At 40.2% G+C, this 224885-nt stretch overlaps 1 protein-coding gene, 1 long non-coding RNA gene and 1 pseudogene across 4 annotated transcripts; 2 read left to right on the top strand and 1 right to left on the bottom strand.

Moving 5' to 3' along the window:
* Positions 1-28668: 28668 nt before the first annotated feature.
* PGRMC2 (progesterone receptor membrane component 2) lies at positions 28669-45439 on the bottom strand (the record flags this gene model as incomplete). 2 transcript variants are annotated; one of them, XM_079920670.1, is made up of 3 exons in its annotated part: positions 28685-30863; positions 32284-32439; positions 45006-45439. In XM_079920670.1, the coding sequence occupies 3 exons, from the start codon at positions 45421-45423 to the stop codon at positions 30766-30768; spliced, it is 672 nt and encodes a 223-aa protein (XP_079776796.1). In that variant the 3' UTR covers positions 28685-30765. The 2 variants fall into 2 exon arrangements, with proteins under 2 accessions (XP_079776795.1, XP_079776796.1); XM_079920669.1 differs by having other exon boundaries at positions 28669-32439; positions 45006-45423.
* A 108-nt stretch (positions 45440-45547) lies between these two features.
* On the top strand, positions 45548-215865 carry LOC307185293. The gene is made up of 8 exons (XR_013827947.1): positions 45548-46835; positions 48303-48390; positions 50372-50479; positions 51105-51272; positions 87006-87230; positions 101496-101591; positions 207087-207223; positions 215562-215865. It is a non-coding gene; the product is annotated as an uncharacterized lncRNA (long non-coding RNA).
* Positions 61260-63229, top strand: LOC307185292 (14-3-3 protein zeta/delta-like; annotated as a pseudogene). Its single transcript has one exon. The product of its transcript is annotated as a 14-3-3 protein zeta/delta-like (transcript).
* Positions 215866-224885: the final 9020 nt, after the last annotated feature.

Genomic DNA, 224885 nt, shown 5'->3' with positions numbered 1-224885 from the left:
CAACTAAAACTAGACAAACCCTTATTTATTTTTTTATTGTACTATAGTTGACTTACAGTATTATATTAATTTCAGGTGTACAACGTAGTTATTCAATATTTTTATAGATTATACTCCATGCAAATTATTATAAAATATTAACTATATTCCCTGTGCTGTACATTATGGCCTTGTCATTTATTTTACACCTAATAGTTTGTATCTCTTAATCCCCTTCATCTATTTTGCCCCTCCCCCAACCCTTCTCCCTTTGGGTAACCACTAATTTGTTCTCTGTATCAGTCAGTCTATTTCTGTTTGTTATCAGACCAAACTTGGGTCTGCTGCCCAGTCACAGTAAAGCCTATCTACTGACACCGGATTGTGGTGAAGGAAAGTACAGTGTTTATTGTAAGGCGCCAGACATGGCGTCTGGGGCAGCCAATGCTCAGAAAATCTGAACTCTCTGATGGGTTTCAGGGAAGCTTTTTTTTTTTTTTTTGCGGTACGCGGGCCTCTCACTGTTGTGGCCTCTCGCATTGCGGAGCACAGGCTCCGGACGCGCAGGCTCAGTGGCCATGGCTCACGGGCCCAGCCGCTCCGCGGCATGTGGGATCTTCCCAGACCGGGGCACGAACCCGTGTCCCCTGCATCGGCAGGTGGACTCTCAACCACTGCACCACTAGGGAAGCCCAGGGATGCATTTTTAAAGTCAAGGTGAGGGAGGGGAGTTGCAGGGTATGTGATCATCTCGTGCACGATTTTCTGATTGGTTGATGGTGAGGTAACAGGGCAGTGTCACAGGGGTTAACATTATCAGTCCTCAGGCTTGGTAGGTCTGGGGGCTGCGTGCTCATGGTCATCAAATAGTTAACTTCTTACATTTGGTGGGAGTTTTAGCATCAGTAAAACAACTCAGGAAATGTGCATCAGATACTGTTATCTAGGTACTTCAGAGAGGAGCTAAAGATTCTGTGACTGCCATATGGCTGATTTACTGTTTACATTCTTACCAGTTCTCCGGGCCCAAGTGCTTTTTTTTTCTTTTTGGCCCATTGCATGGCTTGTGGGATCTTAGTTCTCTGACCAGGGATTGAACCCTGGGCCCTTGGCAGTGAAAGCATGGAGTCCTCACCACAGGATGGCCAGGGAATTCCCCCAACTGCTATTTTTGTCACTACACATTCACATCCTTTCAATGATTAATTGTTGAGCCAGGGTTTTGTGACCTAGGAGAGGCCTGGGAGACTGCAGCTTCTGTACAAACAAGAGACAGGCAGAGGACATGGGTGGATCCCCCATATCCACCATGCCTGCCACACATTTTGTGTCCATTGAATCTTGGTATATCCCTGTGGGGTATGCAGGGCAGGTGTATAATCTCCATTTGATAGATCAATGAAAATAATTAAGTAAATTGAGCCTTAGAGAGGTGAGATATTTGTTAAGGTCACTGCTCTTAAGTGCAGAGTTGGAACTAGAACCGTGATTCTGGTCTTACACAGTGGTCTTTCCAATCTAGTACCCTAATGGAGTTTCCATATACCCCTTTATTACAGTACTGTAATGTCATGACCATTTATTTGTAATGTGACCACAGGCTACTATAGGGGAGCAGACTTTGCCACCCTAAAATATATCTCTTTGACATATTGTTTAAGGTTGCTTCTTTTCTTTTTCTTTTTTTTTTAATGTGTTTATTTATTTGGCTGCATTGGGTCTTCATTGCTGTATGCGGGCTTTATCTAGTTGTGACGAGCGGGGGCTACGCTTCATTGCGGTGCACAGTCTTCTCATTACAGTGGCTTCTCGTGTGGAGCATGGGCTCTAGGCACACAGTCTTCAGTAGTTGTGGCACGCGGGCTCAGTAGTTGTGGCACATGGGCTCAGTAGTTGTGGCACATGGGCTTAGTTGCTCCGTGGCATGTGGGATCTTCCTGGACCATGGCTCAAACCCATGTCCCCTGCATTGCAGGATTCTTAACCACTGCGCCACCAGGGAAGTCGGCTCATTATTTTCTGATAAACAGCAGACATGTGAAGGGCTCTGAAAACCAAGTAGGAGTTGCCCTTTTACCTTCATTTACATTTGTAAGGGAACTCTCCATTTGTAAGGGTGTCTCCCTCTCTATACCTGGAAGAGGAGAATAACCAAATCTTTAGGAACTCTTAGCACTGGAGAAGGCAAGGACTTAAACTTGCATAACAGTCTTACCCTTGTTTACTGTGCGTTTCCTGGTCACCTGACTTAACTTACTCTCCTCACCCTCAACATTCTCTTTTGTCTTTAGCTGAGGATGGTATTTAAGGTGAGGGCTTCTGACATTTTGGCAAGTTAATCATCCTTCCTGGGTCTCTCCCATGTTCACATGTTATTAAACTTTGTTTGATTTTCTCCTGTTAATCTGTCTCATGTCAGTTTAATTTTTAGATCGCCCCAGAGAACCTAGAAAGGGAGAGGAAAATTTCTTCCTCCCCAACACTGCATTATACCTCTAGGAGTGCAGAGTGGACCAGTCTGACTAAAAACGCTTTGACTGAGACCTTGCCAGAGGTGGAGAACTATGAGAGCATGAGTTTGAGTTTTCCCCTTCTCTTGAATGCATACGCCATGTATTCAAATCCATCTGCATACAAATGATGGGCTACCAAATGAACCTTGAAAAAGAACAAAGTTGGAAGACTCACACTTATCAATTTCAAAATGTACTACAAAGTTATTATCAAAACATGTGATACTGGCAAGCAGATGGACATATAGGCCAACAGAATAGAATAGAGAGCCTAGAAACAACCCTCATATATATAGTCAATTAATTTTCAACAGGGGTGCCAAGATCATTTAATGGGGAAAGGACAATCTTTTCAAGAAATGGTGCTGGGAAAACTGGATATCCAACAGGCAGAAGAATGAAGGTGGACCTTTCCTTTATACCATATACAAAAATTAACTCAGAATGAGTCAAAGGCCGAAATTTAAGAGCTGAAGCTATAAAACTCTTAGAAGAAAATGTAGGGGAAAATCTCCGTGATTTTGGATTGGACAATGGTTTGAGTATGACACCAAAAGCACAGGCAACAAAAGAATATAAATCGGATGTCAACAAAATTAAGAACTTTTGTGCATCAAATGATACTATAAAAAGAATGAAAAAATAATGTGCAGAATGGGGGATAATATTTGCAAATCATATATCTGATAAGGGATTAATATCCAGAATATATAAAGAACTCCTATAACTCAACAACAAAAACAAACCAATTCAAAAATGGGCAAAATGGGGGCTTCCCTTGTGGCGCAGTGGTTGAGAGTCTGCCTGCCAATGCAGGGGACACGGGTTCGTGCCCCGGTCCGGGAAGATCCCACATGCCATGGAGCAGCTGGGCCTGTGAGCCATGGCCGCTGAGCCTGCGCGTCCGGAGCCTGTGCTCCGCAATGGGAGAGGCCACAACAGTGAGAGGCCTGCGTACCGCAAAAAAAAAGAAAAAAAAAAGGGGCAAAATGGGACTTGCCTGGTAGTGCAGTGGTTAAGAATCTGCCTGCCAGTGCAGGGGACACAGGTTCGAGCCCTGGTCCGGGAAGATCCCACATGCCACAGAGCAACTAAGCCCACGTGCTGAAACTACTGAGCCTGTGCTGTAGAGCCCACGAGCCACAACTACAGAGCACAAATGCTGCAACTACTGAAGCCTGTGTGCCTAGAGCCCATGCTCTGCAACAAGAGAAGCCACCACAATGAGAAGCCTGCACACCACAACGAAGAGTAGCCCCTGCTCACTGCAACTAGAGAAAGCCCGCGTGCAGCAACGAAGACCCAACGCAGCCAAAAATAAATAAATTTAAAAAGAAAATAAGTTCTAAAAAAAAAAAAATGGGCAAAAGGGACTTCCCTGGTGGTCCAGTGGGTAAGACTCCGTGCTCCCAATGCAGGGACCCCAAGTTCAATCCCTGGTTGGGGAACTAGATCCCACATGCATGCCGCAACTAAGAGTCCACATGCTGGAACTAAGAAGTCTGCATGCTGCAACTAAGACATCGCATGCCACAACGAAGATCCTGTGTGCTGCAACTAAGACTCAGTGCAGCCAAAATAAATAAATAAAATAAATATTTTTTAAAAATGGGCAAAAGATTTGAATAGACATTTCACCAAAGAAGATAAACAAATGTCCAATAAACACATGAAATGATGAGCAACATCATTAGTCATTAGGGGAATGCAAATCAAAACCACAATGAGCTACCACTCATACCCATTAGGATGGCTATTATAAAAACAAAAATTATAACACAACATTGTAATTCAACTATACTTCAATAAAAAATAAACTTAAAAAAATTTAAAAATGGAAAGTAACAAGTGATAGCAAGGATGTGGAGAAATTAGAACCTTTGTGTATTGCTGGTAGAAATGGTACAACTGCTGTGGAAAACAGTTTGGCAGTTCCTCAAAATCTTAAACATTGAATTACCATAAGACCCAGCTATCCTACTTCTGGGTATATACCTAAAAGAATTGAAAACAAGGACTCAAACAGTACATCAATGTTCATAGCAGCATTATTCACAATAGCTGAAATGTGGGTTAACCCAAATGTCCATTGACAGATGAGTGAACAAACAAAGTGTGGTTTATCCATACAGTGGAATATTATTCAGTCATAAAAAAGGAACAGAATTCTGATACATGCTACAGCATGGATGAACCTTGAAAACATTATGCTAAGTGAAAGGAAACACACAAAAGGACAAGTATTGTATGACTCCACTCAGATGAGGCACCTATAATAGGCAAATTCATAGAAACAAACTAAAACTGAGGTTACCAGGGGCTGGAGGGAGGAGGAAGGAGGAGTTACTACTTAACGGGTATAAGGTTTCTGCATGGGTCCATGAAAAAGTTTTGAAAACATAGTTGCACAATATTGTGAATGTATATACTTTTTTTTTAAGTTATTTATTTATTTTTGGCTGTGTTGGGTCTTTGTTGATAGGCACAGGCTTTCTCTAGTTGCAGTGAGTAGGGGCTACTCTTCGTTGCATTGGGTGGGCTTCTCATTGCAGTGGCTTCTCTTTGTTGCAGAGCACGGGCTCTAGAGCACGGGCTCAGTAGTTGTGGCATGCGGGCTTAGTTGCTCCGCGGTATGTGGGATCTTCCCGGGCCAGGGCTCGAACCCATGTCCCCTGCACTGGCAGGCGGATTCTTAACCCCTGCGCCACCAGGGAAGCCCTGAATGTATATACTTAATGCCACTGAATTGTATACTTAAAAATGCTAAAATGATACAATTTTAATGTTAATGGTATGTATATTTCACCACTATAAAAAAGATTTGAACAGAAAACAAAAAATAAATTATGGGCTAGATGCTTTACAGAGATAGAGAAGCAGGAACTCATAATTGCTCAGAAAATAAAAAGTTAGTTTGAAAGAGGGGGACAGGGCTTGAGTGGCTGAAACCAAGAGTAGTGAGTTGGAGACAGCTTCGTGGAGACGGCTGAGAGGTAAGAAGAGGGAAAAGAGCAAAAATGTATTGGGGGCTTCCCTGGTGGCGCAGTGGTTGGGAGTCCGCCTGCCAATGCAGGGGACACAGGTTCGTGCCCCGGTCCGGGAAGATCCCACATGCCGCGGAGCGGCTGGGCCCGTGAGCCATGGCCGCTGAGCCTGCGCGTCCAGAGCCTGTGCTCCGCAACGGGAGAAGCCATAACAGTGAGAGGCCCGCGTACGGGGGGGGGAAAAAACCCAAAAAAACAAACAAGAAAAACGTATTGGGTACTCATTATTTACCAGACTCCATGAGAAAGCTTTCATATACTTTATTTGTTCCATCCTCACAGCAATTTTGTGTGGTAGGTACTGTTAGGGACCTAATGTTTTGTGTGAGGAAACAATTTTAGGTTAATAACTTGCTCAAGGATTTACACAATTAGTGGTAGAGCCAGAATTTAAAACCCAGTCTGTCATCTTTAGAACCCATATTCTTATTTTGTTGATCTCAACTTTTTTGGTTAAGAACTGGAACAACAGATCCACCCCACAGGCTTATTGTGATGGTTAAATAAGAATTTTTTGAGCTGGAAAATTCTGAATACACCTAAGGATTTTGTATTGTTCTTTGATTGCTCTATCCTCTATGCTACCATTGGAAGCTGAGACTTCTTTTAAAGCACTCTCTGCCATAGCAGATGTTTCACTTATATTACCGAAAGCTTGAAAGCTTGGCCCCTCTGTACAAATCAGGTCTCGGAGACAGACTTTTGGGTGAAGTAGAGAAGGATTCCTTTATTGCTTTGCCAGGCAAAGGGAGACACATCAGGCTTCTGCCTCGAAAAACTATGTGTCAGCAACCCAGGAGGATTTGATGAGGGGTTTATAACAATAATTCAAAGGTGGGGTCTCTGACAAGATTAGGGTGTGTGCAGGGCCTGCACTCCTTTAATCTCGTCTCAGGTGGTCTCCTAATCTTGATGAGCTTCTCTGGTCCCTTTAATCTTGTCTCAGGTGGTTTCTTGGCTGCTCCTCCTTTGATTAGCAACTGTTAAATGAATCTACCCTTCATTGAACTAAGGGAAGGTCATGGAGGCTGGTGTCTTACCTACAAGAAATGGGAGACAAAAGGGCCTCTGCGCCAGGGAACCCCACAGGGCCTCCCTCGGTTTCACTTAGTGGTTTGTTTTCGTACTCTTCCACCATTTGTGAATTTCTCAGTGGCAAAGACTCTATCTTATTCATTGTTTCAGGCAGGATTTAAACTAGAGCAGTAACAGGGAGATCAGCTCGGTGCTTTGTGACCACCTAGAGGGGTGGGATAGGGAGGGTGGGAGGGAGGGAGACGCAAGAGGGAGGGGACATGGGGATATATGGATATGTATAACTGATTCACTTTGTTATAAAGCAGAAACTAACACACCATTGTAAAGCAATTATACTCTAATAAAGATGTTAAAAAATAAAAAAATAATAAACTAGAGCAGTGGTTGTCAGAACGGAAGATGGGGTTTAGAGAAGTGCGCAGGATGAGAGTCAAACATCATCTCTGTGTGACTTACTCCAAAAGCTTCCTGAATCCCTACCATACCAAGTATTATCATTACCCTCACTGCCCTCACCATCATCGACATTTATAATCATCATTAACCACAGCAACAACAGCCCCAGTAGCAACAGACATGTTATCAGAGCCTACCAGGTGCAAGCTACTAGCCAGGGCTACAAATAAAAGTTTTAAGCCACTGCTTTCAAAGTGTCTAGAAAAGCCTCTAATCTCTCCCACCCTTCCCTATCCTGTCCTCTAATGCCAGACGCTCCTTTCATAAACCCTACTTTAATCATGTCACTCACTGAGTGTTGCTGAAAAGAAATTCCTTAGTATTTAGGCCTTCAAAATCGAGATCTTAATATATATATATATAATTTGTATATATATATATTTATCATCTTTATTGGAATATAATTGCTTTACAATGGTGTGTTAGTTTCTGCTTTATAACAAAGTGAATCAGTTATACATATACATATATCCCCGTACCTCCTCCCTCTTGCGTCTCCCTCCCACCCTCCCTATCCCACCCCTCTAGGTGGTCACAAAGACTGAGCTGATCACCCTGTGCTATGCAGCTGCTTTCTATTAGCTATCTATTTTACGTTTGGTAGTGTATATATAAATCCATGCCACTCTCTCACTTTGTCCCAGCTTACCCTTCCCCCTGCCCGTGTCCTCAAGTCCATTCTCTATTTCTGCGTCTTTATTCCTGTCCTGCCCTTAGGTTCATCAGAACCATTAAAAAATTTTTTTTAGATTCCATATATGTGTGTTAGCATATGGTATTTGTTTTTCTCTTTCTGACTTACTTCACTCTGTATGATGGACTATAGGTCCAACCACCTCACTACAAATAACTCAATTTGGTTTCCTTTTATGGCTGAGTAATATTCCATTGTATATATGTGCCACATCTTCCTTACCCATTCATCTGTCGATGGACACATAGGTTGCTTCCATGTTCTGGCTATTGTAAATAGTGCTGCAGTGGACATTGTAGTACATGAGTCTTTTTGAATTATGGTTTTCTCAGGGTATATACCCAGTAGTGGGATTGCTGGGTCATATAGTAGTTCTATTTTTATTTTTATAAGGAACCTCCCTACTGTTATGAATAGTGGCTGTATCAATTTACATTCCCACCAACAGTGCAAGAGGGTTCCCTTTTCTCCACACCCTCTCCAGCATTTATTGTTTGTAGATTTTTTGATGATGTCCATTCTGAACGGTTGAGGTGATACCTCACTGTGGTTTTGATTTACATTTCTCTAATGATTAGTGATGTTGAGCATCTTTTCATGTGTTTGTTGGCAATCTGTATATCTTTTTTGGAGAAATGTCTATTTAGGTCTTCTGCCCATTTTTGGATTGGGTTGTTTGTTTTGAGCTGCCTGTATATTTTGGAGATTAATCCTTTGTCAGTTGCTTCATTTGCAAACATTTTCTCCCATTCTGAAGGTTGTCTTTTCATCTTGTTTGTGGTTTCCTTTGCTGTGCAAAAGGTTTTAAGTTTCATTAGGTCCCACTTGTTTATTTTTGTTTTTATTTCCATTTCTTTAGGAGGTGGGTCAAAAAGGATCTTGCTGTGATTTATGTCATAGAGTGTTTTTCCTATGTTTTCCTCTAACAGCTTTATAGTGTCTTGGCCTTACATTTGGGTCTTTAATCCATTTTGAGTTTATTTTTCTGTATGGTGTTAGGAAGTGTTCTAATTTCAGTCTTTTACAGGTAGCTGTCCAGTTTTCCCAGCACCACTTATTGAAGAGGCTGTCCTTTCTCCACTACATTCTCTTGCCTCCTTTATCAAAGATAAGGTGACCATATGTGCGTGTGTTTATCTCTGACCTTTCTATCCTGTTCCATTGATCTATATTTCTGTTTTTGTGCCAGTACCATACTGTCTTGATTACTGTAGCTTTGTAGTATAGTCTGAATTCCAAGAGCCTGATTCCTCCAGCTCTGTTTTTCTTTCCCAGGATTGCTTTGGTTATTCGGGGTCTCTTTTGTTTCCATACAAATTGTGAATTTTTTTCTTCTAGTTCTGTGAAAAATGCCATTGGTAGCTTGATAGGGATTGCATTGAATCTGTAGATTGCATTGGGTAGTATAGTCATTTTCACAGTGTTGATTCTTCCAATCCAAGAGCATAGTATATCACTCCATCTGTTTGTATCATCTTTAATTTCTTTCATCATTGTCTTATAGTTTTCTACATACAGGCCTTTTGTCTCCTTAGGTAGGCTTATTCCTAGGTATTTTATTCTTTTTGTTGCAGTGGTAAATGGGAGTGTTTCCTTAATTTCTCTTTCAGATTTTTCATCATTAGTGTATAGCAATGCAAGAATTTTCTGTACATTAATTTTGTATCCTGCTACTCTACCAAATTCATTGTTTAGCTCTAATAGATTTCTGGTAGCATCTTTAGGATTCTCTATGTATAGTATCATGTCATCTTCAAACAGTGACAGCTTTACTGCTTCTTTTCCGATTTGGATTCCTTTTATTTCTTTTACTTGTCTGATTGCTGTGGCTAAAGCTTGAAAACTATGTTGAATAATAATCATAAGAGTGGGCAACCTTGTCTTGTTCCTGATCTTAGAGGAAATGCTTTCAGTTTTTCACCATTGAGAACGATGTTGGCTGTGGGTTTGTCATATGCGGCCTTTATTATGTTGAGGTAGGTTCCCTCTATGCCTACTTTCTGGAGAGTTTTTATCATAAATGGGTGTTGAATTTTGTCAAAAGCTTTTTCTGCCTCTGTTTAGATTATCATGTGGTTTTTATCCTTCAATTTGTTAATATGGTGTATCACATTGATTTGCATATATTGAAGAACCCTTGCATTCCTGGGATTCTGGAATGCCATGGTGTAGGATCCTTTTAATGTGCTGTTGGATTCTGTTTGCTAGTATTTTGTTGAGGATTTTTACCTCTATGTTCATCAGTGATATTGGCCTGTAGTTTCCTTTTTTTGTGACATCTTTGCCTGGTTTTGGTATCAGGGTGATGGTGGCCTCATACAATGAGTTTGGCAGTGTTCCTCCCTTTGCTATATTTTGGAAGACTTTGAGAAGGATACGTGTTAGCTCTTCTCTAAATGTTTGATAGAATTCACCTGTGAAGTCATGTGGTCCTGGGCTTTTGTTTGTTGGAAGATTTTTAATCACATTTTCAATTTCAGTGCTTGTGATTGGTCTGTTTATATTTTCTATTTCTTCCTGGTTCAGTCTCAGAAGGTTTTGCTTTTCTAAGAATTAGTCCATTTGTTCCAGGTTGTCCACTTTATTGGCATATAGTTGCTTGTAGTAATCTGTCATGATCCTTTGTATTTCTGCAATGTCAGTTGTTACTTCTCCTTTTTCATTTCTAATTCTGTTGATATGAGTCTTCTCCCCTTTTTTCTTGATGAGTCTGGCTAATGGCTTATCAATTTTGTTCATCTTCTCAAAGAACCAGCTTTTAGTTTTATTGATCTTTGCTATTGTTTCCTTCTTTTGTTTTTCATTTATTTCTGATCTGAACTTTATGATGTCTTTCCTTCTGCTAACTTTGGGGTTTTTTTGTTCTTGATTCTCTAATTGCTTTAGGTGTGAGGTTGGGTTGTTTATTTGAGACTTTTCTTGTTTCTTGAGGTAGGAGTTTATTCCTATAGACTTCCCTCTTAGAACTGCTTTTGCCACATCCCATAGGTTTTGGGTCTTTGTGTTTTCATTGTCATTTGTTTCTAGGTATTTTTTTGACTTCCTCTTTGATTTCTTCAGTGATCTCTTGGTTATTTACTAGCGTATTATTTAGCCTCCATGTGTTTGTAGTTTTTACAGATTTTTTTCCTGGAATTGATATCTTGTCTCATAGTGTTGTTGTTGGAAAAGATACTTGATACGATTTCAGTTTTCTTAAATTTACCAGGGCTTGATTTGTGACCCAAGATATGGTCTGTCCTGGAGAATGTTCCATGAGCACTTGAGAAGAAAGTGTATTCTGTAGTTTTTGGATGGAATGTCCTATAAATATCAGTCAAGTCCATCTTTTTTAATGTGTCATTTAAAGCTTGTGTTTCCTTGTTTATTTTCATTTTTGAATGATCTGTCTATTGGTGAAAGTAGGGTGTTAAAGTCCCCTACTATGATTGCGTTACTCTCCATTTCCCTGGCTGTTAGCATTTGCCTTATTATATTGAGGTGGTCCTATGCTGGGTGCATAAATATTAACAATTGTTATATCTTCTTCTTGGATTGATCCCTTGATCATTATATAGTGTACTTGTTTGTCTCTTGTAATAGTCCTTATTTTAAAGTCTATTTTATCAGATATGAGAATTGCTACTCCATTTTTCTTTTGATTTCCATTTGCATGGAATGTCTTTTTCCATCCTCTCATTTTCAGTCTGTATGTGTCCCTAGGTCTGAAGTGGGTCTCTTGTAGACAGCATATGTATGGGTCTTGTTTTGATATCCATTCAGCCAGTCTATGTCTTTTTTTTTTTGTGGTACGCGGGCCTCTCACTGTTGTGGCCTCTCCCATTGTGGAGCACAGGCTCCGGACACGCAGGCCCAGCGGCCATGGCTCACGGGCCCAGCCGCTCTGAGGCATGTGGGATCTTCCCGGACCAGGGCACAAACCTGCGTCCCCTGCATCGGCAGGCGGACTCTCAACCACTGCACCACCAGGGAAGCCCTCAGTCTATGTCTTTCGGTTGGAGCATTTAATCCAATTACACTTAAGGTAATTATTGATATGTATGTTCCTATTACCGTTTTCTTAATTGTTTTGCGTTTGTTTTGGTAGGCCTTTTCCTTCTCTTGTGTTTCCTGCCTAGAGAACTTCCTTTAGCATTTGTTGTAAAGCTGGTTTGGTGGTGCTGAATTCTCTTAACTTTTGCTTATCTGTAAAGTTTTTAATTTCTCCATCAAATCTGAATGAGATCCTTGCTGGGTAGAGTAATCTTGGTTGTAGGTGTTTCCTTTTCATCACTTTAAATATGTCCTGCCACTCCCTTCTGGCCTGCAGAGTTCCTGCTGAAAAATCAGCTGTTAACCTTATGAGGATTCCCTTGTATGTTATTTTTTACTTTTCCCTTACTGCTTTTAATATTTTTGCTCTGTATTTAATTTTTGATAGTTTGATTAATATGTGTCTCGGCATGTTTCTCTTTGTGTTTATCCTGTATGGTACTCTCTGTGCTTTTGGACTTGACTATTTCCTTTCCCATGTTAGGGAAGTTTTCAACTATAATCTCTTCAAATATTTTCTCAGACCCTTTCTTTTTCTCTTCTTCTTCTGGGACCCCTATAATTCTAATGTTGGTGCGTGTAATGTTGTCCCAGAGGTCTCTGAGACTGTCCTCAATTTTTTTCATCCTTTTTTCTTTATTCTGCTCCCTGGCAGTTATTTCCACCATTTTATCTTCCAGCTCACTTATCTGTTCTTCTGCTTCAGTTATTCAGTTATTGATTCCTTCTAGAGTATTTTTAATTTCATTTATTGTGTTGTTCATCATTGTTTGTTTGCTCTTTAGTTCTTCTAGATCCTTGTTAAATGTTTCTTGTATTTTCTCCATTCTGTTTCTGAGAGTTTGGATCATCTTTACTATCATTACTCTGAATTCTTTTTCAGGTAGGTTGCCTATTTCGTCTTCATTTATTTGGTCTTGTAGGTTTTTACCTTGCTCCTTCATCTGTAACATATTTTTTCATTATTATTATTATTTTTTAGATGGGTATATTCCTGTCCTACTGGTTGTTTGGCCTGAGATGTCCAGTACTGGAATTTGCAAGCAGTTGGATAGAGTTGGGTCTTGGTGCTGAGATGAGGACCTCCAGAAGCCCTCACTCTGACTGATATTCCCTACGGTCTGAAGTTCTCTGTTAGTCCAGTGATTTGGACTCGGAGCTCCCACCACAGGAGCTCGGGCCCAAACTCCAGCCTGGGAACAAACATCCTGAAAGCTTTGTGGCATGATAAAAAAAAATAAATAAATAAGGAGCAGAATAAAAAATAAAATAGAATTAGAAAGATAAAAATTATATTAGGAAAAATAGAACTATAATTGAAACAACTGCAGCAAGGTAAAATAAAACCACAACAGAAAAAAGGAAAAAAAAAAAAGGAGGGGTGGGTAACAAGCCAAAAGGAGAGAACATTAACAAAGTATAAAGAATAAAATAAATTAGAAAATAAAAGATTTATTAGGAAAAATTAAAATGTAAAAGAATCAACAACAGTGAATCAACAAGGTAAAACAGAACCCAGATCCAGTTGCTGGGGGTTCCTCCCGACCCCTTAGGTGTCTGTGATCCCCCTCCAGTCGGTGCCTGGTAGGTGCCCTAGTTGTGAGGAGAGGTGAATTCCGTGTTCTCCTAGTACACCATCTTGACTCTGCCCTTCGAGATCTTAATATATTTTAAGAATTATTTCTTTTTAGAATAGACATTACATTCACACAGCTCAAAATTCATATCAGTATATGGAGGAAAGTCTTTCTTCCCCCTTGTTTCTTCCAGTTACTCCATTTCCTGGGTACCCTTCCAGAGGGTTTCTAAACATGCCCTTTAGAAACAATAAAATAAGAAGATTATTTTTCCTAGAGCAGTTTTAGATTTAAAACAAAACCGAGAGGTAGGTATAGAGATTTCCCATATGTCCCCTGCTCATACACATGCACAGCCTCCCCCGTTATCAACATCACTCACCAGAATGGTACATGTTTTACCAAGGATGAAGTTATATTGACATATCATAATCATCCAAAGTCCAGAGTTTACCTTAGTGTTTGTTCACTCTTGGTGTTGTACATTCTATGGGTTTGAACAAATATATAATAATATGTATCCATCATTATCATGTTATATAGAGTATTTTCACTGCCTAAAAATCCTCTGTGGGCTACCTAGTCATCCCTCCCCCAACCCAGGCAACCACTGACCATCTTACTATCTCCATAGTTTTGCCTTTTCCAGAATGTCATATAGTTGGAATCATGTGGTACGTAGCCTTTTCAGATTGGATTCTTTCACTTAGTAATATGCATTTAAGGTTCCTTCATGTCTTTTCATGGCTTGAAATCTCATTTATTTTTCTTGCTGAATAATAGTCCATTGTCTAGATATACCACAGTTTATTTGTCCACTCACCTACTGAAGGGCATCTTGTTTGCTTCCACGTCTTGGCAATTATGAATAAAGCTGCTACAAACATCCATGTGCAGGGTTTTGTGTGGACATAAGTTTTCAGCTCCTTTGGTTAAGTACCCTAGAGGGTGACTGCTAGATTGTATAACAGTATATTTATTTTTGTAACTTCAAAACTGTCTTCCAAGGTGAGGTGGCTATATCATTTTGCATTCCCACCACCAATGAATGAGCATTCTTACTGCTCCACATCCTCACGTGCATTTGGTGTTGTCAGTGTTTTGCATTTGGTCATTCTAACACCACTAAGTGTTTGTGTCTAGAAGGAGTAATTGCAGTTTGACTTATCTGACCAGATTTGGTCAATCCCATTTCCCTTGAGAGGAGGGGCTTTCAAAATGATCTGATTTGTAATAAGATTAAGAACATTCTGGCATCCTGAGAAGGAGGATTACTATGCTTTTGCAAGAGTGGTCCAGTGAAGTTGGGGGAGGGGCACAGGCCCCTTGGGGAGCAGCTGTCTTCCTTCCCAGCTGCCCCTCAGGTTGCCCCTGAAGGAATGGTTAACAGAGGTTGCAAGAAACACCTGATGTTAAGATGCCTGTCCTTTACCCAGTTGATAGCCTCCAGAGAGCCTGAGACTGGTCAGATAAGTCACTTTTGTGGATAACATTCTTATCCTGAAAACTGAAAAACACTAAATGGAGTGAAAATTATCTGTCAGATATAACTCACCAGCTTGGAAGACCATATGGTTATATTATATGAAGATTACATTCTAGTTCAAGGACTCCCCAAAATGTCAATTTTTTTGGTATTTTAAAAATTTATATTTGCCTACTTCATTCTGTAAAGGAATTGAAGTAATTTACAAGAATTTTAACCTTATAATAAATAGAAATTTAAAAAAACAAAGGGTTTAAAGCTAGGATAGCATGAAGATTTATACATCATAAAGTAGTTTATTGTTCTTAAAATTGGGCTGCCAATATTTTTTTGAGCTGCCTAATAGCCAAGGTAAAACGAGAAACATGATAGGTTAAAACTTCACATTTCACTAAAGCAATAATGATTCAGTTTCTTAGGAGAAAGGAAACTTTTATTGTTTCTTAGGTCCGTAAGACATTTGTGTGGGGTTTCATGTGTTGGCATCAAGTGCCACATGGACATCTTTAACAACATTCCTCAATAAACACAATGGTGGGTCCTGTCAGAAGTTTCCTCTACCATTCCTCTGTGTAAACCAAAGATATAACAGTATGCATAATTCAAAAACGTGTTCTGAGGGAAGACAGTGGATTCCGTATGCAACTCTGTGATAATCCAGGGAATAAAAGTGAGCTGTCTAAGGGGATGGAGTAACTGTATGTTCTTCAAGATGGATACCTTGCATATTTCCTTCAGTTGGACTTTTGATAACAGTTGAGCAGGAGCCTGGTAGATGTGTTCATTAACTAGATGTGGGAAATCCTTTCACCATGATGACCATTTTAAATATCTTACAATTTTATATGTCAACTATACCTCAATAAAGCCTGAATTTTTTTTAAGTTGAGCAGGAGAGAATTCAATGCATAAAATTTTACATAGCCTGACATTCAGATATTCTCTGTAGTTGTCTAAGAGAAGATCCACAGGCTTTCAGAATCAATCAAGAATGGGAGGATGGCAACCTCTATAAAAACTGAGGGCCTGGTATCGTGAGCACAATTTTGATTGCAACTTCCAGGAAACCAAAATAGCTTAAAGGTTTAGTTAATTTAATATTGATTTCCTAAAAATTTATTTAAAGTTATAAATTTCCTTTTAGTATTGCAAAGGTGAATCTCAGATTTTGGGCATATACATAGTGTTTCCATTATAGGGCTATAAGTGTGACTCATATTTAGTAATATTTTTCAGTTTCTAAACACAAGAGATTTTAAAAAAAGTATCCTTTGGTTGTTAATTTCTAAGTTTATTATATTATGGCAAGATAATTAAGTCTGCATTGTAATCCTTCAGAATCATTTAGACTTCCATTTGACCTAATGCATGAAATATTTTTGTCAGTTTTTCATGTGTTCTTGAAAGTATATTCTCTGTTGAATGTAGAGTTTTATATAATAGCTTGAGCTTATCAAATGCATTGTTCAGGTCTCAGATATAGGATTGTATGGAACTTCACATGCTACTTCAGAGAGAAGGCTGTGGATGAGGAAATTTTGAATTGATTGAATTTAAATCAAACTCACTTTTCTGGAATTGACTACAATTATGGTTTCAACCACCAGGGTTGTATCAGTTATCTATTGCTGCATAACAAGTCACCCCACACGTTAATGGCTTAAAAAGCCATCATTCATTTGCTCACGGTTTCTATGGGTTGGCAATGGACTGGGCTTAGCTGGAGTGGCTCTTTTGCCATTCTTGCCTGAGGTCACTCTTGCAGCTGCAGTTATCCGGGGATTGCATGAGGCTGGACCATCCAACATGGCTTCACTCACAGGTGTGGTGCCTCAGATGGGATGGCTGTCTTCTCTCTCCAGTCTCTCTCCAGTCTTCTTCACAGAATGCTGGAAGCTTTCCAAGAGGATAAAAGCAGAAGCTGTGAGGTCTCTTGAGTCTGGGCTCAGAAGTCCCACGGCACTTCTACTACAGTCTGTTGGTCAAAGAAAGTCACAGGGCCTTTCCAGATTCAGGGAGTGGGGAAATAGATTTCACCTCAGTGTGAGGTGCTACAAAGAATTTGGGGCCGCTTTACATCCATCACAAAGGGAAATGCAAGTTCAAAATAGAGTTTGAATTGGGTTACAGGGTTGTTGAAAGAGAGAAGTTCTATATATTGTATTCTTGAGTGCACGGTTTGAATATGTCACTGCTCCATATGGTTGCAAAGGGGCTGTGTTGAACAAAGTGTTCATGTCCTTGTGAGGCATGTTTCAACAGGACTGAGAGCTTGCAGAGAGGGTGTCTGCCTGACTCTTTCCAGTGAGTTATTTCTTGGCTGCTTCAGCTCCTGGCGGACGCCCAGGTAAGAAACCCATTTTTAGAGCCCCATAAACTTAGGCCCTGCTTTGTATGAGGTGATATATAAAGAGTATGACTTTTGAAAAGCCTAGGGCCATAATTTATCTAAGGCCTAAATGGGTAAAATCTTTGTGACATTATCTCTTCTTTATGTGAAGTTCACAGTATGTGATTTGTTTTAGCAAGATAAAACCTGGCTGAAGGTAACTACAAGGGAAGTCCTGGTGACTGCCAAGTTAATGTACAGGCATGAAGCTAGTGTAGAGGAAAATGTTGAATGCCCTTATTCTTTTTTTTAAGATTTATTTATTTTATTTATTTATTTGGCTGCACCAGGTCTTAGTTGCAGCTTGTGGAATCTTTATTTGCGGCATGTGAACTCAGTTGCAGCATGGGGGATCTAGCTCCCTGACCAGGGATCAAACCTGGGCCTCCTGCGTTGGGAGCACAGAGCCTTAGCCACTGAACTGCAGGGAAGTCCCTGAATGCCCTTATTTAAATACCACATCCAGAATGACATGGGGCAGGGTGGAATTGGAATTTGTAACATCCTCTGAAGAATCAATGCCAAAGAGTTTGGAATTTACACACTCAGTTCCTGTGATCTCACCAGGAAAGTAAAAGTTTCGGCTCCTAGGAATGAAGGCAGGGGAAGAATTCTTCATTTGAAAAATGCTATTTTGGCCCTTTTCCTCTCTTTGAGTTGCCTTTCCTTCTACCCCAACAAATCAGATCAGCCCCGTCCTCCCCAGGAGTCTCTGGGAATTCATATCTGGTGTATGAAATGGATTTGGACCATCTAATCTGCTGCTGACCTCCTTTCTGCCAACTGAGCTAGACAAATCTGAGCACTGCAAGGTGTGGTAAGCAAAAGAAGCAATCGTTTGCTAGCACACCATTTTAACTTTCATCCCATCTCTTAGCTCTCACATTCACAGTACCATCCGTAAAAGTGAAAAGTTCAGTGTCTTTGCTGGCCCCACTTGAATGTTCTGTCCTATTCCTTTACTGGCTACATTTGGATGAAGAAACATACTATTCATTTGGCCTTGGGATCCACTTGAAAACTCTCACCAGGACTCAGATTTCTGTTCTTCTTCTTTTAAGGCACAGTATATGTTTGTCATCCTCTGAGCACCCTGGCGAGTGTGCTGACGGTGATGTTATTCTCTAAGAGTGCAAATAGTGTTTTCCGCCTGCACGGCTTCACGCTCTGTCTCCCACTGGGGCCTGGTCATGCAAGCTGTGTGTATACTTCTTGAGAAGGCTGATTGTTGTGAAAATCTTTGCCACAGAGACAGAAGTAAGGGATTAGGTCTTTCAGATGCGATCGCCAGCAACTTTTCTCTTATAACCTCTGGAACACCATTGCATCAGTTCAGACATGTGACTGGGAAGAAATATCAGCTCAAAGACCATCTGGTTAAAAATGAGGAGTACTTCCCAGCTTGGTGGATGGCAAAACAACAAAATGCCCCATGTACATCTGCCTTGTTTCCCAATTCCTGCAGGATTCACAGACTGGCTAGTTTTGACCCAGCCTCACAAAGGTGGGTTTGCCTTGGAGGAAGCTGGAGTGACCCTCACCTCAGGTCTTATGCCTTTTGGAGCAGTCTCAGGGGCTTTTGTGTTTCTGGAGTTAACCTAAAGAGTAAGTGTTGCTTTGTGACAAACCTAATTTAGCCAGAATCACTCATTCATTTGTTCATTAATATTTATGAGCAGATACTGTCCTACAGCTAGAGACACAAAGATAGATGAGATTCAATTTCTGCCCCTTAGAGTTCATGCAATAGGGTGAGGATCTAAGAGGGGAAGGGAGGAGAGACATCAAAATAGATGCTGATAATACAGAATTCTTTCCCCCACCTTTTTAAAATGTGAACCACACTTTGTCCTGCTATGGCAAGTAAAGCTTTAATTGATTCATGTATTTAATCAGCAAACATTATGCCAAATGCCTGGTTTGTGCCAGGAGCTGTACCAGGTGCTGTGTCTACTTAAAGAGCAGCCTGAGGATAATGTTAGGAAGATCAAAGCAGAAGCCTCCCTCATCTCCCTTTGCCCCTCTCACTTGCCCTTTCACCTAGCCCTCTGAGGATGGACCCCAACAGCACCAGATGTGTGGCAGCAGTTCCTAATCCTTTTTTGGGTCGAAAGGAGGAGATGCCCTCAAAAGGGAACTTCAAAAGGAAGCAGAACTGCAATGTAAACATCACCTTCAACCATGCCAATCATTTGTCCTCCCTTGCTTTTCTTTAAACACACATGCAGCTTCATTCAAGGCAGTGAGGCAGCAACCCAACTGGAAGAAGGGAAAAATAGAACAGCCAGAGTATGGTAGCTTTGCCACTGACCGCTTACATCTTTGGTGAGTCACCATCTTTAGTAGATGGAAGCAAGCCTCAAAAATGAATGGAGGCTACCAAGGGTAGTAATGGGTATGACCCAGATAAGGCAGAGTCTTATCTCCTTCCCCATTTGATACCCAGTGAAGACATCTATACAGATATTTCCATAATGCTTTTTAGTTTACCAAACACTTAAAAAGAGAAAAACTATTTGGATAAATAAATGTAGATATTACTTCTAGGTACTGAGGTTGAAATCATTATATGGAAAATGAGACTTGAAATAGTTGAAAAAAGAAGAGGTAGATTTTATTTGTAATATTATGGAAATATTTCCATAATACATGAAGGGGTTAAACAAACAAATTTTCAAAATAACATACAGTAGTAGGATGCCATTTATGATAAATAAAAGAGGTGAAAATGATAATAGCTAAGGGATTTCCCTGGTGGCGCAGTGGTTAAGAATCTGCCTGCCAATGCAAGGGACACGGGTTTGATCCCTGGTCTGGGAAGATCCCACATGCCGCAGAGCAACTAAGCCCGTGTGCCACAACTACTGAGCCTGCGCTCTAGAGCTCATGCTGTGCAACAAGAGAAGCCACTGCAACAAGAAGCCCACTCATGGCAACGAAGAGTAGCCCCCACTTGCCACAACTAGAGAAAGCCTGCGAGCAGAAACAAAGACCCAAGGCAGCCAAAAATAAATAAATTTATTTTTTTAAAAAAAGAATCTGCCTTCCAATGCAGGGAACCCAGGTTTGATCCCTGGTTGGGCAATTAAGCCTGCACGCCACAACTAGAGAGCCTGCATGCCGCAACTACTGAGCCCGCACACTGGAGCCCACGTGTGCCACAACTAGAGAGAAGTCCACGGGCCACAACTAGAGAAGCCTGTGTGCTGCAATGAAGAGCCTGTGTGCCTCAACCAACGATCCCACATGCTGCAACTAAGACCTGAGGCAGCCAAATAAATAAGGTTTTAAAAAATGATAATAGCTAATACTTTATAGTGCATACTATATGCCAGACACTGTTCTCAGTGCTTTACATAGATGAACTCATTTGATCCTCAAAACATCTCCATGAATTAGGTACTATAATTATCATCCCCATATTACAGACTTGAAAACTGGGCATGGAGAAGTTGAGTGTCTTGCCCTAGGTCACACAGCTAGGATTTAAACCCAGGCAGTTCGCCTATAGATTCTGGAACCTAAGCTTTGCAGTATTTCCACAGGTACAGCTATATGAGTGTAAATGCTTAGAGAGAAGTTCAGAAGGATATACACTAATCTGAAAATCATCGCTGTCTTTGGAGAGCAATCAGGAATTGGAGTTCAGGCAGGTCAAATATTCTAACAGCTGCAATGTGTTTTGTTTTCCCCAAAAGATATTTCCCCCAAGATAATGATTTCTTGTTCCTTCTGTTAAATTAATTAAAAATGATTTTAAAATATTAAAAAAAATCCTGGGGTCAATAGGAGTGATTATTTATTTTTGGCTGTGTTGGGTCTTTGTTTCTGTGTGTGGGCTTTCTCTAGTTGTGACGAGCGGGGGCTACTCTTCGTTGCAGTGCACGGGCTTCTCATTCCGGTGGCTTCTCTTGTTGCAGACCACGGGCTCTAGGTGAATGGGCTTCAGTAGTTGTGGCACATGGGCTCAGTAGTTGTGGCTCGTGGGCTCTAGAGCGCAGGCTCAGTAGTTGTGGCACACGGGCTTAGTTGCTCCGCGGCATGTGGGATCTTCTCAGACCAGAACTCGAACCTGTGTCCCCTGCAATGGCAGGAGGATTCTTAACCACCGCGCCACCAGGGAAGACCCAGTAGAAGTGATTTTGAGTCAGATTACTAGATTATGCTCTTCTCCTAAATTTCACATTGACTTTGGTATCTTTGGGAGCAGAAGGATTAATTGTGTTCATCTTTCCTCTTTGTCAGTCTCATGACCTTTGATGAAATCTTATTCCAGAGATTAAAATCCTATTTCAGATTTTATCTGGAACAATGGGAGACATATTGGTAAAAGTAATACATTTCATGGCTGAAATGTCTTTCAGAATGAGAAACTGAAGCCCAGGTAGCCATGTCAGATCATGTATTAAGTACTGAACTAAATCAAGAATGGATTTGTCATTTAATTACAAAAATGAAGTAAAACTTTTAAAGTCTCATATGTACTAATAATTAGAAAATAGTAGTGTATTAGAGTTCTCCAGAGTAACAGACCAATAGGAGATACAAATAGATAGAGATATATGTAATCTTTGAACATAGATCTAAATCTTTGGAGATTATGATAGATATTAAGAGAATATTTTATTTTTTTAATATTTATTTATTTGGCTGTGTTGGGCTTAGTTAAGGCACATGGGATCTTCGTTGTGGCATATGGGATCTTTCACTGTGGCATGTGAGCTTCTCACTAGTTGTGGCGTGTGGGCTTCTAGAGCGTGTGGGCTCAGTAGTTGTGGCGCATAGGCACTCAAGTTGTGGCGCGCAGGCTCCAGAGCACATGGGCCTGGTAGTTATGGTGTGTGGGCTTAGTTGCCCTGTGGCATGTGGGATCTTAGTACCCCGACCAGGGATCAAACCTGCGCCCCCTGCATTGGAAGGTGGATTCTTTTTTTTTTTTTTACTTACTTATTTTTGGCTGTGTTGGGTCTTAGTTGCAGCATGTGGGATCTTTCACTGCTGCATGCGGGCTCTTTGTTGCAGTGTGTGGGCTGCTCTCTAGTTGTGGCGTGTGGGCTCCGTAGAGCGCAGGCTCAGTATTTGCAGCACACAGGCTCTGTAGTTGTGGCATGCAGGTTCAAGAGCACGTGGGCTCTGTAATTGTGCCACATGGGCGTGGTGCACAGGCTCAGTATTTGCGGCGTGTGGGCTTAGTTGCCTCGCGGCACATGGGATCTTAGTTCCCCGACCAGGGATCGAACCCACATCCCCTGCACTGGAAGGCAGATTCTTAACCACTGGACCACCAGGGAAGTCCAAGAATAATTTATCTTAAGAAATTAGCTTACACAATTGTGGGGGCTGGTAAGCCTGAAATCTGTATGGCTGACCAACTGGAAACTCAGGTGAGAGTTGATGTTGACTCTTGAGTCTGAAATCTACAGGACAGGTCAGCAGGTTGAAAACTCAGGCAGGGTTTCTATGTTGCAGTCTTGAGGCAGAACTGCTGCTTTTTTGGAGAAACTTAAGTCTTAACTGATTGTATGAGGCCTATCCACATTATGGAGGGTAATCTGTTTAACTTCAAGTCAACTGATCGTAAATGTTAATCACATACACAAATACCTTCACAGCAACATCTAGACTAGTGTTTGACCAAACAACTGGGCATCACAGATTAGCCAAGTTGACACATAGTTAACCATCATGAGTAAAGTCTAATTTGAACTAAATTCTGACTGCTCAAGAATGTATGTTAGAGATACATCAGTCTAGTGATTTTTTCATTTAGGATGCCTGAAATTCTAATTTGCTTTAAGAGATTTAATCATTTGAGGAAAATATTTGAACAGTACATTCACAATATATTTAGCCATTCTAATCACCAGTTTTGCTAAACACAAGCTAGGCTGTGAGATGATTCTGAATTATTTCCCAGCAGTTGAACTATAAGGTTAACTAAATGCACACAAATCTGTGAAGCTAAACAGCAAACACAATGAACTCACCGCTGTAATCTCACACTTTCAAATCTGCTCCTAGTGAAAGATAGTTAACTTAGACACAATGTGCGTACTGTTCTGCAATGAAGCTGGTCAGTAATGAGGTGTTTTCAACTTAACATAATCACTCAGTTCTGTCTCTGACATCTCATCTGCAAGTTACACAAATGGTTAACTAAGTTATGCAAATGATTTCAGGATAATCTCCACCGGAATACAGATTCTAAATTATGAGCTGGGCATTTGAGAATATTAATAAATGTGGATCCATGACTCCTGGCATTACTGCTTTAGTATCACCTTGATTCTCTATTACTAAACACATCAATACTTTGTTAATGATAAACTGAGGAAAAACTAGTAATCGTTTTTCAGATTTAGAACTATCTATTTAATTAACAAAAGATTGTTACCTTTAAAGAAGAAAATTATATACCACCGAAAAAGATATCTAAATGTCTTCCTACCACTGCAAAGGAGAGGAAGGAGGGAATAGTGTGTTGTATATGTCAGGGAATTGGTGGCCTTTATCTTATTTCTCACCTGTGTGGTAGGTATTATTAGTCTCTGAAAATTAGGCTCATAGAATTTCAGAAACTTGCTCAAGGTCACCAGAAAGCAGCAGATTCCCTTCAAGGCCTAAACTCTTCCTCTACAGACCCAGCTGAAACACAGAAGGAATTAAAATGCTTGCTCTTGGGACTTCCCTGGTGGTCCAGTGGCTAAGACTCCATGCTCCCAACACAGGCAGCCCAGGTTCGATCCCTGTTTAGGGAAATAGATCCCGCCTGCTTGCTGCAACTAAGAGTCCGTATGTCTCAGCTAGGAGCCCGCCTGCTGCAACTAAGACCTGGCGCAGCCTAAATAAGTATTTTGGGGCTTCCCTGGTGGCGCAGTGGTTGAGAGTCCGCCTGCTGATGTAGGGGACATGGGTTCGTGCCCCGGTCTGGGAAGATCCCATATGCCGTGGAGCGGCTAGGCCCGTGAGCCGTGGCCGCTGAACCTGCCCGTCTGGAGCCTGTGCTCCGCAACGGGAGAGGCCACAACAGTGAGAGGCCACAACAGTGAGAGGCCCGTATACCGCAAAAAAAAAAAAAAAAAAAAAAAAAAAGACTAAATAAGTATTTTAAGAAAACCGCTTGCTCTTGCATTTCTTATGTAACAAAGGTGATTTATTCCTATCTTATCTTGCTTTTGTCTCCTTTCTCACCATCAGCACAGCTGTAAGGACAAAGGTCTTCCCCACAAATAAGGCATTTCTTTCCAGGCAAGTGCAGCAGGTGGGGCTGTTTTCATTAAGCTTTTATTACATTGCAGTTTATCTTTGGTAAGATCAAATTTAAACTTGCTTCTCACCTTAACTTGCCTTTTCCTAGTCCACTGGAGTAGACTTGGAACTGCAATCAGTGCCTGTGTGATGGCAGTGGTGGGGATGGAGACCAGGGGGGCATAGTGGGAGGGAGCAAACGACTCCTTGGGTGGGATTTCAAAGGCATTGATGAGTGTTTTTAGTTATAAGAAAAAAAAGAGGGAGTCTTCTCCTTCCCTCCGGTTTTCCTTTGGTCACGCCTTTGATGAAGCCTCTAAGCTGTCATTGCTGCAGAACAGTTTTGTTTAGATAGGCACTCAGGACAAGATTGCACGGTGGTGCTTTCATCTAGTTGTGTCATGAAGACGAATCTATATTTTGCACTCATATAGTATTGCTAGATATAAATAAGACTATATGGTTCTACCCTAGAATTGTATTCATAAACTGAAAGGGTACTAGAGATTATCTAGTCCAGTGGTTTTCCCACATTTTTTTTTTTTAATAGCACAAAACTCTCTTCAAACTTACTTGCAAGCCCAGAACCAAAACCAAGAGGTGCTGTTCCTAAGCTCTTTTCTCAGTTAACCTTTCCTTGGAGCCCTCACTTAAAATCTATTGATATTAGTCTATCCTCTCATTTTATGAACTTAACAAAAAGTTCTGAGCAAATACAATGTGTCTAGCTAGCACCGTACTAAGTTTAGGAAAAACACTGGGCCTCAAATGCTCTGGTCCGTGGCTTATCAGGAAAGACAGGTGATTACAACACAACATAGCGAATTCAGTGATTCAGAATTACCTGTGACACTATGGAGGCATGGAATTGGGGCTCTCTAATCCAGTCTGGGGACGCTGAGTCTGAGCCTGAGTCTCTAAGACTGAGCAAATTAGCTAGGAGGGCAGTTAACTTGGGAAGGTGTGGGGAAGAGTATAATACAGACTGAAGAATGCAGTGGCTAAGTAGCTAGGGGTATATTCTGGAAGCTACAAGTCATTTTATGTAGCAGAGAGTTCAGTGGCAACTGGTGAAGAGGCCTAAGCCCTGTCTTGAAATAGGAAGTAGGGTGCCACTAAGGCCTTTTAGGTAGGGAGACAAAGAGGTCAAATTTGTTTCGGATTGCCAACAGGGACTGTGAATTTGATGAGGACAAGGAGGGAGGCGGGAAGACAAGACAGGAGAGTATATAGCAGGAGCTCTCTGACGGAGAACGTGAGAGCAGGAGCAAGTCTGGCAGGAAAATGATGCATTCATGTTGCGCTTCCAGGCAGATGTCCAGCATGATTGGACCGGTATCTCATCTGAAGTCTCAGAGAATACACTATGATCCTACATAGAAAGGGACTCGAGCGAGATGTGGGGGGGAATTCCCTGGCAGTCCAGTGGTTAGGACTCTGCGCTTTCACTGTCGAGGGTGTGGGTTCAATATCTGGTCAGAGAACTAAGATCCCGCACGCCGCGTGGTGCGGCCAGAAAAAGAGATGTGGGAAAAGGTTAACTTTGCTTAACTCTTAATTTGTGGTTAATTCTCACTTTCTTAATCTTTTACTGTACACGTATATTACTTTTATAAATGGGTAAAAGCTAGTTGTTCTAAAGTCTGCCAACTTATCTTCCAAGCTTTGCTCTTTAACCCAACTGGCACCATACCATATATGCAATATCCTGCGTTTTCATGAACAGTACTATGTCGTCACTAAAAATCATGCTTTCAAAGGAAAAATGCAAATATTTACCAGCCTTCTTAGACTGAACTTCACAGTCTGGTTTAGCTGGGCTCCATGCAGATATAGGAAGACAGAAAAATCTCTTGAGAATAAACCAGTGTTCACAGCACATTAAGTTCTCTCTTGAAGGAATAATCACGGGCAGCCCTAATGTTCTGTCACTAGTGATGGCAGAACAAATGCAAACCTGAAATGTAGCTCAGGGTCTCCTCAAAGTCTGACTCGCAGGACTGCGTGAGGAGGTACGGGCTTTTCTGACATGGCCTGGGGATGATGAGCCCCGCCGAAGAGCGGTAAGGAAAAGCGGGGTGGGTCCACTTGAACTTCCTTCCCACAACAAATGGGCCGTAACCTGTGATTCGCATCATCGACCAGATTGATGGCTGACTTTAATGGAGCACACATACTCAAAAGCTGTCATTGAGCATTTGCTACTTTTAATTCATTAGAGGAAAAGAACCATCAGTACAATATTCAATAACTTATTTCCACTATGCTCAAAGCAACTTATACATTTTATAAATTCTTTAGTATAGTATCACCAGCTTATCCTATTTAATTTCTTTAAACCATTAAAAAAAATCAAAGTATAGTTAATTTACAATGTTGTGTTTCAGGTATACAGCAAACTGACTCAGTTATACATATATATGTATATCTATTCTTTCTCAAATTCTTTTCCATTCTAGGTTATTACAAGATATTGAATCTAGTTCCCTGTGCTATACAATAGGTCCTTGATGTTTACCTATTTTATATATGGTAGTATGTATATTGTTAATCTCAAACGCCTATTTAATCCCCCCTCCCTTCCCCTTTGGTAACCATAAGTTTGTTTTCTACATCTGTGGGTCTATTTGTTTTGTAAATAAGTTCATTTATATCATCTTTTTAGTTTCCACATATGGTATTTTTGTCTGACTTAACTTCACTTAATATGACTGATAATCTCTAGGCATCCATGTTGCTGCAAATGGCATTATTTCATTCTTCTTTTATGGCTGAGTAATATTCCATTGTATATATATATACCACATCTTTTTTTTTTTTTTTTTTTGGTACGCGGGCCTCTCACTGCTGTGGCCTCCCCCACCGCGGAGCACAGGCTCCGGTCGCGCAGGCTCAGCAGCCATGGCTCACGGGCCTAGCCGCTCCGTGGCATGTGGGATCCTCCCGGACCAGGGCACGAACCCGTGTCCCCTGCATCAGCAGGCAGACTCTCAACCACTGCGCCACCAGGGAAGCCCCCACATCTTCTTTATTCATTCATCTGTTGATAGACACTTAGGTTGCTTCCATGTCTTGGTTATTGTACATACTGCTGCAATGGACATTGGGGTGCATGTATCTTCTTGAATTAAAGTTTTCTCCTTACCAGCTTGTTCTAATCCATATAAGCACTGTAAGGCTATACACTGTGTTTACATGCCAATGGCATCTATTTCTAGCAATGTGCTGCACTTCTCAGTTATCAGTAGAGGTAAATGGAATACTTGGGTGAAGAGTCTGATTTACGCCAAGTTTTCAAGAGAATAATTTTCTCCAGTAGTAGTTCAACATATTAACTTTTGCTTTCTAGATTGTAGGTGGGGGTAAAAGTGTCAGATTCTGCAGATTTCAAAAAAGGCAGGTGGAATTACTGTCAGGAAAACATAAGCACCATAGTCAAGGTTTTAAAAACGTGATCTGTAATCTAAATGGGCTCACTCCCTAACAGAGAAACTGGCTAGTACACACAGTATAGACTTTATTTGGGAAACACACTGCCAACTTGGAGAAGTTATCAAAAGACAAAAAACTGAAGAGAATAAATATTTGATATTAAAAAAATCACATACTAGATTTTTATGTGAAATCTCCTAATTTTTAACTCAGAAATGCTACGGATGTTTAGGGAGTGAAAGAGAAAACCAAATACAGGGAATCAGACCAAAATTATCTAAGGTTAAGGTCCATTTCAAGTAGATGACAAAGACAGATAATACAGCTGACCCTTGAACATTATGCAGGGGTTCAGAGGTACCGACCTGTGCTGAGTGAAATTCCCCTTACGGCCCTCTGGATCTGCAGTTCCACATCCACAGATTCAACCAAATGTGGATCATGAAGTACTGTAGTACTGTAATACTTATTGAAGAAAATAAAGTGGACCCACACAGTTCAAACCCTTGTTGTTCAAGAGTCAATTGTATAACTTGAAAAGACTGGTGTGTCTTTCACATTTGAAAATTCTAAGCATAAGAATTACCCAAGGCACTTCTTACAAATAAAGTCCGAGACTCATTCGCTTTCCATTCTGGCTTAGTGGGTGGTAGGTTTTGACTGGGGACCAAGAATTTGTATTTTAAGCACCTCAAGTGGTTCTAATAATCAGGCAAGTTAGGGAAATAGTGGTTAAGGGAGAAACAACAGCAACAATGCCACCACAGCTCCCGTCCCCTTACTCAATGACTGACTGCCCACCAAACTTCCTGAGAATGAGAACACTCAATTGAAATTGAGGAATTGTCCATAGAACACTGTTTATTTCAAGTCCAAAGCACAACATTACTCATTTTTCTTAACAGACTACATAATTTTTACTGCATGAATATTTAGGGTTTCTCTATTCACAAGTGTAGATTTACTTCTTAAGTTTAGGCTCAAATGATTCATATATATCAGTTTACTCCAGAGGACACATACTCTAACAAATCTGTTCAGAAAATATTTTACATAAAAACACACAAACCATTTACCAACACTCTTCAGTTGTTACAACCAGTCTTCAGCAAAGATCTGGCTGAAGTTCATCATTTTCTACAAAACATTCCAAGACTGAACACAATAGAATGTAGTATTTTACATACTTTAGCTTATTACTGCAGTTAAAAGTTCCTCTTTCTTTGATGGCTTCTGCATATATTATACTCGTAAAGCAGGAGAATTCTTTTCTCTAACTGCTGACTTATTAAATAAAATTGTCTTTTTTGGTATAACTTGTCTCCAATTAAGAACCTAAATAGTCATGATGCAATCAAATAATGGACACATATAGGGCTTGTAGTAAGAGCTTTTTCAAACTAACAATGGAAGAATTTAATACCTATCAATCAGTGTAATATCCTTTATTGTTTTGTGTTCAATAACTACCACCTGGAGTGCTATTACTTCTAGTATTATCAGTTGGCATCAAAATATAAAGAAAAAATATGTACATTTTAATATATCAATTCTTACCTGAATAATCTCAGATCTCTTGAGAATGTTCCACAAAGTGGAATTTCTTCCTAAAGTTACAGTGAATGTGGTACAATGTGTACAACTTGGTTAACCAGTGCCTGCCTTTCATTTCCAAGATTCTTCCTTATCTTGAGTCAAATACACAATCTCAACTCCCATATCATAATGCACTGGCTTACAGTTTGTATATAAAGTCCAACTCAAGCTTATTTTGGTTTATTGTACATGCTTTATTAAAATGGTACGGGTATTTACAGTATCTGCAGATCCCTTCCAAGGCGCTCTCACACACACTCAGACACACCCACACGACATCCATACTACGGCCTCATGCACCCACACCAGTAAGATGTGAGTCAAGACTCCTAAAATTAGGCAGCTGTTAGGGGATAGAGTTGTTGATTTTTCAATTTTTTTTTGAAAAGAGAAAAGCATGGGGGAATGCATTTGGCCATGACAATGCTAATTAAGTTTGTGTATATTAACATATATGGCAGTAACACTGAATATTCCTTTTACATTCTATATACACAGAATGACATCAAGGTTTTGCGGTCAACAGAATATTCCAACTTCAGTCTCAATGCTGCTTGTAGTGACTTCTGAATTCACATAGGGGCTTTCCCTAAAAATAATTCAAGTCTATGTAAGTGAAATAAGGCACAATTAATATTGATTTGATCTAGGGGAAGGAAAGGGATAAAAACCAGTTTCAAATGATCTTACTGTTGGGGAATTAGCTTTGACTTAAATCCACCTGAAATCCCTTTTTCTAATTTCCAAAAATTTCTTAGAAATAAAAGTTTTTTTCTTTTCTTTGACAAAACCCAAAAAGAAAAGCTCGGGGAGTCATATCTTAGTGTTTCAGTAGCCTTAACTACTCAGACTGATGGGCACCAACCCCCCTCCCTCATTGCTAAAACAGACCCAGCGCATGAAGTAGGAATTCCTTGCTGTTTTTGTAAGGAGATCTGTACACTTAAGTAGCAAATATGTATCAGGTTGTCTTTGATTTAAAAAAAAAAAGAGAAAAGGAAAAGTAATCTTGTGACTTTCTTGCTCTTTAAAAAAATCCCTGTCTCCTTCTTTTCAGGATGAAGAAGCCCCACCAGACATTACAAACAACTGCAACAAATGAGTCTGGCAGCATAATGTCTAGTATTCGAATCTTCATGGTGAGACTCATTTAGCTTGTACAAACAATCTGTTGAATGTTTTTTTGCAGCAGGTGAACCAAACCCAAAGACGCTGGACATTCTGTGAAAGGGAGTAAGAATTGCAGTTCTGAAGGCCCCTGACTTTGGTTGTTTACAAAGTTCAATCCTGTTTATTGTGATCCTTGGTATCTTCTTCATCTGTATATTCTGATGGTTCTTCCCCTGGTTTTAGGAGTCTGCCTACATAATCATATTTTTCTGAAAGATACATCAAAAGAAAATCAGTAGCGATCAGATTTGTCTCACTATTCCATTATACAGCAGGGAAGGTGTATGCTTCCTTTAGAGTCATATAGAACAAGATAAGTTTTTCCTATTGTTTACCTTGTCCAGTCTTTGTACTCATCTAACACTTGAACAAAAGAAAACAAGGTCAGGGAACTCATAAAGCTTGGGAATTGTGCTTTGGCAGGAGAGTGTTCCATACAACCAGTTCCTAATCAAGGACACTGCATCAGAATCACTTGGAGACCTTTAAAAAAAATATATGCACATCCAGGACCCATTTTGGAGTCACCCATGCCAGGCTCTTGGAATAGGTATGAGGACGTGTACTTTGAAACTGGTTTAACTCTAATGTGCACTGTGAGTCTCAGAATAGTTCTTTAAATTTTAATAGCCCAAAGTATTGTCATTAGATAGGTAAGTTGGCAATGTAGGGCATTTCCAACAGTTAGAAGACCATAAAAAAGTTAATGGTTACTTTCTTGGGGAGAAAGAGTACATGAGGTGGAAAATCACATGGAAAGTAGATCCAACCAGGAAATATTCTTGGGGAGAAAATGTGACACATGCTAGTAGTCCCTAAGAAAACAAACCAAATGAGAAGATGAAAATTCACTCGTTACTTATTATCCTGTGTTCTCTGAGGTGCCGATATGTGGTGCCTAGTACCTTACTGTTCTTTCTCCTATCAAACTCTCTTCTTAGATCTCGGTTACATTGCTTGTTTTTATGTTACCAGGTGTTTAATTTAGAACATCGTTATGTCCAAGGTGATAACATGTTTAGTCATTTCTTGGTCAAGACTCTGAACCTAGTTTAAGCAAATTAACTGACAAACCGAGAGGATAATACAGGAGGACTGCTTTGTATAGCAAAACCAGTATAAGTGCCAAGAAGCCAGAAGTATTCCAAGGGATCCACAGGTCACATAAATAGCAGTCCAGAGTGTTCACAGAGGCGGTAAAAATTGATGTCATGAGCATGTAATGAAGGAGAATGACATTTTTCCTTTATGGTTTGAAGGTAAGATCAAGAAAATCATTTTAGAATAAACTAAAATTACAGTATCAATATCACTAATTAATTGTTTTAAATAATTAATTGTTTTAAATTCTATATTTAAAAAACTATACCTTAATGAACAAACCTTATAAGACTAAAGGTGTCACAATTTTTATAAATTTTATAGTTTGTAACAAGCCAATTTTTAAATATGGATTTTATAAATAATAAGCACATGTAACAATCATTTTGATAGTTAGCTATGTTTATCATCAAATAATGATGGCAGTGAAAACAGACAGCATCCTTAGGCTCTTTAGTAATGAAATAGTATGTACTTTCTTTGGCCATATATTTAATATTTGCAAAGAACCCAACAAAATGAAGGTACCTTTAAACTGCATTTCCCATTCTCGAACACTCTCCATTTGTACGGCATTCAAATCTGAGAGATCATCATATTCATCTTTAAGTGCATCTTTATCTAGGCAAAATGTCGCCAGTCCTCTGGAGGCATCCCTACCAGCAAATATTCCATATGGACCCGCTAGGAAAAAAAAGAAATTATTTAGATTATCTAACCCTATTTTAGAATGTCTCAAATGAAAAAGTCAAATAAAGGAAACCTCATGACTCTTATGTGGTACACAGCCTTAATTTCAAAACATGCACAGACACTAAATAGGATAATGAGAAGAAATTTCTAAGAATGAGGTAACTATATGTACAGGCGCAGAAAGAAGTCCATGATATAGTAATTGAAAAAAGCAATTCAGCAAATTATATAGTATGACTCACTTTGAATTTAAAAAAAGATATACATATATGCACATTTCACCCACGTTTGTATATGCACAAAAAAACACCAGGAAGAATAGAGACCAAGCACTTTACAGTGGCAACATTTCTGGAGAATGGAGAGGAAAGTTTTACTTCACATATAACAGAATAAAGCATTTTCTAATGAGAAGTACACAAGTAGAAAAAAATGGAAATCCCCTGATTTTTAAATGAGCAAAATAATGATTATAGCCATATTCATATTGGAAATCATTTAGGAAATTGAAGGTTATGTGTCAGAAAAGCATCTATACTTTTAAGAATAGAATTCAAAAATTAAATAGACAAAAATCTAAACATTTATGAACATTAATTTGAATTACAGAAAGCACTGCACCATAAAGTTCACTGGATGTAGGAAAACTCATTTCTTTTTTAATTGCATGGAAAAAGTGGCCTTAATAAATTTAAAAAGTAGCATTATTAGGTATTAATATATTAACATGAAAATAAAGGCAATACTTCCAGTAAAGTACTTTTTCCTGCTTTCCCGTTCTTAAGTACTTTCCATATTGCTGCTTAATATTAGGTGACTATCACAATTATCATTTAAGGGTTATATATTTTCCCACTGAGTGGATACACCTATAATTTATTTAATCATTCCCCTATTAATATAAACTTAGGCTATCATTTTATACTTTTAAATTTGTCTTCTATATAAGAAAATGGGACACTATTTACAACTGGCCAACATTTGTAACTTTCAAACTTTGCTCATTATCTCAACTGACATTCAAAAAGGTATGACAACTGACATTCAAAAAGTGTTTAAGAGAAGAAAATCTAATACTGTTTCTATTTACAAAGTAAAATCTGAAGTTCTTTCATTGGATTTAATTATTTTGGAGAAACATTAACTTTTTTTCTTTTTTTAATTTAAGTCTGTTACAATGCTGTTAGTTTTAAGTGTACAGCAAAGTGATTCAGATATATATTCTTTTTCATTATAGGTTATTACAAGATAATGAGTATAGTTCCCTGTGCTATACAGTAGGTCCTTGTTTACCTATTTTATATATAGTAGTGTGTATATGTTAAGCCCAAACTATTAATTTATCCCCCCCATCCTCTTTGGTAACCATAAGTTTGTTTTCTAAGTCCGTGAGTCTATCTGTTTTGTAAAAAAGTTCATTTGTATCATTTTTTAAGATTCCACATACAAGTGATATCATATGATATTTGTCTTTCTCTGTTTGGCTGACTTCACTTATGATAATCTCTAGGTCCATCCATGTTGCTGCAAATGGCATTATTTCATTCTTTTTTATGAGAAACATTTAACTTTTTTTTTTGGCTATGCCACCTGGCTTGCGGGTTCCCGACATCAGGGATTGAGCCCCAGCCCTGGCAGTGAAAGCACCAAGTTCTAACCAATGGATCGCCAGGGAATTCCCAATGTTAACTTTTAAAACTAAGCAAGAACAGTCCCTAGGGAAAGAAAAGCAGTCCACCTTAAAGCAGTTGTGTTTTTTTGTGGTATATAACTCCACGTGCTTTGTGGCAATGGCTGTTTTCAGGAGATGGAGGAAAAAAAAAATATATATATATGTATATATATATATACATACACACACACATTTATGTATATACAGAGAGAACTAATGTGATTTTTTTCTTAAGAAGCAACAATGACAAAAAAAATCTGTGAATAACATATAGCCTCTTTTTTTTTTTTTTTTTTTGCGATACGTGGGCCTCTCACTGTTGTGGCCTCTCCTGTTGCAGAGCACAGGCTCTGGACGCGCAGGCTCAGTGGCCATGGCTCATGGGCCCAGCCGCTCCGCGGCACGTGGGATCCTCCTGGACCGGGGCACTAACCCGTGTCCCCTGCATCGGCAGGCGAACTCTCAACCACTGCGCCACCAGGGAAGCCCAATATATAGCCTCTTAATGCTAACTGGACCAATGCTTACAAACTTAAAACAGTGATTAGTCAAACACACAAAAGAAAAAAATAAAATTGATCAAGGCTATAAAAAACTACAAATGTAAAATGAGAATTTCAACTTTTTGGAGAATTTGCTAGCAATCTCACTTTCCTCTCTCACAGTATTGCAAAGTGGAAGGGACAGTTTTTGCCCTCCCTATTTGGCAGACAAATAGAAACGGAGGCATTCAGTGCCTTGCCTAAAATTACTGACAGAACTGGGAAGTAACATTTCCACTTTTCTGACTACCCCAAACACAACACATCTTGAGAAAACACAGAGGACCCACAAACCCAAAGATGGAGTGACAATCCTGAAAACTGGAGCATTTCACTAATCACAAAATTTCAGGGAAATGACTATTTTAGAATACCTGTTGAATCAAAATGGAAGAGCATTAACAAAAAAAGCTTTTTTTTTTTTTTTTTTAGACATCATCAGCTTTTCTTAGCATTGTGTTATAATATTTACCTCCCTGGCCTACAAAAGTCAATCTACTTCAGGATACTTCACAGTATCAACCTTAAAACATATCCAAATGGTAAACAGGAGAGAAGAAAAGATGATCACTATAAAAAATAGGAGTCATAAAACCCTCCATCTTTGAGTGTATTAACGTATAACAGTGTATTCTTTAGTAAAATTGTCTGCCAACTTCCCGAAGAGGGAATGATGTTCTTTTTTTGGTTTGGCTAACTTAGAGTGAACTTGAGTCAACAGTTAATAACCCAAGCCTAATTCTAGACAAAATGATGTTTTGTTAACTCCTGAAAAGAATGATTCAGTGATTAACATATTTTCCTACTCTTTGTATTGCTGTCCTCTCCACATGCTTCCAATTTCCCTCAAGAAGCATTTAACTTCTGAAAAGGTTTTTCTGAAAACAGTTTTCTTTACTTTTTCCTCTAAGACCATAAAGAACGTAATATAAAGATTCAGAACTAGAGTTGGAAAAGGATGAGTTGCTTAGAAAAAGGAGGATTTGAGGTCCAATTAAAGTATATTTCTCTGCATCCCTAACACAATCAGAACCATATCTAAGAAGTCAGTAATACCTCCCCTTTCCACTACCTCCTTACATAACAGACCTAAATGTTACTGATTCTAATATTTTGATAACTACTCTTGGCTATCCATAATACTATAATAGCAGAGAGCTACCCAAGGAAAGCAAATTTTAAATGGTATTAGGTCTTCAGTATGGTATCATTTACACACACACACACACACACACACACACACACACTCAAATCTCGCTTATATAAATTAATCAGATTGTTTTGATTAAGGCTCATTTAGATATTAACATTTCAGTAATAACTAAGCAAATTATACTCTTGCTTTATCAAAGACTAAAATATCGTGCTGATACAAAACTAGATTTACAGTTTCAAGAAAATTCTTGCTACAAAAAATGTACCCAATTATTTAGCCAAGACAGATTCTCTTAAATGTACATATATAACAAATATCCTAGGACATCATTTTAATGATAAATCTTATTTCCATGATATTGTTAAATACACCGAAATGACATTATACTAGTTAGAATTCAGATTTCATTAACAGTTTTAAGAGTTAATACCACTTATGATACAGATTTTTGAAGTTCAAAAATCAGTAAATCTACTAGTTATTGTATCCTGAAACTGCTTACTTTAATACAATCAAGTGACAATGGGGTGACATATTTTTGAAGGCAACAACATATGGTCACTGTAAAACAATGTTTTAAAGAATAATTTAATGAGCAAACAATTCCAGGAGGAAGTAAATAAAATATCTAAAATATGTAACACATAATTTTGTGACTATTAAGATGATTATGTATCTACATTAGTATTTATGAAGAAGAGAAAATTCCAGAATGTTTTAGTTATTTCCATGGTATAAAAACCATAGCTCTCAGAGACAAACTTTAATTCATTAAAGTTTATAAACAGCCCAGTTTTCTGGCATGTTCTGACAATAGTCTTCTGTGATTATTAAAGTAAGTTAAAAAAAAAATCTAATAATACTTGGTATTGAGTAATTTATTCCAAATAAGGTTATAATGTGCCTAGGAACAAATGAAACAATATGTAAAAGTGACTAAATGAAATCCAACTAATAGATATTATTTTTTTATACTTAGCTCTAGGAACTCCCAGGACTTTTAGAGAGAAGGTAGCATGGTAAAACTGAAAGAATACCTCTTAAGAAGTTAAGATACCTGGGTTCCGAGGCCGCACCCTACACTTGACCTTGGGCAAATTTTACATGCCTAAAATTGGAGGTCAAACCAGATAATCTCTTGACTACTATAATTCTAAGAGGAACTGAAAACTCAACCTTGCTTCGAAAATTCAAACTAGGAGGCTCTCAGCAATACTGTGGGTTGAGCTAGTGGCCCTGGCCCCAGGGCTCAAGGCTGGGCTGGGGGCAGGGAAGACTTTGAAAAATTAAAACCCCAGGCCTGTGCCGTTTGTGGGAGTGGGGCCTGAGTTCACCTAGCCCAGGTAGAATGAGAACTCTAAGGTGAAAAAAATACAATAGCATGGATTTAAATATCTGTTGGAATTTAACAAACAGTAATGGTAATACAGCAAGTATTGGGAGAAAGAAGTTATTCTATAAATGATGTTGGGATAACTGAACAGCCCTCTGTAAGAAAACAAAAACAAAAGTTGGATGCTTACTTCACTTCTTAAAACAAAATAAATTCCAAGTGGAACTAACAAACTAAAACCATAAAAGTATTAAGTATTAAGAAAAGCTTTAAGTATGATACAAAGCCCAGCTGCAATAAAATAGTCATGATCGAAAAAATGTGGCAAAAAATATATGAATAGATAATTTGTAGGAAAGGAAACATAAATGACTCAAATTTTTGAGGATGTCCAACCTCACTGAGAAATGTAAATTAAAATAATATTGAAATACTATTTTAAGTGCTCAGATTGACAAAGACCAAAAAGTTTAATATCACATTTTTGGCAAAAGGGTGAGAAACAGGCATTTTCGTGTGAGTGTAAATTTGTCCAATGTCTCTGGAGGGCAATTCGGAAATAAGTACCCAAATTAAAAATGTCCATACCCTAAGACTCAGTAATTTTACGTCTAGGAATTTATTTGATAGATAATTATGATTTTACTCACGTTTAAAATGATACATGAATATTTAGAGCAGTACCATGTAATAACAAGAGATTGGAAACAAATGTTCATTAAAAGTGGACTACTGGGCTTCCCTGGTGGCGCAGTGGTTGACAGTCCGCCTGCCGATGCGGGGGACACGGGTTCGTGCCCCGGTTCAGGAGGATCCCACATGCCACGGAGCGGCTGGGCCCGTGAGCCATGGCCGCTGAGCCTGCGCGTCCGGAGCCTGTGCTCCGCAGTGGGAGAGGCCACAGCAGTGAGAGGCCTACGTACCGCAAAAAAAAAAAAAAAAGTGGACTATTATGATATATTCATATAATAGAATTTATGCACACATTCAAAAGAATGAAATGGTTCTCTTTAAACTGATATGAAAGGCTCTCAATATGTTAAAATATTGTTAAAGGTTTGTATAGTATGCTACAATTAGTGCATGGGAGGGGTGTACATACCCACATGCTTTCACTTGCAGAGAATAGCTCTGGAACAAGACTCAGATACTCAGACTGGTTCCTCACCTCTAGGGAGGGGAACATGGTGGCTGGGTTGTGGGAAGGAGACTATCTTTTACTATATACCCTTTAAAATTTTTCTATCTCAAGCACGTATTACCTAATAAAAAAATTTTTTTTTTCAGAAACTTCCATTGAGGCATACCCCAAACCACTCCACAGGGAGACTTCCACAACCCAAGGCTCATGGAACATCACAGAAAATATTCAAGAAACAAAAAGACAGCAATTGCTGAATTTTGTAATAAAAGTTGTAACTACATGAAGAAACAAACTACCATGGAGGAGTGAGCACACAGAACAGATATGAGAAATGGTATCCCAAGAATAAGATAACAGAAGCAGATTAAAGAGATATAGTATGTTTACTTAAAATTATTAAGAAATTAAGGGGACTTCCCTGGTGGTCCAGTGGTTAAGAATCCACATTCCAATGCAGGTGACGCTGGTTCGATCCCTGATCAGGGAATTAAGATCCCACGTGCCGTGGGGCAAATGAGCCCGCATGCTGCACTACTGAGCCTGCGCACCTCAACTATAAAGCCTGTGTGCTGCAAACTACAGGGCCCACGTGCTCTGGAGCCTGTGCACCACAACTACAGAGCCCCATGTACTGCAGCTACTGAGCCTGCGCTCTGGAGCCCACACGCCACAACGAAAGATCCTGCGTGCTGCAGCTAAGACCCAATGCAGCCAAAAATAATAAAAAACAAAAAAACAGAAAACAAAAAACTAAAAAAAACATCATTGAGGATATGAGTTAAAAAAACAGTTAACCCACAATTTTATATCCTACATCTATACTATTATTCCTGAGTGAGGGCAGATAGACACAGAATCTTTTTCTATCAATGAAAAAAGCTATAGGATGTACCTCACTAAAATGAAAACTGAACCCTGAACAAAGAAATGAGATGCAAGAAATGACAGTGAATAAAGAAAATGGTAACTATGTTGGTAAATTTAAATGAAGATTGACTATTAAAAAAAAAGTTAATAATTTAACCAATTTGGGGGTAGAGTTTTAAAAACTGCAGTAAAACTAGAAGTCTAATAGTAATAACATAGAAAAAATGGAATGTGGGAGGAATTAGAGTTAATGTTTTCTAACCAGGGCCACAATATATGGCTATGTACCATATAACTCCAGGGGACACCATTTACATTTGTATACATGATAGTTTTGTATATTTAATATTAAGAAATATTCTGTCAAATGGCAGTGAAGTGTCTTAAAGAGTTCTTTCTAATTCATACAAAAATGTTTGGTTAACATTCTTATATTCTATAGCAAAAACTGAAGGAAAAGAATCTTATCACCAAAAGAATAGAAATAGAATGCATCCAAATCAGTAGGGGGATGTGAAACAGAAACAGACACACAGACATAGAGAACAGACTTGTGGCTGCCAAGGGGTGGGTGGAGTGGGGGAGGGATGGATTGGGAGTTTGGGGTGAGCAGATGCAAACTAGTATACAGACAACGTATAAACCAGGTCCTACTGTATAGCACAGGGAACTATATTCAATACCCTGTGACAAACCACAGTGGAAAAGAATATAAAAAAGAATGTATATGTATGTGTAACTGAAACACTTTGCTGTATAGTACAAATTAATACAACATTGTAAATCAACTATACTTCAATAAAATAAATTTAAAAAAAATCAGTAGGGGAGAAAACGTGGAAGGAATAAAAAATAAACTGATTAAGTTGTTAAAAGACAGTATTGATATTAAATTTTATGAAAAAATCAGCTATATGTTATTTATAAGGAAAAAAACACAGATTGGTTAAAAGTAAAAGGATGGAAAAAGAAGCACTGAGGTAACACTAATCAAATGAAGCCTCAAGTCAAATCTGAAAATCAGTAAGGGTGATAAGGATGTTTCTTCCTCTGCCGATTAACACAGTATCAGTTCTAGATCTAGTGCTTAGATAGCTTCAAAACATTGATATACCCAATCTTTGTAAGGCTGGCTCCTTCAGGTTTTGCTGAGGTATCAATCCTCACTTTCTTGACAAACCAATATAAATAAGGTACCTTTCTTAACCGTCTGATCTAAATAAAGTCCTTTGTTAACCTCTATTACATATCCTATTCATTTATTTCACATCATATTTAATTACAGACTATAATCATGTATTGAATGCTTGTTTATCATCTGTCTTCCTCAACAGACCATAAACTCCATGAGGGTAGGGAGGCAAATGTTTTGAAGACTCAGAGAACTCTCATTTCTCAAAACATCTTATCTAGGCAACAATGTAATGAAATCCAGGCAATTCCTTCTTAGAGTTTAAAAGTGGAGATGAAATCCTATATTAAAGATCTTGAGACAAGATGCTGGCTCTAAGAGTACAGCAGTTATTTAGTGATGTCTGTCACAAGTACGTGGGGGAGGAGTGATCTATGTTACACTGTTGAAAGAACTATTATAAAAGAACTTGAATGGCTAACTCCAGATGTTACTAAATGTACTCCTTTCCTCCAAACTGAATAACATCTTCTGGTCTTATACATGCTTTAAGCTATCCTATTATACTTTGTGTTAGTATTTAATACAAATACAATTCCCTCTTAGATTAAAAACACTGGAATGATGTTGAACTCAGAAGAGCCAAACAAGAAGGTACTGTAGAAATTACTAGTATAAATTTGAGCAGAGTATCAAAATTCATCAGAAGACTTAGCTGATCCCTTTATCTGATTGGCAGGTAATGAATAGTAGGTAATGAATGTGTATGGGCATTAGACCTAACACAGACCCAGTTGGCTTCAAAGCAAGAAGCTAGGATGAGAGCTGGGTAGTGTCAGTAGGACATTGATGAAGGAACAGGTTTGTCTATATGCCTAAACTGTTGCTTCAGCTGCAATTCTTCAAACTACAAATAAAACTCACATATTGAACATAAAGTTAAAAAAGGAGGAAAGACACATGAAAGGTAAATGTGCTCCTTTCCCCCACCTCCTAAATATTAGGCATCTCATGGGGTACTTCGTATATACTTCTTTCCTTTCCAGTGGAATTTAAATGGTACGTTGGAGAAAATACAGCTTTGGTATATGTCAAAGAATACATGGAATAACGGGGGAAGCTATATATCTAAATATCAGAAACGCAGATAAACTATTAGAAAGGTCAATTGTATAATTTCTTGCCATTCTAAAGAATAAAAAACACTGTTTTAATTCCACTGCAGTAATATTACATCAAATTATTTAAAATTATACTATCTGTTGGAGTCCTCCTCATCTATTATGACTATGGAAACGTGAAATTATATTATGTTGTGATACAGTGGGAGGGGATAGCCTATGAAGCCTGTTAGACTGGGTTTGATTTCTAGCTTGGCTACTTACTAGATATGTGACTTGGGGCAAAATCTCTCTGAGTTTCAGTTTCCACGTTTGTAAAATGGGAACATTACTTATTTCCTAGGGCTGTCTGAAAATTAAATGAGATAATAAGCCCCAAATGGAGTTTCCTACTCCTTCTACCCTGACCTCTAGAATCAATGCTATTGAACAGAACTCAATGGGAAGACGGAAATGCTCTATAAAGTGCACTGTATAGTACGGTAGCCATGTGGGTACTGAGCACTTGAAATATGGCTAGTGTGACTGAGGAACTCAATTTTTAATTATATTTAATTAATTTAAATTTAAAAAGCTACACGTGGCTTGTGGCTACCATATCAAACAGCACAACATAAAGCCATGAAGTGTGTTTCTTTTGAGGCTTTAAATCCTTATGGAACTAGGAGAGGGTATAAAAAATAACAGCAGTGAGATTCTCTTTAAGTTTATCCCAGAATGCAGTATACCTGAAATAGAATAGATAGGCTTTGCGGTCAAATATGTCTGGATTTGAATACCATGTCTGTGTGACCCAAGCCAATTTACCTCAAATTCCTAAACCTCAGGCTCCCCATATGAAAGACAGAATACTCACTAATCTCACTGAAGCACTGTGGAGATGACAAATTAATGGATTTGATGTAGTAGCTGCTTAACAAATCTAGTTCCTTTCTCCTTCCACATTCATTGTTTCTTACATGACCACTTTCCTCACGTGCTGGCCAACTGCCTGAACTGTTACTAAATTTAATATTGACAAATGTAGTTAATGACAACTGTTTGCCAATATGTTTACTCCACTAAATTAAACTGCCAATATTTAATTTTTTAAGAACCCATACTTTAAAAATGTATGGCTAAAAATATCTTCAACACAGAAAAAGCCTCACAAAACAATCTAACTCTAAAACCATTACTGAGAAATGGGAGTAGATATTGGTTAGGCACAGAAACTAGGTTTTCTAGCTCCCTTATTACCTCATTCTTTCAGCTACTAAGAGTCTCAGTTAAGGATTTTTACTTCTGAATTATTCTGCTACAAAACTGCTTAATTGATTTGAGGATGAAAATAAAAAATTAAAACCAAAACCGAACTTATGTCTGTTTCATAGCCAGAAATTTGGCTTCAAGACTTTTGGGAAGTGTTTTATCTTCTCTTAATGTGAAATATATTCTCAGCCCCTAAGATGATCTGGCTACCTTTAAGGTTCCTTTCAATAATAAAATATTCCAAATATCTCTATTAGGTTGTTAATTGATAAGTACTTAGAATAAAATAACTGAATATCACTCTTAGCCTGTTCATTAGGACCTGGAAATCAGTGGAAGCTAACCTAAAGCTGACTCCTCTGTTGTTACGAGGAACCCCCTCACTGGCTCAAGCCACACAAAGGGCATCTACATTACAACTATGACTCAATTTTAAAATTTCTGTTGCAGAACATTTGCCACTGGATCCTGCCAAACTGTGTCTAAGGCTGTTTCTCCTAGCTATTTTCAGATAGTGGCAAGGCATAATGTGTGAGGACCGATATGCTTCTTTGTACTAATACTTTGGTTGCTTCACTGTCAGTTTAGATAGGGGTACAAAGGCAGAGTTTTTAGTTTGGTTAAGCTCTGTATTAAAAATCTAAACCTGTACACAATTTCTAATCATCGAACACACATACTGTGTAAATCCTTGACTAAAAAAAAAAAAAACTATTTAATTTGGTCTGTCCGTTTAAATATTGTACTTTGGCCCTATTGTCTTATCCCCCATGCTCATAAGTAAACAAAAAAGTATTAACTATTTCAGCTGATATGAGTAGGCAGACATCTGGTTTTCATTTTTATACAACGAGAAGCAAGTACTTAATAAGCTATCTGTGACTTGGTTGGATTGAATGTACTATAAATATATACAGAAAATACAAGGCACTAAGAAATAAATAGTTCAACATGTAGGATCTCCAATTTCTTACCTCTAATTAACAACTAACCAAAGCACTTCTAAAATACCTTCCAGCCACTAAGCACAGAAATCGTAAGTATATATTTGCAAGTGTCAATAAATCTCATGGACTAACAGATTAAAGAGGAAACCAACTTGTTTTTAGACTTGCCAACCCCCTTGACTTTAAGACCTGGATGTACTCTTTCGAATAACAGGTCACTCTAGGTCTCTAATTTTATTTACTTTTATTGTAGTCACTTTTTTAAAGCTCAGAATAACTACACAACCAGCATGTACAATGTTGATCAGTTTTATGGTATGCCAACAGGTTCCATGAGTCTGAACTGAAGTTTATTAACATAATCTGAAATGTATGCTATAACTACATTGTAAAAGAAGGGTTTCTAAACCAAACACCCTACACACACACAGTTCTCTGAAAGCAAAGTTTTAAAAATCTTTAACTTGCAGCACTGGTGCCTGGGGGTATGAATTTATAGCTGTTTTAAGTTTTTGCTCCTCAGTGAAAACACAATAAATCATAATCAACGTGTAGTTGAATACTTGCCTTCCTACTAAAAAAAAAAAAAAAAAAAGATAAAAGAGAGAAACCGGACAGGCACGCCTGCTGGGTATATGAGCTCCACCCCCAAAACTCTGGGCGAAGACCCTTGCCAGTATTTATTAGGATCTGCATTCAGGTCTGCCTCATCCCACATATATTGTTAATCTTGGAAAGCATCTTCGTACCAAAACCCGTTTTTTTTAAAAAAAAAAAGAGTCGAGGTGTTGCTTATATGACAGGAGTTTACAGAGGGCTGGGACTTGGAACTCCGTGTACCTAAATGTGGCCTTATGGGGAGTAGTAGAGGGAAAAGGAAGCTCAGTGGCGCGTGCACACACACGCGCACACACACACACACACAAACACAAACACACACACACAGAGTAAAGAAAGGAAAGCTATGAATTACAGCACCTAAAACTTTAGGTCCCTACTTTAGAAATCTTTCTTCTCTCCCGCCTCCAACGATCCCAGGAACCAGAAAGTTCAGGAAAGGCTGAGGGCCAGCGTGACTGGCGACAACTAAAAGGATTTTGAAAAATTCAGCACAAGAAAAGGCTGCGAGGAGAAATGGGATAGGAGAAAAATGAAAGATGAGAGCTGGCTCCTGGGGCGACACTGGGACCCCGACTTCGGGGGGGTAAACGCCGGAGGGGCCCGCGGCCGAGGCGTGTGGGGGGCGGGCCGTCTCAGGTGCGGGAGACAAGGCGCGGGGATCCAGATGTCGAGAAGGATGGCAAGCTAACCCTTTGCCCAGGGGCCTCCCCATCATAAGATGGTCGCGCTTGAGCTGCAGGGGGTCCTCCCCCTCCCCGTCCAACTCCTCACCGGGGCCGTAGAACTTGCTGCCTTTGGTCACGTCGAAGACTTTCCCATTGACCGCAAGCAGGATGCGCGGGGTGCGTGACCCGTCGTACTGGCGCAGCTGCTCCAAGCTGAAGTCCCGCTTCTTCATACGAGGAAGAGAGGCAGCGGGGCTCTCCTCGCCCGCCCCGGCCCCAGCCCCCAGACCCCGCCGCCCCCAACGCACCCACAGCCGGTAGGCCCCCAGCAGCACCAGCGCCACCAGCGCCACGTTCAGCAGCATCTCCCCGCCCCCCGTCAGAAGGGCCAGCGCAGCAGCCGACCAGCCGCCCCCTTCTGCTGCCGCTCCCGCGCCGCTCGGGCTCTCGCTGCTACCGTCGCTGCTGCTCTCGCTGCCACTCCCCAGGGTGCCTAAATTCACGTCCCCATCACCCGCCGCCATCACTGCCCGCCAGCGCCTTCCTCTCCTCCCCGCCCCCTGCCCTCCCCAACCCCACGGTCGGCCCCGCCCATGTGGGGCCTCCCAGCCAATAGCGTGAGGGTAGGGGGCGGGGTCAGGCCGGCTCCCGACTGGGTGTTAACGCGGTAACGTTGTCTTGGATCTCTCCCTCCGTCCCCCTCCCTCCTTTTGCAGGCCGCGCGCGCGTGCGACGCCCCGCCCACCTCGCCCCACACTTCCCTGCTCTCGTCCTTCGCCTCTAGTTGAAGTAGAAGAGGGGGGCGGGTCTGAAGAAAACACGGTGCGCCGGCCGCACGCGCGGGCGGGGCGAGACTACGGCGCGTGCGCGGGCCCCGCGGCGCCACGCGCTCTCCTTTCCTCTGCAAGCCCTCTGGGAGACACGCTCCTCCCAGTCCCCTCGCTGTGCGCGTGCGCCCAGGAGTCGCTTTTCTTCCCAGGCCAGGGTTCGCGTCCGCAAACTCCCGCCTCTTCGCTTTGGCTCCGCCCGAGAGCTTCACGTGCGCTGAGGCGGCCGCTGAGGCGGGACCCTCCCTGACGCCTTCCCGAGGGCGCGGGTTGGTGGCTAGTGGGAGGCCGCGACATAGTTATAACTGCTTTCTCACACTGAAGAGGGGTGTCTCTTTCTCCCCCGGGCGCCGTCGCGCCTGTCCGGAAGCCCAGAGCGTGGGCGCGCAGGCAAAGCTACAGCCTAGAAGTTTTGGCGAGGAGCTGGAGTCGCCTGGCGCGGAGAGCGCGCACGGAGCTCGCCCAGGGATTGTTTGGCAGAAGGAATCTACGTGCTGTCTGCGCCATTCCCCAGTGGTTTTAGCCAAGGCTGCTCTTGTAGAATTTTCTTTCAGATTTTGTACTAAAGGTGTCGTTTTTCCTTGAAACGTTCTCATTGGGGCGAGAGGCAAGTGAATAGGATGAGGTGGTCCTTTTTTCGCGCATTTAGCTTTATTTACAGTTTCTTTTCATCTTTCTGGGTCTTGTAGAGTCTTTTAGCTTCTCGAGTCCTTAAAATTCCTGTGTAAATGTCACCTCTGAAGCCTCATTCTGAACCCCTCACCTCACGCTCTCAGGTCATCTGATGTGCTCCTTCTCGCCCCAGTCTGTTTTGTGTCGCTAGTCCCCGCCCCCGCGCGCGTGTGAACTACCCTTGTGGCGAATGAAGGTTTATCAAGGGAGTAACAGTTTTCGTTTTATCTTGAGGAACTGATGGGATGGAGGAGAGACGTGGGCAAGCAATGGGGGCGTATGGTATGCTAATTAGGGAAACAGCAAGTGGTCCATTTTGGCTTTAAGTACTGAAGAGGAACAGTCTGGAAGACTTGAGGTTGCAGTCTTAAGTATCGAGGGATAGGCTTGGACTTCATATTGCCGGTTTTGGAGGAGCCTCTGAAGATATGGAAGAGGCAAGTGACAGGATCAAAACTCTTCTGTAGAGAGTTCTCTACTAGGATTGGTATGAAAGATTGGAGTGGGGAAAAGAATGGGAAGCCAGTTAAGTAGGCTACCGTATTGGTACAAGGAGTAAGGGAAGTGAGGGAACGCAGGACTAATGACAGCATTAGAGCAGGGGTCTGCAAGCTTTTCTTCAAAGGGCCAAACATTAATATTTTAAGTGTTCTCTATCATAATTACTCAACTCTGTCGTGTAGTGAGAAAGCAGCCATAGACAATACTTCAAGGAATGAGCTTGGCTGTGTTCCAACAAAACTTTATTTTTGGACACTGAAATTTTAATTTGATATAATTTTAGATATCATGAAATATTCTTTTAACTTTTTTTAAAATTTTATTTTGGCTGTGCTGCCCAGCATGCAGGATCTTAGTTCCCCAACCAGGGGTTGAACTCATGCTCCCTGCATTGGTAGTGCGGAGTCTTAACCACTGGACCACCAGGGAAGTCCCGTTAACTTTTTTTCAATCATTTAAACATGTAAAAAACTTTTTTTTTTTTCACTTTCCAGAGGTACAGAAACAGCCTATAGGCCATAGTTTGCTGACCCCTGCTTTAGAGGTATTTTCTTGAGGCAGAGTGAACAAGATTTAATTGGCGGTAATGACCATGTATAGTCTGTACTCCTCCAATCTAGAATACTTTCCGAAGATAAAGGGGGCACCGTTAATTACACTGGGAGAATAGGAGTAAAATTAGACTGTCCTAAGCCAACCTCAAGTGATCATCCTAAGGTTAATGGTTAAGAGAAGTCAAAATTGCTTCAGGACCTGGTAAAAGGAAATGGAAGTGGCAATAATGGAAACAGGGAGCTTGGGAAGACACTGGTTTTAGGGAGAAGATGGCTGTAGCAGTCCCAGGTGTCATATGGTTGGGACAACATCGACAGGCAGGAAGAAACCACCCCAGAGGCTTCATAGCTGGCCACTCCTTATATCTTATTTACCAGAATTGGGTTGCTAGCTAGTCCCTAAAACAGTGACTGACAAGGAGCATGGGATTACCATGATTGGTTAGTGTTTATCTGGCTTTTGACAGTTATTATACAGGACTGTGGCATGCGTTGCTGGTCATTTAGCATCTCTGGTGCCTTCCTACTAAATTTAATAGCAACCCAAGGCATTGTGACACCAAAAAAAGAAAAAAAAAAAAAACCCTCTTCCCCTCCATCCCACACACACTCCCTAGAGAAATGATGCTGGTTAAGAACCACTGGCTTAGACCAGTTGGGATTTACCTTGGTACTGAATTATGTGTGTATAGTTTTCTTTTTCCTGATTGGTTTGGGGGGAAGAGAGGAACTAAGCAGTATTGAAGTTCTGTTGTCAGGGAAGTAGGGTGGGAAATGGTGGGTAGGTAATTAACATTCTGCCATGAGAATTAAACATTTTCTTTCTTTTTTTTTTTTTTTTTTTTGCAGTACGCGGGCCTCTCACTGTTGTGGCCTCTCCCACTGTGGAGCACAGGCTCCGGACGCGCAGGCTCAGCGGCCATGGCTTACGGACCCAGTAAACATTTTCTTTTATATCCTTGATAAAATAAGCATCTCAACTTCACACTTGAAGCCCCCCCACTCCCCACAGGAAAAATCTCTCCCAGTAGGATACTCTTTTTTTGAATACTGTAGTAACTTTCAGACTGGTGGCCTGCTCTGTCTTTCCCTCCTTCATTACTACATGAAGGGACTAGTCCTGTATACTGATTTCCTTTACTCAGATACCTATCTCCAGTGGTCCTCAGCTATCTCAGAAACTCAGTTGGAACTCAAAGGCCTCCATAAATCCACAGATGACTTCCCTGCCTTTCCCTTACAAATGTAATCTGCTGCTTACTGATTGACTTGTCATCTCTATGGAAGATGTACCTCTCTAGGCCTGACCCCTCTCTGGAGGTATCCACACTACCCAACAAATTTTTCCATTTCTTTTTTTTTTAAATAAATTTATTTATTTTATTTATTTATTTTTGGCTGCGTGGGGTCTTCGTTGCTGCATGCGGGCTTTCTCTAGTTTCAGCGAGCAGGGGCTACTCTTCGTCGCGGTGCGCGGACTTCTCATTACGGTGGCTTCTCATTGCAGAGCACGGGCTCTAGAGCGTAGGCTCAGTAGTTGTGGTGTGTGGGGGCTTAGTTGCTCTGTGGCATGTGGAATCTTCCCAGACCAGGGCTCAAACCTGTGTCCCCTGCTTTGGCAGGCGGATTCCTAACCACTGTGCCACCAGGAAAGTCCCTACGGTGGCTTCTTTTGTTGTGGAGCACGGGCTCTAGGCACACAGGCTTCAGCACTCGTGGCTCGCAGGCTCTAGAGCCCAGGCTCAGTAGTTGTGGTGCACGGGCTTAGTTGCTCCACAGCATGTGGGATCTTCCCGGACCAGGGCTCGAACCCGTGTCCCCTACATTGGCAGGCGGATTCTTAACCACTGCACCACCAGGGAAGCCCTCTTTTCCATTTCTTTTCTCACGTAGCCAACTTGCATTTCCCTCCTTTCAACTCAGCATGGCCATTGAAGTGTGATTGAAGTGATCTGTGTCACTTGCGAGCAAAAGCTTTGAGAACCCGTGCACAGTTTCTCATGCTCTTTCCTTCTGGCACGGTGACGGAAAGTTTTAGTTACCTATTGCTGCATAACAAACTATCCCAAATCTTAGTGACTTAAAAGCGTAACCATTTTATTATCGTCAATGGTTTTGTGGGTTGAATGGGCTCATGGGCAGTTGTCTAATCTTGCTTGGTGTCTCTCATGTGGTTCCAGCCAGGTATTGTTGGACTGGAGTAATCTGGAGGCTCGATGGGGATGCTAGAATGGCTGAGCCTTTCTTTTTCCAGTGTTATTGCAGGGCCTCAGTTTAAATGGCTTCTCCTGCAGAGTAGCCTGACTTCTTACATGGTGGCTCAGGACTCTTCAAAAAGCAAAAGCTTCCAGGTGTTTGTAAGGCTTAGTCTTGGAAATAACACATTCTATTGGTTAAAGCAGTCACATGGGCAACTCAGTTTCAAGGGGAGGGTAAATAAACTCCACCTCTTGATGGGGATTGGGGGGAAGAGTGACAAAGAACTTGTGGCCTTATTTAATCTACCACCACAACAATATTCCACATGGTGGCTGCTTCCATCAGCCAGGGGCCTAGGGTCAGTACAAAGTGGAAAAGACTCCTTAGCTAATACACATGGTTGTATGAGTGAGAAATACGTTTCTGCTGTTCTAAGTCGCTGAGATATTTGTGGTTGTTTGGTAGCAAATAAAGCCTGATCGATAGTAATACAAAAATTGGTACTGGAAGTAGGGCACTGCTGTAACAGAAACCTAAAATATATGGCATTGACATATATGACTATGTTACAAATGTTAGTGGTTGGTTGTTAGGCAGCATCCAGCTCTGATTCACTTAGGAATCTCTCAGCAAATGTAGCTTAGAAATTTGAGCTCAATAAATATTTCTTAAATAAGATAGACTGTTTCTTGTAATTCTGTTCTATTTCTCTATTTTAGGGGAAAACACTTCTTTCCCACATCAGATGTTTCTTAAAGTATGGAGGGGGTGCCACTAACATAACACTCGATACCTCATTCCAGCGCTTCTAACAAGTTTCCTGATGTGTAAGTTTGGCGTGTGCAGCCCACCTTCTTCCTCTCTCCTTTCTCATGGGAGCCAGGCCGCCCACAGAAAGTATGCTTTCTACTCTGCTGCTTCATACCACAAGTTTCACAGGGGTCTGCCCATGCCAGGGGGTCCTGCCCAGGACAAGGGAGGCTTGGGGTAAGCTTAACAGGATAGGCGCTCTGGGGGAAGGGGAGCTTCAGGCTTGGGAGCTAAGCTCACTGCCATGGAGTGAAAAAACCTGTTGTTTGAACTTTAATCCACAAGCGCAAGAGTGTTAACAAGTTGGAAGTTAATAATTTTGGACTTTAACATGAAGTCGGTACTGATTACTTTGGGCTGTAATTCAGAAGAATAAGATAATGTAATGTCTGAACTTTTCATTTCGTGCTGGAAAATTCATATTGGAAAGGGGTCATAATCAGATTGAGGATGTCTTTTTGGCTTTTAGTTTTTAGAGTATTTTTATGTTATCATTTGATCTTCTTTTAGAACTTCTGGTAATGTTGAACAAGGTAGTGAGACATAATTTGAGGTGGCAATAGAACAGGTTGTGAATTATAGCCTTGCGTACAGAATAGCATGGGAGCTGATTTAATTGATGTATTGTTCTGACCCATTCAGGGCATTCTGGGAACAACACCTACCCTTTACCAGTGGCCCCACGAGATTCCACAAAAGAGCTGAAATCAGTATTGAAGTGGCCTTATGAAGATGGGAGCAGGACTACGCTAACTGACTGCTGACTTCTTACCCAAGGGGGATAACCATGTCCTAAGGTGATCTCAGTGGGTAAGCTGAAAGGGTCAAAGCAATGGTCTTCATACATTTTTACTGACATACACCCAAAATAATTTTTAGGTTCACATGTAAAATTTTTCGTCCTTAGTTGCAAAAGATGTAATTTCTGGTGTAATCTAAATATGAATATTTTAAAGTGTAAAGGGTTATAGCACTTAAAAATGCATTTAGTGAAATTAAATCCCATAGAAATTGAATACTCACCATCATCCATATTTACAGAAATTTTACATTACTCTTTTTTTCTCTTTGAATTTGTGTTTTTATTCTACTTCCCCACAGAAGTCTTAAAAATATATTTTATGCTCAAATGTATTTTATTGCTCACCCTATCAGTCTTTGTGGCAGTCAAAAAATTGTTTATAATTTTAAAAAATTTCTACCACCAAAAGGTTCTAAATGCCAAAAATTTCTTTTGGATTGAGTTATTTTTACAATTATTAGTAGTAATACATAATTAATCTTAAGTACATTACAAATTTTTCCAAATAATTACTAAAGAGAACTAAAATTTTCCTGGAAATATGTCTCTTAATGAAATGGATGAAGCTCCTCCTCTCCAGTTAGTTCATGGATGTAATTTCCTGCTAGGATACAATAAGAAAACAAGTTGGGGGACTATTAGGTGCAGGGCTTACAAAAGATGAATAAATGATGTTCAATGCATTATTTACAATAGAAAATTATATATCTAAATCTAAGTGTATTACATAAAAGATAGGAATGAATAATGAGGTGAGAAGTGGTTAACAAATAATAAGCAGAAGTGTTTGGGTAAGAAAACAAGTATAGACTTACTATATTCAATAATCTTCAGGTAAAAACTAGTGAAAATATTTTCTCCCATGAGTCTGAATAATTGTTCAAAAAGCACTACAAAACATTCATGTATCTGTGATATATGTTCCTTTTACATGTAATGTAATGATGATCTGTTAGAAGGAAATTTGGAATTTTTTTAACATCCTTTTCCTTGAAATCATCTGAAATATGCAGTTGAGACACAGGAGGATGGCACCAAGTTCTCTCTCATTACTGAGCAGATGTGCCTTGTAACTGGTATTTCCCAGAATGTTTTCTACATATCTTCCATTTTTGAATTCTGAGAGAGATATCTGGAGCATGAAACTTTGCTGTGGGTTTGTTACCCACATGAAATAGGGCTCAACTTCCTTCAGTATTTCTGTTTGCTATCTCAACAGTATTGTTTGACACCATCAGGAAATGGAAGAGGAAATGGCATTAGACAAAAATGATCGTAACTCTTGCCACCCTGCTCTACAATTATCTGAACTCAGAACACTCCCGCACAGACCAAAATACCCAATTTCTAGCACCATGCTTTTCTCTTAATAGAAATATATTTAAGATAAGGAAAGCCAGGAAATCCTCCTGCTACTTATAATGCATTGATTAAATTAAATATTGACATCACTATTTAGAATTGTTCCTTTGTACGGTACCTTAGAGGCTTTTTGCACATGGGAGCAAATTGTCATAGTAATATCTGGGATGGGTGAGAGGATGCCTGTCTTTTATAAGTGAGAAAAGACTGATTTTAAAATAGAATTGGAAAAATTGAATTGTTGTGAAATCTCAACCTCAGTCATATTTTAGACAGCTCAACTTTAGGAAGGAGTAGGTGAAAGTTGAATAAATGGAATTGATTTCCTTAAAATTATCTGTGCTTGTATTCCTCTTGGAAAGTAGAATCCCAGGGTAGATTTATTCCAGTTTGGAGATTACTAGGTTAAGAGAATAAAATTATGTGGGGAATGTGGTGTAAGTTGCAGGGGGTTTTATTAACATTCCTGGTGTCTTGGGCCAGCCTTTCCTCTTCCCCATTGAGTAAGATACTACATAGTGAGAAGCTGCATGAGAAAGCTCAGCCCTTTGGCCAGTCTTACCCTTGGGGCCAGGCTGCCATCAGGAATCATGACTTCTAGTCTATTCCTTTATGCTGCAGAATTTACAGGGACAAGTCTTTGGAGTAGGTGGAGGGGAGAGTTTCTGTAATCCCGTTCTGCCAGTCAGCAACCCAGTGGTAAGTCTACCTTGTCCTAGGGTTCAGCGTTGGGAGGCCCACTGGCGCCATCTCGCCTCCAGCGTCAGCTTTATCAGGAAGAACGACAGTTCTCAGCTGTCTACTCTTTTTCCTGTTTTTCAGTTGGCTCACAACTTGGTAGGAAGAGGGATGTGGTTTACTGAGTCCCCTAAACGTTCTCAGTCCTAAACAGTGCTGTGCATATTAACACCACAAATACTACTGTGAATTTTCCTATGTTTTTTTAGCCATGAAATTACATTCAATCCTACCTGTTATTTTTCTAATAATATTTTGTGTATATTTCATAGATTTGTACATACTAATGAGTGTAGTTTGTTTTCAAAATGTTATTTTCTAAAGGACTGTTACTGGGCAGTATATGAAACATCAGAATAGTTAAGTTCAGGAGAAAGAGAATTGCTCTGTAGCCTTAAACAGCTAGTTCTTCAAGACACATTGTTGCCAGAGTTTCATAGAAGGTGAATGAATACATTAGGGGTTGATTGTAAGGAGATTAGGCGTGCCATTCTGTTTCTTCCTGTACTGTAAGTTACTTGGCCTGCTAAGCCTTTTAACATTCATAAAACAATGATATAAAATATGGCCCTCATATGAGACAATAAGATTATAAAGCACGAATCTTTGTTTTGTAAGCAACTTGGGTCTTTAGAAAATGAGCTGCTTTTTAGATTACAAAAAAAAAAAATCAGGAGCTTAAAGCTTCAGTTTAATGAAGAATAAACTGTTCTTGAATCCTCTGTCATAAACTGGCATGCATAATTCAAATATTGTCATACACTAGCGGAAATTTTGACTGGCTTTGACTTTGTTATGGTTACTGAAAGGAGGTTCTCCGGCAGAACATAAATTTTTATTGGCAAGCAGGTGCAGGAATTCCTGATGAGAAGAACCAAAAGATCACAACTTTGATTCTTCTTTTTTCTCTTGCCTGCAACATCCAATCGAAGATCAAGTCCTGTTGATCCTACCTCCAAAATATGATCCCAAATTTGACGGACCACTTCTCACTATGTCTACTGCTACCATCCTGGTACAAGCCATCAGCAGCTCTCATTTAGACCATGACAATAGCCTCTTGTCTGGCTCCTGGGTTTCCACTCTTGCCTTCCTAGAATTCATTCTCAATCATTAGCCATTTAACAATATAAATCAGACTATCACTTCCCTAACTATACTTCCCTAATGTCTTTCCCTTGCAATTAGAATAAAATCCAAGCTCCTCATCATGGCCCTTATGATCTGTTGTACATCTACCCTCTGATTGCTCTTAACTCACATTCCTTGTTCATTATGCTCTAGCAAAATTGGTTTTCTATCTTTCTTTGAATGCACCAAGCTCATTCCTACCTTTGAGGTTTTGCATTTGCTCTTTTTCCAGCCTGGAATTCTCTGCTCCCAGATTTTCTCATGGCTGATTCATTCTCATTACTTAGGTTGCAGCTCAAATGTCCATCCCTCAGAGAAGCCTTTTATCCTGACCACACATCTAAAGAGCTGTCATCCCTTCTCCCCAACTTTAATCATTTCCTATCCTGCTTAATTGTTTTCACAGTATTTAGTACTGCCTGAAACTCTCTTATTTTTCACATGTTTATTATTTGGCCCTCTGCTAACCCCCTCTAGAATGTGACTCCATGGTGGGTAGGGCTCGTCTGTCTTGTTCCCTGCTATATCCTCAGTGCTTGGAATGAAGGTTGCCATTTAGTGGGGGTTTATTACATATTTGAATGAGTGAATGACTCAAGGTCCAGATGTAGCCAGAGAAGGCCTCCCAAGAGGTCTTTACCTTAGTAATTTACCATAGTTCAGAGTTGTGGCCCTTTTGTTTTAAATGCTCAGATGTCAGCTTTTGCCAGCACATGGAGGTTTTTTTCCTCCAGGGCAGAACTTACGTTAATGAAAGTATAAGACTGTAAAATCCCTATACTAATTTATTAGTTTTCAGTGAGCAATATAGCTGTCACATGGACCCAGACTGGCAGTAATATGATCTGTTGTGGATTTTCTGCCTGTGGGCTAGCACACATAGGATAGGGCATTAAGTGAGAAACTTTTTGGGAAAACATGGAATACAAAAAAGGGGAAAGAGTAAGATGCCTTGTATGTTTCAAGACATTTGTTTATTTAACAAATATTTATAGATTTCTGACTTTGTTTTGTGCTAGGTACTGAAGAATCAACAAGTAATACTATTAAGCACCAGCAGTTTGGTTGGAGAGGCAGACAATAAACTGACAATTACAGATCAATGTCAAAAGTTCTCTTTTTAGGTTCATGCCAGGGTGATGTAGGAGGACCTAGAAGGGAAACTGAGCCTTGGGGGATCAAGGTGAGCTTCCCAGGAGTTAGGATTATTTGAGCTGAACTCTGAAGAGTTAGCCAGGCAGAACAAGGAAAGGTGTGGGGGGCACTGCTGGCAGAAGCTGCAGCCTGAGCAAAGGTCAGCTGGAGAGAGCAGAACCTTCTAAGAACTACAAGTAGTTCAGTAAGGTTGGGGAAAGGTGGAATGAGAAGCCTGGCTATCAGACTCACAGACCTAAGTAGGTCTGGACTTTATCCCTATGACAGGGAGCTACTGAAAGTTTTTGTTTTGGTGAAGGGGCAGAGTACATCTTTCAGACTGCCCTAGTACAGCCAATACTTTGCATTCCTTTCTTCGAAAGAACTTCCCATGGATATCTGGAGAAAGTCCACGCTCCTCCTCCGAGAACATGCAGTCCTTCCTTTACTACCCCCAGCCTTATACCTGCTATACCTGCTGCCTCCACAGCGCACTCTGTGCTCCAGACCCACCAAACTTCCCAGCTTCCAGACTCACTTCCCGATCTTTAATTATGCTTTCGTAGCCTCCACTCCTGCTAGCACTCTCAGCAGGTCACTTTCAAAAAGTGTTACAGGATTAGTCTTCCAACCTATAAAGGCAATACATGTTCCTTGCAACACAGAGACATGCAGAGGAAGAGCTAAAACCTTCTCCTTTCCTCTCACCACCACACACACATACATAGTGTGCTTTAAAACATATATACACTTTTAACTAAAATATATCTATGCTATACAATTTGTACAGTTCTTCCCTGCTCCCCCAACAGAATATCCAGTATTTGCTGGATGCCAGGCCCTATGCTTTATCTCATTTACCCCACAACTACCATACAAGGTAGGTACTGTGATCCCCAGTGGAAGGACAAGCAACTGAGATGTGACTTATTTGCCCAAGGTTGCCCAGTTAATGGGAGCAGCAATTTGAACTAGGGCAATGTGGCTCTCAAGTCCACTGCCTTTTGCTATCTTCCAAATAATGCTATTTTTGTTCTTTTCAATAACTACAATATTTATATGGAGGTCTAGAATTTATTCAATTATTCCTCTGTTGATGAATGTTGAGGTTGTTTTTTGCCACTTAAAATGCCTCAATATGTAATTCTCCAAAGTGGGATTTGAGGTCAGAGGTCATACTTATTTTTAAATCAGTACGTGACCAAATAATGTTCCAAGGATTGTGTAGCATTTTCATATCCCCAAGAATCATGGGACAGTATCTGTTTCCCTATACCCTCATTAGTTCTAATACTGATATTTTTAGGTTTTGGGGGTTTTTTTGGCACTTTGGTCAGTAGAAACAGTGCAACTTTGTTTTGATTTGCATGTTTCCTGACTACAGGTGCAGTTGAGAATTTTTCTGTGTGTTTTTGAGATATTTGCATTTCCTGTTCCATGATTTGTCTATTCATTTCCTCTCCTGTTCATTTTTTCTGTTGGATTGTTTGTCCTTGATCATTTTTTGGTGGGAGGGAGCATGTTTATAGTAGTAGTAATATTAACCCTTTTTCTGACATGTGTTCAAATATCTCCTCCTCTTCTGTGTTCATTCACCTTTTGACTTTTTTAAGGCATCCTTTAATTTAATTTGTATGTGCTCAAATCTATTGGTCTTTCCCGTCATGGCTTTTGGGCTTCTTGAAATTGACAGGTTTTGGGCATCTCCCTTTATTAAGGATTGGACCAGCCAGCCAGGACTGTCCTTGGAGGCTGCTTGATGGGCTTTGATGACTTTTCTCAGACTCTTATACCTTTGCTGCTACCTTGCAATCTCCTTCTGAGGGATCTGTTTTCTTGAGATTTGTTATTACATTCAAGCAAAGCCTTTCTGGCTTGGGAATCATTTGTCACTTATAAAAATGCGTTTGCATATCTTTGCTCTGATTCACTGTGTGCTCATTTTGTTTCTTCTACTTTTAAGAAGCAATTACCATGGGGTCTTCTATTTTATGTATTGAGTTTGGGGCCATCTTTAGCCTCTGAGTTCTTAAGCTTTTTAGAGGCAGTTTAGAGGGAAGATGTGCCCTTGATATAAGACGTATGGATGGTGAAGATAAATTGGTAATGGGGAGGTTGTGGGCTTGAGAGTGAGTTTGATTCTGTCTTTGATTACAGCTGTATAATCCCGGGGAGGTTGTTATAAGTCTCAGGGCCCTTTTTCATAAAATGGAAGTGATAATAATACTGCTTTGAGGCCACTTTTTGACATAGGATAGGCCTCCAACAGTTTACTTAGATGTTTCTTCCTTTTTGGTCACATTTCAAGAATATTTTAATGAGGTCAGGTCTTCACAAATTACCTTGGTATCCCTTTTGGTGAAACAAACTCTTTTCATTTGCTGTCAGCTTGTAAAAGAAGGATAAAAGTTCTTGGCCTTAAAGACTGACACTCTTTACAACTCTCTGGAATGAGCTGCCCATATTTCATTATTGAAGGGAGAAACATTTAAACTCTAAGTGGAAATTAAATTTGAGGCCATTTTACACAAACCATGGCTTAGGGCCAAGGCTACAAGACAGAGCATGTGTGGGTTGGGGGTAGACACTAGGGAGGAGTCTGGCCTGCATTTTGGTGGATTTCAAAATGTGTACCAGAATTTGTTTCAAGTCGTCATTAATGGGCTCATAGAAAAGAAAGTTAGAGGGAATCTAGATTTATCACCCAGGCGTCTTCCCCTGCCCTCAAGCTGATGATCATGAAACCACTTAGCGAAGGCAGTTGGTTGAATTGCTCAACTGATAGTATTCCTGAATGATAACTACTTTTAGAGGATTTGGGGCTGAGTACTGATTCTGAGAAGCTAAAAAGGAGAAATGGGTCTCAGGAGATCTTATGCTTCATCCTGTGTAATGATCTTTGTTCTTTGTCTCCCACCTCCACATTTGAGGCAGCATTGACCTGCTCTTTCATCAGGATCCAATAGACAAAGGGAAGGAGGCCTAAACCAGTTCCTAGCTTAAAAACCTTGCTGTCCTTCAAGCTCAGGCCTTGAAGGATTCAGACTTTATTCAGGTACTCAAATCAACTAACATAGTTGAGCGCTATGTGTAAGACACTGTGTAGGATGGTGAGTGTGTATGTTTGAGAGAGGCAGAGAGACAGGAGTTGGAGAGGGAGAAGGAGGTGTATAAGGCAGGTTTCTTGCCCTCAAGTAGCAGAGGTTGCTAGTAACTCGAATGCTTAAGAGGTCAGGCATATTAGGTTAGTTAAGTGACTTTGCATGTGTAAGAGAAACAAGAGAGTAAGCATGATAGTTGACAACAGATACTTGTGTCACTGACCATAGGATGTGGTGTGGGCTATGTTAAACTGGAGTGTGCATCCCTATTGAACAGGAACAGCCCATGCAAGGATCTAGCACAGTGGTTCTCAAAGTATGGTCTCTTGACCAGCAGCATCAAAATCACCTGAAACTTGTTAGAAATGCTGTTTTTTCGGTCCTATCCCAGATCTAAGGAATCAGAAACTCTGAGGATGGGGTCTTGCAGCTTATGTTTTAATGATCTCTTGCTGTGATTCTTATGCTCCCTAAAGTTTGTGTTGCCTTGTGGGAATTTGGGCCCAGTGTTGCTAGATCTTTTGGTTTTTCAAGAGAAGCTAGAAAACTAAATTTTTTATCGGAATTTCGTGATTTTTAAATATATATATTTAAATATATATAGAGCATATATCTAATTTTTGTGGGGGAGGGAGCAGATGTACCTTTTGTAGGCCAAACAGCAGGCCAAGGAAAGCACATCTTTGGACCTTGGGGTCTCCATGCCTCCAGTTTCAACTACAATAGAGTAGTCACATATTTGACAACAGAATAATTGAAAATACTGTTGGGCTAGAGGAATGACTCTCAGTGTGTGTTTGTGGGGGTGTGGTGGGGTGCAGCAGGACATTGGAGTCTGGCAAGAGACGGCTTTTTTTTTTTTTTTTTTTTTGCGGTACGTGGGCCTCTCACTGTTGTGGCCTCTCCCGTTGCGGAGCACAGGCTCCAGACGCACAGGCTCAGCGGCCATGGCTCACGGGCCCAGCCGCTCCGCGGCACGTGGGATCTTCCCGGACCAGGGCACGAACCCGTGTCCCCTGCATCGGCAGGCGGACTGTCAACCACTGTGCCACCAGGGAAGCCCCAGGAGGAGGCTTTTAAGAGCTGCACAGATTCTGATACTTTCCCAGTCCAGGTGCTTCCCCACTTCCTACCATGGTGAAAGTCCTAACATTGTCAGCCACTCTTCCTCTTGCAAGTCCAGAGCATCCCTTGGATATGCAGCAAAGGAGGAAAGAAGCCATGTCACAGGTCTAGAGCACCGTGGTTTATAAACTGCTTTCACATCTGTCCTTTCATCAGATCCTTACAACCCTGTGTAATAGGTGTGATGGTTACTGTCTCCATTTAAAGCAGCTAAACTAGGCTGAGAGAGGTCAGTGATTTGTTGAAGGTCACGTAATTTGTAAGGGGAAAACATGAGACTAGATACCTAATCTTATAATTTTTAAACTAGAGTTTTCCTCCCATATATAGTTTTATGTGTTTATCCATACCGTCACTAATGTTTTCTTTTTTTTTTTTGGCTGCGCTGAGGCATGAGGGGTCTTAGTTCCCTGAACAGGGATCGAACCCACGCCTGCTGCAGTGGAAGCAGAGTCTTAACCACTGGACCACCAGGGAAGTCCCTACCATCACTAATTCTTGAAAGGATCTGATGTGGCTCATTTCACTATGACTGGTGACTAGTTTTTTGCCATTCCCATGACCAGGCCTCAGATAGTCCCCTCCCTGGCTTGGTGTGCTGCCTGGGACCCCAGATCTTCTTCTGTGGGCTGGGAAAGTATCAGCTTTTAAAAGTTCCCTCCTGTCAGACTCTAATGCCCTGCTGTTCCCCCTACCCCTGCAGACACACACACAGTCATTCCTCTAGTCCAACAGTACTTTCAGTTACTCTGTTGTAACAAGACATTGAATCGCCCAGACCAGTCGTCCCTTTTAGGACCCTTCTCCATCACCAGCTTTCCTCCTGGGCTCTATTTGTGGGGTTCTGGGTCTCCTTGTTCTGGCCTATCTTGTCACCTACTAAGCCTCAGGGGGACACTCTGAGTCCAGAGCTGTCCCCAGTACAGGTGATATGTGACATGCACATCAGTTGTCTGGAACTGGACTAAGCACCGGGACTCATTTTACATAGGCTGCTGAATAGCAATGGCTATCCTGACATAGGGCAAATTTGGATGATAGACAAAGGACATTATTAGGGGAGGTAGAATTTAGGATTCTTCAAGTATTCTCCCCAACAGTCATGCATCTGGGTAGCACTAACAGAAAAATTTTAGCAGTTTGAAATTTCCGGGGTTTGTTAAATGCTACAGTTGACCCTTCAACAATGGCGGGAGGGGGCTGGTGGAATTGGGGGACCCTCCTGGTGGAATCAAAAGTCTGTGTATGGCTGTCTCTCCCGCCCGCTCCTCGGCGCAGCCTCTGCGCCCTGCGCTGTGGCAGCGGCACCTAGCTCTCCCCGACCCGGATGGCGGCACGGCGGGCAGGCCGGGCCCGGGCACCGGGCTGCGAGCCGAGGCGGCCTGGAAGCGCCCGCCAGAACACCCAGTCATGGATAAAAATGAGTGGTGCAGAAGGACAAAGTGGCCGAGCAGGCTGAGCGAGATGATGACGTGGCAGCCCGCATGAAGTCTGTAACTGAGCAAGAGCTGAATTATCCAATGAGGAGAGGAATCTTCTCTCAGTTGCTTATAAAAATGTTGTAGGAGCCTGTAGGTCACCTTGGAGTGTCGTCTCAAGTACTGAGAAAAAGATGGAAGGTGCTGAGAAAAAACAGCAGATGGCTGGAGAAGACAGAGAAAATTGAGACCGAGCTAAAAGGTATCTGCAATGATGTACTGTCTCATTTGGAAAAGTTCTTGATCCCCAGTGCTTCACAAGCAGAGAGCAAAGTCTTCTATTTGAAAATGAAAGGAGGCTACTACCGTTATTTGGCTGAGGTTGTTGCTGGCGACGAGAAGAAAGGGATTGTGGATCAATCACAGCAAGCATACCAAGATGCTTTTGAAATCAGCAAAAAGGAAATGCAACCAACACATCCTATCAGATTGGGTCTGGCCCTTAACTTCTCTGTGTTCTATTATGAGATTCTGAACTCCCCTGAGAAAGCCTGCTCTCTTGCAAAGACAGCATTTGATGAAGCCATTGCTGAACTTGATACATTAAGTGAAGAGTCATACAAAGACAGCACACTAATAATGCAGTTACTGAGAGACACCTTGACATTGTGGACATCGGATACCCAAGGAGACAAAGCTGAAGCAGGAGGAGAGGAAAATTAACCTGCCTTCCAACTTTCATCTGCCTCGTTCTAAAATTGACACAGTAGACCGTTTGTCATCCATGCTGTCCCACAAATAGTTTTTGTTTATGATTTATGACAGGTTTATGTTACTTCTATTTGAATTTCTATATTTCCCATGTGGTTTTTATGTTTAATATTAGGGGAGCAGAGCCAGTTAACATTTAGGGAGTTATCTGTTTTCATCTTGAGGTGGCCAATATGGGGATGTGGAATTTTTATACAAGTTATAAATGTTTGGCATAGTACTTTCGGTACATTTTGGCTTCAGAAGGGCCAGTGTTAAAACTGCTTCCATGTCTAAGCAAAGAAAACTGACTACATATTGGTTTGTCCTGGTGGGGAATAAAAGGGATAATTGGTTCTAGTCACAGGTGTAGCTGTGGGTACTTTAAGGTTTGGAGCATTTACAAGGCTATAGTAGAAATAGATATCCCATGGATATTACATGTTAAACCATGTGTTATCTGTGGAATACTCAGTCTCAATGTGCACACCGCTGACTACAGCTACTGAAGTGTTCCTTTAGTTGTGACCCAATTTACTCTGGATAAGGGCGGAAGCGGTTCACATTCCATTACTTGTAAAGTTACCTGCTGTTTTCTTTCATTATTTTTGCTACACTCATTTTATTTGTATTTAAATGTTTTAGGCAACCTAAGAACAAATGTACAAGTAAAGATGCAGTAAAAATGAATTGCTTGATATTCATTACTTCACGTATATCAAGCGCAGCAGTAAAACAAAAAAACCATGTATTTAACATTTTTTAGCTTTTTGTTTTGTTTTTTGTTTTGTTTTTGATACTCGCCTAACATGCATGTGCTGCAAAAATAGTTAACAGGGAAATAACTTGAGATGATGGCTAGCTTTGTTTAATGTCTTATGAGATTTTCATGAACAATCCAAGCATAATTGTTAAGAACACATGTATTAAGTTCATGTAAGTGGAATAAAAGTTTTATGAACGGACTTTTCAAAAAAAAAAAGAAAAAGTCTATGTATGACTTAAAGTCGGTGCTCCCTATATGTGTCCACTTCCTCTGTATCAGCGGTTCTGGATCTGTGGTTTGAACCAACTGTGGATCGTGTTATACTGCAGTATTTACTACTATTAAAAATCCGTATATAAGTGGGCCCATGCATTTCAAACCTGTGTTCTTCAAGGGTCAACTGTACTCTGAAGAATTCTGGAACGTGCAGGATTGGGTGGACATTGTGGCTTCCTCCCTCCCTTCCTTCCTTCCTCCCTTCCTTCCTCCCTCCCTCCCTTCCTCCCTTCCTCCCTTCCTCCCTCCCTCCCTTCCTCCCTTCCTCCCTTCCTCCCTTCCTCCCTCCCTTCCTCCCTCCCTCCCTTCCTCCCTTTCTTTTTGTGGCTGTCTTTGACATAATCTTTTGAAGGGGTTGTTTCCTTCATGTCTGGAAACTGGCCAGGGAGGGATGGTGAGGAGAACTGGTTACTGCTGGGTATCTAGGTACTTACAGCAGGCCTCTGCATGTCAATTGTATGAAAAGCTGTTCAATCTTCTCTTTCTTATCTTCACTCCAAACCATCACTGTGACTGACGCTGTGTGTGTTTGAGAGGGAGGGAGATAGAGACAGAGAGACACAGAGAGTGAGAGACAGAGACAGAGAGACAAAGGGGGAGAGAAAGAGAGAGAGAGAGAGAAATACTTACTGACCAAGAAAGCACTACAGTGCAGAAATGTCTTGGTACAACCCTGCTGTGAATATTTGTAGAAAGACATGGAACGTTTGGCCAGGACCTTGCTTTGCCCAGGATTGGCTTCAATTACAGTTTTTTATCGGGGGTGGCAGATCACCAGTAGGAAGGGTGTGTTTCAGCCTTATCTTGGATGCTTCCTTACTTTACTTGACTTAATTCAGAAACTAGAGAACAATTTAGTGTGTAGCTTGTACCATTTCCTTTGCATAAAATGAAAGTTTTATTTAAAGTCCTTATAATCATTTCCACTGTTTTTCAACAGTGAGAATAATCAAATGAGAATTGTAAACACTTTTGAGACCATTTTTACTTGACAAAACAGTTCTCCTAAGCTAGATCTTTCCCTTTCACTGTCTCTGAAACACTTAGGGGCAGGAGAATCAGACTTTTATAGGAAGACTATGAATTCTTGTGCATTGTCACATACTGCTCAAGGCTTTTTCAGTTTAATAATAAATATTTTAAAACCAGAAAGGGACTTATCAATATGCTGGTCTCCAACTTCTTCCAAAAGACATACAGAGCAAAGTATTTCTCAGATTACTTGAAAAATATAACAAGATATTTTAAATTTCCCTCAGTGACCACATAGAATGTCATTTATCTGTCTACTTCAACACAGAGGTGTTGGGTAGCAAGTGAAGGCTGAAGCTAATTTATACAGTTATGTGCCAGACCTGTTCATATATGTTTGTGTATAAATTCATTCACACACACACACACACACACACACACACACACGTTCACTTAATCCTCGCAATAATGTATGGGTCAGGTACTATTATTATCACTACTTTACACATGTGCAAACTGAGCTACAGTGAGGTTAAGCAACTGTCCCAAGTCACACAGCTAAAAACTGATCACTTGCACCCAGGTGGACTGTACTGCATGGACCCCCCCTGACATGTTATTGCAGGGCTCAGTTGAGGACCAAGATTCCCCAGTGCTGGCACCTGTGCCAGAGGTGGCCCACAGGCCAGTTCTCCTGTGGGACATGGCTGCTATCACTCAGCAATCCCCATCGGCTGCAATAGCTGACACCTACTGAGTCCTTACCACGTGCCAGCTAATGCGGGAAGTGTTTTACCTACATTTCTCACCAGTTCTCCCAACAGCCTTATGAATTAGGAGCAGTTTCACCTCCATTTTACGTAGGAGGAAACTGAGACCTAGAAAAGTTAAGTCACTTGTTCAAGATCAACAGCCAGTAGGGCCAAGATTTATCATTGTGCTATCCTACTCTCCTGCTCAGGAGCCAGGCTCCTAACTTCTTTGTGTTCCTAGGGAGTCTCCACCAGCACACATTTTCTATATGTTATGACTGTTTTGCTAGGAACTTCCTGAAATTAAGGGCTAAGAGTACTTTCAGAAAGAGAAAGCCCAGTGTTACAGGGAATGTGGAAGAGAGGAGGTGACAGGGACTCTTCCCTTCAGGGGGATGTGTGCAAGCACATTACAGTGTGTTCCTGTTGGGGAAGGAGAGCACTGACTATGAAAATGGGAGCTCTCAAAGTATTCACTGTGGGCGGTAACATCTTGGCCTTCATCCTTAGTCAACAATTAGCATTTGGTTCCACTTTATTTAATATACAATGTATCCTTCTCTTTTATTCTTTCATTTGGACACTGTTGATGCCTTAAATATTACAGCTGCCTACCTCAGCTGTAAAGCTCTAGCAGAATTACTTGAAAATAGAATCAACTCATCTACAGACATACCTCAGAGATATTTCAGGTTCAGTTCCAGACCACCACAATAAAGTAAATATCTCAGTTACACGAATTTTTTGCTTTTGCAGTATATATACGCAAAAGTTATGTTTACGCTATAGTCTATTAAGTGTGCAATAGTATTATGTCTAAAAATACAATGTACACACCTTAATTAAAAAATACTTTACTGCTGGGACTTCCCTGGTGGCACAGTGGTTAAGAATCCACCTGCCAAAGCAGGGGACATGGGTTCAATCCCTGCTCTGGTAAGACCCCACATGCTGTGGAGCAACTAAGCCCGTGCGCTACACCTGCCGAGCCTGCACTCTAGAGCCCGTGAGCCACAACTACTGAAGCCCGTGTGCTGCAACTACGGAAGCCCAAGCGTTCTAGAGCCTGCATACCACAACTACTGAGCCCATGCGCCACAACTACTGACACCCGTGTGCTGCAACTACTGAAGCCTGCGCACCTAGAGCCTGCGCACCGCAACGAAGAGTAGCCCCTGCTCGCTGCAACTAGAGAAAGCCCGTGCACAGCAATGAAGACCCAATGCAGCCAAAAAAAACCCCACAAAACTTTATTGCTAAAAAATGCAACCATCATCCGACAATGCAGGGTTGCCACAAATCTTCAACTTGTGAAAAACGTGGTATCTGCAAAGTAGAATAAAATGAAGCACAATGAAATGAGGTATACCTATATATAAACTATCAATATTATATTATAAAAAAGAATAATTGTAGTAATGCCAATTATTGTAAAATGAAATTATAAATATTAGATTTTACCTGAGAATAATAAATGTTTAATTCTGGCATCTTCCCTAGATACCTCTTATTTCAACATCCTGTAAGCCCTTACTCTCTCTCAGCCTCCCTGGTAGGTGCTGGGGCTATAAAGATAATAAGCCATGGACCTTGTCTTCAAGGAATGTTCAGTCCCTATTGGGACACAACTGATAAAGGGTTTTGAAAACACAAAGGGCGGGATGCAATTCAGAGCAGAGGAGTTGGGGCGCAGATGCTGGCTGGGAAGCGTACTGGAAGAGACAATCCTGGAGTGTCTAGTGTTTCACACTGATGGGGCAGGGTTCGTTGCTGAGCAAGTAGGCTCTGGTGTCAAGGGGATTCAAATCCTGATTCTGCCACTTACTAGCTCTGTGGCCTTGGGCCTTGATCTGGTCTCTCTAGGCCTTTGTTTCCTTAAGTGTAAGACAGGGTGACACTATGAAGTTTACAGGTGGTTATGGGAATCGGGGGATGAAGCACTTAGAATACTTACAGAGTTAGGCTTAGCACAACGTAAGCATTCAGTATATGAGAGCTGTTGTTTTATAATGTGTAACAACATGAAAGCATTCTACATTTTCAAGTTTATGGACTTAGATTCTGCTTATCTCCTCAAATATTAACCACTTATCTAGATTTTCTAGTTTCTAGAATTCTTCTACAGTGCCTCCATTTCTAAAACTACTGCCTACCATACTAAGGCAACTCTAGGGAAATACAGCCAGGGGAGGTGGTATTTGGGCTAAGGTGTGATATCAGTGATAACCTTACGCCAAAATGTCAAGAGTCTCTCATTTAAGACTTGAAGGATGTATTCTGGTCGAGGGTTTGGACAAATCTGACTGACTCTTGGGTAAGGGTAGATTCTAGAATTAAAATAGATCTTGTTCTTTTCATTAGGTGTAAAGGTAAAACCCAATAATTATCCTCAAAATAAGGAGAACATCAAACCTCAAACCAAAGTATAAAAAGAGAAATTCCTAATTGTTTCCAACTTAATTCTTTTAGTGAAAATATTAATGAGAAAAGTTGTCATCTAGGATCCCTGCCATTCCTTGGAAAATTAAGTTAAAAAAAAAGTCATCTTGGATTTCAGTACAGATTTCAAATGTCATATTTTTAAACTTTGAAAGAAATGTGTAAGTTCAGTTTTTCCCATTGGCCTGGACTCGAGCACCTGTCTTTTGGACAGATATATCACCATTAACAAATGCTCTGGGAGCTAAGATCCTTTGATAGTCAACTGTGGTCATTCAAGAAAATCCTCATGAGACATGCCAGACAGGATAGCATGAGCTCAGCCAGGCTGAGAACAGCCTCACTGAGAACCCTCAGGCAGCAGCATCTGTCTCTCTGTCTGCAGAGCAGCAAGGCTGCAAGTCCTCACAGTTTTTCTTTGGGGTCTATATCTTTTCCTTTCTCTGCCATTTCCCTCTCTTGGTCATGATTCTCCCCACTGACACAGGGCTGGTCTCTAGCCCCTCCCTCTGATAACAGTTGTTTCCACCCATTCTCAGCCCCCAGACTATTTTTTCAGAAGCCTGGGATCCTCTTTGTGATAATTCTCCCTGCCCCGCCTTTAGTCACTACTTTCCTTCTCTCTCTGTCAAAATGTGAAAGGATCATGAGGTCCAGATCAGGGCAGTGGGTGGGGGGTGGGGGTGGGGGTGTTCCATTTGTACATTCTGCCACAGAGCTCTGCTGTCCTTGGGAGAAGGTGCCTGGGACTAACCACAGTGCACTTTCTGGAGGCCCAGGCCCCCCAGGCTGAGGTAGTGAAGACGGCAGCAAAGACCCTGGCCACTGGCACCAGTAAATTCCCACATAGCAGGTCCTGCCCACTTCTCTCTCTTGCATCTTCACCTGCTCAGATTTAACCTCTCCCTTCCTTCTGCCTCAGAGACTTCTGTTGCATATTTTATGTTTTTCAGAATGCCTAGTGCATTCTGATTTATTAAAATAAATAAACATTTAATTCTGTTTTCATACTATATTAAATACTTTGCCTGAAATTGGGATGTGACTCTCAATGCCTCATGTTATTTCTATGTCTGCAAATGAAGTTTTTGACCAAGAAGTATGTTGGTAAAGTATAATATCTCCATCAATAGAAGCAGTTAATACTGACTCAGTTGTCATTAAGGAATATTTAAATTTGCTTTTTGACAAAATAGTGATTTATTAATAGTGATTAGAGAATATAAATAGTAACGCATCAACAATTGTTAATTTCTTATTTATCACATCTACATTAAAATAACAATGAGGGAAATAAATATAGAAAGATTTCACTTATAGTTCTCCCACTCCATATAATTACTATTTTTATCCTCTTGTGTTCTCTTCAGGCCTAGGCCATGTGTTTGTGAAGCTGCCAAATGGGGTTTCTATTGCAGTTCTGTGGTAGAGGAATTCTTGTGAAAAACTGTGTTCCATTTGAGGGTTGTTTCAAACTATCTCTAGTAGTACCCACATTCTAACTTGCTGTATTAGCCAGCTGTATTCTGTTATATAGAACTCTGGCTGCACCATTATGGTATTGAGATGCATCTTTGTTTTTTTTTTTTTTTGGTGGTGGCAGTGGAGCTATGACTTTACCACCAGTACGTGGAAGAATAGTTGCATGACACTAGGGTTTCATTGTAGGTTTCATTGTATATATTGAGTTTGTGGGTATTAATAGGCCTTTACACATAAGAGTTGAATTCCCTCTTTATCTTGGATTCCTGTGTACTGTGTACATCATGTACTGTTTACATCATGAAAAGTGTGTACTGTTTACATCATGTGTACTGTTTACATCATGAAAAGTTCTCAGCTCAAGGTAGGCAGTGGATACGGCCTAAAGTAATAATCTACCTTATCCTCCAAAAGGGACAGCAGCATGTATTCCCAAGCCCAGTGGAGAAACAACTCCCTCTGGCCTCTCCCTTTTCCTAGTTTTCTTTCTGAAATTGTAGATTTCTTATCTTAATATTTATAAAACTTGCCTGATTATAAAAATCATCTGAAGTGCTGGTGAAAAACACAATTTTCTGGATCCTTTCCAGACCTATTGAATCAGAATTCTGAGGAACTGCTTGGTTTAAACAAGCACCCTGGATAATTTTTACAATCCAGGCAGATTTGAGAAACAACAGTTTATTTGAAGTAAATTCATAGCTGCTGGCTCACACATTTGCTTAGCCCAAGTTTGAAGAGAGATGGACAGTAATTCCATCCTCAGGAGAATAGCAGCTGGGCAGGTCCTGTCCTTATTCTATTCCAAATATGGATGTGGTCATGGCTGTATGAATTGTAGCACAGGAGGTCAGACCAGTGTGGGAAGATCATCTTCCCCACCCACCGTCATCATACAGAAGACTGCCACAGCCTTCATTTTGCCTCAGTGAAGAGGGAGAAATGTACAGATGAGGTTATTTTCTCTGTGTCACTTGCAACTTCAGAATTCCATTTCTCAGTGAAATTATAGTTATGTACATGATGGGATGTGTGTACATTTAGAATTTTTACTTATGCTTTCTTCATGTGGTTATTGGGTCATTTAAAATTCAGTTTATGCACAGAAAAATTGCTCCCTCATTAAGCCCAGTGGAATTAATTTGAAAGATAAGCAGAGTTTATGCAATTCTAGGTCATTGCCCAGATCTGAAGTAGTATTCCCTGAAGTAGGCTTGTCCCAAAGTTGGGAAATATTGGGGCTTTTTGAGTTTGAACTCACTTGCTGGATTCCTCTCCTCACCCTGGGGCATCAGGGCTCTCCTGCTCTCCTCCAGCTGCCCCTTCCTTCTATGGCTGTGCCCCATTCTCCAAAATCACCCTTCCCTCCCTTTTAAGTTCTTCTCCTGAGTCAAAAGATAAAAGAGAACGTGAACAATAAAGTGTAACCCAATAACTCTCATCCTCTAGATTTGGTGATTTCAGCCAGCTGGTAGAAAGGAAGGAATGGATGAAATGAACACATGCCATAGTAGGAATGACTGATTGATGACTTAATGCATTAACAAACTGTCCCACATTGAGAATAGACTGATGGTTGCCAAGGGGGAGGCACATGGGAGAGGGTTGGATTGGGAGTTTGGGATTAGCAGATACAAACTGGTATATATAGAATGGATAAACAACAAGGTTCTGCTGTATAGCACAGGGAACTATATTCAATACCCTGTGATAAGCCTTAATGGAAAAGAATATGAAAAAGAATGTATATTTACATAAAACTGAGTCACTTTGCTGTATAGCAGTAATTAGCACAGCATTGTAATTCAACTATACTTCAATAAAAAATAAATTAAAAAAAAAAACTGTCCCAACGACATTGGCATTCTGAGACAATGCGTATTAAACTAAAGGAATAAATCTCAAATACAGGCTATCAGGCAGTTTCAAAGGAGAGTGAGGAAATTTGGGGCAGAGGGATCTTTAAATCACACCACAAGGGCCATAGTTCACTCTGCTACCTGAGGTCAGCCGTTGTTCTTGGAAACATGGTGATATGGTGTTCAGCCAAGAAGGACAGGGAAACATGCTTGGGTCTGGTTAAAGGGCAAGTCCAGACCTTTCTCCCCACCTTCTTGATCTCTCTCATCTCTAGTAGGGCATTGCATGGGTGCACTCTCTGCAGGGTGGGTTGTTACAGGGAGCAGATAGTTCCACAGAGCCCGGAACTATGCAAATCCACACTCAGGTCCTCACATTTTTGATATTTAAGGCTGTTGACTTGTGGACTAAATGATTGTCAGTTAGAGCCCTTTCACGTAGATAGAATCAAGAACCTTTGGCACAGGTGCTTATCACTGTGTGTAAAGGTGAAAAATTGATTGGAAGAAAACGTGGTACTTTATTCTACCTCGTGTCAGTTGAAAGTTTAGTCTCCATGTCTTTCTGTATCACTGAAATAATAAATTCAAATCCAACCAGGCAGGCTTTTTTTCTTCACTAAAGGATTCTGCATTAGGAAATGAAAACATTTGACAGAGTAAATGCAGTGTGAATAATAGAGTAAGCACATTGTATCCCCCTCCCCTAAGCCTAGATACAAAGGTCATTCATCAGGCTGTGTGTTGCAGCATTTTATGCTATCCTCGGGTCCTTAAGTATCATGACTGCTTGGTGATTTTCAGTGATGGGGCAGACCTACAGAGACAAGACTGGATGTGGCTCTATTGAGTTTCATTTTTCACCCCACCCTCACCCATTTAATGCTTTTCATATTAAATAAAAATCTGAAATGTCGGTAACAGCACTTTGATGGGCCTGGTTTCCATCTACAAGGTGTACTGAATGATACTGAAGAAATTTTTTGGCTCAATACCAATGATTAAGTATTCCAAGAGACCTATTTCCCTGAGTGCCTTTGTATTTAATGTAGTGTTTTGAGTGACTTTGAGTTACAGTAAGTGTTTCAATTACTTATTCTTCAACTGCATTGAAAGAAGCAAGCGTAGATATTTTATTATGAAACAGTGAAGAGTTTATCACTAATGAGTGACAATTCCTGGGTGCCAGGCTCTGTTCTAAGGGTTTTATGTGTATCATGTGTTATTCTCTCAATAACCTCATGAATGGTTGCCATTTTTGCCGCTCTTTTTAGGTGGGGAAACTGAAGCACAGGGATTTTGGATGACTTCAACAAGGTCTACCTTGGCTAGTGGTGCTGCTGGGCTGTGGACCTGGCAGCACGAGTCCACAGTCTTCATGCTTAGCCAGAGAGCCATACTGCCTCTGCAGCAATAGCAATGAAAAAACCTAGAAGAACACACTGAAACCTGGCAGGACAAGTCCCCTCTAGGATTATGAGAAAAGGGCCATAACTTCTGTTTATGTTGATAATGTATTCATGTGTTAATGTACTTGAAACTTGTAAAGTTAAAATTGTCAAAGTCCTAAATCAGATTATTAATTTCCGTAAGTTTGTTGCAACTTTAAAAATTGTCAGTTAGACTTTTAAAGCTGGTAAAGAATTTAGGGATTGTGTTAAAGAGATGATTAAACACAATCCCCTTGTTTTTCAGATAAGGAAGCTGAGGTTATATGACTTGCTTAAGCACATAGAACTAGTTAGTGACAGAGCGGGTCTGCTGATTTGGTGTGCTTTCTATTGCATTTTTAAAAATTTATTTATTTATTTTTGGCTGCGTTGGGTCTTTGTTGCTGTGCGTGGGCTTTCTCTAGTTGTGGCGAGCGGGGGCTACTCTTCGTTGAGGTGCGCAGGCTTCTCATGGCAGTGGCTTCTCTTGTTGTGGAGCACGGGCTCTAGGTGCATGAGCTTCAGTAGTTGTGGTGCGTGGGCTCAGTATTTGTGGCTCATGGGCTCTAGAGCACAGGCTCAGTAGTTGTGGCTCACGGGCTTTGTTGCTCCGCGGCAATGTGGGATCTTCCCAGACTAGGGCTCGAATCCGTGTTCCCTGCATTGGCAGGCAGATTCTTAACCTCTGCGCCACCAGGGAAGTCCCTCTATTGCATTTTTGAGACATATGTTACAGGGAGTAATTTACAGGTCTTAATAGTCTGAGAATTTCATCAAATGTAATGTAACCAATTTCAAAGCCATATAGATCATTTAGATCCTGTGATATAGATCATTTCCATCACTCCTGAACATTCCCTTGTGCTAGGCAACTCTTTGAAAACTTTACCCTTGTTCATTAGTGTGTATTAGTAAGAATCAAGTACTTACATTTTATATGTATCCATACATTTTATATTTCTCAGCAAAGATACACCTTAGTGTGTATGTATGTGCATACTTCCTTAAAGACAGAATAGGGTTTTCACAAAGTCCCATGCTCTTCTTATCCTTTTACAGACCAGATCCTAACTGATGAAATTGCTAATTGGTGTTCCTTGTTTACAATCATCACTGAAGTTGGTCTTTAGCCTGACATAATAATTATCATTACATACAAGATTATTCTTCAGTTGTTTGATGCTCAAGCTCCCCAGACACATTTAGAGTCAAAGTACATGGTTTTTTTTGGTTTTTTTTAAACTCAGCAGTTTCTATATTAAAACCTTGGAAGTTTTGTAAGAATAAGACATATTGACTAAAACCAGTGCATCTGAGCATGGGCAAGTTTGGTCTGCTGTGCTTTGTGTTAACTAGAAAAGCTTTCCAGTCGAGTTGGTGGTAAATCAACACAGCGATAGTCTGTCAACTTGGCTCCTTGAGTATCCTTTTCTTTCTCTTTTTGTTTGCTCTTCAGACTTGGTGAATGGTGTGTGTGTGAGAGAGAGCTGTTGTCTGGCAATGGTACCAGTGTGTTGATGAGTAATTTTCAGAACTGCCTCCATATTCAAAAGTATGGAAAATGTCCTCTGGTATGAGTGGATCTCAATCCATATAAGTTTGACATCTAAAATGGTATAGTCTTCTTTTTGATCTTCTTCTACAGAATTATTCTAAAATCCCTAGGAAATATTCCCAAAGGAAATAATTTTTATAGCTATGTTCATAGCAGTGATACTGTAATTGAGAAAATTGGAGATAACAGAAATGTTCAATAGAAGAATGATTATATCATAGTGAATATATAGTTACTAAAAATGATTGAAATGTAACCAAGTTGATACATGGAAATGTTTAAATAAGACAATATTAAGAGAAATAGAAGATCCTAAAGTTTCAAGTACTATAAATAGTAATTTATACTTTTGTAAAAAGCTTATATCTTTTTTTTTTTTTTTTTTTTTTTTGTGGTATGCGGGCCTCTCACTGTTGTGTCCTCTCCCGTTGCGGAGCAGAGGCTCCGGACGTGCAAACTCAGTGGCCATGGTTTACCGGCCCAGCCGCCCCGCGGCATGTGGGATCTTCCCGGACTGGGGCACGAACCCGTGTCCCCTGCATCGGCAGGCGGACTCTCAACCACTGCGCCACCAGGGAAGCCCAAAAAGCTTATATCTTAAAAGAAATTGGTTGTGAAACTTTTATGCATGAAAATAATTTTGACTTTAATGTTTTATAGGGTTTTTAAAAGAGTTTTTATTTTGAAATAATTTCAAACTACAGAAAAGTGCAAGAATGATGCCAAGAACTCCCCTGACCCTATATCCTTTACTTGTAGTCACGAATTTTTAACATTTTGCTACATTTGTTTTATTACTCACTTTCTCTCTTTCTGTATATATGTACATATTTTTTTCTGAATCATTTGTGGGTAGGTGGCATACATCATCCCCATTTACTCCCTTAATCTTCAGTGCATTTTTCCTAAAAACATGGATGTTCTCTTATGTTCCTACAGTAGAGTTATTAAATTCAGGAAATTTAACATGGATATAATACTTTAAACAATGTACAGTATGCAGTTCAATTGTCCATTGTCCTTTTCTAGCATTTCCCCCCTCCAGTTCAGGATCCAGTCCAAGATCATGTACTGTATTTAGTCATGTTGTCTCTTTAGTTTCCTTTAACCTGGAAGAATTCCTCACCTTTCTTTGTCTTTTATGACATTGACATATTTGAAGAACATGGACCGGTTATTTTATATTATATTCCTCAGTTTGGATTTGTGTGATGTTTCTTCAAGATTAGATTCAGATTTCTTCATGAGGAGATGAGATGTCTGACTAGAAAACTACAAAAGAAATATGTCCTTCTCAGCGTATGGCATTTGGAGTCATGTAATATCTGTCTGCTCCTCTTTGGGCATGTTAATATTGATCATTTGATTAAAGTGTTATATGATTTCTCCACAGTATAGTTGTGATTTTCCCCCTTACAGCTGATAAGCATTCTGAGGGGAGATTTGTCCTACTCTTCCCTCTAGACTTAGCATCTCTCTTGGTTCCTTTATAAAGCCACATTTCCCAAGACTCATATATAGCCTAGGTAAAGAGGAAAGCTTGAGGGATTTTGCTGAGGTTGTATATTTGCCTGTAATACCCCCATTCAAACCTGTCTAGTTTGTACCACAATTTAAGCCTATCTCAAAATGCTATCTACTTCCCTATTTGTAACTAGATTTAATGCCGTCCTCTTTGACCTCCAGGAGCACTTTGTACTTTTCTTGGGGGACATATTAACTTCTACTTTGTGCTTGTAACTAATGGTATACTTCCTTTATCCCAGTTACCAGACAGCAAGTGCCTTGAGGGCATGGACTGTGTCCTAATCGTTTCTGCAAATTTTGCTGGGCTCAGAAGAGGCAATCAGTGGGAGACATGTGACCAGTGTTTATTCATGAAATGTGTATTTACTCCTACTACTCACTGCTTCTGATGTGCTAGTTGAATACCCAATTACATATTTCAAAAACTCAATTTCATCCGTTTAACATCTCTACACCTCCTATTTAACATGTTGCTATTTTGCCCCTGAAGGTAGAATGGAAACCCTTCAGTGTCCCTCATTTCTGTATTCTTAGCTCAGGTGTTAAGAAAAGTGTTGTTGAGTGAATGAGTTGCTTCCATACTGTGAGGATTTGTGTTTCATGTTTCCATCTAAATCTCTTATTAGGGCACTGGGCCAGCTTCTCATGGCTTTGACAAGAATGTATGATGAGGTCTGCTCTTCCTCTAGGGTATTCTTCTAACACTCGTTCAGAATAACTCTGTGAGAGAGTGGCATGGACATATATACACTACCAAATGTAAAATAGATAGCTAGTGGGAAGCAGCCACATAGCACAGGGAGATCAGCTCGGTGCTTTGTGACCACCTAGAGGGGTGGGATAGGGAGGGTGGGAGAGAGACGCAAGAGGGAGGAGATATGGGAATATATATATACATACATACATATATATAGCTGATTCACTTTGTTATAAAGCAGACTAACACACCGTTGTAAAGCAATTATACTCCAATAAAGATGTTAAAAAAAAAAAAAGAATAACTCCGTATGTGTATAGGTAGGATCCCTACCTCAGGACTCTTCTGTGTATGGCCTTTAGAAACTGAAAGTATAACCTGCCAAAATCACAGGAGTTAGGAGCCAAGGTTATTAATTTGTTCAGATAGTATTAATTTGTTCTGCCAAGACATGTAAGAACAAGCATTAATTTAGTTTGTAAGTTTAATGAATGATTAGAAGAACGAAAATTCTAAGTAGGTCAATCAAGTCTTATGGTACTGATGCTGAGCAGGTCCCTGTGGGGTTCCCAGGCACGGAGGCTTTTTTAATCTCCCATTTCTTGTAGGCAAGGCTCCAGCCTCCATGACCTTCCCTGAGTTCCAAAGGGCAGATTCAAGAACAGTTGCTAATCAAGGGAGGAGCAGCCAGGAAACCACCTGAGGCAAGATTAAAGGGACCAGAGAAGGTCCACCTGAGACCTGCACACACTGTAATGTTGTCAGCAGCCCCACCCTTTTGAAACTCTGCAGAAGAAAGAAGAATGCAGGACTGTTACTGCCCTGATCCTTATTGCATACCCCTGACCACGGTAAGACCCGCCTATAAGACCTCTCCCTATTCCCCAGGGAGTGGGCACAGTTCTTAAGGCACTAGCCTGCTGTGTTCCCCTCTTCGCCTGGCAAAGATTAATGCCACCCTTTCTTTCTCCTCCAAAACCCTGTCTCCGTATCTCATTTTGGCATCGGGGTACAGGGAGCCAATATTTTGGCAGCAGTACAACTAACTTGCAATTATACTGGGAAAAGTTGTCCAGACAGATGACACTAGACTGCTTGTTACTTTATATAGAAAATGTATAAGATACGTAAAATCCATCTTTTCTAAAGTGTATTTTTTATGTTAAGTTTTTGAAATGGTTGAAGCCATATCTTTCTTCATAGTGAGGCTTTCCTTTAGAATATGAACTGGTCTATTATTTTAAAGATAATTTAAAAATTTTTAATCGTTTTAGATTTACAGAAGAGTTGCACAAATAGTACAGAAACTCCTGTATACACCTCACCCAGTATTGATGCTGAAAGCTCAACTTCTCTGTACACCGGTGCTGAATCATATCTCAGAGACGGAGTTTTGGGTGAAGTAGAAAATGATAGCTTTATTACTTTGCCAGGCACATGGGGACACAGCAGCCTTCTGCCTCGAAAAACTATGTGTCCCCACTTGGAGAAGATAGTGAGAAGTTTTATAGTCATTGTTCAAAGAGGACATGATCAGCTCATGGACATTCTTCTGATGGGTGGTGGTGAGGTAAGTAGGAGTCAACAGCATCAACCTTCAGGTCCAACTGGTCGGGGGTCTGCATGCTTGTGTGCAGCAAACCATCGTTAATTGTTAACTTTTCCCACCTGGAGGGGGTTTCAGTATCTTCAAAATAGCTCAAAGATATTGTTGTGTATCTGTTGTTGGGGAAACAGGACCTTGCCCCAGGGCTGCTCTCAACTGTTTGTTTCTCCCTGGTCTGGCATCCCCTCCCTTCCCTAATTAACAACTGCTTGGATCTGCCCATTGGAATTCAGGGAAAGTCATGGGGGCTGAATGAAGGCTGTTTCCCATAATCAAAGAAATGGGGGACACAGAAAGACTTTGTGCCCAGGAGCCCCACAGGGCCCTGCTTGGTATCAGTATCCTCTACTGTTAACATCTCATTTCACTATGTACATTTGTCACAAGTTAGAAATAAACATTGGTACATTATTATTAACTAAGCTTAATACTTCATTCAAATTTCACCAATTTTTTTTCTCTAATGTCCTTTTCTTTGTTCTGGGATCCCACCTAGGATATCACATTATGTTTAGTTAATATGTCTCCCTAGCCTCCTCTGGTCTGTGACAGTTTCTCAGACTTTTCTTGTCTTTGATGGCATTGACAGTTTTAGAAGTGCTAGTCAGGTTTTTTTGTAGAATGTCCCTCAATTTGGATTTCTTCAATATTTTTCTCATGGTTAGACAAGGGTTTTGTGGAAGAAGACCACGGAGGTGTAGTGCCATTCTTTTTACATCATATCAAGGTTACATACTATCAGCATGACTCATCATGTTGTTAACGTTGCCAAGGTGGTCAGGTTTCTCTACTGCAAAGTTACTTTTTCCTCCTTTTCCATACTCTACTTTTTGGAAGCCAGTCACTATGGCCAACCTACTCTCAAGGGAGTAATGGGGTGGAAAATTAAGTTTCACCTCTTGGAAGGGGGAGTATCATCATGAATTCTTCTGCAAAGATCTGTCTCTTCTTCTTTTTTTCTTTTGGCTGCACCGCACACCATGTGGGATCTTAGTTCCCCAACCAGGGATCGAACCCACACCCCCTGTCTCTTCTTATTTATTAATTCAATCATTTATTTATATCAGTATGAACGCATTAATATTTATTTTATACTTTGGGTTATAATAAAATACTTTGTTATTTATTTTGTTGCTCAAACTGTTCCAGATTTGGCCATTGGGAACTCTTTCAGTTGATTCCTGTGTCTCTTTGATATGTGCCCATCATTTTTGGTTTTTGAGCACTTCCTTGCTTTCTAGTACTACAAGATGCTCCAGGCTATCTTGTATATTGTCTGCTCCAGCCTTAGAATCGGCCATTTCTCCAAGGAGCCATGGTTCATTTTGTAGGAGAATGGTATTAGAAATAAAGATCTGGTCCATTTTTTGATAATATAATAGTGAATTTTGGAATGGAAAGAAATGTGAAGAGGTAGAGAGCATAGGCTTTGATAACAACTTTGAATGATTTTGAATCATAACTCTGCCATGAATAGGTTGATCAGCCATCCCAGTTTGCCTGAAACTGAGAGGTTTCCAGGGATGTGGGACTTCCAGTGAGAAACAAAGATGAGTTGGCCACCCTAGTCATGGAATTGGTTATGTCTCTTGGTTGCAAGGGACAAAAACCCAAATAAAGCTACCTCAGTTAAAAAAGGGAATTCAGTGACTCATTTAACTGGGAAGTCTAAGGATGAATGGATTTCAGGAAGAGCTGAATCTAGGGATCAAATTATGTAATTAGGGCTCCCTCTGACTTCATGTTTCAGCTCCACTTCTCTCTGTGTGTTGGTTCTTTCTTAGACTTTCTGCATGTGGTGGGAAAAGTGTGAGCTTTCTTTAATGGAGATGAACAGCTGTCCTCATCCCCTAGGACAGGGATCAAAACTGAACTGCCTAGAGGGGTGAGGCATCTAGTATAAATGAGTGGAACAGGCTGGGTGGAGAACAATAGGGAGAAGCTCTAGTTATAGAAACTGTGCAGGAATGAAAGTTCACTATTGCCAGATACTTCAATTTTTCAAAAGAAGCCAGAAATGAGAAAACCTGATTTTTAAATGTTGGCAACTAATTCCATTAAATAATGACAACAACAGCACTATTTATATCAAGAAAATATACTTGTGGGGCAAATACTTGTAGGCTACCAGTTTATAACCTCTGCCTTCAGGAGTTCAGGGCCACTTCCTGGCTGCCTGAGGACATGCTTGGGCATATACCTGTGGAAGGTGGTTCACTTCGTGTTCTCAGGATACATTTACTACTTTTGAAAATAGACCCCATTTAACTTAACAGTCACTAAATTCATCAAACACTTGCCATGTGCCAGACATTGTGCTAAGCAATTTACACATCTCTTTTAATCCTTAAAATAACCTATGAAAGAGTTACTATTATTTTTATTATTATTATTTGGCTGTGCCGCACAGCTTGTGGGATCTTAGTTCCCTGACCAGGGATGGAACCTGTGCCCTCAGCAGTGAAAGCACAGAGTCCTAACCACTGGACCACCGGGGAATTCCCCAATAGTTACTATTATTACCATCATAGCCTTCCTACAGATGATGAAACTGGGAACAGAGAGGTTGTGTATTTTCCTTGATGTTCACAGATGGAGGTGCCAAGGCAGGATTTAGATCCCTGCTAGATGTGACTCTAGTGCTCAGATTCTTTGCTCCTTTGCTGTATTGTTTCAGATGGCTGCAGAGAAGAGGCATCTTATCCCTCAGGGGCAGAGAAAGTCTGGGATGGAAAGAACCTTGGAGATTACCCAGTGTGTTAACCTCCTTATTTTATAGATGGGGAAATTGAGGCCAAAAACAAGCAGTGACTTTGACAAGGTCTCATAGCCTATCAGTGGCTGATCTGGGATAAGTCTAAAGCCCTTCTGCTGCATCATGTAGCTTCTGGGATTTGCTAACCGCAAGGACTAAGTCCGTGGTGGGTTTTATGAAGCATTCTGAAGCCTTGATAGATTATCCCTGCTATTGCTGTTTCTGAATTGACACATTCTTCATCTCTCCATACATTAGGCTCTTCAGAGGGGTGAATATTTTCTTGTCTTTTTAACCGGGAAAGAAGATTAAAACAATTATTTTTCTCTAAATTGATAATTTAACCTATAAGCTCAGCCATCACTATAATTTGAGTGCAAGGCCAGAGTGAGACGGAGAAGAAATCTCACAGCTATGATAAATATCTGTCTTTTAAGGCCTTTCTGCCAATTCCTAAGAGCTATGTCACCAAGAAGCCATGAAAGCTACATTTTGTCTATACAGAAATGATCATAATATTCAGTTTCAAAAATATTAAATTCCAATGTGTGATTTCTTAAAGGTATATACATGTGAATTTAATAGATATTTAAAGACAGGCATTTCTTTTTTTTTAAATTGGAGTATAGTTGATTTACAATGTTGTGTTAGTTTCAGGTGTAAAGCACAGTGATTCAGATGTATGTGTGTGTGTATATATATATATATATATATATATATTCTTTTTCCTTATAGCTTATTACAAAATATTGAGTATAGTTCCCTGTGCTGTACAGAAGGTCCTTGTTGGTTATCTGTTTTCTATATTGGAGTGTATAATACATGTTAATCCCAAACTCCCTCCCCCACCAACTTTCCCCTTTGGTAACCATAAGTTTTCTATGTCTGTGGGTCTATTTCTGTCTTGTATATAAGTCTGTATCTTTTTTATTTTAGATTCCACATATAAGTGATATCATATGATATTTGTTTTTCTCTGTCTGACTTACTTTACTTAGTATGATAATCACCAAGTCCATCCATGTTGCTGCAAATGGCATTATTTCATTCTTTTTTATGGCTAAGCTAGAATTTTGCTAGTTTTTTGTGAGATATAAAAATAAGGCATGATCCCTGTCTTCAAGGAGCTTATTACATAGCAGAAAAGGAAGATATATAAGCCCTTAATTACAATAGAATAAAGTAATAGTCACAAAAATAAAACCATTGAGGAAGTACTGAAAAAAGAACCATCAAATCCAACTCAAAAGATCAGGGAAGACTTCCCAAAAGATCTGAGCCACATTTTGAAGGCTGGTCAGATTTCAGCAGCTATAGTCGGGGATGAAAGCCCTATAGGCAAAAGGAAGCGCATGAGTAAAGACATAAAGGTGAGAAACGTAGGGTGCATTAAAAAAATATTTAGTAACAAGTTTGGTCATATGTGCAAGGCTCTGTTTGCCAGGCTAATGAGTCTGCTTCATTTGGTAAGCATGAGGGATCTATTATAGACTTTTGAACAGGGAAATGGGGTGATTAGGGATTTTTATAGGAAAGTGGACTTTTTGGGATTGAAGTGGGAAGAATGAAGGTGAATAGACTACTAAAGAAGCTATTGTGGAGCTTTCAACAAGAGCCAGTACAGGTCTTGTGAGAGACTTGGCAGTGGGAATAGAAAGAACATTGAAGGACATTGTGGAAATAGTTTTTGGACTTGGTAGTAGGATATGGGAAGTAAAAGAATTAAAGATGATTTCTTTGGTTTGAAGCTTCAGTAACTGGGAGATGGTAGCATTATTATAGAAATAGGGAAGAGAAGAAGAGGAACTAGTTTGGAATAGAAGATGGGGTAGTTTCAAATTGTTGAGATCGACGGGCCACCTGGCTATCAAAGGAGATATGTACATTTGCATCTGGAGTTCTGGTGTGAGTATAATTTACAGATTTAGGTCTGGGAGTCATTTACATGGGAAATAGAGAACACATTAGCTGTTTATATTATACTATATGCCTATTATTTTCTTTTTAAATTTTTCTTTTTTTTTAAATTGAAGTTACTCGATTTACAACATTCTGTCAGTTTCAGGTATACAACAAAGTGATTCAGTTACATATATATTTTTTTCCCAGATTATTTTCCATTACAGGTTATTACAGGATATTGAATATTGTTCCTTGTGTTACACAGTAAATCTTCTTTATTATTATTTTGTGTATAGTAGTTTGTATCTGTTAATCCCATACTCCTAATTTATCCTTCTGCATGCCCCTTTGGTAACCATAAAGTTGTTTTCTATGTCTGTAAGTCTGTTTCTATTTTGTATATGATTCATTTGTATTATTTTTAGATTCCACATATAAGTGATATCATATAATATTTATCTTTCTCTGTACGACTTACTTCACTTAGTATGATATTCTCTAGGTCTATCCTTGTTGCTGCAGATGGCAATATTTCATTCTTTTTTATGGCTGAATAATATTCCATTGCATATATATACCACATCTTCTTAAGCCAGTCATCTGTTAATGGGCATTTGGGTTGCTTCCATGTCTTGGCTATTGTAAATAGTGCTGCTGTGAACATTGGGGTGCAAGTAACTTTTCAAATTAGAGTTTTCATCTTTTCCAGATATGTGACCAGGAGTGGGATGGCTGGATCATATGGTAGCTCTGTCTTTAGTTTTTTAAGGAACCTCCATGTTGTTTTCCATAATGGCTGCACCAATTTACATTCCCACAAACAGTGTAGGAGGGTTCCCTTTTCTCCACACCCTCTCCAGCATTTATTACTTATGGCAGTTAGGTTTTGAACCACTTTTGGGTACACAGAGAACTGTAATCTAGCCAGAATTCCAATTAGGTGTGTGGGCTTCTCATTGTGAAGGCTTCTGTTTGTTTTGGAGCACGGGCTCTAGGTGCATGGGCTTAGGTAGTTGTGGCACACAGGCTCAGTAGTTGTGACTCATGGGCTCTAGAACACAGGATCAGTAGTTGTGGTGCATGGGCTTAGTTGCTCTGCAGCATGTGGGATCTTCCCGGATCAGGGATAGAACCCGTGTGCCTGCATTGGCAGGTGGATTCTTAACCACTGTGCCACCAGGGAAGGCCCTCATTGTGGTTTTGATTTACATTTCTCTAATAATTAGCAATGTTGAACATATTTTCATGTGCTTGTTGGCCATCTGTATGTCTTCTTTGGAGAAATGTCTATTTAGGTCTTCTGCCCATTTTTTTATTGGGTTGTTTGTTTTTTGGATATTGAGTTGTATGAGCTGTTTGTATATTTTGGAAATTAAGCCATTGCTGGTTGCATCATTTGGAAATATTTTCTCCCCTTCTGTAGGCTGTCCTTTCATTTTGCTGATGGTTTCCTTTGCTGTGAAAAAGCTTTTAAGTTTGATTAGGTCTCTTTTGTTTATTTTTGCTTTCTTTTTTTTTTTTTTTTTTGCCTGGGGAGAAGAAAATATTGCTGCGATTTATGCCTGAAAATGTTTTGCCTGTGTTCTCTCTAGGAGTTTTATGGTGTCATGTCCTATATTTATGTCTTTAAACCGTTTAGAGTTTATCTTTGTATATGGTGTGAGGGAGTGTCCTAATTTCATTTGATTTACATGAGGCTGTCCTTCACAACACCACTTGCTGAAGAGACTGTCTTTTCTCCATTGTATATTTCTGCCTCCTTTGTTGTATGTTAATTGAGTGTAGGTGTATGGGTTTATTTCTGGGCTCTCTATTCTGTTCCATTGATCTATATGTCTGTTTTTGTGCCAATACCACGCTGTTTTGATTACTGTAGCTTTGCAGTATCGTCTGAAGTCTGGTTGGTTTATGCTTCCAGCTTTGTTCTTTTTCCTCAAGACTACTTTGGCAATTCTGGGTCTTTTCTGCTTCCATATAAATTTTCAGATTATTTGTTCTAGTTCTGTGAAAAATGTCATGAATATTTTCATAGGGATTGCATTAAATCTGTAGATTGCTTTGGGTAGTATGGCCATTTTAACAATATTAATTCTTCTAATTCAAGAGCATGGGCTATCTTTTCATTTCTTTGAATCATCTTCAATTTCCTTTATCAATATTTTATAGTTTTCAGTGTATAGGTCTTTCACCTCCTTGGTTAGGTTTATTCCTAGGTTTTTTTTTTTTTATGTGATTTGAAGCAGAATTTTTTTTTACTTCCTCTTTCTGATATTTCATTGTTAGTGTAAATAAATGCAACAAAATTCTGTATATTAATCTTGTATCCTTATGCCTGTTATTTTCTAGCCCCTAGATAAGTTTTTTTATATATTGTAACATTCAGTTCACATAACAACACCATGAAACTGAGATCCAGAGAGATTGATTGGTTTGCTCATGTTCTCACATTTAATTCATCTCATCACTATTGAAGACTTACTATGTGCCAGAACCTGTTCTAGAAAGAGGCAAAACTTGAAGTCTTACTGCATGAGGAAATGAAGGATAGATTAGATCCATATATGAAGAAATAGGGTGAAAATAACATGAAGATACATCTAGAGAAACACCAAGCTTTGCAGAGTGAGGGGAAGAGGAGAAGGGCTCAGAAGAAGACATATAAGGTGCAGGTAGAAGGAGGAAGGGAAGCAGGATAACATCATGTCTCAGAAGAGGAGAGAGAGCTAGAACTAGAAGGAAGAGATATTTACCCAGCCAACAATGTCAAATGCTGTAGAATGAACAAGGATATGAAAAATGAGCAAAAGTCTCAATTTGGTGATGAGTTGGTTAGATGAACTCCAGAGAAATGGGAAGAAAGTAGCACCAGCATAACAATTTGTATTGAAGCCAGATTTTATAGAATTAAGGAGTAAGTAGGTGAAGAAATGGAGGCAATAGACAGAGATAGTTTGGTAAACAAGGGGAAAGAGAGATAGTGACTGACAAAGTGGGAAGGGTAGGAGACCAAAGGGCAGAGATTCTAGGGAGGTAGTGAATTATCTGACTGTTGGACAAGGCTGGATAGGAAAGCAAATCAAGCTGAACTGAAATAGATTATGGGATTTGGGGCCATTATGAAGATCAAAGGGCAGTGGTTGAAAGAATAGGAAAGTTGGGGAGATGGCAGGTTATAGTCTTAAAGGGTGAATTAAATTTCAGTTTAAGAGCTTAGAAATGGGGTAGTATGAATGATAAAGAAAGCTAAGGTTTGGGACTTCCCTGCTGGTACAGTGGTTAAGAATCCTCCTGCCAAAGCAGAGGACATGGGTTCAATCCCTGGTCCAGGAAGATCCCACATGCCGTGGAGAAACTAAGCTCGTGCACCACAACTACTGAGCCTGCACTCTAGAACCTGTGCTCTAGAGCCTGCGAGCCACAACTACTGAAGCCCACATGCCCTAGAGTCCACGTGCTGCAACTACTGAGCCCACACACCACAACTACTGAAGCCCACATGCCCTAGAGCCTGTGTGCCGCAACTACTGAGCCTGCATGCTGCAACTACTGAAGCCCATGTGCCTAGAACCCGTGCTCCACAACTAGAGAAGCCACTGCAATGAGAAGCCCGTGCACCACAACGAAGAGTAACCTCCACTTGCCACAACTAGAGAAAGCCTACGCAGAGCAATGCAGACCCAATGCAGCAAAAATAAATAAATAATTGATTTTAAAAAATAAAAGAAAGCTAAGGTTTGACTATATTGAAAGGTGGTTGAGATGGAGTGAAGACAGATTATGGGATTATGGAGGAGGGAGGCCATTGTCCTGACAGGGTCATCAATAGGTATGGATCTTCCCAAGTGCAGAGGAAGAGCCAAGGATGTTGATGGAGGACTGGGTATGAAAGAAGACATGGATCCTGATTCTAAAGCAATTGGGGAGGATCCTTTAGGTCTACAGTCAACCATGAAGAGGGATGGCAGATAGTGAGGAAATCAGATGACCTTCACCTGAGGTTAGGAGAGATTATTAAGTAAAGATTTTGGAAAACAGGACAGTCAGTGTGAGAGGTGTGTGAAGAAAGCATAAAGAATTCTTATTCACATTGGAAGGGAGATCTATAGAAGACACATTAAAGAAGTAGACTAAGTGAAATAAGGTGGTTGATAGCTAGAGTACAATTGGATGGGGATGAAAATGCTGGCGGCTGGTAGAAAGGAGAGGAAAAGGGATGACAGAAACATTTGAGAGGAGGCTGGAGGGGTGGAGAGTTCTGAAAAAGCCTAAGTGGAATGCTGGCTAGATTACAGTTCTCTGTGTACCCAAAAGTGGTTCAAAACCTAACTGCCATAAGTAAATATAGCTCAAGTGTGTCATACTATATAAATATTTTGGAATACAGAATGGAGCTGTTGTACAACAATGCCTGGAATGCTTACTTTGGATTGACTAATCAAGGAACAATCAACCTGAAAAGGTCAGGAGAGTTCTCTCTCTCTCTCTTTTTAATGGAACAAATGGCACCATACATCAGCATTGTTTTAAAACTTGTGGTAGCTACATAAATAATTCTGTGCTTGGGAGGAATAATTCTCACACTTTTTGGGGGGTAATTTTACTTTCTTTGAAATACTGTAGAATTTTAAACAAGTTCCCATTTTTTAAAAAAAAATTTTTTGGCTGCACCGTGTGCTTGAGGGATCTTAGTTCCCCAGCCAGGGATTGAACTCAGGACCCCGGCAGTGAAAGCACCGAGTCCTAACCACTGGACCACCAGGGAATTCTCGTGTTCCCATGTTTTTTGGATAACTGCCATGCCAGCTTTAAAAAGTGCAAAATAGTTGTGTGTGTGTGTGTGTGTGTGTATATGTGTGTGTGTGTTTGCGCGTGCGCGCACTTGGTGTTTAATAAGAAAGCAACTTAGATTTGTGGGAAGAAGTCCACCCAACTTTAAAAATAACCCCTTTTCTTCTGAATTTCAGGACCCACACTGTGGTTATAAGTGGACAGGGTGGTGTTCATGGAGTTGATACAAACAACACAGGATCTGGCATCGGACATCCTGCACATAAAACCTGCCTTACCATATATTAATGGAGTGACTTGGCGAAGCTACTTAACTTCCTTCAGCTTCAGTTTCTTCATTTGTAAAATAGGAATGTAAAAAAACCATCTTCCCCAGAGATTGCACATGAAGATGAAGTGAGGTAAGGTTGAAATCATCAACCTTAAGGGTTGGGTGCTAGGAGCTTACAGTTATGATGTTTCTTCTCACTGGGGAATTCACATGTACATCAAAGTGTGAGAACTTTTGGTCCAGGATATGTCTACTTTCTCATCTGAGTCTCTGGAATGTCCTATAGGTTCTATAACCAAGAATAAAACCACAGTGCTTATTTAAAGGGAGAATAGGGGAAGTTTTTTGGGCCACTGAGGGGATCAAATCACTATGGGAATTTTAAGTGGCCTTAGGCGTGGCCCTTGGAACTGCTCCTGATTCCCTTCTTGAGCTGCCGTAAGCCACTGACTGATCCTTCCTGAGAGACAATGACAGTGTCTCATCATAATAGTGAGATTAACCCTGATTTAAGAATCTTGTTTCCCTGGCAAGATCAGGGTTCATGTTCTATTTATAGCAGATCTTTGGACAAAACTCTCTGGCTTTGCCTCTGAACTGATTCTTTTACCCCAGGGATTTTAAGAACAGTTCTGATTCGGATGTTAGGAAGACAATACCAAAGTGGCCTTCTAACTGTTCCTTTAGGCCTTTCCTACTTCAAATCTACATTAGTCTGGAAGTTGTACTAATTTTTTGGATGTAGAAGTTGAGGAATTTGGAAATTAGCTTTCATTTTGCTAATTAGATTTCTAAATAAGATTATCCTTTTCACAAGACTGTAAGACTGGATTAGTCCAAAGAATACCTAGACATTTTTTTAGCCCTCAAAGGGTTACCCAAATCTTATCTCTTCTCCTACCTCTCCTCTCCCCTCCCCTCCCCTCCTTTCCTCTCCTCTTCTCTTTTCTGTTCTCTTCCTTTCCTTTCCTTCTCTTTTCTCGTTCATCTATTAGCTATCATCCATCTGTCTATCCACCTGTTAGTCTGCCTATCCTTTCTATCTATCTACCTATCTATCTATCTATCTATCTATCTATCTATTTGTCATGTGTCTTTCTCTACCTATATTTTGTTTTGTTTTGATGGGAATGGGAACAAAGGTGATAAGGGAACAGTAGTTATCTGAAGTTTCAAATATCATTGGAGTTTTTTTGAAATGTTGCATGAAGACAGTTCAATTATACCTATCTTGTATCATTTGTTAAAATAATGGTTAGGGAAGAAGAGAACTTTTCTGGAGTCCAAAGAGACAAAATTTGGGTAATGGGACAAAATGGAGCAAAGGAAACTTGTTGGTTAAAGGCTAGAATTCCTGGTGACAAGAAAACACTTAAAATCTCCTGTACCTCTTCAGAAGAAGAGAAACTAGTGGCTCTAGCTTCTCACCTGGCCTCATTACCCAGTTGCCATAAAACTTTCTGCCCTGAGATAGACTATGACCCTTCTGTTTACCCCTCCCATCTGGGGGAGCAACCAACAGCCCACTGGTGCTCAGGTTGTGACAACAGTGCAATGAAGGGAGATACCAGGGTTTGGAGGACTCAACAGCAACTAGTACTCTCAGTGAAATAGCTCCTTCCCAGCCAGCTCTGCTCATTGAACAGCCTACTGACTAAAATGACCTGTTCCCCAAGGAGACCCTCTTCAATTCCCCAGCCCCAGACACCCCTGATGAGATAGTAAACAATGACCCCACACCTCCCAGGTAAATACTCTGGATGACTCTGGTCACTCACCTTCCTCCAGCTTTTTGGGACTACTCCCAACACACCCCATATTCCAGTTACCAGCAACCTCCCAGGTCATCACCACATGTTACATATCTTGACACTGCTTTCTACCTCCCTAATCTGGCTCCATTTCCTATGCTTCCCCATAATTTTCAAATTTCTCCACTGTACTTTCTGGGATTTCTGGTTTGCCATCAGCAAACTCTCCTGTGTTCCAGACTCTTCTCTGAACATTTGCTTTGCCTTCTTCTTCTAATTGAAACCTGGCTGTCCCACTCAAATGGAAGATGTCTTTTCTTTCACCTCTTATTTGTCTCAGGACTTGTAGGTAGAATAGTTGTCTTCTTCTTTCCTATTCATCCTGCCAAACCATCTATCCTTCTTTGGACTTTGAAAACCCCAAGTCCATTGAGCTCATGTCTTCAGACTTTACCACCTAATATCTCTCCTAAATCATCTTCCAGAATCTCTTTGCCATCATTCTTTGGTGATTTTATCATTTGGTTTACTGTCTTTGTTTATTCCTACAATCAACTTAACTATGTAGATGGTCCACTCAGCACCTTGGTCTCTTAATTTTTTGAACTTCTCAACTCCAGTAATCTCCTCCACCCTACTGCAGCTGGTCATTGCCATTTTCACACCATGGATATTATTGGTAGTTATTACCGATAGCCTCTCCTTCTTCAAAATCTCTGGACAGCACATTTTGTCCCACTGTCTGATCACCACCTTTGGAGCATCAGTCTCACTCCTACTAGCTCCCTTGGAACTATTCTTTGACACCATAGGGACATTCAATCCACTGACTCTATGCTTTTTATTTTAAAATTTTTTCTTCTCTTTCATATTATCATTTACCTTCTTGTTCAGCTACTTTTTATGATCTGGCATTTTAGTCACAACTTTGCAGAAAAGCTGAACTTCATTGTCCCTCTCTCTCTCCATAGCATTCATTTGAAAAAAACCAACCTTGTGAAACCCAATTATCCTATGCTGTGACTACATCTGAGCAAGTGATGTTTGTAGAGAAAGTTTATACAACCATGCTGACTGGGCTTGTCTAAAGTTATCCACCCTAAATCCCAAATAGTATCCAATGCTGCCAGACAAGCTATTATATTGTAGTTTCCTGTAACGTTCACTCTGCTACACTCTAGGACAACCTATCTTCTCAAACCTCTATACTTTCATTCCCTTTATAATCTTAACCAGTTAAATGCATTTAACTAAGTACTATCCCATATTCCTATCACTAAAACTTCCTATCAGTGTTAGGGGAAATGCTAACTGAAACCACCCTCCCTGCTCAGGCAACATAGTAACCACTTGCATGAGTATCTTACACAGGAGGTCCTGGTAAGGAATGTGGAACTAACAAGCTACTACCAACCAGAAGAATTCAGGAAAGGTCAAAAGGAGAGAGGAGACTCCAGTCCATATGTCCTGCCAACCTCCCAGAATCCTTGTTGCTGGACTCCATCTTGGCTGAATGATGTGCATGCCACCAGGAAGGGCCCCGAGTAAGAATGATTGGCCAGAGACAACCCAGAAACTAACCCCATTCCCATAACACCCGAGACTGTGAGCCACGTGGCAGAGCAGTCCTCTGGGGTTCCCTAACCCTCCTGCTCTCCACTCAGGTGCCCCTTCCCAATAAAGTCTCTTGCTTTGTCAGCACGTATGTCTCAGACAGTTCATTTCTGAGTGTTAGACAAGAGACCACTCTCGGTCCCTGGAAGGGGTCCCCTTCCTGCAACAAATGGCTACTCTGGCAAGGCCTCTTCTTTGCTACGACTGACATCCTGACAACTTGGGGTACTCGGAGACCAGCTTGCCCGCCGACGGATCAGACCTTGCGGCTGCAACTGGGACCTTTTTGTCCCTGGTCTCTTCCTGACGTGGACGACTGGCCAGAATGCCCCGACTGGGTAAGGAACAAGAGACTTTATTGACCTCTTTTCCGAACTTCCCTATTTTCAACGCCTCCTATCTTACCCTTTTTATTTCTGTCCTGGTCCTGGACGCCAGCGTCTGGTTGAAGGGCCTCAGCCTGATCCGAGGGTTGGAGCCTGATCACCTCCGGTAAGCAGAGAACTCGAATTCTGGTTCTGGTCTGGTATCTGGTATCTAGTTTCTGGTAGGGCCGAGTTCCCGTCCTCCCTTCCTGGAAGCCCAGGGAAAAGTCCTGTAATGCCTGGGCATCTGCAGGTGGCAGGAGATGTCCGTAAGGCCACCCCCTTTTCCCCCCTTCCCCTCATCTTTCAATCTGGCCTCCTTTCCTCCCTTTGAAATCTTTGAAGACCTGAGATATTTCCGTTTACTCTGTTAGTACTTGGATCTGAAGTTCTGTGTCTCTGTAGGAGGTTTTCTGAGAGACTGCAATCTGGTATTTAAAAGAGTGTCTGATTAGGACAGCCAGGCCTGTGTGTGTTTTATACTTTGTATTCTGTGTTGTGATTTGTGAAGCCCATTCTGCCTTGTGAAACAGGAAATTCTGGTTCTGTTAAGCTATGAGATTTCTGGTTGTGTTTGGCTATATGTCTCTGTGCATTATATATATTATATATGTCTGTCCTTTTGGATGGTATTATCAAAATCTGTCAATGAGCTCTACTTAACTGGCTTAGAGGAAGTTAAGTGCTTATATAAATTCTGGAAAATATAGAATATAACTGGCCAGAATTAATTTTAGGTTCATGTGAAGTGGGAAATATTAAAGTATTAAATTAATATCTGGTATTAAACTTAGTTTGCTAATCTAATTAATACAGGCATGTCTTTAGAGTCATCAACATTAAGTATAATACCTTTATTGTACCTAGGTTTAATAGAAATTAAAGACATCAATTACTAAACAGAGAAACTACAGGTATTTAAGACTATTAGTGAATATGTTTGGTGCCACCCTGAGATGCTCTCTATAAGAAAACAAATGATTTTAGAAATCATCACTGGTATTTATGTTTACCAATCTACAGAGTGCTAATGTAAGACAGTTCATAATTGCTTACTTCTTAGTTTTCACTAGAAATTAAGATTTGAGGACTCATTTAAACATGTAATTAGGGCTAATAAAAATAATAAAGGAAGCATTTGAGTATGAAGTAGGAAATGTGTTTTCAGTGAAGATGGTATGAGGAATGGAATTACATTTTAATAAGGGAAGAGTAAGTGAGTCTGTCATAGAGCTGGTTCTGGATGGAGAAGAAAATGGGGGATAGACTAATAAGGTTAAAGAAAGTGATGGAGGGTTTGTGGATGGCAGGATTGACTAAGTTTAAAATAAATTTAATTGGGTGAGTGAATTTTAAAAGTAAGCTGATGTTAAACTTGAATTTGGCTTTTCTCTCTGTTAAGAGACAAATTTTCTTAAAATGTTGAACTCCCTTTGATAACAGATTTTAAGTTTCTTTACCTTTTAAGTGATCTGTTCTGTATTTGTCTTTGAAATCTTTTGTCACTTCGGCTAAGTGAATAACTATTGTTTCACAGTGACTATGATCCTATCTGACTGAGTGTTCTAAACCCTTTTTGATATTGTTTTGATAAAGCTTCCCAAATCAAATTGTAATGAAGTTTCATTGACCTCTAGCTAACTTTGCAATGCTTCAAAGGGCTCCTGAAACATCCCAAAGAGAAATATTAAACTAATTAAGTTCATTTTGTATGTTAAATTACATGAGAAGTATTGTCAAATGAATAACAAATATTCTTAGGTTATATTGTATGGTAAATGTTACTAATATAGATGTTCTAGGAATTATATGGAGTTCCTAAAATTCTGTCATGTCCTGGTAAAATGTTGTCAGTCATAATTCTAGTTATTATCTGAAAGTGTTGTATGTCACAGCAATAACCAAGTTACTTTGTCAATTGCATTGTAATCAGATTTTAAATATGCCTTCTTAAGTCTTCTGTCATTATAGACAGTCATGGTTTTATTCTGATGCCTTTGCAAAAGAAAAAATGATTCCTCTTCAAGAAGATTTATAGAAAAGACTTTTGGATAAATACAAGTTTCGGACTTTCAGACCGTGATGCTGAACTGGGTAAAAAATTGAAGAATTCTAATGAAAAACCTGACGGCTTCATAAAAACTTAACAAAAGGACTGAGTGAACTGGTGAATATGGTTATAATTTTTATGGTTTCTATCTGAAAATTTCCTGGTTTGAATCTACATTTTCCAGGTGTAAGAAAAACCTTCCCCTCAAACTAATTATGATATACAGTAATTTAGTAAATTAAACATTTGTAAGCAGAATTGAAACATTTATCTTTTCTCTCTATCTGCTCCCTCCAGAGGTTGGAAACTCTTATGTTCTCAACAGCTTTATCAGGTAAATTAGGAAAGCTACCTTACTAACAGGTACAGGAATCTCAAGCTATTTTGGGGACCTTGAAAAGGTAGGAATTCTCCTAGATCTATTAGGCAAAATGTGTGATAAGCCCTTGGCATGACTTTCCTAGCCCTGAGAGATTTTTTAAAAGTTCAGTCTGAGACTCCTTATAAAAGTTTCACACACACACACAAAAAGTCTATATCATGAATTATAGTTATATAAATCATCAGGCCAAGTTTATTGAGACCAGACTTATTTTGCAAATTACTCTTAATTTGGTTATATTTGGTAAAATTGAGGGTAATTTTAGAGAGAAAAAGATTATGTTTCAGTGAATATTAAATTCTGGTTTTGTTAATGGAGGGTTTGTATTTATTAAGACTTACCTCCCAGGTAGTTCCTTGCTGTCATGTTATATAAATGTAAAGTTTAATTGAAGGACACTCTAAGTTTGTTTCTCAAGTCTATCTCAGTAGTCTATCTTTGAATGAAGATCAGATGCCCCAGGACCTGCAACCAGGAGATTATGCATGCTGGAACAGACATAATTTAAAGACTCTCTCCAACCTGGACAGAAGGACCCTTATCAGGTACTCTTAACTAGCTCATGCACAGTGAAACTGAAGGGAATTGACTCCTGGATTAATTTCCACTCACAAAGGGCCCCTGCACTGGACTGGCCTATGGAGAGGGTGGCTGACCTCAAAATCACCTTAAAACAACGCTCAAACAAAAGAGAAACTACACTCATACCAGGATGAGAAGAAGACGACATCAGAAGTAGACAGCTTGCCCAAGATCCTGGACCTGACTCGTATGATCATTTATAATGTTTTCTTGACTTCTTGGACCCTTGCATATGATTCAAATGTTTTCCTGTCATGGGCACGATCCTATGCTAGTTTTAAAAATCAATCCAGTTGTTGGGTTTGTGGCCAATTACCTGTGTCTAGTACTTCTGGGTTACCTTGGTGGATTTCTCTACTCCAAGGCTCTTATTGGTTGGCTCTTAGGAAATTTTTTCTAGAAGAGAGTAATTATAGTCCTATTGAGGCCACTATTATTATTACTAGGTGGGATCCCCTCACCTAGCCAATTAATGATCCCACTCTGACTCCGGCCATAAATTTTTCTTTATTACTCAGGCTCAATCATAGCAACAAGCAAAATTTCAGCCAAGGAATAAGACCTCCCACAATTATGGGATGGATTTATGTAGTTAACACCAGGCCATGGTAATTTAAGTTTAAAGGCTCCTCTGTGTTGGGAACAATTAAATCATACTAGGGATAATCAGTCTAGTAACATTAGGAAACTGGGCTGGGTGCCTTATGGACAGTGCCAATATATAATATACCTTAAAGATAAAGGATTGGTACAGAACAGATTAAGTCAGACAACCTGGGATATACTGGGCCACACATAATAGAAGCTCGCTTAATTCTTACTTATGACTTCACTAATACTGCTAGCTGTGTTATTTGTATTTCACCTGTTTTACAAAATTGTTGTTTCTTACATTACCAAATGTGTGACTGAGCCTCTGATAAAATGATGATATATGGTTCCATGTAAGATCAATGATGGTAATAGTGTAACTCTAGATATGAGGAGAAGCAACAAGAGGGAATCTTTTCCTGCACTGTAAGAGACTAGTAAGACAGGTGGTCCAGAGACTTTTTGGCTACTCCTAAGGCCTAGTCCAGTAATAGCACATTGAGTAGCCTATCAGAAAACTCTTTGCCAGGCCTGGGAATGAGCATTCCTAGCACCATGGAATGAAATGGTCATGAAATGCCCCCCAAACCATGGTCAAATTTATGGCCATGAAGGGGCCCTGTTGACTGGAAATTGGCACTTGCCATTTGCACTTGCTGTCTGCCTCTACAAAGGTTAAATCATGAGCCACTGCAGCTGCTGACCTTCAACACCCCCTGAAAGGAGTTCAGAGTGGAAATCAGGAATGAGGCAGTCTGTGCTCCGGGAAAAACTGGCAGAACAGGCCTTCAGATAGTTAGATATTTTCAGGAGAAGATTCTTTGAGCCCAAATTCTTGCATCTTCTTATACCTAGAGAAACACTAACATCATTAATGGTGACATCTGCTTTGGCTATTAAGGAGAATATTACAATTAAAAGTCAAAATGGAGTAGCTATGGTTTAGACATCCAAAGAAATAACTAGATGACACTGTGGGTGTGATTTCAGACAAGTCCTTGTATTGCTAAGAACTTGAGTTTTCTGAGCTGTGTCAGACTTGGATGCCACCAGCCATTCTCAAAATAATGTCTGCTGGCAGCTGGTAACTGCAACCTTACTTTTTAAAGGTCTCCTCTTGTAACTATTACATTTTTAGACAACGGAATTCCTTTAGATCATACATTAACAGAAAGAGAGACATGTATGATGACCAATAGCACCTGTTATCTATGTGTTAATACCACATTAAAAGTTAAAACCTACCTCAATAAAACTAGATAACTGGCTACCTGGCTACAAGTCTCCCCAAAGCACCAGGTCCAGACTGTGTTTTAGGCTTATTCTCCTGAAAAGAAATGAGGTTTATTTTGCCTATTAAAATCCTGTTGTCACTCCTCCAACTACTTCTAATTGGGTCTGTTACACCAAAATGGCAGACCAAGGGATTGAGATTTTAATCGTGCAAGACTCAGAACCAGGACTTGGAAATCAGAAATATTTCCAGTTCAGTGTCTATTCTCCAGATTCAGGCAGGACTATGCCCTGTTGTAGCAGGAAGTGGCCAGCACTGTTGTTGCCCAGTTCCCTGAACTGAAACTGAGCAGGACTCTGGGGGGCTCCAGAGTACAAATCCTTTCTGTGTCTCCTGTTTCATGTTTGTAGGATATAGGCTTCACTCAGCCTCCTTGACCTTCCCTGAGTTCCAAAGGACAGATTCAAACAGTTGCTAATCAGGGAAGGGAGGGGATGCAAAAGCAGGGGAGGAGCCATGAAGTGGTGGTACAGCCTTGGGGCAGGGTCCTGGTTCCACCTCAAGGAGTATGCATAACAATATCTTTGAGTTCTTCTGCAGGAACTAAGGCCTCCACTCAGGTGGAGGATGTTAACTTCAGGCTGAGCACAAGATTCCTGGAGCACTGCCCTGTTACCTCACTACCAATCGATCAGAAGAAAGTCACACACTCTGCAGACCTCACCCCAAATTTTGCCTTCCTTTTCTGGGCCTGGTGATGACCATCCTGTTAGGCCTCCTGTTTGGCCCTCGTCTGTTTCAGCTGCTTACAAGGTTCATCCTGACAGGGTCCAACAGTTTCAGCTAAATTGTTGTTACTACAGGGGTGAATGCCAGTTTTGGGCACAGAATACCTCGATTTAGATCAGGTAGCGAGAGACTTCTACTGTACTAGGCAGGACTATGCCCACTCTTAGCAGGAAGTAGTTACAGAAGAAAGAGACCTCTGCCCCAATTCCCAAGAAGTATCTTGAGTATGAAGTCTCTCAGGGGGGATTTGTTAGGGGAAACACTGACTGAAACTGCCTGCCCTGGCCAGGCAACATTGTAACCACTTGCATGAGTTATCTTAAAAAGGAGGTCCTGGTAAGGAATGTGGAACTAACAAGCTACTACCAACTAGAAGAATTCAGGGAAGGTCAAAAGGAGAGAGGAGACTCCAGTCCATATGTCCTGCCAACCTCCCAGAATCCCTCTCACTGGAATCCATCTTGGCTGAGCAATGTGTGTGCCACCAGGAAGGACCCTGAGTCAGAATGATTGGCCAGAGACAACCCAGAAACTAACCCCATTCCCATAACACCCGAGACTGTGAGCCACGTGGCAGAGCAGTCCTCTGGGGTTCCCTAACCCTCCTGCTCTCCACTCGGGTACCCCTTCCCAATAAGGTCTCTTGCTTTGTCAGCACGTGTGTCTCCTCAGACAATTCATTCCTGAGTGTTAGACAAAAGCCCACTCTCGGGCCCTGGAAGGGGTCCCCCTTCCTGAAACATACATGCATCTATACACTCCATGTATTTTACTTTTCCTTCTGTTACACTGGGAGTAGTGTTTCGCTCTTAACATCCAACACCTCCTTCGGTATCTTGGATCACATCCTGCTTGTTTACTTAAGGACTTCAATACTGGAGTTATATTCTCTCTTTCATTTTTGTTTTTTCTTTCATCATTTAATTATTCCTAACACAATACAAAGATGTATTATTATGGATCACCTTTAAAAATAAACCTCCCTTGGCCCTGCATACCCCTCCTATGTTCCATTTCTCTCCCTTTCTTTACACAATCCACAAATTACTTGTTTATACTGTCTCTACTTTTTCACTTCCCATTTTTCTTTTCATAAGCCCATTGCATGGGCACTTTTTTTACCCACCACTCTTTTGAAATTGGTCCTTTTAGTACCATCTAATCTACCAGCTATCAATCTAATGGTCAGTTTTCTATCATAATTTCATTCAACCTCTCACTAACATCTAACAGAGTTGACCTCTCTTTCTTCCTCCTCCCCCTTCATCTTCTTTTCACATTTAATAATGTTTATTGTTTGCTTCACAAATGAAACATGGTAGAGAATAATTCTGAAGTGATGACTGTAAATAGGTAATGAAATCCTATTGACAACTCATTTTGACTCCTTCATAGATGCAGCTTTACCATTTTGAAATTTCTCAGAGATCTCTTGATAATTGAATATATGACATATTTTGAAGACTAACTGCTGATTCTTGCTTGAGTAGATAAATATCTCCTTCTTTCTTGAAACTGTTTCTTCTCTAAGCTACCACATTTTTCTCTTTCTTCCTACCCCAGGGGTTGACCTTTTTGGACTTTTGCTGGTACTTGTTCTTTACTCAACATCTATGTTGGAATACCCCAGAATTGGGAGCAGAGACTCTGGAATCAAATAGCTTGGGTTCAAATTCTGATTCTGTCACTCCTATCTGTATGCAGGAATTTAGTGCATCATTTCCCTCTTTGAAAAATGAGGGAAAATCATAGCACCTACTATTGTAAAGATTGAATGAGTTAATATATGTAGAATATCTTGAAAGGTGTCTGTTATATTAGTGCTATATATTACTGTGCTGTATTAATGGCAGCTGTTATTATTCCCCTCACTCTTTTATTTGGTGCTGAGGTGACAGGGGACTTGCCTTTTGGGTCATGGAGCTGGAAATTGCCAATTACTAGCTGTTGGTGGCTCTTTTCTCTGCCATGTGGAGAAAGTCAACATGAGAAGAATGAGGCCAACACATAAAAGTAGCCAAGAAGAAGTGAGTGGTATAATAGTCAGCATTCTTGGTTGTGAACATCAGAATCAATTCCAGATAGTCCAGCTAAATTAAACAAAAATGAATTTATTAAAAAATATTAGGTAGCTTGAGGAATTTCCAGGATTACTGGAAAACAGGCTTGATATTTCATTGCCATGTTCTTTGCAACCAGGAACAGTAGAGCTGAGAACAATGCCTAACTTCATTGAAAAATTATTCTAGCAGAAGCAACATTCCTACTACCTACTGCTACTTAACATGCCCCCAACCCTGAAACTGATACCAAAATCTGTGCCATTGATGCCCCAGGAGAATAAGACAACTTGACCACTGATATTGTCAGAAACTCAATCATTTTCCCAGTGCAAGGCCAGCACTGCAAGTCTTGTATGGTTGTATCTGGCAAAGCGTAGATCATATCATTTTGCTCTAGCTGCAAAGGAGTCTGGTAAATGTAATTTTTTATATTCTACTTTTGGAAGGCAGGATTCACAATGTGGAAAACTATAAAACTATAAAAATGGTTTTGGGCAGCAAGAAGTGATATATTTCCAATATAGGTTTGTGTCATGGAGAGGAGGACCTGTTGACTTCATGTGAATCCTTGGATCCAGCTGCGCCTAAGCCTACTCCTTGGACCTTCCTGTTTTATGAGAAGATGAGTTTCCTTCCTTTAGTTGAGATAGTTAGAGCTTTTTGGTCAATTCTATTTAGTGTCCTTATAAGTATGACTTCTTTTTCCTCTGATTCAAGCTCCATTATTACAATATCTTCTCAATTGGTGTTTTACTCTAGGCCTGCCCTCCGTCCCTTCTGTTCATTTTCTTCTCTGGAGTTGGATAATCTTTTATCAGTGTAAGTCTATTTGTATCACTCTTCTGGTTAGAACTCTTACTGGCTTTCCATTACTTTAGGATAACAACCATAGTCCTAGCACAGTGTACAGCTCTCTATAATCTGGGCCCTGCCTACTTTAGTTTACCTTTTTGCTGCTTTCTCTGGTCAAGTCTTGGTAGACTTCATTTCACTCTCTAAACATATCACCTTTCCTTTTCACTTTTATCTGTGCCTTCAGACAGACTGTTTCTTGTCCTCCTTACTGAGGACTTAATCCCAGGATACAGCCTCTCAGATAGCCCTGAGGGACTGTTCCAAAGAGGTAAGAAAGGAACCAGGATATATAGGAGTTTTTGCAGAACAAACAAAAAACCAGGCAGTTGAACATCAAAAGATTACTGCTAATTAAAGAAAAACCAGATATCTCTAGTTAATTAATTTAGTGCTTTTCTATGTATGGGAAGATGCAAGAGTCTGGGCTTATTGAAACTATTCCTTTGATATGCACCTTAACTATCTCAGGCCAGTATCCTGTTTATCTCAGTCCTGAGTTCCCCTCAGGGTGCACCCTTGGGGATGGTTGCAGTGGCTGAAGCCTTGATGGCTGCAACATTTGTTTACTGCAATCGCAGGCAACATTCTTTGTCCACAAGTCCTTGACCTGCTTCTCGCTAGGGTTCTTGAGAGGATCAAATGATATGCTCTGTAGGGGGTCTTCTAGTGCAAAGGATCATTCAGCTACCTTTTGCATGTGTCACAGTGCCGGGCTCTTCCCTGAAGTGATGTCTTTGCTACCCAAGGCAGGAGTGACTTAAACTCACCTCCCTCATCATGCCTCTCCTCCATTGTCAGATCTATCCCACCTGATGTATCTCAGCTGCTGCCATTCTTTCTCCTTCCCCGGAGGCACTGGAGCTACATTGTGCTTTAAAAGGATGGACCATAAAGCCTTTGTTAAGTTGCCCATATATCCTTTATGTCTGTACTTATCAGACTGTAAGCCCCTAGAGGAGCAGAGCCAAGTTGTTAACTCACATTCACGGTTCTAAATTCAGTGCAGTGAGCAGATCGGGTTTATCCTCATGATGATGATGAAGAGAAGCTGGAAGATTTTTCTTCCATTATATCGAATGCAATACTGAATTTTATAGGCTCCCTCTTAGAATTTTCTGGATGGTCTCCTTTTTTTCACTTGAATACCTTATTCCCCTGAAGTGAAATGCAGGATAAAGAGATAAATGGTCTGAAAACAAATGTACTGTAATACATTCACTTTGGCTACAAAAATAAAGCAACCCAAACCTAGTTTTTCTTGCAGTTTTAAAATCCAGATGGTAGTAAAATTTGACATTTCAATTCTGTTTGTGAAATTCATTTTGTTTTTAAATTGGGAAGAACCATAGAGCTAAAAATTGTCTGAAGTACTAGGAAGGCCTGGTGAGACCTCTTTAAGAGTGTTATTAATAAGGACTTGGTATTTTAAAGTGAATTTAGAGGCACTGTAGATAGAGACTGCAAATAACCCTAATGGATATGAATAAGGACCCTGATATTGAGAAGTAATGTGCTACCCCATACCTAATATGAAAAAAGTAGAGGACTGGCTTGGACAATGAAAGGAAAAGAGAAATCTGGACAAAAATAGAGACTGTTTTGGCAGCCAAATGTAGTTAACATTTTTAGAGTTCTAATGGTCTCATTACAAAAGGTAAGTTATCATTCTCAACAAGTCCTCATAAAGTTCTGAAATTTAGATCATGTAAGGTCTTTTTATAAATAAATATCTATACTATAAGAATACAGTTGAATCAATTAAACTCAAGATTTAGGGACCCAGAGTCCAGAGCATTCAAAACCAGGAAAATAAAAGGCTCCCTTAGAGAATACTCTATTGGCAAAAGGCTTATTTCTGACTGGGTCTGATCTAAATGTATTCCTGGAAGAAATCGTAGAAACCAGTTAGCATCTGTATGTAATAAGCAGTGTATCAGTTAAGTTTCTTTTGGTTGAAAGTGAAGAAAGTTTAACCTAAAAGATTTTAATCAAAAAGGGAATTTATTGGTTTTTATAATTGGCAAGTACAGTGGGGTGATTAACTGTTGCTTGACACAGATGCTCCAGAAATATCTCCAGGGCTGCGTCTTACCTCAACTTCTCTCTCTTCCACATATAGGCCTCATTCTTAGACAGAATCATCTACTGGAGAGGAGAAGACCTATCATTCTCAACAGATGATCAAAGGCCCTGGGTCTGGTTCTCAATGCCTGAAGTAGGTCATGTGCTCATCCTTGAATCACTCACTTTGCATGAGAGAATTAAATCTGCTGATTAACTAAGTTCAGTCATGCCTTTAGATTTAAGAGTGGGGACAAGTCATTTAAACTACATGGCCTGAAATTGGTGGGAAGGCAGTTCTTTTAAGGAGATTCATGATGAATATAGGGGCCAACACAACAGATATCAGCTATAAGTAATATTTATTTAAGGTACTTGAAGTTTTAATGGAATATTTCCCAATATTGACTGTTTACTGTGTGCTGGGACATGCAAAGATAAATAAGAAAGGTCTTCTGCTTCAGATTTCTTATGGGGAAACCTGGTAAAGCATCTAATTCTTAAAGCTGAGGCTGCTATGAGCACTTTATGTTTCCTGGATCTCATATATTTAGTTACAAGAGTCTGGGTACCTAGCTGCTTTTATTATTGTAGAAAGATATATTAATGAGCTACTTTCTCCTCACTTTTCTCCAGGGAAACACACATTCTCTGGAGATGGAGAGAACAAATTTTTTCATATTCTCTCTTCTCCCTTTTACTAACCACATTCTATGTATAGACTAAACGGAGAAGGAGTTATTTCTGGCATTGGGCTGAAGGAAATTCCTCTGTGTGTGTGTTGCTGCTGTATACATAAACTGTATATTTTTGTGTGCAATGACAGTTATAGTTTCCTCCACTGGCTCTGGTTCAAGTTCTTTTCTCTCTGATGATTTCTTCTCTGTTTTCTTCCATGTCTCTTCTCCTCCTCCATAAATGCATAATGCATATGCGTGTGTGTTCATGTGTGTATACACAGTTGATATTGAAAATATTTAACAAATGATATGGCATATTCATCTACTAGTTAGAGTGGATGCCACCTATAAACAACCAGTACAATTGTAGTGGGACATAAAGGCTGTAAAGAGGCAGAAACGATGTCTTAGATGAAGAAGCAGAGATTCAGAGGTACAAAGAATAGGGTGAGGGAGCCAATCAAGATTGAGAGAAGAGCAGAACTAGGTTGTTAGTGAGACTGAGAGGGAAGTGAAGACAGTACTCAGTATCAGAGCTATCCCTAAGTTCAGGGGCTTTCCTTCCCCCTGAGGGCTGTCTATACCATGGTTTCTCTGAGATTCCTGTTTCCCTTATTGCTCCATTGATTCTTCCACTAAACCACCCTCCTCCCTTTAAAATCTACCTTGAGGGACTCTGTTAGTATTATAGAAACTAAGGCTAGCTAACTAAAATGAATGGGATCATACTATATATAGTATTATGTAAGCTGCTGTAACAACTTTGTTTTTCTCATATCAATAACAGACATCTTTCATGTCAATAGATAATAGAACAATGCCATTGCTTTTGTGGCATGTGGTATTTGTGTTAGACACCTCCAGCTCTCATATCTCACATCCTCTCAGCCCCAGTTTTACTTCAGCCATTGCGCAGGTGTTACCTTACACATACCTCCTTTACCTGCACTGTGTGTTTCTCTTTCTGCCCTGAGCTTCTCATACCCCATGTGGGAAATCTGCAGGGACCTATTTAGCAGTTGAGCATGGGCAGACTTGAAGTGTGAGGATGTTAATCCTCATAGGAAAAGCTTCACTAGTGGGGGATGAGAACTGGTGGATAAATGTTCCCTGAGAATCAGGAAACTGATCTCGTAGAAAGGCACAATCTGTGTGATACCTTAGAGGCCTCCAGTTAGATCAAGCTCCAGTTTCCTATATTTTATGGTTTGATAATACACCTTTATTGGGTTTTCCTTCTTCCTTGTTCAGTTCCTCCTGGTCCCTCACAACCTTTCTTTGGGTTCACTTCTCAAAATAAACTACCTGAATGCAAATCCTTTTGGCCCCTGCTTCTGGCTAGAATTCAGTCTGAGACGGTTTTGCTTTGCCTAGATTCATCCTTATTTATTAATTATTTCCTTAATAATGGACACTTAGATTATTTCCTTTTCTTCATTGTTATAAACAATATTGTGAGGAACATTCTTATCAATACATCTTTGCATACTTGATGCTTATTTTCTTAGGAAAAAATACTATAAGTGAAATTGTTGAGTCTATTACTGATCAACAGACACATATATTTTAAAGGCTTTTGATACACACTGGAGCAAAAACATTTGTATCTAACAGTTTCATATGTTTGTCAAAAAAAATTAGCCACTAACCTGAGGATATAATCTATCTACAAAAATTCACCTAACTGACTGATTAGATGTTGAAGGCTGGCTGCCTTCCATAACTATAAGCTAGCAGCTCAATTGTGACTAAGGTGGAGAGCCTTGCTTCACTTGGTCCAAATAAAATTTACTGCTAAGTTCTCTGGGCTTAGCTTTGCCCATCACATTTTGGGTCTTTTTAACACTCTGAAGTAAGAAGTGACAAGAGATTAAAAAGATTAAAATTTAATCAAGAGGCTCACTTTTAGTTATTATAAGATGATTATGCTAGTGATATTGCCGCTCAAGAAAGTTTACAAAGACACAAAGACCTTTAATCTCTAATGCTTAAGCTTTTAAGTTTACTACAGGAAAATTTTCCTTGAGAGAAAAATATGGGCACCAACAATTTAGATATCTCTGTGTCAGTATCACTGAAAAAAGTCACAAGTAGCCCTAGGTCTCTCTTTCTTGAAGATGATCTCAGAGTTGACTCAAGGTAAACCTCCTAAATTCTATGTCCTTGGTGAAGGTGTCTCTCACCTTCTGCTTTACAGCAGTGAAAATAAAGTAGAAGTTATCAAGTAAGCAAAGAAAATTGTGTAAGTTTTGATAGCATATCATATTAAATGCATTCTTATGATTGTATTACCTTGATTGCTTACATATACTTTAGAAATCTTTATATTTTACAGTGCACATGGAGGTGACTTATAGTTGACAATAGACAGTGATTGTGGGTTCCACGAAGGGGTGCTCAGTAGGTTCTTGGTTAGAAGTATAGCTATTTCCATAGAAAAGAAAATCCTACTGATATTGTTTTGATTTACAGCACTTCTTCCACTATCTTGACTTGCAATAAAAATTTTGGGTATTAACTTCTTAGTCAAGAGTGAAAATATTTGTAATGACATTTTTCTATGGGAACATTAGAATCTATTTACTTTATGTTGATTTAAAATAACTTTTCCATTAACTTAACCCACATAAATGAAAGAATTGCTTGTCTCACAAATCTTTTCTCTCTTTGTATAAATTCATAGGACATGTGGTAAAATATATTAGTACAGTTTAAAATTGCTTCTGAAAAGTACTCCTGTTGATTAAATTTGGACAGAAGAGGTAGAGCCAGAACTTAGAGGCTGATGGTTGGGAGTTTGAGGTAGGCTGTGTGGAGCCATTTGAAGCTTTTGAGAATTGAACTAATCAGAGTAAATAAGGATTTTCAAAACTATAATCTAGTCAGGATGTACTTTTTTTTTTTTTTTTTTTGCGGTACACGGGCCTCTCACTGTTGTGGTCTCTCCCGTTGCGGAGCACAGGTTCCGGACGCGCAGACTCAGCGGCCATGGCTCACGGGCCCAGCCGCTCCGCGGCATGTGGGATCTTCCCGGACCGGGGCACGAACCCGTGTCCCCTGCATCGGCAGGCGGACTGTCAACCACTGCGCCACCAGGGAAGCCCAGGATATACATTTTACATTGAAAGAAAATTGGGAGATCAGTTCTAAAACTGGTTTAGATGATGAAAACCTGGGCTCAATGTGCTGGCTCTAGAAACAAACATAAAGGGGATAAAGGAATAAAAGAGACATCTGAAAGGATGCAGCATACTGAATAACAGAGGGGCTGAGAAAAAAATGGTCAGAAGGACCATGACTTTGTGTTTGAGTGACTAAGGGCAAGGACTTTGGCTTTTCCACCACTATATATTCAGTGTCTAAATCAGTGCTTGGCATAGAGTAGATAAATATTTGCTAAGAGAGTGAAGGGCATTTATATCATCAAAAATGAGATGAAATTACCCATATGACCTTCTCAAATTAATTCCTCACTTGATATTTGTGAATCACCCACCTGGGACTCAGGACAAATATTTACCAACCATATAATGTGGGCTTTTTCTCCTACCAGCAGACCTGATTTGTCAGATTTGTTTTGTAGCATGTACATCATGTTAGCTTTCCATCTTCCTCTAGGAGTGAATTTTAGTCTCTCCAAGGAATGATGCTTGTATGGCTCTTCCTTCATCTTTGGAGCAACAGAATGATTTGCTGGTAGACCTGGCTGCTTATTTACTTCCTCTATAAAGTCATGAAAAGAAACATGTTGCATTAGTATTTGCTTGCTTTGCATGGTGTATGGGAACTGGAAGGAAAGGATTGACTTGCATGGAGGAAGCCTAAGAGGCCAGAGTTTATGACCACAAAATCCCTCATTAAACAAGGATTATGGAATGGAAGGATGGTCTAGAAAGGTAAAGTCTCTGTCCTCAAGAAACTCAGGTAGAGGAGACCAAAATAGTATGGAGGAAAGAATCTAAACTGTAAATAAAGAAGTCTCAAGTGACAAGGGTCTCAAAGACCCTTTCTTGGGTCTTATTTTCTTCATATGTTAAAAAAGAGAGTCTTGGGTTAGGTACTGTAAGATATTTTCCTGCCCTAAAGTCTACTATTCTTTTTCTGACCTTTGGTGCATTGATGAAAATATCATTTATTTTTCACCAAGGCTTCTGTTCAGCTTCCTTCTGAATACTTATCCGGTGTTCCATGTTCCTTTTAGCACTTTTTAAAGCCCTTACCAACATTCTGACTGTGTCTCTTAGCTTTTTATCATGGCAGCAACTCCTCCTCATTTTGTTAAGACTTAATTACTATGCCTATTTAAGTCAGACAACACAGCTGTTGTGTTTGGAACAGCTAGTTTGATAAGGTTGTAAAAGGCACCCAGAAATTTATTAGGAGCTGCCTCAGACACAAATCAGCTTGTCTGCCCTTAGCTAGTGTTTATAACCTACATATTTACATTCCCACTGCATTTTGCCCTGAGCTACAATATTCCACTTAGGACTTGGTGGCTGTGATTGGCCCTTTCAACTCTAGTCCATCTCTTGGAAGCAACTTTTTTACCTAATGCCACATGGACCCTGTCCTGTCATACGCATTAAAGAGTAAGCAGGTGTCTTGTTAGGAGGCATCTCCTACTTGCTGTAAGAGAAGGTCTGAGCTCTTTCTCATACTCTTGATTGAACAGATTTATTACCAGATCATTGTCTATTCTGTTTTTAAAAGACTACTACATCATTTTTCCTCTCTGAGAAAACTCCTAACTAATTATGCATAGTATTGTTGACCTCAGATTTCTACGTATTTATTAAATTTGCAAGGTAGAGCTTAACAAGGATGGCAAAGATTTACACTGACAGTGTCGTACAGTCATCCCTCAGTGTCTGTGGGGAATTGATTCCAGGACACCCACAGATACCAAAATCTGTGGATATTCAAGTCACTTATGTAAAATGGTGTAGTATTTGCATATAACTTAAACATATCCTCCTGTATATTTTAAATAATCTCTGGATTACTTATAACACCTAATACAATGTAAATGCTGTGTAAATAGTTGCTGGTACATGGAAACTCAAGTTTTGCTTTTTAGAACTTTCTGGAAATTTTCTGGACTGTTTTTGATATATAGTTGGTTGAGTCCACAGATGCTGAACCAGTGGATATGGAGGGCCAACTGTACTGGTTATATATTATAGGTGAAGTTTGAACAGAGATGCAGGGTTTAAGTAGAACTTTCAACATTTGCCTATAAATGCAATGGTGTTGACTCTCTTAAAACAGGCATTTTTTAAAGAAATGAGTATAGCATATAAATGCTTAAAGGTACCAAGTACCCAAAGGGATGTATTACGCCTTTTTCTTTGGTTGTTGTTTTGGATCCTTGGATCACTGTCTGGAATTAGCAGCTATCTCATCTGAGCATTTATAGAGTTCCAGTGGGGACTCTTGCTAATGAACCCTTCATTCACATAAGAGACTAACTAAGACTTTCAATTTCAGAGCTTGTTTCTTAGGGGAACTCATTTACCCCTTGATAAATTTCACATAGGGAAGTGGAAACTTGGACAGTACTTATATTCCCACACATGGCATGAGCTTTTTAAATATCTAGGCAAAAATAAGTCTTATTAAGACTGAATTAATTAAAGAATGCCTGCTTGGGTAACTCTATAGTCTAATAGAGCCCACACAGTCCAGTTGTCTGTGATTGGGGTAGATTTCATTACTGTCTAGTCTCATTCAAGTTCACAAGCTGCTGAGGGCTCCCCTTTCATAAACCACTGCTCCTCTGGGTGTCATGCACTTATGAGTTTCCTAGGATATCCCTTAAGAGGCAGTTCATATGGAATTCAGCATGGGCATGAATGGGTGTCCACCTGTTAGATGCTTCAAGGATGATGTGTAGGCCTTTTTCAATAATGTACTTTCACTCTAAAGCTCCTCAGTGTGGCTGATATACGGTTTTCATTAGAATGATATTAGTTAGTTGATGAGTATTGGCTCAACTTCCATGTGGTTCCCTGGTATTAGTTACCATGTGGTTCTTCCAGGTCCATTCCAGTTGTTTACAAAAAAAGTCACCCCCACCACAATTTTCCTCTGAATCCCAGCCCAAGGGATCCTGGAAGAGACAGAGATTAACTTGGGAGAGGCCAAGAGGATTATCTGCCATTCTCTAGTCTCTTTCCAATTTATTATTATGACAGGAACTCCATACCCTGCTCCCTTCATTATTGCTATAACTGTCCTAATTCCCTGTAAGGCAATGTGACTGCCTGAGGTTGGTGAAGATAGGGTCCAAGAAAGTGCAGAAAAATAAAGCCATAAAGGTTAATATTTTAAGATACTACTTCACTACATATCTCAATATAGCATGCCTAGAAGAATTCCTTACCTTGAGGTTTTATGAAGATGCTGAAAGTAATTAATTGTTGGTGCAACTGAACCTAGATTGCTGAAAGACAATTGTAGAGGCTCTCTAGGTGTTCTGACATCCCTGAGAAGCTGGTGAGAACACAAGTTGTGTGACTTAGAGAAGAGTTTAGGTCAGGATCCTGTTCTTGCTCCATTAGCCTAGAGAATTCTCTTCTAGACTCTGAGTCTTTTATTACTGATTCCAGTCTGTGCCTTCGCTCAAAGTCCAGTCTTTAGCACTGAGCCTTTATCAACTGGTTTCTATGGGATATTTTGCCTCTCTCTGTAGTGTCCTCTTAGAACTGGCAATGGATGTGCAACACCACAGTTCTCTTTCTAGTGGACTTAGTATTGGTGTCTGTGTCTGCCTTAGCAGATGAATTCTTTTTGAGGGATCAGATCTTTTTGTCCTGTTGTGTTGATGAGAGAAAAGTTTTAGAGCTTGTTTTTGGTAGCAGTCTCTCCTTTCTTGTAGTCCCCCGTGTGGGTGGTGCCATAAGACATTTTGAGTAACAACTTAAAAAATCTCCTGGACAACGATGGCTTGGCACGTTAGTGTTTTATCACTTCATTCCCAGTCTCTCATTACATTTACTTTGCAAAGTTTGGCCTCAGTTGGGGCTGAGAAGTTAGTTTTCTTGGCTGCTTCTTGATATTTTCACTTTAGATATTATTTCCAAGTATAAAAGATGAGCTTAGCTTTCACTCTTCTCCCCTGCACCTGTGATATATTTGCATATTTCCCATTCCCCCATCCTTCTAATATAGATATATAGTTGTTTTAGTAGGATCAGTATCCAATAGTTATGTGATAATGATTATGTAAAAGTTATTCCCATTTATCCAAGTCATGATAACATTTACTTCTCTATACAACTTTTTGGATTTTTTGGAATTAATAATTTCCATGTTTACAAATTCATTGAATTTTTTCTGTGCTTATATTAGGGGTCAGCAAACTATAGCTCATGGACCAAATCCAACCTACTACCTGTTTTTATAAAAATTTTACTGAAATACAATCATGCCTATATGTTTACATGTTGTTTATGTCTGCTTTTACCCTACAACAGCAGAATTAAGTAGTGTAACAGAGACTGTATGACCTGGAAAGCCTAAAATATTTACTATCTGGCCCTTTATAGGAAAAGTTTGCCTGCATTCAGTTTATATAATTTAGCCTCAAACTCTGCAAATTTTCAGAGTATCTCCTCTAAATATATCCAGAAACATCAGGTATTCTATTAACTTCACTTCTTGGGGTAGTCTATTCTGGAGCTTTCTGATTTGGTTTCTGATCTTTCAACCTGGACTGGTTACCCCTGGCTTGGTATGCAGATGTTTAGTCTGGTGTTACCCATTATCACCCATCTGGGGATACCCTTTGCTCTCTTCTGTGTCAGATCCTTTGTTAAAGAAGAGTCTTAAAAAATGTAAAATGTGACATAAAAAACAAAATGTGTGTGTGGGAGTAAGTAAAACTCTAGAGCTTTAGAATTTTAAATTGTTATCAACTTAAACTAGACTGTTATAAATAAGTTGTTATATGTAAGTCTCATGATAACCACCAAGCAAAACTTACAGTAGATGCACAAAAGATAATGAGAAGGAAATCTAGGCATGTCACTAAAGAAAGTCATCAAACCACAAAGGAAGAGAGGAAGAGAAGAAGAAAAGAACAGAGGAACTACAAACAGCCAGAAAATAATGAACAAAATGGCAATAAGTACATACCTTGCAACAATTACTTTAAATGTAAATGGAAAAGACACAGAATGGCTGAATGGATAAAAAACAAGACCCATCTATTATATATGCTGCCTACAAGAGACTCACTTCAGATGTAAGAACATACACAGACTGAAAGTGAAGAAATGGAAAAAAATATTCCATGCAAATGGAAACCAAAAGAAAGCTGGTGTAGCTATACTTATATCAGAAAAAAACAGACTTTGACACAAAGACCGTAATAAGAGACAAAGAAGGGCATTACATATTGATAAAGGGTCAATGCACCAAGAAGATACAACATTTGTAAATATTTATGCACCCAACATAGAAGCACCTAAATATATAAAGCAAATGTTAACAGACCTGAAGGGAGAAATAACAATACAATAATAGTAGGGAGCTGTAAAACCCCACTTATATCAATGGATAGATCATCCTGACAGAAAATCAATAAGGAACCATCAGCTTTAAATGACACATTAGACTGGATAGACTTAACAGATATATACAGGACATTCCACCCAAAAGCAACAGAATATACATTCTTCTCAAGTGCACAGGGAATATTCTCTAGGCTAAAGCATATTGGGTTGGCCAAAAAGTACATTTGGGTCTGTCCATAATATCAGGCAAACCCAAAAAACTTTCTGGCCAACCCAATATATTAGGCCACAAAACAATTCTTTTTTAAAATTAATTAATTAATTAATTTTTTGCTGCGTTGGGGCTTTGTTGCTGTGTGTGGGCTTTTCTCTAGTTTTCCCTTTTTCTCTAGGTAGGGGCTACTCTTCCTTGTGGTGCGCGGGCTTCTCGTTGCAGTGGCTTCTCTTGTTGCAGATCACAGGTTCCAGGAGCATGGGCTTCAATAGTTGCAGCATTCTTCTCTTGTTATGGAGCACGCACTCTAGGTGCATGGGCTTCAGTAGTTGAAGCACGCGGGCTCAATAGTTGTGGCTTGCGGCTCTAGAGCGCAGGCTCAGTAGTTGTGGTGAACTGGCTTAGTCACTCTGCAGCATGTCGGATCTTCCTGGACCAGTGCTCGGGCCCATGTCCCCTGCATTGGCAGGTGGATTCTTAACCACTGCACCACCAGGGAAGCCCCCACAAAACAATTCTTAACAAATTGAAGATTTCAAGCATATCAAGTCTTTTCGAACCACAATGGTATGAAATGAGAAATCAATTATAAGAATAAATCTGGAAAATTCACAAATATGTGGATATTAAACAACATGCTCCTGAACAACCAGTGAATCAACAAAGAAATCAAAAGCAAAATAAAATATATTTTGATACAGAGCAGAAGCAAGAACTACAATCGTGCAGCCTGTGGAATGAAAACCACGTTCACAGAAAGATAAAAAAGATGAAAAGGCAGGTGGCTAGGTACCCGATGAAGGAACAAGATAAAACCCCAGAAAAACAACTAAATGAAGTGGAGATAGGTAACCTTCCAGAAAAACAATTCAGAATAATGATAGTGAAGATGATCCAGGACCTCGGGTAAAAAAATGGATGGAATGATTGAGATGATACAAGAAATGTTTAACAAAGACCTAGAAGAATTAAAGAACAAATAAACAGAGATGAACAATACAATAACTGAAATGATTCCTTCTACACTAGAAGGAATCAATAGCAGAATAACTGAGGCAGAAGAACGGATAAGTGACCTGGAAGACAGAATGGTGGAATTCCCTGCTGCAGAAGAGAATAAAGAAAAAAGAATGAAAAGAAATGAAGACAGCCTAAGAGACCTCTGGGACAACATTAAACGCAACAACATTCGCATTATACGGGTCCCAGAAGGAGAAGAGAGAGAGAAAGGACCTGAAAAAATACTTGAAGAGATTATAGTAGAAAACTTCCCTAACGTGGGAAAGGAAGTACCCACCCAAGTCCAGGAAGCACAGAGAGTCCCATACAGGATAAACCCAAGGAGAAGCATGCCAATACACATAGTAATCAAGTTGGCAAAAATTAATGACAAAGAAAAAATTATTGAAAGCAACAAGGGTAAAATGACAAATAACATACAAGGGAACTCCCATAAGGTTAACAGCTGATTTCTCAGCAGAAACTCTACAAGTCAGAAGGGAGTGGCATGATATACTTAAAGTGATGAAAGGGAATAACTTACAACCAAGGTTACTCTACCTGGCAAGGATCTCATTCAGATTTGATGGAGAAATCAAAAGCTTTACAGACAAGCAAAAGCTAAGAGAATTCAGCAACACCAAACCAGCTCTACAACAAATGCTAAAGGAACTTCTCTAAGTGGGAAACACAAGAGAAGAAAAGGACCTACAAAAACAAACCCAAAACAATTAAGAAAATGGTAATAGTAACATTCATATCGATAATTACCTTAAACGTGAATGGATTAAATGCTCCAACCAAAATACACAGGCTGCTGAATATATACAAAAACAAGACCCATCTATATGCTGTCTACAAGAGACCCACTTCAGACCGAGGAACATGTACAGACTGAAAGTGAGGGGATGGAAAAAGATATTCCATGCAAATGGAAATCAAAAGAAAGCTAGAGTAGCAAGACTCATATCAGATAAAATCGACTTTAAAATAAAGAATGTTACAAGAGACAAGGAAGAACACTACATAATGATCAAGGGATCAATCCAAGTAGAAGATGTAACAATTATAAATATATATGCACCCAATATAGGACTACCTCAATACATAAGGCAACTGCTAACAGCTATAAAAGAAGAAATCCACAGTAAAACAATAATAGTAGGGGACTTTAACACCTCACTTACACCAATGGACAGATCATCCAGACAGAAAATTAATAAGGAAACACAAGCTTTATATGACACAATAGACCAGATAGATTTAATTGATATTTTTAGGGCATTCCATCCGATAACAGCAGATTACACTTTCTTCTCAAGTGCACACAGAATATTCTCCAGGATAGATCACATCTTGGGTCACAAATCAAGCCTTGGTAAATTTAAGAAAATTGAAATCATATCAAGCATCTTTTCCGATCACAATACTATGAGGTTAGAAATAAATTACAGGGGGAAAAAAAACCTGTAGAAAACAGAAACACATGGAGGCTAAGCAATATGTTACTAAATAACCAAGAGATCACTGAAAAAATTAAAGAGGAGACCAAAAAGTACCTAGAGACAAATGAAAATGAAAACATGACGATCCAAAACCTATGGGATACAGCAAAAGCAGTTCTAAGAGGGAAGTTTATAACAATACAATCCTACCTCAAGAAACAAGAAAAATATCAAATAAACAATCTCACCTTACACCTAAAGGAACTACAGAAAGAAGAACAAACAAAACCCAAAGTTAGCAGAAGGAAAGAAATCACAAAGATCAGAGCAGAAATAAATGAAATAGAAACAAAGAAAACAATAACAAAGATTGATAAATCTAAGACCTGGTTCTTTGAGAAGATAAACAAAATTGATAAACCTTTAGTCAGACTCATTAATAAAAAGAGGGAGAGGACTCAAATCAATAAAATTAGAAATGAAAAAGGAGAAGTTACAACAGACATCGAAGAAATACAAAGCATCCTAAGAGACTATTACAAGTAACACTATGCAAATAAAATGGACAACCTGGAAGAAATGGTCAAATTCTTAGAAAGGTATAACCTTCCAAGACTGAACCAGGAAGAAATAAAACATATGAACAGACCAACCACAAGTAATGAAATTGAAACTGTGATTAAAAATCTTCCAACAAACAAAAGTCCAGGACCAGATGGCTTCACAGGTGAATTCTATCAAACATTTAGAGAAGAGCTAACACCCATCCTTCTCAAACTCTTCCAAAAAATTGCGGAGGAAGGAGTACTCCCAAACTTATTCTATGAGGCCACCATTACCCTGATACCAAAACCAGACAAAGATAGTACAAAAAAAGAAAATTACAGACCAATATCACTGATGAATACAGATGCAAAACTCCTCAACAAAATACTAGCAAACAGAATCCAACAACACATTTAAAGGATCATACACCATGATCAAGTGGGATTTATCCTAGGGATGCAAGGATTCTTCAATATACACAAATCAATCAATGTGATACAACATATTAACAAATTGAGGAATAAAAACCATATGATCATCTCAATAGATGCAGAAAAAGCTTTTTGACAAAATTCAACACCCATTTATGATAAAAATTCTCCAGAAAGTGGGCATAGAGGGAACCTACTTCAACATAATAAAGGTCATATGTGACAAACCCACATCAAACATCATTCTCAATGGTGAAAAACTGAAAGCATTTCCTCTAAGATCAGGAACAAGACGAGGTTGTCCACTCTCACCACTATTATTCAACATAGTTTTGGAAGTCCTAGCCGTGGCAATCAGGGAAGAAAAAGAAATAAAGGAATACAAATTGAAAAAGAAGAAGTAAAACTGTCACTGTTTGCAGATGACATGATACTATATAGAGAGAATCCTAAAGATGCCACCAGAAAACTACTATAGCTAATCAATGAATTTGGTAAAGTTGCAGGATACAAAATTAATGCACAGAAATCTCTTGCATTCCTATATACTAATGATGGAAAATCTGAAAGAGAAATTAAGGAAACACTCCCATTTATCATTGCAACAAAAAGAATAAAATACCTAGAGATAAACCTACCTAGGGAGACAAAAGACCTGTCTGTAGAAAACTATAAGACACTGATGCAAGAAATTAAAGATGATACCAACAGATGGAGAGATAAACCATGTTCTTGGTTTGGAAGAATCAATATTGTGAAAATGACTATACTACCCAATGCAATCTACAGATTCAATGCAATCCCTATCAAATTAACAATGGCATTTTTTACAGAAGTAGAACAAAAAATTTTTAAATTTTATGGAGACACAAAAGACCCCGAATAGCCAAAGTAGTCTTTAGGGAAAAACGCAGAGCTGGAGGAACCAGATTCCCTGACTTCAGACTATACTACAAAGCTACAGTAATCAAGACAATATGGTACTGCCACCAAAACAGAAATATAGATCAATGGAACAAGATAGAAAGCTCAGAGATAAACTCACGCACCTATGGTCAATTAATCTATGACAAAGGAGGCAAGGATATACAATGGAGAAAGGACAGTCTCTTCAATAAATGGTGCTGGGCAAGCTGGACAGCTATATGTAAAAGAATGAAATTAGAACACTCCCTAACACCATACACAAAAATAAACTCAAAATGGATTAGAGACCTATGTGTAAGATCGGACACTATAAAACTCCTAGAGGAAAACAGGAAGAACACACTTTGACATAAATCACAGCAAAGTCTTTTTTGATTCACCTCCTAGAGTAATGGAAATAAAAACAAAAATAGATAAATGGGACCTAATGAAACTTCAAAGTGTTTGCACAACAAAGGAAACTATAAAGAAGTTGAAAAAACAACCCTCAGAATGGGAGAAAACATGTGCAAATGAATCAACGGACAAAGGATTAATCTCCAAAGTATATAAACAGCACATGCAGCTCAATATTAAAAAAAGAAACAACCCAATCAAAAATGGGCAGAAGACCTAAATAGGTATTTCTCCAAAGAAGACATACAGATGGCCAAGAAGCACGTGAAAAGCTGCTCAACATCACTAATTATTAGAGAAACGCAAATCAAAACTACAATGAGAATCACCTCACACCAGTTAGAATGGGCATCATCAGAAACTCTATAAACAACAAATGCTGGAGAGGGTGAGGAGAAAAGGGAACCCTCTTGCACTGTTGGTGGGAATGTAAATTGGTACAACCACTATGGAGAACAGTATGGAGGTTCCTTAAAAATCTAAAAATCGAATTATCATATGATCCAGCAATCCCACTACTGGGCATATGCTGAGAGAAAACCATACTTGAAAAACGCACCCCAGTGTTCACTGCAGCAGTGTTTACAATAGCCAGGTCATGGAAGCAACCTAAATGCCCATCGACAGACAAATGGATAAAGAAGATGTACGTATATACAATGGACTATTACTCAGCCATAAAAAGGAACGAAATTGGGTCATTTGTAGAGACATGGATGGATCTAGATACTGTCATACAGAATGAAGTAAGTGAGGAAGAGAAAAACAAATATTGTATATTAACGAATATATGTGGAACCTAGGAAAATGGTATAGATGAACCCGTTTGCAGGGCATAAATTGAGACACAGATGTAGAGAACAAACGTATGGACACCAAGTGGGGAAAGCGGTGGGGGGTGGGGGTGATGGTTTGATGAACTGGGTGATTGGGATTGACATGTATACACTGATGTGTATAAAATTGATGACTAATAAGAACCTGCTGTATAAATAAATAAATAAAAAAATATTTTGATACAAACAAAAATGGAAATACAATGTACTAAAACTTATGAGATGCAGCAAAAGCAGTTCTAACAGGGAAGTTCATAGTGATAAATGCCTACCTCAAGAAACAAGAAAAATCTCAAATAAACAACATAACTTTATGCCTCAAGAATCTAGTAAAAGAAGAACAAATGAAGCCCAAAATTAGTAGAAGCAAGGAAATAGCAAAGATCAGAGCAGAAATAAATGAAATAGAGACTAAAATGACAATAGGAAAGATCACTGAAACCAAGAACTGGTTCTATGAAAAGTTAAACAAAATTAACAAACATTTAGCTAGACTCATCAAGGAAAAAAAGAGGAGTCAAATAAATAAAATCAGAAATGAAAGAAAAGTTACAACTGGTACCACAGAAATAAAATGATCATAAAAGATTACTGTGAACAATTATATGCCAATAAATTGGACAACCTAGAAGAAATGGATAAGTTCCTAGAAACATACAACCTTCCAAGAGTGAGTCATAAAGAAATAGAAAATATGAACAGACCAGTTACTAGTAAGGAGGTTTAATCTGTAATTTAAAAACTCCCTACAAACAAAAGTCTAGGACCAGGTGACTTCACTAGTGAAACTTATCAAATATTCAAAGAAGAATTAATACCAATCCTTCTCAAATGCTTTCAAAACATAGAAGAGGAGGGAACACTTCCAAACACATTTTACAAAGCCAGCATTACCCTGATACCAAGACCAGAAAAGGATACCACAAGAAAATAAAATTACAGGCCATTATTCCTGATGAACATAGATGCAAAAATCTTCAACAAAATATTAGCAAACCAAATCCAACAGTATATTAAAAGGATCATACACCATGATCAAGTGGGAGTTATTCCAGGTATGCAAGGATGTTTCAACACCGGCAAATCAATGAATGGATAACCACATTAAGAAAACAAATGATAAAAATCACATGATCATCTCAGATGCAGAAAAAGCATTTGAAAAAAGTCAACATCCATTCATGACAAAAACAAAACAAAACAAAACAACTTTCAATGTAATGGATATAGAGGGAACATACCTCAACATAATAAAGACCATATATGACAAATCCATAGCTTACATCATGCTCAATGGTGAAAAGCTGAAAGCTTTTCCTCTAAGATTAGGAACAAGACAAGGATGCTCACTTCTGCTGCTTTTATTCAACATAGTATCAGAAGTCTTAGCCAGAGCAATTAGGCAAGAAAAAGAAATAAAAGGCATCAAAATTGGAAAGAAGAAGTAAACCTGTCACTGTTTGTAGATGACAAGATATATAGAAAACCCTAAAGATGCCACCAAAAAACTGTTAGAACTAATAAATGAATTCAATAAAGTTGCAGGACACAAAATTAATATATACAAATCTATTGCATTTCTATACACTAACAATGAACTTTCGGAAAGAGAAATTAAGGAAACAATCCCATTTACCATTGCATCAAAAACATTAAAATACCTAGGAATAAACTTACCAAAGGAGGTAAAGACCTGTATTTGGAAAACTGTAAGACAGTGATAAAAGAAATTAAAGATGACACAAACAGATGGAAAGATATACCATGTTCATGGATTGGAAGAATTAGTATTATTAAAATGACCATTCTACCCAAGGCAATCTACAGATTCAATACAATCCCTATCAAAATACCAATGGCATTTTTCACAGAACTAGAACAAATGATTTAAAAATTTGTATGGAAACAAAAAGACCCCAAATAGTCAAAACAGTCTTGAGAAAGAAGAACAGAGTTGGAGGAATCATGATTCCTGGCTTCAGAATATATTACAAAGCTACAGTCATCAAAACAGTATAGAACTGGCATGAAAACAGACACATAGATCAATGGAACAGAATAGAGAGCTCAGAAATAAACCCATACACTTATATTCAATTAATCTACGACAAAGGAGGGAAGAAAATACAGTGGAGAAAAGATAGTCTTTTCAATAAGTGGTGCTGGAAAAACTGGACAGCTACATGTAAAAGAATGAAATTAGAACATTTTCTCACACCATGTATGAAAATAAACTCAAAATGGATCAAAGACCTAAATGTAAGACTGGATACCATAAAAGTCCTAGAAGAAAACATAGGCAGAACATTCTTTGACATAAACTGTAGCAATAAATCATTTGGCTCTCTTTTGGCAAAGGAAACAAAAGCAAAAAAATAATAAATGGGACCTAATTAAATTTAAAAGCTTTTCATCAACAAAATGAAAAGACAACCTACTGAATAGGAGAAAGTATTTGCAAATGATATGACCCATAAGGGGTTGACATCCAAAATATATAAACAGCTCATACAACGCAACATCAAAAAAACAACTCAATTTAAAAATGGGCAGGAGACCTGAATAGACAATTTTCCAAAGAAGACATACAGATGGCCCACAGGCACATGAAAAGATGTTCAATATCGCTAATCACCAGAGAAAAACAAATCAAAACCACAATGAGATATCACCTCACACCTGTCAGAATGGCTGTCATCAAAAAGATGGCAAATAGTAATTGTTGGTGAGGATGTGGAGAAAAGAGAATGCCTGTACACTGTTGGAGGGAATGTAAATTGGTGCAGCCACTATGGAAAACAGTACAGAGGTTCCTCAAAAAGTAAAATAGAACTATTGTTTGATCCAGCAATTGCATTCCTGGATATATATCTGAAGAAAATGAAAACACTAGTTTGAAAATGGACCCCATGTTCATCGCATCACTCTTTACAATAGCCAAGATATGGAAACAACCTAAGTGTTCATTGTCAGATAAATGGATAAAGAAAATGTGATATATGTGTGTATATATATATATATATATATATATATATAGATATATATAGATATATATATATATATAAACACACACATATACACACAATGGAATATTATTCAGCCATAAAAAGAATGAAATCTTGCCATTTGTGACAACATGGACCTTGAGGGCATTATATTAAGTGAGATAAATCAGACAGAGAAAGACAAATACTGTATGATCTTACTTATATGTGGAATGTAAACAAACCAACAAGCAAGGAAAAACAGCAAGCTCAGAGAACAGATTGGTGGTTGCAGGGGCTGGAAGCGGGGGCTGAGAAAAATGGTGAAGGGAGTCAAAAGTTACAAACTTTCAGTTATAAAATAAATGTGTCATGGGGATGTAGTGTATAGCATCGTGACTATAGTCAATAATACTGTATTTCGTATTTGAAAGTTGCTAAGACAATAAATCTTAAAAGTACTCACAAGAAAAAAAATTCTGTAACTATATATGGTGACGGAATTTAACTAGATTTATTGTGGTGATCATTTAGCAATGTATAGAATATTGAATCACTGTGTTGTACACCTGAAACTAATATACTGAATGTCAATTATACTTCAATAAAAAAATTAAAAAAGAAAGGATCTCATGTCTTATTTTTTCTAAAAGTATTCTTCGTTCTTTCACTTTAGTGGAATACAATCTCCTGCCTTCTGAAAAACGGTGTGTGGGATAATTTTTTGAGCACTTGCATGCCGGAAGATGCTTTTTATATTATCTTCATTTGTGATTGTTTGGCTGGGTGTAAAATTCTAGATTGGGGATAGTTTACTTTTGATTTTGAAGCCATCATTCCTTTATCTTCTAATTTCCAGTATCATTGAGATGTCTAAAGCCACTCTGATTCCATATTCTTTTTATGTGATTTAAGAAAAAAACCTGTTCAAAGTTCATTTCCTCAGTGTTCTGACATTTCATAATGATGTACCTTGATATGGATCTATTTTCATCAATTAGGCCAGGCAGTTGTTTAGCCCTTTTAATCAGTAAATTCATGTTCTTCAGTGTGTGAAATGTTTTTGAATTATGTAGTTTATGTTTTACTCTGGCAACATACATGAAGGCAGAGCTTCTTAATCAGATGAATGTATACAATTACTTGGTAGAATTTTAGAGATATACATGCCCAGGCTCCAGCCCTAGAGTTTCTGGCCTATATATCTGGGTTATGGCTCTATATCTGGGGTATGACTCTCAGTATGTATATTTTGCAAAAGCTCTTGGGGTAATTCTGAGAAGCACCTCTGAAAAAGAGCCATTACTTTAGGGCAACAACTCTTATTAGAGTATGGTCTCAGGAGTGTGGCATCATGGAGTAAAATAGTATGGAAAAAATAGTCTTTGAAATCAAACTTGAGTTCAGTTACCCCTCCCAAGCATCACATTTGGTTGCTGTGTGATCTTGGGCAAGTATTAAGTGGGAATGATGATGATGATGAACTAGCTTGGGTTTTTGTGAGGTTAAATATAAAAATGCCCACCAAAGTGCCTAGCAACACAGTAAGTCCTAGAATTCCTCTTTCCAGCTGCTACATGTGATATGAAGAGAATAGGTCAGGGTTAGGATTGTTTTTTGACTTCAAGGGAGCATGTAAACCATAGCCCATGCTGTATCAGAAGGACAGTGGGTATGAGGTAAATGCTCTGGTTTGAGTCTTTCATACTTCTCATTCTCAAAGCACTCGGAAGCTTGGTTTATACTATATTGACTCATGTGTTTAGATCTTATGTCACTCTCTAATTGCTCTTTAAATAGTTCTGATGGGCATTTTGCCTAGCCAGTCAGATGGCAAATTACACAAAGGTGATTACACTCTGAGTAATCCATAATGCCTGGTACAGGGTTCTGTGTATCAAAAATTTCTTTCTTGAAATGAGATCGCAGCCTAACATTTATCCACTTTTCTTATTGACTGAGGAGACAGAACACGAATAAAACAGAGCTTAGAAGTTTGGGAGAACATGATTACCAACTCAAATATCCGGCATGGTGTTTCTCAGCAGTTATCTGGATGACAACATAAGGATACTGATTTATTGGTGCTTTGCTTTAAAAACCACTTAGGAAGATAATAGCAATAAGTTTTTTATCTGTAATTACTGTTGACTGGTTGGCTATTCATCCCTCTACTGTTCTGGGTGACGTTATTGGCATATGTAAAATTGCAATATGTAAAACATGTATGGTTTTCACTTTATTCATAAGATCCTTTAGGGCAAGAACCTTGCTTTAATAAATTTCATATTTCCAATGCCTAGAATAGTGTGTGATACATAATAAGCACTCAGCATAAATTCTGTTGATGAATCTTCATATATATACATAATGCTGAGTAAAGATGTAGGCCAGTAATTCTTTGGGATGCTGAGCATTTATTCATTTTCAAAATAGAACATTAGTTCTTCTCAGACTTCTGAGAATTTGTGGTCTTCTAGGCATTTAATCATAGATATCTGTAGTCATCTTACATTACCAAAATTGTTATGAATTTGGGGTTTATGTTATTTGACTTTAGAGCATTTCTACTTTTTAATATACCAAATATTCACCAAATATCATCTGTTTTCAAGACTCTTTGAAATTCTACTATAATGGTATATTTATTTAGATTTAAGGCCGACATTTGATAATTCAAGCAATTTACAAATACTTGTATTGATAAATATACTTTAATCAAGTATTATTACTGTGGACTATCAGAACTATATTACATCTTTAAAAATTATTTAGTTGCCAAATGATTTTTTTTGGTAGTAAAATTCATGTAATATAAAAGTCACATTTTAACCATTTTTAAGTGTACAATTCAATGACACTTAGGACACTCACAGTGTCATGCAACTATCACCCCTATGTAGCTCCAGACATTTTCATCACTCTAAAAGGAAATGGGAGATATTAAGCAGTCACTCCCATTCTACCCTCTCTCTCCACAGCCCCTAGCAACTAATCTGTTTTCTGCCTCCTCTATATATTTCATATAAATGGAATCATGCAATATGTGGCCTTTAGTGACTGGTTTCTTTTATTAGCATAATATTTTCTAGGTTTATCCATGTTGTAACATGTATCAGTACTTCATTCCTTTTTAAGGTTGAATAATATTCCACTGTGTATATATACTACATTTTGTTTATCCATTCATCTGTTGATGGACATTGTGTTTTTCCCACCCTTCGGTGTGAATAGTGCTGCCAAGAACATTCCTGTATGTGTCTATTTGAGTCCTTATTTTCAATACCTAGGAGTGAAGTTGCTGGATCATATGGTAATTCTATGTCTGACTTATTGAGGAACTGCCAAAAGTATCACTGTTTTACATTCCCACCAGCAATGTATGAAAGTTCCAATTTCTCCATATCCTCATCAACACTTGTTATTTTGTTTTTTTTAAATATAGCCACCTTACAAGTGATTTTAAACTTTATTATAATTTCTTATCCTTCCATGGGGCATATTTGCAGCCCTCCATTGTGTATTATCTGGGGCAGCTTTGAGTTTTGGTCCATTGCTGGATTAAGGACACTTGTTCCTTGGGAAGAGGGAGTAGGGTGCTCTGTGTGATTTCCTGGTTAATGCTAACAGGGCTCTTTGACCCGTCAATACTGTGTTGTTTAGGTGCCTGAGAGTGTCAGACTTGGAGTGTTGCTGTTGATTGCTGTGGACAGTTTTTGTCTTTGTAGGGAAGATTTACAGGTTTATGGCTAGAGTGAGGACTGTTCTTGGAGCTATTTTTACCACATCCAGATAACTCTATTGCAACAAATATAGGATAAGTAATCATTCTTACTATTTTGATGTCAGAAAGAGTACATTAGTAATAATTTCAGTTTTCTGCTGAAAAGAAGCAGTGTCTTCCTCTGTTAGAAAATTATTTTAGACTGCAGAAAGTTGGCAAGTTTAAGAGTTTTACTGCCTATTTTATGATAACATTTTCTCCTTTGAGAGACAAATTTACACAATAAAGTATATAAGTAGTTGTATAGAGCAGCAATGTTTAAATACATTGTTATGTGCAGGCTTAACATGCTGACCTAAACTTTTGAAAGAATGTATAAAAGAGGTTGTTTAGTTTCACCTAGGGGTGATCAAGGCTACCGTATTTATGCCACATTTTCAAATGCCATAGGCTGCTTTCAGAATCCAGAGGAGGTCTTTAAGTACAAAGATCCAGAGGTAAATATAGAAAGACAGTGGTCCATTCTTTCTATTACTTAACAGTCTCCCTCAGGATGTGAGTTAGGTGCTTGGGTCATGCAATTAAGAAAACCAAAGCACAAAAAAACAACAAACAAAAAAACACCAAAGCACAACTTATTGATTGCTCAGGAATGTGGGTTAAGTATTAGGCTGCTACTAACTTTCTCATGCAGTTTCCCAAAGAACTCATTGGGTAGAAACACAAATGTATGGAAATATTTTAACACTACCTGATATTATACTATTTGGAAAGAAATTTTAGCTTTGTTTGGAGGGAAATATTTATTACTAGTGTAAGCACCTCAAAAGATATGTTTTCAAAGTGCTAATAACTCACCTGGTTGGTACAGAAACCATTAGTTAAATAAGAAAATTAATGAAAGACCAGTAGAGGTAAAAGGCAAAGAAAGCCTGTATCTCATAGTTTTTAGCATATAAACATAGGACTTTAGGAAGCACTATTGTACATGCTTAGTAGGCTTTCAAAAAGTGTTTGTAGAGTTAATTTGAATAATGTAGGAAAGAGAAAATGTTATAAACTGAACTAAAATATTTAACTTAATGAGCCAGCTAATCCAAAGAGGAATCTTCCTTTGTTGCTATATCCAAAGGAGCTCAATTTTTCTGTTTACCAATCATTCAACAATGTTTATTTAGTGCCTTCTACGTGCCAGGCACAGAGATGAAGCAAGGAGGTGAGACAGTGAAAAGACAGGGAATGAGAGGAATGTAAACAAAGATGTGCAGTCATAGGAGTCTACAAAAGTCAGGAGCAGACAGGAGGAAGAAAGAGGAGGAAGACATCAACACTGACAAAGTAATGGTGGCATATTAGAGAAATTCACAAAGAAATGACTCGCGCTCAGTTTTGAAGGTAAATGCTGGTTTATCAGAACGACAGTGCCCAAGGAAATTGTGAGTAGCCAGAACAGCATGGGCTAATGTGGAGGCATGAAACAATCCAGTGTGCTCAGGAATTACAAATAACTTAACGGTGGTGGTTCTGAAAGTGTAAGGTTCGAGGAGGAATAGTAAAATATGAGGCTGGAAAGATATTCAAGGCCTGGGTCTTGGAGGCTTTATATTCCAAGATAAAGGACATGGAATTTATCCAGCTGGTAGTGATGAGCCATTTAATTGCTTTAAACAGAGGACTGGCAGTTGAGACTTGGGATTCTTGCTGAGATTTTGTATAGAGCAGCGTCTCTATTAGGACCGCACACATTGCCATCTTCTGCAATACTTAAAAAATATTCGGAGCCCTGAACTGCACCTTAGATCCACTGAATCAGAATTTCCGGGAGGGGGGAAACTTGGGAATCAGCATGTTCAACCAGATTCTAAAGGATTCCCTTCCACCCTGCAGTTTCAAGCTCAATGCTTCTCAAATTTGGATTGAGGGAGGGGGCAAGACTAAATGCAGGGAGATCATCTAGGAGGTGATGTGATTTTCCAGATGAGAACGTTTGAGCCAGCCACAATAGGGATAGAGGAGAAGATGATGAACTTGAGAGATACTTTGGAGATAAAATCAAATGCAGTTGGTAATTAGACTGAGTGAAAAGGAGGGTTTCAAGCCAGGTTTCTAGAATAATTGGGTCATGCACAAATAGCTATTATTAATGTTTTAATAAAATAATAATTTTCCTTTAAATATATGATTTAAAAATTTCATGCATCCTTAAATTTGATTTATTGTTTTTTTGGGGGGGCAGTTCATTGTTTTGTTGTCACTGAGTTTTGTGGTAAAAATAAATGGAAAAATACGTCAATTTATTGTTATCTGTTACAGTCAAATTGTCAGGAAAATACTTATTTAGTTGTAACTCTCCAAATACCTACTTGCCTCTGTGAATAAAACAAACACATTTAGTTCTGATATTTCTGAAGGGCATCATACAACCAAAGCCCTTGGAAGCCTGAGCCAGGAGCTGGAGACACAGTGAGGTTTGGTAGACTGATTTTTCAAGTTGGACAAAACCCAATAAAATTGTCAAGTATGTATATTTGTCTCTGTCACTGTCTCTTTTCTATCTCTTCCCTTCTGGTTCTGTCCTGAAGAAGAGATTCCTTGCATACTACTTGTGTCTATTGTTGTTGCTAACTCTTAACTAATGTACTGACAGATAAGAACCAAAGCTACAATTCTTTCAGGAGTGTGGTGGAGATTATAGTGCTCACTCACTCCTTTGCTTTCCTATACTTCCCAACTACCTGTGCAGTTAGGTTGTCCATGTGAGTAATTTCTGTCCAGCAGCATGTGGGTGGAAATGATGTATTCCGCTTGTAGGCCTGCATGATCTGCATCTGTGAATCTAAAGCATCCTACACTGTCCATCTTCCATGCTCGCCTTGTCTCATCCCCAATCCCCTTTAAGGGACTCCAGACATCTGCATCAGATCTTGTATGAGCAAGAAATACTTTTATTGTGTCAGGCTACTGAGATTCCAGTTTAGTCTGTAGCGTAGCACTGTCTACTCTGATCCATGCATAGGTTATTTTAAATTTCATAGATGACTATTAAGGGTATTTAAGTCACAAATAAATGGAGCTAATTACAGAATGACAGGCACTGGGGTGACTCTTTTGGGACAAAAGGGGGCCCTTTTGGTACAGCCTTAAATCACATCACAAAATCTACCCTCCTTGAGTCTTAAGGATATTGTATTGACATCAGAATTTGTCTCTTACTTGTTTGGTCCTGCTCCCATCATGTTTTCAGTCTTTTGATTTGCAAAATGGGGTGATTAATACCCATGTAATAGGATTATTGAAAGGATTAAAGAGATGCCATATGTAAAATGTCTAGACTAGCACATAGCAGGTGCCAGAGCCATCCTGGGAGAGCATCAGAGATGCAATCCCATAATTAACTTCATAAATTTCTGATGTGATTCACAGATGGGTGTTATTTACATTAGTGGCATCTAGTAGTTTTAAAATTCCTGTTTAAAAATGGAACTCTCCAAATTCCAATGTCATAGGGCTCTGACTGCCCTGCCCAAATTGATGCATAGATAAGTGCCCAAATAAAGGATAACTATTGTATTTTTCTGTTGCTCTTCAAAAGGAGGTGCGGGCAACATTGCCATTGTGAGGACTGATTATTCTCCAGGCTTGGGCCAGAAAGGCTGAATCTCCATGGCTATGCTTGCTAACTAGGCAGTGCTGTACAACTAATTGAATTGATGCCAGTCTAACTGATTTGTTCTAAAGGCTAGAAAAACTTGATTGAGTCATGGGCATAATAACTACATGTTCTAATCTTGTTTATGCTCAACTTGTTTCTTTCTATAAACAATAGCAGGAAGAGCGCTAGACGGGGGTGGGGTGGTAGATTTCAAAAGACTTGAGATAGATCTCCATAGTTCCCAGTTTTACTACTGTGTTCCCAGCTTTACTACTGTGAGACAATGAAAACGTAACCTTTCCAGCTTCATTTTCTCACCTTTGAAATGAGAGCTTGGACTAGTGTATCTTTAAGGATCCCCTAGGATCTAAGGATCTTTTCTCTAATCTACTATAACCCAAACATAATTGAAGTTCCACATGGCTCAGTCTCTGTGCAAGGATAATTCAAAAAATGGTGTGGTACCCCAAAAGTCATTACAGCTCTTAAAGTATTTTTTAGTTTCTCAGTAAACCTCCAAAGTGGGGTGTGCATTTTTCTGGGAGGGTACCCTGTTTAAAAATATAGCTTTATTGAGATACAATTCACATTACCATACAATTCACCCATCTAAAGTGTACAATTTAATAGATTTTAGTATGTATTCTTAATATAGAAAGAGCATCTTAAAATCTCTCTACTTCACTGTTATCCTCATTTCCTTCCCACATGGACATCAGGTGCTCCCCAAAGCTCTGAATCTCCACCTGACACCTCACACTCCCGCAAACTCTCCCTGACACCCATTTCGCGATTCTCTGGTCTCCCTCCCTCCTTGTCCATTTTTGTACTGTCTCTCTATCTGTTCTTTATTCAGATTCTAAAGAACAAAGGGGTGTCCAAAAGCATCTTGGACAGGTAAGAAAATTAATTTCCCCTTTAGCCATACAAGGGGTACATGAGGTATGGAGAGACTGTGAAGTCTCACACTGAACTATTCTTTTCTTTTTTTTTTGGCCAGGCCTCACGGCTTGCAGGATCTCAGTTTGCTGACCAGGGATTGAACCTGTGCCATGGCAGTGAAAGCCCAGAATCCTAACCACTAGACCACCAGGGAACTCCCATACTGAACTATTCTTACTCCTGTTGTACTATGGGCACAGTGTGACTTGTTCACCCACTTGTTTTTCCTCTCTGTACTTGCGGTCAACTCTGCCCTTATGCATAACTAGAGTGCAGTGTTGTTTCTGAGGAAGACCTAGAGTTTAGGGGACAAACTGTTAAATTAATTTCTTGCAGATTGACACAAATTCCACTTGTCTCATTTGCTGTAACAACTGAAAAGCTGTACTCACATTGGTTACTTCTGCCTAATTAGGGGAGTGGAGCTCAACAGTATCTCTGGGATTGCGTGGGTATGTCCAGGCAGTGGCGGGCCTGCCCTTGCCTGCAGTGGCAGGCCCTGCCTGTAAGCCCATACCATGCTTCTCAGCTCACTGGGAAGTCATCTCCATGCATTGTGAAAATTTCACTGTGACCCAGTTTATTCAGTGAGTTGTTTTACTGAATTTCATACTGATGAAACTCAATTAAAGAATAAAAATTTATTAAGCACCTATTGTGTTCAAAATATGCCCTAAGTATTCTGTGGTCCCTAGCCTCATGCAGTTTTAAAATGGAGAAGTATATATAAGCACATGGAACATTATTGTATTAGACCTAAAAAGACACATCTTTTTTTTTTTTTTAAGATTAAATTTTTAATTTATTTTTGGCTGCGTTGTGTCTTGGTTGCTGTGTGTGGGCTTTCTCTAGTTGTGGCGAGCAGGGGCTACTCTTCGTTGCGGTGTGCGGGCTTCTCATTGTGGTGGTTTCTCTTGTTGCAGAGCACAGGCTCTAGGCACGTGGGCTTCAGTAGTTGTGGCACGTGGGCTCAGTAGTTGTGGCTCGTGGGTTCTCTAGCGCAGGCTCAGTAGTTGTGGTGCACGGACTTAGTTGCTCTGTGGCATATGGGATCTTCCTGGACCAGGGATAGAACCCGTGTCCCCTCCACTGGCAGGCAGATTTTTAACCACTGCGCCACCAGGGAAGTCCCAGCACTTGTCTTTTAGGACAACTTGAATTCTATTTTTTTTTTTGGAATGGAAAATATCCTTGTAATAAGTTGATTAATAAATAATGCATTGTTTACTGTAAAATATTTTGTAACACATAGAATTGTGAAGGAGAAAGTATAAAGGATGAGAAATTCTGCTCCCTAGAAATAACTACTGTTAGAGTTTTGATGAACATTCTTTGAGCCATCTTGCTATGCATACACACACACATATTATACATACATAATTTTACATAAACAGATTTATAATATACTTACTATTTGTAACCTGCCTTTTTTTGACTCAGAAGTATGTCAGGAAATGGCTTCTCTATCAATAAATGTAGACTGACATCATTATACTTAATTTTAAAATGTATTCAATTTTACCATCATAATTTATTTAACTAATCCCCTACTAATGAAAATTTAAATTATTTCCAATTCTTTAAAATATTACAAATAATCATTGCATATGTGTCCAATTATGCCCTTACATAAATTACCTGGAGGTAGAATTGCTGGGTCAAAGATATGAGCATAATGTCACACTTCCCTCAGAAACCAAACCTTTGATTCAGATACTGTTAGCCCCTCAGATGGCACAAGTGTACAGCCTCTTGTGTGTCTCTGCCAAGGTCATTCTCTAGCCGTGGAGCCCTTCCACAATCAGGGAGGCAGGAAGTGCCAGAAGTGCCTGGGAGTTAATATGACTCCTAACTAATAAATTATGAGAATTGGTGGATAAATGCCCGAGTTTCTTTGCCCTTTGGTGGGACTATTCTGATATTGTTCTACACAGTCCTTGGAGGAATTCAGTCTGTTGCCTGTAATGATGTCTTTGCTCATTAACTGACTTGTTTGCTTTCCTCCCGTATTGCCCGACTTCCCCACTCCTTTACTCAGCTTCCTGGGATTTGTACTCAAATTCTAGTCTCAGGGTCTGCTTTTGGGGGAACCCAAATAAAGACATCCTTCATATTACAGATGAAAAGTATGGGCCCCCAAAGGTGCCCACATCTTAGTTCCTGGAACCTACAAAAATGTTACCTTACATGGCAACAGGGATTCTGCAGATTTAATCACATATTAAGAACCTTGAGATTGGAAGATTATCCTGGATTACCCGAGTGGCCCCAATGTAATCATATGAATCCTTAAAAGTGACAGAGGGAGGCAGAAGAGGAGAGTCAGAAGGAAATGGGAAGAATAGTCAGAGAGATGCAGCATTATTGGCTTTGAAGATAGAGGAGGAGGGCCACGAGCCCAGAGTTGTGGGCAGCCTCTAGAAGCTGCAATAGGCAAGGAAATGGATTCTCCCCTAGAGCCTCCAGAAAGGAACCAGCCTTGCTAACATCTTGATTTTAGCGGACCAAGGGGCAGACCAAGACTGTAAACGTTGTGCAGGGTATGTAGTAGGGATGGAGTGTATGGTCAGGCCACTCAAGATGGCTGTTCTCTTGCTCTCTGTGCATCCCCTGCCTGACCAGTGCCTGCTTCACCTACACCCTACACACATGACTGACCTTCCTATGTGCTTGTCCCAGGGCCCAGCTAGTGATTGTTCTTATCAAAGGGGGTGGTGAGGGGTGTGCCCCTCTACTGGTTTCGCTGGTAACTAATGAGCCTGCCTGATGTCCATTCACCTATAACTGGTAATCCCCAGCACCCCCCTCCCATTTTCTGCCTGCCATGCGCCTTACATGGTGGAGTGTTGCTCCAGGACCTTGCTTCAGAGGTGTAAGCTCCCCAACCATTAAACCATTGATCTCTCTGTTGCTGACTCTGGGCTCTTTCTTTGGTCTTGAAGCTGGACAAGCGCAGGGCTTGTAGGCCTGTGAGGTGCAGCCCAACATAGCCCAGTAGGACCCATGTTAGACTTCTAACCGACAGAACTATAATATAATAAATTTGTGCCAAGTTTTGTAATCTGTTATGGCAGCAGTAGAAAACTAATAAAAAAAGTTAAACAATACAAGGCAACTCACGCCAGAAGCATCATATGGCAGTACTTATGATCCCAAAGGAAGAGCATGAACAATGAGACTTGGAGAAGCAGGAAATCATGAAATGCATTCCTTCCTCTTGAGTACAGTCACAGTTTGCCTATGGGTGAGCTTCGGGTAGATGACTCAATGACCACTAACCATAGGCCTGTGCCCAGAAACTCTCCCAACAAACTGAGGGTTTGTGTGAGTTTTAATTTACTTGAAAATTCTGTCAGGCTTTAAAAACTTTAGTGTGCATAAAAATTATCTGGGAAAATAAAAGTTAAAGAAAGATCATCTGGGGAATTTGTTAAAAATGCAGATTTTGGATCTTATGTGCCAGAGGTTCTGATTCAAAGGTTTGGATTAGAGCCCGGGGACTGACATTTAAAACTAGGTTATTCTGACACATGTTGCTTTAGGGATTCTCGTATTAAAAACCTTTTCTCCTCAGTGGCTGGGGATAGGGTCTTCACGGTGCCTGCTTTGTCAGGCAGGTTGTGGAGGCAACATCAGAAGAGAAGGGAATCACTGGAAATTATCTACTGTGGTAGCATGTGCAGAAATCCTAGTTTAGTTTCTGTTTGGGAGAGTCAGTCACAACAGTAATGAGAGTCAACTGAAGCCTGATTTTAACAGATGGAGGTGGCCTGTGTCACCAAAGACAAGAGTATCTGGGCTCCGGGACCCCTGAGGATCGTTTGATCTTATGGTTGGTTTGCCTGCAGTAGCGTTTCCTCATTTGGCTAATGGTATATCATTTCCAGATGACCTTGGAGAGCCAGGGCAGTTCAGCTCTTACTCACTGGAGGAAGCACACTCAAACATTTGGAACATCCTAAGGATTACAGATGTGCCGAAGGGTGTCTTGGATCTCCTCCAATTAGGACCGTGGAGGTCACTCAGAAAGAATTCTTGCATTTGCCTCAAGCCTTTTTGAAGGAGGGTCTGTGTTTGTCTAGCTCCATGCAGCTCTCTGAAATGTCAGAAGATGAGAAATGCCTCTCAGCATGAAGGCTTCCAGACACATATGTGACAAGAAATTTGGCATCAGCTTTACAAGTGTCAGATGTCTAGGATAAAGCAATATGGGTATAGTATTTCTAGTGCTATTTTGGTGCCTGGTGCATGAGCCTGCAGCATTAGAAAAACTGCTTTTCAGCTTTGGGTGATAGCCTTACTGGCTCTTGGTGTGCATGTCTGAAAGTACAGTTGGGTCACAAACTAGTGATGGGCCGCAGCATATCACCTACAGTCATGGTACCAAGCTTTGAGGAGTGCCTTTTGAGAGAAGCATGCATACCACAGCCTATGATGACTTGGGTGGGACAGCCAGAGCCCCTCATCAGATGGTGCCTTATAAGCATTAATCAACTTTTGCAACACCTACGTGAAGTCGGTAAACACTTATCCTCACTTTTCAGACAGGGAACTAAAGCATGGAGAGGTCTAACAGACAGGGTCACAGAGTTAGTTGGTTTCCTCACCTATTGTTTAATGATAACAGGTGAATGAGTTCAGAACAAATTTATACTTTATATAATTCAGGGAATATGTCTCCTGGTGAGAGAGCATTTTTGGCAGTTGTGACTCCCTAAAAGACTTAAAGTTCTCAGTCTGGCTGTTCAATGGTTAGGAGCAAATGTCTGGGGCACTTGGCTTAACGACTGTCATGAGTGATGTGAAAAAATGTGTAAGAAAAAACAAAATATGGTAATGTAGTGAGGTTTTTACAGCAATAATATCCAAATAGGAATATTTTATGTCTAAGTAGTAACACAGCCCTCTCTCCCAAGGTATTTGACAGTGTGTGGCTCCTCTTTTAATTTTATTTCTATTAATTTTTTTAAAAGTCCAGTGATAAGCTGTGTACACCATAGTTTAAGAAGGTCAAAAAGAACTGAAAGTGGTGAGTCCCCCAAATGATTCAAATGTGGAAAAAGAAGACCTGTGAGAAAAAATGAAGGCATTGCTATTAACTTGTAGAAAGAAGGTTGATGGAAAATTATGTGGTCTATGAATATATCACAGAGTATTATTTTGTAAAAGTCAAGTTAATTATCTGTTGATGACAAAACTTGAAAAAAATGGTTTTATCCCAGAGCATGAAAGGTTTAAAGAGTCATAAGAAAGAATTTTCTGGTGTGGGACTTCCCTGGTGGCACAGTGGTTAAGAATCCACCTGCCAATGCAGGGAACGCAGGTTCAATCCCTGGTCCGGGAAGATCCCACGTGCCGTGCAGCAACTAAGCCCATGTGCCACAGCTACTGATCCTGCGCTCTAGAGCCTGTGAGCCACAACTACTGAGCCCGCGCATCATAACTACTGAAGCCCGCGCACCCTAGAGCCTGCGCACCGTAATTTCTGAAGCCCGCGTGCCTGGAGCCCATGCTCCGCGACAAGAGAAGCCACTGCAGTGAGAAGCCCTCACACCTCAACGAAGAGTAGCCCCTGCTCACCACAACTAGAGAAAGCCCACACGCAGCAACGAAGACCCAATGCAGACCAAAAAAAAGAATTTTCTGTTGTGGAAGATGGTTAAAAACCAGAATAGGCTACCCAGAAAGGAACTGCCCTTTTCTTAAGGTCTCATATAAGTAGGCGACATCAGCAAGGCATGGCTAGTTAGCAGGGTTAATGGCTTCACATGGTGTCCCCTGTGCCCTAAGTGGGCTGCCTAGTAGTGATGGTAGTGGGATTTTATTTTTCTTTGAACTTTTTAGTTTGAAATAATTTTAGACTTATAGAAAAGTTGCAAAAGTAGTACATAGAGGTCCCATATATCTTTCACCAGCTTCTCCTAATGTTAACAGTTTATACAACTATAGTACAATTATCAAAACTAAGAAATTAATATCACTGCAAAACATGGATGGGGGCTTTTGAGGGGAGGCAGAATAGGTAGGGCTATGGATAGCCACAAATCCCTCAGCAGAAGAGATTACTTTTATTTGTTTACTATGTTGCAATTCCACATGAGACTTTGTTTAATCAAGTGATCCTATTGCAAGAAATTTTAAAACCTTGGCTCTAGGAAGAGGGGTAGTTAGATTGACCTCTACTACTAAGATTTTGTGCTTTTGGTAATTATTTCACCTGTTAAATAATTACAGGGTAAATGGGTTTGGTAAAGACATTTATTAATATAACTCAATGGTGCATATACTTTTTGTTGTTGTTTCTTGATCTCTTCAGGCTTGTCCTGCGTTAGGCAGAATCTTTATACTTGCTTTCTCCCCAGCACCAAAAATGATTCCTGGCCCATAGTCTATGCTTAATTAATATTTGCTCATTGAATCAAATTGGCATGCTCACCCTTTTCTCATTTTTTCATATGGCTTGCCCCTTATTCAAATATCTGGTCAGGCCGTACCTGACCGCCATAACTAAAATAACATTGATCTTTTCTCTCTCTCTCTCTTTCTGCTCTGTGCTATTTTTTCCTTTATTCAGAGTACTTTTCACTACCTGAAAGATAATTTGTTTGTTAAAAGTGTATGGTCTGTCTCCTTCTAACAGTAAGCTCCTCGAGCACAGTGAACTTGTCTTGTTTTTATTGACTCCCTATGCCTAGAATGGTATCTGGTAGTTGGGAGTTTATACGAAACACGTGTTAAAAGAGTGAATGAATGAATGCAGCCGTGGTCACTTGTACTTTGAAGATACAAATAGTCAACTTCAGAAATCTTCACTTAAGCATCATTGACTTTACAATTTGCATATCTGAAAACAATCAGTTTGGCTATTTTTTTCAGTCAGATCACTATATTTATAAATTTCCTTATGCCTCTCACTGATGTTTGAAAATTATTTCTTATTTTAATCTCAAATAGTGCTTTTGCAGTTGGTAACCCCATAGGCATATGTTTTGAAAGAAAAAAGATAAATTCTATGAAACTCTTTGAGCTCTAAGAAAGATGCCAACTACACTCAAGATAGTTGCATTGTCATTATTAATTAGTGTTATGCAAAAGCAAAAGAATCACATAGCCCTGTCAGTGTCACGGGAATCATACCACCCACCAGATTAGTAGGGACTCAGATCGCATTAGATGAATTAAAATTATTCAAAATGTTATGCATGTGGGCATCCCATCACATGACAACTGGGTCATTTCTTAGGTCCAGCATCATATGTACACAGAGAAGGATTCAGATGTTGTTATCTGTCTATATGGATGTGAGTGAAGCACCTCATGTATATCTGCTATTTTTTATTTTAACATTCTTTGTGCCCAGAGGGGGGGAAAAATCCTGATAGTGACTTAATTGTGCAAGGTTTTGGAGAGGGCAGTTTAGGGCAGCTCAGTCTAGAGCACCATGATTTCATCATGGCATTTATGATTTAAGAGCTGGATAGAGGCTTCCTATCCTATACTGAGTGTGGTAGGCAGAATAATGGTCTCCAAAGTTGTCATGTCTGAATCCTTGGAACCTGTGAATATGTTAGGTTATGTGGCAAAAGGGAATTAAGTTTCACAAAAAAATTAATATTGCTAATCAGTTGACCTTAAAATGGGGAGATTATCCTGAATTATTTGAGTGGGCCCAAGGTAGTCACAGTGAGAGAGGCAGAAGAAAGTGTCAGAGTGTAGTGATGTCAGAAAGGATGATCATTGCTGGCTTTGAAGTTGGAAGAGGGTCATGAGCCAAACTCTAGGGCAGCCTCTAAAAGCTAGAAAAGGCAAGAAAATGGATTCTCCCTTAGAGCCTCCAGAAAGGAATGCAGCCTTGGTCCGGTAACTCTATTTCTCACTTCCAGAACTGTAAGATAATAGATTTGTGTTATTTTAAGCCACCAAGTTTGTTGTCATTTGTTACAGTAGCAATAGGAAACTAATATACAAAGTCTCATTCATATCCCTGTAAGACCCTCCCACACAAAATTCTCATACACATTCCTGTAAGACCCACCACCAGACCTACCCAACTTTATCTGCCTCTCCTATAGCATTTCTGCTTCTCTGCTCTGTCTCACACCCTAGCTGTTAACCCATATGTGGGTTTCTATGATTGAGAAAGCATTTCTCCCTCTTGCTGGAATGAGTCTGTGTGAACATGGCTTATTCTTCCCATGAACTACTAGATCAACCTTGATGGCCCCGAATCTTCAGGTGCCCAGATATTAAAAGATTTTAACCAAGATGAATTGAATTTTTGCCATGTGCCAGTACTGATATCATAAAGATGAGGAAGATTAAAAAGCTTATTTTTACGGACACACGTGTTGATTAGTTGAAGAGAGATACACAGAAGCATTTACAAAACAACATGCCATATTCTATAACTGAAATACGTTTAGAGTACTGAAAGAATGGAGGGAAATGAATGACTGACTGCTTAATGGGGTAGATACGAGGATCACAGATTGGATTTCGGTGAAACTTCTCAGATAAGGGATGTTTGGGCTCAGTCATGAACGATGAAGCAGCAAAAATATTCAAGGCCTCTGCTTCATTTATGGAATAGGCATATTCCATAAATATCAGAAAAATTTTAAGATTATTTTGCTTTACCTTTGGAAATAATAGTTGGCAAGATGTAACAAAAGTACAGAATAAAGATGGCAACAGGACACACAGAGACAGATCTGGAGTCTGGCAGTGCTCTCACTGGGCACCAGTATAGACTGGCCAATACAGCAGTCCCTGAATCATTGTGTATGCAGGCAGATCAAGATTAGCATGGGCAAATGAAGTGATTCCAACGACATTAACACACTGATAGCTGTTAAGTGCACTGCTTGTTCAACAATTCTTCAGTAGACTACAAAATATTTATTTAAAGTAATGGGGAACTGAAAACATTTTTTTTAATTGAAAATGATGTTTTATTTGAATAAAGCATAAAATAATTTTATACTATTATAATTTATGTCAATCCCTACATTATGCTTACATTTTATTTATTTATTTTTCTTTACTACACACTTTTACTATGCTAATATGTGTTGTGAATGGTCATAAGATACATTTAACATATAGCGTTTCCTATACGTAGTTTTCCCCAGGGCTCTTCCTTTGGGAAGCATCTCCTGGAAGTATGGTTGCTTACAACACACTTTTGGAAAAGTGAAATTAATCTCACTGTCAGGGGAGGTGTTTCAATTGATTGTTTTTACCCAAATGAAGGCTGTAGATTTTCCCCTGATGAGGTTATTTGGTTAGCCTTTACCAGCCTGCCATAATGATTTTTTTAATATGTATATATGTCAGTCCCAAGTCCCCCACATTCCCCGCTTGGTGTCCATAGGTTTGTTCTCTACATCTGTGTCTCTATTTCTCCCTTGCAAACTGGTTCATCTGTACCATTTTTCTAGATTCCACATATATGTTTTAAAATACGATATTTGTTTTTCTCTTTCTGACTTACTTCACTCTGTATGACAGTCTCTATGTCCATCCACATCTCTACAAATGACCCAATTTCTTTCCTTTTTATGGCTGAGTAATATTCCATTGTATGTATGTACCACGTCTTCTTTATCCATTCATCTGTCGATGGGCATTTAGGTTGCTTCCATGTCCTGGCTATTGTAAATAGTGCTGCAATGAATATTGGGGTGCATGTGTCTTTTTGAATTATGGTTTTCTCTGGGTATATGCCCAGTAGTGGGATTGCTGGGTCATATGGTAATTCTATTTTTAGTTTTTTAAGGATCCTCCATACTATTCTCCATAGTGGCTGTATCAATTTACATTCCCACCAACAGTGCAAGAGGGTTCTCTTTTCTCCACACCCTCTCCAGCATTTGTTGTTTGTAGAGTTTCTGATGATGCCCAGTCTAACTGGTGTGAGGTGATAACTCATTGTAGTTTTGATTTGCATTTCTCTAATGATTAGTGATGTTGAGCAGCTTTTCATGTGCTTCTTGGCCATCTGTATGTCTTCTTTGTAAAGATGTCTATTTAGGTCTACTGCCCAATTTTGGATTGGGCTGTTTGTTTTTTTTAATATTGAACTGCATGAGCTATTTATATATTTTGGAGATTAATCCTTTGTCAGTTGCTTCGTTTGCAAATATTTTCTCTCATTCTGAGGGTTGGCTTTTCATCTTGTTTATAGTTTTCTTTGCTGTGCAAGAGCTTTTAAGTTTCATTAGGTCCCATTTGTTTATTATTTATTAATTAATTAATTAATTAATTTTTACATCTTTATTGGAGTATAATTGCTTTACAGTGGTGTGTTAGTTTCTGCTTTATAACAAAGTGAATCAGTTATACATATACATACGATCCCATATCTCTTCCCTCTTGCCTCTCCCTCCCTCCCACCCTCCCTATCCCACCGCTACAGGTGGTCACAAAGCAACGAGCTGATCTCGCTGTGCTATGAGGCTGCTTCCCACTAGCTATCTACCTTACATTTGGTAGTGTATATATGTCCAAGCGTCTCTCTCGCTTTGTCACAGCTTACCCTTGCCCCTCCCCATATCCTCAAGCCTATTCTCTAGTCTGTGTCTTTATTCCTGTCTTACCCCTAGGTTCTTCATGACATTTTTTTTCTTAAATGCCATATATATGTGTTAGCATATGGTATTTGTCTTTCTCTTTCTGACTTACTTCACTCTGTATGACAGACTATAGGTCTATCTACCTCATTACAAATAGCTCAATTTCATTTCTTTTTATGGCTGAGTAATATTCCATTGTATATATGTGCCACATCTTCTTTATCCATTCATCTGTTGATGGACACTTAGGTTGCTTCCATGTCCTGGCTATTGTAAATAGAGCTGCAATGAATATTGTGGTACAAACTCTTTTTGAATTATGGTTTTCTCAGGGTATATGCCCAGTAGTGGGATTGCTGGGTCATATGGTAGTTCTATTTGTAGTTTTTTAAGGAACCTCCATACTGTTCTCCACAGTGGCTGTATCAATTTACATTCCCACCAACAGTGCAAGAGAGTTCCCTTTTCTCCACACCCTCTCCAGCATTTATTGTTTGTAGATTTTTTGATGATGGCCATTCTGACTGGTGTGAGATGATATCTCATTGTAGTTTTGATTTGCATTTCTCTAATGATTAATGAAGTTGAGCATTCTTTCATGTGTTTGTTGGCAGTCTATATATCTTCTTTGGAGAAATGTCTATTTAGGCCTTCTGCCCATTTTTGGATTGGGTTGTTTGTTTTTTGTTATTGAGCTGCATGAGCTGCTTGTAAATTTTGGAGGTTAATCCTTTGTCAGTTGCTTCATTTGCAAATATTTTCTCCCATTCGGAGGGCTGTCTTTTGGTCTTGTTTATGGTTTCCTTTGCTGTGCAAAAGCTCTGAAGTTTCATTAGGTCCCATTTGTTTATTTTTGTTTTTATTTCCATTTCTCTAGGAGGTGGGTCAGAAGGGATCTTGCTGTGATTTATGTCATAGAGTGTTCTGCCTATGTTTTCTTCTAAGAGTTTGATAGTTTCTGGCCTTACATTTAGGTCTTTAATACATTTTGAGCTTAGTTTTGTGTATGGTGTTAGGGAGTGATCTAATCTTATACATTTACATGTACCTGTTTTTTCTCCTTCAGTTTGTTAATGTGTATCACGTTGGTTGATTTGTGTATATTGAAGAATCCTTGCATTCCTGGAATAAACCCCACTTGATCATGGTGTATGATCCTTTTAATGTGCTATTGGATTCTGTTTGCTAGTATTTTGTTGAGGATTTTTGCATCCATGTTCATCAGTGATATTGGCCTGTAGTTTTCTTTCTTTGTGACATCCTTGTCTGGTTTTTGTATCAGGGTGATGGTGGCCTCGTTGAATGAGTTTGGGAGTGTCCTCCCTCTGCTATATTTTGGAAGAGTTTGGGAAGGATAGGTGTTAGCTCTTCTCTAAATGTTTGATAGAATTCGCCTGTGAAGCCATCTGGTCCTGGGCTTTTGTTTGTTGGAAGATTTTTAATCACAGTTTCAATTTCAGTGCTTGTGATTGGTCTGTTCATATTTTCTATTTCTTCCTGATTCCGTCTTGGAATGTTTTGCATTTCTAAGAATTTGTCCATTTCTTCCAGGTTGTCCATTTTATTGGCATAGAGTTGCTTGTAGTAATCTCTCATGATCTTTTGTATTTCTGCAGTGTCAGTTGTTACTTCTTTTTCATTTCTAATTCTATTCATTTGAGTCTTCTCCCTTTTTTTCTTGATGAGTCTGGCTAATGGTTTATCAATTTTGTTTATCTTTTCAAAGAACCAGCTTTTAGTTTTATTGATCTTTGCTATCGTTTCCTTCATTTCTTCTTCATTTATTTCTGATCTGATTTTTATGATTTCTTTCCTTCTGCTAACTTCAGGGGTTTTTGTTCTTCATTCTCTAATTGCTTTATGTGCAACGTTAGGTTGTTTATTCGAGATGTTTCCTGTTTCTTAAGGTAGGATTATATTACTATAAACTTCCCTTGTAGAACTGCTTTTGCTGCATCCCATAGATTTTGGGTCGTCGTGTCTCCATTGTCATTTGTTTCTAGGTATTTTTTAATTTCCTCTTTGATTTCTTCAGTGATCACTTCGTTATTAAGTAGTGTATTGTTTAGCCTCCATGTGTTTGTATTTTTTACAGATCTTTTCCTGTAATTGATATCTAGTCTCATAGCATTTTGGTTGGAAAAGATACTTGAAACAATTTCAATTTTCTTCAATTTACCAAGGCTTGACTTGTGACCCAAGATATGATTTATCCTGGAGAATGTTCCATGAGCACTTGAGAAAAATGTGTATTCTGTTGTTTTTGGATGGAATGTCCTATAAATATCAATTAAGTCCATCTTGTTTAATATATGATTTAAAGCTTGTGTTTCCTTATTTATTTTCATTTTGGATGATCTGTCCATTGGTGAAAGTGGGGTGTTAACGTCCCCTACTATGAATGTGTTACTGTCGATTTCCCCTTTTATGGCTGTTAGTATTTGCCTTATGTATTGAGGTGCTCTTATGTTGGGTGCATAAATATTTACAATTGTTATATCTTCTTCTTGGATCGATCCCTTGATCATTCTGTAGTGTCCTTCTTTGTCTCTTCTAATAGTCTTTATTTTAAAGTCTATTTTGTCTGATACGAGAATTGCTACTCCAGCTCTCTTTTGGTTTCCATTTGCATGAAATATCTTTTTCCATGCCCTTACTTTCAGTCTGTATGTGTCTGTAGGTCTGAAGTGGGTCTCTTGTAGACAGCAAATATATGCATCTTGTTTTTGTATCCATTCAACCAATCTGTGTCTTTTGGTGGGAGCTTTAGTCCATTTACATTTAAGGTAATTATCGATATGCATGTTCCCATTCCCATTTTCTTAATTGTTTTGGGTTCGTTATTGTAGGTCTTTTCCTTCTCTTGTGTTTCTTGCCTAGAGAAGTTCCTTTAGCCTTTGTTGTAAAGCTGGTTAGGTGGTGCTGAACTCTCTCAGCTTTTGCTTGTCTGTAAAGGTTTTAATTTCTCCATCAAATCTGAATGAGGTCCTTGCTGGGTAATCTTGGTTGCAGGTTTTTCTCCTTCATCACTTTCAATATGTCCTGCCAGTCCCTTCTGGCTTGCAGAGTTTCTGCTGAAAGATCAGCTGTTAGCCTTATGGGAATTCCCTTGTGTGTTATTTGTTGTTTTTCCCTTGCTGCTTTTAATATGTTTTCTTTGTATTTAATTTTTGACAGTTTGATTAATATGAGTCTTGGCGTATTTCTCCTTGGATTTATCATGTATGGGACTCTCTGTGCTTCCTGGACTTGACTAACTATTTCCTTTCCCATATTAGGGAAGTTTTCAACTATAATCTCTTCAAATATTTTCTCAGTCCCTTTCTTTTTCTCTTCCTCTTCTGGGACCCCTATAATTCGAATGTAGGTGCGTTTAATGTTGTCCCAGAGGTCTCTGAGACTGTCCTCAGTTCTTTTCATTCTTTTTTCTTTATTCTGCTCTGCAGTAGTTATTTCCACTATTTTATCTTCCAGGTCACTTATCCGTTCTTCTGCCTCAGTTATTCTGCTATTGATCCCATCTAGAGTATTTTTCATTTCATTTATTGTGTTGTTCATCGTTGCTTGTTTCATCTTTAGTTCTTCTAGGTCCTTGTTAAATGTTTCTTGCATTTTGTCCATTCTATTTCCAAGATTTTGGATCATCTTTACTATCATTACTCTGAATTCTTTTTCTGTAGACTGCCTATTTTTTCTTCATTTGTTAGGTCTGGTGGGTTTTTATCTTGCTCCTTCATTTGCTGTGTGTTTTTCTTTCCTCTCATTTTGCTTATCTTACTTTGTTTGGGGTCTCCTTTTTGCAGGCTGCAGGTTCGTAGTTCCCGTTGTTTTTGGTGTCTGTCCCTAGTGGCTAAGGTTGGTCCAGTGGGTTGTGTAGGCTTTCTGGTGGAGGTGACTAGTGCCTGTGTTCTGGTGGATGAGGCTGGATCTTGTCTTTCTGGTGGGCAGGTCCACATCTGGTGGTGTGTTTTGGGGTGTCTGTGGACTTATTATGATTTTAGGCAGCCCTTCTGCTAATGGGTCGGGTTGTGTTCCTGTCTTGCTAGTTGTTTGGCATAGGATGTCCAGCACTGTAGCTTGCTGGTCGTTGAGTGAAGCTGGGTACTGGTGTTGAGATGGAGATCACTGGGAGATTTTCGCCGTTTGATATTATGTGAAGCTGGCAGTGGACCAGTGTCCTGAAGTTGGCTCTCCCACCTCAGAGGCACAGCACAGACTGCTGGCTGCAGCACCAAGAGCCTTTAATCCACACGGCTCAGAATAAAAGGGAGAAAAAGTAGAAAGAAAGAATTAGTAGAAGTAGAAAGAAAGAAAGAACGAAGGGAGGGAGGGAGGGAGGGAGGAAGGAAGGAAGGAGGGAAGGAAGGAAAAAAGAAAGAAAGAAGATACAGTAAAATAAAATAAAGTAAGATAAAATATAATAAAGTTATTAAAATAAAAAAATAATTATTAAGGAAAAAAAGAAAAAAATTAAAAACAAAAAAACAGATGGATAGAACCCTAGGACAAATGGTGAAAGCAAAGCTATACAGACAAAATCTCACACAGAAGCATACACATACACACTCACAAAAAGAGGAAAAGGGGAAAAAATCAAATCTTGCTCTCAAAGTCCACCTCCTCAATTTGGGATGATTCGTTGTCTATTCATGTATTCCACAGATGCAGGGTACATCAAGTTGATTGTGGAGCTTTAATCCGCTGCTTCTGAGGCTGCTGGGAGAGCTTTCCCTTTCTCTTCTTTGTTCGCACAGCTCCCAGGGGCTCAGCTTTGGATTTGGCTCCGCCTCTGCTTGTAGGTCGCTGGAGGGCGTCTGTTCTTCGCTCAGACAGGACGGGGTTAAAGGAGCCGCTGATTCGGGGGCTCTGGCTCACTCAGGCTGGTGGGGGGGTGGGGTGGGAGGGGCACGGAGTGCAGGGGGTGGGGAGGGAGGGGGACGGAGTGCGGGGGGGTGGGGAGGGAGGGGCACGGAGTGCGGGGCGGGCCTGTGGCGGCAGAGGTCGATGTGACGTTGCACCAAACTGAGGCGCGCCATGCGTTCTCCCGGGGGAGTTGTCCCTGGATCCCGGGGCCCTGGCAGTGGCGGGCTGCACAGGCTCCCCGGAAGGGGGGTGTGAATAGTAACCTGTGCTTGCACACAGGCTTCTTGGTGGCGGCAGCAGCAGCCTTAGCGTCTCATGCCCGTCTCTGGGGTCCGCGCTTTTAGCCACGGCTTGCGCCCGTCTCTGGAGCTCTTTTAAGCAGCGCTCTTAATCCCCTCTCCTCGCGCACCAGGAAACAAAGAGGGAAGAAGAATTCTCTTGCCTCTTCGGCAGGTCCAGACTTTTCCCCGGACTCCCTCCCGGCTAGCCGTGGTGCACAAACCCCCTGCAGGCTGTGTTCACACCGCCAACCCCAGTTCTCTCCTGGCGCTCGACCGAAGCCCGAGCCTCAGCTCCCAGGCCCGCCCGCCCCGGCGGGTGAGCAGACAAGCGTCTGGGGCTGGTGAGTGCTGGTCGGCACCGATCCTCTGTGCGGGAACCTCTCCGCTTTGCCCTCTACCACCCTGTTGCTGTGCTCTCCTCCGCGGCTCCAAAGCTTCCCCCTCCGCCACTTGCAGTCTCCGCCCGTGAAGGGGCTTCCTAGTGTGTGGAAATCTTTCCTCCTAAACAGCTCCCTCCCACTGGTGCAGGTCCTGTCTGTATCCTTTTGTCTGTGTTTATTCTTTTTTCTTTTGCCCTACCCAGGTACATGGGATTTTCTTGCCTTTTCGGAGGACTGAGATCTTCTGCTAGCGTTCAGTAGGTGTTCTGTAGGAGTTGTTCCACGTGTAGATGTATTTCTGGTGTATCTGTGGGGAGGAAGGTGATCTCCGCGTCTTACTCTTCCACCATCTTCCCGGAAGCCTGCTTATTTTTGTTTTTATTTCCATTTCTCTAGGAGGTGGGTCAAAAAAGATCTTGCTGTGATTTATGTCAAAGAGTGATCTTCCTATGTTTTCCTCTAAGAGTTTTATAGTGTCCGGTCTTACATTTAGGTCTTTAATCCATTTTGAGTTTATTTTTGTGTGTGGAGTTAGGGAGTGTTCTAATTTCATACTTTTACATGTAACTGTCCAGTTTTCCCAGCACCACCTGTTGAAGAGACTGTCTTTTCTCCATTGTGTATCCTTGTCTCCTTTGTCTTAGATTAGTTGACAAAGGAGTGTGTGTGTTTATCTCTGGGCTTTCTAACCTGTTCCATTGATCTATATTTCTGTTTTTGTGCCAGTACTATATTGTCTTGATTACTGTAGCTTTGAAGTATAGTGTGAAGTCAGGGAATCTGATTCCTCCAGTTCCGTTTTTTTTCCCCTCAAGATTGCTTTGGATATTCGGGGTCTTTTGTGTCTCCATACAAATTTTAAGATTTTTTGTTCTAGTTCTGTAAACAATGTCATTGGTAATTTGATGGGGATTGCATTGAATCTGTAGATTGCTTTGGGTAGTATAGTTATTCTCACATGATATATCTTCCAATCCAAGAACATGGTATATCTCTCCATCTGTGTGTGTCATCTTTGACTTCTTTCATCAGTGTCATACAGTTTTCTGAGTACAGGTCTTTTACCTCCTTAGGTAGGTTTATTTCCAGGTATTTTATTTCTTTTTGTTGCAATTGTATATGGGAGTGTTTCCTTAATTTCCCTTTCAGATTTTTCATCATTAGTGTATAGAAATGCAAGAGATTTCTGTGCATTAATTTTGTATCCTGCTACTTTGCCAAATTCATTGATTAGCTCTAGTAGTTTTCTAGTGGCATCTTTAGGATTATCTATGTATAGTATCATGTCACCTGTGAACAGTGGCAGTTTTACTTCTTCTTTTCCAATTTGTATTCCTTTTATTTCTTTTTCTTCTCTGATTGCCATGGCTAGGACTTCCAAAACTATCTTGAATAATAGTGTTGAGAGTGAACAGCTTTGTCTTATTCCTGATCTTAGAGGAAATGCTTTCAGTTTTTCACCATTGAGAATGATGTTTGCTGTGGGTTTGTCATATATGGCCTTTATTATGTTAAGGCAGGTTCCCTCTGTGCCCACTTTCTGGAGAATTTTTATCATAAATGGGTGTTGAATTTTGTCAAAAGCTTTTTCTGCATCTCTTGAGATGATCATATGGTTTTTATTGTTCAATTTTTTAATATGGTGTATCACATTGATTGATTTGCATTATTGAAGAATCCTTGCATCCCTGGGATAAATCCCACTTGATCATGGTGTATGATCCTTTTAATGTGTTGCTGGATTCTGTTTGCTAGTATTTTGTTGAGGATTTTTGCATCTGTATTCATCAGTGATATTGGTCTGTAATTTTCTTTTTTTTTGTAGTATCTTTCCCTGATTTGGTATCAGGGTGATGGTGGCCACGTAGAATGAGTTTGGGAGTACTCCTTCCTCTGCAATTTTTTGGAAGAGTTCGAGAAGGATAGGTGTTAGTTCTTCTCTAAATATTTGATACACATCACCTGTGACACCATCTGGTTCTGGACTTTTGTTTGTTGGAAGATTTTTAATCACAGTTTCAATTTCATTACTTGTGATTGATTGCTCTGTTCATATTTTCTGTTTCTTCCTGGTTAAGTCTTGGAAGGTAATACCTTTCTAAGAAGTTTTCCATTTCTTCCAGGTTGTCCATTTTATCGGCATAGAGTTGCTTGTAGTAGTCTCTTATGAGGCTTTTTATTTCTGTGGTGTCTGTTGTAACTTCTCCTTTTTCATTTCTAATTTTATTGATTTGAGTCCTCTCCCTCTTTTTCTTGATGAGTCTGGCTAAAGGTTTATCAATTTTGTTTATCTTCTCAAAGAACCAGGTCTTAGTTTTATTGATCTTTGCTATTGTTTTTTTTGTTTCTATTTCATTTATTTCTGCTCAATCTTTATGATTTCTTTCCTTCTACTAAATTTGGTTTTGTTTGTCCTTCTTTCAGTAGTTCCTTTAGGTGTAAGTTTAAATTGTTTACTTGAGATTTTTCTTGTTTCTTGAGGTAGGATTGTATGCTATAAACTTCCCTCTTAGAACGGCTTTTGCTGTATCCCATAGGCTTTGGATCATCGTGTTTTCATTGTCCTTTGTCTCTAGGTATTTTTTGATTTCCTCTTTGATTTTTTCAGTGATCTCTTGGTTATTTAGTAACGTATTGTTTAGCCTCCATGTGTTTGTGTTCTTCACATTTTTTTCCCTGTAATTTATTTCTAACCTCATAGCATTGTGGTCGGAAAAGATGCTTGGTATGATTTCAACTTTCTTAAATTTACCAAGGCTTGTTTTGTGACCCAAGATGTGATCTATCCTGGAGAATGTTCTGTGTGTACTTGAGAAGAAAGTGTAATCTGCTGTTATCGGATGGAATGTCCTATAAATATCAATTAAATCTATCTGGTCTGTTGTGTCATTTAAAGCTTGTGTTTCCTTATTAATTTTCTGTCTGGATGAGCTGTCCATTGGTGTAAAAGTCCCCTACTATTATTGTCTTACTGTTGATCTCTTCTTTTATAGCTGTTAGCATTTGCCTTATGTATTGAGGTGCTCCTATGCTGGGTGCATATATAATTGTTATATCTTCTTCTTGGATTGATCCCTTGATCATTATGTAGTGTCCTTCCTTGTCTCTTGTAACATTCATTATTTTAAAGTCTATTTTATCTGATATGAGTCTTGCTACTCCAGCTTTCTTTTGATTTCCATTTGCATGGAATATCTTTTTCCATCCCCTCACTTTCAGTCTGTATGTGTCCGTCGGTCTGAAGTGGGTCTCTTGTAGGCAGCATATATATGGGTCTTGTTTTTGTGTCCATTCAGTGAGCCTGTGTCTTTCGGTTGGAACGTTTAATCCATTTACATTTAAGGTGATTATTGGTATGTATGTTCCTATTACCACTTTCTTAATAGTTTTGGGTTTTGGGTTTGTTTTTATAGGTCCTTTTCTTCTCTTGTGTTTCCCACTTAGAGAAGTTCCTTTAGCATTTGTTGTGGACCTGGTTTGGTGGTGTTGAATTCTCTTAACTTTTGCTTGTCTGTAAAGCTTTTGATTTCTCCATCAAATCTGAATGAGATCCCTGTTGGGTAGAGTAATCTCGGTTGTAGGTTCTTCCCTTTCATCACATTAAATATATCATGGCACTCCCTTCTGGCTTGTAGAGTTTCTACTGAGAAATCAGCTGTTAACCTTATGGGAGTTCCCTTGTATGTTATTTTTTACTTTTCCCTTGTTACTCTTAATAATATTTGTTTGTCTTTAATTTTTGTCAGTTTGATTACTATGTGTCTTGGATTGTTTCTCCTTGGGTTTATCCTGCTTGCAACTCTCTGCGCTTCCTGGACTTGGGTGGTTATTTCCTTTCCCATGTTAGGGAAGTTTTCAACTATAATCTCTTCAGATGTTTTCTCGGGTCCTTTCTCTCTCTCTTCTCCTTCTGGGAGCCCTATAATGTGAAGGTTGGTGCATTTAATGTTGTCCCAGAAGTTTCTTAGGCTGTCTTCATTTCTTTTCATTCTTTTTTCTTTATTCTGTTCTGCAGCAGTGAATTCCACCATTCTGTCTTCCAGGTCACTTATCCGTTCTTCTGCCTCAGTTATTCTGCTATTGATTCCTTCTAGTGTAGTTGTCATTTCAGTTATTGTATTGTTCATCTCTGTTTGTTTGATCTTTAATTCTTCTAGGTGTTTTTTCTTTAATTCTTCTAGATCTCTGTTAAACATTTCTTGCATCTTCTCAATCTTTGCCACCATTCTTTTTCCGAGGTCCTGGATCATCTTCACTATCATTATTCTGAATTATTTTTCTGGAAGGTTGTATATCTCCACTTCATTTTGTTGTTTTTCTAGGGTTTTATCTTGTTCCTTCATCTGGTACATATCCTCTGCCTTTTCATTTTGTCTCTTCTGTGAATGTGGTTTTCATTCCACGTGCTGCAGGATTATAGATCTTCTTGCTTCTGCTGTCTGCCCTCTGGTGGGTGAGGCTATCTAAGTGGGTTGTGCAAGCTTCCTGATGGAGGGACTGGTGGTAGGTAGAGCTGGGTGTTGCTGTGGCAGGCAGAGTTCAGTAAAACTTTAATCTGCTTGTCTGATGATGGGTGGGGCTGGGTTCCATCCCTGTTGGTTGTTTGGCCTGAGGCAGTGCAGCACTGGAGCCTACAGGCTCTTTGGTTGCACTAATGGAGGACTCCGTGAGGATGCACACTAAGGAGTACTTCCCAGAACTTCTGCTGCCAGTCTCCTTGTCCCTGCAGTGAGCCACAGACACCACCTGCCTCTGCAGGAGAGCCTCCAACACTAGCAGGTAAGTCTGGTTCAGTCTCCTATGGGGTCACTGCTCCTTCCCCTGGGTCCTGATGTGCACACTACTTTGTGTGTGCCCTCCAAGAACGGAGTCTCTGTTTCCCCCAGTCCTGTTGAATTCCTGCAATCAAATCCCACTAACCTTCAAAGTCTGATTCTCTGGGGAATTCCTCCTCCCATTGCTGGATGCCCAGGTTGGGAAGCCTGATGTGGAGCTCAGAATCTTCACTCCAGTGGGTGGACTTTTGTGGTATGATTGTTGTCCAGTTTGTGAGTCACCCACCCAGAGGTTATGGGATTTGATTTTATTGTAATTGTGCCCCTTCTACCATCTCATTGTGGCTTCTCCTTTGTCTTTGGATGTGGGGTATCTTTTTTGGTGAGCTCCAGTGTCTTCCTGTTGATGATTGTTCAGCAGTTATTTGTGATTCTGGGGCTCTCGCAAGAGGGAGTGAGCGCACGTCCTTCTACTCTGCAATCTTCTCGAAAACATTTCTTATTCATATTATAGAAATATATTTCTCGTGCCTTCAACTAATAGTTCTGTGTTTATGATTCTCAAATATATCTATCTCTAGTCATTAGTTCTCACTTTTACTCTAGTCCCAGATTGAAAACCCTTACAGGACATTTCTAATTAGAAATTCTCTCATTACATCAGTGTTTACATAACTAAAACCAAATTAATATTATCCAGGAGCCCCAGTAATCTTTCCCCAAATCTCAATTTCTGTTATGGATATCACTAATATTATAGTCCCCAGGATTTTCTAAATCAAGAATAAGTTATAGCAGAAAAAATTCTGGAATAGTTGTTCAAGATTTGGGGGTTTAGTTTAGATTCTGCTGCTCACACATACATACTTTACCTTCAGGATCTTTCCTCATGGGCAAAATGAAGGGCCTGGGCTGGAAGCTAGGTGGTTCACTCATTTATTTAACAAATATATTTTCAGCATCTACAATGTGTCGGTCAGTCATTAAGAGACTGGTGTGGGAGTATGACGGTGACTGAGCTGGGCCCAAATCCCGACATCACAGACCTATTCTCCAAAAAGCTCTTGCATCAATCTTTCACTAAGTCCATTGATTCCATCCTCAGAGTATCTCTGGTTGGGCTCTTGCTTCTGTCTCCTGCTGCTGTCATTTTAGTCAAAGCAGGCCCTCTCTGCCTCGTGCTGGGGTGCCTGCCAGAGACTCCTCCATGTCTCTCTCCATTCTCCCCATACTAAGCCATGCTGCACAGTGCTTGCACTTATAAGAGTCACACTCTTAACAGGTGACTCTCCTGCTCAAGAATCTAATGCTTCCTATTGCCTCTTATAAACAATGTCTCATTTTTTAGACGATTGTCAAGGGTCTTCCTGTAGATTGTTCTTCCTTCACATCTAACTTTATTGTCCAACATGAAACCCATCTTTTGTCAGGCCAGTGTCCTCATTCTTCCCCAAACAAGGCTCAGATCTACATCTCTGCACTTGGTGAGTCTCCCTCCTGAGGCACTTCCTTTTCCTATCTCACCTCCTGACTAACCACACTCCCTCAAGTCTCAGTGAAAGGTGCAAGTTGTCTCAGAAGCCTTCCCCAGAACCCACAGGCCACCATCCCCACTCTCTCATTTATTTTCCAAGACCCTTAGGGTATATTTTTTGTATTTTGGACATTTGGCTACAGAATATTATAGCATCCTTATTTGTTAAATATGTAGGTCTTATAACTTGAATATGTTTGGGAGCTCTTTAAGCACAGGGACAGTCAGATGTTTTTTTTGTGGCCCAGCCCAGTTCAGGAACATAAGAGTCAAGGTTAAGACTGTGAACTCATAAATCTGGCTGCCTGAGTTCTTAACATGGCTTCATGTTTTCCTGGCTGTGTGACCACAGGTGATTTACTTATCCTCTCTGAGCTTTCTGTTTTCTTATTTGCAAAATTGGGACAACCATATTACCTGCCCAAGTTACTCAGCAGTTAATGTGAGTAAAGGGTTTAGAACAGGTCTTGGAATATATTGAATGCTCAGGAAGTGTTAGCTTAGTTTCATTGGATTATTGTTAGAATTAAACAGAATAATTCATGTAAAATCCTTAGCATAGTGCCCGGCTTGTAGTAAGTATTCAATAAATATTAACTATTGTTATCATTATTCTATTTAGTGGGAGAGGAGGCTTTGTGGAAAAAAAAATGGCCAAATCATAATTGTTGTCAAATATTTAAAATTTATGAGGTAGCATGATAATGATCTCTATTTTTTAAAGATGAGGAAACTGAGGTTTAGAGAGGTTAAGTAATTTGACGAGGTCACACACCTGGAAAGTGATGGAGCAGATTAAACAACCAGGAAGGCCAACTGCAGAATCTGCACCTTTTAAACCATTATTCTTATGCCTCTGATTCTGGACTAGGCAACGTAGGGGAAATTTTGATCTGGTAGTGAAAATAAACATAGAATTTGGGTTTTCACAGTCCTGTTTCCCATCCTGGCTTTACCACTTACCTGGGCAAGATATTTAATCCTTCAGAGGTTATGTTTCCTTATCTGTAAGATGGGGACAGTAATACCTCCTTCATATGATTGTAGTAGGAATTAAAGAGGTAACATAAGTAAAGCTTCCAGCACAAGGCCTGGCCTTTAGTAGGTATTCAGTACATTTTGGACTCCTTTCTCTCCCTTTTGAAAATTTGAGCTAAAGGTTATACTTTTTAGTGCCTTTAATTAGTCTGTGATATGAACTAAAATGCAGCATAGCAACCAGATAAGCAGTCTGGAAGACTCAGCATTCTGTTGCCCTGACTTTGTGTTATAAATAACCAGACATGGCTGGTATTCATGACATGTGAACACCTGGCACAACTTATTCATGACCACTGTCCATGCAGCATTCCTAACTAGATGGAGTTCTTTCTACAAGTTGTGGCACATTCCAGCAGGGAAAGCCTTTTGCCAAGCAGGTGGGGGTGAGTAAAGAATTTGAGATTGCAAATATATTCTGAGTTGGGAATGCTCGGTTGTGCATGTGAAGAGCAGAGAATGCCGGGACTTTGAACAAGCATTTCAGTGAGTCTTTTGAAGGTCATATCCCTCTTTGATGAGTATGTCACGGGAATTTTCCAAGGATTGTTTTACCTTAGTCTTTGACTGAGTTGGTGGTGACACAATCTGTGGTTGAAAATAGCATGAATAATTAGGTTAGAGAGAACATTAATGTCCCAAAATGTTAATAAAGCCAGCTACTAGGAATTCATAGGTAGGAATTCCCTTCCCAAACTTGATTCCTAAGTAGGCACAAGTTATATGATATGTTTCAACAGCCAGTAAGAGAAAACATCAGCCTCTTACTTATGTTGTAACCTTCAAGTAGGCAGTACAGAGGCTACACTTTCCTTTTCTTCCTTTTAAAAATTTAATGAAGACGTGTTATCTTACACAGAGTCGATGATCCCCTGTGAGTTCACTGCTCCCTCTAAGGGACAACTGCTGGCCGGTACAGTCAGCAAAGACAATCAGCACCTTGGGTTTCCATGTGCTTTCCTGTTCTGTTTCCCATTTGAGCTCTCATTTCAAAGGTCCTTCATAATAGAAGTCTATCCCATTTCATGGGATTAATTTAGGCATTAAATTATTTCCTAAATATATCCTGCATAATAATTTGCATCAACATATTTGAAATATTTCACATCTGTGATAGAATGAAAGCAGTTGATCATTAAGAATAAAACACTCAAAATATCTACATACAAAAAATGTGGTGATTTTGTCAGAGAGACTAGCTTAAGCAAGTAGTGCTCTGAATGTAGATTGTCTGAGTTCAACTTCTGGCTCTGCCACTTATTAGTTGTGTTGTCTTAAGCAGGCACTTAACCTGTCTGAGCCTCATAGGGCTGTCATGAGGATAAAATGAGACAATATATGTAAAGCCGTAACACAGTGCCTCTCAATAAGTGTCAGCTATTTTTATTATTGTTAATATCAGTATTACAATGGTCTACAAGGTTGGACTCTCCAAGAGGGAAATGAGATGGTACTTAAGAAGCCCCTGGGACTTCCCTGGTGGCACAGTGGTTAAGAATCCGCCTACCAATGCAGGTGACACGGGTTTGAGCCCTGGTTTGGGAAGATTCCACATGCTATGGAGCAAATAAGCCTGTGCACCACAAGTACTGAGCCTGCACTGTAGAGCCCGTGAGCCACAACTACTGAGCCCGTGCACCACAACTAATGAAGCCCACATGCCTAGAGCCCATGCTCTGCAGCAAGAGAAGCCACCGCAATGAGAAGCCTGTGCACCACAACGAAGAGTAGCCCTCGCTTGAACGAAGACCCAACGCAGCTAAAAATAAAAGTAAATAAATAAATTTATTAAAAAAAAAAAAAAAGCTCTGGGCTTCCCTGTTGGCGCAGTGGTTGAGAGTCCACCTGCCGATGAAGGGGACACGGGTTCGTGCCCCGGTCCGGGAAGATCCCACATGCCACGGAGTGGCTGGTCCCGTGAGCCATGGCCGCTGAGCCTGCGCGTGCGGAGCCTGTGCTCCGCAACGGGGGAGGCCACAACAGTGAGAGGCCTGTGTACTGCAAAGAAAAAAAAAAAAAAAAAGAAAGTCTATACTTGAAACTGACTAAGCATATTCTTCTGAAGAAACTTGCTTATCTGTAAAGAAAATGGTTGGATGAAGAAGACTGGGATTCTTTTTCTGTCCTTTGAATGGCTAGGAGAATGACAAGGGGGAAAAGGAGTAGGAGAAGTTGGTTGATGGTATTGTCATCTCTATTAGTCTCTCAACTGTTATCCAGTAAAAAGATGACATCATAAAAGAGAAATTCAGGTTAGATTTGCTCAAGCACCTGCTTCTTCACAAAGTCTCTGAGGATTCCATCTATCTGTCCATCCATGCATGCATGCATCCATCTAAATATTTGTTGATCATCTACTATATTTCAGGGACCTAGCATTTTGCTGAGGCTACAAGGATAAACAAAACCAAGTTCCATCCCTTAAGACATTTACAGACTGGTAGGGGAGACAGATATGAAAACAAATGGTTTTAAGGCATTTACAGACTAATAGGGGAGAGGGATATGAAAACAGCAAATGACTTAAAAGAAAATAATAATAGAGGAACATACAAAATACCAAGGAAACTCAGAGGAAGGTATTGTCTTTATTTGGCTTTTACTGAATTCTAAGCAGTTTGTAAATGTCAGTGCATCATTGTAGTAATAACAATGAGAAAAAAAAAGAGATACTTCCACCTGAAATGTACATATCTATTGTATGACACATTCTGACTTCAGAAATAAGAATGGGGGCTTCCCTGGTGGCACAGTGGTTAAGAATCCGCCTGCCAATGCAGGGGACACAGGTTTGAGCTTTGGTCTGGGAAGGTCCCACATTCTGCGGAGCAACTAAGCCCGTGTGCCACAACTACTGAGCCCGTGTGCTGCAACTACTGAAGCCCACATGCCTAGAGCCTGTGCTCCACAATAAGAGAAGCCACCGCAATGAGAAGCCTGCACGCCACAACGAAGAGTAGCCCCCGCTCTCCACAACCAGAGAAAAGCCTGCGCACAGCAACGAAGTCCCAACTCAGCCGAAAATAAAATAAATTTTAAAAATTTAGTTAAAAAAAAGAAAGAAAGAAGAATGGGTAAAAACTCTGTACCTTGCCCTTAAGAGAATACAGAAATTGGAAGACAGGATTCTTAAGGAGTCTCTCAGAGCACCCCTCCAATGTGCCTGTCTACGGAGAGGTGTGTAAAGATTTAGGAAAGGTCTTGCTGGGATTTAGCCTCCTGAAGTATCAAAGATGGCACCTCCTGATGGCTGAGGACTCAAAAGTTATCACAGAGGAGGGTGTAATTGAGCACAGAGCTGAGAGTAGGTAGAATCTTGAGTGATGGGCCAGAATTCTCCAACATTCCTAGCTGTAGTGAGTGTTCCATGCCAGAAGCTGAGAGGAGCAGCTTAGACCTCGTCGTAGGCCCTTCCCTCTCTTCTCCAAACAAGGGTCCCCCAACCCCAGTTCAGGAAGTTAGTGTCTCAGAACGGATTAACTGATTTAGAGCCTTTCCTTGCGAAGAGGCTTGGAAGAGCCATGGGTCCAAAGTCTTTGAGATAAACCAACTGCTGGAGTCCTGCTAGGAGGTCATGGATGCCTGAAGGTCATGTCTGATTACTTTTGTAAAAACACATCCCTGTTGACTTCAAAATAAATAAAAACTTCAAAGGTGGTAATCCAACAGTTGTGTAGTTGGCTGTGTCCTTATGAACTGTGGACAGACACTGAAACAGGCAGGAGTCAGGCAACTTTCTGGACCACAGATTAAACCTATGAGTGTGCTGCTAATTTCAGTGTGATTATGGTACCAATAAAGAGCTCTCAAGTCTTCTGAAGCATGAGAGGCACCATGACTTACTGGATAAAATAGGAGCTTTGCACAGCTACTGGCTAGTCTTTTATATAGACAAATTAACTTTCGGTAAATAAATTCTATGAGCCTATAAAAATAGTGAGAACATTTACTTCAGTGGTTGTTGTGAATATTAAACTATCTGATATGGCCCAGAATAATGCCTGGCAAAAAAAAAAAAAAAAAAAAAAGGATTTACTTTTAGATTTCCCTTGCTGGATGTGGCAGCCAGTCATTAAATAATTCTCCAGTGATTCATTCTCAAGGTATAACAATAGTGAATGTTTACTGAGTGTTTACCATGTGCCAGATATTATACTGGCTGCTTTATAATCTTATCTCATTCACTACTTTTTATAAGGCTTTTTGAGATAACAGTATTATCCCTATTTTGTAGATAAGGAAACTGAGCCTTAGACAGGTTTAGCAGTTTACCCAAGTTCACAGAGTTACCTAAGTATTAGAGCTAGGATTCTCTCCTAGGAGGTCTGACTCTGGAGCACATGTGTCTAGCCACAATATTATGGCATACATGGACTTGGTAAGTGAGGACACGTAGAGCTGTGGCATTCTCTCCTGCACTGTGAGTACCACTGTGGTCTGTGATCAAGAGAGCCCGGAAGGAAACATGCTACCATTCTGGGGTCTGGTGGGTTACAGGTTTGTGAACATTAGGCACAGAATCCTAGACAAAGACTTAGGATTTCCATAGACTGGCAAGGAAGGGACTGTATTTTGTGGTTTGAAGTATAGAGTAAGGGTCATAGGAGGACTGTCCATGATCACACAAGTGGCAGCTACCCTGTAACTATAATAGAAAGGCTGGGGGAGGGTGGTGGTGTTGAGGTCCTTCACTATTTAAATCTATGAGGGAACGGAGAGATACTATCATCAATGATATCTCATGTGTACCCACAGGCTGATGAAATTTAGATTGTATGGTTTTTATTACTCTAATTTTTTTTAACAGTATGAAGGTTCTCTCCTTCTGGCTATATAGATGGACTGGTGAGAATGTTGGGTCTGGGAACTCAAGGAGGCTGTTTCACTCTCTCTATGTAGTCTGAAGTTGCCACAGTGGCCTCAAAGCGGTTGCTTTGGTTGAAACAACTTTCTCAAAATTTTCTTATGACTTTGTAGTCCCAGTCTTTAGTCTGAGAAAGAGACTCAGTTTGTTTCTTTTCCTGAACTAGAGATTATCATAGCTGTGTTCAGTGATACCAAGGATGTACCTGATCAGACAGATATTAATATTGCCCAATATTGGGTAAGATATGAAGGAAGTAGGAGCCACAATCCTGTCCTCAAGGATATTTTAATTTTCATTAAAGGGAAAACCAGAACACCACTAGCAAAGATTAATTGCTGTTTTAGGGATTAAGATTGCAAAGTGGAGTTAATTGAAATACTTTATGAGGAAACTCATGAAATTTTACTGGCAAAATTATTTCAACATTTACAGGTCTGAACAGTTGACATTTGGTTGTGAGCCTAACTGAATGGTTATGAACAGAGAATGCTGATTAATAACTATTTCTCCAAAGAGCTTGAAATGTTTGGGAGGGATGAAACAAGGGCTCTTTCAAAATTGAGCACATTTACTAATAGACTAGGTGAGGGAATAAATAATATTTACAAGTAGTAATTGAAATCCATTCATGATAGTGAAGAGCAAATGGTGCTGGGTTGCCTCTGTGTCACTTCAGGGAAGTCATTTGGTATCTTCGGACTCAAGTAAGAAAATTTTTAAAAATTATTGAAAGATTATTATTTTCCATGCATTTGCCAAGAGATTTACATATGTCATGTCATTTGGTTCTTACTATAATCCTATGAGGTAGATACTATTATAATCTGCATTTTGAAATGAAAGTTCAGAGAGGTAAGAAAACTTGCCCAAGTTTGCACAGCTACTAATTGACAAACCCAGAGTTCAAACCCTTGAGTCTCTGACTCCAAAGCTATTTTTGACCACTCCTCCCATATATTTTATGAGGATGTTGGTTGGGAGTAATATAGGATTATCGTATGCAGCAAACCTCAGTGATAGGGTTCCAAAATCATGAATGTTGAGATTTGATGTGACTCACCTGGAAGTGACTCAGCTGTTTCTCTGGTCATCATTAGCTCCCTTGCAAATAGTCCACAGGTGCAGGTGTTAAAGCTGATACTTGGGTTTAGCCAGATGTGCTGGACAGAGGAGACTCTCAGCTCCAGAAGTGGGATCTGGTGAGAGACTATGGCAGTGCAGTGATGGACTATTTAGCCAACCGTCTTTTCTCCTGTGTGCTGTGGTCTCTTCAACACAGATGGATTAACTCTTTAGCCAGAAGTACTTTTTAGCCTCCGGTGTTTCTTAACTCAGTAGAGTATTTCATGAGCTTCAGAGTTAGAGGCATAATCAACATGTCTCAAAATCAATTCCCTCCTTCAGAGGCTATGGACTGGTTTGTTTACTTCTGGATTCTGTGGATGAAGTACTGTAACAAATAATTCTAAAAAAAATTTTTTTTTTATTCTGTGCTTTTCTCTCTCTCTTTGCCCTTCTAATTCTTCTGTCATACCCTCTAATGTACTCCTTTCTCCTCCTTGTTCTGGCCTTCTTTCCTGGTGACCCCTGAGAAATGGTGTTGAGTGATTTTGTCAGCACCATCTCATAACCCAGAGCCCTGTACTGAGCTGATTTCCTCACAGCTTCTTGAGTGGAGACGTGCTGGAAATGCTAAATATACTGTGCTGGTGTTTGACCAGGCTTCCGATCTACATAGTTGAAACCAGCAGTCCCTGGGCACTTGTGGTTCACGCTGGTATTCAGGCCTGAATACAAATCAGACCTCCATGTTCTTCAAGAAGTGTCGGCATTCATGAAAGTTGAATATAAGTGAGCGACTCTTATTTTTATAATTCATTTAAATAATATAATTTATTATCATAAATTTACATGTTGCTTTACTGCAAATTAAGCCATACCAGGCTTAGCTCCAAGCACAAAGTATATCCCTTGTGACTATTATCCTTTTCACAGAGACTCTTAGGAGGGACATAGATTGTATTTTATATTTTAAGAAGTCATTTATTTTCAGAGAATTCAAGGACTCAACCACTGTGATTATTTGTCCAGTCTTCCCAAGATCCCACAAAGCAGGCAATGTTGGGCTGGATGGAATAATGCACTTCATTTATTTATTCACTGCATATTTATTGAATGCCTCCCTGTTCCAGACCCTGCCGTGTGTTAGAGCTGTGGGGAGAGTGGAAATGGACTGGGATTACTGCCTTGAATGTAGAATGTGTCACTTGACTCCACACCAGAGAACCCAGGTGGTCAGAAGTAAAACCGCTTAGCAGTGGACACAAGGGAAAACGTCTTCTCACGAAGTGGCTGATTTGACATCGAAGAGAGATTTATGACTGAAGCAAAACAGAGCCTGCTGACACTCCTGGCTGCTTTAGGGCTGCCTACGTAGGTTGCTTGCCCAGGGCAACCTCCTACCTCTTAGAACTGGGGGTTCTTTCAGGTACCACCACCTCCAGGGCCACAAGAGGGTGCTTTCCTCCTTTCAGGTTATGCCTTTTTGAAATGCAGCTCTTCAGACTTCCTAGAGGTAAGTTTCCTGGGTCTTGGGAAATTCAGTATATTCAGCTGTGGGTCAACAGACTTGATTCCAGGGGAGAGAGAAGTGTTGGTTTGGAAGTATATGTTTGTTTATCTAATGTCTGTTTCCTCCACTGAGCTGTAAGCTCTGAGGACCAGGTCTTGTCTTTTTGCTCATCCCTCTTTTCCTGTGTCTGCCTTAAATTCTGGCACATACAAGGCCCTTAATAAATATTTGTGAGTTTAAAAACCTGATCTTCACTTCAAGTCCTAGCTCAAAGGGTCTTAACTTTTTTGCCTATTAGAATCACCCATGGTCAGCTGGCCCTGGGATTCTCATTCAGTAGTCTGGGGTAGGGCTGGGAATGTGATTCCAGAAAACTCTTGTGTTATTCTGATTTGAGGACTGCTGTCCAGTTGTTCCTGCCCTGTACATAGCTATTTCATCTTGTTGCTCTGGACTTTGGGGCGTGTGGGTCCTCAGCTGCTTGAGTCTGGGCAACACATTCCTTTTTCTTGAGCATGCCACCGAGATCCCTTCAATCTGACCAAGCCTCCCTCTCCCTCTCCTCTTCCTGTTCCTCTTTTCATGAGCATCTCTTCCTGTCATCCCATCCTATAGGAGAGGGAGATGTTCCCAGAGATGCCTTCATCTGCTGGTCCAGGGAGGACACCTGGGAAGACACAACATAACAAGATCTTGGTTACCACCCACAGGGGGTCAGCCTCTTCTGAAGTCTGGTGTTCAGAGCCATCATTGATGGATGCCACCTACTTCAGTTACACTTAAATGGATACTTACATACACACTGATGCTGGAATAGAGACCACTCTAAAGTTAATGAGAGCCCTTTGCTTAGAACAGAGGCTTTTAACATGGTCTCCTGAGAAAATCTGTTTTCTATGTTTTTGAGAAGGAAATACATATGTATCACGTCGACTTTGGAGGAGAATAACTTTTTTTTTTTAACTGGAAAAATTTATTTGAAAAATATATGGCAGAAAAACAATTAACCTTCTTAATATAAAATAAGAAATTATGCATCAATTAAAAAACCAATTTTTATACATATTTAATAATGTTGAACCTCATTCATAATTAATGAAACAGTTAAATGAGATGTTATTTTCACCCATTGGGTTGACAAAAATTAATAGTAATAATAATTGTAAAAAATTATCATGCTTCCTATGTCCTATTGTGGAGGAAAATAACTTTTGATAAAGATGAGTCCTTTGGTCATATGGTTTGGCATTGCTAGAGTAGTACAGGTAGTACAAAGAGCTTGGGCCTTGGAGGCAGATGACCCTGTACAAACCCCCTAACCTTAGTGTGTACCTCATTTGGTGTGTTTGTGACCAAATCAATTAACCTCTTTGAGTCTTAATTTCCTCATCTACAAGGCTGGAGAATAATGTTGACTTTGTAAACGTTCAGAACAAGCCTCCTCCGGGATTTCCCTGGTGGTCCAGTGATTAGGAATCTGTCTTGCAATGCAGGGGATGCAGGTTCCATCCCTGCTCGGGGAACTAAGATCCCACATACCGCAGGGCAACTAAGCCTGCGGGCTACAACTAAAGAGCCTGAGTGCTGCAACTACAGAGCCCATGCGCTCTGAAGCCCACGCACCACAGCTAGAAAGAAGCCTGTGCACCACAATGGAAGATCCCACGTGCTGCAACTAAGACCCGACGCAGCCAATAAATAAATAAATAAATAAAAAAAACAAGGCTCCCCCAAATGTTCCACTTTTGCATGAGCATTATTTTGAGTTAAGGGCAATTGAGGCTGTAGGTTCAAGAGAAACTACTGCCCCTCCCTTAACTACCTAGAAGAATTTAAATTGGGGATTTATCCCAGAAAAGAGTTATTACTGAATATAAATGTTTTCTAAGTGGACCCATCTACAGGCAGAACGAACATCTAATTACCAAATTCAGGCCCCTATCCCATTCTTTAGCTCAGGATGGCATGTATACCTCATTTAACCTTTCTGTCTCTGACCCTCTCATGTACACAGGATTCCTGTACATACAAAATTAAATTTGATTTTCTCCTGTTAATTGGTCTCATGTCAATTTAATTATTAGACTAGCCAAAAGAACCTAGAAGGGTAGAGAAAAATTTTCTTCTTTTCCAACAACTTCAGAGAGTTATGAAATAACACAGCTCTGTGCACAATTTCTTTTAGTTAGTTATAAAGTCCTCAGCTTATATTCAAATGTCACTATAAGAAATAGAGTCACTATAAGAAATAGACACTTGTATTTGAAATTCTGTTTTAAGGATGTTGTAGAGGAAGTTGTTTTGTCCATCATGCAGTGTTCCTCTCCATTGAAGAAATTCTCATTTGGTCTTAATACCAAGAACAGTTTCACTTCTCCTGCTCTGCTTTAATCTTATGGATTTGATGATTTGTATAACTGAATGGTTTTGCGTCTTTGAACTAGCTGCTAGAAAGCCTAGAGCCAAATGTGTGGTCCATCAGTTTCAAGTGTGGACACATCATTATGGTGTGCAGTTTTGGCCTCATACCTGGCTCCATTTTTACACTGTTATTGTTTTGTTCTGTTTTTTAGATTTGCTCTCACTTTTCATTTATGTTATTGTGTTGTTTTTTTTTTTACTGTACTGCTCTTGAGAATGGTTTTATAGAAAATACTTATTGACACAGCAATATATCCAAAATACATTAAGTGCAAAAGTCAAGTTTAACATGGTATATGAGATACGATATTTTATAAAATGGAATTTAAATATATGTGTATTATATTCTGGGAGGTTATTGGCATAATTTTTAACAAGGGTTAGAGTTAAGGGAAGAATTATTAATGAGTTTTTTTCATTATGATTACCTATAATTTCTTTTTTTTTAAACATCTTTATTGAAGTATAATTGCTTTACAATGGTGTGTTTGTTTCTGCTTTATAACAAAGTGAGTCAGCTATACATATACATATATCCCCATATCTCCTCCCTCTTGCACCTCCCTCCCACCCTCCCTATCCCACCCCTCTAGGTGGTCACAAAGCACCAAGCTGATCTCCCTGTGCTATGGGGCTGCTTCCCACTAGCTATCTATTTTACATTTGGTAGTGTATATATGTCCATGCCATTCTCTCACTTCGTCCAGCTTACCCTTCCCCCTCCCTGTTTCCTCAGGTCCATTCTCTACATCTGCGTCTTTATTCCTGTCCTGCCCCCAGGTTGTTCAGACGATTTTTTTTTTTTTTAGATTCCATATATATGTGTTAGCATACGCTATTTGTTTTTCTCTTTCTGACTTACTTCACTCCATATGACAGACTCTAGGTCCATCCAGGTCACTACAAATAACTCAATTTCGTTTCTTCTTATGGCTGAGTAATATTCCATTGTATATATGTGCCACATATTCTTTATCCATTCAACTGTCGATGGACACTTAGGTTGCTTCCATGTTCTGGCTATTGTAAATAGAGCTGCAGTGAACATTGTGGTACCTGACTCTTTTTGAATTATGGTTTTCTCAGGGTATATGCCCAGTAGTGGGATTGCTGGGTCGTATGGTAGTTCTATTTTTAGTTTTTTAAGGAACCTCCCTACTGTTCTCCATAGTGGCTGTATCAATTTCAACAGTGCAAGAGGGTTCCCTTTTCTCCACACCCTCTCCACCATTTATTGTTTGTAGATTTTTAATGATGGCCATTCTGACTGCTATGAGGTGATACCTCATTGTAGTTTTGATTTGCATTTCTCTCATGATTAGTGATGTTGAGCATCCATTCATGTGTTTGTTGACAATCCATATATCTTCTTTGGAGAAGTGTCTATTTAGGTCTTCTGCACGTTTTTGGATTGGGTTGTTTGTGTTTTTGATATTGAGCTGCATGAGCTGCCTGTAAATTTTGGAGATTAATCCTTCTTCAGTTGCTTCATTTGCAAATATTTTCTCTCATTCTGAGAGTTGTCTTTTCATCTTGTTTATGTTTTCGTTTGCTGTGCAAAAAGCTATTAAGTTTCATTAGGTCCCATTTGTTTATTTTTGTTTTTATTTCCATTTCTCAAGGAGGTGGGTCAAAAAGGATCTTGCTGTGATTTATGTCAAAGAGTGTTCTACCTATGTTTTCCTCTAAGAGTTTTATAGTGTCTGGCCTTATATTTAGGTCTTTAATCCATTTGGAGTTTATTTTTTTGGTATGGTGTTAGGGAGTGTTCTAATTTTATTCTTTTACATGTAGCTGTCAAGTTTTCCCAGCACCATTTATTGAAGAGGCTGTCTTTTCTCCATTGTATATTCTTGCTTCCTTTATCAAACATAAGTTGACCATATGTGCGTGGGTTTATCTCTGGGCTTTGTATCCTGTTCCATTGATCTGTATTTCTGTTTTCATGCCAGTACAATAATGTCTTGATTACTGTAGCTTTGTAGTATAGTTTGAAGTCTGGGAGCCTGATTCCTCCAGCTCTGTTTTTCTTTCTCAAGATTGCTTTGGCTATTTGGGGTCTTTTGTGTTTCCATACAAATTTTGAAATTTTTTCTTCTGGTTCTGTAAAAATGCCGTTGATAGCTTGATAGAGATTGCATTGAATCTGTAGATTGCTTTGGGTAGTACAGTCATTTTCACAATGTTGATTCTTTCAATCCAAGAACATGGTATATCTCTCCATCTGTTTGTATCATCTTTAATTTCTTTCATAAGTGTCTTATAGTTTTCTGCATACAGATCTTTTGTCTCCTTAGGTAGGTTTATTCCTAGGTATTTTATTCTTTTTGTTACAATGGTAAATGGGAGTATTTCCTTAATTTCTCTTTCAGACTTTTCATCATTAGTGTATAGGAATGCCAGAGATTTCTGTGCATTAATTTTGTATCCTGCTACTTTACCAAATTCATTGATTAGTAGTTTTCTGGTAGCATCTTTAGGATTCTCTATGTATAGTATCATGTCATCTGCAAACAGTGACAGCTTTCCCTCTTCTTTTCCGATTTGGATTCCTTTTATTTCTTTTTCTTCTCTGATTGCTGTGGCTAAAACTTCCAAAACTATGTTGAATAATAGTGGTGAGAGTGGGCAACCTTGTCTTGTTCCTGATCTTAGAGGAAATGGTTTCAGATTTTTATCATTGAGAACCATGTTGGCTGTGGGTTTGTCATATATGGCCTTTATTATGTTGAGGTAAGTTCCCTCTATGCCTACTTTCTATTGGGTTTTTATCATAAATTGGTGTTGAATTTTGTTGAAAGCTTTTTCTGCATCTATTGAGATAATCATATGGTTTTTCTCCTTCAGTTTGTTAATATGATTTATCACATTGATTGATTTGCATATGTTGAAGAATTCTTGCATTCCTGGGATAAACTCCACTTGATCATGGTGTATGATCCGTTTAATGTGCTATTGGATTCTGTTTGCTAGTATTTTGTTGAGGATTTTTGCATCTATGTTCATCAGTGATATTGGCCTGTAGTTTTATTTCTTTGTGACATCTTTGGTTTTGGTATCAGGGTGATGGTGGCCTCATAGAGTGAGTTTGGGAGTGTTCCTCCCTCTGCTATATTTTGGAAACTTTGAGAAGGATAGGTGATAGCTCTTCTCTAAATATTTGATAGAATTCGCCTGTGAAGTCATCTGGTCCTGGGCTTTTGTTTGTTGGAAGATATTTAATCACAGTCTCAATTTCAGTGTTTGTGACTGTCATGTTTATATTTTCTGTTTCTTCCTGGTTCAGTCTCAGAAGGTTATGCTTTTCTAATAATTTGTGCATTTCTTCCAGGCTGTCCATTTTATTGGCATATAGTTGTTTGTAATAATCACTCATGATCCTTTGTATTTCTGCAGTGTCAGTTGTAACTTCTCCTTTATCATTTCTAATTCTGTTGATTTGAGTCTTCTCCCTTTTTTTCTTGATGAGTCTGGCTGATGGTTTATCAATTTTGTTTATCTTCTCAAAGAACCAGCTTTTAGTTTTATTGATGTTTGCTATTGTTTCCTTCATTTCTTTTTCATTTATTTCTCATCTGATCTTTATGATTTCTTTCCTTCTGCTAATGTTGGGGGTTTTTTGTTCTTTTTCTAATTGCTTTAGCTATAAGGTTAGGGTTTTTTTGAGATGTTTCTTGTTTCTTGAGGTAGGATTGTATTAGTATAAACCTCCCTCTGAGAACTGCTTTTACTGCATTCCATAGGTTTTGGGTCATTGTGTTTTCATTGTCATCTGTTTCTAGGTATTTTTTGATGTCCTCTTTGATTTCCTCAGTGATCTCTTGGTTATTTAGCAGTGTATTGTTTAGCTTCCATGTGTGTTTTTGTTTTGTTTTGTTTTGTTTTGCGATACACAGGCCTCTCACTGTTGTGGCCTCTCCCGTTGCGGAGCACAGGCTCTGGACGCACAGGCTCAGTGGCCATGGCTCACGGGCCTAGCCATTCCGCGGCATGTGGGATCTTCCCAGACCGGGGCATGAACCCGTGTCCCCTGCATAGGCAGGTGGACTCTCAACCACTGCCCTACCAGGGAAGCCCATGTGTTTGTATTTTACAGATATTTTCCTGTAACTGATATCTAGTCTCATAGTGTTGTGGTCAGAAAAGATACTTGATAAGATTTCATTTTCTGAAATTTACCAAGGCTTGATTTGTGACCGAAGATATGATCTATCCTGGAGAATGTTCCATGAGCACTTGAGAAGAAAGTGTATTCTGTTGCTTTTGGATGGAATGTCCTATAAATGTAAATTAAGTCCATCTTGTTTAATGTATTATTTAAAACTTGTGTTTCCTTATTTATTTGCATTTTGGATGATCTGTCCATTGGTGAAAGTGGGGTGTTAAAGTCCCCTCCTATTATTGTGTTACTGTCGGTTTCCCCTTTTATGGCTGTCAGCATTTGCCTTATGTATTGAGGTGCTCCTATGTTGGGTGTATAAGTATTTACAACTGTTATATCTTCTACTTGGATTGATCTCTTTTTTTTAAATTTTTTTTTTATTTTTATTTGACCAATTGTAATTTTTATTGTTATAACGTTTTCTTCATAAATAGCCTTATGTTACCTCTACTTTTTATAATATTGAACAGCAAAAATTTTTTTTTTCATTTTAACATCTTTATTGGAGTATAATTGCGTTACAATGGTACGTTAGTTTCAGCTTCACAACAAAATGAATCAGTTATATATATACATATGTTTCCATATCTCTTCCCGCTTGCGTCTCCCTCCCTCCCACCCTCCCTATCCCACCCCTCCAGGCGGTCACAAAGCACCGAGCTGATCTCCCTGTGCTATGCGGCTGCTTCCCACTAGCTATCTACCTTACGTTTGGTAGTGTATATATGTACATGCCTCTCTCTCGCTTTGTCACAGTTTACCCTTCCCCCTCCCCATAGCCTCAAGTCTATTCTCTAGTAAGTCTGTGTCTTTATTCCTGTTTCACCCCTAGGTTCTTCATGACATTTTTTTTCTTAAATTCCATATATATGTGTTAGCATACGGTATTTGTGTCTCTCTTTCTGACTTACTTCACTCTGTATGACAGACTCTAGGTCTATCCACCTCATTACAAATAGCTCAATTTCATTTCTTTTTATGGCTGAGTAATATTCCATTGTATATATGTGCCACATCTTCTTTATCCATTAATCCGATGATGGACACTCAGGTTGTTTCCATCTCCAGGCTATTGTAAATAGAGCTGCAATGAACATTTTGGTACATGACTGGTTTTGAATTATGGTTTTCTCAGGGTATATGCCCAGTAGTGGGATTGCTGGGTCATATGGTAGTTCTCTTTGTAGTTTTTTAAGGAAACTCCATACTGTTCTCCACAGTGGCTGTATCAATTTACATTCCCACCAACAGTGTAAGAGGGTTCCCTTTTCTCCACACCATCCCCGGCATTTATTGTTTCTAGATTTTTTGATGATGGCCATTCTGACTGGTGTGAGATGATATCTCATTGTAGTTTTGATTTGCATTTCTCTAATGATTAAAAATGTCAAGAATTCTTGCATGTGTTTGTTGGCAGTCTGTATATCTTCTTTAGGAAATGTCTATTTAGGTCTTCTGCCAATTTTTGGATTGGGTTGTTTGTTTTCTTGTTATTAAGCTGCATGAGCTGCTTATAAATTTTGGAGATTAATCCTTTATCAGTTACTTCATTTGCAAATATTTTCTCCCATTCTGAGGGCTGTCTTTTGGTCTTGTTTATGGTTTCCTTTGCTGCACAAAAGCTTTGAATTTTCATTAGGTCCCATTTGTTTATTTTTGTTTTTATTTCCATTTCTCTAGGAGGTGGGTCAAAAAGGACCTTGCTGTGATTTATGTCATAGAGTGTCTTGCCTATGTTTTCCTCTAAGAATTTGATAGTTTCTGGCCTTACATTTAGGTCTTTAATCCACCTTGAGCTTATCTTTGTGCATGGTGTTAGGGAGTGATCCAATCTCATACTTTTATATGTAGCTGTCCAGTTTTCCCAGCACCACTTATTGAAGAGGCTGTCCTTTCTCCACTGTACATTCCTGCCTCCTTTATCAAAGATAAGGTGACCATACGTGCATGGGTTTATCTCTGGGCTTTCTATCCTGTTCCATTGATCTATATTTCTGTTTTTGTGCCAGTACCATACTGTCTTGATTACTGTAGCTTTGTAGTATAGTCTGAAGTCAGGGAGCCTGATTCCTCCAGCTCCGTTTTTCGTTCTCAAGATTGCTTTGGCTATTCGGGGTCTTTTGTGTTTCCATACAAATTGTGAAATTTTTTGTTCTAGTTCTGTGAAAAATACTAGTGGTAGCTTCATAGGGATTGCATTGAATCTGTAGATTGCTTTGGGTAGTAGAGTCATTTTCACAATGTTGATTCTTCCAATCCAAGAACATGGTATATCTCTCCATCTATTTGTATCATCTTTAATTTCTTTCATCAGTGTCTTATAATTTTCTGCAGACAGGTCTTTTGTCTCCTTAGGTAGGTTTATTCCTAGATATTTTATTCTTTTTGTTGCAATGGTAAATGGGACTGTTTTCTTGATTTCACTTTCAGATTTTTCGTCCTTAGTTTATAGGAATGCCAGAGATTTCTGTGCATTAATTTTGTATCCTGCTACTTTACCAAATTCATTGATTAGCTCTAGTAGTTTTCTGATAGCATCTTTAGGATTCTCTATGTATAGTATCATGTCATCTGCAAACAGTGACAGCTTTATTTCTTCTTTGCCAATTTGGATTCCTTTTTTTTTCCTTTTCTTCTCTGATTGCTGTGGCTAAAACTTCCAAAACTATGTTGAATAAGAGTGGTGAGAGTGGGCAACCTTGTCTTGTTCCTGATCTTAGTGGAAATGCTTTCAGTTTTTCACCATTGAGGACGATGTTGGCTGTGGGTTTGTCATATATGGCCTTTATTACGTTGAGGAAAGTTCCCTCTATGCCTACTTTCTATTGGGTTTTTATCATAAATTGGTGTTGAATTTTGTCAAAAGCTTTCTCTGCATCTATTGAGATGATCATATGGTTTTTCTCCTTCAATTGGTTAATATGGTGTATCACGTTGATTGATTTGTGTATATTGAAGAATCCTTGCATTCCTGGGATAAACTCCACTTGATCATGGTGTATGATCCGTTTAATGTGCTATTGGATTCTGTTTGCTAGTATTTTGTTGAGGATTTTTGCATCTATGTTCATCAGTGATATTGGCCTGTAGTTTTCTTTCTTTGCGACATCCTTGTCTGGTTTTGGTATCAGGGTGATGGTGGCCTTGTAGAATGAGTTTGGGAGTGTTCCTCCCTCTGCTATATTTTGGAAGAGTTTGAGAAGGATAGGTGATAGCTCTTCTCTAAATGTTTGATAGAATTCGCCTGTGAAGCCATCTGGTCCTGGGCTTTTGTTTGTTGGAAGATTTTAAATCACAGTTTCAATTTCAGTGCTTGTGATTGGTCTGTTCATATTTTCTATTTCTTCCTGCTTCAGTCTTGGCAGGTTGTGCCTTTCTAAGAATTTGTCCATTTCTTCCAGGTTGTCCATTTTCTTGGCATAGAGTTGCTTGTAGTAATTTCTCATGATCTTTTGTATTTCTGCAGTGTCAGTTGTTACTTCTCCTTTTTCGTTTCTAATTCTATTGATTTGAGTCTTCTCCCTTTTTTTCTTGATGAGTCTGGCTAATGGTTTATCAATTTTTTTTATCCTTTCAAAGAACCAGCTTTTAGTTTTATTGATCTTTGCTATCGTTTCTTTCATTTCTTTTTCATTTATTTCTGATCTGATTTTTATGATTTCTTTCCTTCTGCTAACTTTGGGGTTTTTTTGTTTTTCTTTCTCTAATTGCTTTAGGTGTAAGGTTAGGTTGTTTATTCAAGATGTTTCCTGTTTCTAAGGTAGGATTGTATTGCTATAAACTTCCCTCTTAGAACTGCTTTTGCTGCATCCCATAGATTTTGAGTCGTGGTGTCTCCATTGTCATTTGTTTCTAGGTATTTTTTAATTTCCTCTTTGATTTCTTCAGTGATCACTTCGTTATTAAGTAGTGTATTGTTTAGCCTCCATGTGTTTGTATTTTTTACAGATCTTTTCCTGTAATTGATATCTAGTCTCATAGCTTTGTGGTCGGAAAAGATACTTGATACAATTTCAATTTTCTTAAATTTACCAAGGCTTGATTTGTGACCCAAGATATGATCTATCCTGGAGAATGTTCCATGAGCACTTGAGAAAAATATGTATTTTGTTGTTTTTGGATGGAATGTCCTATAAATATCAATTAAGTCCATCTTGTTTAATGTATCATTTAAAGCTTGTGTTTCCTTATTTATTTTCATTTTGGATGATCTGTCCATTGGTGAAAGTGGGGTGTTAAAGTCCCCTACTATGAATGTGTTACTGTCGATTTCCCCTTTTATGGCTGTTAGTATTTGCCTTATGTATTGAGGTGCTCCTTTGTTGGGTGCATAAATATTTACAATTGTTATATCTTGTTATTGGATCGATCCCTTGATCGTTATGTAGTGTCCTTCTTTGTCTCTTCTAATAGTCTTTATTTTAAAGTCTATTTTGTCTGATACGAGAATTGCTACTCCAGCTTTGTTTTGGGTTTCATTTGCATGAAATACCTTTTTCCATCCCCTTACTTTCAGTCTGTATGTGTCTCTAGGTGTGAAGTGGGTCTCTTGTAGACAGCAAATATATGCGTCTTGTTTTTGTATCCATTCAGCCAATCTGTGTCTTTTGGTGGGAGCATTTAGTCCATTTACATTTAAGGTAATTATCGATGTGTATGTTCCCATTCCCATTTTCTTAATTGTTTTGGGTTTGTTGTTGTAGGTCTTTTCCTTCTCTTGTGTTTCTTGCCTAGAGAAGTTCCTCTAGCAGTTGTTGTAGAGCTGGTTTGGTGGTGCTGAACTCTCTCAGCTGTTGCTTGTCTGTAAAGGTTTTAATTTCTCCATCAAATCTGAATGAGATCCTTGCTGGGTAGAGTAATCTTGGTTGCAGGTTTTTCTCCTTCATCACTTTCAATATGTCCTGCCAGTCCCTTCTGGCTTGCAGAGTTTCTGCTGAAAGATCAGCTGTTAACCTTATGGGGATTCCCTTGTGCGTTATTTGTTGTTTTTCCCTTGCTGCTTTTAATATGTTTTCTTTGTAGTTAATTTTTGACAGTTTGATTAATATGTGTCTTGGCATATTTCTCCTTGGATTTATGCTGTATGGGACTCTCTGTGCTTCCTGGAGTTGATTAACTATTTCCTTTCTCATATTAGGGAAGTTTTCAACTATACTCTCTTCAAATATTTTCTCAGTCCCTTTCTTTTTCTCTTCCTCTTCTGGAACCCCTATAATTCGAATGTTGGTGCGTTTAATGTTGTCCCAGAGGTCTCTGAGACTGTCCTCAGTTCTTTTCATTCTTTTTTCTTTATTCTGCTCTGCAGTAGTTATTTCCACTATTTTATCTTCCAGGTCACTTATCCGTTCTTCTGCCTCAGTTATTCTGCTATTGATCCCATCTAGAGTATTTTTCATTTCATTTATTGTGTTGTTCATCATTGTTTGTTTCATCTTTAGTTCTTCTAGGTCCTTGTTAAATGTTTCTTGCATTTTGTCCATTCTATTTCCAAGATTTTGGATCATCTTTACTATCATTACTCTGAATTCTTTTTCTGTAGACTGCCTATTTTTTCTTCATTTGTTTGGTCTGGTGGGTTTTAACCTTGCTCCTTCATCTGCTGTGTGTTTTTCTGTCTTCTCATTTTGCTTAACTGACTGTGTTTGGGGTCTCCTTTTCACAGACTGCAGGTTTGTAGTTCCAGTAGTTTTTGGTGTCTTCCCCAGTGGGTAAGTTTGGTTCATTGGGTTGTGTAGGCTTTCTGGTGGAGGTGACTAGTGCCTGTGTTCTGGTGGATGAGGCTTGATCTTGTCTTTCTGGTGGGCAGGACCACATCTGGTACTGTGTTTTGGGATGTCTGTGACCTTATTATGATTTTAGGCAGCCTCTCTGCTAATGGGTGGGGTTGTGTTCCTGTCTTGCTAGTTGTTTGGCATAGGGTGTCCCGCACTGTAGCTTGCTGGTCGTTGAGTGGAGCTGGGTCTTAGCGTTGAGATGGAGATCTCTGGGAGAGCTCTCGCCATTTGATATTATTTGGAGTTGGGAGGTCTCTGGTGGACCAATGTCCTGAACTCAGCTTTCCCACCTCAGAGTCACAGGCCTGACACCCGGCCAGAGCACCAAGACCCTGTCAGCCACACAGCTCAGAAGAAAAGGGAGAATAAAGAAAGAAAAAAGAAAACAAAATAAAGTTATTAAAATAAAAAAAAATTTTTTAAAAATTAAAAAGTAATAAAAAAGAAAGAAGAGAGCAACCAAACCAAAAAACAAATCTACCAATGATAACAAGTGCTGAAAACTATACTAAAAAAACAAAACAAAACAAAAACAGACAGAACTCTAGGACAAATGGTAAAAGCAAAGCTATACAGACAAAATCACACAAAGAATCATGCCCATATACACTCACAAAAAGAGAAAAAGGAAAATATATATATATTTTAAAAAAAGGAAGAGAGCAACCTGATCAATAAACAAATCTCCAATGATAATAAACTCTAAATACTAAACTAAGAAAAACATAAAACCAGAAACAAATTAGATGCAGAAAGCAATCCCCAAGTCTACGGTTGCTCCCAAAGTCCACCACCTCAATTTTGGGATGATTTGTTGTCTATTCAGGTATTCCACAGGTGCAGGGTACATCAAGTTGATTGTGGAGATTTAATCCGCTGCTCCTGAGGCTGCTGGGAGAGATTTCCCTTTCTCTTCTTTGTTCACACGGCTGCCGGGGCTCAGCTTTGGATGTGGCCCCCCCTCTGCGTGTAGGTTGCCTGAGGGTGTCTGTTCTTCGCTCAGACAGGACGGGGTTAAAGGAGCAGCTGATTTGGCGGCTCTGGCTCACTCAGGCCGCGGGGAGGGAGGGGTACGGATGCAGAGCGAGCCTGCTGCGGCAGAGGCCGGCCTGACGTTTGCAACAGCCTGAGGCGCACCGTGTGTTCTCCCGGGGAGGTTGTTCCTGGATCCCGGGACCCTGGCAGTGGTGGGCTGTACAGGCTCCCCGGAAGGGAGGTGTGGAGAGCGACCTGTGCTCGCACACGGGCTTCTTGGTGGCGGGAGCAGCAGCTTTAGTGTTTTATGCCAGTCTTTGGTGTCCACGCTGATAGCTGCAGCTCGCGCCCGTCCCTGGAGCTCATTTAGGTCGTGCTCTGAATCTCCTCTCCTCGTGCACCTGAAACAATGGTCTCTTGCCTCTCAGTCAGGTCCAGAATTTTTCCCGGCTTCCCTCCCGGCTAGCTGTGGTGCACTAACTCCCTGCAGGCTGTGTTCATGCTGCCAACCCCAGTCCTCTCCCTGGGATCCGACTGAAGCCCGAGCCTCAGCTCCCAGCCCCGCCTGCCCTGGCAGTCATGCAGACAAGACTCTCAGGCTGGTGAGTGCCGGTCGGCACCGATCCTCTGTGCGGGAGTCTCTCCGCTTTGCCCTCCGCACCCCTGCTGCTGCACTCTCCTCCATGGCTCCCAAGCTTCCCCCACTCCCACACCCCGTCTCTAACAGTGAAGGGGCTTCCTAGTGTGTGGAAACTTTTCCTCTTTCACAGCTCCCTCCCAGAGGTGCAGGTCCCGTCCCTATTCTTTTGTCTCTGTCTTTTTTTTTTTCTTTTGCCCTACCCAGGTACGTGGGGAGTTTCTTGCTTTTGGGGAAGTCCGAGGTCTTCTGCTAGCATTCAGTAGGTGTTCTGAAGGAGCTGTTCCACATGTAGATGTATTTCTGATGTATTTGTGGGGAAGAACGTGATCTCCACGTCTTACTCCTCCAGTATCCTGAAGGCCTCTCCTGTTATTGTGTTTTAAGTACTCCTCTAAGCTGCTTTTTTAGCCTTTCTGAAATGAGACAGGATAAAAAAACATTGTCACTAAATAAAGAAGCAAACACATTTAAAGCAGTTTTCACAGTGCCTGGCCAATAGTAGGTACCTAACATAAAAGTTAGTTTTATATATCCTTGTAAACAGTCTAATTATCCTTTGTGGATCCAAGTTGGTCCCTTGTGGAATATATTAGAAAGGGCATGGAAAAGTGATTTTTACCATAGACAAGTTTCCCAAACTGGAAAGATGTTACTGCATTAGGTAGGAGTGGGTATAACTCTAAAGCAAGCTGAGAGCCCAAATGGTCCAGTCTCTGCATGGAATTCCCTATAAGTAAGCCCAGCCTAGACCAAAAATAATTTAAAAGTGATTTCAATCTTTACTTAGGTCTTTCAAAGGACATGAAAGGGAACTTGCTCTTATCTGTCAGCCACATATCATAAAATCTTGCTTCTTTTCCTTTCCAACTCTCTTTCACTTGCTACCTCTCAACATATCCACTTACAACTAGATTTGCTCCCTCTAACACCCACCTCCCAGCTCTTTATCATGTAGACTGACCAAGCCTCTCTGATTGGAGTTTCCCTTTTTTCTCATGCCTCTCTGGACTTCTTTCCCGCTACTCATTCTCTGATTCTATATCATAAAAGATTTATGAACTAGGCTGACAAAGACAATTCTTCTGCTTGCAGGTGGGTTGGGGAATTCTTACAGGTTGATAAATCTCCTCTGTCATCTGGGAAATAAAGGGTGATTAATGTGTGGTAGAAGAGGAGAGAACTTTGGAATGTAGCTGTAGCTCAGGAATATACTCAGGCATGTTGGGGCAAAGGTCAGGACTTGGTTCTTCTGGTCCTGCCTTTACCAAGGCTTCCTTTGCCCCATGATAAGGGACTTTATGACATCTGTAACTTGGGTGTAGAGTCATGATGCCCTTATGTTGAATGGAATGGAAGGTATTGGTGCAGAGTAAGGGGATAATGACAGGGGGCAAATGATCTGTCCTATTCTTGGTTTCCTGTGGACTGTGGGCTTGCCTCCCTCTCCGTGGAGTAAGCAGAAAGGACACAGTCTTAGATTCATCGTACCCAATTTGCTAATGGAAAATGGAGGCATCCATACACTATTTTCCTGTGCTGATAAATCCAGTAAATAGTATGTCAATTTACTGTAAACCTATATGCTTATGTATCTGTTACGCCAACTTCAGGGTACCTAATCCAGACTCTGACGTAAGATCACAGTAGAAGAGAACCAGAGCGAGAGCTAGGCCAAGTCAGAAAATTGAGCCACAGAAATATGGACGCAGTACCATGGGTTAATTAATTAATATGATCATTTTGAATTGAACTGATGTTTTTTCCCCTCACATTCTTTTCTTCAATTAATATTTATTGAATGCCAACTTGCCAATTGTTCTAAGTGCTGAGAACATTATGATGATAGGGCACTGGCTCGACTCTCCAGGGGCTATAGTATAGATAGGGAGACCGATGTAAGAAGGATAATCAGAAACAAGGTGTTCAGTGCCATAATTGAGGTATAAACAGAATGTCTTGGGAACCCAGGAGAGGGAGAGACTAACTTGAGAGAATCAGAGAGGAGGGGACACCAGAGTTAGGATTTAAGGATAAGGAGGTATTTGCTTGTTTGCTGGGATTATATTTACCTGATTTTAGTTAATACCTTATTAATATTAGAAAACATTGTCTGGCCAAATATGGTCTTAGCATTTGGTCTTTTGGTTTTGCAGTTAGTGATAGACCGGAGTAGAATCCCTGGAATGTTCTTCTGAGCTAAAGAATTTAAAATATGTCATACATAGTCAGAGACAAACCACATCCTTGGGGCTTAGCAGATAAATGCTCTGGGACTTTGTTAATGAGGATTATAGGAGACTTTCACTTGGGCCACCCAGTATTTACTTCCTGTGGCAGTAACACCGTGTAAAATATATGCTGACCGGGAAAGATGGCCATTCGGAAGTGTGAACGTGGAGCTCCAGGCTGGGACCAAATGGACAGAAGTTGCTGTTTCCGGTGATGTTGGGAACCATGTGGCCTCAGCACATACAGTGGGGATTCCCTTCAAGCAGCAGTAAGGTTGTTGGATCCCAGCTTGAAACTGGAGGTCTTGGTGCTTGCTTCAGAATCAACACCAGGAAGGGCAGCACGGTGGCCCTCTCTCTCTGTGGCCTTCCTTAGCACTGCAACACATTTCTTTCCATTCTTTAGAAATAAATTCTGATTTAGAGCTTTATATTTCTTTAGTGTTTGTTATAAAAGTGACCATTAAATACGGGGTTTTAGTGACTAAAACATTTGGAGACCACAACCAGGCTGACAGCTTTAGGAGAGAGTTTATTTTCAATTTTTTTTTTTTTCTCCAGCCTGGCTTTAGCTTTAAATTAGATTGTAATAATCATAACAAAGCTTCCCCCTGCCCTTACCTGAAAGCACACTGCAGACCTGATCTCTTTCTGGGACTTTATTTATGACAGAATCGCACACTATTTTAGAGCTTTCATCTTCGAGGTTGCACGGCATTTTATGGGTCTCCTTTTTCTATAGCATTTCAGAGACCAGTTCAAAACAATATGAATTCTCTAGGGTGCTAGAAAGATCTTTAGGAAAAGCGGGTTCTCCCCCCCCACCAACCACCACCCCCATTGTCTGCATTGATGTGGCTCTCATTGTGTTAATACTGGAATATGCAGTAAAGTAGGTTAGTTAAGGTATTAGTTCTGGAGCATTATTATCTGGGTATATTTCCCAGCCTAGCCATTTACTCACTGAGTGACCTTAGACCCCTTACTAAACATGTCAGTGCTGCAATTTTCACAGCTGTGAAGAGAGAACAGTGATAGTACCAACCTCAGAGGAGGGTTGGGAGGATTTATCGAGTTAGAGTACTTAAAGCACTTAGAACAGTTCTCTGCAGCAACAAGGGCTTAACAAATGTTAGCTGTTGTTATTAGCTCAGAAGCTCATGAAGTTACCTATAATGGATGAAACCGAATGGTCTAGTGGTCATCAAATAATTCCACTTTGGTTGGTCTGCACATACGGGCTTGCTAATGGGATGGTTAGGAGATTTTGAACTCTAAACACTATACTCAATTGCTAGCTACTTAGAGTTATAATTTCCTAGGGACGGTAGGAGGCAGAGTGGCTTAGAGCATTGAGTTTGTTCAATTTGAGCTCTTAAGAGCATTGGGGTTGGAGTCAGACAGCCTAGTCAAATGCCAGTTCTATTATTTATGTAGCCTTTTAGCGGTTTGGTTCCCTTATCTGTACCATGGAGATAATTTCTCACAAGACTGTTGTAAGGACAATGAATATGAATGTTTGGGACACATACCAAATATTCACAACAGTTGTCGAGTGGGAGGAGAGGAGGGATTGATTGATTGTGGGTCAGGTTTTTTATGATTAGTTCCCTGGTAACGAGCGATTGGAGATGGGGATTTGCTCAGGGCAGCAGGCATCCGACAGCAAAGGGGAAACACTCAGCCCTTTTAAGCTTCAAAGAATGCTGAGAGAAATGACAAAACTCAGAAGGGCAAATGGCAATTTGTTGCTGTCAGTATTACAAGTGTGAGTGTGGACACTTTAGTTCAGATGAATCATTCTGGATGTGTCCCTGTCTCATCCAGGAATTCCACTTGCATAAGATGGGGTGACATCAGCAGAGAAAAGAAGATAAAGGACCCAGTCTTCCTTCTTACTCCTGGAAATAGTGATGGTGGCTGTGCGTCCTGGGGTTTATTCACTCTTACAAAATTCTCAAACTGTAGTGGGTGTAAAACTCAAGTATGGAACTTGTTTAAAGGACATCTTCCAAAGTCTCACCCACAGAAATTCAGTAGGTTGTCAATGTCGCCTGGGAATCAGCTTATTTTGTTTCTCTAGGTGCTTCTGATGCAGGTGGTTAGACTAGACTTTGAGAAAGATGACTCTAGTGAGACTGGGCGGAGTAAACTCCCCTGCAGAAGGCAGCTGCCCGGTCCATTGAGATTTTCCCCAGCATGATGGTTTGCTTTTGGAAAGGCAGAAACAAAAAAATCCAGTTCTGCTTTATTTTGATCCAAAGCACTACTTAATAACCTATGTTATTTGTTAATTGTTTCTCACAACACTGCATGGACGACAGTATTAATTGCATTTGACACAAGAGGAATCAGGGACACAAGGAAGATTTCTTTAGGGGTGCAATGTGGTTTGGTGCAAACATGAAGTATGGGCAAACATTACACAGGTCCTTCAATTTGTCCCCAGCCATCTGGGTATTGCTAAACACATCTGTTCCTTCTCCTGCAGAGGATGCTCCAGTGCTGCCACACGATTTAGATTATGTCGAGAGAGGGTTCCATTTGTCCACTTCTCTGGTGCATAGGGATGGCTCCCGGGAGCCTTGGTTCGCCGGGATTGGCGTTCATTCAGCGCCTGGGTACTTAACTCTGAATTTTGATTTGGGCATTTGCCAGGTACAATATTCTGCCAGGGCCTTCCCAGTCTGTTCTCTGCTGTTTTGCTCCTGAAGATTTACAGCTAATGAAGGGATAAAGAAAGGTCACGGCAAGAGGCGGTAGCATGTGGTGGTGACTCATGGTCTGGGCCTGGTGAGGAGCCAGTTTGGGTGGAACGCTCTACTAGCTGCTGAGCTTGTTTTCAGGTGGCTCTCTGCCACGGCCCTGCAGGAAGCAGTTTCTCGCCTGTTGCTGGTCAGAGGGAAGGCCTGGTCATTCTCCCCATCCCTGCTGTTATGGTCTCAGCTCAGGCCAATGAAGCCTGGTGGCCATTTGACAAAAAATCCCATGGAATAGGAGCTCAGGAGCCAGTGGGATGGGTCAGGTCTGAGAGATCAGCCACAGACACCAGCTAGGGACACATTGACAGAAGGGGCTGAAGGAAGTTGGGAGATGCTTGTACTGGCAGGCAGCATTTCTCAACCTTGGCACTATTGACATTTTGGACCAGATAATTCTCTGTTGCGGGGAGGAGAACTGTGCTGTGCGTTTTAAGACAATTAGCACCACCCCTGGCTTCTACCCACTAGATGTCAGCAGCACGCCCAATGCCTCCCCTTTGCTCCCAGTTAATGCAACCAATAAAGTCTCTAGACGTTGCCAAGTGTCCCCTGGAGGCAAAATAACCCGATTGAGAACCACTGAAGTATGGCTGAATCCCAGGCATGTGGCCATTTAAAAAGATCCATCTATCATCCTGTTTTCCTCATCCTTTTTCATCATCATCCCTAAAATTTATTGAGCACTTACCATGTGACTGGTACTCTGTTTTGCATTCATTATCTCATTTAATCCACACAACATCCTAGGATGAAGAAACTCTTATTGTTCCCATTTTATGGATAAGAAAACTGAAGTTTATAAAAGTAACTTGCCCAAGGTCGCACAGCTGGTATTTGGGGCTCAAGCACAGGTGTAGATGCCTCTTCTTCACCCTGTTGCCATATGTAATGGTGCCATAATATGGGAGTCTGTGAGAAATGCTGAGAGGCAGGGGAAAAGCTGGCATGCAGCATAATAAGAGGGCTGCTGGCTGCAGGCGGGGCCTCTACTTCAGGACTGGGATTCAGGATTTTAACGATAAACTCTGTGGAGATAATTAAGGGCTTAGATAAACTTGAATACTAGGTAGGTGATTCAGAAAGAGATCCAGCTACAGGCTTGATCATGGGTAAACCTCTACCCATGCCCAGCTGTTGTCTTCTCTCTGTTCATGACACCTGATACCTGAGATATGACACCTGATGGGAGCCCAAATGTGCCTTTTTCATTTCAAATACTGTTCATTGGACTGTGGTCTCCCACCCTAACCCCCATTCCTTCCTTCGGGATCAGTACTTCTGCCTGAATCCCTGCTTCTTCCAGCTGCCTTGTGCTTGGGGCATGTCTGTTGAAGTGACTGGACAACACGATGTTGCCTGTCACCTCTGGCCCACTAAAGATTCTGTGACATGGCAACTGAGGCTGGTGTGATCTCTGGTCTATGTAAAATACTTGTAGTTTGTGGGAACTGATGATTCTGAATTGAAAGCCAGTAGTCAGAGCCAACCCTGGCAAGGTTTGTTGGGCAACAATTGTACTTTTAATGGAAGGGTCAGGGCTTCTGGTGTTGTGGTTTCCTTAATATTAATGGCATCAGCTGGAGGTGAGGAAGATGTTACTTGAAACCCAAGTGAGCCTCTCCAATGGTCCTGTTAAGTATATTTTACCATTAATGAAGCAGAAGAGATTTTGGAGTGCACAGCTGTTTTGTAGTCTGCTTGACACCTAGAACCAAATGGCCTTTGATATTATCAGACAGCTCTTGCTTCAGTTACATGGACTTCTCCTCTATCCGCACCCAATTAATTAGCATGTAAACCCATGTGTGATGTGAAAGCTGCAAGTACCTTTGCAGAGGGAAAATTCCAACTGAGTTGCAGAGGGCTTACTTGGGACCAGCAATAGTTTGGGGGCTTCTGCTGCTCAAGTGCCTGGTGTTTACCAATGTCCTGCTGAGCTTCGTCAATATATTAAAGTGTATCTTGCACAGTCACCACACAGGCTTCAGCATTCCTGTAAGACCGTGAAATCAGCTCTGCAGTTGCCCTGTATTCTGAATTCCCTTTGCCCTTCCCTGGTGGTCTTGCCCTTTCTAGAGGGTACTGTAGTGGATACTTGCTGGTTCAATGAGGTGTCATTTGAGGGATCTCCATAGTACAGCAAAGCTGCTCATTGGAAATTTTTTGCTTTTGCTCACTCTCTCGTTACCTTTGACATATATTTTAAATAATAGAAAAATAATACAATTTTATTGATGACAAATTAGAAAATACAAATAAACAACAAAGAAAAGGAAAATAAAAATTAACTTATAATCTTATAACTCAGATATAGCCACTGTTAACATTTTGGTTATGCCCTTGTGTTTCTGTTTTGCTTTTTACAAAAGGAGGAGTTCGAAGAAATTGCCATAAGACATGTGGCATATTCTTAGTAGAATATTCAAAATGATGCTTAAATAACTCTTTTGATTTCTTGGCAAATGGGTCCTGATAGTCTTCGAAGATATACATGATTTTAGAAACCTAATAAGAAATGCCATATATTTTTCTCCTTGCTGATAAAGGGCATATCTACAAGAGACAGTGTCTGTGCACGTGTGTGTGTATGTGTGCATGTGTGTGTGTGTATGTAAATGGAATGTCTATGGCTCCTGAAAAAGAAATTCTGTTGCTGGATTTGCTGACTCACTGCCAAGCCCTGCTGCAGGCAGGGAACAGATTCTGAGTTATTCAAGCCAAACATTTGGCCCTCGTGGATTACTGGCCACTGTGACAGACTTCTCCTCGCACCTCACCTCCTCACGTCTTCCTCCTTGGCACCTGGGCGTATCTGGCATTTTGTTCATTTTGCCTCCTCATCTCCTGCTATTTCTTTCAGTTACTCTCCAGCATTTCTCAAATTCCTATCAGTACCACCCCAACTCCCTAATGCACAATGTTAGAAATACCCAGACTCTTCCTTCCTGAGGTCACTGCAGGAATTTGCTGTCTCTCTTTCTAGGACCTTGTTTGTGCATGCTGTGTCTTTTCCGGGCTCCTAATGCAATGAGGGGAGGGTGACTTACCCTCATTTGTTCGCAGTCACTCATGGAGTGGCTCCCTGTTTCCTTTCCTAGCCCAAAATAAGATCAGGGCGTTCAACTGAACTCAAGTTTTGTCACACCCTGAGGTGGACAGGCTTGGTGACATGAGGGAGAGGAACTCTACCACTTCATTTGATGATTCCATGCCATACTGGGTAAAAGATAATTTTGTACAGACTGGCATGACCAGTAATGCTGTCACTGAGAGGATGCATCCTAGGATCATAATTTTAAAAAGTTAAAAAAAGAAGTGTTTAGCTCTAGTTGGCAAAGGAACTAGACACGGAACGATACTGTAGCTTGCTTGCCTTAAAGGATCGCGAGGTATGAAGGAGACTGGAATGGCAAGGGCTTTATATGAAGAACTTGTTTCCCAGCTCTGTGGTGTTTTCCCCCCTCCCACAGTCAGTTTTTTGGTTTGCTGTTTGATAAGTTTGGAAAGGATCCTCAGCTAAAATGAGGCTAACGATAATTGCTTTCTAAATCCCAATAGTTGTCATTCTACACACTGATCATATACTCACTCATTTCTACCTTACAAAACCTCCATGGAAGGATTAATCACCCGTCTTATACAGATGTGGAAACAGAGTATAGACTTTAAGAAACCTACCCAAGGTCACACAGCTGGTCAACCACAGAACCAGCATTCAGACCAGGAGTCTGGCTTCAGAGACTACACTCTGTTCTGCCTCCCTCTTGCAATAAATCAGGTGATAGGACTCTGAGTTCCAGTCAGAGCCTTGCTGTGTTATCTCAGGCAAGTCAGTCACCTCTCTGGGCCTCAGTTTCTTCATTTAGCTAAAAAATTCTGATTCTATGGATAGATTTATGCCCTTCCCCTCCCCACCCCTGCAATTCTTGGATGCAGTTAGAGAAAGAAATGCAATTCTCCTCAGAAGAAATCTGGACTTGGTTTTGCATCTAGCTCTTCTTTTGGTCTTGATTCCATTTCCCCTGTAGGAGAGAATTGCTGTTCTACAGGAGGGTCTCTGTTATAAGCAGAGACAATTCCCTTGGGACAGCTAATCTCATTGGGCCAATCCTACTTAGTTACAAAGAAAGGTTCATTATAACTTGCACAAGAAAAGATTTGAGAGAAGGCAATCCAGAGAAATGGAGACAGTTCTTCAATTAGGAAGTGCACTATTCCATGTTTCTGAGAAAATTTTTTAATCCACAGACCCAGGACAAGTTTAAAAGGAGAGACAAGATGGTTCTGAGGATGAAGCATGAAACTGGCTGAGGGAAATGCCTTTTTCCTGCTAATTTGCCACTTGTTCCCCATAAAACATTTGGCCATTTTAGACTTCTGTTTCTTTGGTGAGGTTGCTATGGTAAGACCTGAAGAGTCACCTGTACAGCTCTCTGCAAATACTGACTTCTGATGATCTCATTCAATCTCAGGAAGTGAGAGCATCCTGAGGAAGTTAGGAAGTTCTCAGCATCTCATCTGTCTGTAAGTGTGCCAGGGGTCCTGCAGCCCTGGCTCCTACTGGTTGAGCAACACTTTCGGACCCATGTGGTAATCTGAGCCAATTCCAGCAGTGTGGGGATCTGGGTGTGCAGAGAGCCTGCTCCAGGTAGGAAGGCTGCTGTTGACTGAAGCAACACAGATCCTCTCCACGGTTCTTGTCCTGTCTGATTGTGGGCTCAACTGAGATTGAGCTCTTTGTGACAATGGCGAAAGCAAACATGGCGAATGGGAAAAACCTGTTGACTTTGTGCTGACTCATCATAATCAACAAAATAGCTTACTTTGTGACATACTGCATGGGGGACTATGCATATATTTGTAAAACTCATTCTGCTTCAGCTGTTACAGTAAACTTGGGACTGACTCTAACTCTTTAACTCCCAGAATAAAGTCCATCCTTCTTCCTCTTTTCCCATGAATAGGTAAACATTACCTATAGTCATGGTCTAGTTTTTAGAAAAAAAATATTTAAGCCTGAATTTCTTCTCTCATTCTTTTACAGTGTCTTTGTTTTCTAGCTTTTGTTCCATGTACTCACTACATGACCCACTCTTGTCTTTGCTTCTGACCTTTATGAGAATGTCTCAAGACTCAACTCCCATTAGGTGAGATCATCATTCCAAAAATGTCTAGGCAATGTGCCTAGGAGGAGAGCAAATCTTTGCCCTGACATCAGAGAAGCTGAACACAGATATTGTGCTGAGGTGGAGCGGCAGGGGATTATGCCAGAAGGGAAGATTGGAGTCAGATTGAGCTAAGTCCCCTATGTCACATTGAGGAGGTTAGATTTTAAGCTGTGAACAGCAGGAAACTCACAAAAGCTTTAGGCAGATAATACAGACACACACACACACACACACACACACACACACACACACACACCCACATGGATTCAAGACCTGTTTAATTAGGTTTAGTTTATAGTTTAGCACAAACGTTTGATAAGCACCAATTTTATGTTAGGCTCTGCAATAGGTGCTTGGGGTACAAAGATGGGTAAAACATTATTCTTTCTTTCAATAAGGAGTCAGAACTACATCATGACATAGAACTATATAAGAGGAGTTCAGATTAAATGCTTAGTCTTCATGCTAACAGAAGTTTTTTAGGCAGGAGGACAATTTTTAAAATTTAAATAAAAATAGCTCTGATATTGGTATGCAGAGAGCATAGAACTGGCAAAGTATTAACTGTAGATTTCTATTCAGTGTTGGTTGTCTTCATTGTTACGATATCTCCTGCCAATTTTGGTCCTTTTGACTTATGAAACCTGGGATTCCGCACTTTGGGAAATCCTACCCAATGGATTTCTTTCTAGGATTCAGTAGGTAACAACCACTTGGACAGAAAAAACAAAATGATGATACCAAGGGAAGAAGTCAATTGGTGCATGGCCAGATTTGCTTTATATACCACAAGTTCTTGCCTGTTTCCAAATGTTCTGGGTAGATGCAGACTATTTGGAGATGGTCCAGCTGAGACTTCTCATGAATAAAAAATGTTGCTATAATTAAAATCTTTCAGGCCCAAGTTACCTTTTTCCAATAATTCACTTGTGATTTATGCTTAGAGACATACATAATATCAAATTACTTAAGTGGGGAGGAGGGGGGAGGGAAAGAAAACTAAGCTCTGTTGTAAGGATCAGTTATCAGAATATTGCTGACTTCATAAACCACTCAGGCTTTTTTCCCAGGCAACACTTGATGTATTTATAGCCTTGTAATTTGGTTACCTATCACTTAGCTTATATGTGAGTCACCCATGAAATATATGCACAGAGACCAGATGCACTAATTACAAAGGTAGAGTGCAGGTGGGAGAGCCCTGTTAAGACCACTGTTTAACAACAGTGGCAAATTGTGGGGAAAGGATCATTTATCATTAAATGACATTAAGACTCAATGGCAGAGCTTTTGAGTCTGGATTTAGAGAGCTATTCAGCTTTGCTCCTGTCAAGCTGGGCTTCCTATCTTGGAGTCACAGTTTTCCAGTTTGATGTGGTACGCTTGCTATATGGAGCAGCAGGGAGAGGATAGTGGCGGGAGGATGGTAAGGGAGATTACAGGAGAGGGAATAAATAGCTATTTGAGCAGAGTCATTTGTGGTAACTCACTTTTGCTTCAGAAGTGACATTCTGACATAACTGTCAGAAATTACTTTTTATTTATTTATTTTTAAGCCTCCAGATTCTTCTTTTCCTGGAATGATTTTCCATTCCAGACTTTACCTGGTGAAATCTTATCCATCTCTCAAAATCCATTTCAAGAGTGACTTCCTCCACGGAAACGCAGGTCTTACATTTTCTTTCAAGCGTACTCTAGCATATTACATTCAAACTGAAGGTATTATATTTAGGAGTAAGAAAAACTTGAAGTTGAAAGTGAACACCTTGTCTAGTATCACACAAAGGTATATTTAAGGTTACTTCATTGATTATTTCTAAAGTTTTCTTCTCTGACTTGTAAAATTGTGGTTTCCACCTAGCATTAAGAGGAATGAATTAGTTACATTCAGGACAGATGGCGTACTTTCCTCTCCCTGTGCTTGTCCTTACACAGAAAGAAAAAGAGCCAGATGCTGGGGAATTTTCTTAAGCAAATGTATGTATTCAAGAGCCAGCTAGACCTGGAAAATTAATTCACCCAGCTCTGAATTTGTATGCAGTGTTTTATCTCTCGACCTAGCTGTCTGAATGGTCCATTTCAGCTGTGGAGACCTACCTTCAAAATGTTTTGGTAGCAGAGGAACTCAAAGCCAGATTAATTATTAAATTACAAACAGTGAGCCACAGTATTTAAAATCAAGTTCAACACAAAATAATGTTTTCATGCTGTTAAAAGACTCACTCCAAGCCTCCTTTTGAAGGTGGAGTTGCAGCTAAATACACCTAACAGATACAGAAGGAAAATTTCCCCTCGGTGTTTGGATACTCTTGTGAAGCTAGAGTCTTAACTGGGCGCGGGAGAGGTGAAGTCCCTGTAGCCAGTGCTGAGCGTGGTTACTGGCAAGTCTTGGTAGCAGTGATTCAGAGGGTGCTGGTGATCCCTAGGAGAGATCTGGAATTACGCCAATGCCCAATGTAGGGCTTTTGGATTGGAAAGATTCAGCTACATCCACTCAAACAAATCATCCATTGTACTCTAGTCCACCTGAATTCCTTCACTGTACACACAAAGACTTCATCTGAGACTTAATGGCTGAAACCTGAGACGTCATTCATTCATTCATTCATTCAAGAAAGAGTTGTTGAATGCATATTATATTCTGGGTACTGTGTGAGGTGGAAAGAAATAAATAGGATCTTTTCCTACCAACCTCCTATCCTATCCAGGCTGGTGTGGGATAAGTTGTTCTTGGTGAGCTTATAGGATGTCCTAGAGATTAGTAGCTTTTTCTAAACTGCACATGTATCATTTTAAAAACAGTTTTTAAAAAATGTAAGTAAACCATGAACATGGTTTAAGCTAAAAAAAAATTGAACAGTGTGGAAGAGTTAACACTGAGAAGTATCATTATTCCATCCCACTCCTCACTTCTCAGAAGTCCGCACCTTTAACTGTTTCTACTTTATTTCGTTTTCTGTTACTCCCAAATCTCTAAAAGCACACTTACTACGTGTTTCTTGATTCATTTGCTGCAGGCATTTTATAATGATATCCTGCTATGGTAGGTGAGAATTTAGTTCATTCATCACCCCCATCTCTCTTCCTTTTTGTCATGTAATTATATCACTATTTTTAGTTGTTCTAAAGGTTACTTTTTTAACTCAAGATAATGTACTTAAATCTTTTTCTTGGTCAATCAACTACTGACTTAATTTCTTGACCATTTACTTTCTAAGATGAGGATATTGATATCCATACCTCCCTGCCTTTTTAAAAATACCTTCTTGGAATTCCCTGGTGGTCCAGTGGCTAAGATTCTGTGCTCCCAATGCAGGGGGCCTGGGTTCGATCCCTGGTCAGGGAACTAGATCCCACATTCATGTCGTAACTAAGAGTTTGCATGCTGCAACTAAAGATCCTGCATGCTGCAACGAAGATCCCGCATGTGGCAACAAAGATCCCACATGCTACAATTAAGACCCGGTGTAGCCAAATAAATAAATGAATAAATTTTTTTTTTTTTTTTTTTTTTTTTTTGCGGTACGCGGGCCTCTCACTGCTGTGGCCTCTCCCGCCGCGGAGCCCAGGCCCCGGACGCGCAGGCTCAGCGGCCATGGCTCACGGGCCCAGCCGCTCCGCGGCATGCGGGATCTTCCCGGACCGGGGCACGAACCCACGTCCCCTGCATCGGCAGGCGGACTCCCAACCACTGCGCCACCAGGGAAGCCCTATGAATAAATATTTAAAAAAATAAAAAATGAAAGTACATCCTTTACCCTCTCGCTCCTCTCAGCTGTAATTTTTCTGTCAGCATGTCAAGGTTTGAAAATATTTACACTCTGTTCTATAAGATAATTATTCTCAAAAGTCATTTAAAGTGATCCATTTAAGATTTTCTGAGGATTTATGTTAAGCTCAGTTGATCATTATTTCTGAAAAAGGCCCCTCTTTGAAAATTGGGACAGTATTCTGGCCTCCCTCCTACAAAATATGGTTCCTTAAAGGTTCTGAGCTCAAACCTAGAAGTCCTTTTACTATCTTTTATTACAATATGTCTAGCTTAGAGTTTTGAGTTAAAGTTAACTCTATGATTTTTCAATATCTCCTCACCCAATCTTCCTATTTCCTACTGAAGTTTTTGTCTGGCCTTTCTACACTTGAAGCCATCTTTAACGGGGATGAGACCACAGCCACCTGCTGTTACCATCTTCTAATCATCTGTTGACACTGCAGCATATTCCTGGGGCTAGGCCTTCCTTTCCTTATTCTTCTTGTCTAAACAGAACTGTAGCCATCCCTCATCCCACACTGCAGTTCTTTCCTGGTGAAAGTGAAGGCTCAGGCCAATTGTGTGCCAGTAATGAGAAACTTGGGTTACCTTACTGGATTCATACTATGACAATAATAACACTATTTTTAAAAACACTTTTTGATATACAAAGTACTTTTCCTATATTATCTCATTTAAACCTCACACCAGGGGCTTCCCTGGTGGTCCAGTGGGTAAGACTCCACGTTCCCAATGCAGGGGACCTGGGTTTGATCCCTGGTCAGGGAACTAGATTCCTCATGCATGCTGCAACTAAGAGTTCACATGCCACAATTAAGAAGCCTGCATGCCACAACTAAGCAGTCCTCATGCCGCAACTAAGAGTCTGCATCCCACAACTAAGAAGTCCTCACGCCACAACTAAAGATCCTGCCTGCTGCAACTGAGACCCGGCGCAGCCAAAATAAATAAATAAATAAATATTAAATAAATAAATAAACCTCATGCCAACTTGAATTCAGAGAGGTCCAATAGCTTGATTAAAGTCACAATTAATATATGATAAAGCCAACCCAGTTTCTCAGATCCAGGACCCTCTCCCTTCCACACGCACCACATGCTGCTGGTGCAAGTTCTCACCATTGGGAAATTATTATAAGTAAACTAAATCCCTCTTGCTATAATATAAACCAATTTCTTCCCCCCCCCAAGCCCTAGCTTTATTGAGATATAATGGACAAATAATATTAAGTTTAAGGTGTACAACATGCTGGTTTGATACACTTATATATTGCAAACTGATTACTGCCATAGCATTAGCTATTAGCTAACACCTCCACCTCGTCACATAATTACCATTTCTTTTATGTAGTGATAATATTTAAGATCTACTGTCTTAGCAACTTTCAAATACATAATACAATATTATTAGCTGCAATCACCATGCTGTACATTAGATCCCCAGAACTTGTTACTCTTATAACTGGAAGTTTGTACCCTTTGACCATTATCTCCCCATTTCCCCCACCACCCAGCCCTAGGAAACCACCTCTCTATTCTGTTTCTCTGATGAACTGATTTCTTTTTATTCTAACCTCAACGAACTTATAAAAAGTGATACTCAATCACCCCTAAATTAAAAGAATATTCTATGATACCTGATTATTATACTGCATGACAGCCTCATACAGTATTAAAGTCACAGGAACCTGAGGGAAACATTGAAAGAGACTGACAGGTTTCAGACGAGGCTTAAATCACGTGATCACAGACCTCATTTTAAAGCTGTGCGTGTGTGTGTGTGTGTGTGTGTGTGTGTGTGTGTGTGTCTGACATGATAGCCCCTTGCTTGTTCTTTCTTCTACTTCTATCCAATATGCTGAAACATTTTCAACCTAAAATATAAAACTACAGTGATGGATGTAAAATTGCAAATCCAGGTGTTCACGGGTTTCATAAGCTCCTGGAGGAAATATCAAAATACTTTCTATTTCTGTTCTGCTCATGTATCAACCGCACAGCACCTTCTCTCAACCCTGTCTTCAGCGATGTGTCTTTCTTGGGCTGAGGAATGAGGATCAGGTCTGTGGCTCTAAAATGGACTGGGACTCTGGCCTGACTTAGATGAAGGTGCGGGATTCAGTATTGGAGTCGTGGTCAGGACTCAGGCTAAGTGGTTACAGAGGAAAGGCTGACAGGTAGAAAGAGGCTAAGGCATGTCCTAGAACAGGTAGGCTTGGGAAGCAAGGAGATCCTCAGCCTGAAGGTAGAAGAAAAGTGCTGATCTAATAGTTTCAAAAACTGACTGAAATAAATCAGTCCCTTTTTATCAGGAGTCAGCCTAAATTTACACCTATATAGTCACCCCTAAAGAAGACCATTTTTGCTCTTGAAGGGCTGGGGTTTTTAGCTGATTTGTTTCTGCAGGAAGACAGATGGCTCTTTTATGCAGACTTCTTTGACATCTCAGCTATTGTGCCTCCTTTTCGAGTTCAGTTTTTCATTCCACCTTAACTTGGAGCAAATAGATTACTCAATATCCTCGTGCTTCTTTTCATTATAGTTTCCTCCTCAGGGATTTTGTGTCCCTGGGCTGGAAGGGAATTGGGCAGAGCCCCAAGGCTTGTCTTTAACAAGCTTGAATCTTGTCCACAGAGGAAAATATGACCTCCCTTGATGCTCATTTTTTGGGGGGCCTGAATCAACATGTTTTAGGTTGTACCTGGCTTAGTGGGTTGCAGAAATAAGACTTGACCTGTTTTATTGAGAATTAGAATGTTTTTCAGATAACGTCTGATGAAGAAAACACTCAAAATATGCATACTCATGTAGAAATTATTTCATACCAAATGTTAATTGATGGATTCATTCATTCCATTTAACTAATATTTACTGAATGCCTAATACTAGGCACTGAGACAATAAGAAAGGATAAGATATTGTCTTTCTCAAAGAGCAAGCCCGTAGCAGCTGTGGAGGCAGTGAATTACCTATAGAAAGTATGATTAGTACTATAGCCATTTTGCTTTGCATTAGAGAGTTTCAGTATAGCTCTGCAGCCAAAGGTCTTTATATCCAATATTGTCCTCTAAATAGGATTTTAAAAGAATGACCAATCTGATAAGTTTGCTAAGTGTAGGTTTGTTCATTTAGGTGGACCATTTCACAGCATGTGATTATTTTGATCTATCACTAAGTGTCCTACATCTCAAAAGAGACTACAATGGGTTGGCCTGTGTTTCCCACACTGGTAGCTTAGAAGTACTACAGATATTGTACATTGTTAAATTTGAAGTGTCAAAGAGAAATTTTTCAGTCTAGAATTTAATCAACCAATCTTTATTTCTGCTGGAAGAGCTAAGTATATATTATACTGTATACTTTTAGATCCCCCCTTTCTGAAAACAAAACTAAACTAAACCCTGCTTTTTATTAATTAGCATGATAATCTTTCCAAAGATGAATAGGAAATTGTGTTAGATTAGTTCCTATTTAATGTAGTTTTCTAAATGAATATTTATTTTGCAATGTGAGATCTGCCTGGTTCTTATTATCAATAGAAACCCAAGTGAGAATTTAAAGTAAGTGTGTGTGTGTGTGTGTGTGTGTGTGTGTGTGTGTGTGTGTGTGTGTGTGATGGTAATGGTGGAGGCACCCATTACTTTGCGATACATCAGTATAACTCCTTATTCTTATTACCCACTTGGTTCCTCTTACAGTATGAATACAAGGAAAAAACATTTATATATCACTTAAAACATTCTACTAGAAGAAAGGGGACAAATAAGCCTACTTCAATCACTAGCTTTGCAGAGGGGAATGAGCAGAAGATATATTTAATCTTTCATCAAAGACTTTTTTTGAAATTACTAATATATAGTTCCACTCAGAACAGTGCTAAATGAGTTATTAGGACATTTAAACAAGATCATCATTGTTTTTATTAGCAACATTATTTCTTACTCCTTTTGTTAGAAAGACACCCTGCAGTATGTGCAGATCTCTTTAATTGCAACGCTTTTACATTTTTCCTCAAATGTATTTGACTTATTTTATAAATATTTCAAGTACATAATTGCTACTTTGCTTTAACAAAAATCACAAATGTATTTAGATAATCTAAGGGGTTAGAATCCATTTGCTCCTGTGAAGTTTATAGGAGAGGTAAGTATGATTTGTTGACTTTATGGACTACGACCCTGAAGGAAGGTCTCTCACCCCCATGACTCTCTGTTGTACATTTTCAGAATGAACACCTAAGGAATGCAGTGAAAGCTGTGGCATCAGATAGACTTGGGCTCCAAGCTCAGTTCTTTTACTTAATAATTGGATGACCTTGGGCAAGTTCTTTATCTTTTCTTTTTCAGGCTCTGGAATGTTTTGTAGAAATTACTGAATATAATAATATCAAGCTTGCCAGACTAATATGCAGATAAATAGGTAGTATTAGGCACCTAACAGAGGGCCAGGCAAATAGTAAATACTCAGTGCATGTAAATTGCTTTCCCCGTTGGCTGTTTTTGATTGATAGAAGAGGCTTGCTAAGAAGAGTCTTGAGGTTCTGATCCCAATCAGCAGAGATTCATCTGCCTTTTTAAAATTATTGGGGCTAAGAACCTCTGATTTAACAACCAGGACCATCCCTTCCCTTCTGTATGCTGTGCTGAGAAGCGTATCTTTATCCTCATCCATCCTCATCATTGTGGTTCAACAATGATCACAATAGCAAATGTGAAGATATAGTGGTCATCTGGAATGGAGAAAAGTAGAGCAAATGTAGAATCCAGGGCTTGGCTAAGGGTCCTGGGAAGTTTGGATGAGGTGGACCATCTGGGAATCCAGAAAAGCAGATGTCTTTGCAAGGATGTGCCAGTTGGGGATGGAGGGGACAGAGGCAGGGAGGCAAGCAGAGGTATGGTCCTTCTTATTGGGGCAGAGGCAGATATGTGCACCTTCAAAGAATCCATCCCTCAGCCAGTGACTATTATTTGCTCCTAGAAAATATCTGGGAAATTATCCGTGTTCTTGTCACTTAACCTTGTAGCTCTGTGTCCACACAATGCTCACTGATACTTTGAAATGAAACTGGTTGCTTCAGTGCATGGCATAGTCAAGTGACTTCCCATACGGACACATCTTTCTTAAGACCTTGTGCTGGAGAAGATAAGCTGCAGACATGAGCTCATGCGGTTTTCATGTGCTGCTATCCTGCTGCAGGCCCAGGAGTAGCCGTGCCTTGAATGCACAGCCTTGAAAATGTGGGATGTACAGTGCTTTCTCTGGTATTGTTGCCCATAGAATGAGTAAATTCACTCTGTTTTGTTGTTATTTGTCCCATATACTACTTCCCTGGGCCAATTTTCAATGCACGCTAGAGGTGTGATGGAAACTGAAGCAGCCAGGCCAAATCTCCACTGACCACCAGTCATTTGGAGACCTGGAGAGACCAAAGGCTGACCTGGGGATTTCTACCCACTCTGGAATGAGCTTATAGGATCACCAGACCTTCCTGGGAGTGGAAACCTTTACTGCGCCTCTCACAGAGCCCCGGGCAACATCTTAACCACAAAATTCTTGCTCAATAAATACTTTTTGGAATAAAAGTTTCTTTGAGACAGGATCTTTTCATATTTGCCACTTACACTTGTCAGCTATGCTTTTCATTTGTCATCATTGCCAATATCATCCTTGTAATTGTCATCAGTAAGAAATATCTATCAAATACTATGCAAGGTATGTTGGAAAGGAAAATCTAATACACAATCTAAGCAGAATTTTGTGGGAGCAGGGATTGAGTCTTAACTGACTTTTCTTCCCTAGAGCCTAGCACAGTGCCTGTCACAAGTAGAGGCATGGCAGGTTGTTGAATTCTACCTGGAAGAGTGAATGTGTAATGAGAACAGATTGGTGAAAAGGCTGTGATAGCTGAAGAGTAAGCTTTTCCATTCCTATCTTTCTTTCTTTTTATCAAACCACCTCCCACCCCACACCTGAAAGAACTCTGTTTCTGTTTAGTTTGGGAAAGGAGTGCATATTGTATCTCAGTGCTCTTACTTAGATCTGTTAAGGTGAGCACAGAATGTAGTGCTGCTGTAACATTAGGATCTTGGCTGCCTTGAAATTTACAGAGAAGAATTTTTTTGAATACTAGAAATAGATCGATATCCTGCTCCTGTTCTTTCTGTGTGCCCAGAACACCCTCTAAAGTCAGGAGGAGCTGGGGATGCGTGGGGGAACCGTGGAATGGGGGCTTTTGTCTGTTAATTTGAGCTTCGTTCTGTCATTTCAATCTGTAAGGTGATTCTGAAAAGTGAATGCATTTATGAGGTTATTAATAACTATATTTCTCCCCTAATTATTATGATTAAGTCGCTGGTACTGCTAGGTGCCTGCAGCTTCCATCACAAAGCCCTGAACAATTTTGCTTTACCATTTGACTTCACTGAGATCCTCTGACTGACTGCCAGAGGAGTTGCTGCTGATTTTTTTCCTTCTTCTGTCTGTCAATTTAAATTCATACTGAAAACAGAGTAAAGTTTAAAATAATATTCTAAATCATAAAACTCATTCTTCAGTTGTGGAACAATAAGTCAGCTTTCCTTTTATTAGACTATTCCCGTAGAACGTTTTATGGTCAAAATGTCACAGCTGTTTTTTTCCACATTTTCTCTTCTTCCAGCCTGAGTGTCTCATGATCCAATCATTCAGTGCAGCCTGCAATTCCTGACACTTTATTCCCCCCATTGTATCTACTGCAACAACGTCCCACATCGCCACAGATTAACTGCCCCCCACCTCCCAACAATATTCTGGTGTACACTTGGCAGTACCACAGAGCAGATCAGAGTACAGACCATGGAGATAGACTACCTAGTTTTGAGGCCCAGCCCCTACCATTTACTAGCTCTGTGACACTGACAAATGAAAAACCTCACCAAGCCTTTCTTTCTTCGTCTGAAAATTAGAATTATACCTACCTCCTGGATTGGTGATGAAGATGAAAACTTTCCTGGCACATTAAAAGCACTCATTGGAAGGTAGTTTTATTATTATGTGAAAGAGAAAAGCAGTCCTCAACTTCCAGGAGACAGACACTGAGTCTTGGTGCTTTCCTGTTGAATATAAACAATTTCACAAAACATCAACAGCAGACAAGGCCACTCTGTGACCATGGAAGATTAAGGAAACAAACAAACAAACAAGACCACTGTGTAACCATGTTTGAACACAGACAAAATATGGACATTGTCCAATTCACAAGCATGACAAAACATTTCTTTATTCTGGCTAATATGAGTGACTGTGGATTCTTTAGCAATTACAGCCTTAGCCTGGCTCTAGTCTTCCCTCTTTCTAGATAAGATTTATTATGATAGTCATAGAAGTACTCCCACTTTCTGATAGCATCCAATCCAGAGCAAAGCCTGCTTCCTTAATCCCTCCCCCAGATCATCTAACAGAGCCCAAATTCTATAATAAGTCCTTTTTAACACTTTCTTATGAGATGCCCTGTGGTTCCTCACTGTGTGTGTTTTTCCTTGCTGCAGCATGCCATAATCCCAACATAATCAACTATAACTGTATTTCTGGCGGTCTCTGGCTGGAGGGCATTGACATTATTCCTTTTGATAACCACAGGTCACAGTATTTAAGCACATACAGCATAAAGCAATGAAAAGGACACTTAGAGACCTTGTACAAGTTATTTAATATCGCTGCTAGTTTTCTCATTTGTTAAAATTTGGGAATTGGGCTCATGAATTCTACAGTCCTTTTCAGCACCGGCATGCTATGGGATCTATATCAGATGCTTACCAGCATTAGGAGTGCCATGGAACAAAAATAATTAACATGGGAATATTCTCAAACTTCCTATCTTTCCTAGGCTGCCAAAGAGAATCCTGTAATTACCCACCTAATTTCTCCCCTCCTTCCACCTCTTTATGAAAAAGCTTTGTCTTTAGGGGAGATAAGCTAATATGCTAAGAGTAGAGGGAGCAGAAAATGGAAAGAAAACCACACAGGCTGGGGATGGAGGAGGAAGTTTTCTGGGGATCACAGAGGGCAGTGGAGAGAATTAAACATCAGAAGGAAGTAAGTGAGAGAAAGCATGGAAAAAAGGAAAGTACTGTGCAGATCACATATGTGGATACTCTTTATTGCCTTTAAAAATGAAGCAAGTAAATAATAGGATGGATTATTCAATAATTTGGTTGTTGAATTGTGCTTTCTGAAGGGAGTGCTCATCAAAAACTTAACCATGTGGGCCTCTGAGTTTTTTAGGATTTTAGTAACACATTTCTTACATAGTCAGAGAACTGACCACCAAAGACGAGGCCTCTTTCTCCTGGAGGGCTTGCCATTTTATAGTTAGTAAAGGAAAGAATAAGGTTTTTTTCCTAAACATTTCCAGCAGGTCCCAGGATTTAGCCACACACCAGCTGCTCCTTTATCTGCAATTGGAAGGACTCATAGAGGCCCGCTCTTGCGTGGGTGATGGTGAGAATATGCTTAAATGGAGCTGGTCGGAAGGGGCAGAAATCAGTGTCATTGGTTGAAAGTGAGGCAATTAGTTATCTCCCTGGCAAGGGGTTCATGAGGCTTAGTTAATTAGAATTTGCATGGAAATTAATTTTAATTTGCATGGAAACCCAAAGAAGCTAATCTTTGTCAGATCCAAGTAGTAGGCTAACCAGCCATTCTGGTTTGCCCATGAATGTGGGGATGTGGAACTTCCAGTGCTAAAATCAGGACATTCCTTGGCAAACTGTGATCACCCTAGTTAGTATTCCTCTTCCTTCATAGCCTCAACTTTTCTTCCTCTCTTCATTCTGTTGTAGGATGAATGTTTCTTTCTAACATGTTCCTTGTATACCAGATCTCTGCCAAATAATGTAGTCCCAGAACTGGAAGGGATCCTCAGATGTCATGAAGTCATCCTTTGCCTCCCAGCAGATTTCATTTAGATGGTCCGTTCAGTTTGTCTTTTCCCAGTGACAGGCTGCGCAGGGGCATCCACAGATAATGAACAATGCTATTCCTATCATTTTAAAATCCTTACTATTTGCTATTTGAATTTCTTACATCTTATCCAATTTTTTTTTCCTCTTAAAAGTTATTATGGGATTGGAAGAGAGGTGTGGCTGCCCAGGTTTATGCAGGGGAAGTGTGAGGGTGTCCTAGAGTTTAGAATTGCAGAACTCTTATTATTTAGTATCAACTATGATTTTGGGGAATACAATACTGCTTTGTATTGGGACATTTAAATAAAAATTTCCAGGAAGAGATGCCTAAACTGAGAGTTCAGTGTTTAGGGGATTCCTCCAAATTGCTATTAGAACTAAAAGGAGACTGGCTTGCCTAGTCTTAAACGAGAAAGTTGCTGACATTTCAAATCCTGCTGGTTTTACTTAGATTTGGCTGAATTTCAGTCTTTGGCTGGTTAATTCTTTATATTGGGTTTTCCCTTATATCTTATCAGATATATGTATAAGTCTCAATAACTCAAGTTGCAGGAAGTAGAGTCCATTTTATTTTGTAAATATACTGCCCTTTTCTGTCTCATCCAGAGTAGACAATATGTCTAATCTCAGTTCAAACTGCTATCAAGTTCCAGTCAGCTTGGGTGAACTTTAGAGAACTGGTTCAAATACTCTATAGAGAACTCTATTTGTCAAATTCTAGATCCCAAACTTTGGCTCAGTTTAAGACATATATATATATATATATATATATAGTTGTTGTTATTGGTATGTAAATTATTTTGTCCCAAAGTTATAACCAGTATGTGTTCACTATAGTAAAATTTGTAAAATATAGGAAAATAATAGGAAAAAGAGAAAAATTACCCTGATTCTACCCAGAGACAATGACTGATTTGGTGGGTATTTCCTTCTATTCTTTCTTTCTTACAAAGCTTTGCTTGTTTCACATATTACAATTTTGCACCCTACTTTTTTTCATGTGAATTATAACATAAGCATTTTTCCATTTTACCATGAACTCTTTTTAATAACATTTTTGATGGTTGCATAACACGCCATGGAGTGCAATGGCATTTCAGAAAGGACATAACTTGGTGGAGGAGACTGCAACATACACATAGAGTCAGCTTTGATTATGTTCCCAAATTAGTAAGGCAGGGATGTAAAATCTTATGGATATCAAGTTGTCCTCAAAGGGTGGGAGCAGTTGTAGCATATCTCAGCATAGCTTTTCTTGCTCTACACTGAACCAGACGAGGCACATGACTTCAGCAGATACTGTCCATAGTAGGTCTCTGGATCTGGAAGGCTTCACAACCCTTTCACCACTCTTTTGTATTCTTGGAAGAATTTACACCAACAAACGATACACTTCTGTTGAAGATAATTATTATAACACTGAACTTTCCTGGAACCAAACTCAGCAAGCATAAGTGATGTTCCTGCCTTGGAAGATGTATCAGTTCTCAGTTTATTGCCTCACAGTTACAAATTTGCCTTTCATTGCCTACTCTTAGAGAATGGATGTAGGCCCTTTAAGTAATTTTTCTTTGCCACATGGTGCCATGTTAAGCTTTGTTAGTAGACAGTGCTTGAGAGACATTGCAGGGGGAAAGAATTTTGCTTTCTAGTCTGGCCTCTGCTCCCTAGGCAGGCTCCTGGAGTGCATGTGGCTTTTCCAGCACCTGGCTCTGACCAGCACCTACCACGCATGGTAGCCAGCCATACCCAGTGACCAGCAGGTTACTCTTTCATCTCTTCCTGGGTGGTTTTGTAGTGGAATGCCGCTAGTGAGACATCTCCCTATGAACAGCTTTCCCAATACCCTAGAGAATGGATTACCAGCAAGTTCCAGAAGCAGATTTCCAGCATGTTTGGTCAGCATTGCACCATAACTGTTTCTCTGCCATTCATTGTGTGTCTGTGCTCTCTCCAGTGAAGTCCGGATATCAGTCCTGCTTGAGGAGAGGCTGGGGTCATTCCTTGGGTACTGTATCTCATCCCTGGGGGTAGTAGCTGCTCCTTAATTCCATATCCTTCAGAGTTCCCTTTAGTTCTTAGTAGCCAATTCCTTTTTACTCCAATCTCCTGATATAGTTAGTAGTTCTTTATATTAAACATTCTTGTTCAAATCACTATGTTTCTTCTTTCTCCTTATTAGACCCAGACTTTTAAAGGGGAGGAAGCAGGATGAGAGCCCAGGTGTCTCTGTCTCTACCTTTCTAGAATGATGGAAAGGCCATTTCCCTCATTAGTCTACTCCTTGACTCTTAGCCTTCCTGAGCCCCAGATTCCTCATCTGTAAAATAGTGTTCATAATATTACCTGTCTCATAGGGATTTCATGAGGGTTAAAAGAGATAATACATATAAATTATTCGAAACATTGCCTGGCATGTAGTAAGCACTCAATATATGTGATTTGTCATTATAGTTTAATCTGGGTAAATCTGTCATTGAGTTTGACTGGAGGACAACAAGTACAAACTCAATTACTGATGAAGGCATATACCACAGTTTACTTAACCATTCCCATATGGTAGACATTTGGTTGCTTTTACCATTTTACTATAATAAACAATGCCATTATGAACATCTTTGTGTATAAAACCTATTTACCCTGGGATTTTCTTTCTTTATGAGGGGCCTGGACCAATAAAGGAAGTAAAATTAGAAAGTATAGAAATAATCATGTTGAGGATCTCAGTGACTCTGAGATATCACCAACTTCTCAAGAACCTCTTTCTGATTCTGCTCCTTAACATGTGACAAAACTAGGATTTTCTTTTTGAGGAAATACCAATATCTAATACACAATAAATCATCATAGTTCTTAAAATGATTTTTGTTCTAAGTTAGGTACCTTGGAGGTGCCCATTCTCAGTCAATCAAATTAATGAATATTTATTAAAATGCCAAATGGTTTAAAAATTAAACAATTTGGGGATAGAATTTCAGGAATGACTTAATATTATGTGACCCTGGGAAATTTATTTTAACCTTTAGGAGTCCTAGAAAAACTTTTTTGGCTTTCCTGAGATACAGTTTCCTCACAAGTAAAACGGAGATAATCTCATATTAATCCGTTAATTAATTCGGTTATTCAACAATTATCTATTGAGTTTTTTCTATGTGCCAGATACCTAGTAGGTCCTTGGGGTGCATCAGTAAAAAATAAATACCATTCTGCACTAAAAGAAACTAGGGGTCGTTGGAGAAATGGCCAATGGCTGATTCCAAGGTGGGGGCATGGCCTGGAACATCTTCTTATGTTAGAAAATAAGGAAATACTCAGTGAATAGCGGGGACATTTCAGAAGGACACAGGGGCTCCCACTGGCCAAATCAGGGACAATCTTAGCATTAAAAAAAGAAGAAGAATGGATTACAACTCATTGAATAAATCGTGAATCCATGAATCCATATATCTAAATAAATAAAAGGGAAAGCTTGTCTTTCCTGTAGAATGCCAACTAATAAATGTAGCATGAGTAATGTAAACAGAGACTTGCCATTTGGCAGCCTGCACAGATGTGGTTGAGTTTGGCTGAAATGGGCAATCAGCTAAGGCTGAAGATTCACAAGGAACAGGGTATTTTGATATAATATAGGAATAGCTCTCCATAAAATATTAATCAATTACAAAGGAAAAAAATGGTGAATTTAAGTGGAGAAACCTGGCAGATATCAACATGACTATGTGACCAAGGTTAACATCACCCATGTTGTATGGATTGATGTTATGTATCTTTTAATGTGATACACTGAGAAGAGCGTGGCATTGTTTCTGCGGAATTCTTTCTAAGAATGAACTTCCAGAGCCAGATCATGAGGAAACATCAGATGTTCCATGTTGGAGGTTGCTATGGTCTGAATGTTTGTGTTCCTCCAAAATTCAGATGCTGGAATCTCAACGCCTAATGTGATATTGTTAGGAGGTGGGACCTTTGGGAGGTGCTCATGTCATAAAGGTGAAATCCTCCTGAATGGGATTAGTGCCTTAAAAGAGAGGCTCCAGAGAGATTCCCTAGCCCCCTTCCACCATATGAGGACACAGTGAGAAGGTGTGAACTATGAACCAGGAGAGGCCCTCACCAAAACATGACCATCCTGGTGCCTTGAGCTTGGACTTCCCAGTCTCCAGAACTGTGAGAAATAAATGTTTGCTGTTTTTAAGGTACCCATTCAGTGGTATTTTGTTATAGCAGCCCGAATGGACTAAGACAGAGGTCATCCTCCAAAATGCAACACATCTTAGAGTGTCTAGTACATTAAAAATGGGGAAAGACTGAGGAATTTTTCCAGATCAAAGAATCTAAAGAGTCATAACAGCTAAACACAACATGTATTCTTTTTTAAAAAATATTTAATTATTTTTGGCTGCCTTGGGTCTTCGTTGCTGCACCTGAGCTATCTCTAGTTGCGGCGAGCGGGGTCTATTCTTCGTTGCGGTGAGTGGGGGCTATTCTTCGTTGTGGTGCGCGGGCTTCTCATTCCGGTGGCTTCTCTTGCTGTGGAGCAGGGGCTCTAGGCACATGGGCTTCAGTAGTTGTGGCACGCAGCTTCAGTAGTTGTGGCTCGCAGGCTCTAGAGAGGAGGCTCAGAGGTTGTGGCGCATGGGCTTAGTTGCGCCATGCATGTGGCATCTTCCCCAACCAAGGCTCAAACCCATGTCCCCTGCACTGGCGGGCAGGTTCTTAACCACTGTGCCACCAGGGACGTCCCAACATGTATTCTTGAGAGGATCCCACTTTGGATATATTTAGTTTGAGATACTTGTAAGACTTCCTAATGAAGATGTCAAAAAGGCAGTTAGACACAGAATCTGGAGTTCAAGAAGAGATCTAGGCTGGAGATATAAATTTGGGAGTTGGTGGCAAGCATATAGTATTTAAAATCAGTAGGGGATGAAATCATCAAGGGAGGGAATATAGACTGAGTAGAAAGAGGACATTCTCAGGACTGCTTGGCAGGGATTTTTCAGCCTAGGTAATCTCACTGAAAAATGGCTCAGAAATTTCCAACTACAATCTGCCTTCAGTATTTGAGAGTTCCACATTCATAGATTCAAATATTTGAAAAAAAATTCTAGAAAGTTCCAAAAAGCAAAACTTGAATTTGCTGCACACTGGCAACTATTTACATAGCATTTACATTGTATTTACAACTATTTACATAGCATTTACATTGTATTAGGTATTATAAGTATTCTAGAGAAAGTATACAGGAGGATGTGCGTAGGTTATATGTGTGCCATTTTGTATAAGGGACTTGAGCATGTGTGGATTTTGATATCTGGGGGAGTGGTTTACTAAGGGACAACTGTATGTAGAAATCCATGCCCCAGATCCCAACATTCTTTGTCCTCAAAGAGCTAACAGTTTGACACATGAAAATAGGATGAATAACATAAAAAACAGTTAATACTGTAAGCAGTAAGTTTACACTGTATTTACTGTGTGTCAGGCACAATGCTCAGTGCCTTATATGGATTATCACATTTAACCTTCACCTTAACCATGTAAGAGAGGTAATATCATTCTGTTGTTTTCACATGAGGAAACTGAGTCTTAGAGGATATAGATAATTTGTTCAAGATCTCACAGCTAGTAAAGAGTGAGGCCGAGGTTCACACCCTAGTGCTCTATCTGCATCGCCTTTCATTTTAGTGGCTGTTGTATCCTGCCTAAAGTCCAAGGGCAAAAAAGCCTATAATGGTGCTCTAGATTCCTCTTGACAGGCTAAAACAGCCAAACCAATACGCACACGCACACGCACACACACGCACACACACACACACATATACACAATTTGTAGCTGAAGATTTAAAGGATTGGAGAAAATTTTATTTCTCAGAATGACTGCCCCTCACTTCCTGGTGGTGCCACCCTTCGGACAGGGGCCCCAGAAACTCCGGTGTGATGGAGGGTGTGCTACAGGGCAGTAAACCCAAGTTTCCAAGGACCACGGTCCAACAATAGGCAGTGGAGAGGATATTCTGGCTCCAAAGAGAACCAACTGCTCCTGGATTCTGAAACCAACCCTGTTTTTAAGAATATATCTTTCCTGAAATTTCCTTCTTTTGGCTTGCTGTTATTTGCAACTTTTACAAGCTACTGAACCACATCACTGGTGTGAACAGTTTCAAAGCTTACATATTTCTTCTTGTAATCACTTTAGTCGATCTTGTAACTATAAAGAGTGAGATGGTAAATCCTGAGTTCCCATTCTGAGTCAGAATTTATGACAAGAACAACGTGCTTGTGCCCAAACAGAACCATGCATGTATGGTAATATGGCACTTGAAATTTATGTACTTCCTTTTATCCAAGGAACAGAAAGTGCTTCGATAAAATGCATTAAGAGCCAACTGTCTTCAGCAGGCGATGAGAACAGTTCAAAATAGGACTGCTGAGGGAATCATTTAATTTCTGCAAGGCCAGGGTTCATGCTAAACAAGCATGTTTCCCAATGTTTTACGGAAGTGGTTCTAGGAGACTACTGCCATTTCAACCCCTGCTCGGCAGTGGTGAATTTAATTGCATCTTTGCCCACCAGTTGTGTAACTGAAGACATCCCTTCATCACTGCTGTTTGGTGCTGGTTGCCGTACAGGACAAGCTCTTGGTATTTGCTGAGGAGATTACGAGCAGAATGGATCCTAGTCATTCCTTTCTACCGACTAGTTAGTTCTTCTCCTTAGCAAGGGCAACTCTCTGATTTTCTTTGCTCGTTTTAAAAACTAGTCCTGTAAATAAGGCCCCTTTAATTTACAACCCCACTATAAAAAAAAATGGCTTCTATATATTGCATACTTCAAGATGGCCATGGTGCAATAGGTCCTTGCATCCGTTACCTATTGCTGCAGCCTGACAAATTACCCAAAATGGAGTGCCTTAAAACATTCGTTATCTCCCAGTTTCTGTGGATCAGGAGTCCTGGTGTGGCTTGACTGGGTCCTCAGCTGTAGGGTCTCTCACAAAGCTGAAGTCAAGGTGTTACCCAGGGCTGTGGTCAAATCAAGGCTTGACGAGGGGAGAATTACTTTCATTCGTGTGGGTTTTGGCAGGATTCAGTTCCTCGTGGGCTGTTGGACTAAGGCCTTAGTTCCTCACAAGCTCTTGGTCGAAGGTTTACCTCAGTCCCTCTACACATGAGCGTGTCACAGGCGAGGGGGTGAGGAAGGTGCCAGCAAGAGAGAGTGCTGGCAAGATGGAAGTCAGCCCTTTGTAACCTAATCACAGAAGTGACATCCCATCACCTCTTATTCTAGTAGTTCTGTTAAGCTACCAATTCATGCTTAAGGATGGGGGATTACACAGGGCATTAAAACCTAGGGGGTGAGGGTCATTGCAAGCCGTTTGAGAAGGCTGAGTACCACAGTCCTTCACATACCTCGACTCACTTTATCCTCATAATAATTCTCCAGTGCATTGCTGGTTCCTCCGTTTTATAGAAGAGGCATCAAGTTCTCAGTCTCTCCTGCTTGCACCTACTGACAATGAAATTCATCTTTAGTGACTCATAGCGTTTACTCATTTATGTATTTATTTCATGAATATGTAGAATTAAAAGATATTAGGTGTGCTACTGTGCTAGGTGCTAGTAAGTTTGTATTCTTGGTAGAATATAGGTGTGTGCAAGCATTCTAATAGTTCTTAGACAACTGTTCCTTAAGGAGAGGAACTGTTCATAGTGTATGTCATAGTGCCTAATATATTGAGTTATAGCAGTAGTAGATATTATAAGAATTACTAATCTATTAAAAGTTTTTTTCAAATATATAACTGGGAGCACTTTTCTAGTTTTTGAGTGTCTAGGACCCAATCACTCCCATTTCAGAGTTGAAACACAGATGAGTAGTGGTTATGATATGAACAACGCCCCAGAAACTGAAATGGAGAATTTCATTCCAGGGCTTATTTATAGCCAACCTCAAGGTACAAACTACATGGGAAAAACCGGCATGTAACTTGAGTTAGCTCCACATTAAATGCGTTAGTATCCACCCCAAGACTCGTCACTGTATCGCTGGTGAGATAAAGTACAGAAATAATTTTATAAATTGAAAAAGGCCTATAAACGTAAGAGATGAATCTTTAAAATTGTTAGTGCTACTGCTACCTTAACTCAGGGAGTCTACAATGTCCCAAGCACTGTGTGAATTGCCTCTTAGAATGTTACTCATTTAATCCTCGTCACCACTACTGTGAAAAACAGAGTCAGAGCTGGCGGTCACTGGTGATACAAAAGGGGTTCGGCTCTGGGGTGTGTGAGTCTTTGGTGACCCGAGAGGAAGAGCTACAAGTGAAACCATCCGTACTGACATAGTGAAATCCTAGAGTTTATGGAAGTGGGGTTGGGCCCCATCACCATGCCCCACACAGAAACAGATCAGTGCAAGCATGCTTTCCCTTTTTAGAAAGATACAATACCTTCTGAGACAATGGAAGATCCTCTGGGATTTGAAAGTCAGTGAGAGGAATTACTGGTGTAGAGTATTTCTTGACTAACAAAAAGGTAGGAGTTCTTGGGGGAGCCATCGTTTGGCCGACTAGATGTAGCCTAGAGACAGTGATATGGTCATCTTCAATCTATGCAGTTATGCTGAGGCTAAAAGGAAAGACAAGCCCAGTGTAATAAAACTCAACATCTAGAGAATCAATAAACGTTGGTTGATGCCCACAGGGCAACTTGAAAGCAACTTGAAAGCAAAGTTATGCCAACTGGAAGACCTTTTGTAGACAGTTATTTTTGAACAACAATCTAAGATGTGTAAAAGCAGAAATAGAAATGACTGATGGCAGGAACCCTGACTTGTGCCTTGAAATCATTAGTGTGCTGTGGTTGATTTGCAGCTTTTTATGGGGTGGTCAAGAGGTCCCCATGATTCAGTACCTCTTTTTCCTACCACCTGCCTCTCTTAGAAAAAACAATGCTAAAATATTCTGTAGAACCAGTATTCTGAGTAGCAGACTCTATAGCAACAGAGCAGGTAGGAGGTAGCTGCTATAGTTTCTTTTACTTTTTTCCTCCGAATATCCAGATTTCTAAGTGTCAAAAAAAACACAAACACCAAAAACCTCATTAGAATTTTGGATTAAAGAAAGCTATCTGTCTTGTCTCATTTTTGATATGCTAGTTGATAATCGGGCTACAGCTGAGTCTAAAAATAACATACAGTACATTAAAATATTATTCTTTGGCTATATTTCCAAAGTGGTATTCTGGGACTTCTGTGCATTAATCCTGTAACAATAACAGGATTTGCGCTCTTAACTCCCCTGGTGTAGCTTTGAAAATCTAGCCTAAAGCAGCTAATGTTGCTGTTTAAATCATCCTCTCACTATCCTTAGGGAAATGTGGAGGTTAAAAAAGTGACAACCCAACTGCTCAAATGACCTATACCTGGGAGAATAAGAGAAACAACGTATTTCTTCTCAGGAACTGGACTGATATTTCCAAGGTGGACATATGACGTTTCCCAGTGGCAAGAGAGATGGTGTGGTCACTGAATAACTGGAATTGAACTGGGGTGCAGGTGTGTGAGCCTGTGTGTGTGTGTAGGGAAGGAAGGGGAAGGAAGCTGTCATTACTGTGTATGTTTCTGGTAAACATTCTTTTTTCCCTACAGAAATTTGGGCGTATCCCATAAATTAGGTACTGTTAATCGTGTCAGGTAAAAAAAAAATGCATATCCTAAAATTTGCACACAGCTCTAAATTGAAGCTCTAACTGGCTCTAAATTGAAGTGGCAGGAGTTTTTCAATGATACCATTAATCACATTTTATTAATTGAGAAGAAGAGCTTTTGTGTAGCCATGGTTGTATGGGCTAGATTTAACCAGCGTAGGTACCACTAATAGGCTGGCACTGCTTTTGGCCTGCAATGCCTTTGAAATTCTAAAATGGAAAAGGAGGCCAACACACTGAGCAATTATTTCAGAACAGATTGCCCGTTAACATTTCATAATATCACTGAAATACATCCTTTCTGGGACAGAGACTTGCTTTGGCTATGAACATCCAAGAGGTGGCAGCACCCCATGTGCTGTTGGCCGTTGCATCCCTCCAGACAGAGCTCACCGCAGAGGTCTCATGATTGCGTCACCTGAAAGCCAGTTTGCAGGGTTGGGGTGAGGGGAGGATGGAGGGGATATATAGCATTTTGCGTCTCAGTTCTTCTGGAGAGTTGAGGAAACAGCTGCACGGATTGTTTTAAATGGATTTGAAAACGTTTTCCTTTTCTTTCTTTTTTTTTTTTTTTTTTTGTCCTGAAATCTTCGGCCCTATGTGATATCTTTCTATGAAGACCACATGGGTGCACTTAGGGGTTTCCTGGTTTGCTCCCTGAAGGAGGAAGAGTTTCAATTGTCAGGGATCCCCTGAGACCTCATTTTCAATTGCCTGTACTTGTCTTCATAAACACAGGAAGGTGGGATTAAGACAGATCATCAACAATCATTCTTTGGAGCATGTGTTTGTGCACGGCACTTAACACAGCATTGAGAGTGTGACACTGTCCCCGGCTAGAACACTTCTCTTCCTCCCCAACTGTTCTCCCAGCCACCTCCCTCATCTCGTGCTAAAAATACTCCACGGAACAAATAGCTATCAAGATAGCATGAAAACCTGCACAAATGAGTAACAATGTAGCCTGACATGCTAAGTGTCAAATGCCCGGGATGAAAAGCATCAGGTGACATGGGTAAGAGAGCATCAGGGCTGGTCTAGGCTGGCCAATGTCCAGGTATCTGTAGAACCTGGCCCTTTGCATGTGTATTAGTTTGAGGGCAAGAGCTGGGATGCACTGGGGGCACTTTGCTGATGGGATTTGTTGGCAGGATACAGGAGACAGGACTCTTATGGGAAACTAGTCTTCAGGAGGCCACAGGGAAGATGAAACTGGGGAATCCAGCACAGCTCAGCCATGGGAGTTCCTATCCCCACTCTTTCTATCATAGGGACTTGGCTTCTGTGTTCACCACAACTGGAGCCACCGACTTGGCCTAGCTTTCAGCTTTCAGCTCTGTGCATCTTTTCAGTAGCTCATTCCTTAGTTTAGCACTCTCACACCCTCTGTCCCATAGCTTTCCTACATGGCATGTGTTCTCCGTATACATCTTTTCAGCTTCTGTTCCCACTGACAACTCAATGACCATCTTCCCTGTATTTCCCAATCATTTCCAAAAGGAGAAAGGTAGGGAGGGGGGGAGAGAGAAAGAGGGAGAGAGAGAAGGAGGGAGAAAGAGAGTCTCATTGGCTTAATTACATAGTCCCTGTCGAGATTGAGCTTTGGAGGCCTAACCACCTCCTAGCAAATGGGCCAGACTGTGATTGGCAGTCCTTGAGTCACCCTTATTAAAGACTTAAAGACGTGCTCTGGGTGCTCCCCAGTCTGGACAGTGGGCACAGGTGTTCCTTTCAGGAGGGCTGTGGAGGTGAAAGACGCTGACTGATATTTTGCCCCTTTCTCCACACAAAGGGAGGAGCAGCATTGTTCACTCAGGCTCAGTAATGCTGGATGTCCTGGTGTCAGGGTACCGCTGCCCTGGTGGGTTGCTCAAACTCTAGTAAAAGATGAACTCTTCACCTCTTTTCTTCTTTGCAGGAATTCAGTCATGCAGCTTGAAGAATGATCTTAAGGGTGGTACGTTACACTCAACCTTCAATGATTTCAGAGACTTGGAGAAAGGGGAACAGGACCTATATTTGAACCATGATGTCATGCAGTTATGTACAGCACAGGTTTGTTTGGGTCAGGCTGGGGGAGGGGAGTGGTTGGATTAGGTACCAGTCTCCTTGTTATGATCAAGTTTTCCTTACTAAGGTCTGACGTATTTTAATCCAAAGACCTCGAGTGCCACCTCTAGGTGCCATAACATATGCAGCAATGAGCAACTTACCTGTTGCCCATTGAGTTGGCAGCATCCCTGATTGTTACAGCCAAGCCATCTGGAGCAGGGATGAGGGGTGGGCACACAGGATAGGATGGCCAGACAGCTGCTGCAGTTTATTGGCCTCTAGTCCTTCACTGTTACACTGAGGGCATGAGCCGAAATGAGGCAGACCCCATGAGGCAGCTTGTTTGCTTTGGGTTACTTCCATTTGAGCCACCAAGAACTTGAGGAGCTCTTTCTTCTTCTGCTGTGTGTCTTGAGAGCCTCGACATCCCCTCCGTCTCTTCCAGTTGTAGTCAGTCTCAGCTCTAAGTATTGATGGGAGTGTATTCACTATATCACTAATTAGGTTGAAGTTCCTTGAAAGGAAGAAGGGACATCTGTACTTGTAAAAGCATCTCCTGTAATGTCAAACATAGTCTTATTCAAGGAATGGGCACTTAATAGATACTTGTTAAGTTATTTTGACTCAATCTCAATTCCATGTTCAGCTCAGGAGATTTCTTATTAGGTTCCAAGGGGTCTAGATCCTTTCCAGTTATTCGTTTGGAAACCTGAGGGTACAGATTCATTTTGACCAATGTTCCAACTTCCACCTTCCTTGATCACTTCAGGAAGAAGAGCACCCTAGATACTGGGTTTTCCAGCACTCAGAGTGCTAGGCCTCCAATGGGGTTAAAAATGTCCCAGAGTCTTCAGCTTTTGACTTATTCCTTTTTCATTTTCCTCTTAGTTAACTTCCTCTTTCACCAAACAATTCTCCTCTCCTAGTAAGATAGGTGAAGTCATGCTGTGGTAAGGATAGCTTCCAAAACTCAGGAAAGATTCTGCCTGTCAGAGTGACTCTGGGACCTAATGGCAGATAGTCTGTCATCCCAGACTGTCTGCTGGGGAATCACTGCATCAGGGGGAGCGAGCATGGGTAATTGTGCACTAGCTCTTAACTAAGTCTCCCACCCAAAGGTGACACATTTTACATCTGATCGTATTTCCTTGGCCAAAGTATGTCGCGTGGCCATGCTTATCTTCAAGGGGATGGAGAAGTGCAATCCTTCCTTGTCCCTGCAAGAGAAGAGAACCAGAAATACTGGCGACCTCCACAATGACCTTCACACCTCTTCAGAGAGCTTGGAAGTTACCGCCTTCCAGTTCATTCTTTAGCGAGGCATGGAACTCTTGAGAATAAGTAGAAACGCTTTGTTTTTTGGGTTTCACAGGAATTAAAAATCAAAATAAACCCATAATAAAGGTGACATATCAATAATTTTTAAAAATTTATTATGTAAGTATCAGGATTTTTGGGGGGTCAAATCAGTGATCAGAAGTAATCAGTGCAATCCCTTTTGAATGCCATCTGTAAATAGAGGTTTGAGGTATGCAATCCTATGTGTTTATAGTTGCCAGGCCTATTTTTGTTTCTGATGCTTCTATACCTCATAGTCACTTGAAGGCCCAACAGCTCAAAGACTCCTCCGCAGAGCACAGTCACTTTGAACTCATGGGCCGTGAAGATCCACTCTTTAGTTCTGCCCCTGTGCCTGATTCGACTCTGCTTGTTGCAAAGCAAGACCCCAGGTTTTTCAAAAGTAGGCAGGGAGCTGACCTACTCACTTAGTTGTCCTATGTTCCTCACTCACTCAATAATTCCCCTCCCTCCAAAGAATTAATTCTAACCGTTAAGTACGATAAGTTTATTCACCAATGTAATGAGTTTGATATTCAGCTCTCTTTTAATCCAAGTCAATGGACTATTACTATGACATGCCAGATAGAAGCCAACCATGGTGTGATTGAAAGAGTCTTTGTGTTAGAGTCTGAAGATTGTCAGTCCCAGTTCTGTCACGTTCTAGCTGTGTTACCTTGGAAAAGTCACTTTGCCTCTCTGAACCTTCATTGGTGAGATTAGGATAGTTACATTTACCTTCCAGGATGGAGTTTCCTCTCTATAAAATGTAAATTATATCTACCTCTCAGTGTTGTGGGGATTTAAATTATTTTGACAAAGATAATTTCTGGGAAATATATATGTATAAGTATGTATATCCCAAGCTGGAAACTTCTTCCCTCCTTTTTTGCTTGCTAATTAAGAGTCATAAATAAAATGCTGACGAGCTGCAGTCTGCCGTCTGTGCTGTAGCTGGAGGGCTGTTTTGACTTTGCCTGACAAATGGCTAACCAGCCGCTCCCACCATGCCCAACTCAAGTGTTCAGCACTGAGAAATCCAGCTACTGCCAAAAGCATCTTATAAACTTGTCACTGTTTACTTACTTGGTGACAGTGTTTTTGTTCACTGATCATCCCTGAGATTTCACCCATCAGGGTGTGTCTGTTTCCCTCAAAATGCCATTTAAACACAATCATTTCCCAAACCACATGAAAATAGCAAAGATTCCTATATGAGACTTGGTGCCTTTGCAATTCATCCCCATTGCAATGCAGTTGGGGTGGGATGTTATCTTCACAAAGCAGTAGCCGGATATGCATGGCACTTTATTAAATGGGCAGAAACTTCAAAGCTGCTTCAGTATACTACTGGCCAAGACTTCCAGGTAACCAGTTGAGTGATAAACTTCTACCAGCTTGGGAGAACTGATTGTTAAATTTTCAGGAATTTTGCAAGGTGGTTGATGTCATGTTGATAAATTGAAAGCAGCCGTGGTGGGAGTGTTTACACCATGAAAATTGGCAAACACTTACAAAATCAGGCTTTTTCTCCCAGAGAGCTGGTCGCTACACATTTATAAGCTCAGTATACAGTATAACCAAGTCTTTGTGCACCTGGGTCAAACCCAGATGTAACCAAGGATGGGAAAAGGGACGTGGCAAATCCGAAATATGAATGAAACCGTGGTGCTGAGGTAAGGGAGAAAGGGAGCTAACTTTCATTGAGCCCATGTTGTGTGCCAGGGTCTACTGTAACCTAGATTGGGATGGATACATATCAGGAGGCATTTAGCACATTAAAGAGGTGGACCTGCCAAAAGTGTGTTCAGATGAAGAATAGAGAGATTTCCAGAGTCTGACTCAAACCTGGTCGTGAGAGAGGAGGGACAACGTGAGGTATAGCATTGTGCTTTTCACTCGGGTTTCTATCCAGGCCCAGGCTGAGACTGGTGGATCAGGGAAAGGCTTGAAGTAAAATCTGAAAAGGCTGCTTCAGCAATACTCTGTAGTAGCAAGCAGCATGTTTGGATTTGCCATCTCGTTTGTTTCAGGACCTCACCTGCAGCAGTGCGGAGACAGCAGAGGCTTAGCTAACCCCCTGGAGCTTAGTGAGGTGGGCTCACTGGTGAGCACTTTTTCAAGAAGACTTTGCAGAGTGCCATGGTGCTATATGAGCAGATAGCGAGGGGCAAGGGCCAGTAGAATTTATTTATGTGACCCCCCTATGTACCTTAGCTGATAAGGCAAGGGGGAAACTGGTGGCACAGATATTTTCTCCATGTGTTCTCACAACAACCGTATGAGAAAGGCATTATTATATGCATCTTATAGATGAAGAAACTAAGGATCAGAGAGCTTGAGCAACTTGCCTGATATGATGCAGAAAGTAAGTGGAAGAGCTGAAATCCAAACATGGGATTGTCTGACTTCAAATACTCCTGGGGCCTCTATGACCTCCTTTTACCCTGTGTCTCTGCATATTCTTCTGTCCTTTCCTTCTTTCTGGTCTTGGGGAAAGAATTGTCTCTCCTCTCTCTAAGGTCAACATTTTCACTTGTGTCCACGAATTCTGCACCCTCCCAGTTCCTGCTCTAGAGTCTTTATAAAGCACCCCCTTGCTCTGTGATGCATCTTTGATCTGTCCCTCACCACAGACTTCTTTCCATCTGTCACCTGAAGTGAGTGGCTGTATGGGTTCCTTTCTCAGTCTTCTCTCTCTTAGCCTTTCAGCAGCATTGAACACAGTCCAGATTCTTCTTTATTCTTGAAACTCTCCACATGCAGCTTCTATGACTTGTTTGTCCCTCTCTGGTTACTCCTCTGGCCACTTTTGGCTCTCCTCCCTTTTTTCTAATCCTTGAACTGTAGGCGTTACTCCAAGAGTCTGGTGCTGATTCTCTTCCTCTTCTTCTTCAGTCTTTCCCCTTTGAGGTTCCCTTTGGCCTCAGCTCTCTATGCAGACAATCCCAAACCAATAATGCACAGGTCTGATGGGGAAACGAATGGAATTAACTTGACTGGGTCTCTAGGGCCAAGAGCAGTCTCTGGCATAGAGTGAGCACTCAATAAACAAATGGATTTCAGATGAAGAGAACATTGTGAACAGGGCTTGAGCATATGTGTATTGATTTATTTGAAGGTTACCCCCTTCAGGCTCTGAATTCATCAAAGTCAGGAACTGTGCCTTTTCCCCATTTTTGATTCCCTGATCCAGCATAACACATAATAGCTCTTCAATAAATGTCTGTTGACTGAATGAATGAGTCCAAGCTTGCTGATAACTCAGTGCAGAACTGTGGCAGTTCTTATACAGGAATTTAGACTTTATTCTGTGTGCAGTGGGCTTGGTGCCATCCAAGGGTTTTTCTCATTTGAGTAACTCCTTCGGAGCCGAGCTCCAGGATGACTCATCTGGCTGCAGTCAGTGTTCAAAACCTTGCACCATCTTCTCCCCTTGCCTATTTCCTTCCCTATTCTATCTCTAATCAGTGGTCCAATCTTGTTGATTTTACTTCAAAATATGGCTTTATGGCTTGTATCTGTGTTTTGGTTTCTATTCTCATGGCCACCTCCCAAGGTCAGCCCTAATTACCTCTTGTCTGGGCGTCAGTGCCGGTGTCACTCCCGCTCCAATCACTGCTCTGTATGCCATAGGCTTCCACTATGCTACTAATGGCTGGCTTCGTGTTTGAAAAAAAAGAAAAAGAACAAAGCCAAATTGGTTCTGGAAAAGCAAGGATAAAGAGGGCTAATATAACTCCATTTTCTTCCTTTAATCCTGTCGGCCCTTTAAATCTGCTTGCTGCTCTGGGTTTTACCCTTGAGTTGCCTGAGTGGGTTTATCCCTTCATTGTTTCTTATAGCAAAGACTGGGATCCCATCCCCACAATAGAGCCAAGTTGTAGGAGAAAGAGAGTAGACCATTTGAAAGGTTGTGCTTAACTGTGATGTGGAAGAAAGCAAGGGAAATGGAAGAACAATCCTTTAGGAAAGAGAGGACAAGGGAAGGGGAAAGGTAAGAGATGGGGAGAAGGTCTTTGAGATAATATTTCTAGATGAAGGGAAGAAAAAAGAGGGAGAGAAGACAAGAGCTGAGCTTCTGCCATTTTTTTCATAGCTAATTTTGGGGAAACAGGTCCTTTCTGAAAATGCTTTCTTAGAACCTTGTGGATCCAGAATTTATCCTGATAAAACAGTGAGCTAATGGACTTTAGGGGACCTCTTTGGGGACACCTACACTTAAAACATTTAGGTCAGTGTTATGCAAAGTGTGACCTGCTTTCTGCAAGGAGTTAAGTCCAAAAATGACAAGTAAGTACTTAGAAACTTTTCAGTCATTGTGCATTGCCACCGTGATGGGCTGGAGGTGGGTGATACCGGCTGGAGAGAGCCGATTGTGGGTGTTTCTTCCCATCTCTGTGGCTCAGTGACTTCAAGTCGGTAGCTTGAAATCAGTCATGGCAGGAGGTATTGTCATTTTGCAAATGGGCAAATGGTACAAATCAGGACTTCTCCTACATCCCACCCCACCACCCTGGGTGCTGTTCATGGCCAGCCCCCCACTGCCTGGCTGCCGTATCCACACACCTGATCAGGGGACACTGTTGAATAGAATATTGTTAAATTTACACAGTGAGTTGCCTGTGGCTGCTACTGCCTACTCAGCAAGCACAGTAAGATGGTGTATCTGTCAGCCAAGGAATGGGGGGATGGTGGTTCTTCACCATAGGGGATTTGAAATGCACTGCCTTAGATCATCCTCAGCTTGTTCAAGCATTCCAACAGAGGTCTGCATGATAACCAAATGGAAGAGCCCACAGGTTTGGAAACCTGCTACTCCAGGTTTCAAGCCCTCTAAGATAGTTAGGATCCAAGGGAGCGTAGGGGAGGGGTGGCAGATCCTGCCAGGGCAGAGAAGTTATACGTGAAATAGATGGAGGTGTGTGTAATTAGGCTACTGGGGCCGCCAGAACAAAATACCACAGCCTGGGTGGCTTAAACAACAGAAATGTGTTCTCTCACAGTTCTGGAGGCTGGAAGTCCAAGATAAAAGTGTTGACAGGTTTGGTTTCTCCTGAGGCCTCTCCCCTTGGCTTGCAGATTGCTGCCTTTTTGTCATGTCCTCACATGGTCTTTCCTCTGTGCTTGAGCATCTCTGGGGTCTCTTTCTTATAAGGACATTGGGTTAAGGTCCCACCCATATGACCTTATTTAACCTGAATTACTTCTTTTAACGCCCTACCTCTAAATATACTGACACTGGAGGTTAGAGGTTCAGCTCATGAGTTTCAGGGGACACACTTAAGTCTGTAATAGTGTGTCGCTGTCGACTGTGGGCTCATGCTGCATTCCAGTCCAGCACCGTGTAATGGCACAGGACTGTGGAGCCCTCATACCCACTCCGGGGATACCTTCTCACTCCTCCTGGATGCCGATTCCACTTTCCAGCAATCTCCAACCTCACCAAGGGCCACCCCTCTCTCAGTTCCCACCTCAAGTCCCATGCCTCCAATCTAGACTTCTCTGACTCCTGCTTGAAGAGACGTCTCCCTCATCTGACTCGCCCTAGCACTTCTGCTCTGTATTGTTAAGTTGGTAATGAATCTCATCAAGATTTGCAATGCCTTTCCTGATATCATTACACGTATCATTACATGCAGTCAATACATTGCATGTGTTTAGGGCTTGTCTACCCAGCTGGATTGTAGGTACCTTGAGAAACGGACATCTTACTCTTCTTGAGACCCAACCTCCTCCATTGAGTGATTAATTATCTGCGTGCCTTGTATAGAGTAAGAAGTCAATAAATGTCACAGAGTTGATGTACCTCTTCCTGAAACAGTTAAGGTTATTATATGCTCAGAGGTGTATGTGGACTCAAACTCATAGTGGTAAGTACTGAGGCTTTTTCCCCTTTATTGTGGATGGCAAGCCAGAATTTTCTAGTAAATGCCCATTCGTGGATGCTATTGTCCCAGTGAGTTATTATGACTTTTCACTCTGACTCTGGTATGAAAGAGACCTGGATTTGAGTTCTGGTTTTCCCAGTTACTGCTGTCTGGCCTTGAGGAAGTTATCTAAACTCTGTAAGGCTCAGTTCCTTCATCTGAAAAACAGGAGTAATAATAATACCTTATTTCACAGAGTGGTGGCACAGGATTAAAATAGGAATAGTAGCACTAAGTGCGTAGTCGATGTTCAGCACTAATATTACTCTGGTACACAGAGATTTAAAAAAAGAAAAACAAAAAAACGTAGAACTCTTAACCATACATATCAGCCTCCACTCAAGAACCAGGAGTAACTTGAAAAGAAAAGCACTTGCACACCATCAGAGGATTAGCCGTGCAAATAGCCCATTTAGTGCCCGATGCCAAGTGCTCCTGGATTAAGAATACTGTGAAGAATCCAGAAGGAACACTTTCCTATCCGTGAGGAGGTGGCTTCTAAACAACCCTTGGCCTCCCATTGTCGTCAACCCCCTTCCCAAGTCCCACTTCTCTTTGTAAAGCATAAAACATTTTTACCTCTAAAATCCTGTATGTGTATGGAGTTTTGTCACACTGGAGGCGGTCAGGTTGCATGGGAAGTACAACCTCATTAACTGGAAATAAATCAGCATGACATTTGTCCTGAAGTTAAGGATCGAATAAAGTTAAACCATATTCAATGTTTTCTCAGAGATATTCAAGAAAAACAACTTTAGTGGAAGAAGAGAAAAACTATTCAGGGACAAACACACAAGAAAACCCCATAGTCTCACTAGAACTTCTAAATAGTCCAGAGCAAGCTTAGGCGGAGATGCTCCTGCAGGGAGAGCAAGAGGGAGGCGAGTGGGAAGACAGTGCAATCCTGTGCTTCTCTAGGGCTGCCGGTGCGAAGCAGAGGCCTCCAAAAAGGCTCCAAGTGGCTCGTCAGCTTTTCAGTATGTCTAACAAGTTAGACATACAGCCCCAAATGTATACTGTGATGCTAAAGCCCATTTATATACGCTATAAAGTTTCCCCTGTGTGTCCTGCAGGCACATGCATGGCTGGGAAGTGTCTATGGGTTGATTCCTTCGAGAATTATATGGAGCTGACACGGCCGAAACCCACAATGACCCAGACGAGGACAGAAGTCTGTCCTGAAAGAGTGACTTCCACCCCTCTGTGTAAGTAATTAATATTAATCCCCACTGAGCAGAGTGGTACAAAATTATTAAGGCTGCTTCCTGAAGAAACTTCTAATGCAGTGTGTAATGAAAATGTCAGGTGCAATGAGTTATTAGGTGCTGCCCCGCTGTTGTGGAGTGCCAGGTATTTCTCTACCTGTTATCCAAGCATCTGGGTCTTGTGGGGAAGGCAGTTCCAGCCTGAGGAGAGCATCAGCAGTTATTTGAGCTGAGAGGATCATAAAGTGACGACAGTGTAGGCAGGAGGAAGTGCCTGAGGAAACGGTGGGATGTCTGTGGTTGAGGTGACGTGAAGAGGGGAGTGTGGTGAAGGAGGACCCTGCCTGGTGTACGATGCTGAGTAATGTCATGACCAAAATCATCTGGCCCTGTGGATTTAAAAATTGTTCTCAGGGCAGCTCAGGAATTCAGATGGGATCATTGCAGAAAGAAATATGTTTTTGGTTATTTCTGTACTCATTCTAGAAATGCAAGCTCAGTGTTTGGCATTTATTTACGTTTATTATTTATTTTGGACCTCATAGACGTTTGCGTCTCTCCGACCTGTGTGATGCTTATCTCAGCCAGATTCTTGGAGTCTCTCTGGCTTCTCCTCTTCCCTCAGTCATGTCCAGTCATTGTCAAATGGCTCTGAGCAAGTTAAATCTTTCTTAGTCTCCATTTCCTTGGGTTCTACCTTTGTTGTGTCCCTCATAGTCTGTCCCGTTTTCTCTTTGCAGCTCTCCTTGCCTGTACTTTGTCTTGTCTGGGCTCTCTACCTCCTACCTGGACCTCTCTGGTCTCCCTCCTCCCATCTTTTCCCCTTTGACTTTCCTACCCAGAGCACAGCAGGAGGACAGCTAACACCATTTGCTAGGTGCTTTTCCTGTGCCAAGCCCTGGGCTGTGGATGTTACGTATGTTATTTCTAATGTTTCAGTAACGCTGGCAATGGTATTATTACTTCCATTGTTCAGCTTGGGAGGCTCCAAAAAGGTCCTAATGTGCTCACACCAGCTCTGAGGGATAGCTAGAATTATAACCTAGGGCTGATGGACCCCACAGTTCATGCTATACCCTACTCGTGCTGCTTTCTCTGCTCAGAAATCTTCAGTGGCTCCCATTGCCTAATTAGTAAATCAAGTCCAGGCTCTCTCTCTCTCTTTTTCTTTTTTCTTTCAAAGTCCAGGCTCTTTTATCTCAGCATTCAAGGCTCTCTAAAATCTAGTTTACTATGTTTGTCGGCTCTCCCATCAACTCCTGTCACACACTCTACAATTTAGCCAAAAAAACCAAACAGCCAAACAAACAAAAAGCCTATTTTTATTTACACCCATACTTTCTTTCCTAAGTGCTTTTATCCATGCTTTTTCTTCTGCCTGCTGCAGAGACTCTGTCATTCCTTCCTCTGTATAAGTAAATCTTGCCCAAGAAAACACTGAACAGAGTTGGGCTAGAGATCCATTTATTTTCTGGTTCACAAAGGGTATGTTGGATCTTTATTAAATAGTCTAAAATGTTCTTTCAATAATGTTTTTCTTTAATATCTTTTTAAAAGACATTTAAAGTGAATCAGAAAGCAATTAAATGATTAATTGCTGCAGCCGGATTCTGCTGCCCTCAGCCTCTGTGGATGCTATCTGACCGATTAACCTCTGTTTCTGAGCTCTGTCTGATTGAAGAAGGCAATGACGGAAAACGCTTGGCCTATCACATGACTGATCTCTGCTGTCATGAGCCATCGTTTTCTAACTGCAAGCTTTCATTTTCAAAGTCCTGGCATGATTTCAGGAGCTGTAAACCCTCATGTGAGTAAGTGAGCAGTGAGAACTGGCAGTTTTTCAATCTCAAGTCTCTTCAGCTTTAAACCTACATTTAGCTGTGATTTTTTTTTCCACCTTAAGTTGTGCATTCTTTTTGGTGTGTACTTTTTTGATAAATAAAATAGGGTGGAGGTGAATTCGACTAAAACAAATATGAGTTGGTCCAATTAGGGCTGACCTTAGAAAAAAGTCACAGGTGCCCCAACGTTAATTCCATAGTCAGAGCAGGAGGTGAGAGAGGAATAGTGAGTATATGGGGTTCCCAGTTTCTCTTCTACAATGACGGACACAGGGTAGAGAGCACTGAAAATGAACCTGAAAATTATGAACCCATTGGTGGAGATGACCCACATGCCAGTTTGAACAGGTGTTGCTTTTGATGTCTTGGGGAAGGTCAAGGAGTATCTTCTCCAAGGTCTAACTCTGAATGGAAGAGCTTTGTGAGATATCAGGGAAGGATATATCATTGGAAAGATTCCTTTCCTAGTTACAATGTTTAAGTAATTGGGGTTCAATTTAATGCAGAATTAATTGTCCTTTGTGTATTCTTAGCTGGACAATTCGATTAATATTATTTACATTAATTTAAGGGATGGGTAATCTGAAAACAAAAATGTATATATACTATGAAGGACTTCCTCAAAGATTTGTTCCTGCCTGATGGTTTTATTTTGAAATTTGTACACCAAGTCTTTTGTTATCCTCTTTTTATTTTATTTCTTAGCTTTTAAAACAAATTAGCAAGAGGAGGAAAGAGGAGGGGGAGAAACTGTGCAAAACGCAAGAATGTTACAGTCGGCAATGTGATGAAAGCTTGTAATTTCATACTGAGGTTTTGATTGTGCATCTATTTTTTGTTGTTGCTGTTTTCTTCTCCTTTGTCTTCATACCTAGCAAATAATTACTGACCAGCAAATGTGCTTATGGTACCATCTTAGGAAATTTGATATAAGGAATTCTATAAGGAAAAAAACATTACCAGTATACGGAGCTCATTTAGAAGACAGTTACAGACAGCCGCAGAAGTAATAGTAGCTTACATTTACGGAGCACTCACAATTTGCCAAGCACTCTTCTAAGTGCTTCATGTAGTATTAGCTCATTTAATCCTCTCAACAACTGTGTGAGATCGGTACTATTATCCCTATTTTATAAATGAGAAAACTGAGGCACAAGGAGATTAAATTATTCATCTACAGTCACATAGATGACCGGAACCATCATTTGAACCCAGCCAGTGTGAATCCAGAATAAAAAAATAAAACAAGTATAACCAGAATGAAACTAATATTGTTCTTTTTAGATTTCCTAAACTTACTATCACCACCAGTGAATTCTGCGTGGTGATTAAGATTGAACTTGTAAGAATAGAAGAGGAATTGTTTAGTGTAGAGAGATGGTGAAAGAGAGTGAAAAAATGAAGATGCTGGCCAAAGCACCTGCAGTGGGTTCCGAGATAAGGATTCTAGGAGGTAGGTGTGGCAATACCTTCTGTTGTGTGCTCAGCTGGGCCTCAGTCTAGACTGGTGGGCAGCGATGCATAGTGGGTCAAGGAATGTGGCTGCTGACCGATTTTTGTCACTCACTGCGCTGCTTTCCTGCTCCTCAAGCTGAGATAGATAATACCGACAGCTCACTTTGAGTTCCCATCCATCTGAAGCACTTCTAGATTTGCAGTTCATGTTACCTTCTGCAGAGCCAGAATATGTCCTCTTTTTTTTCAGATCTCTTACCACCTCAGAACATTCAGGACAGGCCCACCATCTTTTATCTAAACCCAAGGGACCAGGTATGTTTAGAAATTCAAAATTTTATAGATTTTAGAAAGGTAAAATGGTATGTATCCCATACATTGTATAATATTTCCAGTGGGGTCTGGATCAACATCCCATAAATAAATATTATCATATTTCCACCACAAAAATGTATGTATCATCACGCTAAGTGAGACAGAGAATGACTGTCCTCAGCTACATGTTAAGAAGGTCAGATTTTGCCACCAAACGAATTTTTGTGCCAAATTTATGGGAAAAACTTTTGGTTGCAGGGCTTTTGGGATTTTGGAATTGAGGATGGGGAATGTGAACTGTATCATCACCAATTCCTTCCACTCTAATCAGAGGGATGTGCGTGAAGGTGCTGACAAAGCTATTCCTACATTTTCTCCACTGGCCAGGAAGGGGTCTGATGTGGGCTGAGCCTGAAGGACCCCAGCCTCATCTTCTCATTCCAGGTTTTAGTTGGGAAAGCAGGCAGTCAGGAAATAGAGTCGATCCCTACACACTCCACATTCCCTGCGGGTCTGGTGGACAAAGAGTAATAAAGAAAATACAAACTCAGGAAAGACAAGATTCAGTTCTTTTTCTTTTCTTTTATTTGAAAGACTTATTTACACTACTTAGAAAAACCTCTCCCCTTCTCTTGGGAGTCACTTAGCTTAGCTTGGAGGACCACAGATTAAAGTACAATATAGTGAGTATTATTAAAAACAACCTGTAAAAATGCATTATCCTGAAGATTTAGCAGCTAATTTCCTGTTGCCTTTACTTCTTACATCATTTTTTTTTTCTCTCAGTGTATAACCTTCTTTAAATTTTATGTCCTGTTCTCAAATTCCTCCTGGGTTTAACGACTAATCTCTATTTGTGTTGCTCTGGTGAAGCCTATAGAAGGAAAATTATAAATTAATGGCATATGTTTGTAGCTATAAACAGGGGACAGATTCAGAAATATACAAACATGCCAAGTACCCTATTTCCTATAGCTGCAATGCTCAACACCCAATTAACCTTAGATTTACAAGTCTAATCAAATGGCCCAGTCCGTTTCTGTTGAAAAGCTGTGCACTGTGTTTAACCTTTCACCTGACCTAAATCTCTAGTAAACCCTGGGAAGCAAACTCCTTTGTGGAGCTAGTCACTCTGTTGGATGAAGCCAGTGTCCCCTTTGAAGGCCCTGAGTTACCATTTCCTGCATTGACAAGACGTAGTTTGCAAAGGGACGGCCTGTGGTACTTTATGTAGGGGGACAGTCCTGACTGCTTACACAGGCTGTGTTCTGTGACAGTAGGGCTGTGCTGAGTCACTTACACTTTGCCCCCAGGTCTTCTTTACAAATACAGTATGATTTTGGAAGATAATAATACCAAATATTTATTTACCACCTCTCTGGGTCAGCCAGACATTCTTTTAAGCTCTCTCCACCTATGAACTCATTTAATCCTTTTCATAAGCAAAGAGTCAGGAACCATTATGATCTTTGTCTTATGATGAGAAAGTGGAGGTACAGAGAGGTTAAGTCAATTGCCCAAAGAGCCTCAGCTAGTGAGCGGAGGGATCGGAGCTCTGGACCCTGGCAGTCTTTCTCCAGAGTTGGCCCACATGCCCACTGTCATGCTGCTTTCATGGGTACTGCAGGGCCGGTGGCAAAACCTGGAACAATGGTGTGGAGTTTACCACTTGAGCTGCATTAGAATGTGCCCTAACCCAGTGTTTTTTCAACCTTGAGGCTCTGCAGAACCCGTAGGGGTGATGGGACTGAGAGGCAAACGGGGCTCAGGATTTCACACCCACATCAGCCAGAGCAAGTCAATTTTAAATGTTACTTTCTAGCCCTAAGATTTTATTTGAATAAGGAGTTCTGTAGCTCATGAAAACTTGAAAGACAGCTCTAAACAGTTGAGCCATTTAGCTCACACAGGGGTGATACCAATGGCAAAACGAACTGGGATGTAGAAACGTGGATCCCAGTGCTGTATGATGCTGTGTAATACTCTTTCTGACTACAGTCGGCCCTCCATATCTGCGGGTACTGCATCCATGGATTCGATCAACCATGGATAGTAAATATTCGAAAAAAAATAAAATCCTAGAAAGTTCCAAAAAGCAAAACTTGAATTTGCTGTGTACCAGCAACTATTTACATAGCTTTTACATTGTATTTACAACAATGTACATAGCATTGACATTGTATTAGGTATTATAAGTAACCTAGAGATTATTTAAAGTACATGGGAGGATGTGTGTAGGTTATATGCAAATACTGTGCCATTTTTATATGAGGAACTTGAGCCTCCAGGATTTTAGTATCTGTGAGGGCCCTGGAACTGACCCTGGTGGATACCAAGGGACCACTGTATTGACAAAGGATATATTTAGATGCAAATACATGTGGACTTTGGAGATTACATTTCAGGGTGAACTAGAGGCTGCTGCCTGGCCAAGACTAGACGGAACGCTGGTAAAGAGGAAGGTGGAAAATACCATCCTAGTCTAGGGTAGAGGAAGGAGTGATGAGAAAAGAAAGCTTGGTGTGGAAGAAAAGGCTTGTGATTAAGGAAGGTGGTGAACAGAGCTTAGGGCAGGTAGTGAGGTGAGCAGTCACACCCTGTGAATTAGATTGCTGAAAGGAGGGCTGAGGAAAGTAGAAAAGAAACCAATTGAGTGAGGCAAGATCAGAGAACCAGAATGGAAACTTTACATGGAAAATGGCCAGAGCTCAGAGGACCCAGGAAGACACTCTCGAGGCTTTATGTGGATAAAGTCCAGAGGAACAAAAAGCTAGTATGTATTTGTTAAAAATAAAGTTTATGAGGTTAGTAGATCTGAGAAAAACAAAGGATTACGACAAAGCATTTTATCAGGTACTTCACCGTGCCCTCAACTAGGTGGATTCAAAACTGGTTGAGTGACCTTTCTCCAGAGGTGCTGCCTAGTGGATTACTGTCAGCCTGCAGGGCAGGCGTGGCCCTGTTCTTTATTTTATAAAGCAAATGCTCTGACTAGTCTCTGACACTATATGTCACTAAATGATGTGTGATCTCTTTTATCCTGTATGTCCATTTCATCATTATTTAATTGGTTGTTAACGTGGGATTCCTGAGTGAGCCTAAGAGGGCCCATGAATCCTCTAAAATTATTATAATACTTACATTTCTGTCTCCCTTGCTAGACAATGAGCAACCTGAGGAGACAGGGCAAGTTGTAACTGGAAAAAGAAAAGCAGTGTATGTATTAATCTATAATTGAGCTATAATTCACTCATTTATTCATTCACCCTTTTCTTGAGTATCTCTAACATGCTTGCAGTTGGCTACTGGGCACGCAAGAAAGAGGGATTCAAATAAATTAACAAAGAGCAAAATATTAATCTTTTTCATGTGGTGTTTGATGTAGCCTGGAGACTTGGGATTATCTTCCTAGAGAGGAAACTTCACTGCAGCTGTTTTTGGAGGGATACATGGGAATCATTTGGGTTGGTAGTCCAGCAGGAGATAAGGCGAAGGGCATTCCAGGAAGAGAGGTGAGAAATAGCATGCCGTATGTGGCAAAATGCAAGTTGTTTGGGATGGCAGTGGCAAAGGGCACATGTAGGGGCTGAGACAGACAGGGCTGGGTGGTGACAGAACTTTTTATTTTTTATTTTTTTGCGGTACGCGGGCCTCTCGCTGCTGTGGCCTCTCCCGTTGCGGAGCACAGGCTCCGGACGCGCAGGCTCAGCGGCCATGGCTCACGGGCCCAGCCACTCCGCGGCATGTGGGATCTTCCCGGACCAGGGCACGAACCCGTGTCTGCTGCATCGGCAGGCGGACTCTCATCCACTGCGCCACCAGGGAAGCCCGGTGACAGAACTTTTATACCATACTAAGAATTTATATTTTATCCCCAAGGTCATGGGAGACATTAGAAGATTGAAAGGGCATGATATGATTAACTTTTTATTTTGGAAGAATTATATTAGTGGGAATGTGAAGGATGCAATAAGGGGCGAGACTGAGGCTAGGGAAAAGTTTTAGAAAACTGCTACAATAATTGAAGTTAACAACACTGCCAGGCCGTTACTACTCTTATTACTACCACTGCCATTGGTGCTGTTTCTCTACCTACTGCTATTACCACTGCCGCTACTCCCACAGGAATAGTAAGGATGATGGGGAGAAGGTGTGAGAAGCTGAAGAAGAGTCTGAGATGTGTAAGTGTGATGCTGTGATATATAATAAGAGATATATATTCTGTTTTTGTCCTGTTTCTGACTCAGAGCTCCTAAAACCCTTGGAATTTCCTAAGTGATGAGAGCAATAAAAGTGTCTTGTTATGTTAATGAGTGACTTTTAGAAAGTTCCTGCGTAACCTGAGGAGGGGGGGCTGCTTGCTAGGAGAACAAATCGTGTGATTAGAGGGTTGGAACTTTCAGTCCCACCTCCAACCCCTCAGCCTCCAAGGAGGGGAGAGACGGTCGAAGATTGAGTTCAGTCACCAATGACCAATGATTTAATCAATCATGCCTCTGTAATGAAACCTCCATGAAACCCCAAAAGGATTGGGTTGGGAGAGCTTCAAGTTGATGAACATCTGGAGGTTCAGGGAGAGTGGTGCTCTCAGAGCGCCAGGAAGCTCTGTGTCCTTTCCCCATACCTTGCCATATGGGTCTCTTTTGTCTGACATTCTTGAGTTATACCCTTTTATAATAAACTGATACTCTAGTAAGTAAAATGTTTCTCTGAGATCGGTTAGCCTTTCTAGCAAATTAATTGATCCCAAGGAGGGGGATGTTGGAACCTCTGATCTGTAGCTGATGGGTAAGAAGCACAGGTGACAACTTGGACTTGCGATTAACCTCCGAAGTTTGGAGCAGGGGGCAGTCTTACTGTAGCACTGAGTCCTTAGCTTGTGGGATCTGAGGCTACATCCAGGTAGATAGTGTCAGAATTGAGTTGAATTGTAAGACACCCAGCTGGTGTCACAGAGTTGCATGGTGTGGGGAAAAAAACCACACATTGGGGTTGGGTGCAGAAGCAGAGTAAGGAAGGTAGAGGAAAATCAGGAGATGAGGACCTCCTAGAAACCAAGGAGAAGACGGTGAGCACTAACAGGTGGTGGGGAGAGGTGAAGGAAGAAAAGAGCTCAAAATGTGTTTGTATTGAGAATGAAGTAGTTTGCTCTCCAAATGCCTCATTAACTTACTGTGAGTTTTTAAAATTAATTAATTTGTTTATTTATTTATTTTTGGCTGCTTTGGGTCTTCATTGCTGCGTGCCAGCTTTCTCTAGTTGCAGCGAGTGGGGGCTACTCTTTGTTGCAGTGCACGGGCTTCTCATTGTGGTGGCTTCTCTTGTTGCGGAGCACGGGCTCTAGGTGCACAGGCTTCAGTAGTTGCAGCACACGGGCTCAGTAGTTGTGGTGCACAGGCTTAGTTGCTCCATGGCATGTGGGATCTTCCCGGACCAGGGCTCGAACCTGTGTCCCCTGCATTGGCAGGCGGACTCCCAACCACTGCACCACCAGGGAACTCCCTTACTGTGATTTAATTAAGTTACACTAGTAGAAGGCAGAGGGTGAAAGGGTTTATACCTGTTCCTGAGACTTATTTCA

The sequence above is a fragment of the Stenella coeruleoalba genome, assembly GCF_951394435.1.
Source record: "Stenella coeruleoalba genome assembly, chromosome: 4".
Classification (NCBI taxonomy): Eukaryota; Metazoa; Chordata; class Mammalia; order Artiodactyla; family Delphinidae; genus Stenella; species Stenella coeruleoalba.
The sequence above is the reverse complement of the archived record's forward strand: the minus strand, read 5'-3'. Positions and strand labels throughout refer to the sequence as shown.